This window comes from Taudactylus pleione, unplaced genomic scaffold (genome assembly GCF_031769625.1).
Source record: "Taudactylus pleione unplaced genomic scaffold, aTauple2 ptg000140l, whole genome shotgun sequence".
Classification (NCBI taxonomy): domain Eukaryota; kingdom Metazoa; phylum Chordata; class Amphibia; order Anura; family Myobatrachidae; genus Taudactylus; species Taudactylus pleione.
In genome coordinates this window covers 2,783,336-3,071,693 of record NW_028284542.1, presented here as the reverse complement: position 1 = coordinate 3,071,693, position 288,358 = coordinate 2,783,336, and the positions used below count along the sequence as shown (strand labels likewise).

Here is a 288,358-nt window from a genome sequence, read left to right as displayed (position 1 = left end):
TCAGGGCAGGATGCACAATAGTCAGATACCTCTTTATGGACCCTGGGCCAAAAACAACTCTGCACAATTCGCTCAGTAGTTTTCTCTACCCCTAGGTGGCCTGCTGTTATATGACCATGGGCCGGATCTAATACTGTTCTTCTGTATGCTTTGGGAACTATTAATTGTTCCACAATATCTTCCCCCTTCTTAGTCACCTGATACAACAAATCCTGACATACTGCCATGTGAGGATATGAAAAAGGACTATCGGGGTCTATGGGTTTACCATTGATCACCTTGATATTCTCCCTGGCTTTTTCCAGAATAGGGTCATTCAACTGCTCCACGGCAAAGACCTCTCTCCTGACCTCAAGATCAGGCAGGTGGTCCACGGGCTCAATAACACTCCCCACTTCAGTGGGAGGCAAACCATTTGGTGACCCACCATCACGCTCCACATTCTCTAGTTCACCAATCTTAATAGAAAAAAGGTAACATCTGACTCTGCTACTACATCAGTAACCCTCTGTAATGAGTCAGGATGATTTACCTCTGTGCAAAATCGGCTTTCCCACAACTTCCAGAAGTGAGCGAAGTCTCTCCCCAATATTGCATGATACATTAAGCCCTGTACCAAACCCACAGAGACTATCGCGGAACCACATGGTGTTTCTATGTTCACTTCTGCAGTAACATAATACCGGGTATCCCCATGTATGCAGGTCACACCAACAGTTTTCCCCTTACGCTTCAAGGGGTTCACCAGTTCAGCTTTCATAAGTGTAACCAGGCTACCAGAATCTAACAGATCCTCTACTCGGTTGCCTTCTACAGTGAGTATACATATGTGCTTATCTGTCTCAACATTCCGGTCAGCAGTAGATTCTGGTTGTGCAAAGAAAGACATCATGCGGTTAACATGAGCAGTATCACATAGCATAGGTCTAGAGGTAAGTGAACAATTAGCTGCAATATGGCCCAAACCACCACATCGAAAACACTGAATTACACTATTATCTAGTCTTTTACGGGGTAGGAACCTTCCTGGCCTGGCAGGCCCATCTCCAGGTTCCACACCCCCAGTCTTGAGTATATTCCACCGCCCAGCACTCTTCTCCCCTGGAACAGTCTTACCAGTGTCAATTGGATTCACCGATGCACCATCGGAGCTCGGTGGGGCACACTCATCAGCTCCTCAGCCACCACGTACCTTTCCACCAGTTCAACTAACTGGTCTGCGGACTTAGGGTCTGCATGGCTCACCCACTTGCGCAGAGTTGCAGGTAGCGATCGCAAATACCGGTCCATCACAACTCTTTCTACGATCTGTGGTGCTGTCTGCGTCTCGGGCTGTAGCCATTTTGTGGTTAGATGGATGAGGTCATGCATCTGTGAGCATGGAGGCTTTTCCATTTGGAACTCCCAGCGGTGGACTCATTGGGCACAAACAAATGTGGTGACTCCCAAGCGAGTTAGGATCTCCCGTTTTAGTTTATCATAGTCTTTCGCATCCGTCAGGCACAAGTCATAGTATGCTTTTTGTGGTTCTCCAGACAGTAAGGGTGCCACAAGACTTGCCCACTACTCTTTAGGCCACTTCTCTTTCGGTGGTTCTTTCAATGGCCGTAAGATACGGCTCCACATCATCACTCTGGGTCATCTTTTGCAGAAAGTGACTGGCCCGTATGGTGTGAGTGTTAGTTAGAAAAGCAGGGGATGCATCTCCAGACCGGACTACTAGCTGTTGTACCACCTCTTTTATGACCTGGCTGTTTTCCGTTATGGCCTGGCGGGTTTCCTCGATGATGACTTGTTGTTGCCTCTGGGCTGTCTCCAAGGCCAATAGTTGCACCTGGGTGGATTCCTGCTGAGCTCTGGTAGCTTTCTGCTGAGCCCTGGTAGCTTCTTGCTGAATTTTGTTTGTTTCCTGCTGAGCTCTGGTAGCTTCTTGCTGAGCTGCCGTAGCTTGGAACAAGGCTTTAACAATGTCCTCCATGTCATCTTTAGGGGTAGGCTGAAAGCAGAACTTGGCCTCTCTGAGCATCTGCTGATGCCACCTTCATGAATTTCACAACTTCGTGTCTGTCCCTTTAAATTTTAAAGGAAATTTTTTTCTTGCTGCAAACATCAGTGTGTGATTCCCCACATTCTCCACCAGAAATGTGACACAGTCAGGATAGGGGTCCCTCTCCTGGGGTAGATGGACTCCCTCTTTACACACACAGCAGCCGTAGAAACAGGATACAAGTCTGGGGTTCTCGTACAAACTGGTCGGCGCCAGTCTTTATTGTGCCAAATGAATATAAACATAAACAAAGCATAAGTCCTAGCCTGGCTGGGCACTAGCTACACAGCAGATTCCCTCTCTATAATAATGGTATGGCCTATTGCCCTCACCATCAACAAAACATGTGCACAGCACTTACAAGGGAAGTAACCAAGTGTCTCTGAACAGGCTATTCTGCCTGCTCTCCTAGATGTGAGACACTCAGCCACAAACAAACCATGCTTATGTTAGCCATTTCCAGCTGAAAGCCCTAATGAGCCTGTTACCAGGCTGAAAGGCCCAAAACCTGGAGTGGCCTGTGGATGGAGCCCTCCCTCTCCTCATATCCACACCCCCAGGACCCAAACTGGCTTTTCTCTAAAGCCGACATTTCTAGTCTGTTTTTCCCAAACAGAATTCTCCTGGGGGTTTCAGAACACATATGGCAGGAACCTAGGACATACATAGAAGCCATTCCAAAAATAGCAGTACCTGCAAAATGTAAGTGTCCCCAGAATGTATATAGGACATACTTCCTTACTCTACTGCAGCGGGAAACTCACAGGGGCTGGAGCGGCGGCCACGCACGGTCAGGGGCTGTGTTTAATAGCAATAAGCTGCACAGCCTCTGCATTGCTATTTTGTAGACTGCACATTATACCCCCTCCTCTTGAAATGCAGGGGTCATGCAGCATATTGCTATGAAGCACAGCCCTTGACCATCCGTGGCTGCCGATCCAGCCCCTGCACGCAGGAAAGTTGCGGGGGCTTGGCCACGGTGATGCGATCAGCATGGCACAGCCCTTCCACCGCCCACCTATGATGCACCACGCCACCTCAACCCCTCCCGCTGTGCCGACCTGGCTGACATCTCCCAGAGGGGGCAGCCAGAATGTCGGAAAATATGCATTTGGTGCTGGGTGAGACGGCATTGCCAGGCCAAAAAGTGTGCTGCATAGTAGGGTGGTAACTGTGGTGCTTCTGCGACTTTATGTAAACAACTCTACAAGTCTTTGGTTGGTGTACATCCGTGCGTCTGCATGTGCAAGTACTGAGAGACCCACTTGGTGCGTCTTTAAATGCTTAAATAAAGCTTGATGCGTCTTTAGATGCTGAAATACAGCTTGGTGCATCTTTAGATGCTGAAATACAGCTTGGTGCGTCTTTAGATGCTGAAATACCGCTTGGTGCAATTTTAGATGCTGAAATACAGCTTGGTGCGTCTTTAGATGCTGAAATACAGCTTGGTGCGTCTTTAGATGCTGATATATAGCTTGGTGCATCTTTAGATGCTTAAATACAGCTTGGTGCGTCTTTTGATGCTTAAATACAGCTTGGTGCATCTTTAGATGCTGATATACAGCTTGGTACGCCTTTAGATGCTTAAATACAGCTTGGTGCATCTTTGGATGCTTAAATACAGCTTGGTGCGTCTTTAGATGCTGATATACAGCTTGGTGCGTCTTTAGATGCTTAAATACAGCTTGGTGCATCTTTGGATGCTTAAATACAGCTTGGTGCGTCTTTAGATGCTTAAATACAGCTTGGTGCGTCTTTAGATGCTGAAATACAGCTTGGTGCGTCTTTAGATGCTGAAATACAGCTTGGTGCGTCTTTAGATGCTGATATACAGCTTGGTGCGTCTTTAGATGCTGATATACAGCTTGGTGCGTCTTTAGATGCTGATATACAGCTTGGTGCGTCTTTAGATGCTGAAATACAGCTTGGTGCGTCTTTAGATGCTGATATACAGCTTGGTGCGTCTTTAGATGCTGATATACAGCTTGGTGCATCCATAGATGCTGAAAAACAGCTTGTTGCATCTTTAGATGCTGAAATACAGCTTGGTGCATCTTTAGATGCTGAAATACAGCTTGGTGCGTCTTTGGATGCTTAACTACAGCTTGGTGCATCTTTGGATGCTTAAATACAGCTTGGTGTGTCTTTAGATGCTTAAACACAGCTTGGTGCGTCTTTAGATGCTGATATACAGCTTGGTGCGTCTTTAGAGGCTTAAATACAGCTTGGTGCATCTTTAGATGCTTAAATACAGCTTGGTGCGTCTTTAGATGCTGAAATACAGCTTGGTGCGTCTTTAGATGCTTAAATACAGCTTGGTGCGTCTTTAGATGCTGAAATACAGCTTGGTGCATCTTTAGATGTTGATATACAGCTTGGTGCATCTTTAGATGCTGAAATACAGCTTGGTGCGTCTTTAGATGCTGAAATACCACTTGGTGCAATTTTAGATGCTGAAATACAGCTTGGTGCGTCTTTAGATGCTGAAATACAGCTTGGTGCGTCTTTAGATGCTGATATATAGCTTGGTGCATCTTTAGATGCTTAAATACAGCTTGGTGCGTCTTTTGATGCTTAAATACAGCTTGGTGCATCTTTAGATGCTGATATACAGCTTGGTGCATCTTTAGATGCTGAAATACAGCTTGGTGCGTCTTTAGATGCTGAAATAAAGCTTGATGCATCTTTAGATGCTTAAATACATCTTGGTGCATCTTTAGATGCTGAAATACAGCTTGGTGCATCTTTAGATGCTGAAATACAGCTTGGTGCGTCTTTAGATGCTGAAATACCGCTTGGTGCAATTTTAGATGCTGAAATACAGCTTGGTGCGTCTTTAGATGCTGAAATACAGCTTGGTGCGTCTTTAGATGCTGATATATAGCTTGGTGCATCTTTAGATGCTTAAATACAGCTTGGTGCATCTTTTGATGCTTAAATACAGCTTGGTGCATCTTTAGATGCTTAAATACAGCTTGGTGCGTCTTTAGATGCTTAAACACAGCTTGGTGCGTCTTTAGATGCTGATATACAGCTTGGTGCGTCTTTAGAGGCTTAAATACAGCTTGGTGCATCTTTAGATGCTTAAATACAGCTTGGTGCGTCTTTAGATGCTGAAATACAGCTTGGTGCGTCTTTAGATGTTGATATACAGCTTGGTGCATCTTTAGATGCTGAAATACAGCTTGGTGCGTCTTTAGATACTGAAATACCACTTGGTGCAATTTTAGATGCTGAAATACAGCTTGGTGCGTCTTTAGATGCTGAAATACAGCTTGGTGCGTCTTTAGATGCTGATATATAGCTTGGTGCGTCTTTAGATGCTTAAATACAGCTTGGTGCGTCTTTTGATGCTTAAATACAGCTTGGTGCATCTTTAGATGCTGATATACAGCTTGGTGCATCTTTAGATGCTGAAATACAGCTTGGTGCGTCTTTAGATGCTGAAATACCACTTGGTGCAATTTTAGATGCTGAAATACAGCTTGGTGCGTCTTTAGATGCTGAAATACAGCTTGGTGCATCTTTAGATGCTGATATATAGCTTGGTGCATCTTTAGATGCTTAAATACAGCTTGGTACGCCTTTAGATGCTTAAATACAGCTTGGTGCATCTTTGGATGCTTAAATACAGCTTGGTGCGTCTTTAGATGCTTAAATACAGCTTGGTGCGTCTTTAGATGCTGATATACAGCTTGGTGCGTCTTTAGATGCTGAAATACAGCTTGGTGCGTCTTTAGATGCTGATATACAGCTTGGTGCGTCTTTAGATGCTGATATACAGCTTGGTGCATCCATAGATGCTGAAAAACAGCTTGTTGCGTCTTTAGATGCTGAAATACAGCTTGGTGCGTCTTTAGATGCTGATACACAGCTTGGTGCGTCTTTAGATGCTGATACACAGCTTGGTGCGTCTTTAGATGCTGATATACAGCTTGGTGCGTCTTTAGATGCTGATATACAGCTTGGTGCGTCTTTAGATGCTGATATACAGCTTGGTGCGTCTTTAGATGCTTAAATACAGCTTGGTGCGTCTTTAGATGCTGAAATACAGCTTGGTGCGTCTTTAGATGCTGATATACAGCTTGGTGCGTCTTTAGATGCTGAAATACAGCTTGGTGCGTCTTTAGATGCTGATATACAGCTTGGTGCATCCATAGATGCTGAAAAACAGCTTGTTGCATCTTTAGATGCTGATATACAGCTTGGTGCATCTTTAGATGCTGAAATACAGCTTGGTGCATCTTTAGATGCTGAATTACAGCTTGGTGTGTCTTTAGATGCTGAAATACAGCTTGGTGCGTCTTTAGATGCTGATATACAGCTTGGTGTGTCTTTAGATGCTTAAATACAGCTTGGTGCGGCTTTAGATGCTGATATATAGCTTGGTGCATCTTTGGATGCTTAAATACAGCTTGGTGCGTCTTTAGATGCTTAAATACAGCTTGGTGCATCTTTAGATGCTTAAATACAGCTTGGTGCGTCTTTAGATGCTGATATACAGCTTGGTGCGTCTTTAGATGCTGATATACAGCTTGGTGCGTCTTTAGATGCTTAAATACAGTTTGGTGCGTCTTTAGATGCTGATATACAGCTTGGTGCGTCTTTAGATGCTTAAATACAGCTTGGTGCGTCTTTAGATGCTGATATACAGCTTGGTGCATCTTTAGATGCTTAAATACAGCTTGGTGCGTCTTTAGATGCTGATATACAGCTTGGTGCGTCTTTAGATGCTTAAATACAGCTTGGTGCGTCTTTAGATGCTTAAATACAGCTTGGTGCGTCTTTAGATGCTGATATACAGCTTGGTGCGTCTTTAGATGCTGATATACAGCTCGGTGCGTCTTTAGATGCTGATATACAGCTCGGTGCGTCTTTAGATGCTGATATACAGCTCGGTGCGTCTTTAGATGCTTAAATACAGCTTGGTGCGTCTTTAGATGCTGATATACAGCTTGGTGCGTCTTTAGATGCTGATATACAGCTTGGTGCGTCTTTAGATCCTTAAATACAGCTTGGTGCGTCTTTAGATGCTGAAATACAGCTTGGTGCGTCTTTAGATGCTGATATACAGCTTGGTGTGTGTTTAGATGCTTAAATACAGCTTGGTGCGTCTTTAGATGCTGAAATACAGCTTGGTGCGTCTTTAGATGCTGAAACACAGTTTGGTGCGTCTTTAGATGCTGATATACAGCTTGGTGTGTCTTTAGATGCTGAAATACAGCTCGGTGCGTCTTTAGATGCTGAAACACAGCTTGGTGCTTCTTTAGATGCTGAAACACAGCTTGGTGCGTCTTTAGATGCTGAAATACAGCTTGGTGCGTCTTTAGATGCTGAAACACAGCTTGGTGCATCTTTAGATGCTGAAACACACCTTGGTGCGTCTTTAGATGCTGATATACAGCTTGGTGCGTCTTTAGATGCTGAAACACAGCTTGGTGCGTCTTTAGATGCTGAAACACAGCTTGGTGCGTCTTTAGATGCTGAAATACAGCTTGGTGCGTCTTTAGATGCTGAAACACAGCTTGGTGCGTCTTTAGATGCTGAAACACACCTTGGTGCGTCTTTAGATGCTGATATACAGCTTGGTGCGTCTTTAGATGCTGAAACACAGCTTGGTGCGTCTTTAGATGCTGAAACACACCTTGGTGCGTCTTTAGATGCTGAAACACAGCTTGGTGCGTCTTTAGATGCTGAAACACACCTTGGTGCGTCTTTAGATGCTGATATACAGCTTGGTGCGTCTTTAGATGCTGAAACACAGCTTGGTGCGTCTTTAGATGCTGATATACAGCTTGGTGCGTCTTTAGATGCTGATATACAGCTTGGTGCGTCTTTAGATGCTGATATACAGCTTGGTGCGTCTTTAGATGCTTAAATACAGCTTGGTGCGTCTTTAGATGCTGATATACAGCTTGGTGCATCTTTAGATACTTAAATACAGCTCGGTGCGTCTTTAGATGCTGATATACAGCTTGGTGTGTGTTTAGATGCTTAGCTTGGTGCATCTTTAGATGCTGAAATACAGCTTGGTGCGTCTTTAGATACTTAAATACAGCTTGGTGCGTCTTTAGATGCTGAAATACAGCTTGGTGCGTCTTTAGATGCTGAAACACAGTTTGGTGCGTCTTTAGATGCTGATATACAGCTTGGTGCGTCTTTAGATGCTGAAATACAGCTCGGTGCGTCTTTAGATGCTGAAACACAGCTTGGTGCTTCTTTAGATGCTGAAACACAGCTTGGTGCGTCTTTAGATGCTGAAATACAGCTTGGTGCGTCTTTAGATGCTGAAACACAGCTTGGTGCGTCTTTAGATGCTGAAACACACCTTGGTGCGTCTTTAGATGCTGATATACAGCTTGGTGCGTCTTTAGATGCTGAAACACAGCTTGGTGCGTCTTTAGATGCTGATATACAGCTTGGTGCGTCTTTAGATGCTGATATACAGCTTGGTGCGTCTTTAGATGCTGATATACAGCTTGGTGCGTCTTTAGATGCTTAAATACAGCTTGGTGCATCTTTAGATGCTGATATACAGCTTGGTGCGTCTTTAGATGCTTAAATACAGCTTGGTGCGTCTTTAGATGCTGATATACAGCTTGGTGCGTCTTTAGATGCTGATATACAGCTTGGTGTGTGTTTAGATGCTTAAATACAGCTTGGTGCGTCTTTAGATGCTGATATACAGCTTGGTGCATCTTTAGATGCTTAAATACAGCTTGGTGCGTCTTTAGATGCTTAAATACAGCTTGGTGCGTCTTTAGATGCTGATATACAGCTTGGTGCGTCTTTAGATGCTTAAATACAGCTCGGTGCGTCTTTAGATGCTGATATACAGCTTGGTGCGTCTTTAGATGCTTAAATACAGCTTGGTGCATCTTTGGATGCTTAACTACAGCTTGGTGCATCTTTGGATGCTTAAATACAGCTTGGTGCGTCTTTGGTGCGTCTTTAGATGCTGATATACAGCTTGGTGCGTCTTTAGATGCTTAAATACAGCTCGGCGCGTCTTTAGATGCTGATATACAGCTTGGTGCGTCTTTAGATGCTGAAATACAGCTTGGTGCGTCTTTAGATGCTGATATACAGCTTGGTGCGTCTTTAGATGCTGAAATACAGCTTGGTGCGTCTTTAGATGCTGAAATACAGCTTGGTGCGTCTTTAGATGCTGATATACAGCTTGGTGCATCTTTAGATGCTGAAACACAGTTTGGTGCGTCTTTAGATGCTTAAACACAGCTTGGTGCGTCTTTAGATGCTGAAACACAGCTTGGTGCGTCTTTAGATGCTGAAATACAGTTTGCTGCGTCTTTAGATGCTGAAACACAGCTTGGTGCGTCTTTAGATGCTGATATACAGCTTGGTGCGTCTTTAGATGCTGAAACACAGCTTGGTGCGTCTTTAGATGCTGATATACAGCTTGGTGCGTCTTTAGATGCTGAAATACAGCTTGGTGCGTCTTTAGATGCTGATATACAGCTTGGTGCGTCTTTAGATGCTGATATACAGCTTGGTGCGTCTTTAGATGCTTAAATACAGCTTGGTGCGTCTTTAGATGCTGATATACAGCTTGGTGCGTCTTTAGATGCTGATATACAGCTTGGTGCATCTTTAGAAGCTGAAATACAGCTTGGTGCATCTTTAGATGCACCATGGAAACTTACATCAGTCCCTTGGCAGGTGCAGATTGTGTATCCCTGTATACAACTATCAGTGACAGTCCATAACATGCCCATAAAGTGGAAAATCTCCGCGCGTCTCCCGTGTGCCTCAATCGCAAGTGTGACTCTGTGCGTATGGAATCTAGACCCATACACAAGATAAACTAATAGCTTAACTGTGCCTAACATCGCTGCTGTGCCCGGGTTGGGTATGAGATTCTGGCGGTCGGGATTCCGCTGGTCAGAATACCGACAGCGGCATCCCGACAGTCAGAATCCTGACACCCATAAGGAAAAAAGATAAGACTAACCCCTAACCGCTCCCCTTCCCTCCCTGGTGCTTAACCCTAACCTCCCCCCCAGTGCCTAACCCTCCCCCTAATGCCTAATCCTAACCACGCATCCTAACCCCTAATGCCGCACCCTAACCCTCTCCCTAACGTCCGATACTTACCTTTGGGATGCTGGCGGTCGGTATACTGCTGTCGGGTTTCGGCGCCGGTATTTTGCCAGTCGGCATCCCGCACACTGGGATGCTGACTACATTCCCTGTGTCCAACTCAGAATCGGGCCCATAGTGAGATCCAGTGTCAAAAGATTTTGCAAAGACTAGAGGGGAGATGTACTAAGCCTTGGTGAGCAATAAAATGGAGAGAGATAAAGTACCAACCAATCAGCTCAGTTTACAGGTTGTGTTTATAAAATGAGTTAGGAGCTGATACGTTGGTACTTTATGTCTCTCCAAGGGCCCCATTTATCATTAACTATTTTTGGCATATTCCCTGAAAAATAACCCATACTTGGCGATAATCAGTTCCCTCCTTCCGGAAGGTAGCTGATTGTCGGCTAACAGTGGTGGGCGAGTCCGGACAGCTGTGATACGTTGGTGGCGGAGCCGGGGCAGTGCGATCACAGCATCGTGGCGTTATTTTCAGCACTGTGAAGCAGGGGGCGGGGCCGAGATGACGCAATTCAGCATGAATCTTGTCACCCCTTCTCCCGCTGCGGGGATTTCTAGTGTATTCTGGGGGGAGGTCAGGAGGGTTGGGGAATGTTGGGAGGCTTGCCTGCCTTTCCGGGGGGCCGGAAGCGGCACCCGATATTCGGGAGGCTCCCGGCCAAATTGGGAGGGTAGGCAAGCCTGGAATAACTGTAAATAATTAGTATCCCCCAGATGTATTATGGATTTACTTGCCTACACTCCCGGAAGTCGCGGTTAGCTCCTGATTTTTTGGGTAGCCCCCCGCACCCCCGGAAGTGTAGGCAGATCTCCCGTATCATGCCCACTTCCTAATGAAGCGGAATTTGCGGTTCCGCAGACAGGGGTGCGGGACTAAATGATGCCAATTGCGTCATTTAGCCCCGCCCCCTCCTTGCACACCCGCAAATAGTGGGCTTTTCCAGGAAAGGGGCGCTGCCCCCCTGAACCAGCAGCAGCAACTCTCCCTGAGATGATTTCTACAAAGTCGGTAAGTATGATTATGGAGGGACCACAGCAGATATATCTCTGATATTTGATGGGGTCCCTCCATTTACAACAGCAGCAGCAACCCTCGTAGGTTTCTATGGGGGATGCGATGCGGTCAGATCTACCAAGTTTCACATTCTGGAGCTTGGCCCCCGCAGCCTTCGCCATGTAAATGTGGGCTATACATTGCAAAAAATATGAGATATGGTAAGAACTTACCTTTGTTATCTCTATTTCTACGAAGTCCATAGGGTTCCACAGGATACCTTGGGGTATAGGCGATGACATCAGGCATCGGGCACCATAGAGTTACGTTTTCAGCCTCCCAGGATGCACTAGGGTCCCCCTCCTATACCTCGCCCCCGAGCCAAGGCATCTCAGTTACGTACCAAGCCATAGGCCGGAGGAGAAGGAAGAGAGAGACGAAAGATCTGGACACACACAAGAATCACATTCTCACCAGAGGGAGACGGAAAAAAAACGGTGACCAGAGTAAAGCCCATCTGCAGCTCAGGTGCGACAGGGCGGGAGTCCTGTGGAACCCTATGGACTTCGTAGAAATAGAGATAACAAAGGTAAGTTCTTACCATATCTCATATTTTCTACATCAGGGTCCATAAGGTATTCACAGGATACCTTGGGGATGTCCTAAAGCAGTATCTTTTAAGGGTGGGGACGCTCCTGTGCTGAAAGGAGAATCCGCTGCCTGAAGGAAGCATCCTGAGAGGCAAAGGTGTCAAAAGCGTAATACCTCACAAAGGTATGGACAGAGGACCACGTGGCAGCCTTGCAGATCTGGACTGCAGATGCACCACATCGAGCTGCCCACGAAGGACCCACAGACCTAGTGGAATGTGCCCTCACAGAGGAAGGAACCCGGAAGGCCTTCATGAAGATAAGCTTCTGAAATAGCCATACGAATCCAACCTGCCAAAGTTTGCTTTGAAGCAGGCCAACCCTTTTTACGGAAGACATAGAGGACAAACAAGGCGTCCGACTTCCTAAAAGAAGTGCGGTCAACATAAATCCTTAAGGCCCGCACAACGTCCAAAGTGGCCTCACCCACTGACAGATCAGGAGAGTTAAAAGTCAGCACAACGATTTCCTCGTTGATGTGGAAACTTGAAACAACTTTCGGAAGGAATCCAGGACGAGTGCGCAGGACCGCCCTGTTCCTATGAAAAATCAGAAAAGGGGGCCTACAGGAGAGAGCCCCCAAGTCAGAAACACGTCTGGCCGAAGCAATGGCCAGAAGGAATATTGTTTTAGCTGTAAGCCATTTAAGGTCCACTGAGCCCAGTGGTTCAAAGAGCGGTCCCTGGAGAGCTCTCAGGACCACAGCCAAATCTCAAGGAGCCACCGGTGGAACAAAAGGTGGCTGAATGTGAAGAACACCTTGCATAAAGGTGCGCACATCAGGGAGCGCAGCAATCCTACGATGGAACCAGACTGACAGGGCAGACACCTGCACTTTCAGGGAAGCAAGGCGAAGCCCATGGTCTAGCCCCACGTGTAGGAAAGCTAACACTCTAGACAGACGGAACTCCCAAGAGGCATAACCTCTCGGTCGACACCACTGGAAGAACGTATGCCACACACGATGGTATATCCTTGCAGAGGATGGCTTCCGAGCTCTTAGCATGGTTTGCATCACAGAGCCGGAAAACCCCCTGGACCTTAACATGGCCGTCTCAACAGCCACGCCATCAAAGACAGCCGAGCCAGGTCCGGGTGAAGACAAGGACCCTGTGATAGCAAGTCCGGTCGCAGCGGCAACTGCAGAGAAATGTCCACGGACAGACTCTGGAGGTCCGAGAACCAGTGTCGCCTGGGCCACTCGGGAGCTATCAACAGGAGTGTACCCCCTCCCTGTTTGAATTTCCGGATTACCCGCGGAAGAAGGGAAAACGGAGGAAAGAGATAGGCAAACTGGAACGTCCACTGGACGGACAGAGCATCCACCAGAGACGCCTTTTCGTCTCTTGTTCGAGACCCGTACGCCGGCAACTTGTTGTTGTGCCGTGACGCCATGAGGTCTATCTCTGGAAGACCCCACCTGTCCACCAGAAGTTGAAAGACGTCCTGGTGCAAAGACCATTCTACCGTATGTACATCCTGTCGACTGAGAAAATCCGCTTCCCAGTTGAGGACTCCCGAGATGAATACTGCTGATATAGCCGGGAGATTGCGCTCCGCCCAGACCGGGATGCGGGACACCTCTGCGAGTGCCGCCCGACTTCGGGTTCCTCGTCGATTTATGTAGGCCACGGTGGTGGCGTTGTCCGACTGGACCTGCACGGGGTGACCTTGGAGAACCCGATGTGCCTGCTTGAGAGCATTGAAAACCGCGCGGAGTTCCAAGATGTTTATTGGAAGCTCCTTTTCTGCCTGGGTCCACCTGCCCTGGAACAAGTGTGGACCCGTGACAGCTCCCCAGCCCCGAAGACTGGCGTCCGTTGTTAACAGGACCCAGTTCGCCACCCAAAATGGGCGACCCTTGTTGAGGTGGGTCGTCTGCAACCACCAGGCTAGAGACAGGTCGAACCATTCGGAATGAGCACCAGCGTCTGGGACTTTAGACTCTGAGGCAGTCCATTCCATTTGGACAGGATCAATTGCTGCAGAGGTCTGGAGTGAAACTGGGCATATTCCACCATGTCGAATACTGACACCATGGAACCCAGCAACCTCAGTGTCTCTGCACTCAGCGACACTGTAGACAACTGCGCACCCTCAACTGCAAAGCAGAGATCTTTTCCACTGTCACAAAGATCCGCTGCTGCCTAGAGTCCAACAAGGCCCCGAGGTGCAGGATCCTCTGAGATGGGATCAGGGTGGACTTTTGCCAGTTTATCAACCAGCCGTGACGTTGCAGCACTGCAATCGTCAGGTCCAGATGGCGTAGAAGGAGCTCTGGAGACCCTGCCAACAACAGAAGGTCCTCCAGATACAGTAACATTCGGACCCCCTGCATACGCAGGTGAGCCGCCATGACCTTGGTGAACACTCGTGGAGCTGTCGCCAGGCCAAAAGGTAGCGCCAGGAACTGGAAGTGATCATTGCAGATTGCAAACCTGAGGAATTGTTGATGGCGCAAAAGAATAGGGACATGCAGGTAAGCGTCCTGGATGTCCAATGACACTATGTAATCCCCAGATTCCAGCGCCAGAATGATGGACCGTAGGGTCTCCATCCGAAACCGAGGCACCCTCAAGGACTTGTTGAGGGCCTTGAGGTTGAGTATTGGACGGTACGATCCATTGGGTTTCTGCACCAAAAATAGATTGGAATAGAAACCTTGGCCCCTCTGGGAGAATGGAACAGGCACTATAACTCCAGCCTGGAGCATTGTGTGCAAAACCTTCCGCAGTTTCAAGGCTTTGTTCCGGTCTAATGGAAGCCGAATGGAGAGGGTATACCCGTGAGAAACCACCTCGTGAACCCAATTGTCTGTCGTGGTTATCGACCAACACTGGGCGAACTGAAGCAGGCGGCTTCCCACTTTGGGATCCCCCAAAGGGAGGCCCGGACCGTCAGGCCGCAGGTTTGTCATCTGACTTAGGGGCCGGACGTCTGGTACTCCAGGCCTGTTTCCTGGGCTTCGCCGATTTCTTGGGCCCAGCCTGTCGGGGAAAAGACTGTGCTTTAGGCCTACCCTGGGCCCTGTAAGGCCGAAAGGACGACGTACCAGAACTTGATGGAACCGCAGCAGACGGGAGACATGCAGATTTGGCTGCTGCCAGCGTAGCTATAATTTTGTCCAGATCCGGACCAAATAGGACTTCTCCATTAAAAGGCAAAGCTTCTAAGCCCTTTTTGGAATCAGCGTCCGCTTTCCAAGATCGCAACCATAAGGTGCGACGAGCAGCAACAGCTGCAGAAGAAATCCTAGAGGTGAGGATACTGATATCCAAGGCCGCTTCAATCCCGGAGATTTCCCACCAGCTCGGCCTGTTCAGCCGAACAGTCAGAGTCCAAAGACGCCTCCGACTATCAGCCCAGCGCTCCATAGCTCTGGCTACCTAACACACGGCCATAGCCGGTCTGGACGCCCCCCCGCAAGGGAATAAATGGACTTTAGGCAGCTTTCCACCTTGCGGTCAGTCGCATCCTTCAAGGAGGCCATGGAAGGCATGGGCAAAGTGGCACTTCTGACTAGGCATGTCACATGAGAAACGGATAAGCCACAGCTAAGCGCCTCTGAGGCTGATACCGTTTTCCGGGGTGTTTCCACGCCTCCTCTAAATGGTCTACTAACTGACCCGAAAGAGGAAACACTGTGGCGTCACCCTTAATATCCTTGAAAAAGGCATATTTGGATTTGGACACCGGAGGATCATCATCCTCAATAACTAAAGCCGTGTGGACGGCCCAAATAAGGCCAGGAATATAAACCTTTGACTTAGCGTCCGACTCTTTAGTACGGAGAGGTTCTTGGTCAGATAGATCCAGAATCTCCCCATCATCGGAAGTCACATCGTCATCCTCATAAGGAGCAGACAGAGACGCCACAGGCCGCTTATTTGGCCGCAACACAGACTCCCCTTGTAACACGTCTGACAAATGTTGTACTGAATTTGTCAGCGAATTAACCCACGCAGGCTCCTGTGAAACCTGGGGAGGGAAAATAGGGAGACTGTGGGGTACCATCAGTTGTCTCGGGAAACCCTGCATGGGTGACAAGACCACTGACTGCTGGGACAATCCCATCTGGGAAAACGCAGGTGGCGGAGCTAACTGGCCCAATAAGGTTGTAAGCACCTTAGCGAAACAACCCCAGGGAGGTTCCTGTACCAGAGCCGTGACATTAATTGGCCACGCCAATAAATAACACTGCCGACATAGCCCCTCCGCATTACCCTCCCCCTCCGCTATTGGTACATTGCACTCTCAGACATGATGGTAAGTATGTGACCCCTCTCACTGATACTTGTTAGTATAGTGGGAGAACCACCCTGCAATCACCGCACCGCAAGGGCTTTAGCAGAGTAAGAGCAGGGACAGTAAAATGGCTGACTGTAGAAAGTGAAAGTACAGGCAGCAGCGCTAGCAGAAGTCACATACAATGCAGAAGAAATTAATCCCTGCACTATCAGCGCTGTTTCTCAACTACACAGACACAGAGTCTGGTAGGACACAGTGCTGCATACACTGACCTTAAGCCAACGGAGAGGTATGCTGGGGGACCCAGACCGCGATGCCACCGATCAGCAGCTTCCAGCAGCGTTCACCATACAAAGATGGCCACCGAGGAGCAGAGAGGAGGCCGGCCTGGGGGGGGAGCGCTGCCATAGGACCAATTGGCAGCGCAGAGAGGGCTGTGTGCAGCGGGGGAGGCACCGGCTGTATACAGGGAAGGAACGCTCCCCTGGCATGCAATTAACCCCTGGGACGCCGCAGCGCTTGCCGCTCAGCTGCGGCCCGCTGTCCCAGGGGGATAGTGGAAGCGCAGGTTAGTACCTGGCTCCAGCCAGTCCCCAGGGAGCCCCCTGCCTGGGGACTGTGGACCATGTTCTCAGCAGGGACCCACCGCAGGACCCCCGCTGCTTACCTGCTCCCCTTGAATCCGGCCATGGTCTGAAATATCTGGGGTCACTGCTAGCCGTGACCCCAGATGCTTACCAGCATCCCCGGATCAGTACCGGCGGGGTGTAGGGGAGACAGCATGGACGTCAGCAGTGACTGCCCATGCTGTACTCCCAGATGTGCAGCAACAGCTGCCTTGAAGAAACTTCAGGGGCTATTCTTAGCCCCCCTCTAAACATATGCTCCGACACCGAGCCGATCACCAACGAAACTGGGATGCCTTGGCTCGGGGGCGGGGTATAGGAGGGGGACCGTAGTGCATCCTGGGAGGCTGAAAGCTTAACTCTATGGTGCCCGATGCCTGACGTCATCACCTATACCCCAAGGTATCCTGTGGATACCCTATGGACCCTGATGTAGAAATTAGTGGAAGAGGACCACCCCCAGCAATGGCATACAGGCCACGCATGTGCTGGAGTCCAGGGACGGGCTACTTTTGGAGCCCCTGTCCCTGGAGGTGCTAGTTAATAAGTTTGGCCGATATGATTGCATACTGCAATGTGATCATGGGTGCTATTATCGCGCCCAGATCGCATTGATCATGCGATCATTGATAAATGGGCCACCAAGGCTTAGTACATCTACCCCTAGGTGCTAGATTTATGAAGTGGCGGGTTTTCCAAGCTGCCGCTTCTCGTGACTTTGATCAGGAATTTTAAAGCAGCAATAATATTAAAACGCAAAATAAGCTGCACTTAATATGATTGCCTCTTTAAATATGCAGATGCGAACGGCACACACTCACTGTAGACCCCCAACTGCCCAGCGATCAGGATAATGCAGGCTACATGACTATAGAACAGTAGAGGCAGGGGGGACATGCAGAATAAATGCAGATATTAATAACTAGCTGGGATACCCGGCGTTGCCCGGCTTGAAGACTGGACCCTGAAGTACACCTGCAGCCTTTATTTGTTTAAATTGTCTTCGCCTATAACTCCATGCCATTGCAAACAGTGGCGTAACTACCGTGGGTGCAAGGGGTGCAGTTGCTATGGTGCCCAAGCTGCCTCTGTGGCCCGCCACTCCCCCTGCACCCAATCACTCACACAAGGTGGCCTGGTCTAGTCAGGGCCATCAAGGGACGCCCAGCTTTCAGCGTTGTCATGGAGAGACAGCTCCACCAGTTGCAAGGCAATCGGAGCTCATGCACCGGTGCCAGATTCAAATTGCGCTGGCTCTAGATGTCCATGTCTGCCGCTGCACCAGCTGTAATTAGCTGGCATCTCCCGGCCCCAGATCTGCACCCGCTGGGGGAGGCGAGAGGCTGCTGGAGGGACACAGGGAGGTGAGTTCCTGGGAAGGCATAATGTGTAAGGGGCACTACTATTGTGTGGAATAAAGTGTTATATGGGGCACTACTACTATGTGGCATAATGTGTAAAGGGTATTACTGTGTGATATAATGTGTAAATGGCATTACTGTGTGATATAATGTGTAAGGGGCATTACTGTGTGATATAATGTGTAAGGGGCATCACTGTGTGATATAATGTGTAAATGGCATTACTGTGTGATAATAATGTGTATGGGGCATTACTGTGTGATATAATGTGTAAGGGGCATTACTGTGTGATATAATGTGTATGGGGCATTACTACTGCATGGAATAATGTGTATAAAGGGTACTACTGTGTGGCATAACCTGAATGGAGTTATGCTGAGTACACACGGGAAGATCTGTTCAGCGTACGATATCGCTAAACGATCTCCCTTGAAATTCTGGGTGTGCTGGATGAACGATTTTGTTCATCCACACATCAAAGATATCACCAACAATGAACGACCAACGATCGCAAACCCCTATGGAAAATGCACGATATCGCCCAGATTGGCCTGCATGCATGATGGACGATATCGTTATCGTTCAGTGGGAGCGCGCATCGTTGGTCGTTCATTGCATACACACGGAACGATATAAACGACATATCATTGAACGATAGCGTTATCGTTCATATCGTAACGATATATCGCTCCGTGTGTATGCACCTTTAGGTCCAGAACAACGGCAGCGCATAAAGGACAGACAGACAGGCATTCTTGCTAATTAAATGTCTTACACTCAGCACACAGAATAAGAGAGGTAGTGCAGTTTATCATACACACAGTACAAGGACAAAGTATCAAGAACAACTCAGACATGAGGACAGGTCACTATCATGCTATGTACTAAGGATAATGTCCAAGATGACCCATCACCACTGCCCATGTAACACACACATCATTTCCAGGTTTATGGTCGCCATGGTAACAAGGCGGACCGTGGCTAGAGCAGACGTGGCCGCTCTTTACACTTGTCACTTCTCTATGGTCACTATAATATCACGTTTCAATTTTTTTTCTATTTGTCTGTCTTTTTCTTTTTTTTTTTTTCCAACCAGCTTTATCGATTCGCTCGTTGGTTTCTATCCTGTGCGCCGTGATACTGTGTCCGCAGAGGGTCAAACCTCGCTCAACATGGCTGCCCACCTGAAGAAACGCGTTTATGAAGAGTTCACAAGAGTGGTTCAGGTGAGAGATGGCCGGATGACTGTGCGCAGCCATGGGCCGTAGTAGTTTGTATTTCAGCCGCCTGCCTTCCGTTGGCTTCCTCCGTATGGCGACTTCCAACATGCCCGTGTGCGGTTTTAGGAAAGTCCGGGGATCATGCTGAGGCCTCCATGCCTTACTCTGCATGTACCAATGAGACGTCACATAGACATGAATGACATTCCTCTGTCCCAGTCCTCACTGGCCAGCTCAGTGTGGGTGCATAGGTTAATGCGACACCTGGGTCTCCAGAGGTTGTGGAACTATAGGTCCCAGCATGCTGTGACAGAACCTGGGATGGGATGCTTGGGCCTGAGGTACCATAGGCTCTGGAGAGCTATCATCTGCCTGATCCTCATACACCGTTCTATGCAAATTCTACGCTGCCTGGGGCAGAGGATGTGGAACTACAGGTGCCAGCATTCCATTCAGGACTCAGAGCATGCTGGGACTTGGGGAGCACAGTATCACAGTGGTTAGCATTACCACCTCACAGCACTGAGGACATGAGTTTAATTTCCAATCATAGTGCTATCTGTGTGTTGTTTGTATGTTCTCCCGTGTTTGCATGGGGTTTCTTCCAGACGCTCCAGTTTCCTCCGACATTCAAAAACATACTGGTAGGGTAATGGACAAAAATGAATCCTGGTGTGTGTGTGGGGGGGTTCATGTGGTAGAGATTACAGACTGTAAGCTCCACTGGGGCAGGGACTGATGTGAGTGTCCGATATATTCTCTGTACAGCGCTGCGGAATATGAGCTTGATGCAGAGATTTACACTAATGCAATCGCACCTCTGATCACTTACGTATCGCATTATCGAAAATCTGCTGATGTCTTCCAAATCTTACCTAAGCCTAGGGACGCCCCATGCTGCCTTGTCATATCCGTCCGGTGACGTGCATCAGCCTAAACATCGGGAACATCGATGCAGATCGGGCAGCCATGCATCGTCTGAGTGAAGTCTGACCTGTCTCAGCCGCTGCGTCTCTCCTGACACGCTGAGAGCTCTCATACTGCGACGGAGATTGCAATATCTAAATTATGCACGCCCATGAAACTGCGTATAAACGGTCAGACGCGCCTGCATTTACCTAGCCGCCCCCCCCGTTACCGCCCCAAAAGGATGACTACTAGTCACTCACTGTATAAGAGAAACCTCTGTTCGAGCGTAATTGCAAGTATGGTTTTCATGCATGCGCAATGGCTAAATATCGTTCAATCTGCGTAAATATCGGCACTGCGTAAATCTCTTATCAGGCCCTATGTGTGCGCTATGAGTAACTACCTCTTGGCAGATTGGTGTCACCGTCACAAATGGACTCCCTGACAGGCACCGCAGTGTTTGGGACAGGAGAGTAAAACCAGAAAATATGATTTGGATTTATGTACATCAGTGGTTCTCATCCTTTCTCCTGTACTGACACATGTATGTTACACAAAGCCACCATCCAGGAAATGAGTCCGGGAAAAATAATCATTTATTTCTTTTATTTTCCAATAAATGTATATTTCACCTATTATTCCTATTATGTTTACAAGCATCATAGGCTGTTTTAAAGCAAAACCATGAGAAACTGATTCAGAAGGTCCTCGTATGACAATACCATATTTATGTAAAAGACCATCACACATCCCTAGTCATTGGCTCTGCTTAATAAAATTATTACGTAATAATGATAAAACTGCCCCAGAAGTAGGGTCATCAGATCAGCTGTGTAATTCTGGGTACACACCTGAGCGACACAGCGGCTGGCTGACCATTGCGCAGACCAAGCGACTGATTTGGTGAGCTATGCGCACTTACCAATCATCCGCTCAATATATCTGGCCAGACATCACAACTGGATGAGCATTTAAATTTGCCTGCCCAGTTGTGCTGTTCGTGTCGGTGGTCCCTGCGGCCAGTGTAATGGTTCGGTCGGTGGGTCGCCCATACACACTGGTAGCTGCACGTGCTATATCCGTAAGATATCGCGTCTGCCGTGCTGCACGCTGTCACCATATATCTGTGAACAATGTCGTTCACGGATATATTGTGTGGACAAATGAACCAACACACGTAATGATATATCGTTCATCGGCAGTACGAATGATATATAGTATAGTGTGTATCCAGCATATCTCTGGACACATGAAATACACATGCAGCCAGTCATGGTTACATGGGTGATTTTTATTTATTTAATTTTTCACCAATTTATCACACTTTTAAGAAAATAGTCAGTAGAGCTTTTATTGTGTAATTAAGGTTTCCTCTTATAGATACACAACAGATTACTTCTTATTCAACTAGTCATTATAACAGGAAAAGCCTTGGTGATATGAATGTATATATCAGGGGTCTTCAAACTTGGCCCTCCAGATGCTGTGGAACTACACATCCCAGCATGCACTGCACATAGTTTTAGCATGCTGTTATATCAAAAAGGTGGCAGTGCATGCTGGGATGTGTAGTTCCACAGCAGCTGGAGGGCCAAGTTTGAAGACCCCTGGTATATATTATCTAGTCTTCATTCTAGCATCCTGCACCTGTCACAACCTGTGCAGTTCCTCTATCCTGCCTGGGGTGTTGCTCTCTGCTCTGCTTCTAGCACACTCATATGCTGCAACAAACTGCTGAGATTAAGCAGTTTGTGTGCTAGAAGCACCAGAGCAGACAGTGACTCCCCAGGCAGGAAAGAGGAACTGCACGGGTCGTGATGGGTGCAGGGTGCTAGAATGAACACTATTATCACTTCTAGATGTGTAAGTAGAAGGTTCTTATATATAGTCTTCATTCTCAGCAGTTTGTGTGCTAGAAACACCAGAGCAGAGAGCGACACCCCAGGCAGGATAGAGGAACTGCACGGGTTCTGATAGGTGCAGGGTGCTAGAATGAACACTAATATAGAGTCTCAAAATAAGTGTTTTGGGTTTAATTCCATTTTAGGACTTTTCAGCTATAGAGTAAATTAATTGGGCGAAACTTTCCAGTCGGGCACCTATCAGTGACCGGCGGAGTGCGGTGATCCATCGTTTGCTATTGAAATACTGGTTACGCAATAGGAAATATTAGAAAAACATTGTTTTTAAAGCAAAATGTTGTTGTATTAACTTTCAATATCCAAATGTCATTTAATGGATTATTAATAATACATTGCTCTCGGCACAGCAGCAGCCGTTCGAAGAGCTCTCGGCGAAGAAGCTGCGGCTGACTAAACCGAGCAAGTCTGCAACGCTTCACATCGACCTGTGCAAGGCGACGTCGCCTGCTGACGCCCTACAGTACCTCCTGCAGTTCGCACGCAAGCCCGTGGAGGCAGAGAGCGTGGAAGGTGTCGTGAGGATCCTGCTGGAGCATTACTACAAGGTAGCGGAGAGCTTAAAGATGAACTTGGATGCAAATACAGTAGTTTAAGTCTTCCCACCATAAGTATTTCTCTATAGATTTGTGTATATAGCCCACGTATATATGGTTAGCACTGGTACCTCACAGTGTTGCGGTCTCTGGTTTGAATGCAACCGCTGTGCAATTTGCATGGAGTTTGTATGTTTTTCATTTATTGGTTTCAATTTCACCCTAGAATACCAATCGTACTGGTAGATAAATAACTGCTGTCTAAGTTGAATCTAGGTTGTCTCTCTGTTGAAGGAAAGTTGGTGAGTAACCTCCATTAGGTCAGAGGCTCTCAGGGGCACCACTAAAGCATTGGAGGCCACCAGTGATAGGAAGCTAATTAATCCTATTATATTGCACTAAATAGGGGTTTTTCCTTTTTTTTTAGGAGAATGAATCTTCTGTGAGGCTGAAAATTGCATCATTGTTGGGCTTATTAACCAAGACGTCCGGCTTCTGCCCAGACTCCATAGTGGACGATGTGATCAGTACTCTGCAGAATGAAAGCAAGTAGCTCCTCTCCGTTACACTATTGTGTGTGGGTTTTGTGTGTTGTGGTTACACAGCACATAATTTACACAGTGCTGTCTACGGGTGATGCTCGGTTCCGTTACATCACGTGTGTTCTATTCCCAATACTGTGCCATCAGAGTGTAGAAAGAATCTTAAGCTGCGTACACACGGAACGATCTGCATCACCAACGACTTGAAAGATATCTTTCAAAGATCTCTTTCTAATGGTGCGTACAGACGTAGCGATTTAAAAGAACGATTTGAACGACAACGATATCGTTACCATTATCTTTAAAATCGTTCTTTTAAATGGTCCCTACCAACTTACCATCGACCAGCGATGCGTGGCCACGTTTGGACGATAGCTATATCGTCCATCGGCGGTGCATGCCGGTCGACTTGATCGATATCGAGCAAGTTACTATAGATCGCGGGTCACTATAGCCATCGGTAAGTAGTTGGTGTGCTGGATGATCAATATTGATCAAATGAGATCTTTGAAAGATATCTTTCAAAGTTCTCTTTCAGTGAAGTCATCCTGCCACATCTCTGAACAGGCAAAGTTGACGATATCGTGCAAGTTGGCCTACATGTACGGGCGATCATAGATATCGTTATCGTTCATGCGGGAACGCGCATCGTTGGTCGTTCACTGCATAAAAATGAACATTATATCGTTGAACGATATAGTTATCGTTTATAGATATCGTACCATGTGTACGAACCTTAACACCACACAATACTTAATATGAAGACCACGTAGTCAAAAGAGAGCTTCAGTGACATAAATAAAGTACTTGTGTAATAATAATTACTTCTTACAACCATATCTTGGCCCACAGGGCTACTGGGGCTTTGTCTTATAGTTATAGTTTATTTAAATTCTATATGTTTGGTTTAAGGAACAGAAATCTTATATCTAAGGGCTTTGGGTCTAGATTATTCCCAACACTAGAGGAACGAGTGCAGTATGGCCCTTATTTCCTATCCTGTTACTGTACTGATTACTAGGGGTTTACCTGGGAATATTCCCATTTTCAGGGGATTGTTTTTGCTCCTCTCTCTTCAGAGTCCCATCAGGTTCTTGCTCAGCTGCTGGACACTGTGTTACCGATCGGACTTAAGCTGCTGGACAATGCGCCCATCCGGATGAAACTGGTGGATGTAGCATACAAGGTACCGAGAGCGGAAATGCCGCTTACGTTTGAAGGCCGCTGTATGTAATATGATAAACTTGAAATGTGATTAATAAGAAACTCGCTGAGACGAGCTCCTCCAGTGATAGATTGTTCCATAGTCTCATTCTGATTGGGAGGAGAAAATCACTGTAATTCCCTGAGTACGAATATGTCTGATACCCATATAGCTGGGGCCTGGACAAGACTGGGAGCTTTACCTTCATCTGTGGATGACCTGATCTTGTCACTCAGAAGCGTGATCAGTGATCTCGGTGCCTGGAGTATTTTCCAAGGCGTTCTTTGGAAGGGGTGTGGATTAACAGAGAGTAAAAAGGTCGACAGTGTCTAGATAGACACCAGGGGCCAAATGTAATAGGATGAGAGTTTAGCAGTAACACTATCACATTGGTGGAGTTTTATCTTCAAAGTGGGAAACCGTCTGGATGAGAGTTTAAATCGTGAGAGTTTTTTGAGTCTAAAAACAGGCGAGTTTGGGAGAATATACAAAGTGTGATAGTGTTACTGCTAAACTCTCATTTTCTAAACTCTCACCCTATTACTTTTGGCCCCAGATGTTAGACAGTCAATAGGTCGATAGGGACAAAAGGTCTAAACAAAAATGGTCGACACGTGTGTTTCTTTTTTTTTTTTCTTTAGCACTAATCTTCACCCTAACTCGTACCCTTACCCTCCCCTTAGTGCTTAACCCTAACCCTCCCTCCTGGTGTCTAACCCTAGCCGGCGAGGTAAGTACCTACCCCTCCAGTGAAGGTCTAACCCATAAAACAAAATGGACCATTTTTTTTTTGTCGACAATTTTCATGTCGTTAACGATATCGTTCAGTGTGTATGGTTAATGTCGTTAACAACATTGAGCCCGGCAGTGCAGGGGAAACATTTAACGATATCGCTCGTGGAGCATATCGTTAAGTGTGTATGAGCCTCTACACTTACAGGGCGACACAGGTGAGGCAGGGAGGCTGTTGTCTGTACTCCATTCTATTAGTATATTAGCAGTAGTTTTTTTTTTTTTTAGTTTATACCAGACATGGTGCATAATGAACTATATAAATATCTACCCGGCCCCTCTGATTCTGTGGCCCACTCCCTGGAGATAAGGTCTTTACATTCATGTGTTATACAGTGATCTGTCCAGAAGACCTGGAGACTTTAAACAGCTCAGTGTTCTGGACTGGAGAGAGTAGAGTGTGATTGGATGTCAGCCAATCATGTGACCCGTTCTGCGGCTCACGTCCATTCACTCGCCATCCTATCCAGCTCAGAATCTTCGGCTGTTACAAATCTGTGAAATGTTTACCAGATTGCTGTGAAACAAGATATTTTATCTGTAGGATCGTCTGAACACTTTAATGGTGGACGTCATTGTGTAATCAAACCTTCCCAGGCACTTAATTTTTGATATGGTCCTGAAAATTTCAGTCCTACGTTAGTGTACATCAGGGGTTCCCAACCACGGTCCTCAAGGCACACTTAACAGTCCATGTTTTAAGGATAGCCATACTTGAGCACAGGTGACTCAATTAGTACCTCAGTTATTTTGATTTAACCACCTGTGGTGAAACATGGATATCACTAAAACCTGGACTGTTAGTGTGTCTTGAGGACCGAGGTTGGGAATCAATGGTGTATGTGCTATCGGCGAGCAGGTTTATATACAACAGCTTGTGTTTGGGGGGACATGAATGAATACAGGATTTTTTTCGGATTCTCAAGCGATCATTTTATCTCTCGCCCTAATCTACTCTTAGCACCTGTCAGACACCTGTCATGGGGTCAGGAACAAGTGCCTGCAGCTTCTCGGCTGTCTTGGGGCCATAGACAAAAGTCCCTCAAGCGAGACAGAAAGTACAGTGATCAAGGACGTCCAGAAGATTATTGGTGATTATTTCAATGATCAGGACCCGCGTGTCCGGACTGCTGCTATAAAGGCCATGGTAGGTGTTTTTTACATGTTGTATATATACAGTCAGGTCCATAAATATTGGGACATTGACAGAATTTTCAGATTTTGGCCTCTATTCACCACCACAATGGCTTTGAAATGAAACAAACAAGATGTGATTTAACTGCAGACTTTCAGATTTAATTTGAGGGTAATTACATCCAAATCAGGTGAACGGTGTAGGAATTATAACGGTTTCTATATGTGTCTCCCACTTTTTAAGGGGCCATAAGTAATGGGACAAACTAAACAATCCTTAATCTAACTTTCACTTTTTAATACTTTGTTGCAAATCCTTTGCAGGCAATTACAGCCTGAAGTCTGGAACGCATAGATATCACCAGACGCTGGGTTTCATCCCTGGTGATGCTCTGCCAGGCCTCTACTGCAAATGTCTTCAGTTCCTGCTTGTTCTTGGGGCATTTTCCCTTCAGTTTTGTCTTCATCAAGTGAAATGCATGCTCAGTTGGATTCAGGTCAGGGAACTGACTTGGCCATTGCATAACATTCCACTTTTTAGCCTTAAAAAACTCTTTGGTTGCTTTTGCAGTATGCTTCAGGTCATTGTCCATCTGCACTGTGAAGCGCCGTCCAATGAGTTCTGAAGCATTTGACTGAATATGAGCATATAATATTGCCCGAAACACTTCAGAATTCATTCTGCTGCTTTTGTCAGCAGTCACATCATCAATAAATACAAGGGAACCAGTTCCATGGGCAGCAATACATGCCCACGCCATGACACTACCATCACCATGCTTCACTGATGAGGTGGTATGTTTTAGATCATGAGCAGTTCCTTTCCTTCTCCATACTCTACTCTTCCCATCACTGTGGTACAAGTTGATCTTTGTCTCATCTGTCCATAGGATGTTGTTCCAGAACTGTAATGGCTTTTTTAGATGTTGTTTGGCAAACTCTTAATCTGGTCTTTCTGTTTTTGTGGCTCACCAATGGTTTACATCTTGTGGTGAACCTTCTATATTCACTCTTGTGAAGTCTTCTCTTGATTGTTGACTTTGACACATATACACCTACCTCCTGGAGAGTGTTCTTGATTTGGCCAACTGTTGTGAAGGGGTTTTTCTTCACCAGGGAAATAATTCTTCTGTCATCCACCACAGTTGTTTTCCATGGTCTTCCGGGTCTTTTGGTGTTGCTGAGCTCTCCGGTGCGTTCTTTCTTTTTAAGAATGTTCCAAATAGTTGATTTGGCCACACCTAATGTTTTTGCTATCTCTCTGATGGGTTTGTTTTGATTTTTCAGCCTAATGATGGCTTGCTTCACTGATAGTGACAGCTCTTTGGATCTTATATTGAGAGTCGACAGCAACTGATTCCAAATGCAAATGTCACACCTAGAATCAACTCCAGACCTTTTACCTGCTTAATTGATAATGAAATAACGAGGGAATAGCCCACACCTGTCCATGAAATAGCTTTTGAGTTGATAGTCCCATTACTTTTGGCCCCTTAAAAAGTGGGAGGCACATATAGAAACCGTTGTAATTCCTACACCGTTCACCTGATTTGGATGTAATTACCCTCAAATTAAATCTGAAAGTCTGCAGTTAAAGCACATCTTGTTTGTTTCATTTCAAAGCCATTGTGGTGGTGAATAGAGGCCAAAATATGAAAATTCTGTCAATGTCCCAATATTTATGGACCTGACTGTATATCCCCCTCAGCTGCATTCCAAAGTCAAAAAGTATATTTACTAAAGATCCGTTTTTAAAAGTGGCAGATTCACAGCTGTATTTAAAAGGGCTGTTGTAAATGTACGCGCATATTCAGGTTTGTCTTGTGTGTATCACTATTGCCCTTTTAAATCCAGCCATCAAAGCTGCTGTGAAACGGCGGCTTTGAAAAAACTATTTTTAGTAAACGTACCCCAAAATGTTTTTTAAAACCGTTTTAGATCACAAATTCATAAGTTCGCCTTGAGACGCCAGTACCTTGTGGTTTGGTTGCGTCGATGCAGATGAACTCACCGATTCTCTCTCCCTGCTTTTCCTTACACCTCACTCATACCCCACTTCAGTTCATGTAGACGTGTGTAATGTTACAGTGACGCTGTCTTTGTTCAGTTACAGCTCCACGAGAGAGGCCTGAAATTACAGCAAGCAATGTACAGCCAGGTACTGTGTCTCTAGCCATACAGGTGTTATGTCCCTGGGTGAGATGTACTGTATCATGTCTGATACATCAGATCTAATAATGTGGACAGGAAAATAATGAAAGCGCAGTGCGTCTAACCACGGGGGGGGAGTGACGTGGGGTGGAGCTGTGATATTCCTGTATAAATTATTCTTGTATACATATCAGTGTTCTCCCCACGCTGTTTTTGTCGGGCGCCCTGCAAAATTCACGTTCCGCTTGGCACTGTGACGCAGCCGAACAGTCACTCTGCACTGATGTAGGAAACATCAGCGTAGCACAACTTATTGGGTGCTTTACCGTACCAGGCGGCAGCTGAGTCGGCACTGCTGCAGATCCCTTCCTTATAAAAGGCAGGACGCGGTTGCCAGCTGGAACAGTCAGCCGGTGCCCACTGTTATGTGGAAAGAGAAGTGCAATGTCTCAGCGTGGGCAGTATAGCGTTCCTGCTAGGCTGCCCCTCTTAGCAGCACCCCGCTAAAACGGCCCGTGGGTGCAGTCTCCATCCACGGGACCAGTGTCCAGCGGGTGGGGAAAATAGCGGTGCAGCGATCACCGACGGTGAATGGATGCTGGGCACATGCACCTGGCTTGGGGGCAGCCCGACATGTATGTAAGTGCCGGGCACGCCCTCGAGAGTGATAAAAAGGGGGTACATCTTAAATACACTCCCCCTTTTCTTGTGATTGGCTGGTACCTTATCACCGTTCACTTTATGTCCTAACAAAGCTTAGTAAATAGACCCCATAGTGTTCTATATCCTACCATTCCTTTATGTTTGTGTAGGTGATTTAGAGTCGAATGTTATTTTATTACATATGCATTGTATGTGACTGTTTGCTAGCTGCTGTATTGACACTGGGCCTGATTCATCGCGACCATCGGACTTGCGACGGAGACCCTGAGGTAGGGTCTCCCTGCCACAAGCCCTGGAGTGATTTTGGCTCTATCAGAGCCAAAATCACTCCCACTGACATCACTAGTGATGTCAGTGGGGCCGGCTTCAGACGGTAGGCGTTCCCATGGGAACGCCTCCGTCTGGCAGGCATGCCCCCGGCACGCCCACCAAAGGGGCATGCTGTCAATCAACATCGACCACACGCCCCCTTTGGTGCGAGAACCGGAGCGACAGCTTGGCTGTCGCAGTCAGGGTCTCGCGCATGTGCACGACGGAGCTCCCTCCGTCGTGTCATGCGCAGTGGAGAACATCGACCCACTTTATTATTATTATTATTATCCTTTATTTATATGGCGCCTTACAAAGTACAAAAACAAACGAGCTCACAAGACAACAGTTATTAACAGTACAGACAATGCAGTGCAAGTACATGATTTATAAACAATGCTGCATAACACCTAAATAAGCAGCAGGGTATCAGTAAGCAGTTTTAGGCACCATTGTAAATGAAAGTAAAAGTAAGGCAAGAAGAAGCACGTGAGGAAAGAGCGTACTGCCGCTTGCGAGTGGGTCTGAATGACCCCCACTGTCTTTTATTTCTGTCTGTCAATTATAACGATCACTGCTTTTCTCTCCGTCCTCTTGGGGTGGAGGTTTTTCTCTGAGTACTTCACATTCGTTAAGATTTTCTGAAGGCTGTCACAGAACACTGCAACTGTTGCCTTTATATTGAATAGGTCAAAAGATAAAGGAATATAGGAGAGAGAGCCCTCTGTGCTGTTCATATATATCATGTATGGCTTATTTGTCTCTTCACCAGTCCAGTTTATCTGTCCCTGGACAAGAGCCTTCTTGCTGCTCCCACTAGGCCTCCTTGGATGGGGTGTCAGCATGCTATGTTGTACCTCCTATGCATCCTTTCTGGAAGGATGTTGATGGCCATTCTAGTCAAGAGTATGGCACCATCTAATGTTGATAGCAGACCGGTAGTTACTAAGGTGCCTAAGCTACCTTCTCGTTGGTGGTTCTGGCCACTGTATATAAAATGAGTAATAATATTAAATACAAAACTAGGCATGTTTTGTATTTAATAATATTGTCACTTTAAATTCAGTGTCTGAAACCATAAAAGACGCACGGTAGCTGTGAAAAGCGTCTCTTAGTAAATTACTCCTTGGCAGCCCTCTTGCATCGAAAATAAAAGTAGTAGGATTGATTTTTCCCTGCTACAAAGAGCTTACATACAGTCCCAGTGTCTGTCACACTGCTGTACTGGTTACACTAAAATGATATATATACAAAATATTAGTGAGACTCCAGCCTGTTAGTTGGCTATATACAGTACATCTGGTCAGCTGAGATTGTAGAACTGATTAATCCAATATGGAATGTACGATGCGTTTGTGATCGCTATAAAGAAAAGAAGACAATTGTTTGTGGTCTCACAATAACAGCCTCTGGTATTGATTAACCATTTTGAAATTGTCTCTGTAAGTTCTGAGATTATTTAGCCCATAACTTGGGGTGACAAGTGCACAGTATCGTGTTGATGAGACGATTTGGAGATTATTGCTAACAGTTCAGCTAAGAATGATACTAGATAGATAATGGCGCAGTGCTGTTGAGGATACCTGACCTCTCTGCTGAAATCCAAAGTAACACATTGTGCTATGTGTCTCCTAATTGATCTGAGAGTATTATCCTGTGGCTTCCCATGCGCAGGCCTGTAAGCTGCTGTCCGATGATTATGAACAAGTCCGTAGCGCCGCCGTAGAGCTGATCTGGGTTTTAAGTCAACTGTACCGTGAAAGGTAAATTTATTCTGAGAAATGTCTTTTAATCATTGAACGGGGAAAGTGTAGGCCTGCTGATTTAAACAGAGTGAAGTCCGGTGCCCCCAATGTTAGGCGCTTACAGTTTGTTTAATAATGACTGCGTCTTGCAAAAGATGTACCGGCCGGTGATCGATTTCTTCATACAAACCATTTTATTTTCTAGGCCATTGGCTCATCATAAGCTGTAATCTGTTTCTATAGAAATTTATGATAATTCCTGTAAATAATGACATGGAAATGTTTATTTGTTTCTAAAAATATGTTTTTACAAGTTAAAATAGATGTGTAACTCTGCTCTTCCAGTAGAGGGAGTATTACACATACTGGCTTGTTATGCTATAACCCTGCTCCTCCAGTAGGGGGACTATTACATATAGCTACTTGTTATGCTATAACCCTGCTCCTCCAGTTGGGGGACTATTACATATACCTGCTTGTTATGCTATAACCCTGATCCTCCAGTAGGCAGAGTATTACATATAGCTGCTTGTTATGCTATAACCCTGCTCCTCCAGTAGAGGGAGTATTACATATAGCTGCTTGTTACGCTATAACCCTGCTCCTCCAGTAGAGGGAGTATTACATATAGCTACTTGTTATGCTATAACCCTGCTCCTCCAGTAGAGAGAGTATTACATATAGCTGCTTGTTACGCTATAACCCTGCTCCTCCAGTAGAGGGAGTATTACATATAGCTACTTGTTATGCTATAACCCTGCTCCTCCAGTAGAGGGAGTATTACATATAGCTACTTGTTATGCTATAACCCTGCTCCTCCAGGAGAGGGAGTATTACATATAGCTACTTGTTATGCTATAACCTTGCTCCTCCAGTAGAGGGAGTATTACATATAGCTGCTTGTTATGCTATAACCTTGCTCCTCCAGTAGAGGGAGTGTTACATATAGCTGCTGGTTATGCTATAACCTTGCTCCTCCAGTAGAGGGAGTTTTACATATAGCTACTTGTTATGCTATAACCCTGCTCCTCCAGTAGAGGGAGTATTACATATAGCTGCTTGTTATGCTATAACCTTGCTCCTCCAGTAGAGGGAGTGTTACATATAGCTACTTGTTATGCTATAACCCTGCTCCTCCAGTAGAGGGAGTGTTACATATAGCTACTTGTTATGCTATAACCTTGCTCCTCCAGTAGAGGGAGTGTTACATATAGCTGCTTGTTATGCTATAACCCTGCTCCTCCAGTAGAGGGAGTGTTACATATAGCTACTTGTTATGCTATAACCCTGCTCCTCCAGTAGAGGGAGTGTTACATATAGCTGCTTGTTATGCTATAACCCTGCTCCTCCAGTAGAGGGAGTATTACATATAGCTGCTTGTTATGCTATAACCTTGCTCCTCCAGTAGAGGGAGTATTACATATAGCTACTTGTTATGCTATAACCTTGCTCCTCCAGTAGAGGGAGTGTTACATATAGCTACTTGTTATGCTATAACCCTGCTCCTCCAGTAGAGGGAGTGTTACATATAGCTACTTGTTATGCTATAACCCTGCTCCTCCAGTAGAGGGAGTGTTACATATAGCTACTTGTTATGCTATAACCCTGCTCCTCCAGTAGAGGGAGTATTACATATAGCTGCTTGTTGTTCTGTCATTGCTAGAGGCCTTTCCCAGAATGGTACATGTTTTATATCTCTTTCCAGCATTGTTCCTATCCCCTCCTCCAATGAAGAAATCCGCCTGGTGGATGATGCGTTTGGGAAAGTCTGTCACATGGTCAGCGATGGATCGTGGGTGGTCCGGGTTCAGGCATGCAAACTTTTGGTGAGCTTGTCCGTCAGTTACATTTCAGACTAAAGGCTTCTTTCATTTGCGTATTCATGTAAAACCTCTTACTCTCAGCAAGATTTAGATTTACCCCTCTGATTCAACAAACTTGCAAGTGGGTGTCTCAGTTTTCGGAAAATCTGCCACGTCATTAGCATAAGACGCAGACGTGCAAAGCGCGTTCCCAGCCATGGCCTTATACGCGAATTCTGAAATCGGAAATGCGGTAAATCAGAATCTTTTTGAGCACAGACTGAGAAAGTGGCACCTTTGCTCTCTGATGGTTCAGTGTGCACAAACCTATTGTGTATAAGGTTAGCGTTCCTGCTAGACTGTTTTAGTGGGGCGCCGCACCCTGCCCGATTTAAAAAAGGCAGTATGTGCCCTGCCCTTATCACGGCGCCCCGCTAAAACAACCTGCCGGATGCCATAGCCACCCGAGGGCTGCAATCTGTGGGGGGGAAAAATTGCAGTGCAGCGCTCACAGGGCCGTAGACAGCTGGCATGGGGGGGAGGGTACATGGCCTAATCGAGGGAAAATACTTTTCTTCTTCAGGGTCCATAGGGATCCACAGGGATAACCATGGGGTGTGTGTGTGGTTGGAGTGATCCGGGCACCAAACAGTCAAAGCTTTAGCTCCCAGGATGCATCAGTCTTCCTCCACATATACCCCAGCCACAGGCAGACAGTTTTTCGTTTGGTGCCGGCAGGGTCGGTCGCACCTTAAAACGGGGACTGCACAAGCAGTCCCAAGCTTTATTTTTAAGATTTCTTTTTTTTTTTTTTTTTTCCGAGCAAGCAACGCTCTAATGGGTGCCTGTGCTGCTGCTCCGACTGCCAGTGACCGCAACACCATTGTGTGGTCCAGTTATTACGGTGGGCGCCAGCAGTGCTTTGCTAACCACTCCACTGGGGACAGGTAAGGAGATACCCCGCTTGCTTACCTCAGACGGTGGAGACCTGCTCCCCCACTAGACCACCAGGGCAGTTTAAGTCTGGCGCCGGGGACCATGGCAGGCCATCTGCACCCGGCGGTTGATGCGGCAGAGGGGAGGTAGGCTCTCCTCTCCCAGCCCTCAGCGTGATCCCTCACAAGCTGTTTCCCGCCTCTGAGCTGCTCCTCCTCCTCACCCTCCTCCCTATATGAGCCGCTCAGCAGCCATTATTATGGGCTTTGCTGAAGCTACAGGTCTCAGGAACTTCTGGTCCTGTCTGCCTGTATACCTCTCCCCGGGACCAGGTTATACAGCGCTCAATCTTACCAGTCTACTAAGGCTTGATTCAGTGCCCATTGCAAGTATATTTATTTATACGCATTGTATGTGACTTGTGCTAGCTCTGCTGTGTGATATACTGCCTTAAATTTTCTGACTGTCAGTTATATCTTTCCCTGCTGCTCTTTCTTCTTCAGGGTCCATAGGGCTCCACAGGGAGACAAAGCAAAGCTTTTAAATCCCAGGATGCTCCGGTCCTTCCCCCTGTGGGCAGTTCAGTTTCGTTGGTGTTCGGCAAGGAGCTGGACCACCATTATAACAGCCCAAGCTTTTAGTTTTATTTTTATTTAATATTTATTTCTACCAGAAGGATGAGCAGCACCAGACTGTCCTCCGGACGTCTGTGCTGACACCCCATCAGGGGATCCGAGGGGAACTAGCTAGAAGGCTCCCCGGACCCCCAGACTGCAGCCCGGAATCCAGGGGACAGGTAAGGCGGAACCCCATTCGCGGGGACCCGCGTATTAGTACAGTCTTGCCTCCGGAGACAGACCGGAGGCACTGATGTGGACACTGGGGAGGCAGCCCACTAATCCACTAGACCACCAGAGCAATAACATACTGGTGCAGAGGCATATTATAAAAGCATGGGGACACGGTGGTTAACGTCAGCCGGGGATAAGGCACGCGCCCTGCAGCCCCTCCCCCAGCTCTAGGCGCCATTCCACTGCGGTCCTGATGTTCTCTGGGATGCTCTTCCCTCACCCTCTGCCACCTCAGAGACGCGCGGCAGCCATTTTAGGCAAGCAGTGTCTGGGAATCGTTGGTTCCAGTCTCCCTGTGTACCTCTCCCAAAGGCCAGGTTATACAGCGCTATATCCTACCAGCCACTGCGGTCTGTGTAGTTGATAATAGTGCCCATTGCAGACACGTAATATTCTTATTTGTATGTGACTTGTGCTAGCGCTAATCTCTGTTTTTCTACTGTCCGTTATAACTATCCCTTCCTTCTGCTATACCCTGTCATACTAAGGTATAGAGGGTCATTGTACCTCACACTTGTGAGGGCTATCACATACTTCATACTGCGCTGCACACTACATTGTGCCATATCTAATGTGATTGCTCGCTCCCTGGTATCATATGTAGTGCTGTTGCACACTACCTTGTGCCATATAGAGTGCTGTCGCTCCAGGGGGGCACCAGTAGCACAGATGTACACTATATTGTGCTATATATATTGCGCTGTTGCACATTACCTTGTGCCATATATAACGCTGTTTAATACTACATGCTGCCATATATAGCGCTGTTGCATATTATATTGGGTCATATATAGCGCGACTGCACACTACATTGTGCCATATTTCACATACTGCAGGTTGTACCCTGCACTGTATCATTACTGCCCCCATTCTGTTGTCCTGTAACTCCTGCTCAGCGGGCCCCGGTGCCCCTCCCTCAGGACCCACATAGGGTGTCATTTTCACAGATGCTGGCAAAAATGACGGAACAGAGAGCGGCCCCCGTAGTGACTCCCCCTGTGGGATGGCCACAGCAGGTACTACCTGCAAATCCTTTGTCTCCCCCATGGGTAGACATGCTGTCTACCTCAGTACAGAGTTTGGCTACTACCTCTACAGCCTTGCAGCAAACGCTACACAAGGAAAAGCCTTTACCTACCAAACCCTCTAAACGTGCTCTGTTATCCTCCCAGTCCACTCAGTTATCTGATTCTGACCTATCATCTGGGGAGGCAGAAGACGCAGACCTCTCTCACTCTGACTCCATCTCCGGAGAAGAGGAGCCACTCTCTAAGCTAGATATACCTGCTCTTGTCAGAGCTGTAAAATCCATTTTGCAAATAGAAGAGGATGAACCCGCTCCTAGGAAGAATAATGCACTTTTTAAACGACAAAAGGTAGTTCCAGAGTTCCCTCAATCAGACCAGCTACCTGATCACATGAGTGAAGCATGGAATATGCCTGGTAAAAGGTTTCAAATTACAAAACGATTCAGTACCTTTTACCCTCTTCCAGCTATTGATTGCACTAAGTGGGAAGTTCCCCCAGTGGTGGATTCTCATGTAACTCGTTTGGTTAAAAATGCCACATTACCCACTCATACTGCAACCTCCTTGAATCTTCAAGGGAGCAACTCTCCTAGGTATCTCACATTAGGGATGTAGCCTCCTACTTAGGTGAGGCAGCTATGGATACGATGATATCTGCCACTTCGGTAGTGGCCCGTCGTATCATTTTAGCTCCATTCCTGGAAAGCAGATTCAGACTCAAAACGGGCTCTGGAGTGTCTCCCTTATTTGGGGGACATCCTATTTGGTCTAGACAAGGGGTGGCCAAACTCTGTCCTCGAGATCTACCAACAGTTCACGTTTTCCAGGTCTCACTTTATCACAAGTGAAATAATTAGCTCCATCTGTGGATCTTTTAAAATGTGTCAGTGAGTACACCTGTGCACCTGCTGGGTGACCTGGAAAACGTGAACTGTTGGTAGATCTCGAGGACCGAGTTTGGCCACCCCTGGTCTAGAGCTAGATAAAATTGTGACTACTTTGGCAGCTTTCAAGACTGTGTTCCTGCCCCTCTATCTATAATACAAAACCTAGGACATCATCCTTTCTTTCCTTTCACCCTCAAGGCAAACCCAAGGATCAGTCCTTTCCACCGCACCAGAAATCGGCCAAGGCCTCCAAGCCTAGGGCCAAACAGGCCTGGGCTACTAGACGTCCACCTGCTAAATCTGCGGACAAACCTGCAGCCTGATGGGGCGGGCCTCTCTCTGTGTGCTCCCAGGGTGGGAGGCCGACTTCTTCAATTCGCCCCGGTTTGGCATCAAACCACGTCTGATACCGGGGTAAGAGAAGTGGTCTCCCACGGATACGGTCTCCCACGGATACGCCCTCTCCTTCCTGAGGCAACCCCCACCAACAGTTCTTTTGCACAGGACCTCCATTGGACTCAGGCAAGGCCCTGCTGCCCCACAAAGCCATGCAGTCCTTACTGAATTCAGGAGTAATAATTCAGGTCCCCTCCTCAGAATGTGGCAAGGGCTATTATTCTACCCTTTTCTTAGTTCAGAAGCCCAATGGGTCTCATCGGCCTATCCTCAATCTCAAATCTCTGAACAAGTTTATCAGGGTGCCCAAATTTCATATGGAAACTCTCCATTCTCATAACCTTGCTATGGAACCTTGAAATGTTATGGTATCCCTGGACATTCAGGATGCGTACCTAGAGCGCCTTGTCATCAACAATCTCTCAGGTTTGCTATACTACAGCAACATTACCAATTTCAGGATCTGCCGTTTGGCCTCTCAAAGGCCCATCGGATCTTTACTAAGGTCATGGCAGTTATGGCGACCTCTTTGTCGTCAGGGGATCATACTGCTCCCATACTTTGATGATCTTTTGCTGTTGGCAAGCTCCCCAGAGACTCTTCAACGCCATCTGCAGAAAGGTAATGGTTATCAACTGGAAAAAGTCTTCCCTGATACCCTCTCAAAGGATGGTACATTTGGGAGCCATCCTAGACTCTAGAGTTCAGAGAACCTTCCTGACGGCAGACAAGATTTCAGTGATACAGTACAGACTACGCAGACTGCTTCACAATCACTGAGTGTTGTTTCACTCTGCAATGCAGGCCTTGGGATCAGTGGTGTCCACCTTAGACATGGTGGAGTTCACCCAGTTTCACTCCAGGCCCCTGCAACACCTGATCCTCTCCAGGTGGAACGGGCTACCCCATCTACTCAAATCCCAGATAATGAGCCTCACCCCAGAGGTTCGCTTGTCCCTAGCCTGGTGGCTACAGACTCCCGATTCGAACCAGGGTCGTCTCTTTTGGATCCTGGACTGGGCTCTCCTCACCATGGACGCAAGCCTCCGAGGGTGGAGCACAGTAACCAGCCAACACTCCTTCCAGGGCCAATGGTCCCCAGTCGAGGTAATGTTGCCAATCAACATCCTGGAACTTCGAGCCATCTACAGAGTTCTTATTCTGGCTCAGAATATTCTGAAAAACAGACCAGCACAAGTACAGTCCGAAACGGCACAGCTGTGGCCTACCTCAATCATCAAGGGGGCACTGGAAGTCAGTCAGCAATGACAGAAGTGTCCCGCATTCTCACATGGGCCGAACACGAATCTCCCAGCCATCTCCGTAGTGTTCATCCCGGGGGTTCTCAATTGGGCAGTGGATTTCCTCAGTCGTCACGACGTGCATACAGGAGAATGGTCTCTACACCCAGAAGTCTTTTAGCTTCTGGTGGACAAATGGGGTCTCCCAGAAGTGAATCTCATGGCATCAAAACACAACAGCAAACTTCCAGTTTATGGAGCAAGGACTAAGGACGGCCTTCATAGACGCCTTGTCGGTGACATGGACCTTCCAGTTAGCATATCTCTTCCCTCCAATATCCTTGCTTCCTTGAGTGCTTCGAAAATTCAAACAGGAGGGAGGCACAGTCCTGCTAATAACTCCGGCTTGGCCCAGACGTCATTGGTGCTCAGATCTTCTAAGACTCTATAGACATTCCTCTTCAACTTCCTCTACGAGTAGATCTGTTGTCTCAGGGTCCATGTCTACATCCGGACCTAGTCTGTCTGTCTTTAACTGCTTGGCTCTGTCTTTAACGGCTAAGGGATTCTCTAGCTCTGTGGTCCAGAACATGCTCAGAGCACGTAAATCGGCCTCAGCCAGGATTTACCACAGAATTTGGCATTCATATTTCCAATGGTGTGCTCCACGAAACTATCACCCTCAGGTCTTTAGAGTTTCTCGAATTCTTGCCTTTTTTTTTTTTTCAGGCTGGACTGGATCTAGGCCCTCCGCCTAGCACCTCTCAAAGTGCAAGTTTCTGCTTTGTCTATCTGATTTCAGTGCAAGATTGCTTCTATACAGGATGTCCACACCTTCATGCAAGGTGTGCTAGAGATACAACCTCCCTTTGTCCCTCCTGTGGCTCCATGGGATTTGTCAGTGGTGCTCAAAGCACTTCAGGAAACTCCATTTGAACCTCTGGAATCGGTGGATATCAAATGGCTCACTGCGAAGACTGTTTCTTCTGGCTATAGCATCTGCCCGTAGGGTATTGGATTTAGGGACGCTTTCATACCTATCCCCCTTTTTAATATTTCATCAGGATAGGGCTTTTCTTCGAACACGCCCAGGCTTCCTTCTCAAGGTGGTTTCTCGCTTCCACCTGAATGCAGAAATTGTGGTTCCGGCCTTTAATTAATCAGACCTCTCGGCAGGTGAGGCGTCTTTGGATGTGGTCCATGCTCTAAAGATCTACGTGGACCGTACTACTTCCATCAGGAAATCGGACTCCCTCTAACAAACAGATTCTGGCCAGATGGATTTGCATGACTATCTCACAGACTTACACGCAGAGAGGCCATCCTGTGCTGACTACAGTCTCTGCTCATTCTGCTCGCTCTGTGGGTCTCTCGTGGGCAACCCAGCTTGGCGCCTCCAGCTGAACAGCTATGCAAGGCGGACACCTGGTCTTCTGCCACACCTTTCTTAGGTCTTATGCCTTTGATACATTTGCTTTTCAGGATGCTTCCTTCGGGCGTAGGGTTCTCCTATCAGTGCAGGAGTGAAACACTGCTTTGGGACATCCCCAATGTCTTCCTGTGGAGCCCTATGGATCCTGAAGAAGAAAATTAGTTATGGTAAAACTTACCTTTGCTAAATCTTTCTTTGAAGTCCATAGGGTCCGCAGGGCATCCGCCCTGACGCACCTGGTTTCTATGGGCTTCTTCTCTTGGTCACTTGTATCCTTCTCTGTGTGAGAGTGTGATTCTTCAGTGTACCAGTCTTCCTACAGATATGAACGATTTTTAAAAAAATCTGACCATGTGTATGCACCATAAGAGTATTACTGTAGCATGTAAATTAGAGTCAGGCCTTATGTTCATGTCTGACACAGTTCAGTGTTTTTTTGTTTTTTTTTAACTGCACATACTTCTAATTCTCACTGTACCTACCATATTTGCATAAAGTCGCAGACATGCGACCAGCTAAAGACACACGCCGCTGCGTCCATATTGTGCAAGTCGGTGACGTAGTAGGACACGCCTGTTTTGTGTTTGGAGGGAGGAGATGGACTAATTATGTAGCCTGTTGCTGGAGAGATTGGTTCTGCTAAGTGCAAAATTTTTGAAACGTCCCCAGTAAACCTCCTGAAACTGTAATTCTCTGCTTTCTCCTATAATGTACTGACCTCTTGTGCAACCTTCTATTATAGGGATCCATGCAGCAAGTCAGCCACCACTTCCTGGAGCAGACGCTTGACAAGAAGCTCATGTCCGACCTGCGGGTAAATGGCTCTTATTTCACGTATGTGATTAACTGTCTGAGCGTTTGCGTGTTAGACCGGTGAGTCTCATTTCACATTGACAATGAGGAGGTATAATAACTGTCTGAGCACTTGTGTGTTAGACCTGTGAGTCTTATCTCACATTGACAATGAGGAGGTATAATAATTGTCTGAGCATTCGCGTGTTAGACCTGTGAGTCTCATCTCACATTGACAATGCGGAGGTGTAATAACTGCTTGAGCGTTCACGTGTTAGACCTGTGAGTCTCATCTCACATTGACAATGAGGAGGTATAATAACTGTCTGAGCGTTCACGTGTTAGACCTGTGAGTCTTATCTCACATTGACAATGAGGAGATATGATAACTGTCTGAGCACTCGCCAGTTAGACCTGTGAGTCTCATCTCACATTGACAATGAGGAGGTATAATAACTGTTTGAGCGTTCACGTGTTAGACCTGTGAGTCTCATCTCACATTGACAATGAGGAGGTGTAATAACTGTCTGAGCGTTCACGTGTTAGACCTGTGAGTCTCCTCTCACATTGACAATGAGGAGGTGTAATAACTGTCTGAGCGTTCGCGTGTTAGACCTGTGAGTCTCATCTCACATTGACAATGAGGAGGTATAATAACTGTCTGAGCGTTCACGTGTTAGACCTGTGAGTCTCATCTCACATTGACAATGAGGAGGTATAATAACTGTCTGAGCGTTCACGTGTTAGACCTGTGAGTCTCATCTCACATTGACAATGAGGAGGTATAATAACTGTCTGAGCGTTCACGTGTTAGACCTGTGAGTCTCATCTCACATTGACAATGAGGAGGTGTAATAACTGCTTGAGCGTTCACGTGTTAGACCTGTGAGTCTTATCTCACATTGACAAGGAGGAGTTATGATAACTGTCTGAGCACTCGCCAGTTAGACCTGTGAGTCTCCTCTCACATTGACAATGAGGAGGTGTAATAACTGTCTGATCGCTCGCAAGTTAGACCTGTGAGTCTTATCTCACATTGACAATGAGGAGGTGTAATAACTGTCTGAGCGTTCGCGTGTTAGACCTGTGAGTCTCCTCTCACATTGACAATGAGGAGGTGTAATAACTGCTTGAGCGTTCGCGTGTTAGACCTGTGAGTCTCCTCTCACATTGACAATGAGGAGGTATAATAACTGTCTGAGCGCTTGTGTGTTAGACCTGTGAGTCTTAGGAGGTGTAATAACTGTCTGAGCGCTCGCCAGTTAGACCTGTGAGTCTTATCTCACATTGACAATGAGGAGGTGTAATAACTGTCTGAGCGCTTGTGTGTTAGACCTGTGAGTCTTAGGAGGTGTAATAACTGTCTGAGCGCTCGCCAGTTAGACCTGTGAGTCTTATCTCACATTGACAATGAGGAGGTATAATAACTGTCTGAGCGTTCGCGTGTTAGACCTGTGAGTCTCCTCTCACATTGACAATGAGGAGGTGTAATAACTGTCTGAGCGCTCGCCAGTTAGACCTGTGAGTCTTATCTCACATTGACAATGAGGAGGTGTAATAACTGTCTGAGCGTCCGCGTGTTAGACCTGTGAGTCTCATCTCACATTGACAATGAGGAGGTGTAATAATGGTCGTTGGTGCACAGTCATGGCCATAGTAGGGCACTCCCGCACCGTGTGCTGGCTCCCACCTCCTCCAGAACATGTGACGTCACAATGGGGGGGGGGGGATTGGGTGCGTGTGCAGTCGGTAGATATCTGGGCAGTTACTGTATCACAGACATTAGACAGATTCCCAGGTGAATATAGAAAATCATTATTGTGCTCCTCTCTGCAGCCATAGAAATCTCTGCCTGTCTGAGCCAGATAGTCTTTCTCCATCTATGATTCTTCTAATCAAATTGTTGCTGTACTCAACACCAGATGCCACATGCAAACATCAGATCCTGCGGTGCCATGGTGCAGGTAAATGTATCTAAGCAATAGTCATGGAGATTAGGGGTACGTGCTCCTGTGCGACCCCACAGTTCTGTCTCACTGTCACACAAGGAAATCCTAATGATGTCACCATGTGAGGTCACTAGGGGTTTCCTTCAGGTCGGCATTCCTGGAGAAAAGCTGATATCACATTAAGGCATTGCTATCCGATCCATGCTGACATGGATCTGGTGGGAGCCACTGTTACTAATGAAAATAGAATGCATTGGATCTTTTGGTAATAGAAGCTGGATTGTATTTCTGATCCCTACTCACTTGCACATTACAGCTGAGATTTTGCATTAGGTATGATGAGTAATAATATAACCTGTCTATCAGTAAGGTGGTGACATCTGAGATATAATTCCTCTCGCTGTCTCCCATCACATAGAGGAAGAGAACGGCGCACGAGCGGGCAAAAGAGCTGTACAGCTCCGGAGAGTTTTCCAGCGGCAGGAAATGGGGCGATGACGCCCCGCGGGAGGAGCTGGACACTGAAGCTGTGAACTTGATAGAGTCGGGGGCTTGTGGAGCTTTTGTTCACGGCTTGGAGGACGAGATGTACGGTATGTTGACCATTTCTCTATGTGCACACAATCCCATCGTCACACGGGGTGAGTTACACCCTTTCCCCTATCATTATAATCCTTGGTGGTGAATACGCCTTAGTAATAACACATCGGGGCCGGTGCAGACGTGTTGGCGGAGTTCATCATGAGTGTTTCCGCACATTCCAGATCGGAGTACGGGCGATGCAGAGTTTTATAGGTTTTGATCACATCTACACTTAGGACTGAAGAGCTGTAACTGGACATGGTATAGGCCAGGTGCAAGTCGGCACAGACGATAATGACAAGTAGCAAACCGAGCGCATGCATAGGGCTCTTCGCTAGATGCATACAGAAGATCATATGCGCTTTTTCAGTGCACGCAGTTCAGAAACAACTTGCGCTTTATCACCATAGTGCGCCGGCATTATTTAAATGCTCCTACTGTCTGCGAGAGGCTTTTTTTCAAACCATATTGCTTTATAATGGTGATAATCTGCCCACTAGGGGCAGCGTTTCTCCTGTATTTTAAAAGGAAATTGTGTTTTAACATGTGTGACCTCAAACAGAAGTGTTCAGTGCTTTTGGCTGGAGGGCATTTCATTTTAATTTCTTATAAAAAAAAAACAATGTATACAGATCTTTTGTTTCCTGTTAATGCCACCTTTTATTGTATTACTGGTTGTGCCTTCTGAGTCCTTCCCTTTGTACCCCGGCGATGACACTAATTCTACAGTCTTCGGAATATTTACTGCCTGCAGTACGTGTAGGAGCCATTTGCTAAACTTTTCATGGTCTGTATAGGAAACCGTAACGTCTGTAAGTTGTAACGAGACTCTGAATGACTGGAAGCCATGGTCCAGTCCATGTTCTATAAAAGCTATGGTTGCTTCTATTGAAATATATTGCAAAGTTAATTTTTTTCATCCAAATTTAACAGTTTATATTTTGACCGTAGTTTCTATACGGCTTGAGGACGGAAATTATGTTGTGGACACTTTTTTTTTTTTTCTTTTTTTAAACATATGACTGGGGGTAGAGAAAACCTTTGTGGTACGTGGCTAGTTATGCCGTCAGTAATTCTAGATTTTCTAGATCATAAAAATATAAATGATCAAAGTGTACATCATCTTGCCGGCGGTAGCAATCCAAATGAACGGCCCAAATGGACAGGACCGTGGCTTCAGCCAGTAATCCCTCAGTGCCTGGTTTTGTATTGCTGATGGCTCGCCCGTGGTGGGCTGCTCCTTTTGTACTCTGGATACAGTAAGCCCCCTGAGCCTTGCTCCCTTATTGTCTGCTTTCCTCCTGTCCCTGCAGAGGTGAGGATTGCAGCGGTGGAATCGCTGTGCCTGCTGGCCCGTTCCTCCCGTCCCTTTGCAGAGAAATGTCTGGACTTCCTGGTGGACATGTTCAATGACGAGATAGAAGAGGTGCGGCTGCAGTCTATCCACACCATGCGCAAGATCTCGGACAATATAACGCTGCGGGAGGATCAGCTAGACACCATCCTGGCTGTGCTGGAGGTGAGTGTTCTCTCCATAGTTTCCTCTGTGGCTCCTGATCATTGTCATCACTGTGTTGTGGCTCTTAGTGCTGAGGACAGAGAGACGTCTGTGTTTATACCTCACTCGCCAGCAAAGGTTCATTTCCTCTGATCTCAGTGCTCAACAGTCGGGGCGATGCTACGCAGGCTATCCTGATGTAATGCTCAGTAGTCGGGGCGGTGGAACGCAGGCTATCCTGATGTAATGCTCAGTAGTCGGGGCGGTGGAACGCAGGCTATCCTGATGTAATGCTCAGTAGTCGGGGCGGTGGAACGCAGGCTATCCTGATGTAATGCTCAGTAGTCGGGGCGATGGAACGCAGGCTATCCTGATGTAATGCTCAGTAGTCGGGGCGATGGAATGCAGGCTATCCTGATGTAATGCTCAGTAGTCGGGGCGATGGAATGCAGGCTATCCTGATGTAATTCTCAGTAGTTGGGGCGATGCTACGCAGGCTATCCTGATGTAATGCTCAGTAGTTGGGGCGGTGGAACGCAGGCTATCCTGATGTAATGCTCAGTAGTCGGGGCGGTGGAACGCAGGCTATCCTGATGTAATGCTCAGTAGTCGGGGCGGTGGAACGCAGGCTATCCTGATGTAATGCTCAGTAGTCGGGGAGATGGAACGCAGGCTATCCTGATGTAATGCTCAGTAGTCGGGGCGATGGAATGCAGGCTATCCTGATGTAATGCTCAGTAGTTGGGGCGATGCTACGCAGGCTATCCTGATGTAATGCTCAGTAGTTGGGGCGATGCTACGCAGGCTATCCTGATGTAATGCTCAGTAGTCTGGGCGATGGAACGCAGGCTATCCTGATGTAATGCTCAGTAGTCGGGGCGATGCTACACAGGCTATCCTGATGTAATGCTCAGTAGTCGGGGCGGTGGAACGCAGGCTATCCTGATGTAATGCTCAACAGTCGGGGCGATGCTACGCAGGCTATCCTGATGTAATGCTCAGTAGTCGGGGCGATGGAATGCAGGCTATCCTGATGTAATGCTCAGTAGTCGGGGCGGTGGAATGCAGGCTATCCTGATGTAATGCTCAGTAGTCGGGGCGGTGGAATGCAGGCTATCCTGATGTAATGCTCAGTAGTCGGGGCGGTGGAATGCAGGCTAGCCTGATGTAATGCTCAGTAGTCGGGGCGGTGGAATGCAGGCTATCCTGATGTAATGCTCAGTAGTCAGGGCGGTGGAACGCAGGCTATCCTGATGTAATGCTCAGTAGTCGGGGCGGTGGAACGCAGGCTATCCTGATGTAATGCTCAGTAGTCGGGGCGATGCTACACAGGCTATCCTGATGTAATGCTCAGTAGTCGGGGCGGTGGAACGCAGGCTATCCTGATGTAATGCTCAGTAGTCGGGGCGGTGGAACGCAGGTTACCGTGATCTGAAGAATACTCTGTCTCTTACCTCTGTAGGACTCTTCCCGGGACATTCGGGAGGCCCTGCACGAACTGCTCTGCTGCACAAACGTCTCCACTAAAGAATGTATCCATCTCGCCCTGGTGGAACTTCTCAAGAACCTCTCCAAGTACCCCACGGACCGGGAGTCTATCTGGAAGTAACTATCGCACATCACACCTACATGATTCACAATTACGGAACACGTGAAACTATCTGACTCGCTGGAGATTACACAACGTGTTCTGAGGCCTCTTATTCTGCCCATAAAATAGATAAAAAGGATATTTATTAAATCATTCAAATAAGCAAGATGAGTACATAGCAATAGAGAAAGGGTGCTAATCAGGTTTTAGAATAGTATGATGTAACGTTCCCGCTAGGCTGTTTTAGCAGGTCGCCGCGCCCTGTCCTAATTCTAAAGGGCAAAAAGCACCCTGCCCTCCAGCATGGCCCCCCTGCTGAAACAGCCTGCGGGTGCCATCCTGACCTGCGGGTCGCACTCTCCCGCGGGTGGGGAAAACTGCAGTGTAGCGGTCACTGCTGGTGAATGAATGCCGGGCGCATACCCCAAGAGTGACAAAAAGGGGACACGTCTTAAAGACACGCTCCCTTTTCCTTGGTCACGCCCCTTTTCGGGCGCAGATGTGCTTTTTCTCTAGGTCTGGCGCCTTGCCGGACCTAGAGTGAACACTATGATGTACAACAAAGTAGAAAAATAATTAATTACGACAATCACTGAGCACATAATTCCATAAAAGGGAATTTTAATATAATGCTAAAATAAGGTTTGACTCTTTAAAATTCATTATTATAACATATGTTTACTTTTATGCACCATTTGATGGAGCAGGAACTTGATTGAATGACAAATATTCCCTGTACAGTGCTGCATAATTGGTGACACTATGTATCTAAAACATAATAATATTCTATAATACTCTAGAAGTGTGTGTCTGCTACATTTCACGCCAGCTTTTCTCCAGGTTCCCATGTTACTACAGCCAGTTAGCTGAGAGCCGTTAGGGGTTTATCCCTTTAGTGGCGATGTACGAGCGATGACCACGATGTGCCATTGTAACAGCATTGGGTCACTAACAGCTGCACCATTCATAGTCCCTACATTTCTCATTGTAATTTGCAGCCCCATAGAGGTGTGTATAGCGATTTAGGGGCTGCCATATGTATGCGCAGTGCATCGCAGTAGGGTCCGTTACATTATGCGTGGTGTGGTGCGCACCCATTATGTCCGCTGCCGTGCGCATCCATACAATAGCCCCTAAATTGGACATTTAATATGCGCCCATATGGGTCTGCAAACTAAAATGCGCAATTTAGGGGCAAAACCATGGTGATAAAAGGGTGTAGGTCCAACAGTACATTGCATACATTGCCCATAATTGAATTGACCGTAGAATGTAATGCTATTGCTTTTAAAGGGACATGACTGTTTAATTGTACAGTCATGTGTAAGTTTAAACCTCTATATAACACACTCTTTCATGCTCCCGATGCCTGTTGTAGCCCCTATATTACACTCAGCATGCTCTATCGTAATTGTGTCCTACATAGAGGTTATATGTCCGCTCTCAGCCTTTATGCTGCATTTCACGGTAATACGTCTCACCCGGCAGATGTTTGAAGTTCCTGGGTTGCAGACACCCCACCCTGGTGCTTTCCCTGGTTCCCAAGCTCCTGAGTACCCACCCGTTCTTCGACACGCCAGAGCCAAACATGGACGATCCAGCTTGTATCCTTTTTGTTTTCAGTATAAACGTCAACCACTCTCTATGTTCTGCAAAGGTGTCTCTGAAAGTGCCAGGTTGCCAGCCGTTCTCTGTGGGTCATGCCGCATTGCAGCAATGTCACAGGTTGTATTGCACAGTTCCGGCTCGTTCCTTCTATTTCTGTTAAAACTTTACCTTCACTCTATTTACCAGATATAGCAGTTTTGGTTCTGATTTTCAACGCTGCAAAGACCTGTCCTACCATGCCAGCCCTGTTCTCCGACCACACCTTCCGCCACTATGCCTACCTGCGGGACAGCCTCTCGCACCTGGTTCCATCTCTGAGTGTAAGTCTGGAGGGGAGGTCTCGGCTCAAGTGCTGGTTATAAGAGGGGAGGGCAGTGCTCAGGGGCTTGACCAGTGTTAGAGCACCATGTAGAAAGTCTTTGAGCTTAGAGGCACCTAGTTCAGAGGTAAATAGTGATCAAGTGCCTTCCTGGACCCCTGATCACTAATTAGAACCATAGAGAAAGCTATCTCACAATGTTGCAGCTGATTTCCTACATGGAGGGTGATCTGCTGCAGGAAGCCACAGTGCCCCCAGTGGTAGAGTTTGTTTATACATTTAAGCTTTGGATCTTTTTAGTGTGCGTGTTGAATCAGGCTGTGTGGTGGGCATTGGAATTGTACATACACTATATTTTTTTTGCCATACTGCAACATTTAACTGCATAGTACCACACTCTATACCAAAAGAAAAAATGGAACAAATAATACAATTATTCACGTTGAAAAAAAAAAAAAAAAAAAAAATCTAAAAAAAATTTGTCCAAGTAAATTAACACCACAGAATAAACCTCCAAGAAATTTACCTATTTTCCACCCCTGTAACCCATTAGAAGCCGTAGAATACAATAAGGGTTATATTTACGGGTTAGGATTATATTCCGGGAGAGAGCTTGTAGTTCCACAGCAGCTACAGGTCCACAAGCGGCCCATCTTTAGTCACCGGGTCTATGTTGTGGTGACTGGTCTATGTTATGGTGACTGGTCTATGTTATGGTGCTGATTGATGTTTGAGTGTCCCTGACCAGCCCCTTCCTCCCTGTAGCTGCCGGGTGTGAAGTGGTCGTGGATTCCGGACCTGGAACGTGAGTCCCCTCACGAGGATCCGTCACAGCAGTTTCTGCAGAACAGCTTGGAGAGGATCCATAACCTCCAGAACCTGGGCACCCAGGGGACACAGGAACTGCTGGAGTACACCATCCGGTAAGTGGAGATTCTGCCTCGCTGGGGTGTAGGGGGTTGAATGAGGATAGTGGTCTCGTGTTGCAAACACCAATTAGCTAATATATATTTATATATACTTAAAATACAAAAATATTAGAATCTTTGTCATTACTTAATATCACAAATGGGAAAATATCTAAATCTGACTGCTTCTAAATACGGATCTGCGTTTAGTATTGTGGATAGGCGGTTGCTGGTGTCAGATGGTATAAGTGGCACTGTCGCCCATGTAACACCAGCCGCTGGTATGGAAATGATGGGCTAATTCATAGATTTGTTACTAGTTCTAGTTTGAAATTAGAAACTTGAATTGCAATAATGATGTATGTGCTGACTCTGGATGATGTCATTTATATATTCTCCAGGGACCTGCAGAGAATTGGGGAGCTCCAGTCCGAGCTGGCCGGCATGGCGGATTTCTCCGCCACCTACCTGCGTTGTCACTTGCTGCTCATCAAGGTTAGTCTCTCTCCATCTGTGTGTAAGACAAGGCGTTTCATAGTTTCCATACAGAGGCGCCTGGTTTATCATACTCACATTTTCTTTTATTCCTTACATTTTTTTTAATGAGCACTGCAAAGAGGGTGGGTTAGGGGCAGTATTTGCTAATAAGACTAATCTATCTGGCGGGCACCCCAGGGCCCATCTATATGCGGGCACCCCAGGGCCCATCTGGCAGGCACCCCAGGGCCCATCTATCTGGCGGGCACCTCAGGGCCATCTAGCTGGGGGGGGCACCCCGGGGCCATTTAGCCAGGCGCAGGTATAATGTGTGTGGTAAATATTCACCACATCACAGTACTAGAATTGAATTGGAATAAGATCTACACACATGAACTAACCCCTTAAAATAACTTTTCTAAAATACTCTCACTGAACTGCTTGTCTGACCATCATTTTGTTATTAAACCAAAGGGATTGTGGGTCTTGTATGTTTCTTTGTTTAAATTGCTTTATTACGCTGCTTTCCACCACGCATGAAGGCACATTGAGTGGCTCTTATGTTACTGGGTGCCCCACAGAAAATCTGAGCGGAACCACCTCACTCTGACAACGTTTCCACACCCCGTGGCCTATAATAGTCTTCCAGCTAGTCCTGATCTCGTCACAGAACACTGATATCTGGAATAATTTAAAGTAGGACATCTATTAGTCTTAGTAATACACACAATAATACAAAAGTACATGAACAAACAGGCCCATAGTGTACACCCATCACTTGGTGGTAGATGTGAGCCAGTCTCTGTGTGTTTCAGGCACTGAATGAGAAGCTATGGAGCCTGGCTGCCCCCCTGTACGTGAAGCAGAATTCTCTGACCGCTGCGGCCGTGAAACAGGTGCGCAGTGCGGTGTCTTGTTACTCAGACGCCCAGTGTAATGGGATGAATGGGAAACGCTCCTCTGAGTTATATGTACAAACTCTCTAGTATCCTGTCTGGTCTCTCTGCTTCTACTCCAGATCCTGGAAGACACTTACAAGATGGAGTTTATGTACAGTGGGCTGGAGAACAGACAAGTGGCCATTATACATCACATGAGGTTACAAGCAAATGCTCTTCAGCTCCTTGTGACTGCTCGGACCACTAAAGGGTGAGACTCCTTCAGGAGGGGGGTTCCATCTGTACATTCATTATAGTTTGGGTTGGTGATTGTAATATTAGACTGTGAGGTATGACAGTGGACTAAAGATGGCAGACATAATGAAATCAGACCAGTCACCCGCACACTGCAGAGGCGGCCATTTTGTGCAAAAGACCGATGTTCAAATGATCAATTTGCTAGTTCCTAGTGGTGCCATTTTAATGAATCTTGGTTCAGGCAACAAAATGGCTGGCACCATTGTCTATAGGTGGCCGGTCTGATTGAAGAAATAAAAGAACATCATTTTATTGAAAGCATGAAAGTATTTTTCGGTTTCATCACTTATTCCATTCTGTACCTCTGATTTGTGTAGCTTGGAGCCGCTGTTCAGCCTGTGTGAGCAGTTCCTGCAGGAAGTGGATTCCTTCCAGAGGTGAGCGCCCACCTGTATTCTTCAGTGATAAATAACTGGTGATCCTTTCCTGCTGTACACTAAGAGCCTGGTCTACAACGGGGACCTGTTATCAGCTGGCACCAAATAATTACTTCATTACATGCACATTTGCTGCTCTAAACGCTGAGGTTTTCCACAGTCTCAGGGACAAAATGTACAAATACATCCATCAGCCAACATTAAAACCACCAGCTTAATATTGTACAGGTGCCACCAAAACCGCTCTGATCCGTGGAAGCATGGGCTGCACAAGACCTCTGAAGGTGTCCTGTGGTATCTGGCACCACGACCTTCGCAGCAGACCCTGTAATTTGCGAGGTGGAGCCTCCATGGCTCGGATTTGTTTCCCCAGCACATCCCACGGATAATAATAATATAATAATCATTTTATTTGTATTGGGCTTTTCTCCAATAGGTCTGAAGGCGCCTTACAGATAATAAACACATAATACAGAGGTTTACATTAAACCGTGCATATAACACAAAGGCGCAGCAGCCATTTTGGTCATCAGTTTTAAGTATTATTCATCCTACCCACGAAGGATCCAGGTGAGGCAGCCATCTCAGGCGCACTACATAGGATTACACTGGGCAGAAGAGGTAATGCCTGGTAGAGATAACACATAGTGGGGAGAGAACAGTGCTAGGCGAGATCCTTGCAGAATCCTCAGAACCATCCATTGTTCATTCTACACAATAGCACCTGGCCGTCCACATGATGTAAAAGAAAACGTGATTCATCAGACCAGGTCACTCGCTTCCATTGCTCCATGGTCCTGTTCTGCCGCTCACGTGCCCATTGTAGGTGCTTTTGGTGGTGGGCAGGGGTCAGCATGGGCACTGTGATCAGCCTGTGGCTACGCAGCCCCATACACAGCAAGCTGCTATGCTCTATGTGTCCTGACACCTGTCTATCATAGCCAGCATCAATGTTATCAACAATTTGTGCTACAGGAGCTCTTCTGTTGGATAGGACCTACGGGCTAGCCTTCACTCACCGTGGGCACCCATGATCCTGTTACTGGTTGGCCTTCCTTGGACCACTTTTTGTAGACACTACCCACTGTATACTGGGAACACCCCACAAGCCCCGGCGTTGTGGAGATGGTCTGACCCAGTCTCGCCATCACTATTTGGCCCTTGTCAGTCGCTCAGATCCTTACACTTTCCTATTTTTTTAGTGTTCACTTACTGCCTCATGTATCCCAGCCCCTGACAGGTGCCAGTGTAATGAGATAATCCATGTTATTCACTCCACCTGTCAGTGGCTGTAATGTTATGGCTGACAGGTGCCTGTTATGAGGCAGATCATTTGCAGTCGGAAGTTGAGAACTGATAATGATGACTGGCAGCTGCAGTTTGATTTTACATGCCCCCCTGCGAGTTTATTACCGATGAATTACACGGAACGGCCATGTACTGTACGTGCGCCTTTCTGTTATGGCCACTGTGAGGCCACGCCTCCTGATGTATCCTGGGGCGCCTCTAATGCTGGAGTAAGGCGGCACGGTGGCGCGCTTTCCCGGATGCATCTTACATATACAGGCAGCTCTGCATGGCGCATTTTACATCTGTGATTAGGCAGAACCTTAGTTCCACTCTACATCCGCCCCCTTATGTGAGCAGTCATCAGTGTACATTCATTATCAATCATACGTATAAATATGTATCAGTATGCAATTACATACCAGTATACAGGCCGGCACCCTGATACGCCCCCAGGGATCGCAAACCCCTTCTCAAGTGTTAGCGATGCCGTAAGCAATTGCGAGTGGCATAGGGCACTTGGGATGACACGTGCGCAGTAAGGGGTTTATGGACTGTCCGTGCAGCTGCAGCAACAAAACCTTCTTCAACTGTATAAACTCTGGCGCTGGGTCCATCTCTGATTGTCACTGTATTATAAGTCACTCTGCCCAGTTGTATGATCAGGGTTCCGTCTTGTGTCCGCCCCTCCTCCAGGTGTTTCATCTCTGAGCTCCCCCATATGCAGGACAGCTTCGTGGACAAGCTGTTGGATCTTATGCCCCGGCTTGTTAACTCCAAACCCTTAGAAATGGTGAAAATCCTGCAGACCACCCTGCGGCAAAGCAGCTTCCTCCGCCTGACCCTTCCTGAGCAGGTAACAATTATGTCAGAGCGTTCATACAGGACAGCGCCACCTACTGCTTTATAATCGCCAGTATTTACATACAGTCCTTAATAATTAATTGATAGGAGAATGGTTTAAATGTAAATAAGGCAGCACCACCTCTTGTTACTAATAATATTAATTATCAAAGCTTTATAGCATTTTGGGATGATGAGGGGCCTGCCTAGCAAACCCTCACAGTATGTGTAAACATATATAAAACAATGGCCAAATAGCAGTTTAGTAACCTCTTTATATGGAAGAGACACATTTTCCTGTAACATAAATAATATACATTTAAACGGGTGTGGTATGGCATGCCGGCGGATGAAATAACGGCGGACCAAATGCCGACACTGAAATACAGAAGTGTTAAAATGCCGAACGGGGCATGTAAGTACCCTAACTCTCTCCTCTCCCCATCCTAACCCACCCTTAGTGGTGCCTAACCCTAAGACTCCCGGGGTGGCGCCTAACCCTAACACCCCCCCCCCCCCCTCTCCGCGGCTAAGTGCTAGCATTCCTTGCTAAACTACTATCTGGGTAATGGCTAGTCGGGTTGCCGGCGTCCTGGATTTTGTTATGCGTCGGGATCTAGACGCCTTTCGGTTTTTAGCTGTCAGTATTCTGTCCGGCAGTATACAATATGGCAGTATGGTGATTACATCCCATTTAAACTGCAAATGATCTGGTATATGGGACCAGTCTCCATCCACATAATTTCACTGACATCTCCGGTGGTTTCACATACTCAGCGGCAGTAGTTTAATACACTGGGACAGTGGTGCAGCTGTGCTGGGTTATGGTTCTGTGTTTCTTCAATCCAGATGGTCTCCAATATATAAACCACACAGGAGACCTGGTTACAGGGGCTGCTAGAGAAGGTCAGTAATTCACAACATTCATGTCAGAAACAATCTGTTCCTGAGTTTTCAACAGGTGATGTCAGGCAGAAGTCCTATTGAATACTAGGAACTTGAAAGTCCTACTGCAAACATTATTCCTGTAAGCCGTAGTATGCAGTATAACTTAGGCAACATTCTTAGTTGAGTGGACTTAAAGCCCCCTTAAACGATATTGCCGTTTTCGACTGATTGGAACGACATTTAGTTTAAAACGTGCCGTGTGTAGGGACGATGCTGATGTGCGCTCCCACTGGTTGTTGGTCGGTGATCTCTTCAACATGCAGAAAGATCACCAACCTGTCTTTCACGATGTGCCACACACCGTTCCGTGGGTATGCACAGATGCATGGATCAGGGATATACGTGATGCATGCATCTGTGTGTATCAGACAGATTCATGCATCACGGATATATGTATGTATGTATAATGTGTGTGTGTGTGTGAGATGTGACATTTCAGCTCTTACTTTTCAGATACACAGAGCCTCTGCTCGCATTATTGAGCCTGCTGAGGAGTCCGATAACCCCATCCGATTCACCTCCGGTTTGATTGTAGCTCTGGATGTTGACGCCACATTGGAGAGTGTTCAGGATCCTCAGAACACGGTCAAGGTTCAGGTACGACCAAATACAATGTCTGCTTTAAGGAACCCAGATTGTCAGTGTTGTGAACAATAAAGTTATTTTCTACTTCAGGGTCCATAGGCTCCACAGGGAGACCTTGGGGTGCAGGTGATGGCTTGGACATCCGGGCACCATGCAGTTAATTTTTCTCTCTCAGGATGCCCCGGGCCACTCTCTCTATATCCCGACCCCCAAGCCAGAGGCACCTCAGTTTCGTTGGTGCCCGGTCGGAGTCGGGTCACTGTAGACGCAGTGGGGCTGTTCAACAGCCCCCAGAAGATTTTCAAAGATATTTCTTCAGAGGATAGATAAGATTCTTCACGGGCCCAAAGAAGACTCCAGTGTATGGGTCATTGCCAGTCATTAGACCTACAGACTTTCATATACATTGGAGAACATTGCAAACTGGTAATATCTTCTCACTCTCAATTGCCATTCTAATCCAATATTGAACTTTATCCAGTACATTTATATTGTGCCACAAAAGGGTTTTTTCCATTATCAGGAGCTTGAACTTTGACATGCATGTCTGAGATAGAAATTTGTGTTTTTCATCGCATTTTAAATGTTTTTATTGTCCAGCTTTCAGTTTCAGTTTCAGTTTTCATGACTTTTCTTTTTTTTTTTTTTTTTATGTAATTGATAGGAATCGGTCAAATTAAATTGTTTATTATTCTAATTGAAGAGCTGCTTTCTTACCTATCCATTTATATCAAGGACACTTACTATCTCCTTCAGCAGCTGCTTGCTTAATCCACTCTTGACAGCGCCTTATTATTTATTTTATTTCTTCGGAGCCGTCAGCGGTGGACAGTCCACGCTGCCGCTCCATCAGCCCACCGGCGCTGGTACTGATCTGGGGATCCAGGCGGGGCCACGGGGTCTTTGCCAGCCAGACCTCGCGGGATCCCAGGACTGCAGCCGGACGTACGGGGACAAGGCAAGAAGCGGATCACTGATTGCCAGGATCCGCTTGTAGCAGTCGTCCCCCCCTCTGGTCTCAGGGGACAGACCGGGGGATGACCGCAGTGGAGCCAGGCCTGGACAACCTGTGCTTCCACTAGACCACCAGGGATATAAACTGGCCCGCAAACTGGCTTCCCGGGGGTTAATTGCCAGCCAGGGGAGGCAGCTTTCCCTGTTTTACAGCTGGCTCCTCCCCTCTCTCCATTGTGGTCTGGCTTAGCTGAGGCAGCTCCTCCGGCGGCCATTTTCTTCCACTGGAAGTTGCAGATCTCTCAGGAAAACGCAGAGCCCGGGTCCACCTACACACCTCACCTCCTGGTCAGCGTATGTAGCACTATAGCCTACCACACACCAAGTCTGGTTAGTTGAATTGTAGTGCCATTGTGCAGGTGTTTTTCTGCATAGTATGTGACCTTATGCTAGCGCTGCCTGTCTGTGTTTCTTACTCATCTGTCAAAGATATTACTATACCTTTCCTTTCCTTCTCAGCTCTTATAGTACAAGTGTTGTCAGGGTGTTTAATATACCTCAGTTATATTAATATCTTTGTGGTTTGTCACATACAGTGTACACTTCCTTCTCTACAATGTCTGAACGTGGGGATGATGTGCACAATTCTGCTCCAGCCCTGCTGTCATGCAAATCATGTTCTGCAGGGTTAGGTTTGGGAGACATGGTGCTAGAGAGATTATGTGTGAGGTGTTATAATCCTCCAGTCCCCTCTGTAGTCTCAGCCACCTCGCAGGAGCCTCCTTGGGCGTCCTTTGCTCAGGTATCGTCTATTGCAGGACGATTGGCAGTACCTCCTGTGTTTCCCCTTATAGGGTTTCAACAGCAGGCAGTTTTCCCCTCAGAGGGACTGCATCCCCAGGTTGCACCCATGCAGGTCCCCCCCTGTGCCTCCATGGGTGAATACACTCTCTACTACAGTGCAGAACCTGGCGGATACCTCTACTGCCCTCCAGGCTATGTTGCAGGGGGATAAACCCCTTAGACCGGCTAAAAGGCCTATGCCGTCATCTCAGTCTACACTTGATGATGGTGACGGGGAGATTCTAGATGTAGATGACTCTGAGCCCTCTCTGCGAGAGGAGGAATCTAGGTCTCAGATCAATATTCCGGCTCTGATACGTGCTGTCCATTCGGCCTTAAGTCATAAGGAGGACGAACCACCAGCTCCCCGGTCCAAACTTGCTCTGTTCAAGGTTACCTCTGTGGAATCTCCTTTATCTGATCAGCTAGTAGAGCATATGGAAGTGGCTTGGAAATTGCCTGGGAAGCGATACCAGCCTAAAAGACACCTGGCTTATGCCTATCCCTTTCCTGAGGAACATTGCACCAAATGGGAATCACCACCTGCGGTGGATTCTTATGTGACGCTCTTAACTAAAAGTGCTACTCTACCTATGCCGTCCATATCTTCCTTAAAGGATACTACGGATATGAAGGTAGAGTTTTGTTTGAAGTCAATGTACTCTCTTTCAGGGGCTATCGCCAGGCCGGCCATGGCTATCTCCTGGGTGGCCAAGGCTATGGAGTTCTGGGTAGACTCCTTAGAGGAGTCCTTTCCTTCAGATGTTTCTACAGATCAAGTGACTCTAGTGGGTAATCTCCGTGATTCAGCTGCATATATTAATGAGGCTGCTTTGGATGTCAACCTCTTAACTCCAGGGTTTCGGCTGCCACGATGTCAGCTTGCCGTTCCTTATGGCTGCGCTCTTGGAGAGCGGATGCGGACTCTAAGAAAGGATTAGAGTGTTTGCCTTATAATGGTAAGATCTTCTTTGGTCCCAACCTGGACAAGATTGTGGCTACGTTGGCAGCGGCTAAGTTTGTGTGTCTGCCTTCGGCATCTACTTCTTCAGGATCCCGGACCTCGTCCTTTCGGCCCCAAGGTAAGCCTAAGGTTCAGCCCTTTCCTAGGTAGTCAGCCCTCAAAAAGACTACCAAGCCCAAGAAGCAGGCCTGGAGTACCAGATGTCAGGCGGCCATGTCCGATGACAAGTCCTCAGCCCGACGGGACGGCCCTCCCCTTGGGGGATCCCAAGGTGGGAGGCCGACTTCTTCAGTTCACCCAGTGCTGGTGTCGGACCACCACAGACACTTGGGTAAGAGAAGTGGTCTCTCACGGGTACGCCCTCTCCTTCCGCAGAAGGCCTCCCCATCAGTTTTTCTATGCAGGCCCTCTGTCAGACAGACAAGGCATTGCAAATCCAGAAGGCCATACAATCCTTGCTTCATGCAGGAGTTGTAGTCCCGGTCCCGGTGCCTCAGAAAGGAACTGGTTGTTATGCCAATCTATTTCAGGTTCAGAAACCGAACGGATCCTATCGGCCTATCCTCAATCTCAAGTCCCTGAACAAGTTCCTCAGGGTACCTCGGTTCAGGATGGAAACCCTACGCTCCATTATACTGGCTATGGAACCTGGGGATTTTATGGTCTCGTTGGATATTCAGGATGCATACCTGCATATTCCAATAGCTTCATCTCACCAGAGGTTTTTCCGGTTTGCTGTCCAGCAACAACATTTCCAGTTTCGGGCTCTACCTTTTGGCCTATCCTTGCACCTCGGGTGTTTACCAAGGTTATGGCTATCATGGAGGCCCATCTGTGGGGACAGGGTATCCGGCTGCTTCCATACCTGGATGACTTCCTGTTGTTAGTAGGGTCTCCAGAAGTACTCCGCCAACATCTGCAGCTTACAATTTCTGTGCTACAGTCTCACGGGTGGTTAATCAATTGGAAGAAGTCATCACTGATTCCATCACAAAGGATGCTCCATCTGGAAGCGCTGTTGGATTCCCAGCAGCAGAGGATTTTTCTGACAACAGAAAAGATCTCCAAATTGCAGAGGCGGGTACGCAGATGCCTCCACAGTCACCGGGTGTCAATCTACTCAGCGATGCAGGTACTGGGATCCATGGTGTCGGGGTATGCCCTGTTCCATTCCAGGCCTCTGCAGAAGCTGATCCTCTCCAGGTGGAACTGGTTACCCCATCGGATAAAAGCACAAACAATGGCGCTATCTCCGGAGGTACGTCTATCCCTATCCTGGTGGTCGAAGACAGATCACCTCACCAAAGGGAGCCCCTTTTGGATTCTGGACTGGATAATTCTGACAACGGATGCCAGTCTCAAGGGTTGGGGCGCAGTGACAGGTCCACACTCTTTTCAGGGTCGTTGGACAGCAGAGGAATCTGCCCTGGCAATCAACATATTGGAGCTTCGGGCTGTGTTCAGGGCCCTCCAGCTAGCCACACTCACACTTCACGGAAAACCCGTGCAGGTTCAGTCAGACAACGCCACGACGATGGCTTACATCAACCATCAAGGAGGAACCCGAAGTCAGGCGGCAATGACAGAGGTATCATGCATTCTGACATGGGCGGAAGACCATCTCCCAGCCATTTCGACAGTGGTCATTCGGGGAGTTCTCAATTGGGAAGCAGACTTCCTCAGCCATCACAACGTGCATCCAGGGGAATGGTATCTACACCAAGAAGTGTTTCAACTCCTAGTGGACAAGTGGGGCCTTCCAGAAGTGGACCTAATGGCCTCCAGACTCAATCACAAGCTGCCAAGATACGGGTCCAAGACAAGAGATGCCGGGGCTCTCCTGGTCGAGGCTCTGTCAGTAAAGTGGACCTTCCAGTTTGTGTACCGGTTTTCTCCAGTCTCCCTTCTTAGGTCATTCAGAAGTTCAAACAAGAGGGAGGGACGGTCCTGCTGGTGGCTCCAGCGTGGCCCAGACGGCATTGGTATTCAGATCTTCAGAGTCTCTCCATCGACACTCCGTTGCTGTTGTCTCAACGTCTGGACCTGTTGTCTCAGGGTCCTTGCCTTTACCCAGACTTTGGTCGTCTGTCTTTGACAGCGTGGCTTTTGAGACATCCCTGTTAAGGTCCAAAGGTTTCTCCAGCTCTCTGGTCAGTACCATGCTCAGAGCATGCAAACCAGCCTCTGCTCGTATATATCATAGAGTATGGCATACCTATTTTCAATGGTGTCGTCCCAGAGGTTATGACCCTCTGGTATTTAGGATACCTAGGATTTTGGCTTTCCTTCACGCAGGTTTGGGTCTTGGTCTCCGCTTGGCCTCACTGAAGGTGCATGTTTCAGCTCTATCAGTGTGGTTTCAACGTAGGACTGCTCATCTACCGGATATTCGTACTTTCTTGCAAGGTGTCCTTCGGATTCAGCCTCCCTTTGTCCCCCCCCCTGTGGCTCCTTGGGATTTTTCTGTTGTCCTTAAGGCTCTCCAGAGCCCTCCATTTGAACCGCTGGCCGCTGTCAACCATTTGAAATCCACTAAGACTGTTTTTCTTCTGGCCATAGCTTCGGCCAGAAGGGTGTCAAACTTGGGGGCGCTCTCCTGTCGTCCCCCATTTCTGATTTTTCACCAGGACAGGGCGGTTTTTTGGACTTTCTAAGGTGGGCTCTACTTTCCACATTAATGAGGAAATTTAGTTCTGGCCTTTCAATCCCCACACCTCTCGGCAGGTGAGGCCTCATTGGATGTGGTACGTGCTCTCAGGATTTATGTGGACCATACCAGTTCCCTTCGGAAATCTGACTCCTTGTTTGTCCTCTGTTTTCACAAGAAGGGATGGCCAGCCAATAAACGGACATTAGCTAGGTGGATTCGTATGATGATATCTGAGGCTCACACTCAAGAGGGCATTCCTGTACTGCCTTCTGTTACTGCTCATTCTACTCGGTCTGTGGGTCCATCGTGGGCAGCTCGCCGTGGCACTTTGGCTGTTCAGCTTTGTAAGGTGGTCCTCTGTCCAGACCTTTTTAAGGTTCTATGCATTTGATACAATTGCTTCCTTTGGGCGCCGGATTCTCCTGTCTGCTCAGGAGCGTCCCCACCCTTAAAGGACTGCTTTGGGATATCCCCAAGGTCTCCCTGTGGCGCCTATGGACCCTGAAGAAGAAAATGAGAGATATGGTAAGAACTTACCTTTGTTATCTCTCTTTCTTCGAAGTCCATAGGGTCCACAGGGCACCCACCCTAACGCTCCTTGCTTCAGATGGGCTTCGCTCTGGTTGCTGGCTTTCCGTCTACTTCTATGTGAGAATGTGATTCCTGTGTGTTCCAGACTTCCTTCTTTTATCCTCCTCCGGCCTTTGGCTTATTACGAACTGAGGTGCCTCTGGCTCGGGGGCGGGATACAGGGAGAGTGGCCCGGTGCATCGTGGGAGAGAGAAATTAACTGCGTGGTGCCCGGATGTCCAAGCCATCACCTACACCCCAAGGTCTCCCTCTGGACCCTATGAAGAAAGAGAGATAACAAAGGTAAGTTCTTACCATATCTCTCTTATTTTTAATTTAACTGACTTTGCTCCGTCACTAGTTTCTAATGAACCGATGGACTGCGCTGGCAGAATTACAGGGTCAGCCCACAAAATGGCTGCCTCTACACTGAAGTGATGGGTATACTTTATTTATTACCCTTAGTGATTTCCATCCTGCAATATTTTCCTGGATGCATAATGAATGCAGATTAAACCGCTACAAAAATAGGGTTCAGTAAGGGGCAGTGTCACCATGCATGGGCCACCGGGTACATCTGGGTATCAGAAAGCCAAAACAAAATCATCCTGAGACGTTGTGATAAATATTCAGTTATTTTTTCTAAATGGATGAAAGCCCAAAAATGGAGCAAGCAATGTTAAACCTTCGTGATCTTATTAATAACAAAGTACTGCGTCTTGTAATCACTTCCCACTGTCATCCATTGTACATGAGTTCAGTCTGCATTAGGCACTGGCACAGGGATGTGTGTGTGTGTGTGTGTGTATGTATGTATGTATGTATTGGTGTCAGAGGGATGTGTGTGTAAGGAGGCCTGTGTGTGTGTGTATGTATTGGTGTCAGAGGGATGTGTGTGTAAGGAGGCCTGTGTGTGTGTGTATTGGTGTCAGAGGGATGTGTGTGAGGAGGCCTGTGTGTGTGTGTGTATGTATGTATTGGTGTCAGAGGGATGTGTGTGTGTGTGTGTGGGCGTCTGTTCTGTGAGGTACTTACAGAGATTGCAGTTTATCACTATCTTCATTAGCGTCTTTCTCTCTTTTTATCCAGGTTGTGTATCCCGATGGGCAGGTTCAGGTTATCCACCCTAAGCCAGCCGACTTCCGCAATCCTGGCCCCGGGAGACATCGGCTGATCACGCAGATTTACATCTCGCATACGGCGTGGACAGGTAATCAGTGCAGAGCATGTAAATGTACAAGAGAACTGTGCTTTCTCATTACAGGAGATCATTATTACATAGATGGAGGGGTGTAATAGCACAAAATCAGTGCATGAGCTTTAATAAGTCATTTACCCTGTGTGTGGCACAGTGCAGGCGTAATAAAGGACGGCGGGGCACAGTGCAGGCGTAATAAAGGACGGCGGGGCACAGTGCAGGCGTAATAAGGGACGGCGGGGCACAGTGCAGGCGTAATAAGGGACGGCGGGGCACAGTGCAGGCGTAATAAGGGACGGCGGGGCACAGTGCAGGCGTAATAAGGGACGGTGGGGCACAGTGTAGTGTGTCTGGTAATAACAGGTGTGTGTGATCCCATGTGGTATGTTCGCTTCTTATCTGCTGTAGCTGGAGGTATTAGTATGATGTGTATTCTGGGGTCACTGTCACACGTGTGTCCTGCTGATACAGTTCCTGTGATTTGCGTGTAACACATGTTCCCTCTTACAGAACCCTGCCAGGTTGAAGTCAGCCTCCTCCTCGCCTACAGCTCCAGCAGAAGCAAAATATTAAACCCATCATCCAAACCCGCCTGGGGGGAGAGCATGGAGGCCTTGCCCATCACAGAGAGCAGCATAGAGGGCACTATCCCCTTCAGCAAACCTGTTAAAGTCTTCCTGATGCCCAAACCTGCCAGGCGGTGACATATGGAGCATGGTGCGCCAGGAGCGGGGTAGCCTGGGAACGGACAGATACCATGGCACGTATAGCTGGAAAACATTACGTGCCTTTTAAAGTGTGTACCCTTCACCCACACATGGTGGGTTTCATTTACACAACACTGGACGCAGGGCACCTTAATTTTGGAGTGATCCTGTAGACCAGTCTGCCCGGGGCACAAAGGGCCAGCCTGGGGAGACACTTCCGGAAACTAGACATGCACCCATGCTTGCAGAATAATCCAAACAGGTGCGCTGTGCCAACGCACTCACCCAGTCCATCGTTATAGCAGCTTAGAACCACTTCTTCAGTTACATAAACTTCTCAGTTACTCTACTAAAATAATAAGTTGTTTTGCTTCATTTAGCATTTGGTTTATATAATCATTGAGCGAGAAGATGTTTTTGAGTGTTTGTCTTTTTTTTTGGTATAGGGAAAAGTCTGGTTGAAAAAAAAATGTAGGACAGACCACCAGCCCCTGCCAGCTCCGAGCTGGTGCAAAGTCCAATATCCTAATTATTATCTAATGTTGTGGTTTTTTTTTTTATAATTATATAGCAAACCTTTTTTCATATTATATCGTCCGTCTTCAATCCCGTGTCACCATGCGGGTTGTTTTGTTACATATGTTTATCGCAACTTACTGGTTGTGTGTGTGTGTATATATATATAAATATATTCTCCTACGGGTTCTAGAAGTCGCCAGCAGTATAACTGGGAAATAGTTGCAGGTCTTTAAGCTTCATAGCTGCAGAAATGGAGCCTGGGGCACAGGACGGCTCACTGCCTATATCATAGGGTTCCATGAAGTGTTATTTTGTAATAAATATGTGCTGAACATTAGTAAATTATAGAAAATAAAAATGGAGTACTGACACAAAATATATAAATTTTTTATTTTCTTTTGTTATATTTGAATGACTGTAAATGGTTAAACATGAGAAGGAAGAAGTTATATAAATCTTACAGGTATGGAACAGGGGGTCTGCATGGTGTATCGTGTAATTAGGACTACTGACCCCGAAACTGAGGAGGAAGTTGTTGGGGTTAATATAGAAAACTGCAGCATACTCACCCCAGGGCTGTATGTGACGTTCTACACTAGTCTTCTCTCTAAGCCAGAGGTTCCCAAACTCTGTCCTCTAGGCACCCATAATGGTCCATGTTTTGAGGATATCCTTGGTTGAGCACAGATGGTTAAATCAAATTGACTGAGGTACTAATGAAGTCTCCTGTAAAACCTGGACCGTTATGGTTTGTCAAAACCTGGAATTTGGAGCCTCTTCTCTAAGCTATCTACTCAGCTGCTCACCCAAGCGGGTGCTAACGTCCCTACTCATATATGCCCTTATCGCTTGCAGTTCATCAATGCCCACTAAGCCTGTAGTAAAAGAGAACTCTTCACCCAAACTATAAATGCAGTTTTGCTTTTATATAGAATTGCACTTATAGGTTGCTGGATACGTTCTCTGCCTCATTCTGGATACATGGGAAATCTCTCATCTTTGTAGTAGTCTAACATGGAGAGGCTGTATATGAGGGGCATGAGTTCTAAGGCCGCAGATATATATCCTGTGTGCTACGTCTGCTTTTAGGGTTCCGCTGCTCTACCCCATAGAGCGCGATCATAGTCTATATACACACCTGATGTGTGTGATGGTTACAGAATGTGCTGCTCCATAGCATAGGCCTCGCAGACTATACTCGCCATGTCCCAGCTACAGCACTGATTACAATGTTTCACTCTCCCCCAGTACAGATCTTGTTAGTCCCTCATTCATGCTTCATATAGTCCCAGGACAGTATTGGGGACGGGCGGCACAGGGACACCTCATCATTTGTATTTATATGGTTGCAGCCTATCTGTGTGGATGTAGAATTAGTGACCTGATCAGTATAGTTTCTCCCACCTCTGGGCTGGTGAATCATTTTTTTAAAGTTGAATTTGGGCTAAAAAGCCCTGTGGTGGGAGCAAAATAAGGAGCCTATTCGATGGACATCTTACACCTGCATTATCTTCTAGTATTTCCTATATCCGTCTATTATTGAGAACAGATGGTTTCCCCATCAATGCTGAGAGGGCAATGTTTACCCACCATCGATGGTTTTGGTCCAATGTTTTGCCACAGTCCTCTGATTGGCACCTGTGGCCAGCCACCGTCTACCCCTTCCTTCCAACTTGGGACTGCTCAGCAGCACTGCGACCCAGACACAACACAAGTATGAGCCATAGGTGTGGTGACTGGTCTGGTCAGGTGACCGGTCATGGCGCTGGTGTTTCCAGGCACTAAAAAGTGGTGTTTTTACTGTCAAAACTTGTGTCTGATGTGTAAGTGGCACCAATCTTGCCATTCCAATCAGCGGTAATATGGATGTTACATGTTCGATGACCCATCCCTACCAATATACCGAATTGTACGCATCTATGCAAGCGGACTGCCCGTATCTGCGCATTTGTTCCAGTCCTAAACATGGTGCCAATATATCTAGCTGGAAGCAGACAGCCCTCTCAACCCTGCCTGGCCTACAATCCCCTGCCCTAAAGTCTGCCACGCCGAAAGGCCCCATTACCACCCTCTCAGCTAGCCCACAAGCAGCTCTGATTCGCCCATGGATGCAGGCATTGCGCCCTCGAGGATGTACGGTATGAAAAAGCACAAGATCTGCCTGCAAGCAAACCGGACCCTTTACCTCCAAATATCTTCTAGTCCTGATGACACAATACATATTTACACGGTTCATGCGTTATTTACGGTATTGTCATTGATACTACGCCCACATACGCAAAGTAACGTTTTATTCTGCTTTATTTACATACACATTTTAATGATCTTTTCAAATAAAGGGTATTATTGCTGTTCATTTTTCTTCTTCAGGGTCCATAGGGCTCCACAGGGAGACAATGGGCTGTAGGTGGTACTTGGAGGACCTGACACCAACAGCAAAGCTTTTTCTGTCCCAGGATGCTCCGGTCCTTCCCCCTATACCCCATCCATAGCCTGAAGGCAACTCAGTTTTGTTGGTGTCCAGCAGGAGCTGGATGAATGCTATACAGTGGGGCTGCTTTTAAGCAGCCCAAGCTTTATTTCATTTATTTTGTTATAACAGAGCAAGCAATGCTAGACAGTCCTCTGGACGTCTGCACTGCTGCTCCATCACCCCTCTGCGGTGCCACGACTCCAGCCATAGGCTACGTACTCTCAGCGGGGCTCTGGAGGGACCTAGCTAGCGTGGCTCCTTGGATCCCAGACTGCAGCCAGGACTCAAGGGGATAGGTAAGGCGGATTCTCGCTATCGGGAACGCGCGTCTATACGCAGTCTTACCTCCGGTCTCAGGAGACAGACCAGTTCGTCCGGGGCTCCACTAGACCACCAGGGCATAACTTATACTGGCACATGGGATAGCTGAGGCCAGGGACCCGGTGGTTGATGTCGGCATAGGGGAGACGGCCCTCCAGCTCAGGGCGCCATTCCACTGCGGGGGCGAAGCCCCTCAGCTGATCCTCCTTCACCCTCCGCCCCCTCAGGGACTCGCATCAGCCACAAGTCTCCGGGAACGCTGGGCCCGGTCTCCCTGTATACCTCTCCTAGGAGCCAGGCTATACAGCGCTATTTCCTACCAGCCACTGCGGTCTGTGTAGTTGAATTTAGTGCCCACTCCAGTTATATTATATACTCTGCATTGTATGTGACTTGTGCTAGTGCTGCTGTCTGTTTATTTTTCTCAACTGTCAGCTTATACCTTTCCCTTTATTTCACTATAACCCTGTAATACTGAGGTATAGGGGGTTCACTGTACCTCACATCTACTTGTATTTGTGAGGGCTGTCACATACTGTATATCTGTGTTGCGCACTGCATTGTGCCATATAGTACATATATCTGTGTTGCTCACTGCATTGTGCCAGATTGTGTGCTATACTATCCTTGCAGCTATGTCTACCAAAGGCAAGAGTAACAAGCAGGCTACTGCTCCTACTCTGGTTTCTTGTAAGTCCAGTTCAGCAGGTTTAGCTCCAGAGGATCCCATTCAAGATGGTCTATGTGCATCTTGTTATACGGCACCTGGCCCATCGGCCCCTGCAGCCTCTCCTCAGGAATCCCCCGGGCTTCTTTTTCACAGGTGTTGGCAAAAATTGTGGACCACCTAGCGTCCCTGTGGTAGCTCACCCTATGGCAGGGGTGAGGAACATTTTGATATATATAACATTATTTGCGGGCCTGGTGCAGGCCACGCCCCCTCTGTGATGTCACACATGGGCGGGGCCACAATCGCCCGTGATTACAGCACTGCCCGGAGCATCCTGAGGATGATCCAGGGAGCTGTAAGGGCAGCGGTGTGACAGTCTGAAGCGCCCGAAGGATGCTCCAGGCGGCACTGCTGCATAGATCCTGGCTGCAGGGTGACATTCTTAGCACCCTGATAGCAGAAAAAAATTCTCAGGGCCTTATACAGCCCCCGGGCCTGAGATTCCCCATCCCTGCCCTATGGGATGGCCACAACAGGTACTCCCTGCAAATCCAGTGCCTCCTCCATGCGTAGATGTACTTTCTACCTCAGTGCAGAGTCTGGCGGCTACTGCTACAGTCTTTCAACAAATGCAGCAAAAGGTGAGACCCTTACCTAGTAACCCTACTAAGCGTGCTGTGTTATCTTCCCAGTCCCTCCAGCTATCAGATACTAAATCATCATCTGGGGAGGTGGAAGACGCAGACCTCTCTCACTCTGACTCCTCCTCGGGGGAGGAGGAGCCCCCCTTTAAATTGAATATACCTGCACTACTGAGAGCTGTAAAATCTATTCTTCAAATAGAAGATAAAGAGCCACTATTTACGCCACAGAAGGTAGTTTTGCCAGAGTTTCCTCACTCTGATCAGCTTTCTGATCTAATGATGGAGATGGAATACACCAAATAAAAATAGTTTCAGCTGCCTAAACGCTTGATTTCTTTTTATCCTATTCCAGCTACTGATTACGCTAAAAGTGGAAGTTCCCCCAGCCATAGATTCCCACGTGACACTAAGACTCTACCTTACCTATCCATACAGCAACCTCTTTGAAGGAGACTACGGAAAGAAGGATTGAAGCTTGCCTGAAGTCTATATACTCTTACAGGAGCTATTACTTGTTCTGCTATGGCTACGGCCTGGGTGGCAAAAGAAGTGCTGGGCTGAGGCCCTAGAAGATACATTTCCTTGTGATGCTTCTCGGGAACAGCTGTCCTACATCTCTTACATTAGGGATGCAGCCTCCTATTTAGGAGAAGCGGCTTTGAATACTTGCTTCCAAAGCATCGGCTACTTCGGTGGCAGCTCGTCATATCACTTGGCTTCGGTCATAGAAGGCAGACTTGGCCTCTAAAAAGGCTTTGGAGTCTCTGCCTTACTTTTGGGGGATCCTGTTTGGCCCAGAATTGGACAAGATTGTGATTACCTTGGCAGCTTCCAAGACTGCTTTATTGCCCTCTGCATCTACTAAGAGGCCTCGAATGTCATCCATTCATTCCCAGGGAAAGTCTAAAAGGTCAGTCCTTTCCACAGCAGTTGGCATCCAAAGAGGCCTCCAAGCCTAGGACCAAACAGGCCTGGGCTACTAGACGTCTAGCTACCAAATCTGAGGACAAGCCTTCAGCCTGACGGGTGGGCCTTTCCCTGGGTGGGAGGCAGACTTCTTCGGTTCGCCCAGTTCTGGCATCAGACCACCACCGACACCTGGGTACAAGAAGTGGTATCTCACGGGTACGCCCTGTCATTCCTGAGGCGGCCCCCCCAGCAGTTCTATCGCACAGGACCTCCATTCGACCCAAGCAAAGCCCTGCTCCACCAGAAGGCCATTGTCCTTGCTGCACTCTAGGGTAATAATTCCGGTCCCGTCATCACAGCGAGGGACGGTTCAGAAGCCCAATGGGTCTCATCGGCCTATCCTCAACCTCAGGTCTCTGAACAAGTTTATCAGGGTGCCTAGGTTTCGTATGGAACCCTATTGTCCTGGCTATGGAGCCTGGGGACTTTGTGTCTCTGGACATTCAGGATGCTTACCTACATGTACCTATAGCGCCCTCATCAGCGATATCTCCGGTTTGCTGTCCTACTGCAACATTACCAATTTCAAGCACTGCCTTTTTGGCTTTCTACAGGTCATGGCAGTTATGGCAGCCCATCATCATCATCAAGGGATCAAACTGCTCCCACACTTGGACAATCTCTTGCTCTTAGCAGGCTCACCAGAGGTTTTTCACCACCATCTATAGGTAACCATTGCCTTTCTACAAACGCATGGCTGGCTGATAAACTGGAAAAAGTTTTCCCTGACACCTTCTCAAAGAATGGTGCATCTAGGTGCCTTTCTGGATTCTCAGAGAATCTTCCTGACAGCAGAAAATTTCCGCACTACAGCACCGAGTGCGCAGGTTACTCCACAGTCGCCGAGTGTCAATTCGCTCTGCAATGCAGACCTTGGGATCCATGGTGTCCACCTTCGACATGGTGTAGTTCACTCAGTTCCACTCCAGGCCCCTACAACACCTGATCCTCTCCAGGTGGAATGGGCTGCACCATCTGATCAGATCCCAGATGATGGACCTCTCTCCGGAGGTTCGCCTGTCCCTCTCCTGGTGGCTACAGGCGTCCCACTTAAACAAGGGTCGCCCCTTTTGGATCCCAGAATGGGTACTTCTCACCACGTATGCAAGCCTCCGCGGGTGGGGCGCAGTGACCGGCCAGCAATTCCTTCCAAGGATGTTGGACACCAGCCGAGGCGATCTTACCAATCAACGTCTTAAAACTCCGAGCCGTCTACAGAGCCCTCACTCTGGCTCAGGATATTTTTCAGGGCCAGGCCAGTACAAGTACAGTCTGACAATGCCATGGCAGTGGCCTACCTCAATCACCAGGGAGGCACTTGAAGTCGGTCAGCAATGGCAAAAGTGTCACACATTCTCACATGGGCCAAATGCCATCTCAGCATCTTCAGCCCTGGGATTCTCATTTGGGAAGCGGATTTCCTTTCAGTTCGTGGTGGACAAATGGGGTCTACCGGACGTGGACCTCATGGTCTCACGACACAACCACAAGCTTCCAGTGTACGGATCCAGGACAAGGGATCCTGAAGCGGCCTTCGTGGACGCACTGTCAGTGAAGTGGACTTTCCATTTGGTGTACCTCTTCCCTCCACTCTCTCTTTGGTACGTCAGAAGTTCAAGCAAGAAGAGGGCACGGTCCTGTTGGTAGCTCCGTCCTTGTCTATATCCAGACCTGGCCCACGACAAATCAATGAACGAACTTGATCCCAAAGAAGGATTATCACAGGGCAGGTCCAGGGCTGTTCATTGAATGCGCCCTGGCTTCCTTCCCAAGGTGGTCTCTCGTTTCCACCTTTAATGAGGAAATTGTAGTTCTGGCCTTCCAATCACCAGACCTCTCGGCAGATGAGGCCTCTTTGGATGTGGTCCGTGCTCTGAAGATCTATGTAGACCGTACTGGTTCCATCAGGAAAACGGATTCCCTCTTTGTCCTATATGAATTCAATAAGAAGGGATGGCCAGCTAACATAGACTCTGGGCCTGATTCAGAGCCGGACGCTATTTGTGCTCGCTCGTTCAGAAAAATGGTCTGGCTATTTAAATTGACCGTTCGCTCTTTGCGGTCTGCTGACGCCTCTGACTGAACAAGCGTACAAAACATGCGGTCGTTATTTTGTAAAAAACGCCCCCTGGCCTTCAGGCTGTGGGCGGGTTATAGGGGGAAGGACCAGAGCATCCTGGGATAGAAAAAGCTTTGCTGTTGGTGTCCGGTCCTCCAAGTACTGCCTACAACCCCATAGTCTCCCTGTGGATCCTATGGACTTTGAAGAAAGAGTTAAAGGTAAGTTTTACCATAACTCTCCTTTTTACATAATTTCTGAGGTAATATTCTGGCTGAAATATTACTTGCCACAAACGATCTTTACAGGTTTTTGGGGGGTGCTAAAAGCATTTTCTCTTTTTAAAAAAAAAAAAAAAAAACATGGACCGAATTAACACCCAAGCCAGGACCTGCATGTGCCACCATTGGCTACTTCCTTTAGTCTGAGTGACGGGCCAAGGGGGCAAACACAAGAGGCCCAGGCACCGCCGTTGAAAAAATTGCATAAGGAAAGCATGTGCGGGCGGTTTTAAACAGCCAGGGATTGTATGAAAAATTAATAGTTAAATAGGAGAACATTAATGAACAGAGGGGAGTGGGTAGCGGGGGACATGATTGCAGGTGGGATAGGATCTTGTCAGCAAGGGGAGTGGGTGCTGGGGATATGAGGGGACAGGGTGATTGGGAGGCTATTCTGTGACTGCTCCAGGTTGCACCTGCCTAGTGTAGAACAGCAGGGGGTGCTACACCATTACTTTCCAAGTAGAAAAACCCAAGACTTTGGGGCATATTCAATTACCCGCGGGACTTCTCCCGCGAGTAATTGAGGGGTGAAGTCCCGCCGCGCGGGGTTAAGCTATTCAATAGAATAGCTTTTTCCCCGCGTCAAAAAACAGGACTTCCACGCGAGAACACACTGATTCCGCGAGAACTGCGTAATCAGTGTGTTATTCTTGTTCGCGCGAGGCTGAATATGACGGCCTCACGCTGATTTAACCTTGCACTGTAAAATCAAACAGCGGGGACACCCACGCGTGGAATCTCCACTAAATGAATCCCGTCCAGCGCGCCAATTAGCCGCGGGGTTTCTAATTGAATATGCCCCTTTGTAGTGGGAAAATTTGGACCTGAATAGAAGCCATTTAGTGGGACTTTTTCCTGCTGGTCAGGGGGGATCAGAGGACAGAACATGGCTGGAAGCAGTCATTAACAGAATGACAGAGTAAGCACATATAACACATAGTGGCCAAGTATTTCTAATTTCCAGTGTGAGTGCATGTGTGTAGCCTACGGCGCCCCTAATTCCATCATGTTAGTTCACACACCCAGAGGGGTTGGTATTAACGTGCAAACATTGAGGTTGCTGTACAGCATTGTACTGATTTTGCATCGCTCCTAATTTAATTGCCCCTTTTAAGTTTTGTGCCTGAAAATAACCTAGTTCTGCCTGTAAGATATAGCTCTCACTATCCATATTCTACGGCTTTATTAACTTAGAATGCTTGGAAGATTAGTATTTAAAAGGCTGAAAAGGACGACAGGAGGAATAACCCAAACCAGAGGCTGATGTGACCTGAAAGTTATAAAAATAAAAAATCTATACAAAACTTTACAGATTTACTAACAACTTGTATTATAGCCGCAGGACTGCACCTCCCGACACTCACTGTCACAGTACTGCTGTCAGGGCATGCTGGGATGTGTAGTGCCATAGTAGCTTGAGTGCTACTGGTTGTCTACCCCTAGCGTAGAGGATCAGTCGGAGTGATTTCCCTTATACCAGGCTCCAGTACACAGAGTTGGATGATGATATAGCTCTAGAATGTAAACTAAAACAAGCTCACACTGTAATCCCCATTGTCTGCAGGAGCCAGGACAGCTGCATACACGGCCACAATTATATGTAATGCACTGTCACGGGCTTTTCTATTACAAAGTAAATGACTGGTTGACAGAACTGTAAAATAGGAGTATGCGAGGCGTAACTTATCGCCATGGCACACAGAGAGTAGTGTATTTAATCTGGTTCCCTTCTGTGTCATCAGCTGATGCAGTGGCGTGCCAAATGCGCAAATCAAGATGAACTTCGCTAAAATGTCATTACTTGGAATTAGATTGAAAAATAGCATGACGTGTGCGACACTTCCTCAGGAACAAGGTTTTCTGTGGGTGACGGAATAGTCTGTAAGCAAATGACATGAAAGCCATTTCAGACACGCTGGTTATGGTTAGACATAAGCCCCAGCAAGGACGTAATCATGACACATACTGTTCAATTTACCAACAAGTTTATTTCACTACATCAAACTACAAATAATAATAATCATTTTATTTATATAGCACTTTTCTCCAGCAGGACTCCAGTCACTTCATCTGCGGCACAAAATTATTTCTAAAATAAAAAGATATTGCATTGCACCTATTTTTAGTATTATTCTGTTTTAAGTCCTATTTTCCATGACGTGTTGCATTTCTGTGCTCGCTTGCTCTGTATGCATTCAATAAACAGACCAAACCCACATTATCATCATTAACTGATTTTAGTTATAAGGCACCATTAAAAGTGCGCAGTGCAATTCAGGATAACATCTCGCACTGACACTTTCATGGCAGCACCAGTTTTAACATATAGTTAAGATCTACTGCGTGAGGGCAATATTCAGCTACAAGACTATGGGCCTGATTCAGACCCGTTCGCTAGCAAGCGATCGCACGGAGTGAGCAAGGTTTTTCAATGTGCGCATGCGTACGCTTCGTATTCCGCGTGCGCAAACTAGTACGAGCGATGGGGAAACTTTCGCTCGCCCAACGTAGACTGCCCAGCAGAGTGAGTGACAGGAGAGTCAGTTTGTGGGTGGTAACAGGGACAGGCCACTGGAAACGGGGGAGTGGAGGTGCGAACGCAGGCGTGCAGAGAATTTCAACGCTGTTTCAGAGGCGTGCATACTTAGCCAGCGTCATAGGACGCGTCACTTGCTAGAAATATACACTGAAGTGATCGCAGTGCTTGCGGCAGGGTATAGACAACCTCAAGTGCTGCGATCGCATCCGATGGTGCTCGATGTACCAATGGTTTCATGCACTTCCTGGAGATGACGTGCGCTAGTGGGCGTCTTAAGACAGGCTGGTGGGCGTCGAAATACACAAAGTGATCGCATGCCAAGACATAGTTGGCGTGCTTATGACTTGCCCTGCGAGCGGCTGCCTTGACTTCACTTAGCCGAATTACCATACGCTGGGAGCGAACGATCGCATCTAGCGAACGGGGCTGAATCAGGCCCTATGTTCTTGTGCATGAAGCAGCCATTATGGGAATGAAAACTCTGCATTTTTGGCGTTACCTATGAGGTGTGAGCAAAATATGTGCGAAAATCCTTAACCAAAACCGAAGCATAACCCGCTGCCTATTACTGAGCCGGCAGAAAGAAACTGGTGCTACTGGACACCAAGTAACCTTCTGTATTACAGTCACTGCGAGGAGCACAGCTCAAGACTAGAATGGAGAATAAGGGGACAGTTAGTGGAGAGAAAGTTTATATGCAATTCAGAAAAATCCTCTTAAATTCCTTGTAGGGAATAATCTCCGTCTTATACTAAACATTTCTTATTGTTAACGTAGATATTACATGCATGAATAAGGCATGTCTGTTTTCACATCAAACTTTTAGGGGCATATTCAATTGTGCGCTCCTAATTTTGGAATGCCGCAGGTATGCGCGCTCCCGATACCCACGGTATCCAATAAATTAAAAAATGGTTGAGGGGGCTGCTGGTAGGGGCAAGTGCTGCTGGGAGATGTAGTTCTCCCAGCGCCCATTCCTGGGGGGGGGGGGGGCACACACACACACACACACAATACTCTGCTAAATTAGTCCTATGGGGGAATGCCGCCGGGGTCCCAGAGCAAAGCCCAGTGATTTTCCCCAAAAATACAGATTTGGAGAAAAATCACACTTGCTCTGGGAGGTGTGTGAAAAAACCTCCCGGGGCACAAAAATCCCCCACCTGCAGGTAAAACCTCACACGTGCAGGATTTTTGCTATTCACGTACCCAATTGAACATGCCCCATAGTCTCTTCAGATGAATATGCTGGGATGCAGGTCAGGCAATGTGTGGGTGGGAGCAGCCACATCACAGCCCAATGTAAGTTGTCTTTAACTTCTCTACTTGTGAATGAAAATTCCAGCAGGCAGATTACTAATTCCGTAAGAAAATCCCCATTCACGATATCAGATTTGGCAAAATGGGCAGATCACGTGTTTATTTTCCCATTATTAAGGCCAGGTTGGCGGCCTATGGAAACCAGGTAATAACCTTAGGGTCTCCGCAACACTGAGGGTTAAGATCATAATGAAGAGACGCAGTGGGGTAGTATATTGTGCACGGTTTCCACTACTTAAAATCTGCGTTATTAGCTCCAAACAGGAATAATCAAAGCAAAAACACACAAACCCTGCCAAGCTCGCTACCTTCACATTCACCCAAAGAGATTAGTTACTGTTTATTGGCACAAGAGAAGAAGAAGTCCATTCCTATTCCCCTCAATCCACAGATGTCAGGCTGGGGTTGAGGTCTCATAAAGGGTTTCCCACTGTTGGAATTTAGCAGGTGGAATGAAAAACTCCTCCAACTCTGAGCCCCTGTGAGACCAGGCTGTTATACTCCGCCACTGCCTTCTCCGTCCGGAGGACCAGTACATCGATGGAGTGGGACTTGACGTACTCCAAGGTGGAAGCTGGGACCTACATGTGGGGGATTGCTCACCTTTAAAACCGTGAAATAAAAAATGCACAAATACAATGAGGACAAATTAAACTATGACTCCTCCATCCAGCAGTGTGTAGGCGCCCAAGCCCTTCCAGAGAGACTCATGCCCATGAGAGAAGCACCAACAGTCAGGTTCTAATACAGAGGGGGAGGCACCGCCAATGTTGGACATAGTGGAGCAGTTATTTGCTAATGCGCATGCGTCTAAGTCACACCATGCAATGCGTCCAGATTGTGTCCGTACAGAGCACAGTACCAGTTGCGGTTTCAGGTGCATGCACAGAGAAATGCAGCAAGTGTTCCTGGGCGGTGATAAGAAGGTGGCTTATTGCTCGCACGGAGATGGTCTGTCTTATGGGCTTGGTGCATGCGTGTCGGTGAAAGTGGTTCCCTACACAGGCGCTAAACAGCTCATATAGAAGGCCATACTTGAACAGAGAAACTGCGCCTGCCGTAGGGCTGGAGCAAGTTCCGATGGTTCGTCTAAAGATGCACCAATCAGTAATTCAGCATCTATGGGAGCTGACAGTGGGCGTTGCAGTCCTCGCACATTTGCATAAAGTCGCAGATGGCCGACCAACAGCCGCTACCTATCCGCTTCTGCATCCACCTGCCCTCAATGTTCTAGTCACCTGAAGACCTAAAGCAATAGAAATGTGGTGAAACGCGTTGTGATTGACTACACGGCTCACTAGCCCCTAGAGTTCATGCGAGCCTGTTAGCTCATAGGCTGAGACCATAGAACAAATCTCACCTGTAGTGCCTCAGACATACCACAGCCAATCACAAGAGTCTTCACATCCTTCTTCACAATCTCCTCGAGGTCGGCTGGCTGGACACCAGGATGGTGCTGGTAAATAGAGACAAAAGGTAGATGGGAGAACTTGCTGTGCAATGAAGAGAGGTCATTTTAACCAAGGGAATATAAAGAAGCTACACCCAGCCAATTATATATTCATGACCAAGGACCAATAAGAACCAACCCAATCTGGGTGCAGTTACATAAGGTAAACAGCAAAAGGAAGGGAAAGGAGAACACATGACAGTGAGAGATAAAGCAACAAAGGGAGCATAACAGGATGAATGGACCAGGAAAAGGGTAAGGGCATGGGAAGCTTAATGCAGTAAGACTTGTTCAAGGCAATATGGGACCGTGAAAAATCTTGGGGGTGTATAAGAGGACTGATAATCAGGTTTAAATGTGTGAAACTTTATTTAGAAGAAGGCAGGGGGCAGAGGAAGATCCATCAGCAGACAAGGGCCGAAGGTGGGTCCTGTATACAGAAGGCGCTTTATATCTCAACCAGTCATACGCAGTGGCAGTGAAGTTTGAGTTTGAGGATAGGTCTTCCATCGTAATATAGAAATCAACTCCCCTGAAGATATTGGGAGGGGACCTCCACAAACTAAATTAAGGCCCATGCAGCGTTCATATGGTGGCCAAGCAGTTTTTTTTTATTGAGATAGGGGTATGCCGTGTATTGTTTTTACGGCAGCCCTCTCATTTTAATCTCTATACGCTGTATAGGATAGCGTTGAACCCACCACACCACTATGCCGAGAAGTGCGGCGCAAATTCCTGGCCAGGCTGGTGTGTGCTGGCCTGGATAATTAACAGAAGTCCACAACGGTGGTAGTAACTGAGACAGTCCATGTGGGTTTCTCGGATGGCTTGGGGTGGGGGTAGAATTTGATAAGCCACAGCCCATTGTACATCATCTCAAGAGGGGCAGATCATGAGCTTAGCAGTCAACGCAGCGGACATGATGTTTAGGAGACCTGCAGTCATCAGACTGCCACAGTATGAAACCAGGATCTGGGCTGCTCATAGTGTAGCTGGTTGTTTAAACACCAGCATTGAGAGGTAAGCAAAAGAAAAATGCCATCCAGAGGTTCCCACGCGCGGTCCTCAAGGTACCCCAACAGTTCAGGTTTTAGAGATATCCATAGTTGAGCACAGGTGACTTAGGGCCTGATTCAGACCCACTCGCGAGCGGCTGTCCGCTCGCAAGTGGGTCGATGGTCTGCACTGAGCATGCGCACGACGGAGGGAGCTCCATCGTGCGCATGCACGAGACGCGACGAGCGAAGGACTTTCCTTCGCTCGTTGTGTCTGATCAAAGGGGGCGTGCTGTCGATGGTCACTGACAGCACGCCCCCTTTGGTTGGCGTGCCTGGGGGGTGGCTGCCAGACGGAGGCGTTCCCAAGGGAACACCTACCGTCTGAAGCCGGCCCCACTGACATCACTAGTGATGTCAGTGGGAGTGATTTTGGCTCTGATAGAACCAAAATCACTCCGGGCCTTGCGGTTGAGAAACTCAACTGCAGGCTCCGGCTCGCAGTGGCAATGGTCGCGATGGTCAAGACCATCGCGACCATCAACCTGCACGCTCGTATAGGCTGTGGGTGGTGACCCACAGCTATACGAGCGTCCAGGAGGACGCTCCATTTTTTTGGAGGACGGCCCTCATTCAGAGCGAGCGCTCTGGTCAGAGCGTCCGGCTCTGAATGAGGGCCTTAATTAGTACCTCAGTGAAACCACCTGTGCTTAACCATGGATTTCTATAAAAACCTGAACTGTTGGGGAGCCTTGAGGACCACTTCTGGGAACCTCTCCTCTAAGCAGTGTACAATTGTATTTTAACAATCAGAATTGAGAGGTAAGCAAAAGAGAAACGCATTCTTTCTAAGCAGTACATCATTATAATTTAACCACCAGCATTGAAATGATGCTATTGGTGTTCAGGGTAACTAACTGTGGATCCTAAAAGGTGGAAACCATTGCATAAGCCATTTGTAAATAGCATGGAATCCATAAGGCAACAGATCAATATATAATAAAGCAAAATGACACAGGAGTGTAGTGATGCCGGGGACAGACTGCCCAGTGACACAGGAGTGTAGTGATCCCGGGGAAAGACTGCCCAGTGACACAGGAGTGTAGTGATCCCGGGGACAGACTGCCCAGTGACACAGGAGTGTAGTGATCCCGGGGACAGACTGCCCAGTGACACAGGAGTGTAGTGATGCCGGGGACAGACTGCCCAGTGACACAGGAGTGTAGTGATGCCGGGGACAGACTGCCCAGTGACACAGGAGTGTAGTGATGCCGGGGACAGACTGCCCAGTGACACAGGAGTGTAGTGATGCCGGGGACAGACTGCCCAGTGACACAGGAGTGTAGTGATGCCGGGGACAGACTGCCCAGTGACACAAGAGTGTAGTGATGCCGGGGACAGACTGCCCAGTGACACAAGAGTGTAGTGATGCCGGGGACAGACTGCCCAGTGACACAGGAGTGTAGTGATGGAGGGACAGACTGCCCAGTGACACAGGAGTGTAGTGATCCCGGGGACAGACTGCCCAGTGACACAGGAGTGTAGTGATCCCGGGGACAGACTGCCCAGTGACACAGGAGTGTAGTGATGCCGGGGACAGACTGCCCAGTGACACAGGAGTGTAGTGATGCCGGGGACAGACTGCCCAGTGACACAGGAGTGTAGTGATCCCGGGGACAGACTGCCCAGTGATACAGGAGTGTAGTGATGCCGGGGACAGACTGCCCAGTGATACAGGAGTGTAGTGATCCCGGGGACAGACTGCCCAGTGATACAGGAGTGTAGTGATGGAGGGACAGACTGCCCAGTGACACAGGAGTGTAGTGATCCCGGGGACAGACTGCCCAGTGACACAGGAGTGTAGTGATCCCGGGGACAGACTGCCCAGTGACACAGGAGTGTAGTGATCCCGGGGACAGACTGCCCAGTGACACAGGAGTGTAGTGATCCCGGGGACAGACTGCCCAGTGACACAGGAGTGTAGTGATGGAGGGACAGACTGCCCAGTGACACAGGAGTGTAGTGATGGAGGGACAGACTGCCCAGTGATACAGGAGTGTAGTGATGGAGGGAATGTCAGGGGACAGACTGCCCAGTGATATATTCAGGGGTGCTTAACGTGCAGCTTTCCAGCTTTTGTGGAACTAAATATCCCAGCATGCCAGTTTTGCCGTTAGGATATGTGAAAACTGTGGCAGGGCATGCTGGGATGAGTAGTTCCACACAGGCAGTTAAACCGTCAGACATTCCAGCGACAGAATATGCAGGTAGATTGGATATATACACTAGACTATAGCCAGTAATGTGTCAGACAAGACTAATAGGAGTATTCGGGGGAACAAGCTAGTTGGTGCAGCAGAACCTTCCTCCGGGCCTGTAATTGTGGAACAGCCAGCAAGTGATTTATTTAGGGGCTGCTGCCAGTATTACACCAGTGTGACGTCTGGAAATGGGACAAGTTTCTTTGCAGGATGGAAGCAGAAAACTAACGACCACAATAATACAGCAGGGAGGATGTGATAAATAGGCCCCACGTCCAGCTCTGCAGACAGCACACAGCTTGTTAGAGGACCCCTTGGGGCGTATCTGCTCCCCCTCCCCTTCAGCCCTGGCAGAGAAAAGGGGCCTGCGGGCTTTAACAGCAGCAATAACGCTCCTGACCACAACATACAATGCAGGCAGCCAGCAAACCTGGCCATGTGCAGAATGGGATAAGGGACCAGACTCCAGCACCCTGACTAGGTCTCGGGGCAGGGTGGCAGCTGAAGCACAGATTTCAGCCATGGAGCCGGCGTAGACTGGAGAGACTCCTTTTACAAATGAGAAAATAAAATCAAACTGTAAACACAGACATAGCATCCCCTTTGTAATGTGGTTGTTCCACAATTAAGCAATAGTCTTTCACAGCTAGATGGCACATGCATCGTCCAGATCAGGGCAGGCAAAACACAGACCAAGACCATGGCATTCAGATTTGCTTGAGTATTCCGTTTGTAGAATATCTGGACATACAGGGATAAATAATAGCAGACAGGAGTACAGTCAGGTCACACAGGGATGAGGAGATGGCAGCGACTTCTACTATATTAGACAAGGCATTAATTCACTAGTCTGAGAATACTGAGCACAGAACAGCTCATTTCAGGAAAGCCTAGTGATGCTTCATATGGAATGGGGTTTAAATGCCAGCGGCTTCAAATCCCGACAGCGGATGCCCGACGGGATGAAGATCCCAACAGGGGCAGGCAAGTACCTAACCTCCCCCCGGTGGTGCCTAACCCTAATCTCCCCCCCAAACCTAACCCCGCTAAGGGTCCTAATCCAAACACCACCCCCCGCAAAGGGCGCCCCGGACTTACCTTGGTCTGGGCAGGCGTCCTCGGCGTTGGGATTAGCATAGGCGTCGGTATTTCGACACCTATGTTAACTCCCTTGCCGGGATTCTGCTGCAGGGATTGAGACCTGCGGTCTCATAATTACATCCTGCTTCATATACAGGGGGAGAATTACAATCTAATTCGGTGACTGAAGGACCAGGTCAGACTGCAGAAATATTTAGCAATGGTGAAATTGTGTAACAGCTCACTGTAAATGCAGACTGGCACAAGGTGCGAGTTTAAGGCCTGGCAGGATTTGCATGCCATGCTCCTCTGTGGTTTTCCAATCTGAGAATGAGTGCAGACCCAAGTGCATGCTGGGATTGGCAGGTGTATAGTCACTGCCTGCTCTCACAGTAATATCTTACATTGGTCCCAGTCTCTCTCCAGTCCCAGGCTCGGCTTCCTCCTGGCCAGACCTTGCAGTCTTTATAAACCCTTCCTCCGATGTTCATACTCCCCCAGGAGACGCTGGTGATCTCAGGCGAGGACATCCTGTGCACTCACTGCAGTAACAAACACAAGCGGTATACGGCGTTAGCACCCAAGTGACAGCCTGTGTGAACATACAGGGAAGAACACACAAACTCCACACACATAGGGACCTGGTTGATATGAAACCCACGACCCAGCACTGTGAGAAAGCAATGCCAACCACTGTGCCACCCTCAGCAGTATTGAGGTTCATCATTCCCCATCTTCTGGTATTGGCAGATACAAACAGGACTTTTCTTTTAGTCAGTAAGTTTACTGACAGTGCTGCCTGTGGTGTACAGACTAAGACAAAGCCCTCGCTTCCCAGTCGCTCAGTGATCAGACCTGTGTATGACTCATTTCCGTAGCTACAACCACTGAACGTCACTGGGCTAATGTAGATCAGTGACGAGAACAAGGAGCAGTCTCGGCTATGTGCCGTCTTTGCCGTTCCTATACCCAGCTGTACAGTGCCCGGCCTTGCCATTTCCACCGTGTACTGGGGCAGTTCCGATTAGATGATAATTAGGTTAAAGCACAGAATGACACCTTGTATTCACCACATACATGTAGGTTTATGCGTCAACATTTTAGCAGAGTTCCATCCAACAAGGTCTGTGAGCACAAGTATTGGGACAAATGAAAGTAACCCTTTCAGCACCAGAGGCCGATGTCTATGAGCTCACTCAGGACGACCGGCACCAGTCAGTGTGGCATCAGTTTAGACATGTATCACTATTTTAGAGATGGAAAGGGATCTCTTTAGTCATCACAGGGCCTGATTCAGTGTTGTACCCTCTGCCGATATTTTACACAATTGGCCGATGTTTTTAATTATGGCGCCGGCGTCCTGGTGCCTCTGCGAGGTCACTAATAGAGAAGATTTAGAAGCAGAGTGATGGACAGGTCGGGACTATTTGTGGGTGGTAACAGAGGGGTAAATTAAAGACATGGGCATGACGCAAAAGTTTTATAGCCGTATCCGATCCAGCGACTGCACCTTTGTAACAATTTAACTGCTGTGATAGTTTAGTCGACCATTTTGAATAACCATAGCGTTACTCAGAAGGCCGATAATCTACTGATGTGCGACCGATGCTGCATCATTGTGCGCAGATTCTGCAACTTTTTACGCAGCCGCCTGGATCTGCAAAGCTGCCGGTGGGCGTCTCAATGCATATTCCTGCGGCTGCGTAATCAACTCACAGGATCAGCTTTAACTAAACAACCCTCCCTATACTTTATTACAGATTGGAACTCCTTAAGGGAAGGGGGATTTCAAAGGTTCTCTCTGTCGGCTCTGCCGAATAGGCGCAAGACAGCAATTCGGTCGTTGCTCGGTTCGGGTGCAATAGCCGCCGGCACTTCTGCTTGCACCCTCCTGAGTTGGAGAGCAGAAGTGTGTGAAAAGTCTGTGGTTTGGGCGCCCTAACCAGGACTTTAGACTATTTGGGAGCAACATTTGCGATAAAGCATAGGTGCCCAAAAACAATTAAATATTACCCCCCGATCTCCCATTACTTTAGACGGGAGATAAAGCGAGAGTATTGAATCACCCCCTTAAGCTGGCCATACATACTACAATTATTGGGGCAATCAGCCAGATATCCGCCTCGATAATTGTAGCATGTGTGCGGGCGAACGAGGGTTAAATATTGCTCCGATGCAATATTTATGAGGTAAACTGTCGGCCACATCAGGCAGTGTATGCTCAGCCGCGGCCGACAGACATTTCCCGTGTTCCTTCCCATGGAAGGAACAGGGAAATGTCTCCTCCCCCGGAGGCGGAGCGCAGATGTCTGATAATACACTGAGAAATGTATGCCGCGGACATCTGCGGCTGGCAGGCAGCCAGATAAAATGTCCGTCGGTCCGAAAGGCATTTTATCTGACCGTGTATACCCATTCAGAGGCAGAATGGAGGTTGCAGAGGGTGTGCAATGTACAATACAGATGGGCTAACAGAAATACGGCCCTGATATAATGGGTGCATCACAGCTGGTGCATAAATATGAACCGATGAACATGAACCCATGACAATTTTTAGTGCGAGTTACCATTATTAGTGCGGGCGCTGCAATACGTCTTCATTATTACTATGATATTTGTAGACAGTTTGCAGCATGCTAGCCCATTCCCATTTAATCTTGAAGACAACGGCTTCATTTTTTTCCTACTTAAATTAGTACGTTTATTTTTTCTTGTGTCTGGCTTTAATTGCCTTTAAATGGTAAATACAATTTTATTAATAACACTGTCCAGATAGAGAAAGTCTATTTTGTGTAAGATTTCTGTACTGTAGCTTTAGAATGTACCCACTGTGCTGCCCAGTCTCCTGGTGTAAGCCAGGTGCATATACTACAGTTCTCTCAGGGAATAAGCTAGGAGCATTGTGGCCCACGAGACTAAAATGGCCTCCACAGCACTGAAGGGGTTAACCCTCGTGCTTCTGCGCCATTTTTAAATGGACCAATCAGCGCGGAGGTGCCAGTTGTAAATGTGATAGTCATTGGCAAGGAGTATATATACTGTATTAAAATATATATCTGTAAAGCACTGCAGCTAATCTGCAATGCATTGGTATATACAGCAGAGTATATTTAATAGTCTATGACATGTTTAGATGTATTTATATTTAAGATGAGTTTGAATGCAGTTTTTGTATATGACCAACGTCTATGACTGCAGGAAATTAGATGCCAATTGTCGTTTCCTAGCAGGAGGTCTGATGAATGGACAGATATGCTGTGGTTAGTGCACTACAGATGAGGCCGGTAGTTTTCTGTGGGAAGGTGTAAGAGTGTAAAATGGCCAAAACTTTGTTTACAGCGCTTCCTGTGACATGGCCCTGAGGTGGTCTCTTGTGTGTCTGCACGTTTGGGGGGGAAAAACGTTTTCCATGATTTCCTGCACATTGGAGGAAGACGAATGCTATTACTATTGCTTAACCTACCTAGATATTTTGGTGTAGTTTTACTAAAGCTCTTAAAAAGAGACAAGTGGTTGTGTTGCCCATAGCAACCAATCGGATTCTGTCTATCATTTTCTAGAATGCATTAAAGAAATGTTATCTAGAATCTGATTGGTTGCTATGGGCAACACCACCACATGTCTGTTTTTAGAAGCTTTAGAAAATCTACCCCCTTGACTCAGATAAATGGGGAGGGGGGGGGTACACAAATTTGTATGGCGTTGATAGTCTGTAACCCACTGGCAGCATCAAGTTCTCTCTTCTGGAGATGCATTGTCATTGTTCTGCTGGATCCCATTACACAGTAGCAGCCATTAAACCAGGAGCCCGTCCTGCTATGAACTAATAAGTAACCAGGCCGGGATCTAGGCCTGCATACCCAAGCCATGATACTATATGCAGTGTCCTACTCCACACATTCACCTGCCCGGGTTATATACCGGGTGGATGCCTCCATAACACTGCTTTGCTGCTGCCAAGAGTTTGCAGATTTCCTTAATAATTTGTTATTTATTGCTCCTGTGATCATTAGAGCAATAGGTTACCCAGCACCATGGCTGTTAATGGCAATTGGTTTTTCTTCAACAGAAGCGGTGATCCTCAGCAGGGGCGTATCTACCTATTGGCCAAGATGGCATTCGCCAGGGGCGCCGCCCGGCGATGCCATCCGCGGCCATGAGGTAGAAACGGATACTAGCTGTGTTGTACCTGGTGTCGGTGTGCGCCCCTGGGCAGTGCGTTGCCCGGAGACTCACACAACAGCAGGCATGAGCCACTGTTATCGGCGCCGGTGTCAGGCACTGTGCTACAGTGAAGCAATACAAAAGAAACTACAGCTCCCAGCAGCCCCTGCTGCCAGGAGCTCCCATTTCTTTTGAGTTTGATAGCTGTAGTGCGGTGACGGACACTGGGGCCAGAACTGCCAATGCCCGGCTTTCTGGATGGTGATGGCTGATGGTAATAATAATACTATGTAAATGTATTTTGCAAGAAAGGTATATTATATATTATACATACACACACACTATATATACACACACACATATATATATATATATATATATATATATATATATATATAATGTATAAGTGTGTATATATGTGTGATTGTGAATATATATATATATATATATATATATATATATATACATATATATACACATACACACACACACGGTATATATATATATATATATATATATATATATGTGTGTTATGTATATGTGTGTATATGTGTGTCATATATATGTGTGTATATGTGTGTCATATATATGTGTGTGTATATGTGTGTTCCATATATGTGTGTATGTGTGTGGCCATGCCCCTTCTTCATAAACCCACGTCTCTTTTGCCAGACGCACCTTCCCTATCTCAAATATGGGGGCGGGGCGCCAGTCGCTTACTTTGCCAGGGGCTCTCAGAACCCTAGATACACCTCTGATCCTCAGCTAAAATGGTCAGTGCCAATCAGGACACACAGCAGAGGCTTTTCTATTAAAAGGGGGATGAAGTCACTAGACCAAGGGGTCAATCCAATTGCATGCAATGTACTCCTGGGGGAGGGAAGCTTGAGTATGAGATGCCTGCGCCTGAATAGCCACTGGTAGAAATACAGATGCCATAAGCCCAGCCACTGAAGTTCCCGACTAGGGCAGGTAAATACAACCCTAACCCCCCCCCCCCCCCCTTAGAGGTGCCTGACCCCAAACTCCCCCCAGTGGTGTCTAACCCCCCCCTCCCAGTAGCCCAGTCCTAACCCTCCCCAGGGGTGGGGGGCCTAAACCTAACCATCCCTCCCGCGGCTAAAGTTAATACTTGTCTGGACATTCAGGATTTGGGATGCCGATATCCTGATGTCCTTCGGGATTCCGGCGTGGGCATTATGGCGTCCGGCAACCCGTCTGCAGGCAATTTGGCTACATTCCCCTCCAGGGTGCGAGTCATTGCGGCAATGGCCACACATTACGGCAGCCCGAACTAGCATAAAAGTGCTTGAAGCCCCATAGGGCTCCGAGCAAAAATATGCAAATTCAGGAAGGGTGCGAGATTCACTGCCGGCGTCTTAACGCCGTTGCAACGGCAACTTGCACCCTTCGCATGAAATTGGATCGACCCCCAAGAGCTCAGGTTTTTGGAGCACAGCTGCTCCAAATATATTATTACACGTAATCCGGATACATCTGGAAGGTGGATCGGAACAGACAGGATTGTTGCGCAGGAAGGAGAAAGTAGCGCAGCATGGCAGTTATTCCGCTCGCCCTGGCTACTACTCCAGGTATTACCTCCAGCAGACAGGTACATGGGACAGAGGAGAGAGCAGAAACACACGGCTGTCCTCAACATGGGCGTCTGCCAGTTTAGACCTGATTTATTCCAAGACAACACAGACTAAGGGCCTTATTCAATTAGAAGCGAAAAGCAGTTTTCCGCGGAAAAGTATCGCCGATCGCGGCTTTTCGCGTGGTCGGAACTTATCTACAAATTCAATTCTAGATGGTTTTCGCCTACGTGGAAAGTCCATGCAATGTAATAGGCGAAAAAGAATAGCAGGAGAAAAGAGCAACATTTTTTTTTTCGGGGTGTAAACCACTCAGAACCCGTCGGGCAGCCCCCCAAGGGACAACTTAACACCCCAAAAAAGTACTTTCATTTTGGGGGCAAAAAAGTACAAAGTGGGGGGGGGGGGGGACACAAGCATAAAAACTAGCGAAATAGACTTCTTGGGGTGCTGTAGGGAGGGGTCAGGTGTTTTTGGGATTGCAGGTGCATGTATGAGGGTGGTTTTTCATGATTTTTTTTAAACTTTACTTTAGAGACATAAAAATATGCTTGCACCCATTTTCAAGTACCCCAAATTTGACAGGACTACTTATTTTTCCAACTGCTTAATGCTATTCTTCACCACATGTACAAAGACACTAATAAGAAGCTATTGAAACAACTTCAGTACCCCAAACACTATTATTAGGGCTATTCGGGCACATCTACATTGAACCCCAATGTTAGTGCATCTTTTTTTTTGGGGGGGGGGGGGGGGTTTAAGGCTGATTTCCCCAATTCTGACGCCTGTTTTGAATTCACCGCTTGATGTTTTCGCGTGGCTTGGAATTGAATACGGTGAACAGCGGGGACGCGCATGATAAGTTTCCGCGTCCAAAAAGTGCAATGTAGGCGAAAAGTCAGGCAGGCAAAATTTTAGCGGGTGCGAAGCTAATTGAATACTGCCTTAAATCCACCTACATATTTATTTTCTATTTCTATTGGTAAAAAGGCAGCGCGGAGACTAAAGGTGCCCACACACACAGCGATATCTTACACGATCTGGCCGATTCCGACACATTGGAACGACAGATCATGTAAAATATGGCCAAATCCTGAGGAAATCATGAGTCCCCACTCGCGATCCCGATGCGATTCCCCGCTGGTGGCACATCGCATCGTCAGATCTGCCGTGCAGTTGGGCAGATCTTACAATCTAGGACACGATGTACTGTGATAGTCTGACTGCAGGAGACATCGTATGAAGATTGGACACCAAATCGTGTGCAGAGCTGCCGGGGAGGGTTTAAAGGAAAATCGTACACACACCGTACACATCGGCTGATCGTGTGCACATCGCCATGTGTGGGCACCATAACCTTACTTCTAGCGCTGCGCTGGAGTAAAAGATTAAACGAAAGAAAAGGATTTTGTTACATTGCCGTACAGTGTTATTTTCTACTGCTCATCTTACAAGGTGCCCATGAAAGCAAGCCATGGTGAGCATAGCTGTCCCTATAGGGAGAAAGGAGGAAACATCGGGGCCGTTCAGACTTACGCCATAGAAAACAAATTGATTGACATCAGCTTCCCTTATAAAGGGGTTCAAGTCGAGCCTTGTTACATTGTGCACGTTTAACTCAGAATTTCAAATTAACAAATTAACAGGGGCGAGAGTCATCTTCAGGAACTCCTTTATACGTCACGTCCAAAAATGTGGTGCAAGCAGCTCCTCCATAAAGCAATGGGCTAGGATGATGAACGCCTAGCCCGGAAGCACTCAGGAAGATTTTATGCTAAAGTCAATGTAAGAAATTGAGTTGGAACTTTGAGGATCCGCAAAATGTTTGACAACAGTTACATCCTGGAACCTGCACAGTGTTTGCAGACTACTTTTGTCGTATAATACATCACTGGTATCTCCAATAGCCCTAGTGGCACCTCAGAGACTACATGGAACACAAATACATGCATATATTAACAAGGTGAGATTCAAAATGATTTTCTAGCCCAACTGTATAGATGAAGAAAAACAAAAACACCACACCATTTTGCTGATGGGATGTAGTGTTAATCCTGGCTGTCAGGATGCCGGCACCGTAATCCTGACACATCAGGATCCCGGCACCCCAACGGTAAGTAGTGGGGTTAAGGTTAGGCACTAGGGGGAGGGTTAGTTTTAGGCTGCGAGGAGGGAGGGTTAAGATACTTACCGACAGGTGTCGGTATGCAGGCATCAAGATCCTGACTGCCGGGATCCCGTACCCAGGCCTTGTTGATTTGGTTAAACCACAACACTACAAACAGTGACAGAAATATAAGAGAAGGTTCCTGGCTTCTTAAGCTTGGTACACACAGACGATGTCGACACAATGTCGTTTCCGGCCGAATCGGATCATAACTGCCGCATCGCTCAGTATGTACAGCCAATATACGTGCTCCCGCTTGCGACAGTCCGGTCGGCAATGCTGCGCATCCAACCAGACGATAACGCAAGCAGCCCCGTTGCAGGTAATGAGGGACAGAACAAGTAATCATTCTGTCGTTCATTACCTCGTTCTGATGTGTACCCATGATCTGATATGTCGACCCGACAGAACGGCTGGGTACACATCACCAAGTGTGTACCCAGCTTTACTGGCTCATTATTACTAACTATTGGGGGGAATTAAATGGTTTTCCCCTGCGGCCATTAGTAATGGGCGCCAAACGGAGCAATTTAATAGTTGCTCGGAACAGGCGTGAGTCCCGCGGGCGCATAGATCTCTGCACACACCCTCCCAAGTTGACATTCAGAATTCTGCAAACGGTTCGGTGTTAATGCATCTAAACATAGTGCTTTTGGGTGTGACATGCGCAAAGAGGGATGGGCGCCCAAAACAATTGAATATCGCCCCCGATCTCTCATCACTTTAGACAAAAGATCAGGTGTCTAATAATTACCCTGTGGTAAAGTAGCCTATAAAGAAGTAGTTTCAATGGGGCCAAACAACTTTGTTTTATGTATACCACCCAGCCAATAACGTAAGCTGGGTACACACAAAGATTTTCTGTCCAACTAGTTGATTGGTTGGAATGAAAATCTGGCAACGTATGGGAGTAACTCATGATCAGCAATTTGCTCCCAAACGCCGGAAAATGGACTAAAACTGTTGTTTGAACAAATAATTTAAATCAAACATTTAACAAACTTGTCTGACGACCATCTTCATCTGTTTTCTGGTATTTAGGAGCAAATTGCTGATCATCAGTTACTCCCATACGTTACCAGATTATCATTCCAACCAATCAACTAGTTGGATGGTTGGACAGAAAATGTTTACGTGTGTACCCAGCTTAAGACAACAACAATGTAATACACAGGATCTGTGTGACAGATATAGATAAGGCAGACAAGCTTTTTCAAGACACGCTCAAAGTGATATAAAATATTTAATACTTTGTAAGGCAACAGCCATGTCTGATGCAATGGAGCAATGTTTGTCCTGTGTGTATGCACCTGAGTCGCACCCTGCATGGATCCCAATTGTTAACGCAGAGGCCGATACTGATTCGTACCATATGACGCAGAGAAGTGGCTATGCATTACCGTCCGACTACAATGCAGATGCAGCTGGAGAAGACTGTAGGAAATAAACACCTCCTGCGTGCAGCTACAACCCGAGTCGATGGTCGCAGCTCTTACTGGTCTGAACTGGTCAGCTGGGTCCAGGCAGCCTGCACCCAACGACGCAGACCCTAGTCTCTGCATTCACCCGTTTTGTAGAGCGGTCCCGGTCTCCACAACCAGCTCAGCCCCCCAAACGCTGTAGCATGTCGATCATGCTGTGACTAAGGGGAGACAGCGAGCGATCACGCAGGATCTGTTCTGCACACGCGCAGATCCCCAAATTTCGGATTTATACGTAACCCATTGGGTTTGTGTACAAATGTCATCAGGCCCAGAGTGCAGTACGACAGTAGCAGAATTGTTCTGGGAATGTATGTGGCGTTCCTAGGAGGTGTCAGAGGGGTGGCTAATCAGGCGCATGGAGAGGTGGTGCCTTATGGGAGCATCGCCGATAGCGGTTCTGTGCAGAGATGCAGATTTGTTTGCCATAGTCAGACAGATAATCTGCCCCTGCCAAGAGCTGGTGAAAGTTTCGATGGTGAACCTGAAGACACAACAAGCGGTAGACGCTGAAAGTGGGCATCTCGGTTCATGGATATTCGGACGCGCAAATGTACACCAGGGAAGAGCTTTGAAGTGGCATTAGCAGAGTCACAGGAAAAAGATACGACTGCATTGGAATCAGGCCTATAAAGGAGTTAGCCATCCAATTTAGGTATTGGGCTCTCCCTCTAAGAAGCCCGAGAAACTATACCCAGCAATCTTATCACCGGTGTGCTTTGGTCATATTACCCCAAGTCGCAGATTGGATGCCTATAGGTTTGTGAAGCGAATATTCTCCTAATAATTTCTCTTTTAGAGCCCTATTGATCCCAGGGCCCGATTCATAGATGGACGCAATGGCTATGTTTACGCAGATTGAGCGATTGTTTGCCAGTGAGCATGCATACAAGTCACAACACGTGCACCGCAATGCTTTGCAATTACGTTCACAGAGGATCTACTAGCCGCATAGAATTATAGCATGGAATTCCTGCAGCTGCTCTGCGGGTAGACGTCACCTGGAGGGTCTGGCCTGCATTACCGTGGCCATGCTACAGAAAGGGTTTATAGAAATTAGGAGCTCACGTGGAGACAGATTTGTAGCCTACAGTGCATTTGGAAAGTATTCACAGCGCTTCACTTTTTCCATATTGTTGTTACAGCCTTATTTCAAAATGGAATAAGTTCATTTTTGTACTCAAAATTCTACACACAATACCCCACAATGACAATGTGTAAAAAGTTGAGATTTTTGCAAATTTAATAGAAAAAAAAAAAAAAAAAAACACCAGGAAATCACATGTACATAAGTATTCACAACCTTTGCTCAATACTTTGTTGATGCACCTTTGGCAGCAATTACAGCCTCAAGTCTTTATGAATATGTTGCCACAAGCTTGGCACACCTATCTTTGGGCAGTTTGACCCATTCCTCTTCACAGCACCTCTCAAGCTCCATCAGGTTGGATGGGAAGCGTCGGTGCACAGCCATTTTCAGATCTCTCCAGAGATGCTCAATTGGATTCAAGTCTGGGCCACTCAAGGACATTCACAGAGTTGTCCTGAAGCCACTACTTTGATATCTTGGCTGTGTGCTTAGGGTCGTTGTTCTGCTGAAAGATGAACCGTCACCCCAGTCTGAGGTCAAAAGCGCTCTGGAGCAGGTTTTCATCCACGATGTCTCTGTACATTGCTGCATTCATCTTTCCCTCTATCTTGACTAGTCTCCCAGTTCCTGCCACTGAAAAACATCCCTACAGCATGATGCTGCCACCACCATGCTTCACTGTAGGGATGGTATTGGCCTAGTGATGAGCGGTGCCTGGTTTCCTCCAAAAATAACACCTAGCATTCACGCCAAAGAGTTCAATCTTTGTCTCTCACGGTCAGAGTCCTTCAGATGCATTTTGGCAAACACCTGGCGGGCTGCCATATGCTTTTTTTTTTTTTACTAAGGAGTGGCTTCCATCTGGCCACTCTACCATACAGGCCTGATTGGTGGATTGCTGTCTAGATGGTTGTCCTTCTGGAAGGTTCTCCTCTCTCCACAGAGGAATGCTGTAGCTCTGAGAGGGACCGTCGGGTTCTTGGTCACCTACCTGACTAGGGCCCTTCTTCCACGATCGCTCAGTTTAGACAGCCGGCCAACTCTAGGAAGAGTCCTGGTGGTTCCGAACTTCTTCCATTTATGGATGATGGAGGCCACTGTGCTCATTGGGACCTTCAAAGCAGCAGATATTTTTCTGGACCCTTCCCCAGATTTGTGCCTTAAGACAATCCTATCTCGGAGGTCTACAGACAATTCCTTGGACTTCAGGCTTGGATTGTGCTCTGATATGCACTGTCAAGTATGTGACCTAATATAGACAGGTGTATACCTTTCAAAATCATGTCCAACCAACTGCATTTACCATAGGCGGACTCCAATTAAGCTGGAGAAACATCTCAAGGATGACCAGCGGAAACAGGGGGGGGGGTGTGGGTGTGGGTGTGTGTGTTCTCCAAAAATCTCAAAAAAAATTAACAAAACTTAACACGTTGTCATGATGGGGTATTGTGTATAGAATTTTGAGGACACAACCTAAATTTATTCCATTTTGGAATAAGGCTGTAACATAAAATGTGGAAAACGTGAAGCGTTTTGAATACTTTCCGGATGCACTGTATACGTACATAATATACTTCTATACAAGCCATACATTTTTCTCACACACAGAACACTACACAGCACATCACTAGTTGCTGCTGCATATCTGTAACCTTTGACCAATGTGTATTTTACCAGGGAGATGTGTTTGGAGCAGGAGTGACATTTATTCACAGCAGTGTGGCTATCGCAGCGATGCTCAATGGGCAGGCAGCCACACCACCCCCCCCGCTCCTTCTGGCTTGTAGTCATACTGGTTTCTTATAGCATGTAATGCTTACTTAAAAGGCCTGCGCCTGCAGATAGCCTGTTACATATAGCACTGGGATTCATTGAATAAATGAGTTAACTTAAATTCCTATTAAAATTAAGCTTACAGAGCCACCCTTTTGAAAGTCAGAGGGCCACTCTATGCAGCTCCTGAAGTGTATCAGGTTGTCCTTTCACTGGGCTGTAGTATATTACATTACTCAGGGCTTATAAATAGAAGGTGCGATAAATGGAAACTGCCTTGTAGGAAGGGGGGAATTATTGCAGGCCATTATGGAACTACAAGTCCCAGCACATTTTAGTACAGCAGCAGGAGAGACCACAGGTGGCACACTAACTCCAAAACTTACTGAGCAGAACTGTTTGATCTTTGATCCTCTGCACCCATTGCCCGTGATTGGGGTAAATGCCAGCTCTGGACACATGGGGGTATATTTACTAGTGTGCGGGTTTTCAGAAGTGGAAGTGTTGCCCATAGCAACCAATCAGGCTCTACTTAACATTTATCTAGTACCCTCTAAAGCAGGGGGTCTTCAACCTTGGCCCTCCAGCTTCTGTTGAATTACACATCCCAGCATGCACTGCCATAGTTTTAGCATGCTGTTATATCAAAAAGGTGGCAGTGCACACTGGGATGTGTAGTTCCACAGCAGCTGGAGGGCCAAACTAGAATCTGATCGGTTGCTATGGGCAACATCTCCACGTCTAAAAAAACCGCACATTAGTATATATACCCTAAGACCTCAGGGAGAGACAGAAGAACTTCAACCACCCAACTCCTAAACCACCGTGCTATAGCCCATAGCTCCCCTGTGACACCCCTCTCCCCAGCCGCCCGGTAGGCTCACCTTCTTCTCCACCACCCACCGCTTATCTGCGTCATCGCAGCACGGACACTAGTATTTATATACACCATCCCCTGCCCTCCTATTGGCTAACAGGGTTATGGCCCCGCCCCACAGTGACGGCAGCTGGGAGGCGGGAGTGCAGCCCGCTTCAAAATATATCACTGACTGACTGAATATGACACGACCCGCAGCAGCACACACACTCGCGGAATAGCGCCGTGACTGGGGTCCCACGGAGATAGACGCGGAGCCGGCAGTTAGCCGGTGACAAAAAACGGATGATACATTGTATTTGTCACGCAGGAGAAACAATAAAGTTGATTGAGGGAAAAAAAAAAAGTAACGCGAGTCTCTTTGTTGTGTTCGGCGCTCTCCTCCTCGCAGTGATGTTATGGGGGGGCGTGGCTACGGAAAGGAAGGGGAGGTGGCACAAGCGGTCCCTCTGCGCCGGGTGCATTGTGGGATATGGGTTCTGCTACGGAGGAGGAGGAGGAGGAGGTGTAACTCACCTGCTGGGGGCCGCATCACTCTCTCCCCCCAGCGCGAGACCAGCAGCGACTCCGTGCGCGCGGCGGCCCCCCCCTCCCCCAGCGAGGCCGCCTGACGGAGTGACCCAGCGCGCGCCTGGAGAGGCCGGGTGGGCGCGCGCATCCTTCCCTCCCCACCCCCCTGCCCGTCACAGCTCCCGCCCTCCTCGAGCTCCAAGATGGCGGAGGATGGTGCGGAGGCTCCTGCGCCCTCGGTGGTCGCCCCGGCGGTGGCCCCCAGCCCGGTGGGAGAATGGCCGGACTTCGCCGTGGTGTGCTCCTTCCTGGAGCGGTACGGTGCCGCGCTGGATCTGCCCGAGCTGACGTTCCCGGAGCTGGAAGAGGCGCTGGAGGAGAGCGGAGCAGGTGAGGGGGAGGATGGAGGAGGAGCAGCGGGGCCGGGGCGGCTTGTTATGGGGAGGATGAGAGGGAAACATGCTGATGGGGGGGAGCGGCCCGGTGGACTGTGTGTGCTGGGGAGGGGACTAACCACTCACCCAGAGATCTGACCGCCATAGTGACATCCTACCCCCCACCTCTATCCCTGACCGTGCTCCCCCACTGACAGGCTGAGTTTCCCTATACCCCACATACCTAATCGTGCCCCCCACTGACCACCTCATCCTCCCTATATCACCCTGACCCTAATTATGCCCCCCCACTGACAACCTTATCTACCCTATACCCCACATCCCTAATCATGCCCCCCCCACTAACAACCTTATCTACCCTATACCACCCTGACCCTAATCATGCCCCCCACTGACAACCTTATCTTCCCTATACCACCCTACTCCTAATTATGCCCCCCACTGACAACCTTATCTACCCTATACCACCCTGACCCTAATCATGCCCCCCACTGACAACCTTATCTTCCCTATACCACCCTACTCCTAATTATGCCCCCCACTGACAACCTTATCTTCCCTAATCATGCCCCCCACTGACAACCTTATCTTCCCTATACCACCCCGACCCTAATCATGCTCCCCACTGACAACCTTCTCTTCCCTATACCACCTTGACCCTAATCATGCCCCCCACTGACAACCTATTCTTCCCTATACCCCACATCCCTAATCATGCCCCCCCACTGACAACCTTATCTACCCTATACCACCCTGACCCTAATCATGCCCCCCCACTGACAACCTTATATTCCCTATACCACCCTACACCTAATTATGCCCCCCACTGACAACCTTATCTTCCCTATACCACCCTGGCCCTAATCATGCCCCCCACTGACGGGCTCATCTTCCCTATACCCCCCTGTCCCTAATTGTGTCCCCCCACTGACGGGCTCATCTTCCCTATACCCGCTGTACCTAATCGTCCGTCCCCCCATTGATAGGCTCATCTTCCTTATACCCCCTGTCCCTAATCGTGGCCCCCACTGACAAGCCGCATCTTCCCAATACCCCCTGTCCCTAACCGTAACTATTTCTCACAACCTCATCTTCCCTATACCCCCGTCATTGCTGACATTCCTCCCTCTGGCAGCCTTATCTTCCCTATAACACCCTGTCCCTAACCGTAACTACCTTTGACACCCTCATCTTCCCTGTACCACCTGATCACTAACCGTTACTTCCTCTGACTCCCTCTGACAGTCTTATCTTACCTATTACTCCTCTGTCCCTAATTGTTACTTTCTACAATAGCCTCATCTTCACCTATACCTGCCTGTCCGTTAACCATGTACCCCCACTGACCACTTTATCTTCCCTATAGCCTGCCCTATCCTTAACTGTGCCCCCCATTGACAGCCTCATCTTCCCTATACCCCCTGATCACTAACCGTGACTCCCTCTGACAGCCTTATCTTCCCTATACCCCCCCCTTCCTAACCATGCCTCCCTCTGACAAACTTATCTTCCCTATACCTTTGTCATCCCTGACCATGCTTCTCTCTGACCACCTTCTCTTCCTGAGTTCCTCCTTTATCCCTGACCATGCTTCTCTCTGACCACCTTCTCTTCCTGAGTTCCTCCTTTATCCCTGACCATGCTTCTCTCTGACCACCTTCTCTTCCTGAGTTCCTCCTTTATCCCTGACCATGCTTCTCTCTGACCACCTTCTCTTCCTGGGTTCCTCCTTTATCCCTGACCATGCTTCTCTCTGACCATCTTCTCTTCCTGAGTTCCTCCTCATCCCTGACCATGCTTCTCTCTGACCATCTTCTCTTCCTGAGTTCCTCCTCATCCCTGACTTTACCACTCTCTGACCATCTTCTCTTCCTGAGTTCCTCCTCATCCCTCACTATACCGCTCTGACCATCTTCTCTTCCTGAGTTCCCCCTCATCACTCACTATACCACTCTCTGACCATCTTCTCTTCCTGAGTTCCCCCTCATCCCTCACTATACCGCTCTCTGACCATCTTCTCTTCCTCATCTTTCCCCCACTCATCTCTGACTGACAATCTTCTATTCGTGGTAACTCAATACCCCTCCATCGCTCCGACACCCTTCTCTTCTGAATAGACCTCAAATTTCTTACTGTGCATCCCTCTGTCAAATGTCTCTTCCCAATTCCCCCTTATCCCTGACTTTACCTCTCTGCAACAATCATCTCCTGATTTCCCTATCCCTGAATGTTTCTCTCCCACCCCCTCCCCAAAACATTATCATCTTTATACCCTCAGCTCTCCATCCATGACATCCTGATAAGCACGCCATCTGTAATGATTCCTCCCTCCAGCTCTCCATACCTCTTACAGCATTCTCCTCCTGATACCCTCAGCTCTCCATCCCTCCCTAGCACAACTGATGTTCCATCCATAACACAACCTTTCCTACAACAATCTTCTATTCATGTCCGTGCCATCCCTAGCCACCATCTTATCACTTCTTAGAGCCCTGAGCACTGCATGTCCTCTCTGCCATGACTGATGCCTTTCATCCTTTGATCATGTGCTCCTCAACCAATTATACCATCTTGTTGATTCATCTTCCTTATATTCCATCTGTTGCTGATCCATCCCGTTCCCCGAGCACCACACTCCGGCATTGCAGTGGACTTACCACCTCTTTGCTCCCTCCACATTGACTAACTCCCAGTCTGAGGTCTCCATCGGTAATGGAAATATGTACAGGTGGACTTGATGGTTATGCTAACCTGCCATGATCCCTAGATAAGTAAATGCTGAGTTGACCAGGTATGTTGTCTTGTAACCTGTGGCTGGGTTATTGCCAATCTGTGAGTGAGAGTCTGCTTGGTGGGTTTTATATTCTACAAATAACAGGAAGTGAAACAACTAATTTTTCAATATTACTACAACGTGATGTTTGGCAGTAGCAATTACAGCAAATTGTCCATTCGGTGTGGGGTAATCCAGACGGTGCGCCCTCCAACATCTTTGTGTTTATACCAACTTCAAGTTGAACATCAGTATTTCTAATTTCACTATTTATCAATAATGACCTTTCCATTTATAAAAGCTACGTTGATATACAGTCAGGTGAATAAATATTGGGACATTGACAGAATTTTCATATTTTGGCCTCTATTCACCACCACAATGGCTTTGAAATGAAACAAACAAGATGTGCTTTAACTGCAGACTTTCAGATTTAATTTGAGGGTAATTACATCCAAATCAGGTGAACGGTGTAGGAATTACAACGGTTTCTCTATGGGCCTCTCACTTTTTAAGGGGCCAAAAGTAATGGGACAAACTAAACAATCCTAAATCTAACTTTCACTTTTTAATACTTTGTTGCAAATCCTTTGCAGGCAATTACAGCCTGAAGTCTGGAACGCATAGACATCACCAGACGCTGGGTTTCATCCATGGTGATGCTGTGCCAGGCCTCTACTGCAAATGTCTTCAGTTCCTGCTTGTTCTTGGGGCATTTTCCCTTCAGTTTTGTCTTCATCAAGTGAAATGCATGCTCAATCGGATTCAGGTCAGGGGATTGACTTGGCCATTGCATGACATTCCACTTTTTAGCATTAAAAAACTCTTTGGTTGCTTTTGCAGTATGCTTCGGGTCATTGTCCATCTGCACTGTGAAGCGCCGTCCAATGAGTTCTTAAGCATTTGACTGAATATGAGCATATAATATTGCCCGAAACTCTTCAGAATTCATTCTGCTGCTTTTGTCAGCAGTCACATCATCAATAAATACAAGGGAACCAGTTCCATTGCCAGCCATACATGCCCACACCATGACACTACAACCACCATGCTTCACTTTGAGGTGGTATGTTTTGGATCATGAGCAGTTCCTTTCCTTCTCCATACTCTTCTCTTCCCATCACTCTGGTACAAGTTGATCTTTGTCTCATATGTCCATAGGATGTTGTTCCAGAACTGTAATGGCTTTTTTAGATGTTGTTTGGCAAACTCTAACCTGGTCTTCCTGTTTTTGAGGCTCACCAATGGTTTACATCTTGTGGTGAACCCTCTATATTCACTCTTGTGAAGTCTTCTCTTGATTGTTGACTTTGACACATATACACCTACCTCCTGGAGAGAGTTCTTGATTTGGCCAACTGTTGTGAAGGGGTTTTTCTTCACCAGGGAAATAATTCTTCTGTCATCCACCACAGTTGTTTTCCGTGGTCTTCCGGGTCTTTTGGTGTTGCTGAGCTCTCCGGTGCGTTCTTTCTTTTTAAGAATGTTCCAAACAGTTGATTTGGCCACACCTAATGTTTTTGCTATCTCTCTGATGGGTTTGTTTTGATTTTTCAGCCTAATGATGGCTTGCTTCACTGATAGTGACAGCTCTTTGGATCTCATATTGAGAGTCGACAGCAACTGATTCCAAATGCAAATGTCACACCTAGAATCAGCTCCAGACCTTTTTCCTGCTTAACTGATAATGAAATAATGAGGGAATAGCCCACACCTATCCATTAAATCGCTTTTGAGTTGATAGTCCCATTACTTTTGGCCCCTTAAAAAGTGGGAGGCACATATAGAAACCTTTGTAATTCCTACACCGTTCACCTGATTTGGATGTAATTACCCTCCAATTAAATCTGAAAGTCTGCAGTTAAAGCACATCTTGTTTGTTTCATTTCAAAGCCATTGTGGTGGTGAATAGAGGCCAAAATATGAAAATTCTGTCAATGCCCCAATATTTATGCACCTGACTGTAGCTGTATAATGAAGTTGCTGCTAAAACGGTAAGCACATGCTGAACCCATCTTTGGTTTTATGAGTTTAGTTTTGTCATAGGTAGAAAAAGCATAATTAAAGTTCATATCATTTGATTCCCATTTGTAGATAAATTATTTGATAATGCTAAAGGCTGATCTCAAAGAAATAAATATCCAACAATTAAATGTGTATTACTTTCCTGTAGCAGCGCTTTGTCCTAGATTTCGACACTAGTTTTCTCTTCCCCATCTTAATAATTTTGATTCTTTGGGGGCCATTCAATTCAGCGGAGTTGAATAGCGCCAGGAGGTAGCTTCCGTAGCTGTTCAATTGACCGCGTTGTCAGGGCGACTCAATGATTTCTTCTTGCATCCTACTCAGGATGCAAGGAGAAATCAGACTAAAGTGCCGGCCGCGAGGCTGTTTTCCGGATTAGCGCAGCATTAACAGCCTCGCGGTCAGAAATATAGTCGGAGAATTCCGGTTCTCGCGACTAAACACCCAGATTAAGTCGCCAGAACCGGCATTCTCCGTTTTAGAGGCCCGTATTCAATTAGAGGCGAAAAGTTTTGCCTGTCCGACTTTCCGCTTCCTTCGCCTGTTTTAGAGGCGAAAACTTATTGTGCGCGTCCCCGCTTTTCACCCTATTCAATCAGAAAACAGGCAAGAACGGAAAACGGCGAATCCGGAACAGGCGTAAAGTACTGTCAGAAGTGAGGAAATCAGTCTGTACCCCCCAAAAAGATGCACTAACATAGGAAATGAATGTAGATGTACTAATAGCCCTAATAATAGTGTTTGGGGTACTTAAGTAGTTTAAATTTCTTCTTATTAGCGTCTTTGTAAAAATGGTGAAGAATGGCATAAAGCTGTATTTTTGGGTGAAAATAAGTAGTCCTGGCAAATTTGGGGTACATGAAAATGGGTACTAGCATATTTTTATGTCTCTAAAGTGAACTTTAAAAAAAACGCGAAAAACCACCCTCATACATGCACCTGCAATCCTAAAAACTCTTGGCCCCTCCTTACAGCACCCCAAGAAGTCTTTCGCTATTTTTTGTAGTTGTCCCCCCACTTTTTCCTTTTTCACCCCATAAACGAAAGTATATTTTTGGGGTGTTCTGTGGTAATTTTTTTTTCTTTTTTAGTTGATTTGTCCCAAGGGTTCAAAGTCGTTTCCCCCCTCATTTGTACCCCAAAATAACGATTTTGCACTTTTTTTTTTCTCCTGCTGTTCATAGGAGATACTTTTCCGCCTATTACATTGCATTCAATTAGAGGTGAAAAGTGCCGATTGGCGAAAAGTTTCCGCGGATTCGGACTCTTCGCCTATTTTTAAAGTATCTCCATATTCAATTCCAGGACGATTTTGCCTAAGCGGAAACTCAATGCAATGTAATAGGCGGAAAAGTATCTCCTATGAACAGCAGGACAAAATCGTTATTTTGGGGTGCAAACGAGGGGAAACTACTCTGAACCCTTGGGATAGCCCCCCAAAGGACAAATCTACCTAAAAATTTTACCACAGATCACCCCAAAAAAGTACTTTCGTTTTGGGGGCGAAAGTAAAAAGTGTGGGGGGGGGGCAATTAAAAACTAGTGAAATAGACTTCTTGGGGTGCTGTACGGAGGGGCCAAGTGTTTTTGGGATTGCAGGTGCATGTATGAGGGTGGTTTTTCACGTTTTTTAAAAGTTCACTTTAGAGACATAAAAATATGCTAGCACCCATTTAAAGTACAAATACTGCTTTATGCCATTCTTTACCACTTGTGCAAAGATGCTAATAAGAAGCTATTTAAACTGCTTCATTACCCCAAACACTTTTATTAGGGCTATTAGTACATCTACATTGATTCCCTATGTTAGTGTATCTTTTTTGGAGGTACAGACTGATTTCCCCACTTCTGACAGTACTGTCCACCTGTTCCGCATTCGCCGCTTTCCATTTGCAGTCCAATCAAAGTCCTGACTAAGCAGGTTTGTCACCCAAATTTAGGACACTTCCGCCAGAATCAGGAGAGTTAGCTGAATGCTCTACTCTCTCCTACCTGTTCTTTGTTACCTCCGGCTCCTCTTGTCTTATGTCCAGTAGGTGATTGTCTGGGCCCTGTTTGGAAAAATTGGATAGGTACATGAAACAGTGAGTGCACATTCTTGTTCCCAAAAAGCCCCAAAGTTTATTCAATAGCACTGTAATTTAAAAATGAGGTCTCCCTACCTAGTGTCCCCGCTAGATTGCGGGCAGAACGCTAAGGCGGTGGGAAGGGAGTCTATTCACGCCCCCCAAAAAGAAGGGGGCCTAGGCAGCCAGGAGGGGGCGTGTCACAGTGACACGCCCCCATTCGTCACTCTTGGGGGCATGCCCAGCACTTACAGAGGTGCTGGGCTTCCCCCAAGCTCTCCCCTCACACCCTGCCCCAAAAAAATAAAATAAATGAAAATAAACTGTGACATTAAATAACTTGCTCATAAAGTTAACACAGAAACCTATATAATAAATGGGAATGCTAAGTATTTAAGTATGCTCCTCCTCCCCAAATGCACCCCGACATTAATTGCCTCCAAAGCATCCAGAAATAAATGAAGTCCCATCTTCCCCAAATTAGTATACCTCCCGGTCCCCTGACAGTAATTCCATGTGAGACCTCCCTCCCACACTTGCCTTCTTTCTTTGGTTCTCTGTGTTGGGAGAGGCAGACTCTGTCTGCCTCTTTTACCCTCAGGAGTCCTTGCAGCACTGTACGCAGGTACGGCGCGTGTAGGTCATGTGTTGTGTGTCGTCCTACAGATGAGGCAACTGGCCAATTGGAAGAAAGCAGGGCAGACGCACTCTGACTGAGTCTTGTATTTAATGGAGGAACAGATCACCTGTGGGTTCCGGCAACATTAGTGGCTGGCCCTGGGGGGAGGTGCCACTGGTGCCAGCCAAGGAAGTCCTTCCGAAACATGCTCACGTGCCACAGGTTGCCGAACTAGACTACACAAGAGCCTTACTCTTAATTGAAACTGCTACTAAAAATGTGTTGCGCCCTGGTTTAATGCTACATGCATTAGAAGTATGAGAGAAAATAAATACATGAAAACAAAATATTTAGGACAAGGAATAAATGTCTGCGCTTATAACCACTATAAAAAATACTCCTTAAAAGCTGTTTTGACAATTTATTAACAGCATATTAAAATAACATAAACAAAATAGAACTGCAGTTCCTAGGATATTTGATACAATGTTAAATTAACTGAAAAAATGTAACAATCAGTGCACTGAATGATTAATTGAAATGTCCAAAAAGATATTCCCAATAAAATATATATATATATCTGGAAAATTACTCGTATACAATAAAAGAATGTCCTGTTAATCAAAATGTATGAGTACATGATTATTTTCAGTAAAAAGATGTTGTTGGAGTAAACAATAGAACAGCGTGGTAAGTCTCCAGCATCTTGAAGACCGCTGATATTCCATGCGCTGTGACAGCAGAGTAAACACCAGCAGAGCGCGGTCAGCCCCTGTGAGAGGGGAGAAACGCGTCGAGGGAACATCTTAATTTCTGCAGTACTTCTGGGATCTATTAAGGCTACCTCACTGGACTATTCCATTGAGCCGTTGCATTGTATCTACAACCAGCCTATTCACCTTGGTTTTGATTGACCTGCTGCTGTCCGGGTCCTCCGTTGGTCATTGTGCTGAGCTGAAAGCGAGGCGATAGCAGCGTGGAGTCATTAGCGGGCCGCACTGCCGGAGGCTGACCGCGCTCTGCTGGCGTTCATTCTGCTGGCACAGCACATGGAATATCAGCGGGCTTCAAGCTGCTGGAGACTTACCACGCTGTTCTATTGTTTACTCCAACACCAGTAGGAGTTGTATTACACCGGATTACCAACCAAGGGTTAATTGCTAGCCAGGATTTCTGGAAATCTGTGCTATTCCACCTAAGGGAGTGATGAGTGACATTGCTGCTCAGTTCCATTTGCCGGATATTATACCCCTGGAGATGGGGAAAAGTTACTAATACACCACTACATACATGGTGTGCTTTTATACATATTTTTACTGAGTACTCATACATTTGGATTAACAGGACATTCTTTTATTGTATATGAGTCTTTCCACGTAATTTATTTTATTAGTTGGGACTATCTTTTTGGACACATTTCAATTCATCATTCAGTGCACTGATTGTTACATTTTTTCAGCTAATTTAACATTGTATCAAATATCCTAGGAACTGCAGTTCAAGTTTGTTATTTTAATATACTGTTAATAAATTGTCAAAACAGCTTTTAAGGAGTATTTCTTTATAGTGGTAAGTGCAGACATTTATTCCTTGTCCATTTGCTTTTCTTAAGGGGTTCTGGCAGTATCCCTTTGTCAGCTGCTATTAATCCACTCATGATCCCTGGTTAAAGGGTGCACCACTGTATTACTTTCTCCCAAAATATTTAGGGTTAATCAATATTAAATATGACAAATGGAAAGCACCCTCCTCGCTATAAACTCTTAAGCTGGGAACGCACAATAGAAGCAGCTCTGCTCCAGAAGTGCTACATACGAAATATATATCATTTATATTAATTATTTGCACATAATATATAACTCTACCTAATTTAAATCATTCTTTTTTTTTTTTTTAAGACTTTATCTAATAGCTTAACACCCACATGGAGTGTAATGTAACTGGCGTTCTCACGGAATCAAAGCTAAATGACGGTTTGTCAAAGTTGACGATCATAAGCAGCTTTGGCCAACTGCAGCAGGAATTGGCGCTAAACAAGCCTGGTCTAACATTGATTCCTTTTGCTGTTTTTAAAACTATCGTTTTTAAAATGGTGGATTTGACAAACCGCTCGTTGTCTTTCAGGACCTGTGAGATACAGTAACCAGGTTATTTTTGCATAAATCAGAATATTCATCATTAAGAGATCACATTAATAACACCAAGCACAGATGGGTGCAGTTATGTCAGTGGTACCTCTCTGATCTTTACCTGTATATCGAATGATTTGATCAACGCCTGTGAGCTGTAATCCATGAAATAGGACAGTTTGTACACTTCCCTGGGATTGGTTTAACCCAAAATAAACGGCTGTGATGAATCCACTGCCAGTGGTAGAGCTTCTAATACTTTTTAAAGGAGCCTTATTAGCCTAGGACAGAGGTTCCCAATCTTTTTTGAATCATGGCGCCCTAGAGTAACAGCATTGTTTCATGGCACCCCTATGTTAAACCTTTGTTATTGAGAAATTCAGAAAGAAATGTAGTGAAGTGAATTGTGATTACCTGTCATCCTTAAGGGGGGTATCCACTAGACGATAAAGTTGAACGATAATGATAAAATCGTTTGATAATCGTTCAAACATCGTTTGAATATCGTTTGCAAATCGTGCAGTAATTGTTTCTAACGATGTACGATGCGCGCTCCCGCTGGTCGTTTGATCGTCTCCTCCATCGACTGAACATGCAGGTCAATTTCACTTGATTGCTTACAAATCGTTTACGCATCGTTCACGCTGAACGATCAAACGATGAACCACTATCTGCCCACTATAGCTGAAAGCTCTCAATCACAGATTAAAACAACATAGTTTATTGTTAGATCTTTTGCAAATCTTTTGCAAATTGTTCAGAGTGGAAGATCATATTTCAAGGGAAACTTCAAGGGAAAATCGTTAAGAGGTTGGACAGGGATAAAATCATCTAGTGGATGCCCCCCATTAGGCTCAGTTATGTGGTGGTGGACAGATTTCAGCTTCTGTTTGTCCACATATTTACATTACATTGACTATAAATAATTTGATTTGGTGCTGGACCGCCAACCTGAGGCACCCTTGCAAGTGTCCCAAGGCACCCCAGGGTGCCACAGTGCACAGTTTGGGAACCACTGGCCTTGGAGACAGCCCAGCATGATTTAATAACTGATCTCTCTTCTTCGGTTTATTGAAATGTATAAAAGCCATTTAGCCTAGTTAGATCTTTCCAAAGCCATTAACTGTACCTAGGTGAGATAGGCTTTCACCAAGGCCTATCCATAAAAGTGTATCGGAGACGGGTTGGACATAAGTCTTAGCCAATCAAGCACTGCAACCTGAGGAATGTGATCCAAAGCTTCAAGTATGGAGGGGTTGGGTATTCCACATCAATGCAGCAAGTGGACACGGTGTCTGGTGTTTTGTTTTACAGCCCCCTGAGAAAGATATGCAGATAAATGAGGCTCTATGGTGAAATTCAGTTGGACACAATGTACCGTTCCGGAATGGCACATCGCACCCACCGGCATTGCAAGCTTTTCCCTTGTATCCCGTAGAGGTGCGGGGGAAAACTTGCAAGGTCGGCACTACAGTAACTGCCCAGTATATGCACAGCCAGGCACTGCCACGATGCTTGTTGGCACATTGCGTACAATTCAATTGCTCCTTAAAAAAAAATTAACTTGCGTGCATAGAACATAAGCGCGTGTAAGACTGCAGTAACAATAGAGGCAATTATAAATACATAGACGAGCTGACACAATTTTTTTTTTTCAATAGACTTCTAGCCATCAACTCTAGCTTATGTAAAAAAAAAAATAACTAATCTTTTTATATCGACTAAAGCTGGCCATACTCCAAACGGTAATCGCTCAGATCAGCTGATGAATGTACGATTACCATTGTGTACAGACGAGATAATCATTCACAGTCTGAAAACTGCTTAAAAAAAAAAAAACCTCGGTCTGGATCTTTTGGTTATCAAATATGTCCGTTCCTCCCAAATCATTTCAGCCAACTCCATGCTCCAGTGTGTGATTAATTATCGTTGTTTCGCTGGATCGTCTGCACTATCGTGTGGTCTATGACCAGTTTAAGTCAGTCTTTCTATGTAAGGCCTCACTAAAACTGGGTACACACCTTACCATGGTGCGATGCGGCAAGCGATGTATCGATACATCGCACACGCCGTACACACATTGCATGATCTAGCGTATGATGGCGCAATGTATCGTTACACGCTGCATGTAACAGCACCTTGTTGGCCGTGAAATCGTCCAATGTGATGTGCAGCACAGCAGATAGGGATGGATTGGGCATACACATTATACGATGTGTACGATATATCATCTGTTCCACGTCAGGACAATATATCGTATGGTGTGTACCCAGCTTAATAAATTAGTGAATGTTACTTAATATGTAACAAACTTAAGTTACATTTTATAGTTGGGGCTCGTGTACAACGTGCGGTTGTGCTCTATACAGAGAGGGATCATAACCAACAGCTTGCATTGGAATCACTTTTTATTATACTGGCCCAAAGCTCCCACTGGAGTACCAGGAGCGACACATGCTCGCTGTGCTTTATATGCAGTATGTGACCAGAGAATTAACGGCATTGTTCAAATTAGTGTATGCAGGTGGCATAAGCCAAGTGCACCACATGATATGTGACCAAGCCAATGACATGGCATAAAGATTCATTCATCTCCATGTCCAAAGGCCTCTAGGAGCAACCTATGCAGCTCAGAGAGGGCTACAATAAAGTCATCCACTTTCTAACCGCAACATCTGAGCTGCCTGTACCACTGCATCTCTTTGCCACGCTTGTGTGGATGAGTGCCATGCTCCCTGTGTTTCAGCATAAAGACTTCATGTAATCTCCCCGAACTGCTGAGAATCCAGAACTACTGCACAGAGACCATGTTCAGCTGGGCAGCACCAGGCGCTACATTCCTATCGCACCTCTGATTGGTCTTCATGCCTTTCTGATCAGGTCACTTATTTCTATTTCTCAATTGGATTCCTAGTAATGATCTACGGTATAAAGGCATTAGGCACCTAAGATAGAAATAACTTGCTCTGTTTTTGGCTTGTTTTTCCAATCACTTAGTTTTATTGCAATGGTGATTTTCTGTGTTATTTTGGTGCCTTTTTTGTGACTGAAACCTATAACTTCCAAAGGACCTTCCCATTCTAGTACACCCAGAGGTGTTCCCTTTCCAGATGGGAGAGGGGCGCCTGTAGTTAGTCAGATGGTTATGATCAGACCATGGAGGATCATTCTGCCAAATGTACTGATAGGCAAAAGAGACACTATTTGCAGAATCCTCTCTGGCTTCTTCCATGGCAACATGTCGCACTTCAGCTGCAGAACTACACATCCCAGCATGTACTGGCACAGTTTTGCTAACATGCTCAAACTGTGGCAGGACATGTTGGGGTGTGTGGTTGCACAGCAGCTGGAGTACCACCCTTTGCTCACCCCTACTACAGATATAGAAAATGTGATTGAGCCAAGTATCTTGGAAATATTAATCTTATCAATAATCTCATTGAGTCATGGTGAGGGTTATCTTGTACCAATAACCTGACCCTATGCATTCACTATCCTTGAATTACCAGTTAATGAAGCGAGGCTCAGCTGGCCTTTTGTTAAGAGACGTTCTGGGTATGGAGTGCAGCACAGTGTCCCCTGAACCTAGATTTCTGATGAATCCAACCAATGAGCAGCATTCAGGTAGTTTATGTCTGCGCTTATATATTGATATTACAGTAGAAGCAAGATTAGGGGCACAGACTTATAACTGACAACCCCTGGTGCCTTGGTGATATCTTCTGCAAAAGAGGCACCTATTGTATCAGTTATAAAATGGCCCGAGCAATATCTGTATCCTGTCAGTGTCCCCATCACTAGCTCTTAATGTGGGGGGTTTCTGTAGTTGTATCAGTACGACTTCTGTCAGCAGGTGGGCAGTTATACCCCAGCATGCCGACGTTGTGCTGAAACTTATGTCTGAGGTGTTACAGGCCATTAGTTCTCACGTACAGAGGAAGTGTTATAAAGTACTGTTTAGATTACACCAATTTATAAGTGAGTCAGATCTTTTCTCCAGTAATAATGCAAAATATGTTAAATTGTAGACATATATCTCTTTCTTTTTTTTGCTTTAAAAATGTACTAATTGTGGCAAAGGGTTTTACACTAAGTGCAGTGAAGTGCATAGACTTCTGGTGGGAACACGTGACAGAATAGGTGCATCATTGGCGTGTAATCCAGTACATGGTTCTGTCTGCTTGGTGTGTTGTACAGTTACTAGCAGCATGCGGCTGCTGGTGAGGTCCAATCAACTCTACCGCTATCATGTATTGAGGAGATGTTAACCAGTTGGTTTTCATTATATCCCTAGTCTCCTGTATCTTTAATAGTAATACAGATGTGTCCTTTGTCATCTAGCCTCAATACGCGATATACCTGGCGTGAGTGAGCCAAGTCTTGTGCAACGCTGCTAGCGACGGGCGTTTTTGTTTTTTTTTGCCGAAAATGCATCTACGTCACAATGGGATGCGACTAGGACGCACCAGGAGACTGTGCTGATTAATGTGATATGTGACACTTGTATATATCTGTGTGCAACTAAGACTGAAATCGGAACTTAGGGGGATACAAGCTGCGGCCGCTGCATCATAGCACTTTGCACGCTGATTGAGAGACTTATTCACACACAGATATACAAGTGTCACATATCCAATTAGTCAGCAGTGTCTCCTGACTCATCCTAGTCACATCACATTGCGACTTAAACGCATTTTCGGCAGGAAAAGACAGTAGGCACAAGCAGAGTCTCACAGGACAAGGCTGTCTGTGCGGTTTTAAAAAAATTAGCTGGATGCAGAGTGAAACGCGTAGACAAAAGGGACAACTAAACCACAGGCTGCTTTTGAGAATCCAAGCTGATTCTGAGCCGCAGCTGAGTGTCATCTATTGTGATGATTACTTAAACACCCGTGCATTTTGAGGGAAGCACCCGGTGCAAGCTGGTGTATTATACAGCTCTAGTGGCCACATTGAACGGATGCCGCGGTCTCCCCTAGTGTCGCAGGAAGGACATCAATTAACAGTGCAATGCCACCGTTAGAGTAATCTTGCCAGCTATCCTGCACGGGAGGACGGATGCTGTGTGCGCACACAGGTAGTGGCAACCACCTAGACAGATTCCGTCTACATTTATCATCTAATACCCATAGATTGGTAATGAGGAGAAAGAAATTCATACCATCCTGCCAGTGAGCACATCATTACCTCACATATCTCTCAGATGTTACAGGAACAATTGCTTTTTTACCAATACACATAAAGATTATCTTGGCTCCTATTGCATAATCCCAACGTATGGTATAAATCTAATATCGTAATTCCACTATGCGGCTGCGGTATTAGATTATATATTGTTCCTATTGATTGTTTTTTTTGCACGTTAAATGTTTTAATAGAAGCCTTATTGTGATTTTTGTATCAATCGAGTGCTACTTACGTACACACACGTTCCACCATTAGCGCAGTCCATTATTTGTATAGTTGGCTGTTTGCACGACTGCAGCAAAGATGAGTGAGGACACATCTGTACATCTTGCAAACACTTCACAGAATGGTTCGAGTTTCCCGTGTCAGGAGTCAGTCGTCCCAAGCTATCAGTGATGGCAGATTTACGTCAATTGGCAGCAATATTAGGAACTTCAAAAATGTAGCAGCCAATATTGGTATCCCTGTATGAGTTAGGGCAATCCAATATAGAGGAAGTCATATCTCTCCCTGCTCTCCTTGCAGTATCCAAGGCACTGGTTGAGCTCCACTTGAAGCTTATGAGGAAAATCGGGAAGTCCGTCACGTTTGACAGATGGGAAAAATACTTAATCAAGGTACAATGTTTGTGACATAATATTCTGCATAATGTGTCCAATGTAACCAATACTGACTGAAAGAAAGAAATTCTAGATATGTATCACCAAAATGGGTTTATATATATATATCTGCAAGGACTGTAGGGGGGGGGGGGGTCAATTCAATTGATGGGCGTCCCCTTGCAGCGCCATAGGGCTGTGTACAAAAAATTGAGATTGTGGCACAGGGGCGGCATTGGTGCCCGCATCGATCGCAAAACTTTTGCCATCGGAATAGACCATCGATGGTTGCAAACCATCGGTGGTCTATGGACGTCCTTAGTATACAGTGCATGAACTTGAATTTTACACACGTTTAAACTATTTAGGACAATTGGCTATCCGTAATTCAATGCCCAGTGCCATATTCTTGATCCATACGGGATCATTATAATCAAAATGATCCATGAAACTTGCTTTCATAGTAACACCAATAATAAACATAATATACAGTATATTCTATTCATTCCGATAATCAGGACAGACACTGCAGGATGGCGCTTTATGTTTAGATGTCCCCGGTGGCTGCACTTCTCTGCAGCCGCCAGGTATACACGGGGGAACAGCGCACTGCCTTAGTTAAATTTCACCAGCGGCTGTTCCTCTATGCCAGTGATTCCCAACCTCAGGGCACACTAATAACAGTCCTGGCTTTAGTGATATCCATGATTGTGCACAGATGGTTAAATCAAAATAACTGAGGTACTAATTAAGTCACTTGTGCTCAAGTATGGCTATCCCTAAAACCTGGACTGTTAGTGTGCCTTGAGGACTGTGGTAGGGAACCCCTGGTCTATTCAGCTGCTGGATATACAATGTGGGTGTTTCTGACTGGTTGCATCAGATGCGACCATGTCAGGGAAAGCCCAGCCTGGCGTGGTCACATCTGATTATAAACTTAACTGTGCACCATACAGTGCTTGCTGCAATGTGAAATAGGGGAGAATTGCTGTATGTATAGAACTTTACTTTACCATAGTATTGGATCATGTGGAACATTTAATATGGAGGCAGCACCTCAGATACTTGAATGTCCAGATGTACAGTATGTAATGGTGTGTGGCAGGAGAGCACAAGACTCTCTTTATCTTCTCTGCCTGTTTTACATGGCTGCCAGCTGATGGGTAAGGTTTGGGGCACAGTCAATTCTCTAATCTTGAACTTTATAGACTGGGGCTCTCAACCGATGGTACAGCCAGCATGTGTATGTGTATGTGTAGGTGGTACTTGAGCACAAGTACCACCAATGCAACCTCCAAGGTCATAACCCTGGACTAGTCCCTGTGGTGCTGACTGGCAGTGTTGCATTAATGACGTGGGGATCTTCGGAAAACTGGAGCTGGAGGAGCCGATTTCAAGTGCAGACACAGACAAGAGGGGAGTGACCATAAAGATTGACTACTGGTGTGGAGGCGGGTACAAATGAATGGGCATACAAATGAGGGAGGGGAGGGGGAGAGAGCACGTAGAGATGAGGGAGGGGAGGGGGAGAGAGCACTTAGAGATGAGGGAGGGGAGGGGGAGAGAGCACGTAGAGATGAGGGGAGGGGAGGGGAGGGGGAGAGAGCACGTAGAGATGAGGGGAGGGGGAGAGAGCAAGTAGAGAAGAGGGAGGGGGAGAGAGCAAGTAGAGAAGAGGGAGGGGGAGAGAGCAAGTAGAGAAGAGGGAGGGGGAGAGAGCAAGTAGAGAAGAGGGAGGGGGAGAGAGCAAGTAGAGAAGAGGGAGGGGGAGAGAGCAAGTAGAGAAGAGGGAGGGGGAGAGAGCAAGTAGAGAAGAGGGAGGGGGAGAGAGCAAGTAGAGAAGAGGGAGGGGGAGAGAGCAAGTAGAGAAGAGGGAGGGGGAGAGAGCAAGTAGAGAAGAGGGAGGGGGAGAGAGCAAGTAGAGAAGAGGGAGGGGGAGAGAGCAAGTAGAGAAGAGGGAGGGGGAGAGAGCAAGTAGAGAAGAGGGAGGGGGAGAGAGCAAGTAGAGAAGAGGGAGGGGGAGAGAGCAAGTAGAGAAGAGGGAGGGGGAGAGAGCAAGTAGAGAAGAGGGAGGAGGAGAGAGCAAGTAGAGAAGAGGGAGGAGGAGAGAGCAAGTAGAGAAGAGGGAGGGGGAGAGAGCAAGTAGAGAAGAGGGAGGGGGATGAGAGCAAGTAGAGAAGAGGGAGGGGGAGAGAGCAAGTAGAGAAGAGGGAGGGGGAGAGAGCAAGTAGAGAAGAGGGAGGGGGAGAGAGCAAGTAGAGAAGAGGGAGGGGGAGAGAGCAAGTAGAGATGAGGGAGGGGGAGAGAGCAAGTAGAGATGAGGGAGGGGGAGAGAGCAAGTAGAGATGAGGGAGGGGGAGAGAGCAAGTAGAGATGAGGGAGGGGGAGAGAGCAAGTAGAGATGAGGGAGGGGAGGGGGAGAGAGCAAGTAGAGATGAGGGAGGGGTAGGGGGAGAGAGCAAGTAGAGATGAGGGAGAGGAGGGGGAGATAGCACATGCAGATGAGGGAGAGGAGGGGGAGATAGCACATACAGATGAGGGAGGGGAGGGAGCACATACAGAGAGGGAGGGGAGAGAGCACATACAGAGGAGGGGAGGGGGAGAAGGGTCGGGGGGAGAGAACACATGCAGGGGAGGGGTAGGGGGAGAGCACATACAAATGAGGTGTCGGTGGGGGGAGCGAGCATATACATATGAGGGAGGGGGAATGGGTATGAAATTCCGCCGGCCGCATGGCTGGCGGTTCGATTCCCATCAGCTGCAGCCCGACAAAAGCAGAGTTAGAAGCAGCGGAAGGCCGACAGCGCTGGAAACCCGATCGTGGATAGGTGAGTATATACTACCCTAACCCTCCTTAGGGGTGCCTAACCCTAACTTCCCCCCCCAAGTGCCTAACCCTAATCCCCCCTCTAAGTGCCTAACCACCCCCTTTCCCGCTGCCTAAACCTAAGTCCCCCGGTATTTAGGCAGTCGGCTTCCCGATTGCTTCCCGAGGGATGGGTGGGGGTAGAGCACATATATAGGAGGGGGAGAGCACATACAGAGGAGGGAGGGTTGAGGGAGTGAGCACATACAGAGGAGGGAGGGGTGGGGGTAGAGCACATATATAGGAGGGGGAGAGCACATACAGATGAGGGAGGGGTCGGGGGCAGAGGGCACATGTAGGGAAGAGAGCACATACAGAGGAGGGAGGGGTGGGGGGGAGAGCACATACAGAGGAGGAAGGGGTGGAGGGAGAGAGCACATACAGAGGAGGAAGGGGTGGAGGGAGAGCACATACAGAGGAGGAAGGGGTGGAGGGAGAGAGCACATACAGAGGAGGAAGGGGTGGAAGGAGAGAGCACATACAGAGGAGGGAGGGGTGGAGGAAGAGCGCACATACAGAGGTGGGAGGGGTGGAGGGAGAGAGCACATACAGAGGTGGGAGGGGTGGAGGGAGAGAGCACATACAGAGGTGGGAGGGGTGGAGGGAGAGAGCACATACAGAGGTGGGAGGGGTGGAGGGAGAGAGCACATACAGAGGAGGAAGGGGTGGAGGGAGTGAGCACATACAGAGGAGGGAGGGGTGGGGGTAGAGCACATATATAGGAGGGGGAGAGCACATACAGATGAGGGAGGGGTCGGGGGCAGAGGGCACATGTAGGGAAGAGAGCACATACAGAGGAGGGAGGGGTGGGGGGGAGAGCACATACAGAGGAGGGAAGGGTAGGGAAGAGAGCACATACAGAGGAGGGAGGGGTAGGGAAGAGAGCACATACAGAGGAGGGAGGGGTGGGGAAGAGAGCACATACAGAGGAGGGGAGGGGTGGAGGAAGAGAGAACATACAGAGGAGGGAGGGGTGGAGGGAGAGAGCACATACAGAGGAGGGAGAGAGCACATACAGAGGAGGAAGGGGTGGAGGGAGTGAGCACATACAGAGGAGGGAGGGGTGGGGGTAGAGCACATATATAGGAGGGGGAGAGCACATACAGATGAGGGAGGGGTCGGGGGCAGAGGGCACATGTAGGGAAGAGAGCACATACAGAGGAGGGAGGGGTGGGGGGGAGAGCACATACAGAGGAGGGGTGGGGGGGAGAGCACATACAGAGGAGGGAGGGGTAGGGAAGAGAGCACATACAGAGGAGGGAGGGGTGGAGGGAGAGAGCACATACAGAGGTGGGAGGGGTGGAGGGAGAGAGCACATACAGAGGTGGGAGGGGTGGAGGGAGAGAGCACATACAGAGGTGGGAGAGGTGGAGGGAGAGAGCACATACAGAGGTGGGAGGGGTGGAGGGAGAGAGCACATACAGAGGTGGGAGGGGTGGAGGGAGAGAGCACATACAGAGGTGGGAGGGGTGGAGGGAGAGAGCACATACAGAGGTGGGAGGGGTGGAGGGAGAGAGCACATACAGAGGTGGGAGGGGTGGAGGGAGAGAGCACATACAGAGGTGGGAGGGGTGGAGGGAGAGAGCACATACAGAGGTGGGAGGGGTGGAGGGAGAGAGCACATACAGAGGTGGGAGGGGTGGAGGGAGAGAGCACATACAGAGGTGGGAGGGGTGGAGGGAGAGAGCACATACAGAGGTGGGAGGGGTGGAGGGAGAGAGCACATACAGAGGTGGGAGGGGTGGAGGGAGAGAGCACATACAGAGGTGGGAGGGGTGGAGGGAGAGAGCACATACAGAGGTGGGAGGGGTGGAGGGAGAGAGCACATACAGAGGTGGGAGGGGTGGAGGGAGAGAGCACATACAGAGGTGGGAGGGGTGGAGGGAGAGAGCACATACAGAGGTGGGAGGGGTGGAGGGAGAGAGCACATACAGAGGTGGGAGGGGTGGAGGGAGAGAGCACATACAGAGGTGGGAGGGGTGGAGGGAGAGAGCACATACAGAGGTGGGAGGGGTGGAGGGAGAGAGCACATACAGAGGTGGGAGGGGTGGAGGGAGAGAGCACATACAGAGGTGGGAGGGGTGGAGGGAGAGAGCACATACAGAGGTGGGAGGGGTGGAGGGAGAGAGCCCATACAGAGGAGTGAAGGAGTGAGAACATGAATTGACATACAGATGAGAGGGGAGGAAGCCACAATACTGGACATAAATAAGGGGGTGGGGAAAACTATACAGAACAGGATGTTACATTTAGAGAGACGTTTACATGTTCATACATTCATACCTTCTGCAAAGTGTAATCACAAATTGTTATTTGGTACTTGGTATAGGCTATGGGGATGGAGAAAATGTGGGATTTACCTTTTCAGTGTCTCATCCCCCCATACACACACACTGTTTTTGCTGCCTGTCAATGTTGGTTATTGTGCCAGCCACGTAATGTATACTGGGAGTTGATCTACAAAGTACTTTATCTGATACAATAGAAAATATACAATATCCAATAACTCTGCATAAATAAAGCTGTATATGAAGCTGTAATGTTTCTCTGCATTAAGTAACGTCAGCCAGACTGGGACTAACTGTTGGTGTCTTTATATAGATTTGTCAGGATTACAACAGCACGTGGGCCTGGGAGATGGAGAAGAAGGGCTACTTAGAGATGAGCGTGGAGTGTAAAGTGGGAATACTGAAGGTAACGTATTTGTGCTGTACACACGGCTCCTGACATCAGCGCTGCGACTATAACACCACGGGAGCGTCTCTAGAAGTGTATTGGGATGTAACTCCCAGTTACCATGGCTGGAGCTGGGGAGAAGCCCATAGTGACCTTGGATAGTACATCCAATAGCCTCCTACTCGCCACAGTTTATCCTCTACATAAATATAGATGCTATAGAGAATGCTGCTCTAAAAAGGCGCTATACCTCTATTCTCGACCTATAATACTCTAAAAAGCTTTGGGAGCGTTATATATAAATGATAGTTAAATGTCATATTATTCTTGTAACCGTTTAATCCCTAATAAACATTACGCTTGTCTGATGATGACGGTGGCACAATAACTAGACAGTAGAAATACTTTGTAACAACCTCATGCACCAGACATGTCATCTATAAGGCTGCTGCAAACGTTTTATACCTGTAGCCAAAGCAGCTCTAGTACAAGCAGAGTATACATGTGGTTTAATAGCTAGTACTATAGACTGTAGGAGTAATGTGCCCACATTAATTTATTTCCTGCCTTATGAGCGCAATGGATTACCATCTCCTATGACCAGCCTAATGGTGCATACACACGGTCAGATAACGATTTAAAAAATCGGTCAATCGTTCAAATCTGAAGGAAAATCTGGCATGTCTGAACGATGAGCGATGCGCGTTCCCGATGGTCAGAGAACGATATCTGACATCTGATGTGTTTGCAGTCAGATCTGGACGATTCCATTCATTTTAATGCAGTCAAAAATCGTTCTTAGTTCAAATTGTTCAATCGTTAATCTGACGCATCTGACCGTGTGTATTACACTTAATGGTTTTTAGATTTGTTTGTTATTATGGTTGGTGGCTTTAGTTACTGTTACTACTTTTGTCTATGTGATTCGCATTGAGGGAGTTATAGCCGTGTACCCATTACTCTGCCCTGCAGCATATCCTGATGCTTTCTGGTTTTCTGTAGACAAAGATAAACTGTAAACGAACCATTTCCAGATCTAAGAGGGGACAGTGAGGTTACAGGGCAAGTGAAGACCTTTCCTTATCTTACAGATGAACATTATTTATCAATCGAAATAACTTGCCCACAAAAGACTACAAGTCACTGTTTATGGAAGCATGCTAGTGTCACACTCACAGCGGAATCGGGCTAAGCGCTATTCATGAGTCTGCAGCCTATCAGGTCACTCGTATCTCAATATGAAATGAAGGCCATACATCCAATGTATTCTCTATTTTGGTGTTAATTTAGACAGACTGGAGAAAACGATTGCAGCCTTTGTGATTTTATCCAGTTAAAGCTAGTGTCTACGTTATCCTTTTTCTGACGTTTGAGCTGGTTTGATTCCTGTTTTGTGATGGAATATTCTGTGCGTTTGGTGCAGAGCCTGGAACGCTTGCTCGCTGTGCCTCCTTGGGAAGGCTTGAGGCACCATACTTAAATCTATTCTTCTTGCAGCACTTGTGTGAGTGTCAGTTTGATGACAATCTGAAGTTTAAAAATGCCATCAATGAAGAGGATGCTGACGCCATGCGTTTACAGCCGATAGGGCGGGATAAGGACGGCCTAATGTACTGGTATCAACTGGATCAGGATCACAATATACGCATGTACATTGAGGAGCAGGATGACCAAGACGGGTCTACATGGAAGTGCATAGTCAGGTCAGTGCCTAGAAAGATGCTGATGAGAATAATGGAAGTCTATGGTGGTTATCGGAGATGAGGTGCAGGCCAGCATTTGCACTAAGTGGGTGTGAGGGGCTGTTGTTAAGGGGGAAGTCATTTTAATAGGATTCTAGAGGATATGAGGAGTTAGTCTAGATATTACCAGTGTTGGAGCAGTGAGCGCAGTCATCAGTCTTGGCATTTACATTGAATTAAAGCAGAGAGAGATTTGTAAGGGGAACGCCAGAGGGGTGAATATGTGGAGATGAGAGAATGGATCAGCGTTTTGGTTGCATCCTATGTAAGATTAGGGGTCTCTTCTGCCAATATGTAGAGGTGAGGGGACTGGGGAAGAGACTGGATGTGACACCAAGGCAGCGGGCTTGGGAGGACATTGTCATTCTATGGACAGTAAGGGAGATTTGAGAGGGATGTGATGGTGATTCTGAGAGCTCTATTTTGGACATGTTGAGCTTTAGGTAGCGCTGGGCCGTCCATGTCGAGAATAGCAGAGGAGACAGTTTGTCGTAAGATGGTTGAAAAGGGGGGAAGCAGATTTTGGTGTAGTTAGAGAAGAGGTGGTACTGGGGGCAGCCCTGTTCAGTGAGTAATACAGAGGGTCTAGAACCGAGCCATACTGGTTGTACTTTGTAAGTCACTACGGAACCATTTGTACGCCATATAAGTAAAGGATAATAATATATCTACTTGAAAATAAACAATCTAAAATTCATAGTTGTCAGTTAAAGAATAATTTGTTTATTAAGGTGATAAAACCGTTGTGTTCTGTTTACCTAGCAGATGACAAATGTTTAAACCAGTCTGGTTATAAACTGAAGCAGTTACAGGAATGGGTTAGTCAACTAATTTCCAAGTCGCCTCTGCCAATGACTGTTCCTATCTGTGCTTCTGCGTTACAGTCTCCATTTATTAAACTTTGTCCTAGGTTACTGTTGATGCTTTAATTACATCTATAAATCTACTTATTGTCCTGTGATTTTCATTAGGCTTAATTACCTGTTTACACGGCTTTACCCTTTCTAGGAGCAGGAACGAGCTGGCAGAAACCCTAGAACTTCTGAAAGCACAAATAGACCCGGCGTTACTGAAGAAATCTGAGCCACCGGATAGTTCATCTCGTGAAAGTCCCAATCCGGAGGACGAAGACATCAAAAAAGAAGAAAATGGGGGTAGGTGTTATCTGTCCTTTTTTGGGTTTTTTGTTTTTTTTACCACTGACCCGCAATATAATATACATTTTAGCAAAAGCCTCATTTGCAATTCTATCTCTCCTCTCTGCTGTGGTACACACAGGAGTCCTTGTATTTAGATGGAGTGTAGGCACTTTAAATTTCTACAGAGACTTAAAACTCTCCTTCGATATACAGTGTTGTCCCCAGGATCAATTCCACATCAATACCCGCTGCTTATTACATGATCACCCGGCACTATCCTGCTCCTGGGAGTCTAACGGCCAACATCAGGGGTGCGCTTTGCTTACTTTACTGTAACAGGCACAGTAACAGAGATCCCTCCCGTCTTTAAGAGGCAGGATGTTGGTTGGCCGGCGGGAACATTGCAGAGAGGGTAGACGGAGGGTGCAGACGTGCACTGTCTCTCAGCGTGCATTGCTGGACACAATTATCTGTGTCCAGCCGGCAAGTAGGCAATATCTGCAAGAGTCTTTAAAAATTATTTGTGTGTGTGTGTGTATAAATATATATATATATATATATATATATATATATATATATATATATTTGTGTGTTTTACGCTTTTGATGTGTGATAATTATTGTGTGGTGTCTATTTTGTTTTTTTATTGTCATATTGTATTATCATTGGAGAACATTTTCAATAAAAAATACTCAATTTAAATTTTAAAAAATTCTATCTATATCTAGTATGAATACACTGCCCTTACCTAGCTACTACTTAATGCCACTCGGCTGGCAAAAATTTCTGAGGAGCACACAGATACCCCTTCCCTGATATCTAGCTGTTTTTAAATGCCGTCAAGAGTGAGTGAAGTGTTTTCACATGGCTGCCTGTGGTATTCATTTTAATTTTGAGAATACTTTACTTTTGAACCATTTAATTGTTGTTGCAGTTTATTGGGGGCCTGTGGCATTGCAATGCAGCAAGGGTGAGGCTTCCTTCTAGATTGGGTTCTGCAGCTGTCTGTGTCTGCCCCCTTTTCTGTCCGATCAGATAATAGGATCATTTCAGAGCTAAGGAAGGACGACCTCCGTTAAATCACAGGTTCTCAAACTCTGTCCTCAGGACCCCGAACAGTGCATGTTTTCAAGGTCTCTTCACAGAATCACAAGTGAAATAATTAGTTTCACCTGTGGATCTTTTAAAACGTGTCTGTGAGAAATGACTACACCCGTGCAGCTGCTGGGTGACCTGGGAAACTGTGGGATCCTGGGGACTGAGTTTGAGAACCACTATGTTAATTTTTAGATACTCTTGTGCAAATTCCTTATGGTGACCCTATCGATCACGGGGTCAGCTGTCAGAACTAGACTGGGCTAGGTCTTTGATCCAGTCCATAGCTGAGATCTTTTGGTTCAAGCAAGGTTCAGATTCAGAAACACAGGTCCTTGGTTTCACTCAAGTTACAGGATCTCTATTCTTTCCACAGTTTGAATATGATTAAATGGGAGACTTCTTTCGAGGTAGATGTCTCCGTTGTACGGTTATCCAAGACCACCACCGTGACAACATTGTAGAGGTGGTTGAAACGGCTCTCTGAGAGCTTGCTGTCTCACTGACCAAGGTCTAAATTGCTGACTTTGGTAGTGCTCGTTTGTGAGGCATCAAAGTGTCTCAGGGACACAACTGTCCATCCCATGCTGAATGTTTAGGGATTTCAGTTTCTCACTGAGTTGAAAGGGTCCTAAAAGTTACTGTACCGCTTTGGATACTAGTCTCATTCGGATGAGAATTTCAGCTTAAGTCTTTCAGCATAACAGAGGCTGGGAAGCAGGAGAGGAGACTAAGTGGACTCTGAAGTCTCTGCCTTTTTCATTTATACGCTTAGTCCTAGGAGCTCCAGGTTTCATTCCTTTCAGGCTGGTAATTGAGGAGGCAAACTTGCAGTGGACAGTCTTGTCACTGGGTGGACCCCAGAGTGGAAAACAGGTTTGGTCAGCTAAGTACCCAACTACCAAGCCTTCAGACAAACAGGCGGCATGAAAGGCAATCTATCCACCCAGGTTCTCTTCTGGGACCTGTTTCATTTCAACCTCGGATGGCTGAGTGAAGAAGGTTCATGGATTGTCTGTACATCCTGTATCTCCAAAACTTCCCCGTCAGATTCCAGTAACTAGAAGGACCCTCTGAGCTCATTCAGGACCTGAAATTCCTAAACCTCCTGCATGGTTTGGACAGGTGAGTCATCAACAGCATGGCATAGGGTGTCCATGGACGTCAAGGATGGATAATTGCATGTTCTAATGTGGGAGAGACACCAGTACCTTCTCAGATTTGCAGATCAGTCTTCTCTTCATTTTTGGGCTATGTCTTTTTGTTCTGGCTACAACACTTGAGAGTTTTCACCAAGATCATGACAGTGATGGCTTCCCTTCTGAGATTAATGGGGGATGACAGCCAGTTGCAAAATCGGTCTCGCTATCATCTGACCAGCCAGTATATCAGACAGTCTCCATGATGGCATAAGCAAAGAAAATGGAGAAATAAAAAAAATTCTCCTATGTGGTGCACGCAAAAAATAAAACCTACTCTCATTATAACTATCAACCTGTCAAAAACCAGCAGAATAAAATGAATGGGTAAGAGAGAGTGTAAATAAAGTGTGAATAGTGATTATAAAATGCTATGCCTACTATATCCACGCCTGTATTCTCCTCTTGTAACAAAGATGGCAAAAGCTGCTCCTCTGGTAGCTCAATGTACAGTAGCTGCCTCTTCACCATTTGGCATTGGACTATTGTGCTGAAAAACCGTCAGCCTTCGGGGCTGGGACTTTATTTGGCTTCACAAGAGTTCCAAAGCGCTGTACACAATGTATTTTTAGTTTTACCTCATTCCTTTCATACACTGTTCCCTTATGCCTATTGAAATTTCTGTGATTGCTTTTAAAGCTTTTTATGTCTTATTCTGTAAAATGGAATTTCTATCCCTTTTATTCCCTGTAATAGCCTCGCTAGACTGAGTGGAGGTTTGTTTTCCTCTGTTTGTGGCGGAGCCTTCTATTTGTTGTGTGTTTTACATCGTATGCAATGCTGACTGCTAATACAATATTGATTTATTCTTAATCATGAATTGGAAATCCTTCATTTATACATTAGTAGTAGTAAATTGATAATTTTTTTTTTTTTTTTTTATAAAGCCCCAGCCTCTTAGTTTTGCTATAGAAAGCGAAGCATAACCTCCTTGCGGTCAGGAGTGGTCACCCCTGCTGTTCAGTGTATCATTGTGACTTGTATTACTTTGACGTCGTTTTCTCTCTGTTTGTAGAAAAGCCTGCAGATGATGCTGACTGTCTCCATATAAAAGAGAAGGCGGACGTGTTGGAACAGCCCAAAAGTGAAAATGGCAACAGCTTTAAAACCGATGGCGAGAAACCTTTGAAAACGTGCAGTGAAATAAAAACGGAACCTGCCTCAGATGTGAAGGAAGAGACACAAACCGCCAAAGAAGAAAACGACTCCTTCAAGGAGAACGTAAAGCCAGTAATAGTGGAGAAAAAAGATGAAAAAGCAGAGCCAAAAGACTTAAAGGAATCAAAAGGGAACTCTGACAAGACTGCACCACCACAGGAACCAGAACGGTCTGAGATCTCGGTCATTGTTAAACGCACTGAAGAACCTGTTGAAAAATCTGTAGAGGACACGGGGAAAATGAAGAATGACCAGCAGGCTAAGATCCCGCTGAAAAAACGGGAGCTCAAGCTGACTGACGATTTTGACAGCCAAGTTAAAGCGTCGCTGTGCAAGTCCAAGACCCCCACTAAAGAGCTGCTACAGAAAGAGGATGGAAAACCAGAAGACGATGGTACAAAGTCTACTGTAGGACCGTGTACTGCTGCCGACGGGAAGCAGCTGGTGAATGGTGATTTGAACAGCGACAAAACACACAAAATACAGGATCACGCAGAGAAGAGTTCCACCCCAGCAAGAGAGTCTGTCATTGGCTCAACGAAGGACGAGAGCCGTAAAACAAACGAGAGAAATCCCAGCGTCATCAAAAGTTTACAAGAAGTTAAAGAGAACGGCAAAAAAAGTGCGACTGAAGTAAGCACTGACCCGATCACCCCCTCGCTGGAAGAGTCTTCTCAGAAGGCTTCCGTCAAGCTAGTTCCGTGTGAAGCTGACTTGGGGAAAAGCAGTGCAGAAGCCAAAGGAGGTGAAAGGAAAAAAGCAGAATCTGTTTCGGACTGTGACAAAGAAAAGCAGATTGAGGTCAAGGGAGACACGAGTAGTTCAGAGTCTGTAGAAAAGCCCAATGATCTGGATAAACCGGTCAAGGTATCGCCCACAGATAGCAGCAATGTGAAGGAAGTATCTGGAAAAGCAGAGGAATTGGTCTCGGAGACGCACTGTAACGATGAAGAGCCAGGTTCAGATGGGAGGAAAGCGGAGTCTGAATCAAAGACAAAAGACAGAAAAACTAAAAGAAATGCAACTGCAAGAAGGAGATTACCAACATCGAAAAGGACTTCCACGAAGAATTCAACGCTAAAGCCTGAGCAACCCAGTGAAAATACAGAAAAAAAAGACAATGAATTAAGAGAGGAACCTGAGGTACCTAATGATACAGTTGAGGAAAATGAGAAAAATGCAAACGATGCTGCTGCATTAGTAAATAAATCATTTACGCTGAGGAGCAAACTTAAGGAAAAGTCCTCTCTGAAGGTAGGCGACACCACTGAGCCATCGGACTCTAAAGAGGCAGAGAATGACCAAGTCGATGGGACTACAACAGCAGAACAGGAGAAAACCTCAGAAAAGCCATCTTTGGTTTCAAAAAATAAACACAAGTTAAAATCTGCCCAAGAAGACGAGAACAGTGGACCGGAGAGCAAGGAGATGACCTCGGAGAGACAGAAAGATGGCATTAAGCTGACCATCAGGATCTCCAGCAAGAGGAGGAGGGCAGAATTGCCAGTGGAGAACACCGCTGTGGAGGATGTGGAGAGTGATGAAAACATTGGACGGAGACTAAGGCGATCTCCTCGAATCTCCCGACCTTCTGTAAAAGTATCGGAAGTCAAAGAGCAGAAGCCTGAAAAATTGGAGAGCGATGAAGAGGCGAAGCCTGAGCCACCGAAACTGGAAAAGGAGAGTAAAACTGAAAGGGAACCAAGCCAGAAAATAAAGAAGGTACGTAATCCAGAAACTTTTACCAACAGAAGTCAAGTTTAAGAAAAGTGTTGGTTTGTTTTTCTAGTTAGAATGTTTAGGTCATGTATTAGTTCTGTTGGGGCAATGTCTGATTGACTTATTGTATTCAATCTTCATCTATTTCCTATTAGTCAATAAGGCCTTGAGAATGGTCACAGCAGCAAGAGATAAGGTGCTAGTCCTGTGGGAGGCAATGGCCTGGCCTCTAGTGTGATTCTATGACTGGGGATGGTCCTGTGTTATGATAAGTGGAGAAAGCAGAAAGCTGCAGAGTATATCAGACGATGAGTGATGTCATTGAGGAGGGGAATGGAGGCAGCAGGAAGCCACAGACTGAAAGTTGTATAATGGGAGGAGCAGGGCCTACAGCAGCACAGAGTATATCAGTAGATGAGTGATGTGTTAGTGAGGACAGGGCTGCATGTGACAGGGGCAGTGACTTGATGTGAGGAGGGGAATGGAGGCAGCAGAAAAGCACAGCACATTGCAGTTATTTATAGCTCCCAGCACATTGATGCAGGAAGATTGTAATATTGCACATTCCTCCAGGTGAAAACATCTATCTTGTTTACTAATTTGGCTTTAAATGACAGCTGGACTGTTTTGTCGGACACTTGCGATGAAAGGAAAGTCTGTGCACTGCAGGCTCACCCTATTACCGTTACACTCTGCAAGTCTGCAATACAGGCTTAGCTGTAGTATTATTTTTTTCTATTCAATAGTACTTTTTAGTTTTGAGAAGTATCACAAAACCTAGGCGCAGTAACGTTGGCTGTACATTGTTGCACCAGTGATTACACAGCTATTAAAACATTATTTAAGAGGCATGACCATATATAAAGTGCTGCTTTGTGACCTTTGCTTTTGCTATTGTGAAAAACATGTTCAGAAACCCAGACAGAGGCGGAGGGCACGCTGGACCAATTTCCGATCGCGACGCAGGCGCAAATCCTCTAGTGAGGAGGAAACGGAAGAGTCGGATAGTGAGGATGCTTCAGAGGAGGGTTCGGGAACTGAAGAAAAGGAGGACGGTGCCCCGGGGGAGGAGGATGATCCGTGCAAGAAATGTGGCCTTCCCAACCACCCCGAGCTGGTCAGTACTTCTGTCAATCAGCACACAGCCCTGTAGCAGGTTTCCTCCTCCTCTAATTTACGAACACTTGCTATTTGCAAAGAAGCAGCAAGCAATGTTTGCAATACAGTATAGATTGTTTTTTAGGCTGGTACTCTGCCTGCAATATAATTCTATTCTGTTGATCAATTAAACTTTTTACCTTTTATTCAAATCATATGTCTTTCTAAGCATATCAGAAGTCACTGAGGTGTTCTGTGACCAGGAAAGAACAAAACATCCTATACAGGTTCTGAAACTCCAGATGGCAGCAGGAGAGTTCTAGTGGAAGGAGCTGGGTCCCCCAGCAGCACAGAGTATATTAGGATAGAACTAGAACAGTTTCCCAAACTCCACCATTACAGTCCAGATGTTAAGTATATCCATGCTTGAGCACAGGAGACTTAATTAGTACCTCAGTGATTTTGACCTAACCAAGAATGGATATCCTTAAAACCTGGACTGTAATGGAGGAGTTTGGGGAAACTCTGAACTAGACAGTTCTTGAAGAGGGAGACTTTGGACCTGATTCAAATTTGGGAATAGAGTAAGATGGAGCAAGTAACTGAAGCTGAACAAACCATGTTGCAATGCAACAAATACATATATTGTTTTTACATGTGGGGTAAATACTGGCTGCTTTTGCATGTAGCCCACAAATGCTGGACAGCTTTATTATAACTCTACAATTTAGATGTCAGTTTGGACACCTCCCTCCCTAATAGAAATCTCTCAGCACATATTACATCTACCCCCCCTGCATTGCACCCTGGTGTTGCCAAGACACACAGTGACTTGCTCTATCTTACTCTACTCCCAAATCTGAATTAGGCCCTTTGATCGCCAGAAGCAACCACGGCAGATATTAGGTTGTCATTTGTAACCTGTCTACACTACAAAATATATTTATTAGTGAAAATGGCCCCTTTAAGCATTTTTTTTTTTCTTTCTTCAATTCTGTATTTCTAATGACAGATTTTGCTCTGTGACTCGTGTGATAGCGGATATCATACAGCCTGTCTCCGACCGCCCCTGATGTTGATTCCTGATGGAGAATGGTTTTGTCCTCCTTGCCAACATGTATGAATCAGGTTATATTTACTGTTGTCTGTGTAATGTAATAGAAAATTGCAAAGTTGTGGCTGCGAGCTTTGTTAGAACAGGCTTTGATCAATCGGACGGGGAGAGTCAATGAGCCTTTACGTTTACCAATTGGCTTTTGGGGGGGGATACTCTATGAAGTGGCCGTGAAGTTGGGAGTGATCACCCAGAGACCAGTTCTGCGACCATTATGAACATGGTTGTTAAGTCTGTTGTGTTTTCACGATTTGAACATTGGCCAAGTACATTCACCAGTCTGGCAGTGGTCACACCTGATTGTATCAGACAATCTATAAATTAATTGGTGCAGAACTGCAGTGTATGGGACGCTATCTGCTACCAGCGACGGCCAAGAAATATTGCGCTGATCTGTTCGATTTTTCTTTTGTCAAACAGAAATTACTGTGCGAGAAGCTTGAGGAGCAGTTACAGAACCTAGACGTCGTCTTGAAGAAGAGAGAGCGGGCAGAGAGAAGGTAACGCTCCCAGAAATTACCCCCGCGTAACTGACACCTTTATCACTATGGGTTATATCACTTTGTCTCCATGCAAACGACAGGGCCTGTATGTTTATTGACCACTCTGTCAGTTTATCAGCAGTTCGCTACTAGTCATTATGGACCTAATAGGGTTCTGCGCAGTTTGCGTCTTTCCAAACTTGATAATCAACAATTTTTGCGGAAAAGGATCGTTTGCTACCTCGTCTTATCTTCATGGTCAAAACCGCACTGTTTAATCATTCAGAAATGAAGGTACCATATTTCTGTGAATGGTTATCCCACTCCATAGTTGCTGACTCGCTATTAAATAAACCCTATTAGTTGCAATATATGATTAAAGTTTCTCCCCATCTACCAGTAGCACTGAGGGCAAAGGAGGATACACATAGTTACATTATAGGTGGAGGGGGCCTTTGGGAAATTGTCTCTTTACAATAATCCATAGTCTCCCGCAGGTTAAAGTGTTGATGTATTTTGTGCTAACCTGGAATTTGGGAAGGCACAGACCTGTCCACCAGTCAGATGGCCTAATTGTGCTTTTTCTCTCTCCTCAGGAAAGAACGGTTGGTTTACGTTGGAATCAGTATTGAGAACATTATTCCTACTCAAGTACGTTATTCCCGATTTTACGTTTTTTTTTGCCACAAGCCAAATTTGACGTTGAATTATTTGTAACAGACTATTATTTGTTGCAGGAAGCCGAGGAAGTGCCAGAAGTACAAGAAAAGGTGGAGAAGAAGAAGAAAAAGCCGAAGCCATTGGAAAGGCGGTCGACGAGAACCAGAAAATTCATCAGTTACAGGTGAGATTTAATCGTGTTAGTAGTGGACAAAGCTGTAAGTAGCATTCACAGATACTGAGACAACTTCCAAGGACCTGAGCTAGTCCTTTTCTATTCTGTACATCACTTTCTCTATAAGGGTGCCTGTTCTCTGCGTACGGTTACTGACAGGTACTTGCAGTCTTCTAGATAAGCAGGAACACCGGATGCTTTGTGAGACGGTTAAAAGTATGAATGTCTTTTGCTTTGGTTCAGATTTATTTCTCAGCCCTCCGAATCGGGCACATCAACAACTTGAGGTATAGAGTACAGGGTAGGATCTTGGGCGCTCCCTTAAAACAACTGACTGTATCACTGGTGAGAGCACGCCTGCTCCTATGAGGAAGGACTGTAAAGGTCAAATTGGACAGTGCCACGGGGATGACCTACCTAAATAATTTGTCAGGCACCGAAAGTGGCATCTTTATTTTAAAACTTTCACTTAGCGTCTGAAGTACCCTAACACATTTTATTAATAACAAATGAAGTATCAACATTCATACTTACAGTACTGTGCATACTAATGTCACACTTTCCTTTTTCTGTTCATATTCTAGCCCCTCTACATATTTTGTATGAACACATATCCTAATAAGAGAGTCTCTGTAATACACTGGTGCCAAGGCTCCCCATGTCTCCTGCATAACTTGGGTACATCGCCAGGTTTACTTCGAGATGGGTCAGCCTGTTCCCGAAACTGGCAGCATGTTTTGCCCCAGATCACTCAGAGCCTACTAGTCGGTGTGGCATAGGGGCCTCGACCGAACATTTTTCTGGCAGCCACCTGGCAAACTGTACCAATTCAACGTTCTCTCTTTTGTTCAGTGCTCCCACTAACCAGTGGGGGGGTAGCTTAAGTTTTTGGATGGAGCATTAAGAATCCAAGCTCTTACACCCCAGTTGTTCTAGTGTTCCCCATTGGAAAGAATTTAACAGAAGATTTGAAAATCCCATTTTCAAATTGACCTCCATAAAAGGAAAAAAAGTGTTAGGGTAGTTTGAGACTTAACAATGTCAGTGTTGGTATAGGAAAGTAGGACAGCAGGGTCATGAAAACGGGTGTCCCGATTACCATCAATAAAATAACTCCGTCCAATTGTTAGGTGCTGCAAGTCTGCCGAATTTAACATATTGGTGCACTGAGGGGGAAGCTGCAGAGCTAGTTACAGCCCAGGGTTTTGGGGTTTATTCCTGGAAATATCGACATTTTGACCACTGTATCTTTTAGGTTTGATGAATTTGACGAGGCGATTGATGAAGCGATAGAAGATGACATCAGAGATGCAGACGGCGGCGGTGGTGGTGAGTGATTTCTAGCTCTGGTTACACTGCTGCTGATACACTTATACCAGGTTAGAGGATTTATTTCACAAGTAGCCAAATATATAATACAGATGTCATGCTAATATTGTCTTCTGTCCTGCATGCTGGTGCTGGCTTTGTGTCTGCAAGACGTATGTATATATTGGTCATCTACAAACCTGTCATTCTTTTAAAATAGAGCGTTGTCCTGTTACCACCGCGAAATGAAAATGTTTTTTGGAATCGCCGTGTTTTGGTTTCAAGTGTGTGTGTGGTTTTTACAAGAGCCATCAGACCTCACTTTGTGCAGACTCGGTCGCCTGAGCACAATCGATAGTACTAAGTAACAGTTTGCAGTATTGTAAAAAGTAACAGGACAATTGGAAAAGAAGCAAGAAATGTAAAAAGAAAAACGAAGGAAAAATAAAATTCCAGTTCCAACAATTGAGCAGAGAAATTAAGATGCTAAATATAGATTTAATAAACCTTTAACACATTAATTTCCACGGAAAGCTTACTACATCTTTAGCTATGAGCTATTTGCTTTTAATGTCTATCTAAACATAAATTTATATAGTACATTTTTTTTTGCTAGATTTCTCTCTCTCTATATATCTATCTATCTATATATATATATATATATATATATATATATATATATATATATATATTTATTTATATATTGGGGGTGAGCGGGTTCGGATTTACTCGGTTCTTATCGCCACTTTACCGCAAGTTCGGATTTATTTTTTTGGCTATCCAAAACACGTGATAGCCGATAGCCAATAACATGCCATGCTGAGAACAGAGTAAAACCAAGTAAATCCGAACCCGCTCATCCCTAATAATATATATATATATATATATATATATATATATATATATATAATGTGTGTGTGTCAACAGAATTTTGGATATTACAAACATTTGTTTAAGAATTTCTTCTCCTCGGTTTGTAGGTGGCGGCCGGGGAAAAGATATGGCCAATATCACCGGTCACCGCGGCAAAGACATATCCACCATCTTGGAAGCAGAAAAAACAGAAGGAAAACGGCCTCAAAGGGCTGTCACGAGGCGCAAAAAACGCAGGCGATTAAACGACCTGGACAGCGACAGCAATGTGGATGAGGAAGAGAGTGAAGACGAGTTTCAGATTAGTGAAGGGTCAGTGATTACCCACCTTTTTGTTCTGCGTTCTTATTATGGTACATTTGACATCTTTGATCCTTAACCCTCCGTTATAACATTTACACTTCACAGCTCTCAGGATGAATTTGTCGTATCTGAAGAAAATCCAGATGAAAGCGATGACCAGCAATCTAACGACAGTGACTTTGGCACTCGCCGGCCACGGCGGCACTACAGGCGGCCTATGAGACAAAGTAGGCGACTGAAGCGGCGGTCGGTGAGGAGGAGGTACTCTGACGACGACGATGATGATGACGATGAAACCGAAGAGGATGCACAAGCTACTGGTGAGATTATACAGTTCATTCTAAACTTCTGAGTATGTTTCTTATCTGATGTCCCAGCTAATTGCACAGCAGCAAAATAACTTATTTCCTGTTTTCTGAAACTATGGCCTCCCTCATGCACCTCTATAATGCTACACACTCATTGGCCAAAGAGAGTAGAGGAATCAATGGGAAAAACATAGGCTGAAGCAACAGGCAGAAATAAACAATCCCAGACTGAACAGGAGCATAACTATACTGATGCATGACAATCTTCAGCTTCTAACATCTAGGGGGCGATTCAAATGTTTTGCACGCCCCCTGCTGTGTCTACTTACGAATAGGCGCCCAATGGAGCAATTCAATTGTTTATTCCTTTCGGGCACCCATTAGTAGTTAATGCAGCTAAAAGCACTGGGTTTATCTGCGCAAAGTGGCAATCATGAGCATTCATAACGCAATCCCCCCTCCTTTCTCCTCCATTATGTACATGGAGTGAGGTATCCAACTCAGGTGATCCTAGAGAACGAGTTTAAGCGCTGAATACTAATGCATTACAGCCCGAGACCCTGCAGCCACATAAGAATTTGGGTAGGGATATTAGGACAGTCTAGAAGAAGGACTCGCATTAGAAAGGTACAAAACTTGCAGTAAAGTCTGAGATTGCAGCTTTAACAACTGGCATTTCTATGTCACTGCAGAGACTGAAGAGAGTAGTGATTACAGCGATGACTACCTGGACACCAGGAGGAGGAGATCACGGAGAAATCAGAAGCGGCAAGTCAACTACAAGGAGGATTCCGAAAGTGACGGCTCGCAGAAAGGAGCTCGCTGCGGACGCGGGAAAGAGATGAGACGAGTACTTAAACGTAGATTCTCCAGCTCCGAAAGCAATGGTGCGTCCCAGCCTTAGTTATTCCAAGCGAGGACATGTACCTAGGCACATTATCATCCCCATCTACTAGTTCCATTAGGCATGTATTGCTGTCGTCTATTCTGCAGCACATGTAGCTCTATATACTAAAGCAGTAATGGAGGGACGTGAGATCCCTCACAGGTTCGCATTTCCTTGGACAGTCCTGTCCCCCACTAGACCCAATCACAGGTTCACCTCTTCTTAACCCATCATTTTTCAGGCATTGAAAGTAGATATCGGCCATAATTTCAGGCACTACAAGGATACAAAAGAGTTTTCATCTAACCTTACTGACTGCACATTCTCCTACCTAAGCCCTCTTTGTACTGCAGAACTTAGCTTTATTAACATAAGCCTGACCAGCATTATTAACCAACTGCCACTCACTTGCTGTTTTCATTATGTCACCTGCGGGTACACAAGATTAAGCATACACGCTATGCGATCTGCATCGGAACGACGACGTGCAGTGGATCGTAGTGTACCCAACTTAACTCCCATTACCCATTCTTTGTGTTGTCTATCTATCATCTAAATCACTTCAACCTGCCAACACTGCATGTGTAGTGAGCTTGACTGTACACGGACAATAGGAAATACAAGCATCTAGACGACTTGTATATTTCTGTAACAATGTCAAAGGTCTGCTTTGTTTCTTGCGTCTATGCATTATTGTGTTTATTTTTTCACCAGCTGCACATAGGTATCTTTGCACTTCCCTGATAGGGGACATTTTAGGCCAACAAACCCATTTTTTTCCTCCTTTACATGCAGGGAGATATAAGGGTGACTTTTATGTCACCTCTGGGAGGCTGGACCACTTGTTTATAAACCATTACTCAGCTGCTGCCACTCAGTTTCTCTCCTTAATGCCCCGTAGGAGTGTCGGGGTGCTCAACGCAGAACCCCCTCATCCTCCGTCTTTCATGCTCTGGTCCATGCTACAAGTCATATGAGCGTTACCAGCCCTGGGTGAGGGGTTCTTTATTGCTGTAAGGAGGGAGGGTTACATGGCCCACCTAGTCATTCAGTATTCCAGACTCCACAGTGAATTTCATTTTGCCTAGGAGTAGTGTGATTCAGCTGATCTATTTAGCTCAGGAAGAGGGATACCTAGGCTAGGTAATGAGTCTTGTACATGCCAGCCACTCAGAAGGGTTCATTCCTCCACGGGCTATGTGTCCGTGCAGACAAAAAGCTAGGGAGGGCAGGAGAGGAGCAGTCCGGCCTCAGTACAGCTTACGTTCTACCTTCAGAAGCCTAGCATTGACCGGGGTACACAGTGATGGCTGACCAACACTGTGTCCTGAATTAAGGTGCTCCAGTGAGACTGAGAACTACTTCTATTATTCTTCTCTATATGCTCTATCCTAGCGATGGACAACAGGTGGGCCCTAAGGACACATGCAGCTCCTCCAAGCATTCACTTGCAGCCCCCAGCCTCCTTCCTGCTTTGTCGTCATTTTTATAGCTTGTAACACCGTTTTAAGAAGCCTGCTAATATTTTATTTATTGATGGTTGTCTTTTATTAAACATATTGACTTAACTTATTACTTAGATTAAGGGAAATGTGCGGCCCATATGTATGTTAGGGGCCTTCTCAATGCAGCCCCTGAATTGTATCCGGATGCCTCTCACCCCTCTATACTGATAGCTTAGCTATCAGTATAGTTAATCCTGGATGAACTAGTTTTCTAGTTTAAAAATGTAGAGGTGCAGGGTATCTGCTTTTAGGAGTCTGCACCTAAGAACTGGTGTAAACCTTTCACCCTACTGGCTCAAAATGCCAAAAAATCAGCCATTTGACATCTAAGAACCTCTGTTACTTTCCTTATGGCCAATAATAGACCCGCAAATCGCCATTTATAATTGAATCTTGCAGGTGCTGGCATTGCTCGAGCAACAGCAGACATCGTTAATGATCCACAGGAGCGCACATCGTTAACGGTATCGTGCATACACACTGGACAATATGAACGATTATCGTTATCGTCCATATCGCTCACTTTATCGTCTAGTGTGTATGAGCCATTAGGCTCCTGGGCAATATCTGACAGATCTGTAGTGGAGCCTTCCTTGAACAAGGTTGAATCCAGGTTTTCTACAATGATGTAGCCCGACACCATTTGTATTGTGATAAGTTATCAACCATCATTGACCAAGGAACCGTTGCCGAAAATTACTCTGACCCATGGAATCCTCCACCCTCTCCTGTAGACCATCTATTTAATAATTTTGATATCAGCGGAATGGGCAGAACCCTATAAAGGCTATACATTGTATATTGTCTTCATGTAACTATACAGAAGGTATTTGAAAAGTAACCATGTTATAAAGTGGGATTTTTGTACATGCGTTAGACCCTTTTCTCTTGATCTGTTGGAGCACACAGACTGTGGGTTTGGGGGATATAAATACTCAGATGGCATTTAGGAATTTCAAAAAATATGTATCAAACCTAAAAAGCTGAGAAGTTTCAACCAATCGGCTTGTACCTGTCATCCTATAGAATTTACTAGATAAATGCTAGCTCCTGTCATGGGCAACTTTACTTTTGATACATCTCCCCCTTAGATCAAAATCTGCGCACCGATATAAGCTCTGCCCCTTATATAATCTTCCTCTGCAAGAAGCTCAGCTATTCTCTTAACCGGAGTGGAGCAAAACATCAAGCAAAGAGAAAAACAATCTTCTCTGAAAACTGGAGTTTAAAGGTTTTGCATATATACATTATTAGGGAAGATGGTCTGGACCTTTAATCATTTAACGTGTGCAGTTCCACTTGAAGGCTTTCCCTAATAACTGCATATCGAAATGGAAATCTCTCCGTCGCCTGGCCAGTCATTTCATCGCACTGTCTCCAAGGACATGCCAATTGCTTCTCTGAACGTTGGCCACCTCAACAAAGGTCACCCCTTTGCAATTTGGGTCTGGACATTTGTGGCTTTTGGGCTGGCGGAATGTCTCTCCTTATTCTTGTTTATAAGACTTCGAAGGAATAAAGGATGCTGATAAATGTGCTAGGACCAACAGTTCTGAGAAGCAATATAGACCTTAATAATGGCTTCTTATGAGTCTATCATGGCTTCCAACAAGAAATACCTTTAGCTGTCATGTATCAAACAGCAGTCCTAGGAAATCCATGGTCTGAGAAGGTACTAAATCAGGGGTTCCCAACCAGGGTCCTCAAGGCATACTAACAGTCCAGTTTTCAAGGATAGCCATACTTGATCACAGGTGTCTTAATTAGTACCTCAGTTATTTTGATTTAACCATCTGTACTCAAGCATGGATATCACTAAAACCTGAACTGTTGGTGTGCCTTGAGGACCGAGGTTGGGAAACACTGTACTAGACTCTATCTTTGTAACACCAGTCTTAGGAAATCCATGATCTGAGAAGGTACTAAATTATATATTTGTAACAGCAACCCCAGGAAATCCATGCCTCTGCCAAATGTCTAACCCTAAACCACATACTTTAAGCCTATAAAATCTTGAAAAACCATGTGTCAATCTTTTGACCCAGTCAACATATTGTTTGTCAACAATTTGGTGTCAACCTATTGACTGTCTATCTAGACACTGTAGATCTTCCATCCACATACCGCCAGACTATATGATTGAGCCAGAAACTGGAAATGATGTGCCTGAACTGCCAATCTGAGAAGCCTTTTGGTGAGCTTTCCCGTATGAGCATTCTTGGTGTTTAACTCGATAATGAACTTGTTCAGATACAACGACCAACCTCAGAAACTCCTATCTTGAATTCATCCAAAGTTGGAGGTTTAAGGATTTCACATTTAAATTGGGTCAAACAGATCGGTCTGGCTTTCAAACCAATACCTTCTGCTTTTTTTTTTCCGGTATTGGAATGACCATCCCAGAGGTGACTAATGATAGTCTTGCTTCAGAGAGCTTAGGTATCTTATTTGGTCTCAAGGAAGGCCTTTGTTGAATCAGTCAGTATGAGGTCCTCAAGAGATCCGACATATCCCTGATGTGATTCATCTCACCCAAGCATCTAACGTGGTATTGAACTACTAACCAGAGAAGGATAAGTAGGTACTCCTGTGTGGGCAGACTGTCCGCTCCCTAGACCATGACCACAGTAGCTGAAATCTCTGCTCCAGAAAGCTTAGCATTTAAAGTTGCACCCCAGATATTCGGACACCTCGTGAATTTGCTCAACCAAGGTAAGCAATTCAGCCCTAGGTTTACCTGACTGAAACCTTCAGCAGCTGCCCAAATCACTTTATTACATTGTTAACCTAACTCAAGGCTAGAATGGGTCTACGATAGGCCCTGTTGCATTATATATAAACTTAAGGATGACCTTGTATTCTGTCTGTCTGGCATCCCTAATAGCTGCTGCATTTAGGATCAGACTAGTCGTCTGGCACAAGCACACTATAAGGGGTGCCCATCTTGGGAGGGAATTCCCATGTTTTCGTATCCTCGCTTGGGAGGGAGGATAAACGGTATGAAGTGGTATGGTCCACACTTCACAGCAGAGGAGATGAAAAGTAAATGGATTGTAATTTATTCTAAAACAGAAAACGGTCTGTAGCCTTCGCCTGCTTGCTGTTCTGTAGGTTAAGATATTGTTGCATAATCCATACTGAGGGGGCAATATGGCAAACTTTCTAGTGGGTGGAGAAGTTGCCCATAACAACTGATCAGCTTCTATCATTGTGTAGAATGTACTTGATAAACTATACTTAGTAGATGTCCACTTCTCCACTCTTTAGAGCTTTCGATAAATTTCCGCCTATTGGTGGTGGTCTTTCTGCAAGGGGAAGGCCGTTAAGGAGGAAGTGCTTCCTGTCATGGGATTAGCCGCTCCACTCGGCACAATCATGGCCTCCGTCCCTGAAAATGGTCACTGTTCCCGGTGGAACGGAATAAGGTTCTTGGATACAGAAGGTTAATTAAGCCACACAAACCAGTATCTTGAAAAAAAGATATAATTTATTACAACAAATAACAATATATCAAAGAATAATAGTTACTTAGCTTCGGAATATAAATGTTTACACGATCCAGGAGCCTCGTCTCTCAGAATGGAGAGCTGGAATGAACAATATCCTGGCCACCAACTACTGCAGTCTTGGTCCAGGCTTAGGGCAGGGCACTGGAATCTTCTTTGTCTCCTGTTTATATAGTATCCTACTTGTCATACCCACCTAACTCTTACTAATATGGGCATAAACCTACTTCAAAGTACTTTATTGGTTAACTACTGATAAGGACTTTCTAAAACTTAACGCAAGTATACATCGCAGTAGACAACGCCTTGTGGATTTATGGCCTGTCTGCTTCCCACTTTCCTCTACCACTTCATGCCTGATACACCACCTCATGCCTGATACACACATAAGAACCATGAATAGAAATGGCTGTCAGTAGCCATTTTGCTATCACAATACAGTCGCATGAAATGTTAGTCCACTGGGAGTTGTCAGAGCTGCAACCCTTACCTGATCCGCTTCTTTTACGGCTACACCCTTCCCTAGTATTTAGGTTCTGGGACCTGATCAAGACCTTCACCGTTCTCACTACCAGTGGGATTATAGGATTTTCTTACCAACCTTTGTGCAGTCCGGTAATATGATTTGTGAAATATGCCTGTAATTTAATGTCGTCATGTTTACAATATCTATTAATGGTCCATGTTCCTTCCTGGTCTTTCTTTCAGTCTTTCTCTGTGGGACCATGTATTGTGATCTTTCACTGTCCATTGTTTTGCTATTATATTATATTGGAGTAATTGACAAAGTCTGTCCATAGAGATTGGTCTCTACATGGGCTTTCATTTGCCCTTCCTCTCACCTGTCAAGAACTGAAATACATAATGAGCATAGGCACACAGATATTGTTGTGATTGTGCTGTGTATTTATTTCCAGTGTGAGTTAACTGTAATTACCATTTTACCTTTTCAGCGAGTGATTCTTCCCGGGCCTCTGATGAAAAGCCTCGCAACGCAAGGAAGAACTTGCTGAGAAAACGCATCAGAAGTTCAGACGACGACCTCTCGGAGGAGGAGGAGGAGAAACCTGTCCGGAAGCGACTGAATCGCATTGAGACGGATGAAGAGGAGGAAGGAGACGCCAAGGTTTGCAGCGACAAAAAGCCTCCCACAGAGGATAAGCCCCCCGCGTCCAGCACCATCCCGGAGAGCACTAAAAAGCCCTGTTATCGGATAGAGAGCGACGACGATGACTTTGAAACTGTTACAAAAGACGGAAGCCCCTTGGACTACAGCTTGGTGGATTTGCCTTCCACGAACGGACAAAGCCCAGAAAAAACTATTGAAACTTTAATTGGGAAACCAAGCGAAAAGAGTCAGACTTCTAAGGACACTTCAGCCACAGTCAGCCAGGCTTCCAATGGGACAGGTAGCAGTCAGGAAGCTGTAGTGCCGGAGGAAGATGAGGATGAACTCTTGCGAGTAACTGACCTTGTGGATTACGTCTGTAACAGTGAACAGTTATAAGACCCAACCTCTTCCATATTTGTGCTAATTTATTCCACAGTAGCTCATACCAGCGGGCCAGTTTTATTCCTTCTCGTCACTACAGATTTTACCTTTTTATAGAAGCGGACCTTTGACCAGTCATGCAGTCTTTCTGTGAAGTGACCAGTTTTTGAACTTTCAAAAGATAATTTCTGTACATTTATTATTATTAATTTTTTTTTTTTTTTAAATCATTTTCTCTCATTGCATTTGTGGTCATGGGTAATTTCACTGACTGAAACCACCTTTTAGAATGAAAGAAAAGCAACAACAGAAGCTTGTGGTTCCTTGGGAAATGTGTGAATAAGGGCGGGGAGGGCAGAGCGCATTCCAAATTCCCCCAATAAATAAACAATTATTTTTCTTTAGGGCGCAGAATCCAAACAGGAAAAAAAATGGGGGGGGGGTAAAATGGGGGAGCAAGCACTTGGTGCTTTTAGCTTTTTTTTTCATACGAGATATATATTCTATTTAATTACTCAGTACTTAGGTTAAACAGTCAGTTATAAATAAAAATTACCAACTACTTTACTGTTGCTTTGTGAGTCTTAGATATATGGTTGGTCGCCCCATTTTTTTTTTGTATACGTAGTCTAGATTTCACAGTGACCACAAGATGTATATTTAACCACTTCTGTGTCAGAAGGCCCCTATAACATGTTATGTTGCAACTTGCTGCTGTCATTTCTAAAGTTGATCCAGAAAAAAAAAAAAAAAAATTGCCGTTTTTGTTTTCTTTTGTTCTTGTTTTTCTTTGCCTGCGTAAAGACCGGGATGACAAGTGTGTTTTGTTACACGGAGTCTTTTTTTTTTTTATATTGGTGAGACACACATGGTAAGGTGGTTGTTTAACCTGCCTTCTGTTGTGATAGTTGTAAGGCTTCTACTGGCACCAATCTGAATTCTGGAGAGTGAACTCACTGACTGTTCACTATTGTTTAGTACTGGCCATTAGTGAGTGTCGTCGTTTATAGTGGCAGAAAAGGAACACATTGTGGGCTTCCTCAAGGGTGATAAAATTTGGTATAATCGGTTGCAATGGTGACACCCAGGATTCATATACTTATTTGGTAGAAAATCTTTAAAAACATCAACACTTGGGCCTCAGACTAAAAAGTTTTCAGTGATGAACATAGGTTGGAATAAGGATCAGTGATGGCTATTCTAAGGGCATGCTAGAAAGTGCATAGTTTCCTCCACTTTCTATGAAGCCCATGTGCTCTGTCCGGTTATGCATAGTGATAAATGATCCTTCCTACACGTCCCGTTTTGTAGCTGTTATATATCAAGGATCCAGGAAGTAAAGGGGCAGAAATTAAGTGTTTGCTTCAAATTGAAGTTCGTAGAAACATGACCTGATATCTATTCTTTAGTAATCGACATAGATTTTGAGGAATAGGTTAGTGGCTGATTAAAGCCTTCAAATGTGCATTTTTAGCAGAGCTGAACGGTTCGGTTTTGGCTCTGATCTTTCCGCCAAGTTCGGATCCATCCTTTCACGGACATCTCTGCACAGATGTCCGTGAATGATGATTTACCTTGTTCTGAGGGCTGTACTTGGCTGGAATATGTGAGTCAATATCGAACCGCTCATCTCTACTTTTTAGTATCCACGTGTCTTTCTGCAACGTTTAGAAAAGGAAAAGGGAGTGTACAGGAAGAACAGTGTGAGATTTTTTTATTCTTCTAACCATGGACAGCTGATTATTTTCTTTTTTTAAAATAAATCTAGCGCCACTCTCCACTTTTGTGGCCACATACACTGGAATGGTGATTGGTGTTTGTTATCCTCAATCAGAAGCTTCTATTTGTTTCAAGCAGCTTAACCATAAATGTAGGCTCTAGTTTAGGCCAGGTGGGAGTTGGGACCGAAGGAAGGTGGATCTCAAATTAGAGACCTGTGTGCAGTTTTCCCTGCAAAGGCTCAGGCTGTTACTGTATCATCTGTGACCTACGTCAAATAAGTCCCGTAGTGTCACTCAGCACCCACTGGGTTAGAAACTGGAAGGTGGGCAAACTGGCAGCGCTGGCACTCACATTCGATTGTTGACAGTATTTTGTGTACAGTGACTCTCTAAGGGCAAGAATACGATTTCCATTTTAACTCTTCTGTGTAGAAGGTTACGAATCAAGGAAGCACTTTACACCGACCCAGAATCCTTTGTGTGTGTGTATCCTTGTACCAAATAACTGTTCCTGTACTTTGCAGTAAACTAAACATTGAAGTTTTTTTTTTTTTTTTAATGACTCCTGTTCATGAGAACACCCAAATCTCTCAATACAACCTGCAACGCAACCAGGCAAACTCTTGACTGTGTGAAGTGTGCGTCATTGTATATGGACAGCAAAAGACACATCAACCAAGTACAATGCAAAGAGACTGCACTTAGTACAATATGCCCTATAGCGGAAGCACTGCTCTTGATCTTGTTGAACAGGACTCTGTTCAAATGACGACAGACCGAATGCCCTATGTTGTACCAGATCCAGAATGTAGACTTTGCTGCCTCGCAGTTTGCCTTGGGTTGCCTGTGCCACACAAAGACACAGCTCAGAGGGGGTGCAATGGAAAAAATAATGTATTCTAAAATCCGCCACCAGCAACTATCTTGTCCTAAAGATGGGTGTGTTGTGTATAACATCACAAATTTGAAATGTTCTCTCTTTCCCCCCTTCCCCATTAGTGATAATGAATTGAATGTTAATGGTTTTGCTGCAGTCTGTCCCAGTTCCCATGTACTGATTCTCTTTTACAACTAAACTGAGTGTAAAACTGAACAATTTATTTCACCTCTAACGTTCTGCTGCAGCACTGGTAAAGTAGTGCATTGTCTGCTTGCTAATACATTTCATGACACTAGTAATAGTGAGAAGACCCTTGTTTTAGCATTGCCGGTTTTCTTTTCTGAAGAATATAGATGCAATAGTTGCAGCAAGCTCGCTACATTTATACCACCAGCGGGGGTATCTGGGTCCCTCTTCTCATCAACTCCTGGACGATTAAGGGCGAACACTTATTTGGCTCCATAATGTGATCCTTTAACAGTATTTATTTGAATTCTTCAGCCTGAGTTCATTGTATTTCCTACAAGTGCCACAAGACTTGGGTAATTTTAATGAGTACTCGTGTTTTGTGAAACCGTTAATTCCTCTTGTGATTTCAGTGTATATTGTATCATGACACTTTTTTTTGTTTTTTTTTGTTGTTTTTTTTTGTACATTCAGGCAAAAAACGTTTATCTGTCCAGTTATTCTGCAATCTCCCATCTAATTATCATGATTATTTCTATGCATTGCAGCAACCCAAAGCACCCCTTCTACTAATAAAATGTAAAGAATGACCAGAACGGATACTATAAAAAAAATCAATGAAGTGTAATTTCTTGTAATAGATGTTCTTAAAATCTTTCTTAAGGAATATTTTATGGCAATGGTTAATGTTTGGGGAGGGTAATTAATAAACAGGATAGAATTGGTATTGTGCATCGGCCAAAAGGTGATCATATTATGGAACGGTATTTTGTCCCACTTCGAAAATATGAAATTCCCCAATTTGTATACAGCATTATATAGTCTTCCTTATGTCTGGCATTTTATGGTATTTATTGGAACGAAGACCGGACTGCAGTTGGCACCTGCATGATAATAAAATTTGCTACATTAAACATGTTGAAATGTAAGTTAATCTTGCCAAAACATAACTGATAATTGATTATACGGATGTGCCCTCATACACTATTGGCGCAGTCGCACCAAACTCCCCTTCTCGGCCCGCCAGGTCTAGTGCGTCTTTTTTTGTTCGAATGTGCGTCTTGGTCGCAAAGGGATGTGACCAAATCGCTTCATGAGACTGCACAAATTAATTTGCTCTCTGACACTTGTATACTTGGGTGCGACTGAGTCTGAATCTGTATTCAAAGTGCTGCAGCTTTTATTCACGCCCAGTTCCGTAGTGCTGATTGACACTCAGGCGACACTTGTATATCTGTGTTCGACTATCAAATTAAGCCGCACATTCAAATTAAAAAGATGTTGCAGCACTCAACGCAGCTCGCTTGCACCACATGGCGTATTTAGGCTAGGTGTATCAGGGCACATTTGTAATTCTCTCTCTCTGCAAATTGCCAATGCTGGAATAGAAGATACGATGTCTGAGGGTCAATTCTGTGGTATCCAAGCCCAGATATGATATTAAGTAGCACCAAAGCTTGCCCTGACCACTCCCTGACTGTCATTTATAGAAGGGATGGACCAAGGGTGCTCACCTTCTACTGTCCGTGAGAGCCACTGCTGGGCCAGTTTTCATGGCAATGTGGCCGTGGAGAATATATACTAAATAAAATTTGGAAGGACAGGAAATGTCTCACGTCCTAGTAGGTCTATGGACTGTTCCTTCCCCTAATGCCGCCTGTAAATTATCACAATGTATTCTGAAACCCAAACCTCACTGAGGCTACACTTAATTTCCATCAACCAGTGCTGCCTGTGTGCTATTCCCACGATGCAGCCCGGCACATGTGGACTAATAGCCGGGTAAAATAAACAAAAGCATTACAACCAGACACTGAATGTCTTCTCCTGGGCGTGACGTGACCAGGTTGCTGTAGCGAAGGAGGGGAAGCAGCTCAGCGTAAAAGGGGCCCTAAAAAATAACCCAGGTCAAGTGACCTGGCAATCCAACCCAGGTAGCTACCAGGGTCGGACCCGGGTAATGGTGCAGTGTAAACGGCGTGACCCGGGTTATCCGACCTGGGTCATGCCTAAAAAAAGCTCATTGGTGGCTGTGGAGCAGTCACCTCCCACTTTTTATGACCTCACAGATTTAGCAGGGCAGACCCAGGTTGAGTGTGAAGAGGGTTGACCTGGGAGTAACCCAGATCGATGGTGCAGTATAAATGGGGTCTGACCTGGGAAAAGAGGTATTAGACTGCATATACATTGGCGCTGGTAATGGTTGCTAGCAATCCTTAGTAGTCTGAGTGATCCTTGACCCCTTTGACAACTGTTCTCAGCTGTGCGCTTTCCCTTTTAAGCAGTGTGTAATAAAACTAGCTGCTATTTACTGCATTTGCCCATTATTTCTTTGAATGGTCTTATTATTATTATTATTATTTTACTATAAATAAATGTCTAGATAACAATCATCTCATCTGCTTGGAAACCAACACAAAATATTGTCATTGGGAGTAACGAGCCCTTAATGTACAGCTTCATGGGGTGTTTGGGACACGTTGGCCTTTTAACACTTCCCAGGCTACAATAAGCAAAACGGTTTATTATAGGAAACGGTGACCCCTAATAAAACGGCATTTTGAGCGCACTTTTTAGGAGAGCTGGTCACCGGTCTTCACGAAGACCCTACTCCACATAAAAAGCAAGAGAGTCACTTTGGTCGTTATTCTAGCTTGCACTACACCAAAGCCAAACTAAATGTGGAGGCTCTACGTCACAGCCCCCAGTAAGCAGCAGCAAAATACCACAATCATTAAACTGACTGATAATGAAATTATAGGTCTATCAAGGGTGATCAGGGAAAGGGCCGTTGATTATCCCTTTATTAAATGTACAGGGAAAAGCCACCGCCACCATTTGCTATATTGGGAGGGGAAGCAGTTAGGAAGCCGATGGATGGAAACCCGAGAGTCGGCTTCCCGACTGTCTAATCCCGGCATTGGCTAAATGACAGGCGTTGAAATCCCTGTGCTTTATCAAAAAATATTTTTTTTCTGGAGAAACCGAATAATACATATTAATCTCTACATGATCTAAATCCATCATTGTGATATATCTTTAATGGTTTAGGCAGCGTAAGCCTAGAAAGTGCTCGGACATCCGTTTTTTTTTTCATTGACTTTCTTCACTAAAATCGTCACTGCTCGGCTCCCTTTTGTCATACGTTAATGTTTTCCAACACCTAAACTTTCCTCCACAAAGGTTCTATAGAATAGTGACGACTGCATCAAAATCCGTCCAGTATTTTAAGACAATTCCTTGATAAAATAAACATTTGGGTAGATTTACTAAGAAGCAGATCGTCAAAGCCTCCGAGTTGACCGATAGTTTTAGAATGGCAATAAAAATAAATGCTAGACCAGGCTTGTTTGGCAAATATTTCTGATGCCGTTTCAAAACTGACAACCCGCTGGGGGTAAACGAGGGAGAATTACAATGAGGGAGCACTGTATTACCTTTATATTATTATTATTATTATTATTAACGGTTTCTTATATAGCGCAGCAAATTCCATTGCGCTTTACAATTTGAATTAACATTTTACTGGGTTATAAAAGACATACATACATACAAGACGTAAAATACATATGTAAGGGTATATCTGTCTTATAGAACAAGCAAAAGTAGGATTGTGATTTACAGTTATTGATGGGTTGGGCATAAGAGTTTGACAATGAGAACGGGAACGTCCACTTATTGTCTCCATTCTCATTGTCTACATTTTAATTGTGGCGGGATTGGCTTCCCTATTATTAATGCTAAATCAGGCTTGTTTAGAATTATTATTTCCATTTGAAAAACATTGGCTAAATCTGCCGATCATCGGCGGCTTTGAAAATCCAAAGTTTAGTAAATCTGTTCCTAAGACTCGGCTTAGACTGTATGTACTCAAACACTGTATCCCCTACCTAGTTAAACAAGAAAAGAGTGTACCTCAGCCGTTACTGCCGCCAAGCAATGCTGTCCTAGATCTGGGTGTCCTGAAGTGTGCGGGGTAAAGAAAAAACTGAATGAGCCGTTGGTGGTAGATTCATGCTGGAGCAGGATAAAAATCTAAATCAGTAATACAAATATATAATTGGAATAGCTAATAAATTAAATAACAATATAGTCAACAAAAAAATATACACATAAAGATAAAAATGGCAAATAAATTTAAGTTTTGTAGCACAAAAGGGGGAGAGGCGTGACAAAAAAAATTAGAGGAGATGAAATCAGTGAGAGATTTTATATATATATATATATATATATATATATATATATCACAGGTCCATAAATATTGGGACATTGACAGAATTTTCAGATTTTGGCCTCTATTCACCACCACAATGGCTTTGAAATGAAACAAACAAGATGTGATTTAACTGCAGACTTTCAGATTTAATTTGAGGGTAATTACATCCAAATCAGGTGAACGGTGTAGAAATTACAACGGTTTCTATATGTGCCTCCCACTTTTGAAGGGGCCAAAATTAATGGGACAAACTAAACAATCCTAAATCTAACTTCACTTTTTAATACTTTGTTGCAAATCCTTTGCAGGCAATTACAGCCTGAATTCTGGAACGCATAGACATCACCAGACGCTGGGTTTCATCCCTGGTGATGCTCTGCCAGGCCTCTACTGCAAATGTCTTCAGTTCCTGCTTGTTCTTGGGGCATTTTCCCTTCAGTTTTGTCTTCATCAAGTGAAATGCTTGCTCAATCGGATTCAGGTCAGGGGATTGACTTGGCCATTGCATAACATTACACTTTTTAGCCTTAAAAAACTCTTTGGTTGCTTTTGCAGTATGCTTCGGGTCATTGTCCATCTGCACTGTGAAGCGCCGTCCAATGAGTTTTGAAGCATTTGACTGAATATGAGCATATAATATTGCCCGAAACACTTCAGAATTCATTCTGCTGCTTTTGTCAGCAGTCACATCATCAATAAATACAAGGGAACCAGTTCCATTGGCGGCCATACATGCCCACGCCATGACACTACCACCACCATGCTTTACTGATGAGGTGGTATGTTTTGGATCATGAGCAGTTCCTTTCCTTCTCTTCTCATCACTCCAGTACAAGTTGATCTTTGTCTCATCTGTCAATAGGATGTTGTTCCAGAACTGTAATGGCTTTTTTAGATGTTGTTTGGCAAACTCTAATCTGGTCTTCCTGTTTTTGTGGCTCACCAATGGTTTGCATCTTGTGGTGAACCCTCTATATTCACTCTTGTGAAGTCTTCTCTTGATTGTTGACTTTGACACATGTACATCTACCTCCTGGAGAGTGTTCTTGATTTGGCCAACTGTTGTGAAGGGGTTTTTCTTCACCAGGGAAATAATTCTTTTGTCATCCACCACAGTTGTTTTCCGTGGTCTTCTGGGTCTTTTGATGTTGCTGAGCTCTCCGGTGCGTTCTTTCTTTTTAAGAATGTTCCAAACAGTTGATTTGGCCACACCTAATGTTCTTGCTATCTCTCTGATGGGTTTGTTTTGATTTTTCAGCCTAATGATGGCTTGCTTCACTGATAGTGACAGCTCTTTGGATCTCATATTGAGAGTTGACAGCAACTGATTCCAAATGCAAATGTCACACCTAGAATCAACTCCAGACCTTTTACCTGCTTAATTGATAATGAAATAACGAGGGAATAGCCCACACCTGTCCATGAAATAGCTTTTGAGTTGATAGTCCCATTACTTTTGGCTCCTTAAAAAGTGAGAGGCACATATTGAAACTGTTGTAATTCCTACACCGTTCACCCGATTTGGATGTAATTACCCTCAAATTAAATCTGAAAGTCTGCAGTTAAAGCCCATCTTGTTTGTTTTTTTTCAAAACCATTGTGGCGGTGAATAGAGGCCAAAATCTGAAAATTCAGTCAATGTCCCAATATTTATGGACCTGACTGTATATAATGCATTTAAATAGATCTGGTGAGATAAACGTTTGGTAACGAGCTGCGTGTCTTATCGAATAGCTAATGGTATTTTCACACCGGGTTTAATTAATAAAAGTGTATAAGGGTAAATTGTAAAAAAATGAAGAACAAGAGGTAAAAGCAATAAAAAAAAAAATGAAAATTAGCGAAATGTTTCATGTTCAATAAAATAGGTATACCACTATGTAATAATGAATACGACTGAAATATACTGAGAGAGGAGTTGTGAGGTATGAATGAATAAAAGTAGGAAATAATGATATATGGTATGCTAACAGACTGTAACTACAATATAATGTTTCAACAAAGAAAACTGCATGTACTGCTAAATAATAGTGTAAAAAAAATGTGCTGCTTATTATTGCAGAGGTAGTTCGCTATGAAAATGGCCCCATACATCTGCCTACTTGCACCCCATTCGGACCGGAATTCTCCACTGTGATATTTCTGATTACTCTAATTCCCCATTCCCCCTCTCTGACCATCACCTTCTGTCTTTTAACTTAACCCTCTGTCCTTTCCCTCCTCTACCTCTTAACGCTACCATTACTAAGCGTAACATTGAGGCTATCGACGCGGCTGGACTCGCTTCTTTCCCCTATACTTTCTCTGTCCTGCCCCCAACAAGCCACTTCCCGGTACAATGCCATGGCCGACACAGATCTGTGTGTAAAAAAATAATGAGAAATGGTAAGAACTTACCCTTGTTATCTCTATTTCTACGAAGTCCATAGGGTTCCACAGGATACCTTGGGGTATAGGCGATGGCGGAGACATCAGGCACCACAGAGTTAAAGTTTTCAGCCTCACAGGATGCACTGGGGTCCCTCTCCTATACCCCGCCCCAAGGCAAATCAGTTACGTAACAAGCCAAAGGCCGGAGGAGAAGAAAGAGAGAAAAGAAAGATTTGGAACACACAAGAATCACAGTCTCACCAGAAGTAGATGGAAAAACCAGTGACCAGAGCAAAGCCCATCTGCAGTACAGGTGTGACAGGGCGGGAGTCCTGTGGAACCCTATGGACTTTGTAGAAATAGAGATAACAAAGATAAGTTCTTACCATATCTCATATTTTCTACTTCAGGGTCCATAGGGTATCCACAGGATACCTTGGGGATGTCCCAAAGCAGCATCCTTTAAGGGTGGGGACGCTCCTGTGCTGAAAGGAGAATCCACCGCCCAAAGGAAGCATCCTGAGAGGCGAAGGTGTCAAATGCATAATACCTCACGAAAGTATGGACAGAAGACCACGTGGCAGCCTTGCACAGCTGAACAGCAGAGGCACCACGTCGAGCTGCCCACGAAGGACCCACAGACCTACTGGAATGAGCCCTAACAGAGGATGGAACAGGAAGGCCTTCATGAATATAAACCTCAGAAATTGCCATGCGAATCCATCCTGCCAAAGAATGCTTAGTGGCAGGCCAACCTTTCTTTCAGAAGCCATAGACTACAAACAAGGAGTCCGACTTCCTACAAGAATTGGTACGGTCAACATAAATCCTTAGAGCCTGTACCACATCCAAGGTGGCCTCACCAACCTAAAAGGTCTGGAGAATTATTTCCTCCTTAATGTGGAAACTAGATACCACCTTCGGGAGGAAACTAGGGCTAGTGCAAAGCACCGCCCTGTCCCTATGAAACATGAGAAAGGGAGGCCGACATGAGAGAGCCCCCAATTCGGAAACTCTTCTGGCCGAAGCAATGGCCAGATGAAATACAGTCTCAGTTGTAAGCCATTTCAAATCCACTGAGCCCAGCGGTTCAAATGGCGGTCCTTGGAGAGCCCTCAGGACCACAGCCAGATCCCAAGGAGCCACTGGTGGAACAACGGGATGCTGAATACAAAGTACACCTTGCAGAAAGGTGCAGACATCAGGAAGAGTAGCAATCCTCTGCTGAAACCACACTGACAGGGCAGAAACCTGCACCTTCAGAGAAGCAAGGCGAAGACCGTGATCTAAGCCCGCCTGTAGAAAAGCCAACACCCTGGATATCCGGAACACCTGAGGATCATAGCCTCTAGGGCGACACCATTCAAAGAAAGTATGCCATACTCAAAGGAAGCCTGTGTCTGCAAGAATTTACCGAGCTCTGAGCATGGTGTTAACCACAGAGCTGGAAAAAACCCTGGACCTTAAGAGGGCTGTCTCAACAGCCACGCCGTCAAAGACAGACAACTCAGGTCCGGGTAATGGTAATGGCAAGGACCCTGTGACAAACAGGTCCAGAAGTAGAGGCAACAGCATCGGAGTGTCTATGGAGAGACTCCGAAGATCTGAGATCCAGTGATATCTGGGCCACGCCGGAGCTATCAACAGGAGTGTGCCGTCTTCTTGCTTGAATTTTCGAACCACTCGAGGAAGATGGGAGAACGGAGGGAAGAGGTACGCAAACTGGAAGGTCCACCGGACCGACAGAGCATCTACCAGAAGAGCCTCCGTGTCTTTTGTTCTTGTCCCGTACACAGGCAGCTTGTTGTTGTTTCCGGAGACCCCACTTGTCCACCAGGAGTTGAAACACCTCCTGGTAAAGAGACCATTCTTCTGGATGCACGTCCTGATGGCTGAGAAAGTCTGCTTCCCAGTTGAGGACTCCCGGGATGAACACCGCCGATATGGCAGGGAGATTGTCCTCCGCAAAAGTCAGGATGCGGGACACTTCTGTCAGCGCTGCCTGACTTCGGGTTCCTCCTTGGCAGTTTATGTAAGCCACTATGGTGGCATTGTCCGATTGTACCTGCACAGGTTTTCCGTGGAGAACATGTTTTGCTTGCTGGAGATCATTGAATACCGTGCAAAGTTCCAAGACATTTATTGGAAGCGCAGATTCTGCCGGGGTCCACCTGCCCTGGAACAAGTGTGGACCCATCACTACTCCCCAGCCTCAGAGACTGGCGTCTGTCATCAGAAGGACCCAGTTTGCCACCCAAAAGGGACGTCCCCTGTTCAGGTGAGTCGTCCGCAACCACCAGGCCAGAGACAGACGTCCCTCTGGAGAAAGCACCATGGTCTGTGACTTTATCTGATGGGGCAACCCATTCCATCTGAAGAGGATCAACTGCTGCAGAGGTCTGGGGTGAAACTGGGCATATTCCACCATGTCGAACAGTGACACCATGGAGCCCAGTAACCTCATCGCTGAGTGAATAGACACTCGGCGGCTCTGAAGGCGACTGCATACCCTTGCCTGTAATGCAGAGATCTTTCCTCCGTCACAAAGATCCTCTGTTGTTGAGAGTCCAACATGGCCCCGAGATGGAGCATCCTCTGCGAGGGAACCAGTTTGGATTTCTTCCAGTTTCTTAAGCAGCCGTGACTCTGCAACAAAGATATTGTCAGTTGCAGATGGAGATGGAGGACCTCTGGAGACCCTGCTAACAACAGAAGGTCATCCAGATAAGGCAACAAGCGGACCCCCTGTATCTGCAGGTGGGCTGCCATTAACGCCATGACTTTGGTAAAGACTTGAGGCGCTGTTGCCAGACCAAAGGGCAGTGCCTGAAACTGAAAATGTTGGTCGAGCACTGCAAACCTGAGGAATTGCTGGTGTTTTAAGATAATGGGGACATGCAGGTAGGCGTCCTGAATGTCCGACACCATGAAATCCCCAGGCTCCATCACCAGTATAATGGAATGCAGGGTCTCCATTCTGAACCGAGGAACCGTCAAGGACTTGTTGAGGGATTTGAGGTTGAGGATGGGTTGGTAACACCCATTGGGTTTCTGCACCAGAAAAAGTTTGGAATAGAAACCCATGCCCCTCTGGGAGAATGGAACAGGCACTATAACTCCAGCCTGCAGCATAGAGTGCAACACTTTCTGTAGTTCCAGGGCTTTGTACTGATCTGACAGAAGGCCTGTGGTGAAAAGCCTGCTGGGGGTCCTGTGCCGGAAGGAGAGGGCATACCCCCGAGAGACCACATCGAGTACCCAAGTGTCCTTGGTAGTCAGGTACCAGCACTGGGAGAACCGAAGCAGGCAGCCTCCCACTGTGGAATCCCCCAAAGGGAGGCCTGTCCCGTCAGGAAGAAGGCTTATCGTCCGACTTGGGAGCGGTGCGGCCTGTACTCCAAGCCTGTTTCTTTGGCTTGGCAAACCTCTTGGCCCCGGACTGTCTCAGAAAGGACTGCACTTTGGACTTACCCTGGGCCCTATAGGGCCGAAAGGACGAAGTACTAGACCCTGATGGGACTGTAGCCAATGGCAGACACGCAGCCTTAGCTGCTGCCAGATTGGCCACAATTTTGTCCAGATCAGGGCCAACCAGGACCTGTCCATAACAGGGCAAGCTTTCCAATCCACTTTTGGAATCTGCGTCCGCTTTCCAAGAGCGCAACTATAGGGTGCGGCGAGCAGCCACTGCTGCCGAGGAGATTCTGGAAGTGAGGAGACCTATATCCAAGGCTGCCTCATTAATGTACGTGGCTGAGTCTCTGAGATTGCCCACTAAGGGCCTGATTCAGACCCACTCGCGAGCGGCTCGATGGTGTGCACTGAGCATGCGCACGACGGAGGGAGCTCCGTCGTGCGCATGCGCGAGACGCGACGAGCGAAGGACTTTCCTTTGCTCGTTGTGTCTGATCAAAGGGGGCGTGCTGTCGATGTTGATTGACAGCACGCCCTCTTTGGTGGGCGTGCCGGGGGCGTGCCTCCCAGACGGGGGCGTTCCCAAGGGAACGCCTACCGTCAGATGCCGGCCCACTGACATCACTTGTGATGTCAGTGGGAGTGATTTTGGCTCTGATAGAGCCAAAATCACTCCAGGCCTTGCGGTTGAGAAACTCAACCGTAGGTTCCGGCTCGCAGTGGCGATGGTCGCGATGGTCAAGACCATCGCAACCATCAACCTGCACGCTCGTATAGGCTGTGGGTCGTAACCCACAGCTATACGAGCGTCCAGGAGGATGCTCCATAATTATGGAGGTGGGCCCTGATTCAGAGCGAGCGCTCTGGTCAGAGCGTCCGGCTCTGAATCAGGGCCTAAGTCCGCCTGCTCAGCAGCCTCCAAGCTATCAGCCCAGGGCTCCATGGCCCTGGCCACCCGTCCAGCAAGGGAATAAATGGATTTCAGGCATATTTCGACCTTGCGATGGGCAATGTAGCACTCCTCACTAGGCGTGTGACATGAGAATCCACCTGAGGGAATTCCCACTTAGAAAAGTAATTATCCGCAAAAGGGTATGCAAAGGCCAAGCGTTTTTGAGGCTGGAACCGCTTACCCGGATTTTTCCACGCCTCCTCTAAATGATCCACTAACTTACCAGATAGAGGAAATACAGTGGCATCACCTTTAATATCCTTAAAGAAGGCGTATTTGGATTTAGCCATGGGGGGATCGTCATCCTCAATAACCAAGGCCGCATGGACTGCCCGTATAAGGCCAGGTATATAGACTTTAGAGACACCAAAAGACAAAAGGAGACTCTTTTTAGGGGGCACTGCTTAAGTGTAAGACATGATCTAATTAAAAATTAACTTTTAATAAGTAACCCTTAAAAATTCAAGAACTAGACACACAAACATAAACGGTACAAAACATACATATATATCCCTAATTCCGTAGGGAGAATTAATTTATGCAGGATAAATATATCCTATACTAGGTCCGATAACCTTGATATATAGATAGTTATTGATCAAACCATGCAAATATTTGAAAATCAGGAATAGTGTATTTTAATCTATAATTCAATTTATCTCTAATAATATCACATAAAGGGTGTCCAGTCATGTGATTGTCTGCCTGAACATATACATTCGTACTAATTCTTGTTGTTAACAGATAATTACAGTTTCCATGGACGCTGCGATACAGAGATAGAATGACTTTTTTATATAAACAGACAATCTGCAATACCAAGGGAGAATTTCTTCTTTTCATATAAACACACTTTTTTTAGAAAAAATATATCCAGCATCCATAGATTATGTTAGTATTATTCAGATTTACAAAGACACAGCAAATGTCAATATTATTCAGATTTGTAACAACCTCGAATCAACGTATCTCATATGTATGAGTAGTATAATAAGTACAATAATAAACAGAGTTACCTTGTATAGTAACAAAAAGACAGGCTATCCGTCTATCCAAAAGGGTGAGATACAGATCACAAATTAACTTTATATTGGTTATATTGTATCCACTATAACATACCAATTATTATTAACTGAACTTTATAAAGTATATAGGTATCGGAGGCCAGTGAGGGATTCCACCACAGTGAGGGATACCACTTCACGTTGTAATCAGACTACTCCGTTGTGAACAGGATATTTTCAGGCATATATATAAAAATCACAGACATAAAGGGATGCGGCGTTCGCAACAGGAATATCCCCCTGCATTGCACAATAGGAAAAATACCTTGCCGCTATCAGTCCTTTATCAACTATAAGGACAGACCAGTACACACGGCGGAGACAGCGGGAATAAGACTCCACGCTGTACTACAGGAGGGTACCTGGCCGCTTACGAGTCTCCCTTCAGTTGGTGGTCGGGTATAGGATCGGGGAACACGGCAGATGCAGCGGGAATAACCCTCCATGCTGCATTACAGGAAGGTACCTGGCCGCTCACAAAGATCCGTCCCGTTAAAGGTCAGGTGACATACGTTTCGCCAAGGCTTCTATACCCCGCCCCCGGGCCAAGGCACCTCAGTTAGTTACCAAGCCATAGGCCGGAGGAGGAGAAGGAAGAGAGAGAACAAAGATCTGGACACATACAAGAATCACATTCTCACCAGAGGGAGACGGAAAACCGGTGACCAGAGCAAAGCCCATCTGCAGCACAGGTGCGACAGGGCGGGAGTCCTGTGGAACCCTATTGACTTCGTAGAAATAGAGATAACAAGGGTAAGTTCTTACCATATCTCATATTTTCTACTTCAGGGTCCATAGGGTATCCACAAGATACCTTGGGGATGTCCCAAAGCAGTATCCTTTAAGGGTGGGGACGCTCCTGTGCAGAAAGGAGAATCCGCCGCCCGAAGGAAGCATCCTGAGAGGCGAAGGTGTCAAACCTGTAATACCTCACGAAGGTATGGACAGAAGACCACGTAGCAGCCTTGCAGATCTGAACTGCCGAGGCACCACGTCGAGCTGCCCACGAAGGACCCACAGACCTAGTGGAATGAGCCTTCAGAGAAGGAGGGACCGGTAGGCCTTCATGAAGATAAGCTTCAGAAATAGCCATACGGATCCAGGCTGCCAAAGTTTGCTTTGAAGCAGGCCAACCCTTTTTACGGAAGCCATAGAGGACAAACAAAGCGTCCGACTTCCTAAACGAAGAAGTGCGGTCAACATAAGTCCTTAAGGCCCGCACAACATCCAAAGAGGCCTCACCCACGGAAAGGCCCGGTGAGTTAAAGGCCGGAACAACTATTTCCTCGTTAACATGAAACTGGGAAACAACTTTGGGAAGAAACTCGGGCCGAGTGCGGAGCACTGCCCTGTTCCCGTGAAAAACCAAGAAAGGGGGTCTACAAGAAAGAGCCCCTAACTCAGAAACACGTCTGGCCGAAGCAATGGCCAGAAGGAAAACAGTCTTAGCTGTTAGCCATTTAATATCCACTGAGCCCAGTGGTTCAAACGGCGGTCCTTGGAGAGCCCTCAGGACCACAGCCAAATCCCAAGGCGCCACAGGTGGAACAAAGGGCGGCTGAATACGGAGAACACCTTGCATAAAGGTGCGCACATCCGGGATTGTAGCAATCCTACGGTGAAACCAGACAGATAGGGCCGAAACCTGTACCTTCAAAGAAGCAAGGCGAAGCCCATGATCTAGTCCCGCTTGAATCCGAGACAGACGAAACTCCCGCGGTGCATAACCTCTCGGTCGACACCACTGGAAGAACGTATGCCACACGCGATGGTATATCCTCGCGGAAGACGGTTTCCGAGCTCGTAACATGGTACGCACCACAGAGCTGGAAAACCCCCGGGACCTCAGCATGGCCGTCTCAACAGCCACGCCGTCAAAGACAGCCGAGTCAGGTCCGGGTGAAGGCAAGGACCCTGAGACAGAAGGTCCGGTCGTAGCGGCAACCGCAGAAGACTGTCCACGGACAGACCCTGAAGGTCTGAGAACCAGTGCCGTCTGGGCCACGCGGGAGCTATCAACAGGAGCGTCCCTCCTTCCTGTTTGAATTTCCGGATTACCCGTGGAAGAAGGGAGACCGGAGGGAACAGGTATGCGAACCGGAACGTCCACCGGACGGACAGAGCATCCAGCATCCACCAGAGACGCCCCTTCGTCTCTTGTGCGAGACCCGTACACCGGCAACTTGTTGTTGTGCCGGGACGCCATGAGGTCGATTTCTGGAAGACCCCACCTGTCCACCAGTAGTTGAAAAACGTCCGGGTGCAGGGACCATTCCCCCGGATGAACGTCCTGGCGACTTAGAAAGTCCGCCTCCCAATTTAGCACTCCCGGGATGAAGACCGCTGATATGGCCGGAAGATTGCGCTCCGCCCAAACCAGGATCCGAGAGACCTCTATGAGAGCCGCACGACTGCAAGTTCCTCCTTGCCTGTTTATGTAGGCCACGGTGGTAGCGTTGTCCGACTGGACCTGCACCGGGTGACCCTGGAGAAACCGCTGTGCCTGCTGGAGAGCATTGAAGACCGCACGGAGTTCCAAGATATTTATTGGAAGCTCCGCTTCTGCCGGCGTCCACCTGCCCTGGAACAAGTGTGGACCCGAAACTGCTCCCCAGCCCCGAAGACTGGCGTCCGTTGTCAACAGGACCCAATTTGGAACCCAGAACGGACGTCCCTTGTTGAGGTGGGTCATCTTTAACCACCACGCAAGGGACAGGCGAACCTCCGGGGTGAGCACAATCGTCTGGGACTTCAGAGACTGAGGCAGCCCGTTCCATTTGGACAGGAGCAGGTGCTGCAGACGTCTGGAGTGAAACTGAGCGTTTTCCACCATGTCGAACACCGACACCATGGAGCCCAGTAACCTCATCGCCGAGTGTAAGGACACCCGGCGGCTGTGCAGACAACTGCGCACCCTTGACTGTAAAGCAGAGATCTTGTCCTCCGTCACGAAGATCCTTTGCTGTCCCGAGTCCAATAAGGCTCCAAGATGCAGAATCCTCCGAGACGGGATTAGAGTGGACTTCTGCCAGTTGATTAGCCAGCCGTGCCGTTGCAGCAGCGCAATGGTCAGGTCCAAGTGGTGTAACAGGAGCTCTGGAGATCCTGCCACCAATAACAGGTCGTCCAAGTACGGCAACATGCGGACTCCCTGCAGCCGCAGAGAAGCCGCCATGACCGCCATCACCTTAGTGAAAACACGTGGTGCTGTCGCCAGGCCAAAAGGTAACGCCCGAAACTGGAAGTGGTCGCTGCGGATTGCAAACCGGAGGAACTGTTGATGGCGCAAAAGAACAGGGACATGCAGGTAAGCGTCCTGTATGTCCAATGACACCATGTAGTCCCCAGGTTCCAGAGTGATGGACCGTAGGGTCTCCATCCGAAACTTCGGGACCCGCAAAGACTTGTTGAGTGCTTTGAGGTTGAGAATCGGACGATATGACCCATTGGGTTTCTGTACCAAAAATAGATTTGAATAGAAACCCTGGCCCCTCTGATGGTAGACCCGTGGTGAAGAATCGAGCCGGGGGTCTGTGCCGGAAGGAGAGGGCGTATCCGTGGGAAACCACCTCCAGAACCCAAGTGTCTGTCGTAGTGGTCGACCAACACTGGGCGAACTGTAGCAGGCGGCCTCCCACCCTGGGATCCCCCAAAAGGAGGCCCGGACCGTCAGGCCGCAGGCTTGTCATCTGGCTTGGGGGCCGGACGTCTGGTACTCCATGCCTGCTTCCGGGGCTTGACTGATTTCTTAGGGCCAGCCTGTCGAGGAAACGACTGTGGTTTGGGCCTGCCCTGGGCCCTAGATGACCGAAAGGACGATGGTCCAGAACCAGAAGGAGCAGCGGCCGACGGGAGACAAGCAGATTTGGCTGCCGCCAGCGTGGCCACAATCTTATCCAGATCCGGACCGAAGAGAACTTCTCCGGTAAACGGCAACGCTTCCAGACCTTTCTTGGAATCTGCGTCCGCCTTCCAGGATCGCAGCCACAAGGTGCGACGAGAAGCTACCGCTGCTGAAGAAATTCTAGACACCAGAGTACTAATGTCTAGAGCCGCCTCGTTGATGTAGGTGGCCGAATCACGGAGATTGCCAATCAACTCCGCCTGTTCGGCCGGACAGTCGGATTCAAAAGAAGCCTCTAATGAATCCGCCCAGCGCTCCATCGCTCTGGCAACCCAGCAAATGGCCATAGCCGGCCGTGCTGCCCCCCCTGCAAGGGAATAAGCGGACTTCAGGCAGATTTCTACCTTGCGGTCCGTAGCATCCTTAAGGGAGGACATGGATGGCATCGGCAATGTGGCACTAGGGACAAGACGGGTCACGTGAGAATCCACCTGTGGAGGGGATTCCCACTTAGCAAAATAATTATCCACGAACGGATAAGCCACCGCCAGGCGTCTCTGCGGCTGGTATCTTTTGCCAGGTTGTTTCCACGCCTCCTCTAAATGGTCCACCAACTGACCCGAAAGAGGAAAGACTGTGGCATCGCCCTTCACATCTTTGAAAAAGGCATACTTAGATTTAGCCGCTGGGGGAACTTCGTCCTCAATCACCAAGGCTGTGCGGACCGCCCGAATAAGTCCAGGAATATATACTTTGGACTTAGCATCAGCGTCCTTAGTATGGAGAGGTTCCTGATCGTAAGGATCCAGAATCTCCCCATCATCAGACGTCCCTTCGTCATCCTCATAAGGAGCGGACAGAGACGCCACCGGCCTTTTATGAGGCCGCATCACAGACTCCCCTTGCAACACATCCGACAAGTGCTGTACAGAACTCGTCAGGGAGTTAACCCACGCTGGCTCCTGAGAACCCGGGAGCGGGGAAATAGGGAGACTGTGGGGTACCACCAATTGTCGTGGGAACCCCTGCATGGGTGACGACACCACAGACTGCTGGGACAAACCCATCGGAGTAAACGCGGGCTGCGGAGCTAACTGGCCCACTAAAGCTGTTAACGCCTGAGCGAAACAAGCCCAGGGCGGCTCCTGTACCGGTGCTGTAACCATAATAGGCCGCGCCATGGACAAACACTGCCGGCAAAGGCCCTCCGCTAACGGTACTTTGCACGTGGTACACTGTAGCCGGAGGGGAAAATCACTTTCAGACATGATGGCACCACATATGTGACCTCTCTCAGCAATTAAGTATTAAATAGGCGAGAGACCACCCTGCAGCACCGCACTGCAAGGGCTTTAGCAGAAAGAACAGGGACAGTAATAAAGCTGACAGTTTTGAGAAGATAAAGTTACAGGCAGCAGCGCTAGCACAGTCACATACAATGCAGAGAAATAACAATTACTGCACTAACAGCGCTGATCACTCAACTACACAGACACAGGGCCTGGTAGGACACAGCGCTGCATACACAGACCTGAGCCACAGCGGAGGAGAGGTATGCGGGGGGACCCAGACCACGATGCTTCCTTCCAGGCTTCCAGCAGCGTTCACCATGCGTTGCAGAGAAGATGGCCGCCGAGGAGCAGAGAGAAGCTGGCCTGGGGGAGGAGCGCTGACACAGGACCAGTCAGCACAGTGCAGAGAGGGCTGTGTGCAGCGGGGGAGGCGCCGGCTGTGAGACAGGGAAGGCGCGCTCCCCTGGCATGCATTTAACCCCTGGGACGCCGCAGCGCTACCGCTCTGCTGCGGTCCGCTGTCCCAGGGGGTAGTGGAAGCGCAGGTTGGTCGCCTGGCTCCACGCTGCCCCCTGCCTGGGGACTTAGGACCATGTGATCAGCGGGGACCCACCGCGGGACCCCGCTGCTTACCTCTGTCCCCCTTGAATCCGGCCATGGTCCGGAGCATCTGGGGTCACCGCTAGCTGTGACCCCAGACGCCCACCAGCATCCCCGGATCAGTACCGGCGTTCTGGTACCGGCGGGGTGTAGGGAAGACAGCATGGACGTCAGGACTGACTGTCCATGCTGTTCATCCAGATGTGCAGCCACAGCTGCATGAAGAAAAAGCTTCAGGGGCTCTTCTAGCCCCCACTCCAACAGGTGCACCCGACTCCGGCCGGGCACCAAACTAAACTGAGGTGCCTTGGCCCGGGGGCGGGGTATAGGAGGGGGACCTAGTGCATCCTGGGAGGCTGAAAGCTTAACTCTTTGGTGCCCTGCGACTGACGTCACACCTATACCCCAAGGTATCCTGTGGATACCCTATGGACCCTGAAGTAGAAATGTATGTTTTGTACCGTTTATGTTTGTGTGTCTAGTTCTTGAATTTTTAAGGGTTACTTATTAAAAGTTAATTTTTAATTAGATCATGTCTTACACTTAAGCAGTGCCCCCTAAAAAGAGTCTCCTTTTGTCTTTTGGTGTATTTTGAGTATTTCCTTGACTCTGGGAAGCACCACCAACAAACATAGATATAATCCACCGTGTGGTAATGAGCATTCGAAGTTGGTATTGATCAAATTTTTAAACAGGTAGATATTATATCTGTTTAATCGGGTTTTCTTGTGGATCCGATATCATTATACTGGTCCTGTGCGATTCTCACTTCTTTGTTTTCATATAGACTTTAGACTTAGACTCCGCCTTCTTAGGAGGGGCTCCTGGTCTGAAACGTCAAAAATCTCATTGTCATCAGACGACAAATCTCCCTCATCATACAGAGCCGTCTGAAACACTAAAGGCCGCTTAGGAGGCCGCAATGATAAATCCCCTTGTAAAACGTCCGACAGGTGTTGCATCGTATTGGACAATGAACTCACCCACGCAGGCTCCTGCGAGACCTGGGGGGGTGAAAGCGGGAGACACTGGGGTACCATCAACTGCCTGGGGAACCCCTGCATGGGTGACGACACTACCGACTGCTGTGATAACCCCATCTGGGGGAACGCAGGAGGCATAGCCAGCTGGCCCACAAGGGTTGTAAGTGCCTTAGCAAAACAAGCCCAGGGCGGTTCCTGCACAGGCGCAGTGACAGAAATCGGGCGTGATATAAAATAACACGCCCTACATAACCCCTCAGTGTTTCCATTACTCTCCACTAATGGTACATTACATGTGGTACACTTTAGCTGGAGGAAAATCACGTTCACTCTCAGACATGATGAGTGTAATGGAGTGTATGTGACTCCCCTCACAGATAAATGCTTTTACAGTGAGGCAATGACCATCCTGCAACACCGCACTGCAAGGGCTTTAGCAGAGGAAGAACAGGGATAGTAAAATGGCTGACAGTCAGAAGTGAAAGTACAGGCAGCAGCGCTAGCAGTAAGTCACATACAATGCAGAAATAACTCCCTGCACTACCAGCACGGTGATCAACTACACAGATCAGAGCCTGGTAGGAAACAGTGCTGCATACTCTGACCTTAATCGAAGAGGTATGCAGGGGGACCAGGACCGCGATGCCACCAGTATTCAGCATCCAGCAGCGTTTGCCAGTTCCTAGAAAATGGCCGCCGAGGAGCAGAGAGGAGGCGGGCCCGGGGAGGAGCTCTGACACAGCCCGCCAGACCGCTATGGAGAGGCTATGTGCAGCAGGGGAGGCGTCGGCTGTTAGACAGGGAAGGCAGGCTCCCCTGGCATGCTATTAACCCCTGGGTAGCCGCGCTGTACCGCACATGCTGCGGTCCGCTGTCCCTGGTGGTCTAGTGGAAGCGCAGGTTAATACCTGGCTCCACGTGCAGCCAGTCCCCAGGGAACCTCCTGCCTGGGGACTTAGGACTGTGTATCGGCGGGTACCCTCCGCGGGACCCCGACGCTTACCTGCCCCTTTGAATCAGCCACAGTCCGGGTAATCCGGGGTCACCGCTAGCTGTGACCCCAGACACCCACCAGCATCAGTACCGGCGTTCTGGTCCGGCAGGGTGGAGGAGCGACAGCATAGACGTCAGTACTGACTGTCTATGCTGTGCAGCTCATCTTGTGCAGCCACAGCTGCCTTGAAGAACTTCAGAGGCCAGTACAGCCCCCCTCTGAAAATGGTGATCTGACTCCGAGCCGGGCACCTACGAAACTGTTTGCCATGGCTCGGGGGCGGGGTATAGGAGAGGGACCCCAGTGCATCCTGGGAGGCTGAAAACTTTAACTCTGTAGTGCCCAATCTCTCCGCCATCGCCTATACCCCAAGGTATCCTGTGGACCCTGAAGTACAAAAAAAACACAGATGCACTAGACGGATCACTGAGATCTGTCTGTGCCCAGTAGGGATGGCCATCAATGTTTCCAAACTATCTATGGTTGCTGGCTGATGTCAACTACTTTTACCATCGATTGCAAGAGAACCAATGGTTCTCTGCCATCAATGGATGAGCGGGAGCCGTTGATTTTTTTTAGTGGCAGGACGGAACTTAGCCCTGCCCCTGGCGGACGCTATGCCCTGCCCCCATTTTTCATTGGCCCTCAGCAGATGTGACCATCGATTGTCACCCCCACCAATGGCCATCTCTAGAGCTGGTTGCGCTAAATAGAGTTTGTTGGTTGTCCTCTTTAGTTAGCACAACCAGTACTGGGTCTCAAAAGCCCGGGGCTGGTTGTGCTTTTTTTTTTGGGGGGGGGGGGCACACCGGTTTTTTTTTTGTCCTTTTACACAGGTTTTAACTTTTTTTTTAACACAGAAGCACAGATGGAACTCACTGATCCGTCCGTGCCTCTGTGTCTTTATTTTTTTTACACACAGATGCATGTATCATCCTGATCCGTGCATGCGTTTGTCTGCTATCGCACACAATCTAATGATTATGCAGATCATTAGATCATGTACTATAGATCTGGTGTACATCATGCAGCTTTTGCTGCACATCATGCACTGGAGCTGCCGGCGAGAGTTCACGGGAGATCGTTAACGAGATTGGATCGTTAACTACACCGTAGCGTGTGTACCCACCTTAAGGCAGACTTCCTCCATTTCAAATTCATACTCTCATCCTACACTGCTGCCCTGTCTCCCTCCAAACAATCATATTTCAAGAACCTCATCTCCTTCCAGTCCTCAAAACCCCCGGCATCTCTTTGCCACTCTCAACTACCTTCCTCGCTCTCTGCCCTTGACTTTGCAAACCACTTTACATCTAAAAGTGACTCCATACGTCAGGACATCATATCCCACCAGACCCTCAGCACTTCCCAAACCATCCTTCCCCACCCATCTTACCAACTCTGACATCCTTCTACCCTGTATCTGGAGAGGAAGTCATGGCTCTCATCCGGTCCTCCCTCCGTCCACCTCCCCCCTTGACCCTATCCCTTCCTGTCTCCTCCACTACCTCTCTCCTTCTGTCTGTTCCCATCTTGCCCACCTCCTCAATCTCTCCCTCTCATCTGGCACTGTCCCTTCTGCATTCAAGCATGCACTTGTCTCCCCCATTCTTAAAAAACCTACCCTTGATCCTAACACACTCTCCAACTATGGACTCATCTCTCTCCCCTTTTGCTTCCAAACTCCATGAGCGTATTATTTACAACCGCCTTACTGCCTTTCTTTCCTCCCACTCTCTCCTTTACTCATTTCAATCTGGCTATTATTCTCTCCACTCCACTGAAACTGGCCTCATAAAAGTCAGCAATGACCTCCTTGCTGCCAAATCCAAGGGCCACTCCTCTCTGCTCTTTCTATTTGAACTCTCTGCTGCTTTTGACACTGGACCACCCTTTCCTGCTGCAAATCCTTCACTCCCTTGGTCCGTGACACTGCCCTCTCCTGGCTGTCCACCTACCTCTCTGACCGATCCTTTTCTGTCTCCTCTCATGGCTCATCTCCCCCCCTACTTCCACTAACAGTAGGCATTCCCCAAGGTTCTGTTCTTGGGCCTCTCCTATTCTCCCTCTATGCGTCCTCTTTAGGGGAACTCATCAGCACTTTTGACCTCCAATATCATATCTATGCTTATTATAATAATCAAATCTACCTCTCCCCCCTCTCTCCTCACTCGGATCTCCGAATGTCTCTTTGCTATCTCTTCCTGGATGGCCCAGCGATTTCTTAAACTTAACATGTCTAAGACTAAGCTGATCATCTTCCCACTCTCCCACATAACCTCACTTCCCCCAATTTCATTATCAATTAACCGCACAACTATCTCCTCAAGCCCCAAAGTGCAATGTCTTTGGAGTTATCCTGGACTCCTCCCTCTCCCTCAAACCACACGTTCAGCACCTATCGCAGTCCTGCTGTTTCCATCTCAAAAATATTTTCAGGATTAGACCCTTTCTCACTTTGGATGCTACTAAAACCCTTATTCACTCACTGGTTATCTCCAGATTGGACTACTGAAACCTCCTCCTATATGGCTTCCGAGAATCCCACCTCTCTCTACTCCAATCTGTCCTCAATGCTGCTGCTCGGCTCATCTTCCTCTCCTTCAAGCCCTATACTGGCTCCCATTCCCCTTCAGAACCCAATTCAAGGTTCTTACACTCCCCTACAAAGCCCTCACCCAATCCTCTACCATTTACATCTCTGACCTCATCTCCCTTCACACTCCCGCCCGTCCACTTCTCACAACAAATGCATGCCGCCTGTCCTGCCAACTGAATACTTCCTCTCACTCCCACCTCCACGATTTTGCCCGTGCTGCTCCCTACCTTTGGAACTCTCTCCTTCTCCCTATCAGGCTCTACACCTCTCTACAAATCTTCAAACGGGCTCTCAAGACCCACTACTTCATCAAGGCCCATCTGCTCTCATCCTAACCTACTACATGCTTTCCTCCCTGTCTACCCCATCTGCGTCACGCCTGTTTTTCCGCCCCTCCCCTTTAGAATGTAAACTCTCACTAGCAGGGCCCTCTTCCCTCGTGCTTCTCTTTGTATTTTCTTCTACTCCTTACTCCCACTTGATTGCTGACTCCCTGCTGCTTATTCTGAGTGTTATAATCGCTAATGCAGTAATGTGTACAAACCATGTCCTTGTCCAGCATTGAATTGTACTGTAAGTCACTAGTTTCTTGTTCATGGATTTATGTACTTTATAAGGCGCTGTCGACACTTGTGGCGCCATATAAATAAAGTATAGTAATAATAATCTGGGTCCATCAATGATCACCGATCCGTCAGGGAATCAATGAAATTCTTCATGTTAAAAATCCCCGATCTCATTGATGACAATACTCGGCGCCTGGGGATCGGAGAATTGGCTCAATATATTGCAAATGTATAGGGGCCTTAACTTCTATCCCACCAATTAGTGACTTCTTCATTGGGTTGAAAAAACAGGGGGGTTTTTGGTACCGCACAGAACCATATATTATTACGGCATTAATTTACAACCAACAATATTTCATTTTGTATTTAGAGATTGTGACATAACATGTTGGTGGTGGTGCTCCCAAAGCCCAAAATATAACATGTACAAAAAACAAAGAGCCAAGAAAGGCTAGTTGTTGGGGCACTCTTAAATCAAGTGCCCCAACAACTAGCCCTTCTTGGCTCTTTGTACTTCTTCATTGGGTTGTCAGTTTTAAGTCATAGGAAAACAAGTGGCATCACTATTGTATAGGCTACAGGTGCACTATAGCATGATAATGGCAACCGTGACAGGTCAAAGCTTAAGCTCATTACAAAGTGAACAATGAAAGCTGCTCATTTCCTTTTGGGGGGGGGGGGGGGGTAGTCAAATTAGAATATATCCTTGTAGGTTCTGACAAGGAAAAATAAGTTCAAAACCATATAATTTCAAAGAGGAAACACTTGCAGCTTCAAGACTAGAGATGGTCACTAGTAAGGAGGTACTGAATGGTTACTGTGTCGCCGCCATTGTTACATGCCAAATGATAGCATGTAACCATCGTTTCTAAACCATTCAATAGTTTGACCCATTGAAGGTACAGTCAGACGCCTGCGCAGAAGAGAGAGTGGCTTAAGTTCAGAACATGGGGTACACTAATCTTTTACCATAGATACTGTATATTTTAAACCATTTAAAAGAGCGCTGCTGCTGAGTCAATGCTTTTCCCTGTGGTGTATTACATGACCACACATCGGAAAGAAGCAATCCTGGAATCAAATGCAAAAACAGTTGTCTACTTTTTTTTTTTAAAAAGCCCCCTCTGGCACTTACGGAAGGGGAAACCATGTCTGCAGTGCAGGGAGTTTGTGCGGCACTACAATGGCATAATTTTGGCTCCACTAAGGATGGTCATCGACCATCGATGGTTAACCACTGGTTTTGCTAGCAATCCAAGGATTCCCCGCCATTGATGGTACAGAGCTCCAGATGTTATCTTTTTCTATGTACTTGATGCCAGCACAGAGCCTAAATCTGCCCCACAATGTGACCCTCGAAGCCCTGTCTCCACCTCTGATTGGCCTGCTGCCCCACAGCAGGAACGACCATCAGTGGGTGAAACCATCGACAGTTCCCAGGGCCGCCATCTGGGGGGGACTGCCGGGGCCAGACACTCGCGGGGCCCGCCGGCAACTCCTACCGCCTGCCCACTACTTCCCCCCTGCCAAACTTACGGTCACTGACAGGCTCGGCCGGGGGTCCGCTCCTACCAGCGCGCAGTGGCTGCCTGCGCCCACTACTATATCCCCTCCCTATCCCTCCAACCGCCCGCCTGCTGCCCTGTTTATGGCCAGCTGTGGTAGGCAGGCAGAGAGGATGCTCCCGACCTGCTCTGTGCTGTTAGCCTATAACACAATCGAGCAGCCGGGAACATCCTCTTTGCCAGCCTGCCACAGCCAGCCATAAACAAGGCAGCAGCGGCAGGCCGTTGGATAGGGAGGGGATATAGTAGTTGGTGCGGGCGGCCGCTGCACGATGGTAGGAGCGGACCCCCGGCCAAGCCTGTCAGCGACTGTAAATTTGGCAGGAGGGAAGTAGTGGGCAGGCTCCTTGCTATGAAGGGCCGGGGGGGGGGGGCAGACGACTTGCTGTGAGATTACTGGGGGGGTTGCTGTGAGGTGTGCTTTGTATAAATGGGGGGTGGCATGCCTATTTGGTCCGTCCTGGGCCCCATAATTTCTGATGGCAGTCCTGACGGTTCCTCTGTTGACGGTTTCATACCTTTGAGGTTAACCACCAATGGTGCCATCGACGGTTGACCTAATGGCCATCTCTAGGCTCCACCAGCTCCTGTTCAAAGCCGCTAATTACTGCAATTTGCAGACAGTGGGCACGATGGCACAATTCAATACAAATTGCATCATCAGACTCCCAGGCCGCCTGGCAGGTGGGAGACTGACCAATCCTTTCAGGGGACCAGCAGAGAGCCCTTTGAGTCAAGGGTCTTGACATTTAAGAGAGTTGGTAAGCAATGCATCGGTTACCTATGGCAACCCCTATTTTCTGTATCTACGTATATTTCCGTCTCCGTAGGGAACTCAAATAGGTCCAGGGTCCAGCTTTACTCCTGACCCTGTGCCCTGACCTCATCTCTCGCCAGGTTACACGGATGTATCTCTTTGACAGACATTATCTAGTTACATTATATATCACATGATGTCTGTGATTTTATGGGTTTCAGCTGTGGTGGAACTACAGGTCCCAGCAAGCCACCTCACCTTCCCTCAGTCCTCCCTCTAGCTGTGAGAGCGGCTAGGCCTGCAGGAAAGGTGGTCGCCATGGTTCCCGCGGCTGGGCGGGAAAAGGCACCAGGCAGGCACTTGGACCGGCTTCCGCCCTCACTAGCGTCACTTCCGGAGGAGTGCGGGAGGGGGGATATCCGGCGGCTCGGGGTGTGGGTCACGTGGTGGCGGAGCACTGGCAGTTGCTGTCTCCTCCCCTTTCTCCACCCGTCGCTATCATGTCGGTCCGGCTGCTCTCCCCTATCTCCCCTCCCGGGCACGGGGTGCGGCGGCTGCAGCCCGGGACTGAGGCGGTGCTGAGCGGCCAGAAGCTGGGGACAGGAACCCTCTACATCAGCGACAGGTAATGGGGAGAGCGCAGCTAGTGTCAGGGTGTGAGCCTGGGCTGCCTAGTGACTAATACTGTATTGTACTGGGAGACCTGACCTATGGGGAGAGCGCAGCTAGTGTCAGGGGATGAGCCTGGGCTACCTAGTGACTACTACTGTATTGTACTGTGAGACCTGACCTATGGGGAGAGCGCAGCTAGTGTCAGGGGATGAGCCTGTATAGTGACTATTACTGTATTGTACTGGGAGACCTGACCTATGGGGAGAGCACAGCTAGTGTCAGGGGATGAGCCTGTATAGTGACTATTACTGTATTGTACTGCAAGACCTGATTTATGGAGAGAGCACAGGTAGTGTCAGGGGGTGAGCTTGGGCTGCCTAGTGACTATTACTATATTGTACTGGGAAACCTGACCTATGGGGAGGGCACAGCTAGTGTCAGGGGGTGAGCCTGGGCTACATAGTGACTATTACTATATTGTACTGGGAGACCTGACCTATGGGGAGAGCGCAGCTAGTGTCAGGGGGTGAGCCTGGGCTGCCTAGTGACTACTACTGTATTGTACTGGGATACCTGACCTATGGGGAGAGCACATCTAGTGTCGGGGTGAGCCTGGGCTGCCTAGTGACTATTACTGTATTGTACTGGGAGACCTGACCTATGGGGAGAGCACAGCTAGTGTCAGGGGATGAGCCTGTATAGTGACTATTACTGTATTGTACTGCAAGACCTGATTTATGGAGAGAGCACAGGTAGTGTCAGGGGGTGAGCTTGGGCTGCCTAGTGACTATTACTATATTGTACTGGGAAACCTGACCTATGGGGAGGGCACAGCTAGTGTCAGGGGGTGAGCCTGGGCTACATAGTGACTATTACTATATTGTACTGGGAGACCTGACCTATGGGGAGAGCACATCTAGTGTCAGGGGGTGAGCCTGGGCTGCCTAGTGACTATTACTATATTGTACTGGGAGACCTGACCTATGGGGAGGGTTGCTGCTATTTCCTAGTTGGAGAAAGGACCTCTGTGACGTATCCACCACGTGACAGCTGCAGGAGGCAGGACCGCTCCTTTGTTACCATCCACTAGGGCTTAGAGGGGGAATAAATATTTGTGGCGAGCCACCGTGCCCGAAGCGTGGCGAGCGGACACTTTTGGTCCCCCGTTAGCATCCCCGCCCCTCCCCCTTTCAGGCCGGGTCACGTGGGTGTGACGTCATACGTCCATCTGCGCTGTATAGTCTAGTCCTAACCCTATGGGGAGAGCGCAGCTAGTGTCAGGGGATGAGCCTGGGCTGCCTAGTGACTACAACTGTATTGTATTGGGAGACCTGACCTATGGAGAGAGCGCAGCTAGTGTCAGGGGATGAGCCTGGGCTGCCTAGTGACTACAAACAACTGTATTGTACTGGGAGACATGACCTATGGGGAGAGCACATCTAGTGTCAGGAGGAATGAGCCTGGCTTTAAAGTGTCCTTTACTGCATTCAACTGGGAGAGAGCATGTGGTATAAAGGGGGTGAGCCACTGACACTTCCTGCACCTGACTTACTATTATTATAACTACATTGTTATTGGAGACATATAGGGCTAGCACAGCTAGTGGCAAAGGTGTGAGCCTGGGCTGCCTAGTGACTGTCTTCCTCCACCTGTATTACTGTTCTTATTATTTCTACTACATTGTACTGGGAGACCTAACATATGGGGAGATCTCTGCTAGTGGCAGGTGTGTGAGCCTGGGCTGCCTACTGACCGGCTGATCCTGCACCTATTTATTATTATTGCTATACAGAACAGGAGGCAATGCTGCATTTGGAGAAAGTATAGTGTCATGGGTGTGAGCCTAGGTTGCGTACAGACTGTGTTCTTGCAGCTAACGGTTACCCTTATTATCACTGGTGTATAGTTGCTATCTTCCTGAACTGACTATTATGTGTTACTGCTCTGTTATGGTGGAATTGTAGTAGCAGACCTAGTTGAGAGCGCAGGAGCTGGCTGTCATGGGTATGAGCGCCAGGGAAGTGTATAGATCCCCTTCAATTCCTGTACCCTGACGTCATCAGCCAGTGTCCAACGTCATTCCCTACCATCCAAGTGGGCATAGAGGGGGAATATAACCATGTAGCGAGACACCGAGCCTGTGAGGGGACAACTTTATTTTTTTTGCTGGACAGTGTGGGCAGGAAACTGCACTTCCGCCCTCAGCCCACGTCGCTTCCAGGTACGGCTACTGAAGGGGAATATACCTTCCCGTGACCCCAGGCTGCCGTGAGGTCCTGCTACTGCCCAGACTGTGGTACTAATAACTATTACATTGTAGGAGGAGAATTGGATATAAATATATCAACTTTTAAAACTTAGAGCAGTTGTCCATAGCAGCCAATCATCTACCTATAACTTTATAGAATGTACTTGATAAATGTTAGCTAGAAGCTCACTTGTTGCTACTGGAAACCTCTCCACTTGCTGTCATCATTACTCTTTAGAAGGTTTGATACTTTTTGCCGTTTGTTAAGACCGCAATAAACAGGCCATTATGGATGTAAGCCTGGGCTGGGTGGGGATTGTGTAAAATTATTTTTGTTTTGTCCTTTATAGTCTATCATTCACTGTATATGGTGTTAGAATCACCGCCATGCTGATTCATTGCATTATGTATATGATACACGCTCCACATATATATTATTCACCTCCACACCTGCATTCCTTGTCTTGCAGCCAGCTGTCCTGGATTAATAGTTCTGGACTTGGCCTTTCCTTGGAATATCCCTCGATCAGTCTGCACGCCATTTCCAGGGACACTGCAGCCTATCCTGAGGAGCATCTCTATGTCATGGTGAACTCCAGGCTTGGAGGTATGACTGTGCGCTGTCCTAGTTAATAACACAGCCAATATAACGCATGTTAACGGTCCCCTAGGGGGCAGCAAACAAGAATCTGCGAGTTTGGGTCTACCCCAAGTGCAGCATATGCGCACATTTACTCGCGGGGAAGGCCGATTCGCTGAATCAATACCAATGGGTTGAGCATTAGCATTTGTGCTATTTTAACCTTGTTGTTATTTTATCTTATTTTCTTCTTCAGGGTCCACAGGAACTACCTTGGGGTATGTAGTTGGAGTAATCCATTGCACCAAACAGCTACAGCTTTGAAGCTCCCAGCATGCATAGGGCCTCCTCCCTATATACCCCGCCCCCAAGCCACAGGCATTCAGTTTTTTTTCTTTGGTGCTCGGCAAGTGTCCAGACGCACCTTTTATAACAGCGGGTCCCTGCTTAGGCAGTCCTAGGCTTTTTTATTTTGTTGATTTACCTTAGGTTTTTATTATATACTGGGTTGATGATACTAACCTCGCTTTTGGAGAAGCATCCAAGGGGACGCATGTACTACGACTCCTGCTAACTCCGCTGATGCCGAAACGCCAGCTCCTGAACAGGCTTTGGGGGTTTTCGTAGGGACTCAGCGAAGCTTAGTTAGCAATGACGTTGGGGCCCGGACTGCAATCGGATCCAAGGAGATGACGAGGTAAGGCGATTCCTTGCTTGCGGGGAATCGTGCGCTGCAGTCCTGGCTTCCGGTGTAGGAGACGCCTCGGAGGCTACTGTGGGTGAAGGGCTCATCAGAGTGCCTCACTAAGGCTGCCGGGACCTTATCATCTGACGCCGGGGATGGGTAGTAGATGCACTAGTAAGCGTCTATTTGCTATGAGGCCAGCATACCCGCTTGTCAAAATCGCAGGTATGGGGAGATGGGCTCTCCCCCAGCCGCTACTCCCCCAACCCAGACGCAACTTCCTGTGTAGGTTCCCGCATCTGGTTTGTTATTTATGGCCACCTCGTGTACTGAGACGCTTGTAGTTCACCTAGTGTGTGCTGCTGAAAGCTGTTGGTTCTCAGAGTTGTGGGTCAGTCTCCCTGTACGCCTCTCCCTTGGGTCAGGTATACAGTGCTCTATATCCTTCCAAGCCTCTGGGTGTTTGGTCAGCTGATTCAGAGCCCATTTGCATTGGCATATGTAATATATTTGCATTGTATGTGACTTTAACGCTAGCTGCTGTATTGATACCATCTCTTTATTTTCTGAACTGTCAGATATATCCATCACTGTTGCTCCTCATCCCTCTGTACAGGTGTGTTGGGTTTTTCCTAATCTTGCACATTTTACTTGTGAAGACGGTCACATTACATTTATACTTGTGATACACTTATGTGTAAAATCACAGGAAAGAAGGAGGTTGAGCCTCCTAAGCTGGTATCATGTAGATCCTGTTTGGCAGGCCTGTCAGAACAGGATTTTGTGCAAGATGGTTTATGTAGGGCCTGTTGTAAACGGCCTCTTCTACATTCTGGTGCACCTGCACAAGAACCACCTTGGGTGACCTTGTGGTCTCGGGTCTTGTCTTTTTAGTGCAGCAGCTTCACAGGCGCCTGCAACGGTGCTGCATCCCTCTATAGGGTACCCACAATGGTTACTGTACATCCATCTATGTATATGTCTCACATGAATCCTTTTTGGTTTGATACTTATGCTTGCTCTAGTCAGAGTATGCTACAGTCTATAGCCACTCAGCAGGTAATACAAGCGAATAGACCAGTGGTGGTAAAGCAAAAGAATAAGAGCGCATCCCTTCAGGCATTGCCTCAGTATCCTCACCTGGCATCATCATCAGACTCTGATACTCAGTTCCGGTTCTTACTCGATTGAGGGAGACCACCAATCCTCAGTAGATGTCCCCCCTCTGGTAAGAGCAGTTGGATCTGTCCCAAGAATAGAGGAAGCGGAGGTTCTGCCTAAATCAAAGAAGCCGGTTTTTAGGTGTCAGAACGTGGCAAAGGATTATTACCCTCAGTCTGAACAACTGACTGAGTTCATGCCTGAAGCATGGAATACTCCAGATAGGCGTTTCCATGCAACAAAGAATTTCATTTCTCGGTACCCATTTTTACCTGGTGAGTGTAGCAAATGGGGAAGTTCCTCCACCGGTAGACGCTCGTGACAAGATTAGTCCGGAGCTCTACATTACCTATCCCGGCTGCATCCTCTCTTAAGGAGGCTACAGATAAAAAAAACTGATTTAAAAAAAGTTTTCTCATCATCTGGAGCTATTACCAGGCCGGCTATGGCCGTAGCATGGGTGGCTAAGGCTATGGAGGAATGGACAACGTCTCTGGAAGATAGTATGCCAGATGCTACCAGAGAACAGCTGTCTTATATCTGCCAAATGCGAGAAGCAGCTGCATATGTTGGGGAAACAGTTATTGATGCAGATATTCTGGCTTCTAAAGTATCGGCAACCTCAGTGGCTGCTCGGAGGACCCTGTGGCTAAGGACCTGGAAGGTCGGTGCAGGGTCCAAGAGAGCCCTTGAGTCTTTACCTTTTGTCGGGAAAGTACTGTTTGGGCTGGAATTGGATAACCTAGTGACTGTGCTGGCAGCATCTAAAATCGCAGGGTTGCCCTCCAATGTTTACCCCTAAGTATAAGACTCCCTTTCGGTCCTTTCACCCGCAAGGAAGGGCAAAAGGACAGTCTTTTTCTAGACCGGATATTTCCCACAGGAAGACAGACCAGGAAATCTTGGTCAATCAAACGTCAAGCCTCCAAGCTGGATGTTAAGCCCGCTGCCTGATTGAGCGGGCCTCCCCCTGGGGATCTCAGGGTAGGAGGCAGACTTCTCCAGTTTTATTACCCCCTGGCATCAGACCACTATGGATGCTTGGGTTCGAGAAGTGGTCTCTCATAGATGCGCATTCACGTTCCTGAGGCATCCCCCTCAGAAGTTGTTTTGTTTATTTTTTTTGTACAACTCTGCCTCCAGACCCAGTCAAGGCCTTGGTCCTCCCTAGAGGCTATTTGTGCCCTCCTGAAGTCAGGGGTTATAATTCCCGTTCCTGTGACACAACAGGGAAGGAGTTATTATTCAAATTTGTTTCTGATATATGAAGAGCTAGTTTATTGGAGGCATTGGAGATGCAATCTATCGGAGCGTAGATTAACAGATTTGGCAGGGGTGGGAGTAGTCGCAAGGCTAATAAGTTGGGAGAGCAAAGTGCGACCCATGCACCAAAATGGGACAATTAGGGGGCAGGTCCACCAAGTGTGGAAAAATGTTCCTATTTGACCACAACAGCATAAATGAGAGGATTTATGATAAAACTGATGGAGATGTTCTGAAACCAAGTACCACCTGGTGTATAACTTATAGTAATCCTCTCGGATGGCCACACTAATAGAGCACTTTGAGACCGCTAAACGTATAGCATCCCAAACTTCCTCACCAAGGGGTAAGCCCAGATCTGATTCCCAGGCCTGTTCATGTGCCTCGAGTGGGGGAGACTTCAATGCCGGGATCGAGTGGTATATGAATGAGAAGGACCCCTTGTCACTAAATCTATTAATTCATCATCTTTCTAATGGGGTGGGATTGGGTGAGGAGGGAGCAGGGGAAGATGAAGTGACAAAATGGCGGATTTGTAGGTATTGGTAATGTAGTGTGTTGGGGATCCCATGTTTTTTCTCGAATATCCGCGAAGGACATGAGAGAATGCCCCGACAATATGGCGAAACCTTGTAATGCTGGCTGAAATCGAAGGACGAGCCATTACAGGAGATAGGCCCGGAGGGAATGCAGGATTATTCCAAATGGAAGTCAGAGGAGTAGGGTGTGACTAACGGTTTCGTTTTTTTTATTGAGCGAATCCCAGTTACTAAGTGTTAGCGCGACAGTAGGAAACAGGAAGGCGGATTAAATTTTGTTTCTGGTTTTGAAACCAAATGGGTCTCATCGCCCTATTCTAAATCTCTCAACAAATTCATCCATGTACCCAAATTCTGCTTGGAAACCCTACGATCAATTATGCTGGCAATGGAGCCTGGAAATTTCATGGTTTCCCTAGACATACAGGATGCATATCTGCATGTACCTATTGCTCGATCTCACCAAAACTTTGATTTTTGCGGTGGGTCAGCAACATTACCAGTTCCAGGCTCTGCCCTTCGGTCTGTCTACAGAACCTCGGGTATTTACCAAGATAATGGCAGTCATGGCGGCTCATCTCAGGCGACAAGCAGACGGATACTACCATACTTGGACAACCTCCTAATATTGGCACAATCTCCGGAAGTTTTACTGCACCATCTCCAAATGACCGTTGCCTGTCTGCAGGAACACGGCTGGATAAGCAATTTGGGAAAAAAAATCTTCTCTTTCTTCAACTCAGCAGATGGTACGTTTGGGGGGCGCTGCTGGATTCTCTGGGTCAAAGGATTCTTTTACCAGTAGACAAGATTGCTGCCCTACAAGTACGGGTACGCAAACTGCTCCGCAAGCAGAAGGTATTAGTTCACTTAGCAATGCAGGTACTGGGGTCCATGGTATTCACCTTCGACATGGTGGCTTATGCCCAGTTCCATTCCAGGACTCTGCAACGATGGATTCTGCTTCATTGGGATGGTCGGTACCATCTGATAGTCTTAAATGATCCGCATTTCGCCAGAAGTTCACCTCTCCCTGGCAAGGTGGCTACAGACGACTCATTTTAGACACGGGGTGCCCATCATGGATCCCAGATTGGGTGCTCCTCACCACAGATGCAAGTCTGCAAGGATGGGCCGTGGTGACAGGTCATGACACCTTACTGGGAAGATGGACAGCTCAGGAAGGTCACCTACCCATAAATATTTTGGAGCTTCGTGCAGTGCACAGGGTGCTCGTTCAGGCGCAGGACCTCCTTCACGGCAGGCCTGTCCAGATTCAGTCCGACAACTCAACCGCAGTGGCCTACCTCAATCATCAGGGAGTCACACGAAGTCCGGCAGCTATGAGGGAAGTGACAAACATTCTGGTTTGGGCAGAAGGTCATATTCCAGCAATCTCTGCCATATTCATCCCAGGAATCCTCAACTGGGAAGCGGATTTTTGAAGTCGTCAGGACATACACTCCGGAGAATGGGCTCTTAGTCCGGACGTCTTTCAGTGCCGGGTAGACAAGTGGGGACTACCACTTGTCTACCTTGTGGTTGCGTCACGTCGCAACCACAAGGTCCCCAGGTATGGGTCCAGAACAAGGGACCCCTCAGGCACCTTCGTGGATGTTTTGGCGCTGAGGTGGGACTTCAGGTTGGCATTCCTGTGTCCTCCGATCTCCCTCCTCCCAAGGGTTGTCAGAAAAGTCAAGCAAGAAGGCGGCGGGATGATATTAATGGCTCCTGCCTGGCCCAGGAGACATTGGTTCACCGATCTGACATATCTATCCTTAGACAATCCACTTCCTCTACGGCCAGATTTGCTAGTGCAGGGTACCTGCCTATATCCGGATCTACCTTGGCTGGCTTTGACAGCATGGCTCTTGAGTCTTCTGTCTTTTAAAGGCCAAAGGTTTTTCTACTTCTGTGATCCAGATGATGCTTAGGGCAAGGAAGCCTTGGCAAATATGACCCTAAAGTTTAGGGTCTCTCGAGTGCTTGCTTTTCTTCATGCTGGACTAGACTTAAATCGTTTGTCCCTCCGGAGGCATCGTGAGATTGATCCTTGGTTCTCAGGGCGCTGCAGGCCCCTCCTTTAACCCTTATACACAGTGGACATCAAATGGTTGACAGCGAATATGCTTTTTTTCCTGGTTATCTCAGCTCGCAGAGTTTCTGATTTGGCAGCACTTTCATGTCGCTCCTCCTTTTTTTTTTTTTTAACGTTTTTCACCAGAATAGAGCTGTCCTCCATACAAGGGCAGGCTACCTCCCAAAGGTGGTATCTCTTTTTTTCATATAAATGAGGGAATTGTAGTCCCAGCCTTTCAGTCTTCTGGCCTTTTTGTAGGTGATACGTCACTGGAGGTGGTTCGAGCTCTTTGTATCTACGTGGATCGTACCAGCTCTATCAGAAAATCGGATGTATTTTTCGTGTTATATGACTTTCATAAGCGAGGCTGGTCAGCTAACAAGCAGACTCTGGCTCGGTGGCTGCATATGACTATTTTTCATGTGTATACTACCGCTTCCGAACACGATGACAGCACATTCTACTCTGTCTGTGGTACCGTCGTGGGCATACCTTCAGAACAATTATGCAGTTAGGCGACTTGGTCTTCGGTCCACACTTTCATCAAATTCTATGCATTTGATACTGTTGCCTCCCAGGATGCTTCCTTTGGGTGGCGGATTCTCCTTTCTGCTCAGGAGCGTCCCCACCCTTAAGGAAACTGCTTTAGGACATTCCCAAGGTAGTTCATGTGGATCCTGAAGAAAATAAGAGTTATGGTATAACATACCTAAGTTAACTTTTTCTTCGATTGTCCACAGGGCACCCACCCTGACGCACAGTTGGGATCTGTTCTTTTCTTTAGTGACACTGATTCCCTCTGTTTTTGTTTCTTGTACTTTTCCACTTTCCGGTCTTGCCGTTAGGCTTGTTTACAATCTGAATGTCTGTGGCTGGGGGCAGGGTATATAGGGAGGGGGCTCTATGCATGCTGGGAGCTACAAAACTGTAGCTGTTTGGTACAATGGATTACTCCAACTACATACCCCAAGGTAGTTCCTGTGGACCCTATGGACCTCGAAGAAAGAGAGTTAACTAAGGTATGTTATACCATAACTCTTATTATTGTTGACCATATTATATTATGATCATTATGCACAGAGCCATGAGCAGAATTTAACATAGTCCCACCGGCCAGTTTAATGTCTATTTGGAAAATCTGCGCTTTGCAGTCTAAGGACTCAATGCAGTGCGATGCTGAATATCCCAGGAACGGAGCTCCTAGAGCTATTCAATTCGGCGTGCTGTTTGGTCCGACTAAAGGACTTCTTCTCGCACCTTCCTGAGGGTGCGAGGAGAAATCGGACTGAGGTGCAGGCCGCAAGCTGTTTTCCAGGTTAGTGCGGCGCTAACAGCCTCGCGGCCAGCACTTTGTCAGTGAATGCCGGTTCTTGCGACTAAACACCCAGGTTAAGTCGCGAGAACCGCCATTCTCAGTCTTAACTGGCAACTGCCGGACCAAACAGTGCGCTGAATTGAATCGAGCCCTACGTCCTTGTGTGTAAGAAATTCTGCAAGAAATTGTGGAACATTAATATAATTTTATCCTTTCCCTTTAAAAAAATGAAATTACTCTACACCTGATATTCAAACATTAAATCCATTATAGGCTCATAGTGTATATTTTTGGTTTAATGGTATTAAGGGACATCAATTGATTTACTGCCCACTTTGAAGTTGTTTACTATTCTGTAAAAGTTGGAAAACCGTTTATCTGTATGAAAATAAATCAAGGTATAGAAGTGGCTTTAAGTGTTCATAAAATCCTCTGTCACTTATGTGAGGTGTCTGTCTTATCACTTTTGCTTATAAGGCTGGAAGTGTCCATACTGGAATGTGTTAGAAGATCATGGGAGGGGGGCGATTTTATTTATTTTTCTTTTTAGAAGTGGTAATAGGCGCTCAATGGTGCCATTCAATTGTTTTTGGACGCCCATTAATTATCGCGCTTGTTGCGCCTAATTAGACAGGGTTTAGCCTCTTAAAACTGCTAAACCCATCTAGAGTCCTGGTTAATGCGCCCAAACACGGAATTATCGCGCATTTCTGCTCGCCACCTCAGGAGCTGGCAAGCAGAAGTGCCGACTACTATCGCACCCGAACACCGCAACAATTGAAGTGCTCCGTCGCAAACAATTGAATTCTCTCTAAGGCTGCTCTATCTAATGCTGTTTTTTTTTTTTGTTTTTTTTTTAAAGGACCCTTCCACTTTCAAACGCATAAATATTATCCCCAAACGTAGATCTTTCTCATACAACTTAATCCTCTCCACCATTATGGTAATGGGGGCTGCTGTGCTGCCTTTGCACCATCCGTTTGGTGAGGCCGATCTGTGGGGTAGCCATATACGATGCTGCTTGTTCAGGAAAACTATGCACTTATTTCTTTACAGCAAATGTTGTAGATAATGATGGAAAAGAAGCAAAGATGAAAGCCGAGGGGGAAGATGAGAGTAGCGATGATGATGATGACGACGAGGAGCCAATCACAGAAGTCCGTTTTGTTCCTGAAGATAAATCCGATTGTACGTGTAAATGGTACAGTAACCGGCTGGGATGTTTTCATTTGTGCCCTTTGCTCTAATACTGCATGAGAATCCATTTAATGTCCATTATATATTTGATATCAATGGGATGAAAAGATTGTGTAAGATGTTAGTCAGCAAGTATATTAAAGCAAACCGTTTATGTAAGATTTTAGCGAAGGACACATTTAAGAGGAATTGTATGCAGTAAACTTAAACAGCTGGACAATGGGAGTAGATAAAGAGCCAGCAGAGCTAGATCTAATGGGCCTGCGTTGGGTGGAGCTCGTAGATGTAGAAAGAAGCTGCTGACGGCGCATACGCCTTATCATATGCGCGTGGAGATTGCAAGTGCGGAATGGTTTCACTGTCCGGCGACAGAGCACGTTTTCATATGAGTGTAACTGAGATTTGTATTGTTACTTGTCCCACTGTAGTATTATACGGTCGTCTTGTTTTGCCCTCTGTACGGCGCTGCAGACCACTTGTCTGTGGTGCCATATAAATAAAGTTTAATAATAATTGAACGACAACCTAGCGGACGCACAGAACTGATCAGTCTTGTGGGCATTTGGGCCGACTTCAGCACTCAGTCATAGCGAGCAGACGGAGAAGGGACGAGTGGGTGTTTGTCCGCCTCTTGAGGATTGACCACAAGTTCTCAATGGGATTAAGGTCTGGAGTGTTTCCTGGCCATGGACCCAAAATTTTGATGTTTTGTTTCCCAGAGCCACTTAGTTATCACTTTTGTCTTATGGCAAGGTGCTCCATCATGCTGGAAAAGGCATTGTCCGTCACCAAACTGTTCTTGGATGGTTGGGAGAAGTTGCTTTTGGAGGATGTTTTGGTACCATTCTTAATAAATGGCTGTGTTCTCAGGCAAGTGATCCCACTCCCTTGGCTGAGAAGCAACCCCAACACATGAATGGTCTCGGGATGCTTTACTGTTGGCATGACACAGGACTGATGGTAGCGCTCACCTTCCTTCTTCGGACAAGTGTTTTTCCAGATGCCCCAAACAATCTGAAAGGGGATTCATTAGAGAGAATAACTCTACCCGAGTCCTCAGCAGTCCAATCCCTGTACCTTTTGCAAAACATCAGTCTGTCCCTGATGTTTTTTCCTGGGGAGAAGTGGCTTGTTTGCTGCTCTTCTTGACACCAGGCCGTCCTCCAAAAGTCTTCACCTCACTGTGTGTGAAGATGCAGTCACACCTGCCTGCTGCCATTCCTGAGCAAGCTCTGCACTGGTGATGCCCTGGTCCCGCAGCTGAATCCACTTTAGGAGACTGTCCTGGCGCTTGCTGGACGTTCTTGGGCGCCCTGAAGCTGCCTTCACAACTATTGAAGTTCTCGATGATCCGATAAATGGTTGATTTTGGTGCAATCTTACTAGCAGCAATATACTTGCCTGTGAAGCCCTTTTTGTGCACAGCAATAATGACTGCACATATTTCCTTGGAGGTAACCATGGTTAACTGAGGAAGAACAATGATTTCATGCTCCACCCTCCTTTTTAAAGCTTCCAGTCTGTTGTTCTAACTCAGCTGTACATGTAACTTCAAGTATACAAATTGGTAGACTGTTAGCATGGACGAGCATTTGTTGTTACCCGGGAAGCCGTTCTGTAACATCTAAGTAGCTCTCTTACATTCTTGCTTCTTGCTCTTACATTCTTGCTTTCTTATTCCATGTGACTGCCTACTTCTTCACTTCGGCAAGAACTAGATGGCAACGAAGTCTTCAGATACTTTAAATATATGAAGAACTCGGGACACTACAATCTTTAAGTTTAACCTCATTCAAGCACTTCATTTTTTGGGGAGGGGGAAGGGGGTCGGGAAACTTTGTTAATCACCCTTTTCTTTAACCTGGTTTTCAGTGCATAGAAATATTCGATTTATCGAATAACCTTTAAATTGACTGTAGATAGTTTGTGTTTAATCATACTTCATCTACCCTGAACATCTTTAATAGTTAGGGGGGGGGGGGGTTCTTCTGCTGACGTTTGTTTTGTGGCTGGACATACTGACGTGATAAAACAGGGTTATATGCTTGTAAATGTGCTTTTCATTTCAGTAGGAGAGATGTTCGCTGCAATGTGTGAGTGCCAAGCCCTGCACCCAGACATCGAGGACGAGGACTCTGATGATGACTTTGAAGGAGAGGAGTATGACGTGGAGGCACACGGTAAGTTGCGTTTCCTCCTCTCTGACTCTTTGCCCTACTTTCCTATCTTGTATGGATTTATGCCTGGCTTCATCCGTACATTAAGCTGCACAAAATGCGTCCAGATCGCTGAATGAGAAACGGAGCTGTCGTAAATAACGTACTACTTGCCCAAAAGCTGCTGTCGGCGGCCTTGTTTAGTTTTATCATGAGACTGTTGCTAAGTCCTCACTGTGATATGCATACTGGGGCCACTGGCATTAGGAAAACCTGGAAGAGAGCAAAGAACTAGAAGTAAATAACAAAATACCCATTTCTACTTCAGGGTCCATAGGGTATCCACAGGATACCTTGGGGTATAGGTGATGACGTCAGTCATCGGGCACCATAGAGTTAAGCTTTCAGCCTCCCAGGATGCACTAGGGTCCCCCTCCTATACCCCGCCCCCGAGCCAAGGCACCTCAGTTTAGTTTGGTGCCCGGCCGGAGTCTGGTGCACCTGTTGGAGTGGGGGCTAAGAAGAGCCCCTGAAGCTTTTCTGCATGCAGCTGTGGCTGCACATCTGGATGAACAGCATGGACAGTCAGTCCTGACGTCCATGCTGTCTTCCCTACACCCCCGCCGGTACCAGAACGCCGGTACCGATCCGGGGATGCTGGTGAGCATCTGGGGTCACAGCTAGCGCTGACCCCAGATGTTCCGGACCATGGCCGGATTCAAGGGGAACAGCAAGGTAAGCAGCGGGGTCCCGCGGTGGGTCTCCGCTGTTACATGGTCCAGAGTCCCCAGGCAGGGGGCTCCCTGGGGACTGGCTGCAGCGTGGAGCCAGGTAAGAACCTGCGCTTCCACTACCCCCCTGGGACAGCGGACTGCAGCAGAGCGTTAGCGCTGCGGCGTCCCGGGGGTTAAATGCATGCCAGGGGAGCGCGCGCCTTCCCTGTCTCACAGCTGGCGCCTCCCCCGCTGCACACAGCCCTCTCTGCACTCTGCCGACTGGTCCTGTGGCAGCGCTCCTCCCCCAGGCCAGCTTCTCTCTGCTCCTCGGCGGCCATCTTCCTGAACGCATGGTGAACGCTGCTGGAAGCCTGGAAGGAAGCATCTTGGTCTGGGTCCCCCCGCATACCTCTCCTCCGCTGTGGTCAGGTCTGTGTATGCAGCGCTGTGTCCTACCAGACCCTGTGTCTGCGTAATTGAGTGATCAGCGCTGGTTAGTGCAGGAATTGATTTTCTTTGCATTGTATGTGACTGTGCTAGCGCTGCTGCCTGTATCTTCTATTCTGACTGTCAGCTTTATTACTGTCCCTGTTCTTTCTGCTAAGCCCTTGCGGTGCAGTGCTGCAGGGTGGTCTCTCACCTCTTTAAAATACAATTGGTGAGAGGGGTCACATACTTAGTACCATCATGTCTGAAAGTGATTTTCCTCTCCGGCTACAGTGTACTACGTGTAAAGTACCTTTAGAGGAGGGGGAGGGTAGCGCGGAGGGCCTCTGCCGGCAGTGTTTGTCGATGGTGCGGCCTATTACGGTTACAGCACCGGTACAGGAGCCGCCCTGGGCTTGTTTCGCTCAGGCGCTTACAACCTTAGTGGGCCAGTTAGCTCCGCAGCCTGCGTTTACACAGATGGGTTTGTCCCAGCAGTCAGTGGTGTCGTCACCCATGCTGGGTTTCCCAAGACATTGGTGGTACCCCGCAGTCTCCCTATTCCCCTCTCCCGGTTTCTCAGGAGCCGGCGTGGGTTAACTCCCTGACGAGTTCTGTACAGCACTTGTCGGATGTGTTGCAGGGGGAGACTGTGATGCGGCTGCATAAACGGCCGGTGGCGTCTGTCTGCTCCTTATGAGGATGACGAAGGGACGTCTGATGATGGGGAGATTCTGGATCCTTACGATCAGGAACCTAACCTCTCCTTACTAAAGACGCTGACGCTAGGTCCAAGGTATATATTCCTGGACTTATTCGGGCAGTCCGCACAGCCTTGGTGCTTGAGGACGAAGTTCCCCCAGCTGCTAAATCCAAGTATGCCTTTTTTAAGGATGTGAAGGGTGGCGCCACAGTCTTTCCTCTTTCGGGTCAGTTAATGGACCATTTAGAGGAGGCGTGGAAACAGCCTGGCAAGCGATACAAGCCGCAGAGGTGCCTGGCGGTGGCTTATCCGTTCGCGGATAATTATTTTGCTAAGTGGGAATCCCCTCCACAGGTGGATTCTCATGTGACACGTCTTGTCCGTAGTGCCACATTACCGATGCCATCCATGTCCTCCTTTAAGGATGCTACGGACCGCAAGGTGGAGATCTGCCTGAAGTCCGCTTATTCCCTTGCGGGGGGGGGGGGGGTAGCGCGGCCGGCTATGGCCATTTGCTGGGTTGCCAGAGCGATGGAGCGCTGGTCGGATTCATTGGAGGCGTCCTTTGATTCCGACTGTCCGGCCGAACAAACGGAGTTGATTGGTAATCTCCGTGATTCGGCCACTTATATCAACGAGGTGGCCTTAGACATTAGCACACTGGTGTCTCGAATTTCTTCAGCAGCGATGGCTGCTCGTCGCACCTTGTGGTTGCGATCCTGGAAGGCGGACGCTGACTCCAAAAAGGGTTTGGAGGCGTTGCCCTTAACAGAGAAGTTCTCTTCGGTCCAGATCTGGACAAGATTGTGGCGACGCTGGCAGCAGCCAAATCGGCATGTCGGCCGCGGTTCCTTCTGGTTCAGGTCCATCGTCCTTACGGTCTTATAGGGCCCAGGGCAGGCCCAAACCACAGTCTTTTCCCCGACAGGCTGGTCCCAAAAAATCGTCCAAGCCCCGGAAGCTGGCATGGAGTACCAGACGTCCGGCCCCTAAGCCTGATGACAAGCCTGCGGCCTGACAGTCCAGGCCTCCCGTTGGGGGATCCCAAAGTGGGAGGCCGCCTGCTGCAGTTGGCCCGGTGTTGGTCGGTCACCACGACACACTTGGGTTCTCGAGGTGGTCTCCCATGGGTACGCCCTCTCTTTCCGGCACAGACCCCCGGCTCGATTCTTCACCACGGGTCTACAATCAGACCGGAGCAAGGCCACGGAGCTGCGGAAGGTCTTGCACACTATGCTCCAGGCTGGAGTTATAGTGCCTGTTCCATTCTCTCAGAGGGGCCAGGGTTTCTATTCAAATCTTTTTTTGGTGCAGAAACCTAATGGGTCGTATCGTCCGATTCTCAACAAGTCTTTGCGGGTGCCGAAGTTTCGGATGGAGACCCTACGGTCCATCATTCTGGCGCTGGAACCTGGGGACTACATGGTGTCATTGGACATACAGGACGCTTACCTGCATGTCCCTATTCTTTTGCGCTATCAACAGTTCCTCAGATTTGCAATCCGCAGCGACCACTTTCAGTTTCGGGCGTTACCTTTTGGCCTGGCGACAGCACCGCGTGTGTTCACCAAGGTGATGGCGGTCATGGCGGCTTCTCTGCGGCTGCAGGGAGTCCGCATGTTGCCGTACTTGGACGACCTGTTATTAGTGGCAGGATCTCCAGAGCTCCTACTACGCCACTTGGACCTGACCATTGCGCTGCTGCAACGGCGCGGCTGGTTAATCAACTGGCAGAAGTCCACCCTGATCCAGTCTCAGAGGATTCTGCACCTCGGAGCCTTATTGGACTCGGGACAGCAAAGGATCTTTGTGACGGAGGAAAAGATCTCTGCTTTACAGTCGAGGGTGCGCAGTTGTCTGCACAGCCGCCGGGTGTCTCTACACTCGGCGATGAGGTTACTGGGCTCCATGGTGTCGGTGTTCGACATGGTGGAATATGCCCAGTTTCACTCCAGACCTCTGCAGCACCTGATCCTGCCCAAGTGGAACGGGCTGCCTCAGTCTCTGAAGTCCCAGACGATAGTGCTCACCCCGGAGGTTCGCCTGTCCCTTGCCTGGTGGTTGCAGTCGACCCATCTCAGCAAGGGACATCCGTTCTGGGTACCAAATTGGGTCCTGTTGACAACGGACGCCAGTCTTCGGGGCTGGGGAGCAGTTTCGGGTCCACACTTGTTCCAGGGCAGGTGGACGCCGACAGAAGCGGAGCTTCCAATAAATATCTTGGAACTCCGTGCGGTCTTCAATGCTCTCCAGCAGGGGGTTTTCCAGCTCTGTGGTGCGTACCATGTTGCGAGCTCGGAAACCGTCGTCCGCGAAGATATACCATCGCGTGTGGCATACGTTCTTCCAATGGTGTCGACCGAGAGGTTATGCACCGCGGGAGTTTCGTCTGTCTAGGATACTTGCCTTCCTACAAGCGGGACTAGATCATGGGCTTCGCCTTGCTTCTTTGAAGGTACAGGTTTCGGCCCTGTCTGTCTGGTTTCACCGTAGGATTGCTACAATCCCGGATGTGCGCACCTTTATGCAAGGTGTTCTCCGCATTCAGCCGCCCTTTGTTCCACCTGTGGCGCCTTGGGATTTGGCTGTGGTCCTGAGGGCTCTCCAGGGACCGCCGTTTGAACCACTGGGCTCAGTGGATCTTAAATGGCTAACAGCTAAGACTCTTTTCCTTCTGGCCATAGCTTCGGCCAGACGTGTTTCTGATTTAGGGGCTCTCTCTTGTAGATCCCCTTTCTTGATTTTTCATGGGAACAGGGCAGTGCTCCGCACTCGGCCTGAATTTCTTCCCAAAGTAATTTCCCAGTTTCATGTTAATGAGGAAATAGTTGTTCCGGCCTTTAACTCACCTGGTCTTTCAGTGGGTGAGGCCACTTTGGATGTTGTGCGGGCCTTAAGGACTTATGTTGATCGCACTTCTTCGTTTAGGAAGTCTGACACCTTGTTTGTCCTCTATGGCTTCCGTAAAAAGGGTTGGCCTGCTTCAAAGCAAACTTTGGCAGCCTGGATCCGTATGGCTATTTCTGAAGCTTATCTTCATGAAGGTCTGCTGGCTCCTCCTTCTTTGAAGGCTCATTCCACTAGGTCTGTGGGTCCTTCATGGGCAGCTCGACGTGGTGCCTCTGCAGTCCAGATCTGCAAGGCTGCTACGTGGGCCTCTGTCCATACCTTCGTGAGGTATTACAGGTTTGACACCTTCGCCTCTCAGGATGCTTCCTTCGGGCGGCGGATTCTCCTTTCAGCATAGGAGCGTCCCCACCCTTAAAGGATAGTGCTTTGGGACATCCCCAAGGTATCCTGTGGATACCCTATGGACCCTGAAGTAGAAAATATGAGAGATGGTAAGAACTTACCTTTGTTATCTCTTTTTCTACGAAGTCCATAGGGTTCCACAGGACTCCCGCCCTGTCGCACCTGTGCTGCAGATGGGCTTTGGTCTGGTCACCGGTTTTCCCGTCTCCTTCTGGTGAGAGTGTGATTCTTGTGTGCATCCAGATCTTCTTTCTCTCTCTTCCTTCTCCTCCTCCAGCCTATGGCTTGGTAACTAACTGAGGTGCCTTGGCTTGGGGGCGGGGTATAGGAGGGGAACCCTAGTGCATCCTGGGAGGCTGAAAGCTTAACTCTATGGTGCCCGATGACTGACGTCACACCTATACCCCAAGGTATCCTGTGGAACCCTATGGACTTTACGAGATAACAAAGGTAAGTTCTTACCATATCTCATATTTTTATGCATCAAGTAAGTCAGTTTATTCTGCAAATTAAGGGGGTGATTCAATTAGCCGCGAGGTAGACGTGTTGCCATTGTAATGGCGTCTTTTTTTTTTATATTGCTCCCCTTGCGGCTAAATCTCTCCACGAACTGGCAGATCTCTGTACGCAATCCTATGAGGCTGGAGCTACCGTGAGCTGGGCATATGCATTGCATTGTTGCTTATCTGGGTGTTATGGTCGTGAATGTAGCAATGTTGTTTATGTACTTTGTAAGGCGCTGCGGAACACTTGTGGCGCCATCTAAATAAACGATGATAATAATAATATGGCCGCAGTAACTCACAGGCTAGACATCTCGGCCCTAATTGAATTATCCCCTTAGGTTCCTTGTGATGGCTTAAAGTACTTGCAGTGTATTTGACTTGCTTATTGTCTCTTACTATCTCTCAGGTAAAGGGTAGTAAAATACTTTCACTTGTCCTTTTAAAGCTCCCGTTTGTCCCCTCAGTACAAGTTACACAGTTTCTTAGTAAATTTTGCCCAAAGAAACAAAATTTGCAAAGCGGCGGGTTCTAAACCCCGGCGGTTTGGTGGCGGTTTTGCTATCCGCAGATTAACTGATTCCAAAACCGCCGTCAAAACGCATTTTAGAACAGAACAGGGCTGTCATTTAGAAACCGCTGCAAAACCGCCACCAGATCACACGGGGTTTAGAATCCGCCACTTAGTACATTTTCTATTTGGCTTTCTGTCACAAGAGAAACCATAAGCGGAGTATTTATCATGCTGAACTGTCACCAGCATTTTTACTCTATTACTTACGTTGAACGTGGAATTGTTACGTCACAAACCTTTATCCTTTTCTGTGTGTTTTTGTACTTTTAGTTTACATTGGGGGGTGATCGGTCAGTCATTGCTCCTAAATTTTTATTGTTACACAATTTTTACATATTGCCTTTATGTATTTGTTGTATGGATAGGTGTTTTTAGTGCCTTTTGGGTTTTCCATGTGTAATCCTTTGCTGACCAGGGTTCCCCTGCATGATGTGTAATGATTATGCTTTGTAATACTCTGTCCTGGCCCTGTCCGCAGTACACGTAACCTCCAGCTGTCATGCCACCTTATCTTGTTTACAGAATTGGCTTACTGACGCCATGGGATAATCCTATGGCCTCACAACTGCTGTCTGTCTGTAGGTTCATGTTCTGGTCTAGGCCAATATTAGGAAGGATACGTGTGACCAGCTCTGGTTAATCTTTGTACCTGCTCTGTATCTTGCACACTGAGGCTCAACCGCGACAGTTCTGCTGCCGCTAAGTGTTTTTGCATCTGTGAAAATGAGAATGTATATTTTAAATACGTTAATGCTCCCAAGGGGGCATCTGTCACATGTGGAGGTGTTTCTTAGTTGCATCGTCTGTTACGGAACGGACATAAGGGAATTAACGGATGTGTGGTGTTGTTGCCAGACACTGTAACTAATAGAGGCATTTACACCATTTCTTCCAGAACGGGGGCAAGGTGACCTCCCCACGTTTTACACGTACGAGGAGGGCTTGTCCCGGCTCACCTCCGAAGGCCAGGCGACGCTGGAGAGGTTAGAGGGCATGTTGGCCAACTCTATCGCTAATCAGCACACAATGGCCGGAGTGCGGACTGAAGACTCCAATCTGGAATATGAAGGTAATTTAATTATCCAAATATGATGTGACAACTTACATAGCGGGGTCATTATTGATTTTTATAGCGCTCACATATACCACAGCGCTGTACAGAGAATATTTGGCCATTCACATCAGTTCCTGCCCCAGGGCAGCTTACACTCTGTTCCCTATCACATGGACAGGTACATATAGGGTTCCTCTGTGTTGTTCCTATGGTATCTAAATGATTTCTATCTATGTGTAGCACATGTGTACCTCTAGGTAAATGACACCCAGGTCACAAATCCTCAAATGAGTTGGTCAATGTAAACAAAGCTCTTTAATGATATTACAAGTAGATTATGAGAACTGGCACTTGCAGATAAGGCTAGAGAGGCACATGAGTAACAGATTAACGTGGTTCATCACACGCTGAGATTCCAAATAAAACTGAGTATAAGCTATTAAATTGTCATTGTATTTAGTGCTTTTGTTTTGATCACAAATTCTCTTGCTGCCCCCTGCTGGCAATAAATGGTTATTCTGGTAATTAACATGATTAATCCAATGAGAACTCTGATCATCAAGACCCCTGCCGTAGCCGAGCAAGCGATTTAAAGTTGTCTGTAGAATGATTACCAATGTAGGAAAAACTCCCAGTTACAAAGAATATATTTTCTTTTTAAAGTGGTATCTACTGTATGACCACAGTCTGAACGGATGCAGCAGTTTCTGGGGTTTAATGTGCATTCATGACACGGCAGCCTATGGATGAACCTCTGAAAGTGGATGGATTGGAGGTTACAAAGTCCTGTTATGACCCATCACCTACAAACTTAAGCAAAATACTCACTAAACAATATATGTTACGATCTATCGTACCGATCGCGCAGTGTTTACGTCACCAGGGGCCGTTCATCGTTCTCTCATCTGTGATGCTGCACAGCAGATGGGGCAACGCAAAGAACGGCGCCATGCAGTGTGCGCGGCTGGCGCAATGTATCGATACAGCGTGTCGTTCCGTCACAGGGTACACATATAGTATAGTATGTGTATACAGCTTAAGAGTTGTACAGTAAGCTTGAACCATGTGTCTTCCAGATGGCATGGACGTGGAAGCTGCACCCGCTGTGTCCGGGCAGTTTGAGGATGCAGATGTTGATCACTGAAGCGGTAAGTAGGGCTGCTATCATGTTGCAGACAGCACTGCTGTTCCCATCAATTCGCAGCAGTTATGGGAGGTATAAGTCAATGTGTATTTTTTTCAAGGCTATATGTCCGTTATCATGCTCTTATATATTTCTACTTCAGGGTCCATAGGGTATCCACAGGATACCTTGGGGTATAGGTGATGACGTCAGTCTTCAGGCACCACAGAGTTAAAGTTTTCAGCCTCCCAGGATGCATCTGGGTCCCTCTCCTATACCCCGCCCCCGGGCCAAGGCATCTCAGTTTCGTCGGTGCCTGGCCGGAGTCGGAGGCACTGTGCAGAGGGGGGCTATGAAGAGCCCCTGAAGTTTCTTTTAAAGGCAGCGCTGGCTGCACATCTGGGAGTACAGCATGGACAGTCAGTACTGACGTCCATGCCGTCTCCCCTACACCCCGCCGGTACCAGAACGCCGGTACTGATCCGGGGATGCTGGTAGACATCTGGGGTCACGGCTAGCGGTGTCCCCAGATGTTTTGGACCATGGCCGGATCCAAGGGAATGCAGGTAAGCAGCGGGGTCCCGCGGTGGGTCCCTGCTAGTCACATGGTCCTGAGTCCCCAGGCAGGGGGCTCCCTGGGGACTGGCTGCAGCGTGGAGCCAGGCGACCAACCTGCGCTTCCACTACCCCCTGGGACAGCGGGCCGCTGCTGAGCGGCATGCGCTGCGGCGTCCCAGGGGTTAAATGCATGCCAGGGGAGCGCGCTTTCCCTGTCTCACAGCCGGCGCCTCCCCTGCTGCACACAGCCTCTCTGCTCTGCCTGATTGGCCACAGTGTGTCAGCTGTCCTCCCCAGGCCGGCCTCCTTCATCTTCTGCTCCTCGGTGGCCATCTTTAAAGCATGGTGAACACTGCTGGAAGCCTGTGAGCGGTGGCATTGCGGTCTGGGTCCCCCAGCATACCTCTCCTCTGTTTGTCACAGGTCAGTGTATGCAGCGCTGAGTCCTACCAGCCTGAGGGTCTGAGTAGTTGAGAATCAGCGCTAATAGTGCAGGGATTTGTTTCTTCTGCATTGTATGTGACTGAACTGCTAGCCTGCTGTCTGTACTTTCACTTTCTACTGTCAGCTTTATTACTGTCCCTGATCTTGCTCTGCTCAAAGCCCTTGCGGTGTGCAGGGTGTTATTCACACTATACCAATACGTATAGGTGTGAGTGTCACATACTTACCATCATGTCTGAGACTGATTTTCCTCTCCAGCTCATGTGTACTAAATGTAAGGTACCAATAGCGGAGGGAGAGGGTAACGCGGAGGGGTTATGCCCCCAGTGCCTGGCACTGTCACGGCCGATTATGGTCACGGTCCCGGTACAGGAACCTCCCTGGGCTTGTTTCGCTAAGGCGCTTACAACCCTTGTGGGCCAGCTAGCTCCGCCACCTGCGTTTACCCAGACGGGTTTGTCCCAGCAGTCAGTGGTGTCGTCACCCATGCGGGAGTTCCCGAGACAATTGATGGTACCCCACAGTCTCCCTGTCCCTTCCCAGGTTTCTCCGGAGCCTGCGTGGGTTAATACTCTTAACTACATCGGTTCAGCATTTGTCCGATGTTTTACAGGGGGAGTCTGTGTTGCGGCCTCATAACGGCCGGTGGCGTCTTTATCTGCTCCTTATGGGGATGACGATGAGACGTCAGATCATGGGGAGATTCTGGATCTATCTGACCAAGAACCTCTCCGTACCAAAGAGCCGGACGCTAAGTCCAAGGTGTATATCCCTGGTCTTATTCGAGCGGTCCGCTCGGCTTTAGTTATTGAGGATATTGATCCTTTGGTGGCCACATTCATATATGCCTTTTTAAGGATATTAAGGGTGAGGCTACGGTGTTCCCTCTTTCTGATCAATTAGTGGATCATTTAGAGGAGGCGTGGAAAAATCCAGGTAAACGGTTCAGCCCCAGAGACGCTTAGCCGTGGCTTATCCGTTTGCGGTCAATTATTTTTCTAAGCGGGAATCCCCTACGCAAGTGGATTCACATGTCACACGCCTAGTCAAAAGTGCCACATTGCCTATGCCTTCGATGTCATCCTTGAAGGATGTCACTGACCGCAAGGTGGAGATCTGCCTCAAAGCCGTTTATTCCCTTGCAGGGAAGCATCCAGACCGGCTCTGGCCGTGTGTTGGGTAGCCAGAGCTATGGAGCGCTGGGCGGATAATTTGGAGGCGTCTTTGGACTCTGACTGTTCGGCTGAACAGACCGAGTTGGTGGGCAATCTCCGAGACTCGGCCACTTACATTAATGAAGTGGCCTTAGATATTTGTATGCTCACCTCTAGGATCTCCTCTGCAGCCGTGGCTGCTCGTCGCACCTTATGGTTGCGTTCTTGGAAAGCGGACGCGGATTCCAAAAAGGGATTAGAAGGTCTGGACAGGTACTATTTGGTCCAGATCTGGACAAAATTGTAGTTACGTTGGCAGCAGCAAAATCTGCATGTCTTCTGTCTGCTACGATTCTTTCTAGTGCTGGTGGGTCGTCCTTTTGGCCTCACAGGGCCCAAGGTAGGCCTAAAGTACAGTCCTGTCCACGGCAGGCTGGGGCCAAGAAATTGTCCAAGCCCAAGAATCAGGTCTGGAGTACCAGATGTCCGGCTCCTAGGTCAGATAACAAACCTGCGGCCTGACGGTCCAGGCCTCCTTTTGGGGGACCCCAAAGTGGGGGGCGCCTGCTTCAGTTCGCCCGGTGCTGGTCGCAGTGCATGTTCCAATTTCCCAGAGGGGCCTGGGTTTCTATTCCATTCTATTTTTGGTGCAGAAACCCAATGGGTCTTACCGTTCAATACTAAACCTAAAGGCCCTCAGCAAGTCCTTGAGGGTGCCTCTGTTTCGGATGGAGACCCTGCGGTCCATTATTCTGGGGACTACATAATGTCATTGGACATCCAGGACGCTTACCTGCATGTCCCTATTTTTTTGCGCCATCAGCAGTTCCTCAGATTGGCAATCTGCAACGAACATTTCCAGTTCCGGGCACTGCCTTTTGGCCTGGTGACTGCTCCACGGGTATTCACCAAGGTCATGGCGGCTCTCCTGCGGACGCAGGGAGTCCGACTGTTGCCTTATCTGGACGACCTCCTGTTGATAGCGGGGTCTCCAGAGTTTCTTTTACACCATCTGGATCTGACGATTGCGGTACTGCAACGTCACGGCTGGTTGACAAACTGGCAGAGGTCCACTCTCACCCCGTCTCAGAGGATCCTGCACCTCGGGGCCTTATTGGACTCCAGGCAGCAGTGGATCTTTGTGACGGAGGAAAAGATCCTTGCTTTGTAGTTGAGGGTGCGCAGTTGTCTGCAGTGTCGTCGAGTGTCGACACACTTGGCAAAGAGATTATTGGGCTCAATGGTGTCGGTATTCGACATGGTGGAGTACGCCCAATTTCACTCCAAACCTCTGCTGCTATTGATCCGGTCCAGATGGAATGGATTGCCTCAGTGTCTCAAGTCCCAGACGTTGGGGCTCACTCCGGATGTTCGCCTGTCTCTAACCTGGTGTTTGCAGACGCCCGTTCTGGGTGGCGAACTGGGCCCTGTTAACAACGGACGCCAGTCTCCGGTGCTGGGGAGCTGTCACGGGTCCACACTTGTTTCAGGGCAGGTGGACTCGGGCGGTAGCGGAGCTTCCAATAAACATTCTGGAGCTCCATGCGGTGTCAAGAGCTCTCCAGCGGGCACAGCCGGTTCTCCAGGGTCACCCTGTGCAGGTCCCGTCGGACAACGCCACCACGGTGGCCTATTTAAACCAGCAAGGAGGAACCGGGAGAGTGGTCTTTATACCAGGACGTCTTTCGGAGTCTGGTGGACAAGTGGGGTCTTCCAGAGATAGACCTCATGGCGTCCCGGCACAACAACAAGTTGCCGGTGTACGGGTCTCGAACATGAGACGAAAAGGCGTCTCTGGTGTATGCCCTGTCCGTCTAGTAGATGTTCCAGTTTGCCTACCTTTTCCCTCCGTTTTCCCTTCTTCCGCGGGTATTACGGAAATTCAAATCAAGAAGGAGGTACGCTACTGTTGATAGCTTCCGAGTGGCCCAGACGGCACTGGTTCTCCGACCTCCAGAGTCTGTCAGTAGACGTTCCTCTGAGGTTACCATTACGACCGAATCTGCTGTCATAGGGTCCTTGTCTTCACCCGGACCTGACTCGGTGTGGCTGTTGAAACGGTCATGCTAAGGTCCAGAGGGTTTTTCTAGCTCCGTGGTGCAAACCATACTAAGAGCTTGTAAACCTTCCTCGGCAAGAATCTACCATCGTGTGTGGCATACTTTCTTCCGGTGATGTAGACCTAGAGGTTATTCCCTTAGGGAGTTCTTCCTGTCTAGGGTGTTGGCTTTCCTACAGGCTGGACTGGATCATGGGCTTCGCCTGGCTTCTCTGAAAGTGCAGGTGTCTGCCCTGTCAGTCTGGTTTCATCGTAGGAATACTGCGCTCTCTGATGTGCACACCTTTATGCAAGGTGTTCTTCGCATTCAGCCACCTTTTGTTCCACCGGTGGCGCCTTGGAATTGGGCTGTGGTCCTGAGAGTTCTCTAGGGACCGCCGTTTGAACCACTGGACTCAGTGGACTTTAAATGGCTTACAGCTGAAACCATATTCCTTCTGGCCATTGCCTCGGCCAGACGGATGTCGGATTTAGGGGTTCTCTCTTGTAGACCCCCTTTTCTGAATTTTCATAGGAATAGGGCGGTGCTTCGCACTCGTCCGGGATTCCTTCCCGAAGTGGTATCCAGTTTTCACATCAATGAAGAAATTGTTGTGCCGGCTTTCAATTCACCTGGACTTTCAGTGGGTGACGCCACTTGGGATGTTGTGCGGGCATTGAGAATTTATGTTGATCGCACTTCTTCTTTTAGGAAGTCGGACGCCTTGTTTGTCATCTATGGCTTCCGTAAAAAGGGTTGGCCTGCTTCAAAGTAGACTTTGGCAGGCTGGATTCGTATGGCAATTTCAGAAGCTTATCTTCATGAAGGTCTTCCAGTTCGCTCCTTGGTGAGGGCTCATTCCACTAGGTCTGTGGGTCCTTCGTTTGCAGCTAGACGTGGTGCCTCTGCAGTTCAGATCTGCAAGGCTGCTACGTAGTCTTCTGTCAATACCTTTGTGAGGTATTACGCTTTTGACATCTTTGCCTCTCAGGATGCTTCCTTCGGGCGGCGGATTCTCCTCTCAGCACAGGAGCGTCCCCACCCTTAAAGGATACTGCTTTGGGACATCCCCAAGGTATCCTGTGGATACCCTATGGACCCTGAAGTAGAAAATATGAGATATGGTAAGAACTTACCCTTGTTATCTCTATTTCTACGAAGTCCATAGGGTTCCACAGGACTCCCGCCCTGTCGCACCTGTACTGCAGATGGGCTTTATTCTGGTCACCGTTTTTTCCGTCTCCCTATGGTGAGAATGTGATTCTTGTGAGTGTCCAGATTTTTTTCTTCTCTCTTTCTTCTCCTCCTCCGGCCTATGGCTTGTGACGTAACTGAGATGCCTTGGCCCGGGGGCGGGGTATAGGAGAGGGACCCAGATGCATCCTGGGAGGCTGAAAACTTTAACTCTGTGGTGCCTGAAGACTGACGTCATCACCTATACCCCAAGGTATCCTGTGGAACCCTATGGACTTCGTAGAAATAGAGATAACAAGGGTAAGTTCTTACCATATCTCATATTATATATATATATATATATATTTTTATTTTATTTTTTTCGCGCTCTCTTTCGCGCTCTCTTTCGCGCTCTCTTTCGCGCTCTCTTTCGCGCTCTCTTTCGCGCTCTCTTTCGCGCTCTCTTTCGCGCTCTCTTTCGCGCTCTCTTTCGCGCTCTCTTTCGCGCTCTCTTTCGCGCTCTCTTTCGCGCTCTCTTTCGCGCTCTCTTTCGCGCTCTCTTTCGCGCTCTCTTTCGCGCTCTCTTTCGCGCTCTCTTTCGCGCTCTCTTTCGCGCTCTCTTTCGCGCTCTCTTTCGCGCTCTCTTTCGCGCTCTCTTTCGCGCTCTCTTTCGCGCTCTCTTTCGCGCTCTCTTTCGCGCTCTCTTTCGCGCTCTCTTTCGCGCTCTCTTTCGCGCTCTCTTTCGCGCTCTCTTTCTCTCTTTCGCGCTCTCTCTCTTTCTCTCTTTCGCGCTCTCTCTCTTTCTCTCTTTCGCGCTCTCTTTCTCTCTTTCGCGCTCTCTTTCTCTCTTTCGCGCTCTCTTTCGCGCTCTCTTTCGCGCTCTCTTTCGCGCTCTCTTTCTCTCTTTCGCGCTCTCTCTCTTTCTCTCTTTCGCGCTCTCTCTCTTTCGCGCTCTTTCGCGCTCTCTCTCTTTCGCTCTCTTTCGCGCTCTCTCTCTTTCGCGCTCTTTCGCGCTCTCTCTCTTTCGCGCTCTCTCGCGCTCTCTCTCTTTCGCGCTCTCTCGCGCTCTCTCTCTTTCGCGCTCTCTCGCGCTCTCTCTCTTTCGCGCTCTCTCGCGCTCTCTCTCTTTCGCGCTCTCTCGCGCTCTCTCTCTTTCGCGCTCTCTCGCGCTCTCTCTCTTTCGCGCTCTCTCGCGCTCTCTCTCTTTCGCGCTCTCTCGCGCTCTCTCTCTTTCGCGCTCTCTCGCGCTCTCTCTCTTTCGCGCTCTCTCGCGCTCTCTCTCTTTCGCGCTCTCTCGCGCTCTCTCGCGCTCTCTCTCTTTCGCGCTCTCTCGCGCTCTCTCTCTTTCGCGCTCTCTCGCGCTCTCTCTCTTTCGCGCTCTCTCGCGCTCTCTCTCTTTCGCGCTCTCTCGCGCTCTCTCTCTTTCGCGCTCTCTCGCGCTCTCTCTCTTTCGCGCTCTCTCGCGCTCTCTCTCTTTCGCGCTCTCTCGCTTTCTCTCTTTCGCGCTCTCTCGCTTTCTCTCTTTCGCGCTCTCTCGCTTTCTCTCTTTCGCGCTCTCTCGCTTTCTCTCTTTCGCGCTCTCTCTCTTTCTCTCTTTCGCGCTCTCGCGCTCGCTCTCGCTCTTTCGCTCTCGCGCTCTCGCTCTTTCGCTCTTTCGCGCTCTCTCTCTTTCGCTCTTTCGCGCTCTCTCTCTTTCGCTCTTTTGCGCTCTCTCTCTTTCGCTCTTTTGCGCTCTCTCTCTTTCGCTCTTTTGCGCTCTCTCTCTTTCGCTCTTTCGCGCTCTCTCTCTTTCGCTCTTTCGCGCTCTCTCTCTTTCGCTCTCAATGGCACTTAATAAAATTCATATTGCAATAAAAAAAAAAAAATATCTTGCATAATTTAGGATAGTGGGGTATCTGAGGCATTACTGCATAACCTATTTCAGAGGTTCCCAAACTTTACCACCATTACAGCCCATGTTTTCAGGATATCCATGCTTCAGCACAGTTGAATAAATGAGGGCCTTCGTGAATTAGACTTAACCATCTGGACTCGAGCATAGATATCATTAAAACCTGGATTGTAATAGCGGAGTTTGGGAACATCTGACCTATTAATCTTTTATATAGTGCCTACATACTACGCATTCCTTTAGAAAGAGAATATTTAGCCATTCACATCAGTAATATATAATTTACAATCTATATTTGCTGCCACCCGGCGCTGTGTTCTGTAACCTTTTATGCTCCAGTGTATCACATATTATATAGACCGACCAAGGTCTATCCCGGAACGCCAGCTCTAGGACATCGACAAGTGTGAAATGCTCTTTAAAGCGTTTCACGAGCGCCAGCAGTACGGGTTAGGTATGAAATGTCGACATGGTCCTAATATTGACATTGACCATGTCAACATAATGGATTGTGGACATATCGTCCTTGGTGCCGACATTCTCAATGTTCCGGGAACTAAACACTACTTGTCGACATTATGAATTATTTAATATCTATCTAGATTTTGGCTTCTAAGCAACAAGCCTGTTCCTGTATATTGTCACTAGTATATTGTATAACCACTACCTTCTCTCTGTCTCCTCAGGGGCAGGCGTTACCTGGTGACAAGTGTTAGTCCCAGCAGCTGTGGTTCTTCTGGTATCCCGCTTACATTAGACTTGTTTTACTTACTGAAACATTTCTGCCTACTCATTCCGGGGAGATCTGTGCGTTCTGGCTACGGCCTGAGAGTAACTTTTTTTTATTTTTTATAGCCCGGCTTAGAACTGTTCTAACGGCTGCCACCTTATAGGTGACCAATTACTGGTGTGGTATCAATTCTATGGCGATATACATCCCCCATCGTGACTCTCCTGGAGGAAGTCATCCGATTAGAAGTTCTAGATTTATACTAGAAAGTTCCGTTTACAGTAGCGTAGCTTCACATATTGCACTTGGTTATCTAGTTTTAGTCAAAAATCAAACTGTTTTTGTCTTGGTGGAGCTGTTAAAGTAAAAAATAAAATCTAAAATCGGTTTGTCTGTTTAATAGGAAATAATATAGATTGGGAAACCTCCAGCACTTCCTTGTAGAACTGGATAATATTTGTTTAAGCTCCTTTTTGTCTAATAAAATTTAGGTTTTTGTATCACTGTTGTGTGATTAAGTTCTTCATGACCGGGGGGATATTTTATATCACTTTACATTTAGGAGATGTAACGTCGGTTTTTGTGGGTTAGAAGCACCTGTCGGTGTTAGTGAACGTAGATTTGTGACTTGTGCTCAGGTCTGGCCCAGCAGGACATACAGTGCATCCAGAAAGTATTCACAACTCTTCACTTTTTGCACGTTATGTTGAAGCCTTATTCCAAAATGGAATAAATTCATTTTGCCCTCAAAATTCTACACACAATACCCCATAATGTATAGTGTATTGTTGTGTAAAGTTGTAAATACCCCATAGTGTAAAGTTGTGGTTTTTTTTGTTTGTTTTGTTTTTTATGATTTTTGCAAATTTAATAAAAAAAAAAACTAGTCTCCCAGTTCCTGCCGCTGAAAAACATCCCCACAACATGACGCTGCCACCACCATGCTTCACTGTAGGGATGGTATTGGCCTGCTGATGAGCGGTGCCTGGTTTCCACCAAACATAACGCCTGGCATTCACGCCAAAGAGTTCAATCTTTCTCTCTCACGGTCAGAGTCCTTCAGGTGCATTTTGGTAAACTCCAGGCGGGCTGCCATGTGGTTTTTACTAAGGAGTGGCTTCCATCTGGCCACTCTACCATACAGGCCTGATTGGTGGATTGCTGCAGAGATGGTTGTCCTGGAAGGTTCTCCACAGAGGAATGCTGTAGCTCTGACAGAGTGACCATCAGGTTCTTGGTCACCTCCCTGACTAGGGCCCTTCTCCCCCGATCACTCAGTTTAGACGGCCGGCAACTCTAGGAAGAGTCCTGGTGGTTCTGAACTTCCATTTATGGATGATGGAAGCCACTGTGCTCATTGGGACCTTCAAAGCAGCAGATATTTTTCTGTACCCTTCCCCAGATTTGTGCCTCGAGACAATCCTGTCTCGGAGGTCTACAGACAATTCCTTGGACTTCATGCACTGTCAAGTGTGGGACTTTTTATATAGTCAAAATCATGTCCAATCAACTGAATATACCACCGGTGGACTCCAATTAAGCCGTAGGAACATCTCAAGGATGATCACTGGAAACAGGATGCACCTGAGCTTAATATTGAGCTTCATGGCAAAGGCTGTGAATACTTTATGTACATGTGATTTCTTACTGGGTTGTTGTTTTTTTTTATTAAATTTGCAAAAATCTCAAACTTTTTACACATTGTCATTATGGGGTATTGTGTAGAATTTTGAGGACAAAAATGAATTTATTCCATTTTGGAACAAGGCTGTAACATAACAAAAAGTGAAGCAGTGTGAATACTTTCCGGATGCACTGTAGATCGGCTACTGGCAGCCGGGCTATGCGCTGGCTTCCTGTGTAACTACATATTACAGCGAGATTACCTTCCGGTTACAAAGAATCACTAAATAACTTTTTTTCTTTATGGTTCACACAACAATCTGAACACATGTAATTTATTACCAGCTCCACCGTTAAATATTGCCTCCCTGCCACATTAGGGAGGGGGGGTTAATTGTTTTTTTGGGGGCATCTTACCTAATGGGCTTCTATCAGACAAACACATTTCTCACAGCCTCCTTAGAGCTTCAGAACCTGGTGCGTCTGGGTGCGTTAGACACTAATGGGTGTCTATTGAAGGAACTATTGAATTGTTCTAATAGATGCCCATTAGCGAAGATGCCCCAAAAAACTATTACATTCTTCCCTAAATGTCTGAAGGTCATGTCTTCCGCCTGACCCCCCGTGACCCACCCACACACACACACACCACGTGATATAGGTCATTGAGGCTGAGTTGCTGGGACATTCTGTCTCTGTTATATTCTCAATTGCAGAACATCTTCCATAACCATATTATAAATACAACAAATCTGACTATCCTAGGTGGTACAATACATTTGATTTACCAGCCCAATAGACTTGGTACGTCTGCAATGTGCTGGACAAGCTAGGGGAAATTGTCAGTGAGATAAAGGATCACCATTGGCTGGATTTCTTTTTATAGTGTCACCAGCCCAGCGTGTCGTAGCCTGCTGCTTGTACCATGTGCTTTCTGCCCCCCCCCCCCCCCCTAGTGAAAATGGTTCCTCTGAATCGGGCCCCGAATGTTTTACCTCAGGCTCCACCCAGCTCACACAATTGCATGGCCTGAGTTGGAATGACATGAATGCAGCTGCACATTGGGGCATACACAAGTTGCAGTGGAGCAGGAGTCTGTCTGCTATACCAGTGCTTCTCAACCTCAACCCTAAAGTTTTCCCAGCAGGTCCTGTGTTGAGGATTTCTGCCTGAAAGCAGGTGGGAGAATTACTGACCCAGCAACAAAAAAAACTCTGCTGTGCATGATGTAAGAAATGCACATAACCTGACCTGTTGGTGGTGCTTGAGGACTGGAGTTGAGCTCCCAATGCACAAGTAATGACATGAACCTGAGGAGTAGAAAGTGCTTTGCTACATGCTGTTGGAAGGCCAGTCTCCAAGGCAGAAGCCCTATCCTGCAGACATAATGCCACAAAGGTCAGAACATTTAGTGGAACCTACATTAGCAAAAGATAGTAAGCAGTCTCTTGTGTCCTACTTGGAGTTAGCCCATACATGTCATACACAGCAGGATATATAATGTCTCTAATAAAGTAGCTCTGGTCCTGTTCACATAAATCCTGCAGCCAACCAATCCGAAGTCCAGAGAAAATAGTCCCAATAAACTGACGCAGCCAGCAGGTGTAACCAGGGCTGTACTAGGTGTGTGTGACATGCCATTGCACAGTACAGAGGACCCCGGGGTAGATGCCATCGCTGCCCCTGCCATCTGCGTGCCTGGAAAGGCACGTGTAGCTGCTGTGCCACATGCAGCGTCTTTCGTACGCTCCAGATAGGCATCCTGCTGTCTTTGCAGCCCCTCTGTGCGTCTCCAGGACTCTCCCGGCAGTGCTGCACTTCTCGGTGCTGGTGGCGCTGCCTCCCTCGGCACAATGTCCATCCTGTGCTCGGGGTGGGGCTGGCACAGGGTGCCCACTCATCTTGTTGCGATGCAGGGAGTAACAGATACAAGTAAGCAGTGGGATGGACCATGGGCTGCAAATTAAACTGAGCTCCAGATCTAACTGGGAATGCACCAATAGGAAGAGAAGGTGGTGATGGAGATACAGGGAGCAGCTTAGACTTCAGCCTCTATCAGGAGCCAGAGAACTTCCTGGATTGTCTGCGGCCATTGTCAATCAATCACCCAACAGGAATTGTTTTACCACAAAAAAGACTCAAATAAGGGCACTTGCCTGAAGAGAGAAAAAGCACTCTGCTACAACAACCTCCTTAGCTGGTGCAAAAATATGTGAATATTACTTTGGGTTTCTGCCTGTACAAGTAACACAGTGACAGAACCATGCTGAGCTTCACATATACTGTAATATTCATAATGCATCTGAGGATCTCTCCTAATTAAGTTTAGGCAGTAGTACAGTACATGCTCGAGGGTCTCCTCCTCTAACAAAACGTGCCAATGATTTTTTTTATTTTATTTTTTTTAACCTTTTGTCCCGAAAAGTTGAGTACTCCTGTTCCGTTATTTTATGTCTGAACAAACCCTATTTGCTGTGAATGCGCTCAATAATGTCTCTGCTGTTCTTTGATCCTGTTTATAGGATAAGACTGAGGGCCTCATGTAATAGCCTGGGAGACTGGTACGTTTTCAGCGAGGTAACCTGTGTTTTTAAAGCGGAAATAATTTAATCTTGGAGGCTGTGATATCAGGTCCTGGACCAGCTACTACGAGGACTGATTGTAAAGTAATGAGACTGCCTCTGTCTTTCTGTCCCATAGGTAGACGTGGCAACGCTATGCTGGTTATTGTGATGCTCATACATCGATGTGTCTGAACCTGCGGTTGGACTGCCGTAGTCTTTGGCCACAGCGATTGGAAGATCTTCATACTTTTCGTCATGGCGGATGTGGAAGAGGGGTCTGAGATTACGTCAAATGTGAAATTGAATTTTGTGTTAAACTTGGAAAAAGCGGAAATGAAACTCATGAAATGTTGCTGCAAGCATACGGTGGAGAAACAATTAGCTGCGCCGCAGTATTTCGGTGGTGGGAGCACTTCAAAGAGGGTACTACTGTAGGGGAGTGACTGACGCAGCGCGTTCTGGGAGACCATCCACCGCGGTTACAGTTGTCAGCACTGTCAAAGCTGCGGAGATGTTGGACAATGACAGAAGGTAACTTTACGTGAACTATCGGCCTCACTTGGCGTCTCATTCCAACGGGTTCAGTGTATTGTGACAAAGGAACTGAAATTACATCGCATGTGTGCCAGGTGGGTACCCAGAAATGTCACAGAAGATCAGATGCAACGACGAGTTGAATCGTGCAAGATCACCGTTCTAATGTCAGAGAGGATACCTGATTTCCTGACATCGATTGTGACGTATGATGAATCAGTCCAGTGTATGGAAACATTTCCGCTTTTTCCAAGTTTTAACACAAAATTCAATGACACATCTCTGACGTAATCTCACAGACACGTCTTCCTCATCCGCCATGACGAAACGTACGAAGATCTTCCACTCGCTGTGACCAAACAAAGACTACGGCAGTCCAACCGCAGGTTCAGACACATCAATGCGTGAACTTCATAATAACCAGCATAGCGTGGCCACGTCTACCTATGGGACAGAAACACAGAGACAGTCTCATTACTTTACAATCAGCCCTCGTATAAATAAACCATTTATCTGATGGGCGAAAACCACACAAATTTAGGGTTGTAGGATCATATACATGTCTCTGCGGGTTCCCGACACTAGTGAAAAAAAAATGATTTGCTAATGAAACAATAGAACAATTTACAGCTGGCTGCCAGTATAAAAACAAGCCACTGGTGAGGCAGAGAGAAATTCTTGGTACATTATCGCTGCGCTAGTTATGGAAATATATAGGGGCTGGTTCCAAGTTGGGAGCAAATCCCAAAACAGCAAGTAACATTGCCCCTGGTCAAATCATGTTGAAAAGCAATAAGTGCAAATACATTCATTATTTATGCCTGAAGGGTAAATACTGGCTGCTTTTGCATGTAGTCTTTGCCCGCAGCTTCGCTCACGTGGATGTCTGTTATTGCTCAGCAGAACTCATTTTACAAAGTCTGTAGTGGCATCTAATATTGTGATGTATCATTTATATTGTAGACAAAATGATCATATTATATTATGATTATATTGATCACAAAATGTCTTTGTAAACAATATATTAACAGTTTTTCCACCAGGGATTAACACAAAAAGGGAAGGATTAACTTCACGATATAACACTTCTGTGGCTGTCCGGAACATACCCATAATATACGTTTTTATGGGTGGAGTAAACCATACTTGCCAACTCTTCCTGATTGTCAGAGAGACTCCCTGAAATAGTAGCAATCTCCCTGTTTGCACCATTATGAAGCTGATATATAAAAAAAAACAGAGAAATATACATTCAAATGGGATTGTTAGGGGTAAATTTACTAAGATGGGAGTTCTATTAAGAAGGGATGTTGCCCATAGCAACCAATCAGATTCCAGGTATTATCTTCTAGAAGGTGCTAGATAAATGAGAAGTAGAATCTGATTGGTTGCTATGGGCAACATCACTTCTTAATAGAACTCCCATCTTAATAAATGTACCCCTTAGTATCATTTCTCTGCACTGGTTATTAGGCACAATGATCCCTATGGCTACAGGCATTTTCTGAAAAGTATCAGTGTGTTTTCATCAACATGTAGATCTTACTAACGGCTTTGGGGCTCATTTACATTTGGATGTAAGTCAGTGTTATGACACGCCCCTCATATGTAGCAGTACACGCCTATCACATGTATGACATGCCTCTCATATGTAGCAGTACATGCCTATCACATGTATGACACGCCTCTCATATGTAGCAGTACACGCCCACTTTACCGCCACGCTCATAGGTGTTGCTTTCACAATCTCCCTGAAATGCTTTTTCAAAAGTAGGTAAGTGTGAAATAAACAGGGCATATATGTGAGTACGTTACGCATTACCTATATTAAACTGCAACTCTATATATGGAGTACAGCTGGGATCATGTAGGCTCATGCTGAACTACCTATTTGTGACTAGAAAACCATCTTTATAGGAACGTACTACACATTTGCTCTTTCCTTTTTTTTTTTATATATCTTTAAAATCTCATGTGCGGATCCCCCAGAAAGAAGGGATATACTACATTTATATATGTACGAAGGTGCGCTTTCTCAGCCTGTCAATAATATATGGTTTTCAAACAAGCTGCTTCAATAAACAGGATCTGCAAATGCTGTTAAAACAACAACTACAAAACATGTAATTGAAGCGCTGATGTTTGAATACCATTCAATATTGGTATAAAAATGTATTAAGACAATAACAATTTCACATATAAAAATTCCAGTGCTTAGGACAACAGGCAAGGCTTCCTTAACTGAAGGTAAATAACATTGATTACCTATCAATAAATATTAACTTGCTGAACATCCCCTGTGATGACTTAACATAAATGTCTCAGGATTAGCTCACATAGATACAATGTGTAAAATTTCAGAGAAATATATGTATCATTTGGATGATCTAAAAGTGTTCGTTACTAGGATACATCAATTAAGGAGTCCAAAAAAAACCCAAAAAAGTGGGTATTTGTGCTGTATATTGCTTGCATCAGCAAATCTTTAGATTTATACTGGAATGCTCACCATTGAAATTTTTTGTATGGACACCTGCACCGCTCGTCAGCGGGAGTCTGGACCTCATTCAGAGTCGGTCGAAGCGGCCGCACGGTCGTACGCCACCGATGTTCGCTATACTGCGCATGCGTAAAGTTTGCAATGCGCGTGCGCAAACTAGCCGCTACGATCAGAAATTTCTCTCTCCTTGAACACAGCCAGGTCGGTAGTTTGAGTGACATATTGAGGCGTTTGTGGGTGGTAACAGGGGAAGGTGCTTGAAAACGGGGGAGTGGAGATCTGAACGCAGGCGTGCCTAATTATGCGAACGGCGTTTTATGAGAGTGTATACGGATTATGGGAATGCATAATTAACAAAGTAGCGTCATGGCACATGTGACATGGGAGGTTTTTACACTGACATGATCGTAGAGCTTAAGAGAGGGTATGGTCAACCTTAAGCTCTACGACCAGTGCCGATGGTCTCGATTAATCCTTATATGCCCGGAGATGACGTGCAATGCGTACGAGAAGGGGGCGTATTTTTTTGTCTTCCGACCGCTTCCTCCCCTTGGTCGGCCAACTACCGATCCGAACTTAGGGACGCAACTTGCGAGGGAATCATTTGAATATCCGGCCCCTTTTTCCGTACGACCGTGCGGCCGCTTCGACCGGCTCTGAATGAGGTCCTCTATCCTCTGGTCACCCCAATCTTCCCGGCTCCAGTGGGGGAGAAAACTCTGGTTCCTTATGGTTAGTATCCCCGTATGCGTGTGGGGCACTCAATAGCCGTGGAAGGCAAGCAAGTGTTTCAGCCTCCGTACAGTGCCCGTTTGTAATGCCGGCTATAGTTGATATAGTAGCCGGAAACAGTGGGGGAGAAACCTCTGGTTCCTTATGGTTAGTATCCCTGTATTCGTGTAGGGCACTAAATAGCCGTGGAAGGCAAGCAAGTGCTACATTTTACTCATTCTACACCCTAAAGGGAAAACACATCATGAACTTTTGAACATTGTGGAAAGCTGGATTTTTCAAGAGCGCAAGTGAGGACATTGTTTCTTTGTATCCTGTAAGCAATATTAAATAGTCTATACACAGATGGATGTCTGCGTATTTTTGGTGCGCAAAATTTTTTACATATGTCCCATTAAAAATGAGGCCCATTGTAACCAGTGGGTTAAATAATTAATTTCTACATAGGCATATAAGTTGTAACACACACAACCCTTGCTGGGCCCCATTGAGGTTTGAAAAGAGATTCTAGTTGCAGTCTATCCATAGGCTTGTCAAATAACCTTTTGGGGTCAAACAAGACATAGATTGAGGGGCCCTAACTTGTACCTGTCACTATCAGAGATGTATAATGAGCCATTCATAGCTTATATGGTGTTATCAGTAGACAGTGAGCCACATTCCAGTGGGGTGACCATTGTAAGATGTGTAGAGACGCTATGCATTATGGGTTACTCTACACAAAGGGGTTTTGAAACAGAGGCCCTGATTCAGAGGCGCTCGCTATTTGCGAGCGCTCGCTCTGAATCAGGGCTGGCCGGTTTTATTTTTACCGGCCTCCAGGCCGCTCGCTAAGCTGTGGGTGACCACCGACAGCTTTAGCGGACGGACTGGCGATGGTCGCGACCATCGGGCTTGCGACGAGACCCTTGTGGTAGGGTCTCGTCCACCGCAAGCCTCAGTGAACTTCCTGCTCTGATAGAGCAGGAAGTTCACTAATGGCATCACGTGTAATGTCAGTAAGGTCGCCCCCAAACGGCAGGCGTTCCTTTAGGAATGCCTCTGTTTGGCCAGCCACTCCCGCCGACCTGCCTACAAAATGGGGCGAGCTGTCGATCAACATCGACGGCCGCCCTGTTTTGCTGCGAGCCCCGAGCGAGTGAGGTTCTCACTCGCTCCGGGGTACGGACACGCGCGCACTGCACACCGCGTGGGTACACTGCCTGGCCATCGACCTGCTCGCGAGCGGGTCTGAATCAGGCCCAGAGTTTATCTCCAGACATACTAGGATACTTCATTACTGTATTTCTTTGTCTGAGTATATGTTAGTGCTTACAGAGCATGTGCAAGAGGTAAGAATGGTCAATGTTATGTTGTACCAATCAATGCTTGATACCCAGTTTGTAACTAAGATGGGCTTAATATCCGGAAAGCCACCACCCATATTAGGGTATATAAATCAAGAGCTAGATAAAGGCTTTTTGGCTCGTGTATGGACCTGAGACTGCAGTAGGGTGCCTGCAATGTAAATTGGATTACCTGGGCATTGTTGAAATGAGGGCTCCCCAGATGAAGATGAAGTACATTATGTTGAAGAGGATAAATTACCGGTGTCATCTGAAGTTGAGTATACTGTATACTTTGTATGTTAATTGTTTGTTAGTTACTTGTAAATAAAGTGTGTTCATTTGTACTCACTCAAATAGTCACGTGTGTGTAACTATTTAATTTCAATCAGAACGAAACCCATTGTGTGACGGTGACAGGTACAATATAAAACGCCCCCGAATGAAGCGAGATGAAAAATGTCTGAGTGAATTATCTTTATAGTTGTTGTTGTGCTCAGTGTTATTTTATTAAAGTCAATATTAGAAGGCAACAGACAGGATGGTATACAGTCAAATGGTCGACATCATTTTAATGCTAAATTTAGGGCTAGGCTAAAATAGTGAAAAATGAGGTGTCGACATTTTGACTGTCGATATAGACAATGTCGGCATTATTACCATGTTGACATTTCTGTATGCAAGCATTCTGACTGTTGACATATCATACCACACCCAGCAGGTTACAGAATACAGCAGTAAATAAGAAGTCAGACTTTATAGAAACTGAAAGGCCACAGCAAGAGACACTATGGATGTTTGCATCACAGAGTATTTAGGACATGATAATATTAATAACCGTTCCATGTGCTCACAGGCTTCACCTACATTTGGCACTTTCCCAGTTGCAACTTTTTCGCTGTGGGAAAAAAACAAAAACGCCTCTGTTTACAGATATTGTAGAACACATATAACCTGTTTTTTAAAGGGAGACTCCACCTTCACTTGGATTATCCTTCCAGGTAGATTTCTGTCTTTCCATTGTCATTGATATGAGAGCAGGTAAGTTCAGGTCAGCGCACTGGAAACCATGGCCATAAGAATGTAAGTAGGGATCACTGATCCCAGTGGAATGGAGGCTTTCTAGCTGTCAGCCGCGGGGTGGGGGTAGGTTTAGGCACCGCCAGGTGGACTTAGGACAAGCACCCCCCTGGGAGGGTTAAGAGTAGGCTAGGGGAAAGGGGTTTAGGGTTAGGCACCACTGGGGGGAGGTTAGGGTTAGGCACCACTGGGGGAAGGTTAGGGCTAGGCACAACCGGGGGAGGTTACGGTTAGGCACCACCGGGGGGGAGTTTAGGGTTAGGCACCACTAAGGGAGGGTTAGGAGGGGGACAGGGGAGGGTTAGGGTACTTGCCAGCCCCTGCCGGCATGTAGACCGTTCGTGCTTCCGGCGTTGGTATTTCATCCGGCCGCCAGCATTACATACCGATTCCATACACACATCCTTCTCAATCTTTTTAGGTAACAATTTGCAAATATTAATTATTCATTTCAAATATTTATAAGTCAACAGTTTAACAATAGTTTCTTATGAATACATACATTGTTAATAATAATGGTAATAATAAGGATAAAGATGAAGTTATACAACTGCTTGCAAATCACAGGCTTAGACAACCTGTGGCTCACCAGCTGTGGAACTAGTAGGGCATGCTGAGACTTGCAGTTCCACAGCATCTGAAGTCCTTCAATTTGTCTATCTCAGACTTATACTAAAGTATCAGTCTTCTGACCAGCTGCATTTACATAACTAGTGAGATTTAGGTGACAGTCATGGCTGGAGATCTGAGCAGAGCCCCTTCTATTACCTTGGCAGTATCGGGATTAATGTTACCATTTCATTAATTAAAACTCACCATTAATTGTGTGGTAGCGTCACCATGAAAATCAACAAGTATATAATGCACCTTGGAGCTGGTCTGCCGCCATCAAAACTACAGATGCCAGTTACTCTCCTGTATACTGTGAATAGCTGTCTCATGTCTGACAATAGGCCGTGTCCATTGACTCCTTACAAGGGAGTTAGCCGACAACACCTCCCGAGTGTTTGTTCTACGGATGCACTTCTGTCATATCATTGACTGTGTCCTAAGCAATATCATGGGCCTTAACACATGGTGGTTCTCTAACAAGACCTACAGCTGTGCATGGACCTGTTTAGAGCTGCGATACTCAGACACAGAGGGGTCAAATCAATTAGGAGCGAGTTTGTATCATGAAACTCGCATGTATCGCCTGAATGTGCACACCCAAGAAATGCAAGATTCAATTAGAAATACCAATTTGTGATAATCGGGGCAAGGTTGCCTGACTTCTCCACAAAATCTTAGTGACCTGGGACAAGTGTATGATAAAGTTGGGAAACCATCCTGGACCCAAAAACAGTGACAACTGAGATAGCAGAATCATATAGAAGGATGTAAATGACCATAAGGAAAGTACTGTAAGGTTCTTAAAAGGAAGATTTTGCACTTTTTATTAATGGTTGAAAAATTATAGCAAGCAGGTGTTTCTCAGCACATTACAGTCTTTACAGCATTTTGGGGTACAGAGAAATGTCTGTATAGTAATTTTTCATTTCCCCATCAATACAACAAACCCACATATCTATCCCACATCATTTACATTTCCACATACCTGTTCCACATAATTTACACCTCCACATACCCGTACTAAATCATTTATACCTCCACATACCTGTCCCACATCATTTACACCTCCACATACCTGTCCCACATCATTTACACCTCCACATACCTGTACTAAATCATTTATACCTCCACATAACTCTCCCACATCATTTACACCTCCATATACCTGTACCACATCATTTACATTTCCACATACCTGTCCTACATCATTTACACCTCCACATACCTGTCCCACATAATTTACACCTCCACATACCTGTTTCACATCATTTACACCTTCACATACCTGGCCCACATCATTTACACCTCCACATACCTGTCCCACATCATTTACACCTTCACATACCTGTCCCACATCATTTACACCTCCACATACCTGTCCCACATCATTTACACCTCCACATACCTGCGCTACATCATTTACACATCCACATACCTGTCCCACATCATTTACACCTCCACATACCTGCGCTACATCATTTACACATCCACATACCTGTCCCACATCATTTACACCTCCACATACCTGCGCTACATCATTTACACCTCCACATACTTGTCCCACATCATTTACATATCCACATACCTGTCCCACATCATTTACACCTCCACATACCTGTCCCACACTATTTACACCTCCACAGACCTGTCCTACATCATTTACACTTTCACATACCTCGACATACCTGTCCCACATCATTTACACTTCCACATACCTGTCCCACAACATTTACACCTCCACATACCTGTCTCACATCATTTACACTTCCACATACCTGCGCTACATCATTTACACCTCCACATACCTGCGCTACATCATTTACACCTCCACATACCTGCGCTACATCATTTACACCTCCACATACTTGTCCCACATCATTTACACCTCCACATACCTGTCCTACATCATTTACACCTTCACATAGCTGTCCTACATCATTTACACCTCCTCATACCTGTCCTACATCATTTACACCTCCACATACCTGTCCCACATCATTTAATAAGAGGTATGTGGGACAGGTATGTAGGACAGGTATGTGGGACAGGTATGTGGGACAGGTATGTGGGATTACCTGTCCCACATCATTTAGCTTATTGAATATATTAGACAAATTCTCCTGAATGCTGAAGCCTGTATTGGCAGCATTTTGCTATTGAAACCCCTCCGAGTGCTTTATTGGAAGGGGTGCACTAGAGGTTCTTCACCATTTCCAGACATTTTTACCTTGAAATAAAATATTTCCCTACCTCTTCACTTGCAGGTGCACACAAAAAAATTAGAATTTCCTCAGAAAGTTACAAATAAAATTTGAATACTTCTGATTTATGGGCGACTGTGTGGCCAGCTGGGTGGCTAGTAATCCTGCAGCCATGATGATGGACTTACTTTTATGTGGAGACCTGGAGCTTTAGTCCCATCCGGGATGCTGTCAACATGCCGGTGGAGGAGATGCCAGACGTTGGTATACCGCCGCTGAAATCCCGACACCCATCAGTAAGCTGACGCCACAAAGTCGAAGGGATCAACATACCAACATCAACATCCTGAACGCTAGCATGCCGAAGGTAAGTATACATGTGCTCGCCTGGGGATGGGGGGGTTAAGATTAGGGACCTCCCAGGGTTTGATAGGATTAGGAGAGGGTTAGGGCTAGGGCTAGGCTGAGCGATATCGTCTAGTTTGTCCCCGGCAGGGCGTGCTCAATGTCGTTCATGACATTGAGCACACCCGCTGAACGATATCATTAACGATATCGTTCAGGCCCGGGCTCTCTCCCCCATTCCCCAACATGCAGCAACCTGATGATGTTGTTAACCCGATGAACGATAATGACGAACGACCCGCGGGAATGCGCGTCGTCGTTATCGTTCACCGTTTTTGTGTTAAAAATGGACGATAAAGTGGACGACTGAACGATAACGATATAGTTATCGTTCAGTCGTCCACTTTAATCGCCCAGTGTGTACGCACCATAACCCTCCCTCCCTGGTGCATAAACCTAACCTCCCCTCCCTGCGCTCGAAAAAGCATCACACTCCCCCCTTATCTACACCACAGCACGAGTTACACACTCCCCTCTCCTCCCTTACCAACACCACAGCACCAGTTACACACTCCCCCCTCCCCCCTTACTAACACCAGCAGCATTTACAAACATCCCCCCTTAGAAGCATTATTTAAAAAAAAAAACTTCCTTACCTGATGCCGGTGACTGCTGCTCTTCCAGTCCAAACACAGCAATGCCCGGGGGCTGAGCCTGAGAAGCTCCGCCTCCTTGAGCTCTGCTGGGAGCCTCCTGGGCATGGCCGCTTTTTCTCCTGCTATATTGCCGGCTGCCAATAGCAGCAACTGCCCGGCAGCAATTACAATAAAGAAAAATTGCCTGAAACTGACAGGAGGGGAGGGTCACGGGAGGGGCGGGGCCTTCGATGTGGGGGCGGGGCCTTGGAATGTCGGGCAGGCTGCTGCAAACAAGAGTATGCAGCACTGAGCCAGAATGTCCAGGAGGGGAGGCGGAGCTGCGGGCGTGGAACTCCTTTCCAATCCTCCCCCTCGGTGATGAGGTTACAGTGTCGGCCGTCATGTGTATGCAGCATATGGTTGCAGTCAGCTGGCGGCCCCCCTGAGCTTAAATTGTACCGGCCCGGGGGGCAGATGGCACCCTGCCCCCCGGCCCAGTCCGCCACTGCCCCCCGGGAGGGTTAGGTTTAGGGTGCGTGAGGGGGGGTTAGGGATAGGCACCACCGGGGGAGGGTTAGGGGAAGGCACGGGGAGGGTTAGGCTACTTACCAGCCCCTGTCGGTATAATGAAGATCGGTATGCCACGGTCGGTATTCTGACCGCCGGCATCCCTTCCAGCGGTATTTCATACCTATTCCGTCCCATCCACCCCATTGTTCCCATAAGCGGAACAGAATAGTGATATATTTCCTGATCATGTTTCCTTCCGGCTCCTGTGATCTGTCCGGCCTGACACTCCATAGCCCCATGACTCTGTCTGTGTACTGCGTCTAGTTCCAGACTTCCTGCCTGTGTGACTCTGCAGCTGGATAATCACATCCAGCATCCTAATTCCTGCTCCTCTCACACCATCCGCCTCTCAGTTCTGAGTTTTTCTCCCAGTAGCATTCTCATCTCTCTGGTCTACATCGGCCATCCATACAGGATTATATTGACGAGGCTGAAGTTGGCTTCTTATTCATTTCTTATTCACTTCTTATTCAAGCTCCAGCTTCTTATTCATTTTCCAGCTTCTTATTCAGAAAATGTTACATTTAAATATTAAAATAAAGTTAGATCACTAAACTAATGCCATGTAAACAAAGAATTATGTCCCTTACACAGTCTACAATTATTATTTTCCTGGCACAATAAGGATTTGGGCATGAAAAGGGCAGTAAAGCGGGCACAGGCACCAGATTATCTCATTTTGAATAAGAAGCTGTAGTTGTGCAGGGGTTTACTAGCTTCAGTCATCAAATGTTACAGTTGAAACCCACAGAGGGTGGTCTGGTACATATGACCCACTTGTCACTTGTCTTGACCAACAAGGATTTTGGCATGAATAGGGCAGTAAACGGGCACAGGCTCCAGAATTTGTAATTTTGAATAAGAAGCTGTAGTTGTGCAGGGGTTAACTAGCTTCGGTCATCAAATGTTACACTTGAAACCCACAGAGGGTGGTCTGGTACATATCACCCACTTGTCATTTGCTTTGACCAAGAAGGTTTTGGGTATGAATAGGGCAGTAAAGCGGGCACAGGCTCCATAATTTGTCATTTTGAATAAGTATGTGTAGTTGTGCAGGGATTAACTATCCTTGGTCAATAAATTTGACTCTTGGAACCCACAGAGGGGGGTCAGGTACACATGACCCACTTGCCATTTCCCTTCACCAAGAAGGATTTTGGCATAATTAATTTGGGCAATGGACAAATGATCCGGATCTCGGTACCTGCAGATAAACACAAAACAACAGCCACCTACACGGCTTCACTATACTGACCTCTTTCTTTAGTGTTTACCACACACACTGGCATCACAAGGGGGGTGCGGGCAGGGCCGGTTCTAGACATTGTGGAGCTTAGGGCCAACTTTTAGTTGCCAACTTTTTTTTAGAAGACGTACCTCAGCTTGCACTGAAAGCGCATGCGCTTCCGGAAAGGGGGTGTGTCCTTGCGGATCACCCCCAATTCATCACACTGTAGGGCGTGCCCAGCACTTACGAAGGTGCTGGTCTTCCCCTCAAGCTCTCTCCTCGTGGCGATTAATTGCCATGTGCAGTAATGCCCTTTATAACACATAATTCCACACACAGTAATGCCCTTTATAAACACATTATGCCACATGCAGTAATGCCCTGTATAACACATTATGCCGCATGCAGTAATGGCTTTTATAACACATTATGCCACATGCAGTAATGCCCTGTTTAACACATTATGCCACACGCAGTAAGAATTTGTATAACACATTATGCCACACGCAGTAATGCCCTGTATAATACATTATGTCACACTCAGTAATGCCCTGTATAATACATTATGCCACACACAGTTATGCCCTCTATAATACAGTATCCCCAATTCAAATTACGCCACACATTAGTCCCTTATTCATGTTATGACACACAGTGGTGCCCCTTTTACACAATGCTCAAATTAGTGCCCCTTATACACAAGGTCCACAGTACTGAGTAGTAGTGCCCCTAATACAATGCCCACAGTAGTGGTGCCCCTTATAGAATGCTCACAGCAGTGGTGTCTCTTACACAATGGCCCCAGTATTGGTGCTCCCCATGCAGTGCCCTCAGTAGTACCCACAGTGTTAATGCCCCCATTGGTAAAGTACCCTATAGTAGTGCCTCCATTGGTAATGCCCCCAATAGTGGTGCCCCCTATAGTAGTGCCCACATTAGTAGTGCCCCCAGTAATAATGCCCCCTGTAGTAGTGCCCACAGTAGGAATGCCCCCTATAGTAGTGCCCACAGTAGGAATGCCCCCATTAGTGCCCCCTATAGTAGTGCCCCCAGTAGTAATGCCCCCTTATAGACATGCCCCCAGTAGTAATGTCCCCAGTAGTAATGCCCCTTTATAGACATGCCCCCAGTAGTAATGCCCCCTTATAGACATGCCCCCAGTAGTAATGCCCCCTTATAGACATGCCCCCAGTAGTAATGCCCCATGTCTCCCTTCTGAAAAATAAAACATACAAACATAATACTTACCTTAGGCCCCGCTCCTGTGTCCGCTGCCGTCTGGTCCGACCGCGGCTCCACCACAGATCTATGGGAGAGATGTCATGACGTCCCTCCCATGGTGCTCTCTGCTGGAGCTGGAGCTCAGGAGTGAGCTCCGGTTCCACGGTTTTATGGGAGAGACTTCATGACGTCCCTCCCATAGTGCTCTATGCGGGAGCCGGAGCTCTGGAGTGAGGTCCGGTTCCACGGCTCTATGGGAGAGACTTCATGACGTTAGGACGTCCCTCCCATAGTGCTCTATGCGGGAGCCGGAGCTCTGGAGTGAACTTCGACTGCCGCTGCAGAGAGGGAGCCGGGTGCCCGCTGATAACAAATATCAACGCGGGGTTGACTGGTGCTTGTTTTTTTTTTTTTTCTTATGGGATTTTTATTTTTGCCCTCCTGGGGAATCAGGGGAATCCCCTAGAACCGCCACTGGGGGCGGACCGCACTGGGTGACACCATCCGAAGGGTTTGACACCAAAATAGCAGAGCTGCTCTGCTATTTTGGTGTCACCCCGTCGGATGGTGTCACCGTGATGCCAGGACGCGGAGAGAGGCAGGGAGAGAATGTGTGCTGCCCCAACAGCTGCAGGAGCACTGGGGAAGCCCACTGTGTGACGAGAACGGGAGGCGGTAACGCACCCAAGATCGGTTCACATAAGGGGTGTCACTTCACGGGCGAGGTCACGCCCCTTCCTGCAAAGCCACGTTCCTTCCGGGAGCACACGCCTATGGCGCGCAGGAGGACTCAGAGCATCCGCACCAGGTGACACCAAGGTAGGTGACGCCTCTGACCACACACACCAACTTGACTACTCATGCATACAGCAGCATCCTGCCAACAGCAATACAGGGTGGATGTAGTGCACTCCATATCACCATGCTACACCTATGCCCCCCAACAATGCATCTACACCAATAATGCAATAATTGTTACAGGACAAGGGAATAATGCAGTTACAAAACATTACCATAATCACAAACAGGTACCTTACTACAGCCTACCTTTTAATGGAGGCCTGATTGTAGTAGCTGAGATGACGAGGTAACAAGGTTACAAACCTCAATACATTCTTATCAAATCAGAACAACAGTACTACAGGGCTTAATCATCTTCTGCTGCCTCAGGCCTAGTGCCTGCCTTCTAGGGGATCAATGACACCTAACAATGGGTTAATGATGTGGATCCCAAATTAACCCTATAGGGCCTAATGCCCCTTATACCTTGTGCGACTAGTGCCCTCTCTGGCTCAGGCTTATTGTCCGCCTAACAAAGGCTGTCCCTGCTGGTTAGGGCTTAACGCCCACAGTGGCCATGGGCCTAATGCCTGACAATTAAAATAGCAATTGAATGAAAATACAATGCAATTAGATTTACCAGTCCAGTAGTCTTTGGCTGAACTAAGCCTAGTTCATCCACAATTACTATGTGTTCTTTACCCGAGGTGGGTTGACTCTCACGATCTCAGTGCTTCCTGTAGTCTTCACCTTGAGCTGGCAAACTCCCACTGCCACAGCAGTCTTCACCCAGGTAGCAGTGACCAAGGTCCAGGGGAATAACTATGGTGTTTGGCACCCAGGGCAAGATGAGAAGTTGGCACCTCACTTATTTATGTGACCTGGGCCTATTGCCCAGGGTCAATTATAGCCTTAGGAGCACGGGCCTAATGCCCGCCTATTTGTGCCACAGGCTTAAGGCCTCATGACCCTTACGTGCCTACTGCCTAACAATATGATGGTCTAGGGAGGGGTTAATGATGGTCAGGCCTCAAAGAGGGTCTACCTGTCGGGTGGGAGAGGATGCAGTGAGGATCTTCATTCGCTCTTTTACTTCCCAACTACTGCAGTACTCTCCGGTCCTCAGCCGCATTTTTCTGTCGCTGGCCCATTCTGGCCAGTAGCGGCGCTGTCAGAGCTCTTCTCTATTGAGCCCAGTGTCTCCTAGCGTCTTCTGCAGCCGCTGGAGCTCTTCTCTTTTGAGCCCGGTGTCTTCTGGACTCTTCCACGGCCGCTGGAGCTCTTCACCCATTTCCGCCAAATTGATTCTTCCTCCCAGAGACATCTGACGCTAGACGCCACGGGCGTAGCCAGCCATGATGCGGCTTACAACGAATGGCTCACTGTGGCCGATTTCTATTGGCTGCCGGTGCACGCCGTGATTGGCTCAGATTGTCAAAATTGTCACCACTGTGATTGGCTCAAATTCAAATTGTCACCCCTCTTCAATGGCTGGCGGTCAATGAGCTGCACTCAGCTATTAGCTGGCGCCAAATGTCAGCCGCTGCTGGGCCTTGACCGGCACTGAAAACAGACATACTGGGCCTGATTCAGAGCCGGACACTCTGACCAGAGCGCTCGCTCTGAATCAGGGCCCTCCTACCTAACATTGGAGCGGCCTCCTGGACGCTCGAATAGCTGTGGGTTACCACCCACAGCTTATGCGAGCGTCCATGATGATGATCGCGATGGTCAAGACCATCGCGACCATCGGGCTTGCGACGAGACCCTGCGGTAGGGTCTCGCTGCCGCAAGCCCAGGAGTGATTTTGGCTCTATCAGAGCCAAAATCACTCCCTTTGACATCACTAGTGATGTCAGTGGGGCCGGACCCAGACGGTAGGCGTTCCCATGGGAACGCCTCCGTCTGGCAGCCACGCCCCCGGCACGCCCACTCACCATCGACAGCACGCCCCCTTTGGTGCGAGACCCCGAGCGACGGATTCCCCGACACTCGCCGGGTCTCGCGCATGCGCACGACGGAGCTCCCTCCGTCGTGCGCATGCGCCCTTAGGCACCATCGGACACTTATGTGTCCTGCTGGGGATACATCTCACCGGACTGCAGGACTAAGGCGCTGGGATCAAGCATTTGGTCACAGCACTGGCAGTGGCTTAACTAGGGTATATGGAGCCCAGGACAAGTTTAAAAATGGACCCCCCCTATGTGCGTGTGACAAAAAATGGGCGTGGACACTTAAAAATGGGGAGTGTCAACAGGACACACATCCCTATCTCGTAACTCTGAACATTTCTTTCCATTCCATATGCACCTTAATGCAGTGCCCCTTTTACAGTCCCCCCTCTGCAGTGCCCCCAGTAGTGGTCCCTCTTATGCAGTACCCCAAGTATACAATGTCCCCAGTAGTGCTCCCTCTTATGCAGGCCCTTAGTAGTGCCCCTTATACAGTACCCCTAGTAGTGGTCCCCCTTATGCAGTCACCCATTAGTTCCCATTATACGGTGCCCCCAGTAGTGATCCCCCCATATGCAGTGCCCCTTACACAGTTCCTCCTGTCATAGTCCTTCTTATGGAGCCCGCCATTAGTTCCCCTTATACGGTGCCCCCAGTAGTGGTCCCCCTTATGCAGATCACAGTAGTGGTCCCACTTATGCAGGCCCTCAGTAGTGATCCCCCTATCCAGTAATAGTCCCCAGTACAGCCCCCCCGATGCAGTGCCCCCAATAGTAGTTACCTCCATACGTTAGTAGTAGTCCCTAGTAGAGGTCACCTCCCCCCCTGATGCAGTACCCCCATTAGACAAACACACAAGTAAAAAAAATAAAAAAACTAACTTGAATCCCCGCTCCTGCTCACGCCAACGTCCGCACCACCGCAGTCCTCCCGGGCTGGCGCACTCTGCATTATGGGAGAGACGTCATGACATCTCTCCCATAACCCACTACAGGAGCTGGAAGGCGGAGCTCATGAGTGAGCTCCAGCCCAGCTCTTGCAGTGGGCGCAGCAGCAGACAATGAGAGTCTGTCTGACTCTCATTGGCTGCTGTAAATGCACTGGCGGCTCTATGGGCTATCCAGATCCCGCCTCCCACCCTTCACCTGGCGCTATTAGGTAAGCGCTCAGGGGGAGAGAAGGGGCGCGGCTGTGCAGCACAGGACAGTGCTGGGCGCAGGGAAGCCTAGCGCCGGTCCTGAGTAAATGCTGACCGTACTCAGGAGCTCACTCAGAGCCACTCGCGAGCGCACAGCGATCGCAAGCAGCTCGATGTTTGCGTATGCACTGCGTCCAGCAGGTGCATGTGCGAGACCAGCTGAGCGACTGAAGGTCAGTTGCTACGTGGCTCACAACAAGACGGGATGGCTGTCGATGTTGATTGACAGCTCGCCCTGTTTTGTGGGCAGACAAACGCATGTGTTCCCTTAGGAACGTCTGGCATTTTTTGGAGGGGTTACTGACATCACTAGTGATGTCAGTAGTGGACTTCCTGCTCTATTAGAGCAGGAAGTACACTCGGGCTTGTGGCATCTAGACCCTACCCCAGGGTCTCGTCACAAGCCCGACGGTCATGATAATTATGACTGTCTCCAGCCCGCTCGCACAAGCTGTGGATGGTCACCCACAGCTTTGCGAGCGGCCGGAGATAAAAAAAAAACACCTGCCCCCATGCAGAGCGAGTGGCCGCCAGCAGCGACCAACTCTGAATGAGCTCCTCACTGCGGTCGACACTACACTGTTTAACTAGGATGGGCCAGTACCGTGGCCGGTGGTGCGGGGGCGTCACCGGCCCAGCCCTAGTTACGCTACTGAGCACTGGACATCGCCCTGGACATCAGCTCCCCCCTCTGCCGGGCCTGTCAGATGGTGCCCAGGGCAAGGTGCCCCACACGCACCCCCTTATTATGCCACTGCCGGTGTACCAGCTTTCTGAGAGATTCCAGAAACATGCTGAATACTCTGGGGCTGGTTAATGTGATGGCAGGAGGATATCACGCTAAGTGTGTCTCCCTGCTATAGTGTTACCCCCTTCCTCCCTATAACCAACCTAGTGCTGGATAATGTGATGGCAGGAGGTCATCACGCTAAGTGTGTCTCCCTGCTATAGTGTTACCCCCTTCCTCCCTATAACCAGCCTAGTGCTGGATAATGTGATGGCAGGAGGACATCACGCTAAGTGTGTCTCCCTGCTATAGTGTTACCCCCTTCCTCCCTATAACCAACCTAGTGCTGGTTATCGGAAGAAAAGGTGAACCCCACACAGTTTATATTTCCTGTATTCCAATACCAGACCATGCTCAGAGGTTTAGGGAAAGACCCCAATTGTAAAATTTGTTGACCAACGCTATTTAACCCTTGAAAAACTACAGGTAATTATTCAAAATTAAGAAACCTGGTGCATGTGCCCACATTACTGCCCTATTTATGCCCAAATCCTTGCTGGTCAAGACAAATAGCAAGTGGGTTATATGTACTAGACCACCCTCTGTGGGTTTCAAGTGTAACATTTGATGACCGAAGCTAGTTAACCCCTGCACAACTACAGTTTCTTATTCAAAATGAGATAATCTGGTGCCTGTGCCCGCTTTACTGCCCTATTCATGCCAAAATCCTTGTTGGTCAAGACAAATGACAAGTGGGTCATATGTACCAGACCACCCTCTGTGGGTTTCAAGTGTAACATTTGATGACCGAAGCTAGTTAACCCCTGCACAACTACAGCTTCTTATTCAAAATGAGATAATCTGGTGCCTGTGCCCGTTTACTGCCCTATTCATGCCAAAATCCTTGTTGGTCAAGACAAATGACAAGTGGGTCATATGTACCAGACCACCCTCTGTGGGTTTCAAGTGTAACATTTGATGACCGAAGCTAGTTAACCCCTGCACAACTACAGCTTCTTATTCAAAATTACAAATTCTGGAGCCTGTGCCCGTTTACTGCCGTATTCATGCCAAAATCCTTATTGTGCCAGGAAAATAATAATTGTAGACTGTGTAAGGGACATAGGCCCTCATTCAGAGCCGCTCATTAGCGGCAGTACGCTCGTTCCGAGCGATGTTTGCACATCTGCGCATGCGTACGCTTTTTAGTACGCATGCGCGAACCAGTCAGTGCGGCCGAAAATCGTTTGTACGCTATATAGCAAGTGCCTGCTATTTTGAGTGACAGAATGAGGCGTATGTGGGTGGTAACAGGGGAAGGTGCTTGAAAATGGGGAGTGGAGATCCGAACGCAGGCGTGCTTAAAGGTCAAAACGGGCGTTTTATGGGTGTGTATATTTAAAACAGCAGCGTCAATGACCACGTCACTGGGTTATTTTAGAGCCAGAACTGCTCGCAAATTTGTGGTAGCAAACACCTACCACAAGAATAGCGAGCAGTTCATACGCTGGTCGATGTACTCGATTAATCTAATAAATAGCGGACATGACGTATGGTGCGAGCGGCCAGGGGGCGTTTTTAACAAATAAACGAGCGTATGTTTTGCTCGTTCGTTCAGACTTAGAGGTGTGAACAGACTGCAATGTGCGTACGGATCATTTGAATAGCCACCCCTTGTTTTTAAACGAACGACCGCAAATAGCGAACGGCTCTGAATGAGGGCCATAATTCTTTGTTTACATAGCATTAGTTTAGTGATCTAACTTTATTTTAATATTTAAATGTAACATTTTCTGAATAAGAAGCTGGAGCTTGAATAAGAAGTGAATAAGAAATTAATAAGAAATTAATAAGAAGTGAATAAGAAATGAATAAGAAGTGAATAAGAAGTGAATAAGAAATGAATAAGAAATGAATAAGAAATGAATAAGAAGTGAATAAGAAATGAATAAGAAGTGAATAAGAAATGAATAAGAAGTGAATAAGAAATGAATAAGAAATGAATAAGAAGTGAATAAGAAATGAATAAGAAATGAATAAGAAGTGAATAAGAAATGAATAAGAAGTGAATAAGAAGTGAATAAGAAATGAATAAGTGAATAAGTGAATAAGAAATGAATAAGAAGTGAATAAGAAATGAATAAGAAATGAATAAGAAGTGAATAAGAAATGAATAAGAAATGAATAAGAAGTGAATAAGAAGTGAATAAGAAATGAATAAGAAGTGAATAAGAAGTGAATAAGAAATGAATAAGAAATGAATAAGAAGTGAATAAGAAATGAATAAGAAGTGAATAAGAAATGAATAAGAAGTGAATAAGAAGTGAATAAGAAATGAATAAGAAATGAATAAGAAATGAATAAGAAGTGAATAAGAAATGAATAAGAAGTGAATAAGAAATGAATAAGAAGTGAATAAGAAGTGAATAAGAAATGAATAAGAAATGAATAAGTGAATAAGAAATGAATAAGAAGTGAATAAGAAATGAATAAGAAATGAATAAGAAGTGAATAAGAAATGAATAAGAAATGAATAAGAAGTGAATAAGAAATCAATAAGAAATGAATAAGAAGTGAATAAGAAATGAATAAGAAGTGAATAAGAAATGAATAAGAAATGAATAAGAAGTGAATAAGAAATGAATAAGAAATGAATAAGAAGTGAATAAGAAATGAATAAGAAGTGAATAAGAAATGAATAAGAAATGAATAAGAAGTGAATAAGAAATTAATAAGAAGTGAATAAGAAATGAATAAGAAGTGAATAAGAAATGAATAAGAAATGAATAAGAAGTGAATAAGAAGTGAATAAGAAATGAATAAGAAGTGAATAAGAAATGAATAAGAAATGAATAAGAAATGAATAAGAAGTGAATAAGAAATGAATAAGAAATCAATAAGAAATGAATAAGAAGTGAATAAGAAATGAATGAGAAGTGAATAAGAAATGAATAAGAAATGAATAAGAAGTGAATAAGAAATGAATAAGAAATGAATAAGAAGTGAATAAGAAATGAATAAGAAGTGAATAAGAAATGAATAAGAAATGAATAAGAAGTGAATAAGAAATTAATAAGAAGTGAATAAGAAATGAATAAGAAGTGAATAAGAAATGAATAAGAAGTGAATAAGAAGTGAATAAGAAATGAATAAGAAGTGAATAAGAAATGAATAAGAAATGAATAAGAAATGAATAAGAAGTGAATAAGAAATGAATAAGAAATCAATAAGAAATGAATAAGAAGTGAATAAGAAATGAATAAGAAGTGAATAAGAAATGAATAAGAAATGAATAAGAAGTGAATAAGAAATGAATAAGAAATGAATAAGAAGTGAATAAGAAATGAATAAGAAGTGAATAAGAAATGAATAAGAAATGAATAAGAAGTGAATAAGAAATTAATAAGAAGTGAATAAGAAATGAATAAGAAGTGAATAAGAAATGAATAAGAAATGAATAAGAAATGAATAAGAAGTGAATAAGAAATGAATAAGAAATGAATAAGAAGCCAACTTCAGCCTCGTATTATATTGCACGTTTCCATCTGCCTGCAGCGGAGTCCCTGACAGATGTCTCAGATCAGGCTATGAAGAGAGCTTCAGGGCTAATTCTTTACCTTTATCCTTTCATTGAACCCAACGCTGGCTATATTGGCTTTGTGAGAAAGGTGCTTTGCTTGTTAGACACACATAAAGAGACTCACTGTGAATCTTCAGTACGTTTAGCCTCTCACCGCCTCCGTTGATAGATCATCTTCCCTACAGCGGGTGCCCACAGTAAGCGCTAATGCCCACACTTGGCTGTGATTTCCAGGATACTATCTCCCAGATTGGCCTCTTTGATTGATGGGGTGTGAAGCACCCTGCTGAGAACGACTATACTTATGTTTCCAATGTCCTTGACTTACACACAATCCAAATGATTTATATCTGGTAGAAGGATAGTTGTTCCATGTGGTCCCTAAGACAGGAATGATCAGATTACCCTTAGCCTGTCATGGAGGGACCCTTACTTTATAATCGGCTCCAGACCATACAGACTACAGGATTGTCACCTTGCTAGTCCACGGTCCCTGTAATACATCTGGTAGCAGGTATTAGCAGTGTTTAAATCGGTGATACTAGGAAGAGCCTTGCAAAGTTCCTCTGGCCTCAAATGAAAGCGCTTTAGTTAAACCAACCTCCCATACGGGTGAACTTATAGCGAAGCCTTTCCCTCTAAATAGGTAAAATACCACAGCGCCCAATAGGAGACCCTTATCTGGACACTTGTACACTGGACTAAATTATGTGATCACTGTCTTTTAGGTTCCTTACTAATTATTGTATTATTACACGTGTGATATATGTTGAATCCAGCTGCTTTTTTTGACGGATTATTTCCATTCTTTTAATTTATACTTTTATATTAAAGAATTGAATTCTATATTTACTGATTATTACTTATTTATATTGTCATTTTAAGCGCTGTGGTATTTTACCTGTAGCTTTTTCTTTGTTGAGAATATTAGGAGATCTGACACTTCTCCTCACAGCTGCTATTTACGTAATGATTCTTTTAGCGCCTATTGAGAGTATTCTTTTTCTTTCCCTCTAAATAACTCACTTTGGAACTCTGGCCCTGATTCAGACCCACTCGCGAGCGGCTGTCCGCTCGCAAGTGGGTCGATGTTCTGCACTGAGCATGCGCACGACGGAGGGAGCTCCGTCGTGCGCATGCGCCAGACGCGACGAGCGAAGGAAAGTCCTTCGCTCGTTGTGTCTGATCAAAGGGGGCGTGCTGTCGATGTTGATTGACAGCACGCCCCCTTTGGTGGGCGTGCCGGGGGCGTGCCTCCCTGACGGGGGCGTTCCCAAGGGAACGCCTCCCGTCAGAAGCCGGCCCACTGACATCACCAGTGATGTCAGTGGGAGTGATTTTGGCTCTGATAGAGCCAAAATCACTCCGGGGCTTGCGGTTGAAAACCTCAACCGCAGGCTCCGGCTCGCAGTTTCGATGGTCGCGATGATCACGACCATCGCGGCCATTAAACTGCACGCTCGTATAGGCTGTGGGTGGTGACACACAGCTATACGAGCGTCCAGGAGGACGCTCCATTTTTATGGAGGGCGGCCCTCATTCAGAGCGTGCGCTCTGCTCAGAGCGTACGGCTCTGATTGAGGGCCACTATCACTTAAAGATCTACATTCACTCAATATGATTTAGGGTGGCACAGTGGTTAGCATTGCTGCCTCGCAGCGCAGGGTCCATGGGATCTATTTAGTGGAGGACACAATCTGTGTGGAGTTTGCATGCTCTCACTGTGTTTGCATAAGTTTCCTACAGGGTTCTCCTAATTCCTACCGCAGTCCAAACCTGGCAGGCTAATCCGCTTATGACAAAGCACAATAACCCTAGCGCGTGTGACTGTGTAGTAGACAGTCCGAACTGTAAGCTCCATAGACGCAGGGACTCATGCCTATGGGCCTGATTCATTACCGATCGCAACAGCGATGCAATTGGCCGATTGTTGCGTTCTGCGCAGGCATATGCATCACAGTGCACGAAGACTTCACTGCGAACGGACTACGCAGACCCATCACAGAGTGATTGACAGGAAGTGAGCGTTTGGGGGTGGTCGACGAAACGAAGGGGCGCCAGTACGTTTCAACGCCATTACAAGGGCGTGCATAAATTAGCCATTGCGATCCCATACGCAGCTTGGGCTTTCAATGCGTGCGATGAGGTTAGCAATTCCTGAGTAAGATCACGCCTTGTTCAAGTGTGCGTGAGGCTCCGATTGTACTCGATGTTACCGATGGCTTCGCAGACTTGCAAAGTGTTACGGATGTGTGTAAGGTAAAGAGGGCGTCCTTGTGTTTGGCTGCGATGGCATAGCGATTGCATTCATTAGCATATTTTTACAGTGAGACTGCGGGCGTAATCGCAGTTGAGATCGCAATAGCGATCCGTAATGAATCAGTCCCTGTGCTCAAAGCAATCTCTGTAAAATGCTGCGTAACATGTTGACGCTCTATAAATTTAAAATAATAAGAACGTAAATAGTTCAGTCCACACATTAATCTAGTCCACATGCATTCCTCTGAATTTGCCTTTATAGATAACCCCTTAATTTCCACGCTGTCTTATGCTTGGCGGGTGCTTATGAAATGACTTCACCTCACATTGTCCCACTCCCTTTTCTTATCAACTGTCTCTAATAATAAATTTCAAGATGGCGCTGCTTGCAGTACTGTGCGGTCTTGTCATTGCCAGGGGTTACACTATGGACCTCATTCAGAGCGCTCGCTCTGAATGAGGGCGGCCGCTTCTCTGTAAAGAGCCGGCCTTCTGGCCGTTCGCTAAGCTGTGGGTGACCACCCACAGCTTTAGCCAGCGGCCAGGTTGATGGTCGTGATGGTCAAGACCATCGTGACCATCGGGGCTTGCGACGAGACCCTTGTGTTAGGGTCTCGTCTGCCGCAAGTCCCAGTGAGCTATCGGCTCTAATAGGGCCGGAAGCTCACCACTGACATCACGAGTGTGACTGTGTAGGCAGGCGTTCCTTCGGGAACGCCTCTGTTTGGCCAGCCACGCCCCCACACCGCCTACAAAATGGGACGAGCTGTCCATCACCATCGACAGCCGCCCCTTTTGTAGTGAGCCCCGGAGCGAGAGAATTTTTCTCTCGCTCCGGGGCTTGCGCACGTGCAGTGCGGCCGCTGCTCGTGCGCAGGGTCTCAACATCGATCCGCTTGCGAGTGCTCAGCGCTTGCGAGCGGGTCTGAATAGGACCCTATGTCTATCATTTCTGGATCGTGGATGGTCTTGACCATCGCGACCATCTTCCTGGCCGCTTGCTATAGCTGTGGGTGGTCACCCACAGCTATGCGAGCGGCCAGGAGGCCGTTCTAAAAATAAAAAAGCCCGGCCCTGAATCAGAGCGAGCGCTCTGTCAGAGCGGCCGGGTCTGAATCAGGGCCTAAGTGCATTGGTAGGGAAAACCGTTCCTATAACGTTGCTGTTTCCTAGGCTGACATATCTTTACCAGATGGACTGGGGTGAATCGTTCGCTAGGTGTTGAGGCTGGGGTTGAAAAATTATTTTTGATTTCTCTCCCGTATTTTAAGACCTTACACTTCCTCACGAAGACGTTCACTAGACAGGCAGTTACACCGACCGCTTGGTATAACTTGGAAACTTTGGGCCTGATTCAGACCCACTCGCGAGCGGCTGTCCGCTCGCAAGTGGGTCGATGTTCTGGACTGAGCATGCGCACGACGGAGGGAGCTCCGTCATGCGCATGCGCCAGACGCGACAAGCAAAGGAAATTCCTTCGCTCGTTGTGTCTGATCAAAGGGGGCGTGCTGTCGATGTTGATTGACAGCACGCCCCCTTTGGTAGGCGTGCCGGGGGCGTGCCTCCCTGACGGGGGCGTTCCCACGGGAACGCCTCCCGTCAGAAGCCGGCCCACTGACATCACCAGTGATGTCAGTGGGAGTGATTTTGGCTCTGATAGAGCCAAAATCACTCCGGGGCTTGCGGTTGAAAACCTCAACCGCAGGCTCCGGCTCGCAGTTTCGATGGTCGCGATGATCACGACCATCGCGGCCATTAAACTGCACGCTCGTATAGGCTGTGGGTGGTGACACACAGCTATACGAGCGTCCAGGAGGACGCTCCATTTTTATGGAGGGCGGCCCTCATTCAGAGCGTGCGCTCTGCTCAGAGCGTACGGCTCTGAATGAGGGCCACTATCACTTAAAGATCTACATTCACTCAATATGATTTAGGGTGGCACAGTGGTTAGCATTGCTGCCTCGCAGCGCAGGGTCCATGGGATCTATTTAGTGGAGGACACAATCTGTGTGGAGTTTGCATGCTCTCACTGTGTTTGCATAAGTTTCCTACAGGGTTCTCCTAATTCCTACCGCAGTCCAAACCTGGCAGGCTAATCCGCTTATGACAAAGCACAATAACCCTAGCGCGTGTGACTGTGTAGTAGACAGTCCGAACTGTAAGCTCCATAGACGCAGGGACTCATGCCTATGGGCCTGATTCATTACCGATCGCAACAGCGATGCAATTGGCCGATTGTTGCGTTCTGCGCAGGCATATGCATCACAGTGCACGAAGACTTCACTGCGAACGGACTACGCAGACCCATCACAGAGTGATTGACAGGAAGTGAGCGTTTGGGGGTGGTCGACGAAACGAAGGGGCGCCAGTACGTTTCAACGCCATTACAAGGGCGTGCATAAATTAGCCATTGCGATCCCATACGCAGCTTGGGCTTTCAATGCGTGCGATGAGGTTAGCAATTCCTGAGTAAGATCACGCCTTGTTCAAGTGTGCGTGAGGCTCCGATTGTACTCGATGTTACCGATGGCTTCGCAGACTTGCAAAGTGTTACGGATGTGTGTAAGGTAAAGAGGGCGTCCTTGTGTTTGGCTGCGATGGCATAGCGATTGCATTCATTAGCATATTTTTACAGTGAGACTGCGGGCGTAATCGCAGTTGAGATCGCAATAGCGATCCGTAATGAATCAGTCCCTGTGCTCAAAGCAATCTCTGTAAAATGCTGCGTAACATGTTGACGCTCTATAAATTTAAAATAATAAGAACGTAAATAGTTCAGTCCACACATTAATCTAGTCCACATGCATTCCTCTGAATTTGCCTTTATAGATAACCCCTTAATTTCCACGCTGTCTTATGCTTGGCGGGTGCTTATGAAATGACTTCACCTCACATTGTCCCACTCCCTTTTCTTATCAACTGTCTCTAATAATAAATTTCAAGATGGCGCTGCTTGCAGTACTGTGCGGTCTTGTCATTGCCAGGGGTTACACTATGGACCTCATTCAGAGCGCTCGCTCTGAATGAGGGCGGCCGCTTCTCTGTAAAGAGCCGGCCTTCTGGCCGTTCGCTAAGCTGTGGGTGACCACCCACAGCTTTAGCCAGCGGCCAGGTTGATGGTCGTGATGGTCAAGACCATCGTGACCATCGGGGCTTGCGACGAGACCCTTGTGTTAGGGTCTCGTCTGCCGCAAGTCCCAGTGAGCTATCGGCTCTAATAGGGCCGGAAGCTCACCACTGACATCACGAGTGTGACTGTGTAGGCAGGCGTTCCTTCGGGAACGCCTCTGTTTGGCCAGCCACGCCCCCACCCCGCCTACAAAATGGGACGAGCTGTCCATCACCATCGATAGCCGCCCCTTTTGTAGTGAGCCCCGGAGCGAGAGAATTTTTCTCTCGCTCCGGGGCTTGCGCACGTGCAGTGCGGCCGCTGCTCGTGCGCAGGGTCTCAACATCGATCCGCTTGCGAGTGCTCAGCGCTTGCGAGCGGGTCTGAATAGGACCCTATGTCTATCATTTCTGGATCGTGGATGGTCTTGACCATCGCGACCATCTTCCTGGCCGCTTGCTATAGCTGTGGGTGGTCACCCACAGCTATGCGAGCGGCCAGGAGGCCGTTCTAAAAATAAAAAAGCCCGGCCCTGAATCAGAGCGAGCGCTCTGTCAGAGCGGCCGGGTCTGAATCAGGGCCTAAGTGCATTGGTAGGGAAAACCGTTCCTATAACGTTGCTGTTTCCTAGGCTGACATATCTTTACCAGATGGACTGGGGTGAATCGTTCGCTAGGTGTTGAGGCTGGGGTTGAAAAATTATTTTTGATTTCTCTCCCGTATTTTAAGACCTTACACTTCCTCACGAAGACGTTCACTAGACAGGCAGTTACACCGACCGCTTGGTATAACTTGGAAACTTTGGGCCTGATTCAGACCCACTCGCGAGCGGCTGTCCGCTCGCAAGTGGGTCGATGTTCTGGACTGAGCATGCGCACGACGGAGGGAGCTCCGTCATGCGCATGCGCCAGACGCGACAAGCAAAGGAAATTCCTTCGCTCGTTGTGTCTGATCAAAGGGGGCGTGCTGTCGATGTTGATTGACAGCACGCCCCCTTTGGTAGGCGTGCCGGGGGCGTGCCTCCCTGACGGGGGCATTCCCACGGGAACGCCTCCCGTCAGAAGCCGGCCCACTGACATCACCAGTGATGTCAGTGGGAGTGATTTTGGCTCTGATAGAGCCAAAATCACTCCGGGGCTTGCGGTTGAAAACCTCAACCGCAGGCTCCGGCTCGCAGTTTCGATGGTCGCGATGATCACGACCATCGCGGCCATTAAACTGCACGCTCGTATAGGCTGTGGGTGGTGACACACAGCTATACGAGCGTCCAGGAGGACGCTCCATTTTTATGGAGGGCGGCCCTCATTCAGAGCGTGCGCTCTGCTCAGAGCGTACGGCTCTGAATGAGGGCCACTATCACTTAAAGATCTACATTCACTCAATATGATTTAGGGTGGCACAGTGGTTAGCATTGCTGCCTCGCAGCGCAGGGTCCATGGGATCTATTTAGTGGAGGACACAATCTGTGTGGAGTTTGCATGCTCTCACTGTGTTTGCATAAGTTTCCTACAGGGTTCTCCTAATTCCTACCGCAGTCCAAACCTGGCAGGCTAATCCGCTTATGACAAAGCACAATAAACCTAGCGCGTGTGACTGTGTAGTAGACAGTCCGAACTGTAAGCTCCATAGACGCAGGGACTCATGCCTATGGGCCTGATTCATTACCGATCGCAACAGCGATGCAATTGGCCGATTGTTGCGTTCTGCGCAGGCATATGCATCACAGTGCACGAAGACTTCACTGCGAACGGACTACGCAGACCCATCACAGAGTGATTGACAGGAAGTGAGCGTTTGGGGGTGGTCGACGAAACGAAGGGGCGCCAGTACGTTTCAACGCCATTACAAGGGCGTGCATAAATTAGCCATTGCGATCCCATACGCAGCTTGGGCTTTCAATGCGTGCGATGAGGTTAGCAATTCCTGAGTAAGATCACGCCTTGTTCAAGTGTGCGTGAGGCTCCGATTGTACTCGATGTTACCGATGGCTTCGCAGACTTGCAAAGTGTTACGGATGTGTGTAAGGTAAAGAGGGCGTCCTTGTGTTTGGCTGCGATGGCATAGCGATTGCATTCATTAGCATATTTTTACAGTGAGACTGCGGGCGTAATCGCAGTTGAGATCGCAATAGCGATCCGTAATGAATCAGTCCCTGTGCTCAAAGCAATCTCTGTAAAATGCTGCGTAACATGTTGACGCTCTATAAATTTAAAATAATAAGAACGTAAATAGTTCAGTCCACACATTAATCTAGTCCACATGCATTCCTCTGAATTTGCCTTTATAGATAACCCCTTAATTTCCACGCTGTCTTATGCTTGGCGGGTGCTTATGAAATGACTTCACCTCACATTGTCCCACTCCCTTTTCTTATCAACTGTCTCTAATAATAAATTTCAAGATGGCGCTGCTTGCAGTACTGTGCGGTCTTGTCATTGCCAGGGGTTACACTATGGACCTCATTCAGAGCGCTCGCTCTGAATGAGGGCGGCCGCTTCTCTGTAAAGAGCCGGCCTTCTGGCCGTTCGCTAAGCTGTGGGTGACCACCCACAGCTTTAGCCAGCGGCCAGGTTGATGGTCGTGATGGTCAAGACCATCGTGACCATCGGGGCTTGCGACGAGACCCTTGTGTTAGGGTCTCGTCTGCCGCAAGTCCCAGTGAGCTATCGGCTCTAATAGGGCCGGAAGCTCACCACTGACATCACGAGTGTGACTGTGTAGGCAGGCGTTCCTTCGGGAACGCCTCTGTTTGGCCAGCCACGCCCCCACCCCGCCTACAAAATGGGACGAGCTGTCCATCACCATCGATAGCCGCCCCTTTTGTAGTGAGCCCCGGAGCGAGAGAATTTTTCTCTCGCTCCGGGGCTTGCGCACGTGCAGTGCGGCCGCTGCTCGTGCGCAGGGTCTCAACATCGATCCGCTTGCGAGTGCTCAGCGCTTGCGAGCGGGTCTGAATAGGACCCTATGTCTATCATTTCTGGATCGTGGATGGTCTTGACCATCGCGACCATCTTCCTGGCCGCTTGCTATAGCTGTGGGTGGTCACCCACAGCTATGCGAGCGGCCAGGAGGCCGTTCTAAAAATAAAAAAGCCCGGCCCTGAATCAGAGCGAGCGCTCTGTCAGAGCGGCCGGGTCTGAATCAGGGCCTAAGTGCATTGGTAGGGAAAACCGTTCCTATAACGTTGCTGTTTCCTAGGCTGACATATCTTTACCAGATGGACTGGGGTGAATCGTTCGCTAGGTGTTGAGGCTGGGGTTGAAAAATTATTTTTGATTTCTCTCCCGTATTTTAAGACCTTACACTTCCTCACGAAGACGTTCACTAGACAGGCAGTTACACCGACCGCTTGGTATAACTTGGAAACTTTGGGCCTGATTCAGACCCACTCGCGAGCGGCTGTCCGCTCGCAAGTGGGTCGATGTTCTGGACTGAGCATGCGCACGACGGAGGGAGCTCCGTCATGCGCATGCGCCAGACGCGACAAGCAAAGGAAATTCCTTCGCTCGTTGTGTCTGATCAAAGGGGGCGTGCTGTCGATGTTGATTGACAGCACGCCCCCTTTGGTAGGCGTGCCGGGGGCGTGCCTCCCTGACGGGGGCGTTCCCACGGGAACGCCTCCCGTCAGAAGCCGGCCCACTGACATCACCAGTGATGTCAGTGGGAGTGATTTTGGCTCTGATAGAGCCAAAATCACTCCGGGGCTTGCGGTTGAAAACCTCAACCGCAGGCTCCGGCTCGCAGTTTCGATGGTCGCGATGATCACGACCATCGCGGCCATTAAACTGCACGCTCGTATAGGCTGTGGGTGGTGACACACAGCTATACGAGCGTCCAGGAGGACGCTCCATTTTTATGGAGGGCGGCCCTCATTCAGAGCGTGCGCTCTGCTCAGAGCGTACGGCTCTGAATGAGGGCCACTATCACTTAAAGATCTACATTCACTCAATATGATTTAGGGTGGCACAGTGGTTAGCATTGCTGCCTCGCAGCGCAGGGTCCATGGGATCTATTTAGTGGAGGACACAATCTGTGTGGAGTTTGCATGCTCTCACTGTGTTTGCATAAGTTTCCTACAGGGTTCTCCTAATTCCTACCGCAGTCCAAACCTGGCAGGCTAATCCGCTTATGACAAAGCACAATAACCCTAGCGCGTGTGACTGTGTAGTAGACAGTCCGAACTGTAAGCTCCATAGACGCAGGGACTCATGCCTATGGGCCTGATTCATTACCGATCGCAACAGCGATGCAATTGGCCGATTGTTGCGTTCTGCGCAGGCATATGCATCACAGTGCACGAAGACTTCACTGCGAACGGACTACGCAGACCCATCACAGAGTGATTGACAGGAAGTGAGCGTTTGGGGGTGGTCGACGAAACGAAGGGGCGCCAGTACGTTTCAACGCCATTACAAGGGCGTGCATAAATTAGCCATTGCGATCCCATACGCAGGTTGGGCTTTCAATGCGTGCGATGAGGTTAGCAATTCCTGAGTAAGATCACGCCTTGTTCAAGTGTGCGTGAGGCTCCGATTGTACTCGATGTTACCGATGGCTTCGCAGACTTGCAAAGTGTTACGGATGTGTGTAAGGTAAAGAGGGCGTCCTTGTGTTTGGCTGCGATGGCATAGCGATTGCATTCATTAGCATATTTTTACAGTGAGACTGCGGGCGTAATCGCAGTTGAGATCGCAATAGCGATCCGTAATGAATCAGTCCCTGTGCTCAAAGCAATCTCTGTAAAATGCTGCGTAACATGTTGACGCTCTATAAATTTAAAATAATAAGAACGTAAATAGTTCAGTCCACACATTAATCTAGTCCACATGCATTCCTCTGAATTTGCCTTTATAGATAACCCCTTAATTTCCACGCTGTCTTATGCTTGGCGGGTGCTTATGAAATGACTTCACCTCACATTGTCCCACTCCCTTTTCTTATCAACTGTCTCTAATAATAAATTTCAAGATGGCGCTGCTTGCAGTACTGTGCGGTCTTGTCATTGCCAGGGGTTACACTATGGACCTCATTCAGAGCGCTCGCTCTGAATGAGGGCGGCCGCTTCTCTGTAAAGAGCCGGCCTTCTGGCCGTTCGCTAAGCTGTGGGTGACCACCCACAGCTTTAGCCAGCGGCCAGGTTGATGGTCGTGATGGTCAAGACCATCGTGACCATCGGGGCTTGCGACGAGACCCTTGTGTTAGGGTCTCGTCTGCCGCAAGTCCCAGTGAGCTATCGGCTCTAATAGGGCCGGAAGCTCACCACTGACATCACGAGTGTGACTGTGTAGGCAGGCGTTCCTTCGGGAACGCCTCTGTTTGGCCAGCCACGCCCCCACCCCGCCTACAAAATGGGACGAGCTGTCCATCACCATCGACAGCCACCCCTTTTGTAGTGAGCCCCGGAGCGAGAGAATTTTTCTCTCGCTCCGGGGCTTGCGCACGTGCAGTGCGGCCGCTGCTCGTGCGCAGGGTCTCAACATCGATCCGCTTGCGAGTGCTCAGCGCTTGCGAGCGGGTCTGAATAGGACCCTATGTCTATCATTTCTGGATCGTGGATGGTCTTGACCATCGCGACCATCTTCCTGGCCGCTTGCTATAGCTGTGGGTGGTCACCCACAGCTATGCGAGCGGCCAGGAGGCCGTTCTAAAAATAAAAAAGCCCGGCCCTGAATCAGAGCGAGCGCTCTGTCAGAGCGGCCGGGTCTGAATCAGGGCCTAAGTGCATTGGTAGGGAAAACCGTTCCTATAACGTTGCTGTTTCCTAGGCTGACATATCTTTACCAGATGGACTGGGGTGAATCGTTCGCTAGGTGTTGAGGCTGGGGTTGAAAAATTATTTTTGATTTCTCTCCCGTATTTTAAGACCTTACACTTCCTCACGAAGACGTTCACTAGACAGGCAGTTACACCGACCGCTTGGTATAACTTGGAAACTTTGGGCCTGATTCAGACCCACTCGCGAGCGGCTGTCCGCTCGCAAGTGGGTCGATGTTCTGGACTGAGCATGCGCACGACGGAGGGAGCTCCGTCATGCGCATGCGCCAGACGCGACAAGCAAAGGAAATTCCTTCGCTCGTTGTGTCTGATCAAAGGGGGCGTGCTGTCGATGTTGATTGACAGCACGCCCCCTTTGGTAGGCGTGCCGGGGGCGTGCCTCCCTGACGGGGGCGTTCCCACGGGAACGCCTCCCGTCAGAAGCCGGCCCACTGACATCACTAGTGATGTCAGTGGGAGTGATTTTGGCTCTGATAGAGCCAAAATCACTCCGGAGCTTGCGGTTGAAAACCTCAACCGCAGGCTCCGGCTCGCAGTTTCGATGGTCGCGATGGTCACGACCATCGCGGCCATCAAAATGCACGCTCGTATAGCCTGTGGGTGGTGACCCACAGCTATACGAGCGTCCAGGAGGACGCTCCATTTTCATGGAGGCCGGCCCTCATTCAGAGCGTGCGCTCTGCTCAGATCGTACGGCTCTGAATGAGGGCCTTTATCCAGAGGATCCATCCTCCTTCTAGTGTTGTTTATAATATTAAGACTCTTTGGGCCTGATTCATGCAGGCAGCTTTGCAATTCCGTCCTTGCAATTATGGTAATGCAGCAGGAGCGTCACGCCTCCTGCACGCATTACATATCCGAGCATCGGATAATCTGCAAGAACATCGGCCGGCTAAGTGACCCTTGGGTTCAGGCAAGCCGGCCGCTGTAGATAAGAGAGAGAGGCCAGGAAATTTCAGTCAGCCGACGGAGATCCTGGCTTCTTCCCTCCCCCCTAACGGCAGCGACACGCCTCTGTTTCGGGAAACAGAGGCCGTCGCCATGCCCTTCCCGCCCACAAATGGCAGCAGACTGTCATTCACTGCCAGTCTGCGTGCAAACAACGCAGGACTCGTGCTGCACATGGGAATCTGTGTTCAGCGGTGCACTATCAGGCCCTATGGTCGTTAGCATGAATGCGATACTTTCCCTTCATCTATGCATTGTTATGCCACTTCATGGTCCTAGTATGGGTATAATATCACTGCCCCACTAATGCATACGCCTCTCATTCCATGTGACATTTTGCAATTATTTTATATTGATCTATGGGTCTGATTCAGGGCCTGATTTAGAGGCGCTCGCTATTTGCGAGCGCTCGCTCTGAATCAGGGCAGATTTTTATAAAAAAAAAATCTGCCTCCAGGCCGATCGCATAGCTGTGGATGACCACCCACAGCTTTTGCGAGCGGCCTGGCAATGGTCGTGATTATCGCAATCATCGGGCTTGCGACGAGACCCTTGTGGTAGGGTCTCGGTTCCCGCAAGCCCGAGTGAACTTCCTGCTCTAATGGAGCAGGAAATTCACTACTGACATCACGAATGATGTCAGTAGGGCCGCCCACAAACGGCAGGCGTTCCTTCGGGAACGCCTCCGTTTGTCCAGCCACCCCCCCTCCCCGCCTACAAAACAGGGCGAGCTGTCGATCAACATCGACAGCTGCCCCATTTTGTAGCAAGCCCCGGAGCGAGTGAAGTTCTCACTCGCTCCGGGGCTCGCGCACGCACATTGACCCGCTTGCGTGCGCTATGCGCTCGCGAGCGGGTCTGAATCAGGCCCTCAGTACAGATAGCGCCTGCGATTACGCACGCAGTCTCACTTCGATGATATGCTATTCCACTGCGATCGCTATGCCGTCGCACCACAACATATGGACGCCCACCTTACCTTACACACATCCGTTATACTTAGCAAGACTGCAAAACCATCGGTAACATGGACTACCATCGCAGCCTCACTCACACTAGAACAAGGTCTGACCTTACTCAGGAATCACTAACCTCATCGCACGAACTGAGTACACAAGCTGCATTTATTCTATCTTTCATTTTAATGTATGCCTCTTCCCCGATGGTTGCTGATTTCATTTTGCACGCGTATTAATGTGTTGCCTGATTTTTCCAGTAAAAATATGAACGAAAAAAAAATAAGAATATAAGTAGAGAGCCTGTCCTGAGTATGATACATACAGACTGCAAGCAGGGAGCTCTCACTTCTTCGTCTGTCTATGAGTAACCCAAGTGTTGCTCTTTTATGGCTTGCTGGAAATGATAAGCTCCTGTGGAACATGCTGGCACTGCATAAATGTTAATTATAAAGTTAATAATTTATCAGGGCAGCATTTCTTGTTCCAGCATGTGATTTATTACAGTCAAAAAAGGCAAATAGAACTGGAGACCCCCCGGTGATCTCTTAGTCCCTCTTTGGAAGGCTTGGAGACTTTCTAACCAGCTCCAGTTTCGGAATGCCGCGTTCCAGCGCCAAGATGGAGAGAACCATCCCTGCAAATAAAACCAGTGTAAGGATTATTTCATTAGTGGGAACGTATTACATACAACGCTGCCGCCTGCACAGATGTGAGGTAAATCATGGCAGCCAATCAGATGTTAGCTTTCATTGATAAAACTTGTTGCGTATGATAATGGTGCTCCAGCCAATCAGCTCCCAACTGTCCCAACTCATACATAGCACTTTGACTTCATAACTCACCAATAAGAGGTCCGATGCAGTACACTGAGAGATACTGGGAGAGGGTACTTCCCTGGCACATAAACATGACAGCAAAGGCCAGCGCTGGATTAAAGACAGCTCCTGTCAGATGTGCACCTGCAATTACAAATTACAGCGAGGGATTTATTGAAAGTGCAAGGGAGTGTTTATTAAGCATTGCACCTATGATGTCTAGTATCTGAGGGCCTGATTCAGCAAGGAACGCAGCCGCGAATTCGCACGCGCCGGACCGATGTTTACATTCTGCACATGCATATGCATCGTAGTGTGCGTGCAAAACCTGCCTCTGCGATCGGGAAGCAATCGGAATGGGCACGCAGTCCCCTCTTAAAGTGATTGACAGGAAGTGTCCATTTGTGGGGGGGGGGGGGGTTAGTGAAACGCAGGCGTGCCAGTGCATTTGAACACCGTTACTCAGGGGCGTGCGTAATTGAGCCAGAGCTCTAGATACACACAGGAAGCGGCCCAAATCCTGAGTGAGGTCAGGTCAACCACTATTAAGCTAATGGTATTTGATGGTTCTCGATGTTACTGATGTTTTCGCTGTCTAGCGAGGTATTGCGGATGTGAGTAAAGGGAAGTGGGCGGCATTATGTAGTGGTGGGCGTTTGGTTCTTCTGCTGCGGTGTCATTGCCATTGGGTCCATTAGCATATTTTTGCAGCGGCCGGGTGCGTGCATATGCAGTCTCGTGTTCTGTGCTGTATCAGGCCCTGAGAGCTGTATCTACAGCTGAGACTGACTGAGGCCTAGGGGGTAAATTTACCAAGTGAGAGTTTTTAGAAGTGTGTTTTAGAAGAGATGTTGCCCATAGCAACCAATCAGATTCTACTTAACATTAACTAGCTCCTTCTAGAAGATAATAGCTAGAATCTGTTTGGTTGCTCTGGGCAACATCTCCTCTTCTAAAACTCACTTCTTAAAACTCTCATTTAAATTTCCCCCCCAATAGTGAGTGAAAATTGTACTTGTGCACCACAAATGTACAGGCCGGTCCCCATTTCAAGGATGTTCATAAAGTAAATAAAGAGATCTGCCCTAAACCTGTGCCTAGCTACCTCAGATTGTGCCCTGCAGGGTGCAAATCATTATTATCCTTTTATTTACATGGCACCACAAAAGGGTCCTCAGTGCCTAACATAGAACATCATTAATAGCAGTATAACAAGGCAGACAGTCACAGCCTTTGGGGTACAGCATACCTCCCAACATGACCCTCTCCAGGAGGGACACAATGCTCTGGTCCTGGACTTCCCTGGTAACTTATGATTGGTGGAGGCTCCAGAGATGGGGCTGCAGTACAGTCCAACATTCAAATAGGGGAGTCACACCAACTGCCAGTGAGTCCCAGCCAGTGATGTTTGAGATGACAGTTGGTGTGACTCCCCTATTTGAATTTTGAACTGCGCTGCAGCCCCACCTCTTACCAGAGAAGTCCAGGACCAGAGTATTGTGTCCCTCCTGGAGAGGGTCATGCTGGGAGGTATGGTACAGTCATTTCATTAGGTTACCAATCACAGTGAGAACAATTATGAAAGCTGAGTAAAGCAAACTTGCCTGCTCTCCTGATTTTTCGGCTTCCCCCCCAGCACCCTGAAAGAGTAGGCAGATATCCCGCATCCCGCCCACTCTCTAGTAAAGTGGGCAGGATGCAGAGATTTTACTGGGGAATTTGCGCGTCCGTTGAGAGGGCTGTTCCCGGAGAGAATGTCTGGAAAGTTGGTAAGTATGAAGTAAAGACAAAGGGCCTTATACTGAGGAGCACGTCATTTCAATACCGCGTGCAAGTAGCTAATGTTTTCAGGAGACAACAGGGAGGTGGTTGAAAAGACGTGGGCGTCGCAGTCAGCGGCTGTGTATAAAGACACAGCAGCACTGACACAGGCGGCCAAGATCAGACGGATAATTTGCGCCTCCAGAGGGCTGGTGCAATGGAGCTCATTCAGACCCGGACGCAACGCAGCGCACTTTCGCAGCCGCAAGGGGCCGGGTATGCAAATTCCGCGATCGCATGGCCAGGCTTAAGGACGCCCTCTATGTCTTAGAGAGAGACGGCAGAGTGATCGCACGCCGGTGTAATGACGCCCACTTTTCTTTCTTAGCACACGTAATCTCCAGGAAGTGTGTGATTATTCAGTAACATCGAGAGCCGTCGGAGCTGCTCGCAGCCCTTGAGGTAGACCCTACCCCGCCGCAAGAACTGCGATCACTGCAGGCTGCAATACAACCAGGTGACGTGTACAATGACGCCTCCATGCTAATTATGCACGCCCATGAAACACCGTTAGAACACAGAGGCACGCCTGCGTTCACACATCCACACCCCCGTTTCCCGACACCACCCACAAACGGCGCTATCTGTCACTCAAATTAGCGCTCAGTCTGTGTACTTCCAGCGCCTGATCCCCGATCGCTAAGACTGGCTTGCGCACACGCACTGCGGGTTATACGCATGCGCAGAATGTGAAAATCGGCCAGCTACGAGCAAAAGCCGCGTTGCGTCCGGGTCTGAATCGGGCCCAATGTTCGATGGTGGCGAGACCAATGGTGTGTCTTTGTACAAATACCATCGGCATTAGCATAAAGAGGCAGAGGCGCTATGGCAAAAGATAATGTCGCAGCTGCAATAGCGCGCACCTATAAATCAGAGCCATACTGCCATAAAAAAGTGGAGCTTCAGAACTCCATCGCTACAAATACGTTCCCCAATAACGACACCTGTCACCCTCGTTTCATAGGCCAAACCAACATTCAGCCTATCAGTTTTCTAGGGAACCCGTGACATCACCAGTGACATCACTGAGGCACCAACCAATATTCATGAGGCGTGAGTGTGATGCTTGCTATAAGTATTGCTAAGTGATCTTGGGCCCCATTTGCAAACGAAGGGAAATACCAGCGGCAATTTTTGTTTAGTATCACTGTGATACAAATGAAAATTCCACTGGTATTTAGTATTACTTACCCCTCTGGCGAGGACCCGCGAAGTCAAAATCCTCAGCGAGGTCCTCCACTGGGTTGCTGGCAGCCTAACACTGCCAGCGACGGGCTCCAGTGTCATGCGCATGCACGACGGTCCGTCTGCGCATGTGCATTACAGGGAGACCCGGCAGTGCCTGGAAGGCTTCATTGAAGCCGGAAAGGCACCGCCGGGTCTCCATTGCCAGCAATGGGGCCCGCATCGCTCTTACCATCTTTTAGATGGCGAGAGCGATGCTGTACAAACAGCGGTAATCTAAGATCACCGCTGTTTACTAAATAAAGGAAGATGGTATAACCCCTTTAGCAAGGGCCCCTAGAATGGACTTAAACAATTATGAGTCTTGTAGTGGGCGATAAGACACACACACACACACACACACACACACACACACACACACACACACACACACACACACACACACACACACACACACACACACACAATAAATCTAGGGATTGATTAAAGATTGCATGAAATATAAAACCACTGGTAATAATCCACTTATATTAGGTGTATCACTGAGACTGCGTCTGATACTCACTGGTAAGTGACGCCTAAACTATCGGCATAAAAAGCTAGGCCAGGAGTTCTACAGATGTGTCCTCATACACTAAGCATCTATACGCCATATACAGCGAGACACCAGGCGCAACTGAGACGCTCCAAGAGGTGTAGCGTACAATATTTTTCGTTAAATTAGACACACGTACAAATTAGCAGATGAAGCACAATGGAAACCGGCGTGAGAAAAAGCTGCCGCCGCTGCTTCGTAGCGCTTCTTACCAGTGACGTGCGGTGAGGTAAATGGCTGGGGAGGCACTGGCTAGTATCAGAGCAAGATTTACACAGAACCCGAGGGCTCATGTGTGCATTATACAAAAGTGCAGCAGTATATATAGTGCTGGAAATTTGGTGTGTATGATCAGAGATGTGCGGAAAAGGTAGGCAGGGGAGGCAGTGCCTCACCTGCCTCACCTCACCGCACATCACTGCTTCTTACACAGATTCAGACTCAGGGCCTGATTCAGAACCGCTCGCTCGCGCTGTGCGTTCGCAAGTGGCCCGATGTTCTGTGTACGTGCATGCACATGCTTCGTTCTGCACGTGCGCGAACTACACACTGTGATCGCATCCCTCTCGCTCGCCCAGCAAAGGCAGCCCAGGGTAATGAGTGACAGGAGAGGCCGTTTGTGGGTGGTAACAGGGGCAGGACACTAATAACGGGAGGTTGGAGATGCAAACGCAGGCGTGCCTGATTGTTTCAACGCCGGTTTAGAGGTGTGCAGAATTAACAGGCAGCGTCATAGTACACGTCACATGCCTTTTTTTTACACTGATTTCCTCGCAATGCTTGCGGTAGGGTAAAGCTACCTCAAGCACTACGTTCACATCCGATGGTGCTCGATGTACCAATGTTTTAATACACTTCCTGGAGATGACGTGGTGCTGGTGGGCGGCTCTGCCTGTGCGATTGGGCGTACGCTCACACAAAGTGGCTGCTCGCTAAGACACGTTGGGTGTGCTTATGCCTTGGCGAGCGATCGCTTCCTTTGGCGTCACTTTGACAAATTTGCATACGCATCTAGCGAGCGTATGCAGATAGCGAACGGGTCTGAATCAGGCCCTCAGCCTCACACAGATGTACAAGTCAGCCATGTAGTTCTGTCATTCCCACCTGTTTTATGTATGTGACTAAAACGCCTGTATTGAGCGAGAAAGATGCTTGGCGTGGTACAGTCGGCCGGGACCTGGCGCGCTGAGGGACTATTTGGCGTGACTTGAGCAACAGTGTATGAGGATATAATACTTAGGGGTCTATTTACTAAGCATTGGATGGAGATAAAGTGGGCGGAGATAATGTCCCAACCAATCAGCTCCTAACTGTCATTTTTCAAACACAGCCTGTGACATGGCAGTTAGGAGCTGATTGGTTGGGACTTAATCTCCGTTCACTTTATCTCCATCCAGGGCTTAGTAAATAGACCCCTTAATGGGCTTTATTTAGACTTGGAAAAAAAAAGAGGTCTCATTTGCAAACCAGTAATGATGCGTCTTGCGCCTCAACATCTTAAGAAATATGCAACTTTAAATCTGGCGTAAAGACGCCTTCAAAGCAAAGGTGGGAATCCTCATTAACAATTACAATAATGTGACACTGGTAGCTAATGTATTTCAACATCCGTGTAACTCAAAATAAGTAAGGGGTCTATTAACTAAGCAGTGTTAGGAGACAGAGTGAAAAGTGATAAGAAAGTGATAAGGTGCCAGCCAATCAGCTCCCAACTGTCATTTTTCAAACACAGCCTGTGAGATGACAGTTGGGAGCTGATTGGCTGGCACCTTATCACTTTCTTATCACTTTTTACTCTGTCTCCTAACACTGCTTAGTAAATAGACCCCTCAGTCCCTTACTGTACTGCACTTGCCATATGCACCTCTGATCCGCCTCCCCTATGCCTGAGTCTTTGCACAATAATTCCATCAAACAAACTCTAAGCTCTGCCAAGTGCTGCCATGGAAAATAAACCTGTTTTTAAAAATCCCTGCACCTTCCTCTCCCCCCTCCTCCCTGGCTGCCTGGGGTGAAAGTTCATCGCTCGCTAGACTTTGAGCTCAATCACTGTTCGTCTCTGCACTGTGGGTTTAAAACACTGAAGTGTGTCTCCGACTTCCATGTCATTTCAGGAACTTAACTTTCAATATTAAGGAGTCTATTCAGCATTGCTTTTTGTACATAAAAAATACGGAAACTATGATTTCTGTATTTTTTATGTAAATCCCCTATTCAGCAATGGGTTAATGGAAAAGATGACACAATTATATTCTCCACTAATTCCCATCTGACTGAGTACCGCACTGTAGGGATCAGCCATTGATCTAGAGTCCTTTAACACTTTTAGCTATCCAGCTTAGCAAAAAGTGTTAAATCACTCCGTAAATCATTACTTTATATAACGCCATTTCAGAATGGCGTTATATTAAGGAAATTCCTTACATTTCCCGAAAACTGCAGGGACAGAGAGAATATTTTCCATAAGTCCCTGCAGCATATTGTAAGCCCGCCCAGTCTTCGTGCCTGCTTCCCGGTGATCGGCGGCAGGTATGGCCAATTAGAGCCTATTAAACCTGCCGAAAGTGATTGACATGTGTATACACTATACAGGCTTTATACTAGCCTGTATACATGTATATTTATGTGCTATTATATTTAAAATGTATATATACATTTTAAATATAAAAGCGCATAAATATACATGTACACAGGTTACTATAAAGCCTGTATATACATGTCAGTCTATTTGGACAGACTGGAGCTGTACTTACCTCTCCGCGGTCACCGGGAAGCCAGGACGGAGACTGTTCCCGAGCGCATGACTGAGCATGCGCAGAGGAACAAACAGAAGGGATTGTTTTCGGAAACTGAAAACAATCCCTTCTGTGACATCGCAGGGACAGCGCGTTACCGCAACCGCTGTCCCTGCTGAAAATCTTGCTGAAGAGCTTACTAAAAATTTGACAATTGATAATTATTCGTGACGATGTTGTCTGATAATATTGTGGGCAACATCGTCACTGTTGCTGAATAGACCCCTAAAACCTTATTTATGGGCCTATGTATCAAGGAATATTTGCGGGATACCCCCTCGAAGCACCCGTTTTCTATTGTTGAAAACACACAATTATTATGTATTATTATGTATCCCCCGGGATGTATGTATGGAGAACTGCAGCAGATATCTCCTGTTTTTGTCTGCAAAAGAAGCCCCCATAGATTTCTATGGGGGCAGCTTATTTGCCGACTTAGCTCAGGAATGCAAAGCAATCCAGAGTTTGGCCCCGGTAGCTAACGCCATTGTAGCCAAGTAGCAAAAGGTGTTGGGAGAGAAATCCATAAGATCTATCCCCGGTAATGGGCACTTGCACGTGCGCCATCAGCAGGCCCACGCATGGACCAAACCGTGCCGTGGTCTCGAAGGAGAAGTGAAGTGATCGCTTCTAACACGTTGCAGGGACTCCAGCGTCTGCATGTGTTTTTTTAATACATTGAGGCAATCTTTAATTTCTTAGGGGTCTATTTACTAAGCAGTGTTAGGAGACAAAGTGAAAGGAGATAAGGTACCAGCCAATCAGCTCCTAACTGCCATCTCACAGGCTGTGTTTGAAAAATGACAGTTGGGAGCTGATTGGCTGGTACCTTATCACTTTTCACTCTGTCTCCTAACACTGCTTAGTAAATAGACCCCTTATTGTCGTAAAAAGCAGAATGCGATACTGAATAAATATGCTCTTCATTCATATATAGGGCTATTTCAAAATGTTGCATGACCTTGAGGACCTCATTCAGACCCGATCACAAGATGCGATCGCTCGCTGGCAAAAAGGGGCCGGATATTGTAATGAAGTGCTCGCACTGCATCTCGTAAGGACGCCCACTATGTTTTAGCGAGCTACGGCAAAGTGCGCTGGTAAGTGTATAAAGACGCCCCCTTGCCACTCGCAACACACGTCATCTCCGGGAAATGAAGGATTAATCGGGACCATCGTGAGCCATCGGAGCTGCTCGCAGCCCTTGGGGTTGCCTTAGCCTGCCGCAAGCACAGCGATCAGTGCTGACTGAAATACATGCAGGTGATGTGTACAATGACGCTACTTTGCTAATTATGCACGCCCTTTAAACAGCATTTTGGCGGCCAGACACGCCTCCGTTCGCACATCCACTCCCCCGTTCACAAGCACCTTCCTCTGTTACCACCCACAAACGGCGCTATCTGTCACTCAAAGCAGCGACCTGAAAGTGGCTCGCGAGCTACCAAAATCGGATCGCAATGACTTGCGCACGCGCACTGCGAATTATACGCATGCGCAGATGCTGCGAAAATCGCTCCCAGCGAGCGAGCGTGCCTTAGCGAGCGGGTCTGAATGAGGTCTTAAGTGTATAACATTTTACTAGCTGCTATAGTTACTATGTAAGCTACACAGGTTCCTTTTTTGCTAGAGGGTCTAGTAACATTGGCTAAATATAACTTGTAGCTGTGATACTATTAGCCTGTCAGTGTGTATGGGACGTCCGCCTGCGCTATCTGTATGTATGGGTAAAATGTAAAGTCAGCACACTCGCAGGTATGTTTTCAATCAAAGTAGGTACCAGATGTCCTGCAATTCATTTCAACCAATATTCAAGCATGCGTTATTCTGACCGTGAATTCTGCTGCCAGTATTTTGACCGTCGGGATGATCACCGCCGGGATCGTGACGGGTTGGGTACGGTATACCGGCGGCCGTGATGCCGGAAGTCAGAATGCCGACAGCGGGATCACAAAAGTCAGAATCCCAACCCCAAACTTTCCCCTATTCCTAACCCTTCCCTCCTGAAGCCTAATCCTATCCCTCCTACACCTAACCATCCCTCTAACCCTAATACTTACCATCAGGATGCCAGCGGTCGGGACTCTGGAGCTGGGATTCCGACTGCTGCCGGATTTCGGCGCCAGTATTCCGACCGCCGGGATGGTAACTACATCCCATCCAGACTACATCCCGTATGCATTATACAACAATGTTTAACAAATAATTTTATGAGTGTCTCCAGGCATCTTTACTTTCAGAACACGCTAAACATCAGGAGCCAGTAGACAATAATATCAATTAATGACTTAACTCATACAGGAGTCTATTTATTAAGCTGTGTTAGGAGATAAAGTGAACGGTGATAAGGTATCAGCCAATCAGCTCCTAATTCCCAGCTGTTTTATGTATGTGCGAGAAAGATGCCTGGCGCGCCGAGGGGCTATTTGGCGTGACTTGAGCAACAGTGTATGAGGATATAATACTTAGGGGTCTATTTACTAAGCCTTGGATGGAGATAAAGTGGACAGAGATAATGTCCCAACCACTCGGCTCCTAACTATCATTTTTCAAACACAGCCTGTGACATGGCAGTTAGGAGCTGATTGGCTGGTACCTAATCACCGTTCACTTTATCTCCTAACACAGCTTAGTAAATAGACCCCTAATTAACATCAATTAGGAATAAAGTCACTACTACAACTACATATAAATAATAGAGTACAGAGTAGCAGTCTATCACATCTGTGTCTCCTCACCTGCATAGACGATGCCAGTGATGGTCAGTGCCACCACATGGGACTGCTGCTGGGGTCTCACCTGAGGTAGGAAATGCAACATAATAAAAAGGCACAGGGTGCAGGTCATCTCCACCAGGGCCCCTGGCACAAGGGCCACACGCATGGGGTTACTGCATTCCCCACCAACTTCATGCAGAGGGGACAGTCCCAGCAGCCAGAGCCGGGGTATCAGCACCCAGGAGAGCGCAGCGCCTGCAAACTGCGCCCCCACACGCATGGCAGTCAGCGCCCCGGGGGCCCGGCCACACAGCCACTGCCGGGCACTGCCACACGGGTTACAGGTGGCCCCCCGGGAGGTCAGGCAGTGCAGCACCACCTGCAGGTAGGTGAGGGTCAGGGCCAGCCAGCTCTCCAGGGCCCCCAGAGAGCCCAGTAGGATCAGCTCCCTGGTGCAGCAGCCCAGCTGCAGCATGCCCACCGCTTCCAGAGCCAGCTCCTGCCCCTGCCCCGAGGGCAAGGACCGCCGGGTCAGCCAACGCAGCAGCTCACACAGCAGGAGGGTGCAGCCAACCAGGGCCACCGAGCCCAGCACCAGATGCATGCTACCACTCTCCTGCAGGGGCACAGTCACCAATCCTCTGCTGCTGGGGCACAGTCACCGTGCCTGTGATGGGTACAGGGGCAAAGTCCTCACTCCTCTCCTGCTGGGCACAGTCCTCACTCCTGTGCAGGATAGAGGGGCACAGTCCTCACTCCTGTGCAGGATAGAGGGGCACAGTCCACACTCCTGGGCTGGGTACAGTAGCAAAGTCGCCTTTTCTCCCCTGCTGTGTGCAGAGGCACAGTCCCCACTCTTCTGCTGTGTGCAGGGGCACGGTCCTCGCTTCTGTGCTGGGTACAGGGGGCACAGTCCCCGCACCTCTTTTGCTGGGTGCACAGTCACTGCCACTTTTTCTTCTTTGTGCCACTATGGCTGCAGGTCCAGCATCGGGTCATTGTGGCTCCCCCGCCGGCTGGGACAGGAGCTGCTGCCCCTTGTACTCCTGCAACAGCCTCTCATTCACTACACACAGCAGACGGATGACAAGACAAGGGGGCGTGGCGATGATATCACAGTGAGGTGTCAGATGGGCGGGGACCCGACTCCCCCTCCTATCATCATAGTACATGCTTATCGTTACTGCCTCTTTATGCTGCATGTGATACTGTTACTGTCTCCTAATGCTGCATGTGATACTGTAACTGTGTCTCCTAGTCCTTATGCTGCATGTGATACTGTTACTGTCTCCTAATGCTGCATGTGATACTGTTATTGTGTCTCCTAACACTGCATGTGATACTGTAACTGTGTCTCCTAGTCCTTATGCTGCATGTGATACTGTTACTGTCTCCTAATGCTGCATGTGATACTGTTATTGTGTCTCCTAACACTGCATGTGATACTGTAACTGTGTCTCCTAGTCCTTATGCTGCATGTGATACTGTTACTGTCCCCTTATGCTGCATGTGATACTGTTACTGTCTCCTAATGCTGCATATGATACTGTTATTGTGTCTCCTAACACTGCATGTGATACTGTAACTGTGTCTCCTAGTCCTAATGCTGCATGTGATACTGTTACTGTCTCCTTATGCTGCATGTGATACTGTTACTGTGGGGTCTATTACTAAGCAGTGTTAGGAGACAGAGTGAAAAGTGATAAGGTGCCAGCCAATCAGCTCCCAACTGTCACAGGCTGTGTTTGAAAAATGACAGTTGGGAGCTGATTGGCTGGCACCTTTTCACTTTCTTATCCTTCTCACTCTGGGCCTGATTCAGAGCCGCTCGTAAGCGGCCGCTCGTTCGCTCCGAGCGATGTTCGCACATCTGCGCATGCGTATGCATCGTAAAGCGCATGCGCCAACCAGTCATTGCGGTCGAAAATCGTGTGCTCGCAAAATAGCCAATGCCTGCTAATTTGAGTGACAGAATGAGGCGTTTGTGGGTGGTAACAGGGGAAGGTGCTTGAAAACGGGGAGTGGAGATCCGAGCGCAGGCGTGCCAAGCGGTCAAAACGGGCGTTTTAAGGGTGTGCATAATTAACAAAGCAGCGTCATCGACCACGTCACTTGGTTGTCTTTTAGCCTGAACTGCTCGCATGATTGCGGTAGGAAAATGCTACCACAAGCACTGCGAGCAGTTCAGACGCCTTTCAATGTACTCGATTAATCTAATAAATAGCGGAGATGACGTATGATGCGAGCAGCCAGGGGGCGTCTTTACAAAATAGCGAGCGCATGTTTCGTTCGCTCGCTCAGACAGAGGCGTCAACAGACCACAAAGAGCGAGCGCTCTATTTAAATATCTGGCCCCTTTTTCTGAACGAGCGAGCGCAAATAGCGTCCGGCTCTGAATCAGGCCCTTTGTCTCCTAACACTGCTTAGTAAGTCTTAGCAAGTAAGACCCCTAAGTCTCCTAATGCTGCATGTGCCGAGAGAGGGGGGGGGGAGTGGGTATAATTAACCCGGGCTTGTGCTTCCAGAGGGGCCCGGCGGGGGCCCGACTCCAGCGCCGCTCCTCCCTTCCTCCCTCGCTAAGCAGCAGCCACAGCAATCTCCTATGCCTGAGGGGGGGAGCGATCAGAGTTATCATGCCCCCCCCCTGGCTTTGCGCCGGGCTGAGGGGCTCACAGCAACCCCTCCGCAGCGCAAAAGTATGTATTTTTCAAGGGGGCATGGCCACGCTGCCGTGATTAGGCCACGCCCCCTCTCTTTACCGGTGCCCGGCGGTGCTCTCTATGCTCTGTGTCTCCTAATGCTGCATGTGATACTGTTACTGTCTCCTAATGCTGCATGTGATACTGTTACTGTCTCCTAATGCTGCATGTGATACTGTTACTGTATCTCCTAATGCTGCATGTGATACTGTTACTGTCTCCTAATGCTGCATGTGATACTGTTACTGTATCTCCTAATGCTGCATGTGATACTGTTACTGTGTCTCCTTATGCTGCATGTGATACTGTTACTGTCTCCTAATGCTGCATGTGATACTGTTACCGTATCTCCTAATGCTGCATGTGATACTGTTACTGTATCTCCTAATGATGCATGTGATACTGTTACTGTCTCCTAATGCTGCATGTGATACTGTTACTGTATCTCCTAATGCTGCATGTGATACTGTTACTGTCTCCTAATGCTTCATGTGATACTGTTACTGTACTGTATCTCCAATTGCTGCATGTGATACTGTTACTGTCTCCTAATGCTTCATGTGATACTGTTACTGTACTGTATCTCCAATTGCTGCATGTGATACTGTTACTGTCTCCTAATGCTTCATGTGATACTGTTACTGTGTCTCATTATGCTGCATGTGATACTGTTACTGTCTCCTTATGCTTCATGTGATACTGTTACTGTCTCCTAATGCTTCATGTGATACTGTTACTGTCTCCTAATGCTGCATGTGATACTGTTACTGTCTCCTAATGCTTCATGTGATACTGTTACTGTCTCCTTATGCTGCATGTGATACTGTTACTGTGTCTCCTTATGCTTCATGCGATACTGCTACTGTGTCTCATTATGCTGCATGCAATACTGTTATCGTGTCTCCTAATGCTGCATGTGATACTGTTACCGTGTCTCCTAATGCTTCATGCGATACTGTTACTGTGTCTCATTATGCTGCATGCGATACTGTTACTGTGTCTCCTAATGCTGCATGTGATACTGTTACCATGTCTCCTAATGCTTCATGCGATACTGTTACCGTGTCTCATTATGCTGCATGTTATACTGTTACCGTATCTCCTTATGCTGCATGTGATACTGTTACCGTATCTCCTAATGCTTCATGCGATATTGTTACCATGTCTCCTTATGCTGCATGTGATACTGTTACTGTGTCTCATTATGCTGCATGTGATACTGTTACCGTATCTCCTTATGCTGCATGTGATACTGTTACCGTGTCTCCTTATGCTGCATGTGATACTGTTACCGTGTCTCCTAATGCTGCATGTGATACTGTTACCGTGTCTCCTAATGCTGCATGTGATACTGTTACCGTGTCTCCTAATGCTGCATGTGATACTGTTACCGTGTCTCCTAATGCTGCATGTGATACTGTTACTGTACTTCCTAATGCTGCATGTGATACTGTTACTGTGTCTCATTATGCTGCATGTGATACTGTTACTGTGTCTCCTTATGCTGCATGTGATACTGTTACCGTATCTCCTAATGCTGCATGTGATACTGTTACTGTATCTCTTTATGCTGCATGTGATACTGTTACTGTATCTCCTAATGCTGCATGTGATACTGTTACCGTATCTCCTTATGCTGCATGTGATACTGTTACCGTATCTCCTAATGCTTCATGCGATACTGTTACTGTGTCTCATTATGCTGCATGCGATACTGTTACCGTGTCTCCTTATGCTGCATGCGATACTGTTACCGTGTCTCCTAATGCTTCATGCGATACTGTTACCGTGTCTCCTTATGCTGCATGCGATATTGTTACCGTGTCTCCTTATGCTGCATGCGATATTGTTACCGTGTCTCCTTATGCTGCATGTGATACTGTTACCGTGTCTCCTTATGCTGCATGCGATACTGTTACCGTGTCTCCTTATGCTGCATGCGATACTGTTACCGTGTCTCCTAATGCTGCATGCGATACTGTTACCGTGTCTCCTAATGCTGCATGCGATACTGTTACCGTGTCTCCTTATGCTGCATGCGATACTGTTACCGTGTCTCCTTATGCTGCATGCGATACTGTTACCGTATCTCCTAATGCTGCATGCGATACTGTTACCGTATCTCCTTATGCTGCATGCGATACTGTTACCGTATTTCCTTATGCTGCATGCGATACTGTTACCGTGTTTCCTTATGCTGCATGCGATACTGTTACCGTGTCTCCTAATGCTGCATGCGATACTGTTACCGTATCTCCTAATGCTGCATGCGATACTGTTACCGTATCTCCTTATGCTGCATGCGATACTGTTACCGTATCTCCTAATGCTTCATGCGATACTGTTACCGTATCTCCTAATGCTGCATGTGATACTGTTACCGTATCTCCTTATGCTGCGTGTGATACTGTTACCGTATCTCCTTATGCTGCGTGTGATACTGTTACCGTATCTCCTAATGCTGCTTCTCCTTATGCTGCATGCGATACTGTTACCGTATCTCCTACCATATCTCCTTATGCTGCATGTGATACTGTTACCGTGTCTCCTTATGCTGCATGTGATACTGTTACCGTGTCTCCTTATGCTGCATGCGATACTGTTACCGTATCTCCTACCATATCTCCTTATGCTGCATGTGATACTGTTACCGTGTCTCCTTATGCTGCATGTGATACTGTTACCGTGTCTCCTTATGCTGCATGTGATACTGTTACCATATCTCCTAATGCTGCATGTGATACTGTTACCGTATCTCCTTATTCTGCATGTGACACTGTTACCGTATCTCCTAATGCTGCATGTGATACTGTTACCGTATCTCCTTATGCTGCATGTGATACTGTTACCGTATCTCCTAATGCTTCATGCGATACTGTTACTGTGTCTCATTATGCTGCATGCGATACTGTTACTGTGTCTCATTATGCTGCATGCGATACTGTTACCGTGTCTCCTAATGCTTCATGCGATACTGTTACTGTGTCTCATTATGCTGCATGCGATACTGTTACCGTGTCTCCTAATGCTGCATGTGATACTGTTACCGTGTCTCCTTATGCTGCACGCGATACTGTTACCGTGTCTCATTATGCTGCACGTGATACTGTTACCGTATCTCCTTATGCTGCACGTGATACTGTTACCATGTCTCCTTATGCTGCATGTGATACTGTTACCGTATCTCCTAATGCTGCATGTGATACTGTTACCGTATCTCCTAATGCTGCATGTGATACTGTTACCGTATCTCCTAATGCTGCATGCGATACTGTTACCGTGTCTCCTAATGCTGCATGCGATACTGTTACCGTATCTCCTTATGCTGCATGCGATACTGTTACCGTATCTCCTAATGCTGCATGCGATACTGTTACCGTATCTCCTTATGCTGCATGCGATACTGTTACTGTATCTCCTAATGCTGCATGCGATACTGTTTCCATATCTCCTAATGCTGCATGCGATACGGTTACCGTATCTCCTTATGCTGCATGCGATACTGTTACCGTATCTCCTAATGCTGCATGCGATACTGTTACCGTATCTCCTTATGCTGCATGCGATACTGTTACCGTGTCTCCTTATGCTGCATGTGATACTGTTACCGTATCTCCTTATTCGGCATGCAATACTGTTACCGCATCTCCTAATGCTGCATGCGATACTGTTACCGTGTCTCCTAATGCTGCATGCGATACTGTTACCGTATCTCCTTATGCTGCATGTGATACTGTTACCGTATCTCCTAATGCTTCATGCGATACTGTTACTGTGTCTCATTATGCTGCATGCGATACTGTTACCGTGTCTCATTATGCTGCATGCGATACTGTTACCGTGTCTCCTAATGCTTCATGCGATACTGTTACTGTGTCTCATTATGCTGCATGCGATACTGTTACTGTGTCTCCTAATGCTGCATGTGATACTGTTACCGTGTCTCCTTATGCGGCATGTGATACTGTTACCGTATCTCCTAATGCTGCATGTGATACTGTTACTGTGTCTCCTTATGCTGCATGTGATACTGTTACCGTGTCTCCTAATGCTGCATGTGATACTGTTACCGTGTCTCCTTATGCTGAATGCGATACTGTTACCGTATCTCCTTATGCTGCATGCGATACTGTTACCGTATCTCCTAATGCTTCATGCGATACTGTTACCGTATCTCCTAATGCTTCATGCGATACTGTTACCGTGTCTCCTTATGCTGCATGTGATACTGTTACCGTATCTCCTAATGCTGCATTTGATACTGTTACCGTATCTCCTTATGCTGCATGTGATACTGTTACTGTATCTCCTAATGCTTCATGCGATACTGTTACTGTCTCCTAATGCTGCATGTGATACTGTTACTGTCTCATTATGCTGCATGTGATACTGTTACTGTGTCTCATTATGCTGCATGTGATACTGTTACTGTGTCTCATTATGCTGCATGTGATACTGTTACCGTGTCTAATAATGCTTCATGCGATACTGTTATTGTTTCTCCTTATGCTGCATGTGATACTGTTACCGTGTCTCCTAATGCTTCATGCAATACTGTTACTGTATCTCCTTATGCTGCATATGATACTGTTACTGTATCTCCTAATGCTGCATGTGATACTGTTACTGTATCTCCTTATGCTGCATGTGATACTGTTACCGTGTCTCCTTATGCTGCATGTGATACTGTTACTGTCTCCTAATGCTGCATGTGATACTGTTACTGTCTCCTAATGCTGCATGTGATACTGTTACCGTATCTCCTTATGCTGCATGTGATACTGTTACCGTGTCTCCTAATGCTTCATGCGATACTGTTACTGTGTCTCCTTATGCTGCATGTGATACTGTTACCGTATCTCCTTATGCTGCATATGATACTGTTACTGTATCTCCTAATGCTGCATGTGATACTGTTACCGTATCTCCTTATGCTGCATGTGATACTGTTACCGTATCTCCTAATGCTGCATGTGATACTGTTACCGTATCTCCTTATTCTGCATGTGATACTGTTACTTTACTGTATCTCCTAATGCTGCATGTGATACTGTTACTGTCTCCTAATGTGGTGCCCGCTTTATCCCAGTATTCAATTAGGATCCGGCGAAAACGGGACCTGGCGGAAAGGTAAGTATCAAAAAAGTCCTGGAAATTTTTGGGAATTTATTGTTGTCCCCCCCTAAAGATGGTCTGACATTTGGGATCACTATGGGTACCCCCAATCTGGCCTGCTGAAGGTAATTGGGGGCCCCGATACTTTATCCCAGAAAAACCAGCGATGATGTTGAAAAGTCTGACCTCTGACTTTTCGCCTCAAATTGAATACGGGCCTGAGTGTCAGAAAATTACTTCATGTGGATAAATCTGATTATTTTGTTATTGTGATACAAATAAATAGTTTATAGCATTTCAACGGAATTGTCTTATTTTTATTTTATTTTGTTTATTTTATTGAAACACCATGACAGCGAATCATACAAATGGTATTTGCTAACATAACAACAGATCATTAAGTAGACAATTACATCAAATTCCACAGTGTAACTGTGAATAACTATACAGTTTGCAAAAATAAATGTAAATACAATGGTTACATTAAAACAATTAGGCCCGTATTCAATTTGGGAGCGAAAAGTCCATGCTGGACTTTTCGCTCCACATTGGAGCTTTTCCTGGGATAAAGTATCAGGCGCGCGCCCGCTTTATCCCCGTATTCAATTTAAAATGAGCGAAAACGGGACCCGGCGAATTGGGATCTATGAAACAAACGGGGATTTTCGGGAAATAATTGTAGGACCCCCCGTAAAGATGTCCAGACATGGGGGAATCACTATGGGTACTCCCATTTTTGCCTGCAGAAGAAAGTCGGGGTTTTAAATAGCCGCAGCAGGTGTTTTTTCCCGACATTGAAGAAGTGATGCAGAAGAGCACTTAGTTTTTTTTTCGTTTTTTTAAGTGGTCCCATCAAATTTGGGGTGCATGAAAATGGGTACTAGCATATTTTTTAAGTCCCTAAAGTACTTTTTAAAAAATTCTGCAAAAATGCACCTGCTGCTAATAGCCTATTCTAGAAAACACCTGCCGCAGAATACAGAATACAGAATTACAGAATACAGCTGAACCTATTTCCCTATTTTTAATCACTGTTTTCCATTCTTTTTTTTTTTTTTCACCCCAAAATTTCAATTTATTTTTACTGGGGTGTCCCTATGTTTTTTTTTTTTACTTTTTTTGATACAGTTTGTTTTAAGGGGTCATTCCCTGGGGTGCAGGCAATTTTTTTTTTTTTAAGCCTGCACCCCTAAATCCCAATTCTGCACTTTTTTTCGCCACCTATTCAGTGGTGAAAAAGTTGTCCCCGTTTTTTTTTTTCAAAGACTTTTCAAACCTGCGAAAAGTCTATGAAATTGAATACGGGGATAATTGAAACATGTGAAAATGATTATCGCCGATAATCGCAATAAATTATCGCCGATTCTGACTTTTCGCAGCCTAACACGCGAAAATGACGTCATCGGCGATAAATTATTGCGATTATCGGCGATGATTATCGGCGCTGACTTTTTGCAGCCTAATTGAATACCCCCCTATGTCTCTTTTGAAACCGAAATAAGTAAAATATAAAATAGTATTTCTTGTCGTACCCTTAACGGTTTTTATGAATATAAATATCATTCCATAAACCTAATATAGAAAGGAGCATGGCCGCGGGAGCAGGAAGACAAGGCGGGGGAGGGGAGATGTGGAGGCCCCGGGTAGGGAAACAAGACCCTTAATCAGCCCAGCCTGATTGGAGGATCCCCCGATGTCATCTGAAGACAGTACCATTGAGTAGATTTCAGTGACTCTTTAAATCTATGCCTCTGTACTGAGGTCGGAGTTTCAATATAACTTTCCCAAGTTTGGAAAAATGTAAACTTTCCATATGTTTTATTATACCAAAGGAAAAAAAATGAGGGGGTGTCCCATATCAAATTAAAAATATGTTAGAATCTCCCCATATAAGGCACACCACACTGCGGGGAGGGGAGGGTTAAGTTTAGGCAGTAGGGGGGAGGTTAGGCTAGGCTGCAGGGGCGGAGGGTTAAGGGTAGGGTTAGGGGTTAGGTTAGGCTTACTTACCTGGAGGCGTTGAGATTGTAACCTGGTCAGGATGCCGGCGCCGGACTCCATCCCCTGAAAATCCTCTAAACAAGATTTCTGTGGTTGTGGATTTGTGTTTGAGAAGGCAGCCACGTTCACTGACACACCCCTGACACACCCATAACACACCCCTGACACTCCCATAACACGCCCCTGACACTCCCATAAAACGCTCCTGACACTCCCATAACATGCCCCTGACACTCCCATAACATGCCCCATGACACTCCCATAACATGCCCCTGACACTCCCATAACATGCCCCTGACACTCCCATAACATGCCCCATGACACTCCCATAACATGCCCCATGACACTCCCATAACACGCCCTTGACACTCCCATAACACGCCCCTGACACTCCCATAACACGCCTCTGACACACCCATAACATGTCCCATGACACTCCCATAACATGCCCCATGACACTCCCATAACATGCCCCTGACACTCCCATAACATGCCCCATGACACTCCCATAACATGCCCCATGACACTTCCATAACCTGCCCCTGACACTCCCATAACATGCCCCTGACACTCCCATAATACGCCCCTGGCACATCCATAACACGTCCCATGACTCTTCCATAACATGCCCCTGACACTCTCATAACACGCCCCTGACGCTCCCATAACACACCCCTGACATTCCCATATCACGCCCCTGACACTCCCATAACACGCCCCTGACACTCTCATAACACGCCCCTGACACTCCCATAACACACCCTTGACACTCCCATAACAGGCCCCCGACACTCCCATAACACGCCCCTGACACTCCCATAACACACCCCTGACACTCCCATAACAGGCCCCCGTCACTCCCATAACAGGCCCCCGACACTCCCATAACACGCCCCTGACACTCCCATAACACGCCCCCGATACTCCCATAACACGCCCCTGACACTCCTAGTAACGCCCATTGCCTTGCGCTGCAAGCTGTAATGCCTGCGATTCCGTACACAACACTCTACATAGATATACACTCAGGATGACTTTTCGCGCATGTGCAGTGGCAAATAATCGCTCAACTGAGCAAACATCGGCGCTGAGTCCCCCTCTGCATAAGACCCTGACCCTTTAATAAAATTAAAATACAATCAAAGTATATACTTTTTTTATATTTGGTATCATTTAATGCGTGTATATTTGTCCTGATTCAGAGATGGACGCATGCTTTGGATGCAGCAGCGATCTGAAAATATGTCACAGGAGACGTCTGAGGATAAAAGATTCCTGACAGCATCGCAGATCCGAGTATTGGATCATCTGCTAGACCACCGAGCATCTGAGTAACCGGAGACGAGGCCAGGGAGCCTGCACGGGAAGCAGACACCATCCCCAACCCGCCCACGGCACTGTCCCCACTCACCCCCAACCGGCTGCAGCTCAGGGCACACCGCAGACACCCCATCATCGGAAATGTATGCAAAACATAGGGTTTGCGTACAGCTCTGAATGAGGCCCCATTGGCCAGAGATGCCGACATTCTGGCTGCACCTTCCGGGAGGGGGCAGCCAGATCGGCAAAATCGAGGGCGTGACCGCAGTTTGTGGGTGGAGCTGGGGGCGTGGCCACATTATCGTGTTGTTTTGGCCCCACCCCCGCTGCACAATGCCGAGAATCCCAGCATTGTGAAGTAGGGGGCGGGCCAAAATGACGCTATTTGGCGTGAATCACTTCACCGCTCCACCTCCCCCCTCATTTAATCGCAGGGGGCAGGAGGGGTCGGCGACTGCTGGGAGGCTTGCTTGCCTTTACGGGGGGCAAATGGGTAGGGTAGGCAATTATGCCATTGGCCATTTCATAAACAACAAGAATAAATGAAGCTGTAAATTGCAGCAGCTCTGACCTGACCTCAGAACAGTCCTCTCTGCCTGCAGGCCTTGGGCCTGATTCAGAGCCGGACGCAATTAGCGCTCGCTCATCCAGAAAAAAGGGGTGGCTATTCAAATGAACCGTTCGCTGTTTGCGGTCTGTTCACGCCTCTAGGTCTGAACGAGCGAACAAAACTTGCGGTCGTTTTTTGGGAAACTACGCCCCCTGGCCGCTCGCATCCTACGTCATGTCCGCTATTTATTTGATTAATCGAGTACATCGACCAGGGTATGAACTGCTCGCTATTCTTGTGGTTGGTTTTTGCTACCACAATTTTGCGAGCAGTTCAGGCTATAAAATAACCCAGTGACGTGGTCAATGACGCTGCTGTTTTAATTATGCACACCCATAAAACGCCCGTTTTGACCTTTAAGCACGCCTGCGATCGGATCTCCACTCCCTGTTTTCAAGCACCTTCCCCTGTTACCACCCACATACGCCTCATTCTGTCACTCAAATTAGCAGGCATTCGCTATTTTGCGAGCACATGAATTTCGGCCGCACTGACTGGTTCGCGCATGCGTATAACGATCCGTACGCATGCGCAGTTGGACAAACATCGCTCGGAGCGAACGAGCTGCCGCTTACGAGTGGCTCTGAATCAGGCCCCTTGTCAGCTTACTGCAATGCAGATAGGCTTTCACTCCTACCCTGAGGTTTCCAAAATGGGATGACCTTGAGACCTGAGCAAATGTTAATCCTTAGTTTAGCCACTGACAGAAAAATAACTTTGCGTGTCCACCAGCCGTATACATGATTGTCACGTAATATGAAACATGATCTAGTTGCTGTACATCAGAGAGAAAGCTAATGTTAACCATATTTATTAAATATGGTGCTAAAACGTGCACAGTAGTACATTCAATGTTAAAGTTGTGTAAATGATACGGAAAGGTCCGGACCTCGACCAGATGCATTGACGCCAGGAATTCTCCCTCATGTCATAAATTACATCCATCCCAAATATGCAGCTTCCCTCAGTCAGCAGAATAACCAACTTCACCTCCGTGACCTCAGTGTCTCTCCAGCAAGTTTACCATCTGTATCTCTCCAACTCTGGGACTGATCCAGCAGCGATCGCAAATGCAGTGATGTACGCAGATCGAATGATTGATTGCCATCTCGCATGTGTATAAACCGCACTGCGATTATGTACGCACGGAGGAATCCATCGCAGAGTGAGTGACCGGTTGCGAGCATTTGGGGGTGGTGGCAGGGGAGTGGTCGGAGAAACGCAGGCGTGCCTGTCCGTTTGAACGCCGTTGCTTGGGTGTGCATAAATTATCCACTGTGATGGCATACGAGAGCTTGAGAGCCCATTGTGTGCCAAGAGACTTGCAGTGTCTGCGGCTGGTCAGACCTGGTGTAAATCCTGCTTGATTGGCCGATGTGCGTCAACGGTACCAATGTTTACGCAGGTTAGCAACGTCGTACACATGTGAGAAGGCAGCAGTGGGCGTCTTTCTGTCAGCTGAGCTTTAGCATATAATCATAGCTGCGTTCCGTACAATCGCACTGGCAATCACTGCTGAATCAGGTCCTTTCTCCTTTCTGTCGGAATGATCTCAATCTGTCAGGAAAAGCACCGTCTGGGCATGTCTCTCATGTGGGCATGTCTCTCATGTGGGCATGTAAGGGTTAATCAACAAAATTGCCTGGTCTGTCTAAAAATGAATAAAATCTGTCTCATACTCGCTTTTAAAAACAACTCTGCTATTAATATTATTTAACTGAAGAGCTGACACTTTTAGGGTGTCTTTAGTAGTCACTCCCAGATCTATCCCAAAGTTCTATCACAACCTAATCCCAATGCGGGATGTAGTTATCTTACCAGCATCCATAGGCAAAACTGGGGGGGTGGTCCGGGGGTGCACAGGACCACCCATTAGCCCAGTTCGCTAAAAAAAAAAAAAAATAAGATGGCCACCGGGGGAGCTGCTGTGCATGCTCGGCAACAGCTCTTCCCACAACAAGCAGCAAAACAGAGGAACAGGAGGTAAGTGCTGGCGGCGACTGCAGGGAGGAAGGGGGGGGGGATTGTACCTGTGAACAGTTCTAAGAAGGGAGGGGGGGATTGTAGCTGTGCACAGTGCTAAGGGGGGAAGGAGGGATTTGAGCTGTACATAGTGCTGAGGGGGGAAGGAGGGATTTGAGCTGTACATAGTGCTGAGGGGGGAAGGAGGGATTGGAGCTGTGCACAGTGCTGAGGGGGGGGGGGCGGATTGGAGCTGTGCACAGTGCTGAGGGGGGAAGGAGGGATTTGAGCTGTGCACAGTGCTGAGGGGGGGAGGGGCGGATTGGAGCTGTGCACAGTGCTGAGGGGGGAAGAAGGGATTTGAGCTGTGCACAGTGCTGAGGGGGGGATTGGCGCTGTGCACATTGCTGGGGGGGAGGGACGGATTGGAGCTGTGCACAGTGCTGAGGGGGGAAGGAGGGATTTGAGCTGTGCACAGTTCTGAGGGGGGGATTGGCGCTGTGCACAGTGCTGAGGGGGGAATGGAGCTGACTGCACAGGGGAGCTGGGGAGGAAGGTTGGAGTTAACTGCACAGGGCTGAGGGAGTAGGGAGGGATTGGAGCTGACTGCACAGGGGGCTGGGGGGTTGGAGTTAACACAGGGCTGGGGTGACATGGGCTGGGGAATGACGCTGATGTACACTGGGGCTGGGGGAATGGGGCTGAGAGACACACTGGGGCAGAGAGACACACACTGGAGCAGAGACGCACACTGGGGTCGGGGAAATAGGGCTGAGAGATGCACACTGGAGCAGAGACACACACTGGGGTCAGGGAAGTGGGGCTGAGAGACGCACACTGGGGCTGAGAGACGCACACTGGGGCAGAGAGACGCACACTGGGGCAGAGAGACGCACACTGGGGCAGAGAGACGCACACTGGGGTCAGGGAAGTGGGGCTGAGAGACGCACACTGGGGCAGAGACGCACACTGGAGCAGAGACACACACTGGGGTCAGGGATGTGGGGCTGAGAGACGCACACTGGGGCTGAGAGACGCACACTGGGGCAGAGAGACGCACACTGGGGCAGAGAGACGCACACTGGGGCAGAGAGACGCACACTGGGGTCAGGGAAGTGGGGCTGAGAGACGCACACTGGGGCAGAGACGCACACTGGGGCAGAGACACACACTGGGGTCAGGGAAGTGGGACTGAGAGACGCACACTGGGGTCGGGGAAATGGGGCTTAGAGACACACACTAGGGCCAGGGGAATGGGGCTGAGAGACGCACTGGGGCAGAAAGACGCACACTGGGGCAGAGAGATGCACACTGGGGCAGAGTGACGCACACTGGGGCAGGGGGAATGGGGCTGAGAGACACACTAGGGCTGAGAGATGCACACTGGGGCAGGGGGAATGGGACTGAGAGACGCACACTGGGGCAGGGGGAATGGGGCTGAGAGACACACACTAGGGCTGAGAGATGCACACTGGGGTTGGGGAAATGGAGCTGAGAGCCACAGGTGGGCCTGAGGATGGAGAGATGCAGGGGGTCCTAGGGATGGAGATGCCCAGGGGGTCCTGGGGATGGAAAGAGACCAGGGTGCCTGGAGATAGACAGACATGGAGATAAAGAGATACAGAGAGCCTGGAGAACCACAGAGGGGCCTGGGGATGGAGACATTGGGGGGTCTGGAGTAACACGGGGGCCTGGAGAGACACAGAAGTTTGATCAGGGAAATTCACAGTTTTCCTGCACAAAAGCTTCTGTTACTACAGTATATATTATCTGGTTATGATGATGACATGGGTTATATTTCTACGTCAACAGGCATCTTCCAGACAATGTGATCTCCTACATGAATAGTGAATACCGGGTAAAGACGCTGCCCAGTGAGGCTCAAATTCCTCAGAGGTTCTCCCGTTGCAGAGAACCCACCATATAGGTAATAAAAGACTTTCAAACTGACTGGGGTCCCAAAAACCCACCTAGGGGTGACACCAAGGTGACAGGAGCTGCACTGTAGCATCAAATGCAGCACTCGCTCCTGACAGTGTGAGGGAGCCGGCACTGCGCAGTGCTCACCTGTACTTCCACACATCAGACCACTGGGGTTCGGGCTGCGAGGCCATTCCCCCTTCTCAAGTGACCACGCCCCCTTTTTATGTGGCACGTGGCTACGCCGCGCACACAACATACCTTCTTACTCAGGGTGACACCATGGGGAAGGGCGCCACTGGTGTTTTTTTCCCAATATCTGACATGGTGTTAAAACTGGGAACACCTATTACCAGATCTCTAATTTCGCCTATGACAGCATCCGGAATGCCGGCCGCCAGAATCCCAACGCGGAAAGCCCGACTTGGGAGTAATGATAGGCGTCGAAATATTGACGCCTATCTTTAGCCCGACGCCGAAATCCAAACCGCTGGCACCCCAAATAAAGGTGAGCGGGGACAGGTTAGCATTTGCCGCGGGGCGGGGGTGGTGGGTTAGGATTAGGGGCCCCCGGGGGAGATTGGGGTTAGGCACCACTGGGGCGATGTTATGATTAGGCACCCCCCCCCGGGAGGGTTATATTTAGGGTGCGGGAAGGGGGGGTTAAGGTTAGGCACCGGAATGGCATTGAAATGCCAGCGGCTATTTGGCCACCGGTTCAAATCCCGACAGCGGCTGCCCGACAGGACGAAAATCCCGATAGAGGCAGGTAAGTATGCTGACCTCCCCTGTCCCCCCCCTTAACCTTCCCTTAGTGGTGCCTAACCCAAACGTCCCGCCTAGTGCCTAACCCTAACCTCCACCCGGAAGTGCCTAACCCTAACCCCCCCTTACCACTTCCTAAACCGAGCCATCCCGGGGGTGCCTAACCCTAACCTTTTCCTGGGTGTGCCTAACCCTAACCCTCTCCCCTAGGGTTGCCTAACCCTAACCACCCCCCAATAAACCTAACACGAACCCCGCTAACTACCCTAAATCTAACCCTCCCCCCCCGCGGCTAACAGGATGGGCGCCCCGGACTTACTTCGTTCGGACACGCGTCGTCCTGGATTCCGGCACCACCGGGGGGAGGTTAGGGTTAGGCACCACCGGGGGGGAGGTTAGGGTTAGGCACCACTAAGGGAGGGTTAGGGTTGGGGGAGCGGGGGCGGGTTAGGGTACTTACCAGCCCCAGTCGGGATGTAGAGCCTTCGGTCTTTTGGCAGCGGTATTTCATCTGGCGGCTAATCAGCCGCCGGCATTACAAACCAATTCCCCCAGTGCATTCAAGTGACTGTATGAATACACCATATTAAGTATAGGAAAGTCGTTCCAGCCAGACTATTTACATTTTTTTTTAACCTAAAATTGGATTAACAGAGGAAGATTTCAGGATATTAGTGTAATAAAATAGGTCAAAATAGTTCTCTCAGGAGTCTTTATTTATTAAAGTGTATTTTTTTAATTAAATGTGTCTCTGTGTTTTTTATTTGCATTTTTACCTGGTGCACTACAGGTGCCAACAGACCGGAGTGCCAAGGCAAGTTGGCACTTGTGGTTCTTCAAGTGGCAGCATGTTCTGGCGGAATGGGATTGTATAGCCGCCAGCTGTATAGCCGCCGGTTCAAATCCCGACAGCGGCTGGCCGAAGGGATAAAATCCTGACAGCGGAGGTAAGTACAGCTAACACTCCCCTCTCCCCCCTAACCCTCCGTTAGGGATGCCTAACCCTAACCTCCCCCCCTAGTGCCTAACCCTAACCTTCCTCCGCTAGTGCCTAAACCTAACCCCCTCACCTCCCCACACCCTAAACCTAACCCCCCCAGGGCGGTGCCTGACCCTAACCTCCCCCCGGGGGTGCCTAACCCTAACCTCCCCTTCCTCTTGCCTAACCCTCCCTGGGGGTTGCCTAACCCTAAGTCCCCCTGGGGTGCCCTAAACCTACCCCCCCCCCCGTGGCGAAGAGGATGGGCACCCGTATTTACCTCGTTTGGGCCCATGTTCTTCTGCATTCCGGTGTTGGGATTATGACAGGCATCGGTATCTTGACGCCTGTCATAACTCCCTAGCCGGCATTCCGGCATCAGGATTGTGACCGGCGTCCTTGTGGCTGCCGTCCATACGCGCACGCAGGGGTGGTTTCTGAGTACCTAGAAACCCCCCCTGGCCGCTGCTCCATCGCCGTGCAGCTAAACAACACTATTTATTTCTATTAAAAGGAGCTGCCGGAGTTCTCTTATACTGGCTGCGGCTGCAGCTGGGCTGGCTGACTGTAGGGGGAGCTGCTGTGGAAGCGAGCAGCTCCTCCTAGGAAGGATGGGGCATTGACTGCAAGAGGCCAAGCTTGGGTGCTGCCGCCGGGTGACTTCATTCCCGGCGCTTTCTCCTGGACCTGGAGCCTAGGTGACGTTTTGTGGGGGGTCCGCCGGCAGGGGGTTACTGCCAGCGCGCACTGGGGGGGGGGGGTTTGGGGTGGTTGCCAGTGGGGGTGTTCTTTATTAACTGACGCTGTATTTCTTTGCCTGTGCTTATAGTTTTTTTGTGAAAGAGGTGTATGTATGTATGTATGTGTGTGTGTCTGTTTAGGTTAGTGTGTGTGTGTGTCTGTCTGTCTAGCTTAGTGTGTGTGTCTGTCTAGGTTAGTGTGTGTCTGTCTAGGTTAGTGTGCGTGTCTGTCTAAGTTAGTGTGTGTCTGTCTAGGTTAGTGTGTGTGTGTGTCTGTCTAGGTTAGTGTGTGTGTCTGTCTAAGTTAGTGTGTGTGTGTGTCTGTCTAGGTTAGTGTGTGTCTGTCTAGGTTAGTGTGTGTGTCTGTCTAGGTTAGTGTGTGTGTGTCTGTCTAGGTTAGTGTGTGTGTCTGTCTAGCTTAGTGTGTGTGTCTGTCTAAGTTAGTGTGTGTCTGTCTAGGTTAGTGTGTGTGTGTGTCTGTCTAGGTTAGTGTGTGTCTGTCTAGGTTAGTGTGTGTGTCTGTCTAGGTTAGTGTGTGTGTGTCTGTCTAGGTTAGTGTGTGTGTCTGTCTAGCTTAGTGTGTGTGTCTGTCTAGGTTAGTGTGTGTCTGTCTAGGTTAGTGTGTGTGTCTGTCTAAGTTAGTGTGTGTCTGTCTAGGTTAGTGTGTGTGTGTGTCTGTCTAGGTTAGTGTGTGTGTCTGTCTAGGGGGCTTACTACTGGGTGCACTACAGGGGGCATTACAGGGGTCGCACTACTGGGGGCACTACAGGGGCCTTACTATTTGGGGAACTACTGGGGGCACTACCGGGGCCTTACTACTGGGGGCACTACAGGGGCATTACTACTGGGGGCACTACAGGGGCCTAACTACTGGGGGCACTACTGGGAGCACTACAACTGGGGGCACTACAGGGGCCCTTACTACTGGGGGCACTTCAAGAGGTATTAATATTGTGGCACTGCTGGGAGCATTACTACTGGGGGCACCACAGGGACCTTTATTACTGGGGGCACTGCAGGGGGCATTACTACTGGGGGCACTACTACAGAGGGCATTACTTTTAGGTGCATTACTATAGGGGGCATTATACTGCTGGGGGCACTGCGTAAGGGGCACCATTACAGTGCGCATTGCATAAGGGGCACCATTACAAGTGGGCATTTAGTGTTTATGGGGAACTACTACTTTAGTTTAGCAGTTTCTGCGGTAGGGTCAGGGCAACTACAACTGTGCAGATGGTTCCTTTGTTACTCGATGGTACCGATGTTTTCACTGACTTGCGGATGCATGTCATGGGAAGTGTCCGGCTTTATACAGTGGTGGGCGTCTTGGTATAGTGCTGCGGTTCCCGTGTGATTGCCTATATTAGCATATTTTTGCAGTTAGCGGGTGGGTGCGGAAAAAAAAATGCGCAGGCACCCATCCAAGGTGACTCGGCCTTAAGCACTAAGGGCCTCATTCAGCTGGGATCCCACGGCGGCAGGTCCTCTGAGGAGCCCAGCCCTACTACCACTGGCCTAGAAACATGATTGGAGACCCCCCACCCTGGGTCTCCCCTCTATAGTTCCACCATCCCAGACGGGCACACCTAATGCTGGTTAGCCTGGTAATCTAAATCAGATGATGGGTCATATTGGTCTTTCCCTGATTTCGGGGGTAACCAGTACTAGGCTGAAAGCGCTAGTGCTTTTAAAGCATTGGAGGGGTCCCCACACAAGTTTTGTTTTAATTGTTATTTAGGGGATCAGTCAAAATTGAAAGTGAAAATAATACTTTTGTAAAAATCGAATTAACTAATCTATTCCTTACACAGGTAATGCAGGCGATATCACCAATATACTCTGCGTTCCTGGCAGCCCCGATACTGTCCACGGTCCCATTAACTATGGGGACAGCAGAAAGTTTTTGGAGTTTGTTGGTGGGAAGAAGCACCGGGTTGTGAAGAGGGATCCAACCAGATCCGGAACTGTAAAGTTTTGCTGCAACTAATTAGAGGCGTAACTGTAGGGGACAAGGTCCGCGGGGACTGATGCTTTTTGGAGCAGCTTTCCCTGCACCGGAATAATTTTAAATTGCTCTGGCAATTTGGTCTCTGACACCGCTTATTCATATGGCCACGACCGTATAATTTCCCTGGTATGATCCATTGGTTTTTAGCATTCTTTTCTAAAACATGACTTTCTCCATCCTTCTCCTAATGACTTCAATATAATGAAACTATTGTTTCTGCAGGTATAAGGGCAGAATGAGGTGTATCTGGTATGTAATAAGATAGAAAGCAGGGGATTTTGGAGATATCTCCTGCTTTCTGGCCGCCAGTCCTTGCCGCAATCATCCCCATTGTTTTCTATGGGGTTGGTATTTAACAAGATTTAAGAAGCGTAGCTTTTCAGATCTTGCATGCGTGGGCTAGCAAAGGGGCCAGGGCATATTTATAATGGATGCTAGGTGTGCGGTGCACACAGGGGTCCAGGGGGGCCCACACACCGCACACCCTGCACCCAATTAACTATACTTACCTCTCCGTTGGCCTGGTCGCTGGCTGCAGAAATCACCAGGAAAATGGCCATTGAGGCCATCTCCCCGGTGATTCGTGCATGAGCAGCAGAGATGTCCCGGGACCACGGCGTGGGCGCCATGTTCCCGATGACCTGCGCATGCGCGGTAGACTCTGATAAAATTCCAGAGGCTACTGCACCGCCGGAGAGAAGGGGCCTGATCGGAGCCTGCACACGGGCCCCTCCTCTCTTAAAGCGCCTCTGAAAGGGGCGGCTTAAGAGAGGAGGGGGTCATGTGAATGAGGCAGGCCAATCAGCGAAGGCAGCAGGACTAAGTGGCGCAACGGAGAGCGAGCTACGGGAAAAAAAAAATCAATGGCATCCCTAGTCCTGATTTCACTTATCCGAACATTGGAGAGTATACGGCTCACATGTCTGTATTAGCTGACAGCATAGAATGCATTCACTTAGCAAGAGGTGACGGTTACAGTAGTAAGTGTCATTTATCTGTAAGGCAGCAGTACAGACAATAGTGCTCCATGGATACTTAACAATGGGTTTAGCAGGAAACTTTTGGTATCCCAGGATTATTTGAAGGAGCTAAGTAATCTTTTTTTCTTTAAATTTAGTATTTTTTATTGAAAATGTTTTTCCAATTAAACAATACAATATAACATTAATAAAAAAAAAACAACACAATAATTATCACACGTCAAAAACGTAAAACATATCCATCGCAGAGCATAAAAAAAAAAATACAGCATATATATTATATAAATATAAATTATATATAATTATTATAGAAATATATGAAAAAGAGATTAATATAGACTCAATGCAGAAAAGTATCGAGCTACGTAATCTTTAATGGTTTATTATATTGTGTTAGGTACAATGTCTGCACTCGACGTCAATCATGTCGACAGTTGTGTCGACACAATGTAGAATGACAACATGTTCACAATGTCGACATTCTGCACAGACCGTTAGCGGAGGGTTAGGCTACAGAAGGGGAGGGATAGGGTTTTGCACTAGTTGAAAGGTTAGGTTTGGTAGGGGAGGGTTAGGGTCAGGCTGTCGGAGGGGAGGTTAGGGATAGGCTGCGGAAGGGGAGGTTAGGGTGTGAGAGGGGAGGTTAGGGTTAGGCTGTGGGAGGGGAGGTTAGGGTTAGGCTGTGGGAGGGGAGGTTAGGGTTAGGCTGCAGGAGGGGAGGATAGGGTTAGGCTGCAAGAGGGAAGGGTTAGGCTGTGGGAGGGGAGGTAAGGGTTAGGCTATGAGAAGGGAGGTTAGGGTTAGGCTGTGAGAGGGAAGGTTAGGGTTAGGCTATGAGAGGGAAGGTTAGGGTTAGGCTGTGAGAGGGGAGGTTAGGGTTAGGCTGTGGGAGGGGAGGTAAGGGTTAGGCTATGAGAAGGGAGGTTAGGGTTAGGCTGTGAGAGGGAAGGTTAGGGTTAGGCTATGAGAGGGAAGGTTAGGGTTAGGCTGTGAGAGGGGAGGTTAGGGTTAGGCTGTGGGAGGGGAGGTAAGGGTTAGGATATGAGAGGGGAGGTTAGGGTTAGGCTGTGGGAGGGGAGGTAAGGGTTAGGCTATGAGAGGGGAGGTTAGGGTTAGGCTATGAGAGGGGAGGTTAGGGTTAGGCTGTGAGAGGGAAGGTTAGGGTTAGGATATGAGAGGGGAGGTTAGGGTTAGGCTGTGAGGGGAGGTTAGGGTTAGGCTGTGGGAGGGGAGGTTAGGGCTAGGCTGTGGAAGGGGAGGTTAGGGAGAGGCTGTGGGAGGGGAGGTTAGGGTTAGGCTGTGAGAGGGGAGCCTAAGGTTAGGCTATGGGAGGGGAGGTTAGGGAGAGGCTGTGGGAGGGGAGGTTAGGGTTAGGCTGCGAGAGGGGAGCAGGGCCGTCGAGAGCTGACATGGGCCCAGGTACAGAAGGGTATGCAGCCAAATCCGTGAGGAGGGGCCACCCTCCCAAAGAAAAAATAACTAACTGCGGTGCCACATGCTGCAAAAAGGGGTGCCTTAACTGCTGCTTAGAGTGCCAGTGGACCCCAGGGCTCTAGAGTTGCCCAGGAACTACAAGTCCCTTGATGCACAGCTCTGCAGGTGATGGGTGCTGGGGAGAGAAAATGAGGTGGGGGTTGGGTACCTTGGATGGGACCCTGCGGTTGAGTCATACCACTGCCACTGCACTGAGCTCTGTATGATGCCACTACACCACGCCCGCGAACGACCTCCCCCTCTCCCCGTGACCCTCCCTTCACCCCTTGACCCCCCCTTCATTTTACTTACCTCTGGTGATCGCTGCTCCGGTGAAGTCCTCCCCCGTGGCTCCAGTCAGCTGGTCACCGATCCTGTACTATTACATGGTCAGCTGTTCTATGCAGCAGCTGACACGGGTCACAGTGCAGGAGCCGGGAGACCAGCTGACCGGAGCCAGGGAGGACATCACCGGAGCCCCAATCACCCTGGATGCAGGTGTTAGTTTTTTTTTTACAGTAATCAGCTTGTGGCCAATTTAGACCACACAGCTGATCACTGGGACCAGCTCACGGCTTTGCTCTGCCTGTTAGAGCAGAGCAGGAGTCCAGTAACCAGGGAAAAGCCTGGATAACGGCACCTCCAGGTGGCGTTATTATCACAGGGCTTCCCCCAGAATTTTTTCACAATATATTTTTAGTAAATCTCAGGGAGATCACATTTCCCATTACAATTATGGGAAATGCGATCTGCTTACTAAAAATAAGTGATAATTAGGGGTTGGAATAGAATTTTATGAATTCTACTCCAATTGCCCTTTAGTAACTTTAGGTGATACTAAAATAATGTGAAAAGTGTGTGAAAACACCCTTTTTCACTTTATTTTAGTAAAAATAAAGATAATAAATAGAGCCCATTGTGCAGTATACAGTACTATTCTGAATGCAGTTTCTACAGAACTTGGCAATGTTTATTCACCACAAGAGGGCGCTATGTCTTCATATACAATTTAATTCAACCATCTTTTTGATTAAAGTCTGAGCATTTCCACAAATGGTCCTGATTAAGGGGCATATTTAATTAAACCAATTTTGAAGGAAATCCCTGCAAAATGTAAGTATCTCCGGGATGTATTACAGGAGCTCTGAACGTACTAGCAGTCCCCATAAGATTTACCAAGCTCCGGAATGCAAAGTGGTTTGTATTTTGCACATGCGCAGCTGGGCTCAGCCATCAGTATTAAGCTATTGGGGGCGAGCCATCGATGGTGAAACCACTCACAATCAGCATCTGACCATTGATGGTTGGTAGATGATCGATGGTTGAAGACCAACCTTAGGGCCTGATTCAGCAAGGATTTCTATTGCGCATGCAATTGGCCGATTGTTGCGTTCTGCACATACTTAAAAGTGCGCGTGCATGAACCCTTCACTGCGATCGGGACTGCAATCGCATGTGTCTACGCAGACCCATCGCAGAGTGATTGACAGGAAGTACCATTTGGGGGTGGTGATGGAGGGTGGTCGGCGAAACGCAGGCGTGCCAGTGCGTTTGAACGCCGTTACTGGGGCACTACGATGCCATACGCAGCTTGGGCTTTCACTACGTGCGATGAGGTTAGCGATTCCTGAGTATGGTCTGACCTTGTGCAAGTGTGCGTGAGGCTGCGATTGTACTCCATGTTACCGATGGTTTCGCAGTCTTACTATTTATTTATTTTATTTATTAACAGTTTCTTATATAGCGCAGCAAATTCTATTGCGCTTTACAATTTGAATCAACATTAACATTTTACTGGGTTGTAAAAGACATACATACATACATACAAGACATACGTAAAATACATACATAAGGGTAAGAGGGCCCTGCTCGCAAGCTTACAATCTATAGGGAAATAGGTGTTGATATACAAGGAGAGGTGCTACATATTGCAAATTGGTCCAGCCCGATTGCAGATGTTCTTGGTGGGCTGTATAATCCAATCACGCTGGAAAGTTGGCCTAGGGTTAGGAGGATGTTAAATTGAAGAAAGAGAAGATGTGATAGGTGTTTACTATACCCCTTTTACACCAGAGCAAAAACCTGGGTTTTTGCTGGGTCTACCCGGATCGCAGCTCAGTGTAAAAGGGTCCCTGAAAAATAACCTGGGTCAAGTGACTCTGCAATCCAACCCAGGTAGCTACCAGGGTTGGACCCAGGTAATGGTGCAGTGTAAACGGTACAACCCAGATTATCTGACCTGGATCATGCCTAAAATTAGTGGATTGGTGGTTGTGGAGCAGTCACCTCCCACTTTTTATGACCTCACAGGTTTAGCAGGGCAGACCTGAGTTCAGTGTGAACAGGGCTGACCTGGGAGTAACCCAGATCAAAGGTGCAGTGTAAATGGGTCTGACCTGGATCTGACCAGGGTTGGAACCATGTCCAAAAACCCAGGTCGGACCTGGGTTTTTGGTGGAAAAGAGGTATTAGATAGGGAGCTATAAAAGGTTAGGTGGGTGGTCCTGGAATCTGATAAGCTTGTCTGAAGAGGTGAGTTTTCATAGAACGCTTGAATGTTTGGGAACTAGTGGAAAGTCTTATTGTGCGTGGGAGAGCATACCACAGGGTGGGTGCAGCCCGAAAAAAGTCCTGTAACCGTGCAAATCTGCTCCACCTGACGTGCAACATGGGTTTTATTTTTAACACTGGGCAAAATGCTGTTTTCCGGATTTGCACTAACTCCTCCAGTATTTAATGTGCTCCTGGGTGTTTGTGTTCTTGTTATTTGATTTATTCTTAATATTAGCTAAGTGCACAGTGCTTTGGGGCTAATTTATCAAGCCTAAAATCCTGCATATCAGGCAGTGCATTAACTGAAATAGTCGCAAATGTTGCGGTCAGTTAGAAAAGCACAGTAGGCGGCTGGCGGAAGATGATCTTCCAGCAGCCGCGGATAGCAGAGGGACCCGGCCTGTAATCCCTACCCGGCAGGTTCCATGAACCTCCCCTCCAGACACCGATTTATTTATTTTCTGCACATTTGTAGCCTGATGACTTTACCTGGGCAGCGAATTTACCATGCGCTCTCCGCTCTCCGCCAGGGGAGCCTTTTATAATTTTTTTGTAATGAGTCACAGAATACCCCTTTTACACCAGAGCAAAAACCTGGGTTATTGCTGGGACTACCCAGGTCGCAGCTCAGTGTAAAAGGGTCCCTGAAAAATAATCCAGGTCAAGTGACCCAGCAATCCAATCCAGGGAGCTACCAGGGTCGGACCCAGGATGGACATGGGTAATGGTGCAGTGTAAATGGCGCAACCCGTGTTAACCGACCTGGGTCATGCCTAATATGAGCTGATTGGTGGTTGTGGAGCAGTCACCTCCCACTTCTTATGACCTCACAAGTTTAGCAGGGCAGACCCAGGTTCAGTGTGAACGGGGCTGACCTGGGAATAACCCAGATCGATGGTGCTGTGTAAACGGGGTCTGACCTGGGTTGGAACCATGGAGCTCATTCAGACCTGCTAGCAAGATGTGGCTGCTTGGTGGTGAAAAGGGGCCGGATATTGAAATTCCACGCTCGCACTGCGTGGCGTAAGGACGCCCACTATGTCTTAGCGAGCTACAGCACTGAGCGCTCGCTAGTGTATAAAGACGCCCCCTTTCCCCTAGCAACACACGTCATCTCCAGGAATTGTTGAATTAATCGTAACATTGAGAGGAATCGGAGCTGCTCGCAGACCTTGAGGTAGCCTTACCCCGCTGCAAGCACTGCGATCAGTGCTGGCTGGAATACATGCAGGTGACGTATATAATGATGCTACTTTGCAATTATCTACGTACTTTAAACAGCGTTTTGTTGGCCTGACACGCCTGCGTCCGCAACACCTCTCCCCCGTTTACAAGCACCTTCCCCTGTTACCACCCACAAACGGCACTGTCACTCAAAGTAGCGGGCAGTCTGTGTACTACGAGCGCATGATTCCCCATCGCTGAGACTGGCTTGCACACACGCACTGTGACATACGCATGCGCACTGAGCAACAATCGCCCGGCAGCGAGCTATCGCGCCTTAGCAAACTGCTCTGAATCAGGTCCCATGTCTGAAAACCCAGGTCGGACCCGGATTTTTGGTGGAAAAGAGGTATTAGAGGCTAATTGAAAATCATCTGTATTAACTTGGCGCTTTAACGGCACTGGAGTTTAATACTTATGCAAGCAGTACTATTCATTTTTTACTTTCATCTGCAAACAATGAATGATTTATAGTTTGATAATTTACTTTCAGAGCCTACTGGTTCCCAATACAAATACTTTCTGTAACAATTTAACAACCTAATCTAAACTCTGTCATTTGTAATACAGACAAATCTGTTGAATACTTTTGCAAGTCACTGTAAATCACTATTTTCTGACATGATCTCGATCCAGCAATGAGTAAAGATAAATAAACTGTTTCCAATACACTAATTTCAATGCTTGTGTTAATTTGTGTGGTTTGTATAAGGCAGTGATTTCCAACCTCGCTCCTCAAGGCACACTAACAGTCCTGGTTTAATAGCCATGGTTAAGCATGGATAGTTAAGTCAAAATAACTGAGGTACTAATTAAGGCCCTCATTCAGAGCCGTACGCTCTGAATGAGGGCCGTCCTCCATACCTATGGAGTGTCCTCCTGGACGCTCGTATAGCTGTGGGTCACCACCCACAGCCTATACGAGCGTGCAGTTTGATGGCCGCGATGGTCTTGATCATCGCGACCATCGAAACTGTGAGCCGGAGCCTGCGGTTGAGGTTTTCAACCGCAAGGCCCGGAGTGATTTTGGCTCTATCAGAGCCAAAATCACTCCCACTGACATCACTAGTGATGTCAGTGGGCCGGCTTCTGACGGTAGGCGTTCCCTTAGGAACGCCCCCGTCAGGGAGGCACGCCCCCGGCACGCCCACCAAAGGGGGCGTGCTATCAATCAACATCGACAGTACGCCCCCTTTGATCAGACACAACGAGCGAAGGACTTTCCTTCGCTCGTCGTGTCTGGCGCATTCTCAGTGCAGAACATCGACCCACTTGCGAGCGGACAGCCGCTTGCGAGTGGGTCTGAATCAGGCCCTAAGTCAGCTGTGTTCAAGTAGGGTTATCCTTAAAACCTGGACTGTAAGTGTGCCTTGAGGACCATGGTTGGGAACCCCTGGTATAAGGTATAGGGGCCTATTCATCAACACTAAAATAACAGTTTTTAAGGACATTTTCTTTAAATAACGTTATTTTGGTATTCATGAACAGACTTAGCACAGGAGATATCACAGCTATCTCCTTGCTAAGTTCCCCTGCGTTAATTTCCACACTCCCCATACATTAGTACATTAGTACATTAGTACATTAGTATGGGGATGTGGAAATTGTGGTATTCATCAAATTCCGAAAATTATGAATTTTCGGAATTTGATGCAGTTACTATTCGCCACTGTGAGGTGGCGAATAGCAGAATCCACTTACCTGTATCCGCGTGTGCAGGTCCCCCGACGAGTCCCTCCGGCGCTCTGCTCCGTCCTCAGGCTCCGTCCTGCTGGTCTGTCATGTGTGCTCCCCAGCAGAGCACAAGAAAGTTTAGAAAAAAAAAAAAAGTTATTTTTTTCTAATCTGTCATGTGGTCTGCTGGGAAACCACATGACAGACCAGCAGGACAGAGCCGGAGGCTGCTGCGCGGACAGGTAAGTCGGGGGGGAGGTAAGCGGAGGGGGGAGGGTGGGGTACACAAACTTACCGCATCTGTAGGCAGTGCTGCGCATGCGCTGGTGTTACAGATGTAACAGCGCATGCGCAGCACTGTTTCCAGATGCGATAAGGTAGTGTAGAGAGGGAAAAGTATCTATTTCCCGAAAAGCTGTCATCGCAAAAATGACAGCTTTTCCAAATAGATACTTATGGAGAGGTGGAATGATGAATTCCACCTATAATTAGCTAGAACGCCATGCAAATTCTAAAGCTAATTATCTCTAGAGAATTTTTAGGTTTAATGAATAGGCCCCTTAGTCCAGTTGCAGCCTCCGTCCGCTGACGGCTGAATGAGGCATTCTGCTTCGTACTTGGTTTATTAGTAGGCCGCACTATCAGGATTACAGCTTCAGTGAACTGGATGCCCCCCGCTGTGCATAAATGATGGGTACGCTGTGACACCCAAAAGTGGCATTCCTTGCCCAACAAATGATGTGAGGGCCGACACTTAACTTTCAAAAATGACTAAAAGTTTTCGATTGGAATAATGTAACCCTTTCAGTCTGACGTTGCCGAATGTATTACATGTTATATATACAGTATACTCAGGCGTGGGACCATATTAGTGCGGTATGAAGTCTCCCAATTATTATTGTGTCCCTGGGCTCGGCCCTCACACTGATGTGAATTCTCACATGCACACATTAAGCAACGTGGCATTCGTGCCTCGGGACTGACCGTAGCCATGCTGGTGCTGTGCTCGGGTCCTCATTGTCCCTTTAAATGAAACCTCCTAGTAAACTCTGGGCGACGGCAGAGCAAAGATTTATAAACCTGTCTCAGCTGCATTTGTCAATGTCTTTCTTCTGCAGGCTATTTATAATGCAAATGGCGGTGGCTGTATTATTACCAATGTAATGTCTACTTTATGGCCCTATCTCGGCTCAGCTACGGTCAGATTATCTGATAATTGGGGATTTATATGATGATAATCCTGTCTCTAAGCATTGTTAACCCATCTGTTGGTGGAATCCCCAATCTTGCATTGTACACAGAACATGGTGAGCCTTGCTCGGTGCCGTGTGTTACTGTCTGCGCACACTGATCACCGTGTTATGGGATTATGCAAAACACGCTCAGTGTGTGACTCATGTTCTGCACCTGGAGATTTTACCATGGGGGACACTTCTAAGCACAACACACAATGTACTTTGGAGGGAGATAAAGTACCAAGCAATCAGCTCCTAACTGTCACTTCCCCCTCAGACTGCAGTCTGAGGGGGAAATGTATTTAGGGGCGATATGGGGAAGAAGTGGTACCAGTGCACGTTATTATGTGTGCTGATACCACTTCCCCTCGTCCCAAATATTATTGAGGGGTCCGGTGTTAAATTACAGGGGTGCTATGTGCCCCTGTCATTATCATTGCTGCTATCTACAAGATAGCAGCGGCGATAAATTGGGCAATGTATGAACGGTCAGAGGCACTGACCGTTCCGACAGCTGCAGCTATCGCAGCACTGTCGCTGCTGCGGCGGCTGCCGGTTCCAGGGGCCGCACGTTGGATCTCGCGATGCTTGTGAGATCTCGCGCATGTCCAATGGAGCCGGTCGGGAAGGGAGACACAGCGCATCAATACTAGGCTGATGCGTTGCGGGCCCTGGCGGGGATCGCCGGAGAGGGGGGTTTTCTCTCCCCCACTCCAACAGATGAGATGTTTGTACATCTCACCATCAGTGCTTCCTGCTTCACCTCCGTGAAGAGTTATAGTGGCACGATCTCCCCAGAGATTGGAAGCTCCCCCACGTGGGTTCCCCATTAAAAGCATTTCTCAGTACTAAGGGCCTGATTCAGACCCGCTCGTGAGCGCACAGCGCTCGCAAGCGGGTCAATGGTCGGACAGTGCGCACACGGTGTGTGCGAGCTTCGGAGCGAGTGAGAACTTCACTCGCTCGGGGCTCACAGCAAAACGGAGCGGCTGTCGATGTTGATCGACAACTCGCCCCGTTTTGTAGGCGGGTTGGGTGGTCACCCATAGCTATGCGAGCGGCCTGGAGGCGTTTTTTTTTTTTTTAAATCCGCCATGATTCAGAGCGAGCGCTCGCAAATAGCGAGCGCCTCTGAATCAGGACCTAAATACTTACCCTTCACAAGCTCCATGTGTCAGTGCCGCTCTGAGCTCTAGTACAGCAATCTATTTTTAAAGTTTTTAACTCTTTGGGTGCCGGGGGCGTAACTGTACAATCCGTGCTCTACCGTTGCCGGTCAGCCACGGACTCAGCAGTTAACGTCATCCGCTGCCAGTGCTGCTATTGTGTGTTTATTCTGAGAGGTGGGCGTCTGACATGTTACTGATGACCTGCTAGTCGCTGTTGGCTTATGCACTTAGTAAAGCAAACGTTTGTGTCCATGGGGCTGATTCTTGAGCCTTGTGCAAAGTGGCTGGAAGTGCATGAAGCCACGGAAGCCTTATGGTAATGCCAGTTTCCATGGGCTTCAAGCCAGAAGCCGCACCGCTCACCCTGCACCCATACACAGTTATACTTACCTTTCTGCAATCTCCGGAGTGACCTCCCCCCCCTCGCAGGTGTCCGATCCCCCTCCTTCCAGCAGCCGCATCTCCTATCCCGGCGCACCTGTCTTCTTTCGGGGAGTCCGGACCACATGTCTGAGCTCCGGGGGGCTCGGCAGTGCAGACACAGCAGGGAAGGATCTGAATAGATCCCCCTGCTGTGGCTGCCATGTAAATCCTCACAGGTTGCCGTGTAAACAGCAGCCTGTGAAGGTTATCGGGGGCTGAACGCCATCTCAGAGTGGCGTTCATTAACACCATCAAGTTCCGAAAAAAATGCTTTTTCGGAACTTGATGAATAGCCCTGACCCTTATATTTTACAAAAGTATGTGAAAAAGTTAATTTTCCCATGCTTTTGTGATAAATAAGTGATGATGACTAGGCCCCTGCGTATGTGGTAGTTGGTATTATTATATATAGTAATGTTTTCCTCTTCTTTTTTTGTTTCTCCCGGTTTGTGAATGAATTACCTCCTTTTTGCCTCTTTTGTGTGTATTTGTAGATAAGCACACATCTAATTTTGTCGCAATTATGTAAACACACCCTTACTGTATTTGGTTTACAGCGCCTGTACGCCCCTGCTAGCCTCCGTTCTGCGTCTCCAGGCTTAAGGAGATGACAGTAAATGATACACAGAAATCTATTTAGTCACATTTTAGGTGAGCCTGCGCAAGCCGGTAAATGTGCAGCTAATGCAAAATAAATTGACATATATACGTTAAACCCATAGTGTTAACAAACTGGTCTCTGCAGAGTTGTAACTGGGGGCGTGCGACTGGTGATGCGGCACAGAGCGCAGGGCTCTGTGGGTGGCACCATGATTACACCACAGCCCTTACTACTGGCTAGTGCGATGCCCGGAACGGCATCGCTGTTTCAGTATCGCTGCGGCAGTGCCACCCGAAGCGTTCTTTGGACGCCACAAGCAGGCACCCTGCTGTGTGTGCTGCTGCACCTCCTGGTGCAGGCAGCCCCGCCCCCTATGCGCGGCGTCATTACGTCATATGCAAAGGGGATGAGGCCGGCACAGGGCGCTCTGGAGCCCTGTTACAGCCCTGGGTCTCTGTATTTATGAACGCTGCACACTTTTACCGTCAGTTGTCATTTTGTTAGTTACATCTGTATGACAGTTTTTAGCAGCAAACAGAGAGGGTTTTGTTGTGTTAGATTTATTTTAAAAAATTATATATTATGCCCAAATTTGCCGGAAACTAGAATGTAAAACAGAAATATGGAAGTTAGGTGTGAATTCCACGCGATGTCTGATATCATAGATTATGGGCCTGATTCGTGTGCGGCCGCATTTGGAAAGTGGATATTTTGCTAACGGAATGTTAATGCACCTATCAGCACATCCTAATTGGCATACATATGGCTCATACTAAGGGCCTAATTCAGCACAGAACGCGTCTGCATACGCACGCACCCGGCAGCTGCGAAAATATGCTATAAATGCAATCGCATTGCAGTGTCCTGCGGTGGGGGGGGGGAGTTGGGGGAAGCATACAGAGCAGCAGGTATGCAGAGCGAGAATAGATGCTGTGCGAATGCGCACAGCATCTATTCCATACTTGCCTACTCTCCCGGGACTGTCGGGAGCCTCCCGAAAATCGGGTGCCGCTCCCGACACCCCGCAAGACTAGGCAAGTCCCGCTAACCCCCGCGCCAGCTGCAAAATTGGGCGGTGCGGGGGTGTGATGACGCGATTCGCGCCCCCTGCCTTATAATGCCAGTAATATTGGCATTATAAAGTGGGGGGCGGGGCCACTATGACGCGATCGCATTGGCACGCCCCCGCTCCGCCTATTTGACCCGCCCCCATCCTCCCTGCTGGATGGACCTGCCAGCCCCCTCCCGGATTCCCCTGCCGAAATGTCGGCAAGTATGATCTATTCACAGTACGGGGGGAAGCCTTCGGCGCACGGAGGTCCCGACTAGGATTCGGAATGTTGGGCGGTATGCACATAGGTGTAAAACATCTGCAGACTCCAGCAGTGAAAGTGTTAATCGGGCAATGACTGTGAAACGCGGACGATCTGTGTTTATTTTCTCCCTGATACACGAGGCCCCACAGACGCTGGAAATGATAGAACCAGTTCTGCTCAGAGCAGGGGACAGTAATCAGGGTGACTCAGACGATTCACTAGCTGAGTACAGACTGGTGGTGACTCAGCGGGGTTCCGTCATGTAACCTGTTGTGTCTGGGGGTCAGAGCACTATCACTCCGTGATTCAGCTTCCTGATGACTACAGTAAATGTCTTGTCTGTGCAGGACTGACTCGGTGCACCTACAGTACACTGGTCGCTGGATTCAGGCGGAAAAACTCTTTAGTTTTGCCAGAGCCGTAACTAGACTTTTTGGTGCCCTGTGCCAGAGAGATCATTGGCGCAAGCTTCCACCCCCCCCCCCCCGCCCTCCGCCATTTTTTAAATAGGGACATAAGATAGTGCACCTAAAAAAGGGCCATGGCTTCATGGAGAAGGGCCAGGGAAGAGATAGGGGAGGCCAGGAGATGCTGGGGATTACAAGAGGAAGCTACGAGTGAGAATAATAACAGGAAATTTGACAGGCCCAAACAGCGCTCTCTGCCCTGCGGTGCCCTTTGCCATGGCACTGGTCGCACTACCCTAATTCCGGGCCTGGGGTTTGCACAAATGCAGAGAGACGATCCGTCCAGCACTGTGCAAAGTGCACGTCGCCTCTTCGCCTTTGGCAAGCTAGGTGTGTAACTTAGACGGGCAATATTGTGAAAGTCACATCAGAGTCCAGCCTACCACCCTTCTAGTACCGCCCCATGCATTAATAATTAATATAAACTTTGGAAATACACTGACAAAGATGACAAGTAGCAACCGAAGCGCACAGATTGCAGAGAGTTATACTACTCAGCACATGGTGATTATACACAATTATTTCTATGCGAATATGCTGTGTGCCCGACGCTGCATGATGAGCCCCAGAGCCTGATCCAGAGGTGCACACTATTGCAACCTGACTATGGGCCTGATTCAGAGCCGGACGCAAGTGGCTGCTCGTTCGCTCCGAGCGATGTTTGCCCAACTGCGCATGCGTACGGATCATAATACGCATGCGCGAACCAGTCAGTGCGGCCGAAAATCGTTTGTTCGCTAAATTGCGAATGCTTGCTATTTTGAGTGACAGAATGAGGCGTTTGTGGGTGGTAACAGGGGAAGGTGCTTGAAAATGGGGAGTGGAGATCCGAACGCAGGCGTGCTTAAAGGTCAAAACGGGCGTTTTATGTGTGTGCATAATTAATACAGCAGCGTCACTGACCACGTCACTGGGTTATTTTATAGCCAGAACTGCTCGCAAAATTGCGGTAGCAAAAACCAACCCCAAGAATAGCGAGCAGTTCATACCCTGGTCGATGTACTCGATTAATCTAATAAATAGCGGACATGACGTAGGATGCGAGCGGCCAGGGGGCGTAGTTTCCCAAAAAACGACCGCAAGTTTTGTACGCTCGTTCAGACCTAGAGGCGTGAACAGACCGCAAACAGCGAACGGTTCATTTGAATAGCCACCCCTATTTTCTTGACGAGCGAGCGCAAATAGCGTCCGGCTCTGAATCAGGCCCTATATCTTTATGCTAATGTCGCGGCTGATGATTTTAGTACAGAGACGCCCTCCGGCTACGGCACTAATCCACTGCTGTGCGCAATAAGATGCATCATCAGTCGCACGATCAGAGATTGTGCCAGCTTGGTGCCAGTGCAAAAGATGCTGATCGCGACATGCCCACTACACACCCGCATCTGGCTAGACACCCCCCTGTTTCCACAAAGAAACACCCTCTAAAATTGTCTCTCTTTGTGTACAAATTCGTTCTGGGGGGGGAGCTCTGGGAAGTGATAAATTGGAGAGTGATAAACTAACAGCCACTCCTAAATGTCATGTTAAGGGCTGTGTTTGAAAAATGACAGTTAGGAGCTGATTGGTTGGTAGTTTATCACTCTTCAATCAGGGCTGTTGCAAGGTGTCTATATGCCCTAGGTAACATTTCACCCACCGCCCCTGCTCCCTCCAATTCATACTATGCCACACATTAGTGGTGCCAATTTATAATAAGCCACACAGGTGTGTCCCAAATTCATAATATACTATATAGAAATGCCCCAATTAAGATGCCACACAGCAGAGCCCAAAAATCATAATGTGCATCACAACATTGCCCCCAATTCATAATATCCCACACATCTGTGCCCCAAATTCATTATATGCCACACAGCTGTATCCCCAATTTATAATGATGCTACACATCAATGCCTCCAAAACATAATATGCCACACACTTGTGTCCCCAATACATAATATGCCACACATTTGTGCCCCCAATACATAATATGCCACACATTTGTGTCCCCAATACATATGCCACACAACTGTGCCCCAATACATAATATGCCACACATTTGTGCCCCCAATACATAATATGCCGCACATTTGTGTTCCCAATACATAATATGCCACACATTTGTGCCCCCAATACATAATATGCCACACATTTGTGCCCCCAATACATAATATACCACACATTTGTGCTCCCAATACATAATATGCCACACATTTGTGTCCCCAATACATATGCCACACAACTGTGCACCAAATTTATTGTATGCCACATAGCGGTAAATTATGCCACACAATGCCCCTAATACACATGCCACACATGTGCTCCAAATACTTTGTCATACCGCTGTGCCCTCAATACATTATGCCACACATCCATGCCCCAATATAAATTTATGCCACACATCTGTACTCCAATATAATATGTCAGCACCCATTAACCCCCCCCCCCTACACACACACACTCAGCCTGCCAGTACTCATTACACCCACACACACCATACTTGCCTACTCTCCCAAGACCTGCGGGAGCCTCCTGATTTTTAGGGTAGACCCCCGCACCCCTGGAAGAGTAGCCACTGTTCCAGCATTCTGCCCACTCCCTAGTGACGTGGGCAGAATTTAATGACGCAAGTCTATGACACGATCGTCTGGCTCCGCCCCCATCACTACCCCCCTGCATCTAGGGATGGAGAATTCTCCCAGACAGAAGACTTCAAATGTCAGCACTCAATAAAACCACCCCCACACACAAGCCCCTAACCACCTACACACACAACCCCTCACCCCCAACACACACACTCAACCACCCTTTAATCCTTGTGTTGTCTGAGGGGTCAGAGCTTCTTATGTAAGTGACAGGCTGTCACCCGGAAAAAATGACTCCTGACTCTACCACACTAACAAGTGAGAGTGCAGTGCCTGGGGCTGGGGGAGTTTCTGAGGCAGCCTTGGTTACCAGTAGTCCCAGCCGGGACTGAAAGAGAAAGCCTTCTTTTTCCATTTTCTTTTTTTATGGACTCAACGGCGCCCCCCAGTGGCCGGTGCCCTTAGGCAGCCGCCTAATGCCTATTTCACACACACCGGTTTTCACCGGCCGGCCATTTTTTTCCCTTGTAGTAATTTTAATAAAGTATGTCAACAGATGAGTCCTTTCAGATGGCACGGGAATATCCACTGACAGGGACGGCTGCCGCGCCGTGTCCGTGCCATCACGGCAAGTCAGTGGAGCACAGTTTGCAATGTTTGCTTTCACACACACACCGGCTTTTCTGAGCTTGTAGCCGCCCACAACTCCATCTGCTGCTGCTGCTGCACACGCCTACTACATTAAAAAAATACACCACAACATTAAAAGCGGCTTAAAGCCATTGCATGTGAAAGGCACTGATTGCCAGCAGAAAAAACGTACGGCTTTGGATGTTTCTTTGCCGGCCGGCGAAAAACTGGCGTGTGTGAAATAGCCCTAAGGCTGCCTATAGGTAGCACCGGCCCTGTCTCCAATTTATCACTTTCCAGAGCTTAGCACATGTTCCCCTCTGTCTTTTGGTGCTAACTCTGTGAGGCATGGCCAGGCCTCTTTCCATACACGCGCACACAGGACCTCATTCGGAGGCGCTCGCATCACTGAACGAGGGCGGCCGCATCACTAAAAAGAGCCGGCCCCCTGGCCGCTCGCTAAGCTGTGGGTGACCACCCACAGCTTTAGCGAGCAGCCAGGTTGATGGTCGCGACCATCGGGGCTTGCGATGAGACCCTTGATGTAGGGTCTCATCTGTCACAAGCCCCAGAGAGCTTCCGGCTCTAATAGAGCCGGAAGCTCTCCCACTCACATCACTGGTGATGTCAGTGGGGCCGCCCACAAACGGCAGGCACTCGTTTGGGAACGCCTCCGTTTGTGAAGCCACCCCCCCCCCCGCGCCACGCCTACAAAACATGGTGAGCTGTCAATCACCATCGACAACCGCCCCTTTTGTAGTGAGCCCCGGATCGAGAGAATGAGCTTGCGAGTGGGTCTGAATGAGACCCACAGTGTTGCCAGGCTGAACTTTAGCCCCAGTCCATACCTGAACTCGTCTATAGGTGAAGATAAACAGGATGAACATGTAAACAGTCTGTCCTAGCACCCACGTATGTTGGACAGACCTGGCCTACACCACAGACCTAACATAAAGGGTGACACGTGCTGGAATCTTGTGAATTGGATGGACAGAGTCACGGTCTCAACCTCACTAAACAACCTAGGCTAACATTTAGCACAACACATAATACAATTCAATATGCCCCACAACAGGGATAGTTTTCCATGGGTAGGGATGGAAATTGAATGATGTCTCATGGTTTGGTTCTTCTGATGGCCGATGGACTCCGCGATGTGCCTCACAATCCTGCCCCCCCCCAAAATAAAATCCTTGTGACACTACGGAGAGTGGAGATGGAGGGTGGAGGTCATATTGAAGGTGGGGGGGGTTTTGGATTGCGGCACGGGAATAATCCTCCAGCTCAGAATATCTTGTCCGATCAGAAATGTGCTGAGAAGCGTAACATTAGTAAAAGCTGAGAAACACATCAGCTTGTTAGAATTCAGGATTTCTCTGTAACTTTGAAGCATTTGCATTGCATGAGCTTTGCTTCCTGACCTTCACACTCCTGGCATCAAAAGTGGATTCATCATGAAGAGTTGACGTCTCCCTGGGAAGAAAAGAAACCTGATATGTTAGAAAATGGGCGAGCTTAATGTATTACTAAGATTAAAAACGTTTCTAAAAGTATATATACATCGGCTTTGAGCCCACCTGTGAATTAGGCCCTGAGTGACCCAACTTTTATCCTATCAATTATATGCTAATGGTAGCAGCATTAGCATAGTGGATGGCCGCCGGGCCATCGCAAATCCAAGCAACTGCGTACCGATACTGCGGCCATCTTGGTAGCTCTATAGTCGCGCAAAATGGCCGTTTGAACTGAGACGTTGGAACCACTTTACCTGCGTACGTGACCGCAGTAGTAGGCTGAGACACTTTGCAAATAAATCCTTACTGCGAGTGGCATAACTAAGGTACCTTGCGCAGTGCGACCATGGCAAATGCGCAATCGGATGATAATCGCTAAACCGAGTGAATATTCGCACTTAGGGCCTGATTCAGCTTGGGTCGCAAGGCTGCGTTCTCACGCGGCCAGCCGATTTTTGCATTCTGCGCATGCGTGTAAGATGTAGTGCACGTGCACGAACCAGGCGCTGCGATCGGGAATACGATCGCAAGCGGTACGCAGCCCCAGTACTCAGTGGTTGACAGGAAGTGCCGTTTGTGGGTAGTGACGGGGGTGGTGGTCGTGAGAACGCAGGCATGTCAGTGCATTCAAATGCCGTTGCAGGGGCTTGCATAAATTATCCACAGCGAACCCATACACTGCGTACAGGAAGTTTAGCAATTCCTGCGGGAGGGTCATGTCAACCACTATTCTGCGTCTTGGTTCGATGGTTCCCGATGTCTTCGCCATCTTGCAGATCATTACGGATGTGAGTGAAGGCAAGGGGGCGTCTTTATGAGGTGCTGGGCGTCTTCATAATATGGTACGGTGGCAGTGTTAGCATATTCTCACAGCGGCCGGGTGCGTGCGAACGCAGCGTTGCGATCCGTGCTGAATCAGTCCCATTGTCCATTGTCGTCCATAGCTCTGAGCTCAGAGCGATCACCTCTCACTGCACAAGTACAACAGGCAATAAATACGTCATAGCAGGTCCCACGGGGGACATTTTCCAGCAGAACATAGAAAAACCCAAACAATGAGGCAGCTGGCATATTGCTGCTAGGAAAGCAGTCACCCAGCGTGGGGTGATGTGTAACAGGGCCCTCGGATATGGCTGCTTTAACAGTTGGCAGCTGGACCAAGGATTTCAAACGAAATTAGGAAAATAACGGCTTCAATTCCCATCAAAGAAATCTTATTTTCTGGAGGATTGTCCTGATCGGTACGTCTGACAGGTACAAAACCCGGCTTTGTGTAAGCAATAAGGGGTCTATTAACTAAGCAGTGTTAGGCGACAGCAGGGGCTGGCTGGCAACTTTTAGCCTGGGGGGCAAATGCATGCAGGCGGCCCTGGCAGAGGGGTCGCGTGTAGCCAGGGTGCCCGAAGAACAAGCGTGCTACGGCGCCCCCCCCCTCAAGTTTCCAGGGAGGAGGCGGGTCCATATGGGATTAATGTAAAGTAAAAATAAAGATTACGAACAGCCCCGTCGTGGTGCCCATATGCAGTGCCCCCCTGTGCCCCAGGAGAGGATCCCCTTATGCAGGCCTCCAGTAGTGATCCCCCTATGCACTGCCCCCTATACAGTGCCCCCAGTAATGGTCCCTTCTGTGCAGTGCCCCTTGTGCCCCCAGTAGTAAGCCCCTTATATAGTGCCCCCATTAGTGGTACCCCCTATGCAGTGCTCCTTATATAGTGTCCCCAGTAGCAGTCCACACCCCATGCAGTGCCCCCAATAGTGGTATCCCTTATGCAGTGCCCCTTAAATCGTGGCCCCAGTTGTAGTCTCCCCCCTATGCAGTACCCCCAGCATTGCCCTTTTTATAGAGCTCCCAGCAGTGGTCCCTCGATGCAGTGCCCCCAGTGGTAGTCCCCTCCCCCCTATGCAGTGCCCCTAGTAGTTGTCCCCTCCCCTTGTAGTGCCCCTAGTAGTAGTAGTAGTCCCCCCCTTGAAGTGCCCCCAGTTATAATCCCCAGTAGTGGTCCCCCCTTGTAGTGCCCTCCCCCTGTAGTGATCTCCCCCTTGTAGTACCCCCAGTAGTGGTCTCCCTCTTGTAGTGCCCCCAGTAGTAGTCCCTCCCTCTTGTAGTGCCCCCAGTCCAGTAGTGGCGCCCCCTTTGTAATGCCACCAGTAGTCCCCCCCTTATAGTGCCCCCAGTAGTAGTAGTCCTCCCCTTGTATTGCCCCCATTAGTAGTAGTCCCCCCCTTGCAGTGCCTCCAGTAGTGGTTCCCCCCTTGTGGTGCCCCCAGTAGTGGTCTCCCTCTTGTAGTGCCAGCCTCCCCCCCCAGTAGACACACGTAGTAAAAAAAAACCCAAAAAAACACTTACCTGAATCCCCGCTCCCGCCGTCGCCATCCGCTCCTCCGTCTGTCCTTCCCGGGCATTATGGGAGAGACGTCACATGATGTCATGACGCCTCTCCCATTGCCCACTGCGGGAGCTGGAAGATGGAGCGGCTCCTGCAGTAGGCGCAGCAGCTGCTAATGAGAGTCTGACAGACTCTCATTGGCTGCTGCTTACAACAAACACACAGCTGCCGGAGCCAGATTGGTACCAGCCAATCAGCTCCTAACTGCCATATCACAGCCTGTGCTTGAAAATTGACAGTTGGGAGCTGATTGGCTGGCACCTTATCACTTTTCACTCTGTCTCCTAACACTGCTTAGTAAATAGGCCCTGATTCAGAGCCGGACGCTCTGACAGAGCGCTTGCTCTGAATCAGGGCCGTCCCTCTTACTTTTTGGAGCGGCCTCCTAGCCGCTCGCATAGCTGTGGGTGACAACCCACAGCTATAGCGAGCGGCCAAAATGATTGTCGCGATGGTCAAGACCATCGCGACCATCGGGCTTGCGACGAGACCCTTGTGGTAGGGTCTCGTCTGCCGCAAGCCCTGGAGTGCATTTGGCTCTTTTAGAGCCAAAAGCACTCCCACTGACATCGCTAGTGATGACAGTGGGGCCGGCCCCAGACGGTAGGCGTTCCCATGGGAACGCCTCCGTCTGGGCAGCCACGCCCACGGCATGCCCACCAAAGGGGGCGTGCTGTCAATCACCATCGACAGCACGCCCCCTTTGGTGCGAGACCCATAACGACGGCTTGGCCGTCGTTATTCGGGTCTCGCGCATGCGCACGACGGCAACATCGACTCGCTTGCGAGCGCTCAGCGCTCGCGAGCGGGTCTGAATCAGGCCCATAGACCCCTAAGCATATGAAGCTAGGCGATGGTGCCTACCTATTGCAAACGATGTGGCTTTATTGCCATACTGCTTACATAGATAGTTGTCAACAATTTAAAAGTTTCCACATTTTGCAGAGCCCGCGACAGTCTAAAGCTTACCACGCTGCGCTGCAGAATTTACCAGACGCTCCGACTAGCGGTACGACGGGCTGTGGCGATTCAAGAAATTGTAAAGTGCCTCCATTCCATACATTGGACGATTTATGGTCACGATGTGCAGCACATTGAGCAAAGCTGGGTACACACTGGGCCTGATGCAGTTCCGCACGCAAATGCCATCACACTCACAGCTACGATCTCTCATGGATCGCAAATTGCGAAAATATGCTAATGACTCAGCCACCATTCTGGCCTCTCAAATCAGCCGCTCACGCACAAAATCTGGAAGCTCGAAAACATCCACTGCAGATCAGGTGGCCATCAGCTTTCTGAGTAAAGGGGCATACACACTAGACGACAAAAAGTGAACGATATGGACGATAACGATATCGTTCATATTGTTCAAGATCATCCAGTGTATATGCACAATATCGTTAACGATGCGCGCTCCCACGGATCGTTAACGATATCTTCCATCGCCTGATCTTGCAGGCCAATCTGATGATATCGTCAGATTCTGCAAGTTCGGGAATGTGGCAGCATGACGTCACTGAACGATATCGTTTAAACGCCACTGACACGCCTGTGTTTCTCTAGCCACCCCCCGCCGTTACCTCCCCCAAACACTAATTATCTGAAGCTCAGTTTGCGAGTGGATCCTCTGTGCGAGCGTAATCACAAGTCTATCACTGTGTGTGCGCAGTACGGCTACCATGCATAAGCAATGGCAAGCATTCGCCCAGTCTGCGCAAACATTGGCAATTCGGGGGGCTCTGATTCAGGCCCACTATGTGATTTTCGGCCTGACATGGCTATAGCTGTCAGATAGGTGCAATAATTGTCTAGTGTGTATGCAGCACTAGGGCCTGACAGGCGGTCTAAAACCTGTTGGATCGGGATGTACTGAAAATGCTGGTGGACGGGATGCCGGCCGTCGATATACTGACGCCGGAATCCTGCCGCCCAGCAAAATGCTGACGCCGCTATCCTGAAGGGGATCAGGATACTGGCGTCGGTATCCCAACCGCCGGAATCCCGAATGAAGGATTCGGTGTAAGTATACGCGTTAAGTTTAGGGAACCCCGGGGGGAAATTAGGGTTAGGCACCCCCTCAAGGAGAGTTAGGCTGCAGGGAAGGGGGGTTAAGCACCACTGGAGGGAGGTTAGTGTTAGGCACCCCCCCCAGGGAGAGTTAGGTTTAGGGTGCGGGAAGGGGGGATTAGGCACCACCGGGGTGAGGTTAGGGTTAGGCACACCCCAGGGAGGTTAGGGTGGGGGAGGAGGGTTAGGTTACTTACCGCCGCTGTCGGGATTCTGCACCTTCAGGCTCCCAACTGCCGGTATTTTATACCCAACCTGTTGGATCAGCTCCCAACATAGCGTGTGCTGCACACGCTATATCAGTCCCGACGGAAAGGTATTGTTTGGAATTTGTAGTGCGTAGAGAGGGCCTGATTCAGGTATGTACGCTAATGTATTCACAACTCTGATCCCGTACACAACTGCCATGCAAAAACACGCTAATGCTGTAGCTGGCTGGAAAAGTATTGAGACGCCCACCAGCTGCATCGCAGGTCCAAACAAGTACGCAGCCGCTGATGCAGACCATGTGATAATTGGCCGCCTGAGTAGCCTATGGTCACGCAGAATGGCAGCCTGGACTGAGACGTCGGAACCTTTCAGCATAAATTTCTTCTAATCTAGGTAGGGATTGGCCGATGGTTCTTTCGTCCGCTCTAACCACCCTAGCTAAAGAACCACACTCCGAACGTTTGGAATTCCCATACCAAACAGTGATGGAATGCGTAAGAGGGCTCTCAATTATACAACAGTAAAAATTTACAAGTGATGGCCTTGATAGACCACTTGCTTTATAAAACACGGTTTCCTAAGGGAAAAAAGGCGTTGCTGAGCCTCCCCACCATTGATGAGATAGGTGCCGAGCACACCCCACCCGTCACCCACCACTGATGAGCTATGTGCTGAGCCCTCCCCACCACTGATGAAATATGTGCTGAGCCTTCCCCATCACTGATGAGATATGTGCTGAGCCTTCCCCACCACTGATGAAATATGTGCTGAGCCTTCCCCATATGTGCTGAGCCCTCCCCACCACTGATGAAATATGTGCTGAGCCTTCCCCATATGTGCTGAGCCTTCCCCACCACTGATGAAATATGTGCTGAGCCCTCCCCACCACTGATGAGATAGGTGCTGAGCCCTCCCCACCACTGATCAAATATGTGCTGAGCCTTCCCCACCACTGATGAGACACGTGCTGAGCCTTCCCCACCACTGATGAGATATGTGCTGAGCCTTCCCCACCAGTAATGAGATATGTGCTAAGCCTTCCCCACCCCTCACCCACCGCTGATGAGCTATGTGCTGAGCCCTCCCCACCACTGATGAGACACGTGCTGAGCCTTCCCCATCACTGATGAGATATGTGCTGAGCCTTCCCCACCACTGATGAAATATGTGCTGAGCCTTCCCCATATGTGCTGAGTCCTCCCCACCACTGATGAAATATGTGTTGAGCCTTCCCCATATGTGCTGAGCCCTCCCCACCAGAGCCGGCCCTAGCCCAAACTTTTTGGCAAGCGAGTATATTTTTTGGCGCCCCCCTATGCAGTGCCCCTTTTACAGTGCCCCCAGTAGTAAGTCCCTTATATAGTGTCCCCAGTAGCAGTCCCCCCAGTAGTGGTACCCCCTATGCAGCAGAGCCGTAACTAGACTTTTTGGTGCCCTGTGCCAGAAAGAGCATTGGCACCACCCTCATTTTTCAAAGGGACATAAAGCACCCAAAAAAGGGCCATGGCTTCATGGGGAAGGGCCAGGGAAAAGATAGGGGAGGCCCGGAGATGCTGGGGATGAAATAAGAGGTAGCAACAAGCAAGAATGATAATAAACTGAAATTTGACAGGCCCAAACAGCGCCCCCTGGCCTGTGGTGCCCTGTGCGATGGCACCGGCTGCACTACCCTAGCTACGGCCCTGCTATGCAGTGCCCCTTATATAGTGCCCCCAGTAGTGGCCCCCCCTGTGTAGTGCCCCCAGTAGTAAGCCCCTTATATAGTGTCCCCAGTAGTAGTCCCCCTATGCAGTGCCCCCAGTAGTGGTACCCCCTATGCAGTGCCACTTATATAGGGCCCCCAGTAGTGGTCCCCCCTGTGCAGTGCCCCTTGTGTCCCGAGTTGTAAGAACCTTATATAGTGTCGCCAGTAGTAGTCCCCCTATACAGTGCCCCAGTAGGGGTACCCCCTATGCAGTGCCCCTTATATAGTGCCCCCCCATCTGCAGTGCCCTTTGTGCTCCCAGTAGTAAGTCCCCCTATGCAGTGCCCCCAGTAGTGGTACCCCCTATTCAGTGCCCCTTATATAGTGCCCCCAGTAGTAGTCCCCCCATGCAGTGCCCCCAGTAGTAGCCACCACCTTGTAGTGCCCCTAGTAGTAGTGCCCCCTTGTAGTAGCCCCCCCTTGTTGTTCCCCCAGTGGAGGTTCCCCCCTATGCAGTGCCCCCAGTAGTAGCCACCCCTTTGTAGTGTCCCTAGCAGTAGT

The 288,358-nt window shown here is 47.6% G+C and overlaps 5 protein-coding genes across 10 annotated transcripts; 3 read left to right on the top strand and 2 right to left on the bottom strand.

Annotated features, from left to right (window-relative positions):
- Positions 1 to 19,122: 19,122 nt before the first annotated feature.
- On the top strand, positions 19,123 to 63,507 carry INTS4 (integrator complex subunit 4). 2 transcript variants are annotated; one of them, XM_088473806.1, is made up of 23 exons: positions 19,123 to 19,273; positions 22,449 to 22,643; positions 23,059 to 23,176; positions 24,253 to 24,359; positions 26,131 to 26,316; positions 28,411 to 28,461; positions 31,101 to 31,189; positions 32,877 to 32,997; positions 40,487 to 40,558; positions 42,904 to 43,078; positions 44,381 to 44,586; positions 46,028 to 46,170; positions 47,645 to 47,760; positions 47,951 to 48,084; positions 48,849 to 49,006; positions 49,393 to 49,486; positions 50,284 to 50,364; positions 50,487 to 50,617; positions 50,982 to 51,041; positions 53,025 to 53,184; positions 54,573 to 54,716; positions 61,775 to 61,895; positions 62,394 to 63,507. In XM_088473806.1, exons 1-23 carry the CDS (start codon positions 19,220 to 19,222, stop codon positions 62,585 to 62,587), a joined length of 2,910 nt encoding a protein of 969 aa, XP_088329932.1. In that variant the 5' UTR covers positions 19,123 to 19,219; the 3' UTR covers positions 62,588 to 63,507. The 2 variants fall into 2 exon arrangements, with proteins under 2 accessions (XP_088329932.1, XP_088329931.1); XM_088473805.1 differs by having other exon boundaries at positions 19,130 to 19,273; positions 22,446 to 22,643.
- An 8,990-nt stretch (positions 63,508 to 72,497) lies between these two features.
- AAMDC (adipogenesis associated Mth938 domain containing) lies at positions 72,498 to 93,945 on the bottom strand. Of its 2 annotated transcripts, none has more exons than XM_088473804.1 (4): positions 93,841 to 93,945; positions 80,579 to 80,716; positions 75,749 to 75,844; positions 72,498 to 74,969 (listed from the first exon to the last, which is right to left on the bottom strand). In XM_088473804.1, exons 2-4 carry the CDS (start codon positions 80,702 to 80,704, stop codon positions 74,829 to 74,831), a joined length of 363 nt encoding a protein of 120 aa, XP_088329930.1. In that variant the 5' UTR covers positions 80,705 to 80,716; positions 93,841 to 93,945; the 3' UTR covers positions 72,498 to 74,828. The 2 variants fall into 2 exon arrangements, with proteins under 2 accessions (XP_088329930.1, XP_088329929.1); XM_088473803.1 differs by lacking the exon at positions 93,841 to 93,945 and adding an exon at positions 93,332 to 93,373.
- On the top strand, positions 93,779 to 137,703 carry RSF1 (remodeling and spacing factor 1). Of its 3 annotated transcripts, none has more exons than XM_088473800.1 (16): positions 93,779 to 94,224; positions 109,554 to 109,645; positions 115,095 to 115,187; positions 116,667 to 116,872; positions 117,920 to 118,065; positions 121,360 to 123,224; positions 124,135 to 124,338; positions 125,332 to 125,436; positions 125,854 to 125,933; positions 126,512 to 126,566; positions 126,653 to 126,759; positions 128,006 to 128,079; positions 129,039 to 129,243; positions 129,340 to 129,554; positions 130,235 to 130,429; positions 136,393 to 137,703. In XM_088473800.1, exons 1-16 carry the CDS (start codon positions 94,038 to 94,040, stop codon positions 136,944 to 136,946), a joined length of 4,383 nt encoding a protein of 1,460 aa, XP_088329926.1. In that variant the 5' UTR covers positions 93,779 to 94,037; the 3' UTR covers positions 136,947 to 137,703. The 3 variants fall into 3 exon arrangements, with proteins under 3 accessions (XP_088329926.1, XP_088329927.1, XP_088329928.1); XM_088473802.1 differs by lacking the exon at positions 93,779 to 94,224 and adding an exon at positions 94,378 to 97,020; XM_088473801.1 differs by lacking the exon at positions 130,235 to 130,429.
- Positions 137,704 to 165,323: 27,620 nt separating this feature from the next.
- On the top strand, positions 165,324 to 195,610 carry CLNS1A (chloride nucleotide-sensitive channel 1A). Its single transcript, XM_088473798.1, has 7 exons — positions 165,324 to 165,559; positions 168,265 to 168,401; positions 176,474 to 176,605; positions 178,684 to 178,794; positions 185,840 to 186,013; positions 187,075 to 187,146; positions 195,067 to 195,610. The coding sequence occupies exons 1-6, from the start codon at positions 165,435 to 165,437 to the stop codon at positions 187,140 to 187,142; spliced, it is 747 nt and encodes a 248-aa protein (XP_088329924.1). The 5' UTR covers positions 165,324 to 165,434; the 3' UTR covers positions 187,143 to 187,146; positions 195,067 to 195,610.
- Positions 195,611 to 234,044: 38,434 nt separating this feature from the next.
- On the bottom strand, positions 234,045 to 244,559 carry AQP11 (aquaporin 11). 2 transcript variants are annotated; one of them, XM_088473815.1, is made up of 3 exons: positions 243,520 to 244,559; positions 234,413 to 234,529; positions 234,045 to 234,204 (listed from the first exon to the last, which is right to left on the bottom strand). In XM_088473815.1, the coding sequence occupies exons 1-3, from the start codon at positions 244,100 to 244,102 to the stop codon at positions 234,116 to 234,118; spliced, it is 789 nt and encodes a 262-aa protein (XP_088329941.1). In that variant the 5' UTR covers positions 244,103 to 244,559; the 3' UTR covers positions 234,045 to 234,115. The 2 variants fall into 2 exon arrangements, with proteins under 2 accessions (XP_088329941.1, XP_088329942.1); XM_088473816.1 differs by lacking the exon at positions 234,413 to 234,529.
- Positions 244,560 to 288,358: the final 43,799 nt, after the last annotated feature.

Bases quoted from the DNA above. Each gene is read 5' to 3' on its own strand.
- INTS4 (XM_088473805.1), top strand. From the start codon at position 19,220: ATGGCTGCCCACCTGAAGAAACGCGTTTATGAAGAGTTCACAAGAGTG. The intron at 31,190-32,876 runs GTAAATTTATTC...ATCTCTTTCCAG, and splicing joins AGTCAACTGTACCGTGAAAG to CATTGTTCCTATCCCCTCCT. The intron at 43,079-44,380 runs GTATGTTGACCA...CTGTCCCTGCAG, and splicing joins CTTGGAGGACGAGATGTACG to AGGTGAGGATTGCAGCGGTG.
- AAMDC (XM_088473804.1), bottom strand. From the start codon at position 80,704: ATGTCCTCGCCTGAGATCACCAGCGTCTCCTGGGGGAGTATGAACATC. The intron at 75,845-80,578 runs GTAAGATATTAC...TCTATTTACCAG, and splicing joins GGAGAGAGACTGGGACCAAT to CACCATCCTGGTGTCCAGCC. The intron at 74,970-75,748 runs GTGAGATTTGTT...CCCCACATGTAG, and splicing joins GTATGTCTGAGGCACTACAG to GTCCCAGCTTCCACCTTGGA.
- RSF1 (XM_088473800.1), top strand. From the start codon at position 94,038: ATGGCGGAGGATGGTGCGGAGGCTCCTGCGCCCTCGGTGGTCGCCCCG. The intron at 116,873-117,919 runs GTCAGTGCCTAG...TACCCTTTCTAG, and splicing joins ACATGGAAGTGCATAGTCAG to GAGCAGGAACGAGCTGGCAG. The intron at 124,339-125,331 runs GTCAGTACTTCT...TTCTAATGACAG, and splicing joins TTCCCAACCACCCCGAGCTG to ATTTTGCTCTGTGACTCGTG.
- CLNS1A (XM_088473798.1), top strand. From the start codon at position 165,435: ATGTCGGTCCGGCTGCTCTCCCCTATCTCCCCTCCCGGGCACGGGGTG. The intron at 168,402-176,473 runs GTATGACTGTGC...ATTTCTTTACAG, and splicing joins GGTGAACTCCAGGCTTGGAG to CAAATGTTGTAGATAATGAT. The intron at 186,014-187,074 runs GTAATTTAATTA...TGTGTCTTCCAG, and splicing joins CTCCAATCTGGAATATGAAG to ATGGCATGGACGTGGAAGCT.
- AQP11 (XM_088473815.1), bottom strand. From the start codon at position 244,102: ATGCATCTGGTGCTGGGCTCGGTGGCCCTGGTTGGCTGCACCCTCCTG. The intron at 234,530-243,519 runs GTGAGGAGACAC...TTGTAATTGCAG, and splicing joins CACTGGCATCGTCTATGCAG to GTGCACATCTGACAGGAGCT. The intron at 234,205-234,412 runs GTGAGTTATGAA...TTTTATTTGCAG, and splicing joins CTGCATCGGACCTCTTATTG to GGATGGTTCTCTCCATCTTG.